This window comes from Prionailurus viverrinus, chromosome B1 (assembly GCF_022837055.1).
Source record: "Prionailurus viverrinus isolate Anna chromosome B1, UM_Priviv_1.0, whole genome shotgun sequence".
Classification (NCBI taxonomy): Eukaryota; Metazoa; Chordata; class Mammalia; order Carnivora; family Felidae; genus Prionailurus; species Prionailurus viverrinus.
Genome location: NC_062564.1, coordinates 194804601 through 195050366, shown reverse-complemented (window position 1 = coordinate 195050366; position 245766 = coordinate 194804601). Strand labels below are relative to the sequence as shown.

Sequence of the window (245766 nt, the reverse complement as noted above, 5' to 3'; positions counted from 1 at the left end):
CATTGTTCCTGTCAGCTAAGACTGTAAATACCTGGTATAAAACATGGTTGCCTGGGTGAAAGTTCATCAGCAGGGGATGTTGGGGGGTCAGGGAGTTTGTTCCGTTCTTTCATTCTATCACACAAATATCAATGCCTTTGGGTCTGTGCAGAAACCATGCTTCAGTAACTAGAGCTGTACTTTCTGTTCATCTCAACTCTCACTCTGAGATTGTTAGTAAACTCAGCGGTGAGTACTTAGCAAAAGGAGTCAAGACCGAGGCTCCGATATGTCAAAAGGAAAACTGTTTCTTTGGGGATATTTCTTCCTTCTCAAAGCAAGGTAAGAAAATAGTAATTTTGCTTCTCCTTCGAGGTTTACTTTGATGGCTGAATGGAATGAGGCCAGTTTGCTTTTTAAGGTACTGACCTCTAGTGGCCATAAATGATAACTACTCTGCTAGAGAACAAACTAGGATTTTACAAAGCCAACTGTGAGCATGGAGGGGCTTTGAAGATCATCTTTCTCTGCCCACTTCATGTTATGGAAGAGGAAACAGAGATCCACAAGAGATGAAGAACTTGTCAGTGGTCACTAAGATGGAACTGAAGCCGAGGTCTGTCTCATTCTGTTCATCTCTTCCCACTGCTTCGCACACCTTTCAAAGCTACTCTTCCACATGTGCTGCACTTAACAAATAGAGTGGCAGTGACAATACTTCAGTTCCAGACACTCCTCTGTGACTGACCACAAACCTGGCTGGATGCCTGAGTATGGAGGCTTCAACCCCCACAAGATGGCAAACACCTAGAAGGTAAGGATTTTTCCCTAATCATTTTTTAATGTCTAGCCCGTTTCACTACACCTGCCACATGGCAAATACGTAATAAATGTCGGATGGATGGATGGATGGATGGACATGTGGAAAGACGCATTTTAACTTGAAATTGTGAATCAACTAAAACCATAAGCTACTGTCTTTTTATCCTATTAGCAAATGGCAGATCCAAAGTTTGAGGCCAGAAGTTCAGTCTGATGCTAAAAGCCACCGTCTCAACCACTTGCCCCAAAGACCCCTGCTACTAATGCTGGCCTTCCTGAATTTCACATAAGCAGTCTTACTGGCTCTTGAGTCAAGACAGTTGATTCAAGATGAGATGGTGTTTTTCAGACTCTCAGTCATACATTTTTGTCCTCAAATAATGACCCAGTGAAAACTTCCTTTCATGTGTTAGTTTGTTCCTTCGATCGTTCAGCATATATTTATTGAGTGTCTACTGTGTCCCGAGAATTTCCTTGACTAATGAGATCCCAGTAGGAAAGAGAAGCACTATGCTAGTGGTAAGATTTGGGAGGACAAAGAAAGATGGAAGGCTTGTAAATGACAGCAAATCCTTCTCCAGTGTCAGTGGAGATGTGAGTTAGGAGACAGGACTGAAGAATTCTAGCCTGTAGCAGTACCTCAAAGAATGTGTAAGTAAACCTCGGGATCCTTCTGTACAATAACTCAGTCAGTAGTGAAGGGTAGAATATTCATATAGTAAGTGGCAAACCCAAGACTCCCTCCCCCAACTGTTGTTCCTAAAATTTACTCGCCTTTTGAGGATTCTAGGATTCTCCACTGATACCATCCTTCGGGCTCCTACAATTCTTCTTCCTTTCCCTACCCTTCTGTCCCAAGCATGGATATAAACCCCTTCTGTAATTTCCCACAGCATAGATGAGACTATGTTGGAACATATAAAAGATTTTAATAGTCTCCCCAAAAGAAAGAGGAATTATAACAGAGTTACTGAAAGCTGGCAACTAGATATGATGGCACTTGGGACCCTGAGGCCACCCTCATGAGGCTGGCCAGGCTCCCATTGGATCGCTCCACTGTCCAGCCCAGTTGGGCAGCATATGGCAGTGTCCATCTTTCCCAGCTGCCTTGTAAAATTCCTCAAGTATGTCAAAGCTCCTTAGAGGCCAAGCCCAAGAGAGCGGAATGGTGCCCAGTGACAAGTGTTCTTTTGCCCTGAGCTCCAAATTCCATCCTTCTAATAGTGAGAACACAGGCAGCTACCAATTTACAGATGGCTCTTACTCCAGAAATCTATTTGCTAGACAGTTATTTGGAATCTGCCATGCATTTCCCACAGCATCAACAGTGATCAAAATCAGAGGCAAGTACAAGAAAATTCTATTTATACCCTGGTCCATTTAAGGATATTAGAAACAAAGCTTCCCAGTTTGACAGAAGTGAGGAAGTGAGTTTAGATGCTCCTGGATACCCACTATATCAGTGTATCATCTGCACCAGCGCAAGAGCTCAAATCCTCCCCCTGTCCCCGGCCCTCAAGAAATCTGCACCAAAGGGCAGAGCACAGTTGTCTATACAGAGAGCTATGGCTGCAGACAGCAAAAACATGAAAATTCTTGACCTGGAATCAATAGAAATGTCATTCTTAAATTAAGTCTAGCAAACTGTCTACGCTTCCTAAGTATATTTAGCATTTGGTGCATTTGAAGGAAATACATTGCAATTTGTGGCATCACAGGACATGAGAAAATAATAGATGGATGGGTGCCCAGAGAATATTTTTATTGAGATATTGTCAGCAGTTCCTCTGTCTAGTGAGCCCAGAAGGTGTGCTTGGATAAGATCTCGTTGCAGTGAAGGGTCTTCTAAGCAACTCTTCTGGATTTTACAAATGTTAAGACACCACCCCCTGGGAAATGGGGGTACAATGGGATTTTCTACTACCTGAAGGACTCTTCCCTTTCTCAATGCCCCTTGTAGTCCTTGAACAAATTTGCAAAGTGGAAAGGAACTCCACGGGGACAAAAGGGATTAACTCATTCCTGCTGAATTTCAACAGCATGAAAACCTCTCTGATCAACGGGGATGGTCCTAATTAAGTTGATCAGTTAGAAGGGATACTTGGCACCCTGGAGGGCAATTCAACAAGAAGAAAAGGGGTTTGGGGAGTGGAGACAGTGGTTCAAATCAGAACTCAGGGGACTGGGGGGAGGGGAGGAAGGAGGGAGTGTAATTGCTGGTTTAAGTGTAGCTTGTGACTGAGGTCTTAAACCTCTCCAGATGCTGGGAACAGTGGGAAGTTAATTGATATAACCATATTGGAGAAACCAGGGTCCTATTGGCGCTTGGGGCCAATGTTTTTATGGAGAAGGGGGCTGTCCTGTGCTTTGAAAGAGGCTTAGCAAGATCCCTGGCCTCTACCCACTACATGCTGGAGGTAGGTTCCCTATATTGTGACAACCAAACATGTCCCCAAACTTTGCCAAATGTCCCCTAGAAGGACAAATTCAACAGTAGTTGAAAAGCAATGGTATAAACTAAAAAGTAAAACCATGAACTCTTTTTTAAAAAATTTTTTAATGTTTTTATTTATTTTTGAGACTGAGACAGAATATGAATGGGGGAGGGTCAGAGAGAGAGGGAGACGCAGAATCTGAAACAGGACCGGACTCTGAGCTGTCGGCACAGAGCCTGATGCAGGGCTCGAACTCACAGACTGTGAGATCATGACCGGAGCTGAAGTCAGATGCCTAACCGACTGAGCCACCCAGGCGCCCCGGAAAACCATGAACTCTTAAATGTGAGGAATCTGGTATGACTATTTGGACTAGTGGACACATCAATGCATCTGAGGGCAAAAGCGTTCAGCCCTCTTGGAGCCATTTACTGCAATAACGAGCTGGACTCCTCTATTCTCTCTCCTTTGGCATTTGGATACAGGACTACCCCTTGAATGGAGTAAGCCATTGTTCAAGATTTATGAACACTTCTAAGTGAAAATGAAGCTTCCAGGGGAGGCACTAGTCTTTGAGCAACTAGTTGGAAAATGAAAGCATTGTGATAATATTTATACCCTAAGCTGGTGAAGCAGGTTGTAGCAGTGAGATGCTTTTAAAGGAAGTAGCTGAAGAGAAGAGAATATAAAAATTGTAACAAAATAACCTTTTCAACAAGAAAAATATCAGAATATGAGAATTCACAATTCCTACTAAGAGTAGCAGTTTCCTCTGATATGTAAGAGAGTATCCAATTATTTCAAATTATGACATGAGTCTCCAGATAAAATGAATCTTCTAGCATTTTATTCTTGATAGCTTAGACAGCTCTCTTAGGAAGGGAGAATGTTTTGAAAAGAAGCAAATGAGAAGAAAGCCGTTGCAATTCGAAACAGGCTGAAAATCACAGCCCTGGAGGAAGAAAATTAAATGCTTTAATATCTACAAAATAAAAATAAGCTACAGAACCAATATATCTGAGTCAATAAGTGTTTCTCTCCACTTACTATAGAAACAAGAGGTTCAGATTTTCTGGAGTTTAAGCCATATTTCAAGGGGAGATGTATATAATTCAGTGAATTGGAAAATATAAATCAAATGTTGAAGAGCATGGTTTTGTATAATTTATGATTCAAAGGTGATTCTTTAGCTTCCAAGTTGAGCTTTGTTTTAGCAATGTGTTTTCCCTTGTGACAGATTTTTTTTTCCTGGAGAAAGTATCAACTACAATCAAAAATATTATAAAATTCCCAGAACCGAGTAAGAATGACTCATTCATCTAAAGGCTGAACTTGTGTTCCACCTGTTCAGGTCTGAAAAGTGCAGTTTAACCCTTATTGACCTGAATAATGGGCCATGGCAGCTCTCCTCCAGAAAGAACATAGCATGATAGTCTCATCTCAGGTCCTATGACTTTTCCATTTTGATTTTAGTGTCCTAATCTCCCAAAGAGGGTTCCAATGCACCATGCTTTAGTGGTATACCCTTTCAGGCATTGAATACATTTGCTTATTATTTGTGTTTTAGGTATATAAGTAAAAACTATACGCCTCAGAGTCTTAAGTAAAAAAAATAATGACCATATTTCATTTGTTCATTCATTCATTTCTTCATCTATTTAAAGACGTGGCTGCCACAATTACTTGTGCTGCATAACAAATGACCCCAACTGCAGTGGCTTAAAACAATCATTTTATTATGCACGTGGATTCTGAAGGTCAGCAATTTGAACAGAGCACAGGTGATTGATTCATTGATCTCTACTCTAATCTGCTGCCTCCACTGAGAAAAGCCAAACCCTAGAGGTGACATAATGTCTAGGGGTTGGAAACAACCAAAGGCTTGTGACACACATGTCTGGGGCCTTGGCCAGGCTGACGCAAAGACTAAAACTTCCAAATAGAGTGTGTACCTTTCCATGTGGCCTGGCTCCCTCACAGAGTGGTGGCTTCAGGGTAGTCAAACTTATATGGCAGCTCAAGGCCTGAAACATGAAAGGTCTAGCAAGCAACATAGAAACCTCACTGTTTCTGTGACTCAGCCTCAAGAATCAGCCAACAAGTCAGTATCACCTCCATAATACTTGATCGTCAATGAGGTTATAAGTCCGCTCAGATACAAAGGAAAAGAAAATAAACTTCATCTCTCAATGGGAAGAATGTCAAAGAATTTGAAGGTTTTGTGTTTTTTTTTTTTTAAGGTTTATTCATTTTTCTGACACAGAGAGAGACAGAGCATGAGGTGGGAGGGACAGAGAGAGAGGAAGACACAGAATCCGAAGCAGGCTCCAGGCTCCGAGCTGTCAGCACAGAGCCCTACAGGGGGCTTGAACTCACGAACTGCGAGATCATGACCTGAGCTTAAGTTGGATGCTTAACTGACTGAGCCACCCAGGCACCCCTTGGAAGTTTTGTTTTAAAACAACCAGGAAGAGGTGCCTGGGTGACTCAGTCGGTTAAGTGTCCAACTTCAGCTCAGGTGGTGATCTCACAGTTCATGGGTTTGAACGCTGAGTCAGGCTCTGTGCTGACAGCTCAGAGCCTGGAGACCACTTTGGATTCTGTGTCTCCCTTTCTCTCTGCCCCTCCCCCACTCGTGCTCTGTGCCCCTCTCTGTCTCTCAAAAATAAACATTAAAAAAAATTTTTTTAAACAACCACAAGGGCATACCAACATAGAGCATGGGGTTTTTATTATTCAAAATAATTTTTAAAAAGATACAACTACAGATAAGTCACAACTTAAAAATAATGAGGAATATTTTGAAAATCCTTATGCTAATCAATTTAAAAACAAAGAAAAGCGGGGCGCCTGGGTGGTTCCGTCAGTTAAGCGTCCGACTTCGGCTCAGGTCATGATCTCACGGTTCGTGAGTTCAAGCCCCGCATGGGGCTCTGTGCTGAAAGCTTGGAGCCTGAAGCCTGCTTCAGATTCTGTGACTCCCTGTCTCTGCCCCTCCCCCAGTTGCACTCTGTCTCTGTCTCTCTCAAAAATAAATAAAACGTTAAAACAAATTAAAAAAAAGAAAAGAACAATTTCCTAAAAGTATACAATTCTAAAACAGAAAGAAGAAGAAATTTAAAGCTTGAATAGGCTTATAAGCAACAAAGAAGTAGAATCAGCAGTTACAAGCTGAGCTACAACCACCCCCTACCCTCCACAAATAACGTTATTCTCCAAAGAAGATCCATGATTAGCCAACAAACCCGATGGATTACAGAGCTCAACATCACTACTCATAGGGAAATGCAAATTAAAACCACAGTATGATGCCACTTCATACCTACTGGAATGACTGTCAATCAAAAACGTGGAAAATGACAAGTGTTGGCAAGGATGTGCAAAAATTAGAACCCTTGTACATGAGTGGTGGAATGCAAAATGGCTCAGCCACTGCGGAAAACAGTGGCAGTCCCTTAAAGAGGTAAACCTAGAATTACCCAACAATTCCACTCCTAGGAATCTACCTAAAAGAATTGAAAGCAGGGACGCAGCAGACACGTGTATGTGACTGTTCGTTGCAACATTATGCACTCTCACGGAAAGATGGAAACAACCCAAGTGCCCATCAGCAGATAAATGCAGAAGTTAACCACCAGTAGCTCTGCAAAGGAATATTAATTCAGCTTGAAAAAGAAACCATGTGCTGGCACATGCTATGACATGAATAAACCTCGAAATCCTTATGCTAAGTGAAGTGAGCCAAACACAAAAGGACAATTGTTGTATGATTCCATTCATATGAAATAACTAGATTAGGCAAATTTATCAAGACAGAGAGTGGAGATTATACATTACCAGGGGCTGGGTTAGGTCTCCAGAGGGAGAAATACAGAGTTACTGTTTAATGGTTACAGAGTTTCTATTTTGGGGTGGTGAAAATATTTTGGAAACAGATAATGGTGACGGGACTGTTGCACTATGCTGTGAATATAATACACTAATTGTACTATATTAATTGTACATATTACTATATGTACTATATTAATTGTACACTAAAATATGTATTTGAAAGTTACTAAGAGAGTAGATCGTAAAAGTTCTCATTGCAAGAGGAGGCTCTTGGGTGGCTCAGTTGGTTGAGCATTGGACTCTTGATTTCGGCTCAGGTCATGAGCCCAGGGTTGTGGGATCAAGCCCAGCATGGGCTCTGCCCTGAGTGTGGAACCTGCTTAGGATTCTCTCTCTCTCTTTCTGCCCTTCCCCCGTTCTCTCTCACGCTCTCTCTCTCTCTCAAAAAAAAAATTCTCATTGCAGGGTGGGGGGGTGGGGGGAATTGTAACTATGTGAGGTGATGGATGGCAACTAGATTTATTGTGATCATTTTGCAATATATACAGTATCGAATTATTACGTTGCACATCTAAAACTAATACAATGTCGTATGTGAAATATATCTGAATAAAACTGGGGAAAATGGTTAGAACCACAAATTTGATGTTGTATGTATTTTAAAACAACAACAAAAAAATCTCATCAGATCCAAACAGTTTTGGAGACAAGTTTACAACAGATCATGTGTGCATGTGTGCATGTGTGTGTGTGTGTGTGTGTGTGTGAGAGAGAGAGAGAGAGAGAGAGAGAGAGAGAGAGAGAGAGAAACAGAGACAGAGAGGCAGAGGGAGAGAAAGAGAGAGAGGATTAGTCTGCTTTTTTGAGATTCATATATCCCTTTATCTAAATTAAAGCAAGGACAATACAAGAAAGGAAAAAGTACAATTTCACTGATGAACACAAAGGCAAAAATAAGATCCAAATAAGCGGTAACTAAATCCAAGAATTAATTTTTTAATTATCTTGACCCAGTTTCACGTATCCCAAAAATGCAAGAAAAACTTGGCATTAAAAAGCCTGTTAATGTGGGGCGCCTAAGTGGCTTAGTCGGTTGGGCATCCAACTTTGGCTCCGGTCATGAGCTCACAGCTCATAAGTTCAAGCCCCATGTTGGGTTCTGGGCCGACAGCTCAGAGCCTGCAGCCTGCTTCGGATTCTGTGTCCTCCTTTCTCTCTGCCCCTCCCCTGCTTGTTCGCTCTCTCCCTCTTGCTCCCTCAGAAATAAACATTAAAAAAATTTTTTTCAGAAAAAAGAAGCCTGTTAATGTAATTCACATCAAAAAAAGGAAAGAAGAAAAATCATATTTGATTACCTCAAAAGTTGCAGGAATAAAAGCTTATGATATGTGATTCAACATTTGTTCTTGATTAAAAACTCTAGCTAGCTCAGAACACTTTACCTAAAAGAGATTTTTGCATCTTGATTTAAAACAAATCTGCTATATTCATTTATTTTGCTTCTATAAGAAACTTTGTAAAAAACGATGTTTTTGAATTATGCTTTTTAATAATTTCAGCACATCCTGACATATATAATTCTTATGCACTGGTTTAGTTTAGTCAAATATTAAAATATCAGAGAAGTCACAATCAGAAGTGCTCAGGGGTGGTGAACAGATCCTATCTCTTATCATAGTTGATCACTTCAAATAGATGATCTCGTACAATAAACATCTCGTACAATAAACATGGACTGAACTGTGTCTCCCCCCAGATCTCGCGTGTTGGTGCCCTAATGCTTGATGTGACAGTATTTGGAGATAGGGATTTGAGGAGGTCACTAGGGTTAAATGAGGTCATAAAGATGGGGTCCTAATCTGGTAGGATCAGTGGTCTTATAAGAAGAGGAAGGGAGTTGTCTCTCTCTCAATCTGAGTGCACCAAGGAAGAGCCATGTGAAGATACAGATACAAGGTGTCCATCTACAAGCCAGGAAGAGAGCTCTCACCAGAAATTCATCCACTGGCACCTTGGTCTTGGGTTTCCCAGATTATAGACTGAGAAAATAAGTCTCTGTTGTGTCAGTCATCCAGTCTATGGTGTCTTGTGAGAATAGCCAGCCTGAGCTAATTAGAACAACATTCACATTTTTTTGTGTGTTTAGTAAGATGTACAGAATTTACCATATGCCAAGATTTGACAAATAGTAACTTATTAAAGCCTCATAACAACCCTATCATTTACTATCTGTGGATAGTAACTATCCACACTATCATTACCTCATTTTACAGAGGAGGAAACTGAAACCTAGAAAAGTTAAAGAAGTTGACCAAGATCCCTCTTTTCAGATCCAGCACTTATCTGTGTCCTCCCTGCTTTCCCCCTGGGGCTCGCGGGACACGGGGGCCTCTTCAGTGCCCCTCCGTGTCTCCCAACTACTCTTTTAATTTCCATCTCGCATGCCACACTTTAATTTTCTAAATCTCTCTTCTACACCATTAATTCTCTTTCCAGCTCTGTCACAGGTAGTTTGACCCATCCTTTGCTTTAAAAAAAAAAAAATCATGACTTTCAGGGCACCTGGGTGGCTCAGGTGGTTAAGTGTACAACTTCGGCCCAGGTCATGATCTCACGGTTCGTGAGTTCGAGCCCGTCCAGCTCTGTGCTGACAGCTCAGAGCCTGGAGCCTGCTTCGGATTGTGTCTCCCTCTCTCTCTGAACCTCCCCTGCTTGCACTCTCTGTCTCTCTCTGTGTCTCAAAAATAAACATTAAAAAATAATATTAAAAATAAATAAATAAAACGAGGGGCACCTGGGTGGCTCAGTTGGTTGAGCATCCGACTTCAGCTCAGGTCATGATCTCACTGTTTGTGAGTTTGAGCCCCACATCTGGCTCTCTGCTGACAGCCCAGAGCCTGGAGCCTGCTTCAGATTCTGTGTCTCCCTCTCTCTCTCTGTTCCTCCCCTGCTCATGCTCTGTCTCTCTCTCACAAATAAATAAACATTAAAAAAATTAAAATTGGGGCGCCTGGGTGGCCCAGTCGGTTAAGCCTCCGACTTCAGCTCAGGTCATGATCTCGCGGTTTGTGAGTTCGAGTCCTGCGTCGGGCTCGGTGCTGACAGCTCAGAGCCTGGAGCCTGCTTCGGATTCTGTGTCTCCCTCTCCCTCTGCCCCTCCCTTGCTCACGTTCTGACTCTCTCTGTCTTTAAATTGTAAACATTAAAAAAAATGTTTTAATTCAAATAAATAATAAATACATACGACGAAATTAAAAAATCATGACTTTATCAATCATTTCTAAAAGCTCTAGCTGATGCTTTTTCACATTTGCCTCATCTGTTTGATAGTATCTCACTCTTCTTTCATATTTTCAAAGCATCCCTATAAACTCTTCTATGATCATTGCTTTTTTAATATTCTCCATCTGATTGTTGTATGATCAGAAGATCTTGCATATCTCATTGTGCCCTCTGATTGTCTTCAGACTTGTGATTCTTTCCTGTTGTGTTGGCTAACTTTGGATTGTGAGCTCATCTTCAACAAGGTTTATCCACAGCTTTCCTGAACTAAGTACTTGAAGATATAATCCTCCAGGAAAGTTCTGTATCTGCCTTTGCCCAGCACCCCATGGGATACAGTAGCTTGAGATTACCTTTTAAAATTTGTGACATAGGGGGTGCCTAGGTGGCTCAGTAGATTAAGCGTCCAACTCTCAGTTTCAGCTCAGGTCATGCTCTTGGAGTTTCATCAGTTTGAGCCCCACGTCAGGTTCTGTGCACACAGTGCAGAGCCTACTTGGGGTTCTTTCTCTTCTCCCTCTCTTTCTGTCTCTCCCTGACTCATGCTGTCTCTGTCTCTCTCTAAACGAATAAATCAACTTAAAAAATTCTTTTAAAATTTTTCACTTAGGAGACTCCTAAACAATATAGATAGCACAAATAAATCAAACGGTATAGTGCAAGCCAATAGTTATGAATTCTCTGAAGAATATTTTTCCCACCACAACTGAAGCACAAACTGAGGAGTTTTGTTGTCTCCTTGTGCCATTATTAGATACTAGATAGAATATTTTAACCTAAAGATTTACTCTTTCACCTCTGAGAGTTTTTCTTTTATTATTTCTTTGTTAATTCTATCTTCTCGTTTTCTCAGTTCTCTCTTTCTATAACTACAAGTGTGTTATTTCTTAACCTGAGATCCCCTAATTTTCTCCATAATGCTTTTTTTGCAAGGGCAATATGCTAGTTTTTCACTGGAGGATCCAGAAATGTCAGTATCTGGGGTCTGTTCTTTGTGACCAGAAAATAATTTTCCATGTTTTCTAGATTGGTGCTGCTGGAGGTGACACAAGGAGAGCCAAAGGTTACTTCAGTTCTGTGAGAAGGAAAGGACCTTGCCTCCTCTCCATTTCCTGCCCAGTTTTCAGCCCTGAGACACACCCACCTTCTGCTGTACCTGGGAACTTGTGGCCAGAGTGTCTCTGGCCACAACTTCCCTTGAGGAGTAGCTTCCAATCCCCTTTGGGGGGGGAGGGGGAAACAGAAAAGGGGGAGTAAGGAGGATGAGCATATTTCTAGGCTGCCAGGAGTAAGGGAGGGTCCTGAGGATCTAACTCCTCTATGCATAGCTGTTCACATCTTCATGAATTTTCAGCCCCACTTGCCTTGGTATCTGACTAGATTCGTTTGCAGGGAAGGCCGTTACAAAGTACCACATACACGGTGAGAAATGCATCGTCTCACTATTGTGGAGACTAGAGGTAAGAAATCAGGTGTTACAAAATAAACAGGGGTGCCCGGGTGGCTCACTTGGCTGAGCATCCGACTCTTGGTTTGGGCTCAGGTTGTGATCTCACGATTCATAACATCGAGCCCCATGTCACCCTCAGCACCCTGACAGTGTGGTGCCTGCTTGGAATTCTCTGTCCCTCACTCTGCCCTTCCCCCACTCATGTTTGCTCTCTCTCTCTCTCAAAGAAGTAAATCAACAAAAATAAATAAATAAGTAAATGTTAAAAAAAAAAACAAAATAATATAATATAAAATATAAAGGAAATCAGGTATTGATTGGCAGGATCTGTTTCTTCTGAGGGCTGTGAGGGAGAGTGGAGAGTCTGTTCTGGTCCTCTCTCCCAGCTTCTGGGGGCTGCAGTCCTCCCTTAGCTTGTAGATGTTGCTCTCCCTGGGTCTTCACATCATCTTTCCTGTGTACATGTCTGTCCCTGTCCCCAAATATCCCCTTTTTATAAAGACACAGTCATATTGGATTAGGGCCCACCCTAATGACCTCTTTTTAAATTGATTGCATCTGTAAGGACCTGTCTCCAAATCAGGTCACATTCAGAGGCCCTGGGGGCTAGGGCTCCAACATACTTTCTTTTGGAGGGACAGGATTCAACCCCCACCCTCCTGAACCTAGTCCTGACCGTCTCTGGAATTCTGTAGAATGGATGGGCTCATTTCTCCTCCCCCCACACACAGATACACATGCAAAGACACACACACACACACACACACACACACACACATATACACACACAGGGTACACAGATGGATATATTTATACACACACACACACACCCCAGAAAGGTTGGAGTGTGGCTTTCCTTGGTCTATCCATTCCATTTCTCTTCCATGTGCTTTGCCACTTCTCCCATGACCTTTGCTTTTTTTTAAGCCAATACCATTTATATCCTCTTTGAGCAATCTCAGTGGGATTCTGAAAATACGCAAAGATTAATCCTGGACATCCAGCCTCCACATTTAACTGGAAAACACTCACCGCTGCCCAGCAGCACCGCCCAGAACCTTGGCTGCAAATAAGTCAGGTGCACCGCCCACTCATGGTGACCTTTCGTGATTCTAAACCTCCCGCATCTGAGCATCGCCTGTCTCTTGCCAGAAATGCCCAGTGACCCTGATGACATAAGGGAGAGCGTGCTTCCTAAAGCCCCCCCCCCCACCTGACTTCTAATCAGCTGCCCCCAGCTGGTTCCTGTCTGTGCTGGGCTTCTCTGTTCCCCCAGCATGTCCGTGCTCCGCTACTGGAGGTCACCTGTCACTTTAAAAGAAAAAAAAAAGCCGGAGTGACCTCCCTTAGGAACGTGTTGCTAAGCGGGTGTTTTTGCTCCCAGAGCTTCAGCCTCCCAGGGAGCAGCCCTGGGTCCGCCCCAACGCTCAGCCTTTCCCTTTGGACTCTTTCAGAAGATTCGACAGCAAGACTCCGTCTCTCCCCACTTTCCTTTCATCCCAGGAAGTGGAATCTGCAAAGCGCTTTGTAAAGTTGCTTAAGGTAACCAGTTCTTCCCGGGGAGCAGGGCTGCAGCAAGGGCGTCCTGCCCTCATGACCCTGGCTTGGAGCTCAACCCCTCAGTCCCCCCTTAGCCGATTTCATGAATTGTGAGTGTAGGGGTTCTCACTACTAAGATTTACATTTTACTTTCTGGAATTGAAATCATAGAGCGTCAGTTGGGCTGCTTTGATTTGAGCGGCTGTCTGATGTCTGGCTCTCAGGGCCGCTGGGTGGAATCCCTCCCACAGGGTTGCTCGGCTTCCGTCCTGGGACTTTCCTGCCATCCTGTCGCTTTCCTGTCTCCCAGAAACATTTGCTGCGGGTTGTGTCTCTGAGTGTCTCAGTTCACGTTGGTCCAAGGGGCAAAGTGCCACTCATTTCAGGCTTCGTTTTTCTTGGCATTAGGCGGAGGAAGAGTCATTACAGACAAAGGGATGAGGATCACTGCTCCAAGAGACCACAAGAAAATCCGCGGGCTGGTATTTACACTTACAGTTTGCCTCCGTTGCAAAGAGGCGCTATGGAAAGCTAATAAGGTCTCGTGGGAAGTGCATGCCTGTTATTGGATTTTCATATAACCTCTTCTGCAAATAAATTCGGCTCCAGAATGAAATCTGTCTCTTAGAGCTCGTGTAGAGTCATTCGCTCACACGTTTATCGAGCATGAACAAGGTGCCAAGCAACGGGCTGAAGTTCAGAGCAAGCAGAAATGCATTAGACCAGCTCAGAAGCACAGAGTCTGTGCAGAAGACAGCCCTATAAACGGAGGCTAGCAGTACAAGGAGCTAAGTACCGTAAGATATTTATAAAAGTGTCGAACGTGCTTGAAACACAACAGATGACTCCCAGAAAGGGCCTGGGATCACTTAGTTCATCACGTGAACGAACTGGGCATATACCACAGAGCGCAGCGCAAGTGTGGCATTTATATGCACTCTGCCAGGGTGACATGTGTTACATCGAGCCGATTGAATGATTCCATAAAGCTATCTGTCACCAACCTCAGACAAAGGGAAGCTGTGGCTGGAATGCTTTGTAGACTCAGATAATGAATTTAGAAGCAGTGTGTGTGGCACCTACCAGGAGTCCGGGCTCCAACCCTAATAGGGTAGGGCAGAAAAAGCTAAGCACCATACGCAGGGAGGAAATACCCATGGGCGTGAGGGCAGGGGAGGGCTTCAGAAGCACCACAAATGGAAAGAGAAAGGAAACTCCCCTGGGCCCAGCTGGGGGAAGGGAAAGAGGGGACCTTGGGTTTTGGAGCCAGGAGGTTGAAGGTGGGAACCACAAATGGTAATGGGGGACTTCAATGTCACCTCAGGTCTTTCTGGTGATTCCCCTTCTGTCCCCTAAGCTCTTTTTCCATCCCCGCTCCTTTTTCTACTTTCCTTCTCTAACATCACCTTTTCTTAAAAACCATACCGATATCGAGAGCCTGGTCCATGCTAGGCATTTTACCATACAGTCTATCAAATGATAGCCCTTATACGATAATCTTGGAGGTAGGAATTTTGCAAATTTACAGGCGAAGAAATGTATCTCAGAGGCGAAGGCATTTGCCCAAGATCACACAGCTGACAAGTAGAGCTGGAATTGGGACCCAGGTTCATTTCATTTTTCACAAAGGTCTCACTATTTCCATATACCCGTGTTTGCACTGTTTTGGAATAGGACACTCACATTGTGTTAATTTTTTTTAAGCAGCCCAAGGTCAGATGCAGTGCATCTCTTATAACACACCTTCATCCTTTTGCCTACATCCTGTAGAACTTGTCACCGGGTCCTCTGGATAGGGCTCTGATGCACTCAGCACCCTCAGAGACAGTCCATTTGTTTGGACAAAGGTCTCAGCAGTACCTTCCTAGAAAACTGTCTTTGGTTTTCTGCACGAAGTTAGATAAATCATTGACCTAAAGTAGCCACAGCCCTTTCTCACTGGGGCAATACTCCACAGCTTTCAATTGTACATATTTCCCGAAGACTGAACTAGCATAGATTGGTTCCTGATATGATCACAAAACAGGGATAAATGGCGAGACAGAGAGGTAGAGGGGCATGGGGAAGACTGTGGAATCACCAAGTCTTGGGGTCAAATTCTGAATGTGACATTTAATAACTATAACCTTGGACAAATCGTGTATCCTGCCGGAGGTTAACCTCAGAGGAAACCTTGGTGCCTCAGAAGTGAATTGAGGCACGAGGAACTGAACTAGAAGTGTTGTTGTAAGGTCTGGTGGTACCTTGCATCTAGACATAGCACAAAATAAGTCTGCGGTAAATCATGGCTCTTATTTGGATGTTGCCAATATGAATATATTAACAAGTGCTCAATGCATTTGGTGATGACAAGCTACATATTAAAGTCGAACAGTATTGATTTATCTTCTCTTAGGATCCGTGCTCATGAAAAAATAAATTTTGATGTCATTTGATTTCCTTAGAAACTCATTCAAAGGTAATGATCAGGAAAGAATGAGGAGAAAAAAATCAACTCTGTTACATTTTTCATTCTTACTTCTATTTACTTCATATATGACTTTTTTTTTTTTTACTTATTGAGGAAGAATCTTTCTTTCCTAAAATACATCAGTTCTTTTTTTTTTTTTTCCAGCTCATAATTACCGGGGTTGTTTACTAGAGAGTTTTCGTGTCCTTGGGCATTTCAGTCTTATTCTCTTCCCCTCATTCCTTCTAGATCACCTCCTCGTCCTTTTATTTTCTAAACTGCTGACATCAGTTTCCTTCCTCCATTTCTGGTAGCCTGTGAGGAGGTCTGGAGAGGAGACAACAGATTTCCAGATGCTTTGTTTCCCTTTAATATGCTAATTCCCCATCAGGGTCACTGCAACCTTGAACACCTCAGATGAGCTGCTTAAATGACAAGGCCTAGCTGAGATTCAGATTCCAGGATATTAGGAAGGGCTTACAACTTGTCAGCCCTGGTGTTTCTCCCCAGGCCCTCTCTCCTTTGATCTTCTCAGCAGCCCAGAGAGGACAATGAAGATTTAAAGGGCTCCAGAATGGGGACATGGAAGACACAGCCAATAAGTACTGATTTAGTCATTCATTTGAAACCCATTTTTTTAATGTCTCCTAGGCTCTGGAGGTAAACAATGAGCAACTGTCCCTGCCCTCTTATAGCTTATATTCTAACAGGGACGGGCAGACAATAGCAAATAAGTATATATGTCGGCTGGTGACAAGTACTACGGAAAAAAAAAATCATCATGAGATAGTTAGAGAATTCCAGGAAGGTGAGGGAAGCAGATCACCATTGTATTACGAGTGTTCTGGGAAGACTTCTCTGAAGGGTCTCTGTAGGGCCTTCAAGGAATTAAAAGAAACAGAGAGCCTTGCAGTTATCTTGGGCAAGAGAGGTCCCGGCAGAGGGAACAGCAAGTGCGAAGGCCCTGAGACCAGAGGATTTAAGTGCAGTTCATGGAGCGCCTTGTAAGCAATGGAAAGGGTTTCGGATTTTACTCTGTTGGGAAAAAGAAGTCATTGGATTTTGAGTGCAGAAATGACATGACTGCGCTTGAATTTTAAACAATTCACTCTCTTCAGTGTAAAGAACAACCTGTGGGTGAGCAAGGTGAGAAGCAGAGAAGTTAGGAGGGTCTTGCAAGAAGCCATGCGAGAGACAATGGTGCCTGACCGGGTGACAGCAGTGGAGGTGGATAGAGGAGGTTGGATTCTCCATATAATTTGAAGGCAAAGCCGGCAGGATTTCCATGGATTGCACGTCGTGTGTCATGTGAAAGGCAGAGCGGAGTCAGCAATGACACAATATGGCGTATGTCTGAGGTTTCTGGCCTCAGACAAATGAGTTCTGTTTTTTGCAACAAGGAAGGTTGCAGGACAAGCAGATCAGGGGGCGATGACAAGGAGCTTCATCTGGGGCATCTTAAGCCAAGTGAAGGTATCCATCAAGCACCTGGATATTTGAGTCTGGAGCTCTGGGGAGGTGTGCAGGCCCTGAGTGAAAGTGTGGGGGGTACCAGTAGACCGATGGCATTTAAAGCCAAGCGACGGGGTAAGACCACCAATGGGATGGGTAGGGGCAACGCAGACCCCACCGTGTGGTGATTAAGAAGATGGAGACAGACCAGCTTAGGAGTCTGAGAGGGGGGAGAGATGATAAACCAAGAAAGAACATATCCCAGAAGCCAAGTGAAGAAAACGTTTCAGGAAAAATCAGGTGATGGGTCACTTTCATTACTGACCCACTGAGAGTCAGTAAGATGAGCACTGAGGAATGATCATTCGATGTGGTGACGCAGAGTCACTGGGACCCTGACGGGAGCAGGTTCAGGGGCTGCTGGGCCCAGCAAACCTATCCAGGAAGAGAAGGTGTGAGGAACTTTCCTGTAGAAGGTTGAAAAATTGAACACTAGCTAGAAAGAGAAGTGGAGTCCAGACAGCCCTTTTAAAGAAGGGGCCAATCACACACAGCACTTTGTTCATGGAAGGAAATGAGCCAATAGAGCAGGAAGAAGTGATTATCCAGGGGAAGGGGGAAATTGTCAGCTCAAGGTCGTGGAGGAGGAATGTGCTGGGGCCTAGTGCACAGGCTGAGGTCCCAGCCTAGATGGGAGCAGAGGCAGGCAGGGTACAAGTGGAGGCAGAAGATGTAACCTGACTCCGCGGGTGGGGGAGGGGCAGGGGATGGACCCCCCCCCACCGCCACCCCACCCCATCCCCCCACCCCCCTCACCCCACCCCCATCATCTCTCTGTTCAGTGAAATGAGAACCAAGGCCAAGGGGAGAGAGTGAGGAGGGGGTGGGAAGGTGGAGGTTTGAGGGGAGAGGAGAGGCTATGAACTGGACTCCTCTGACTCCAAGGGCAGAATTTCCTCACTCCCACCTGCTGCCCAGTGGCACCAGATTCATTGCTGGGCTCATTGCCAGGCGCACGGGGCCAGAAGGGTCTGGCATCCTTCCTTTTCCTCTGGGGCTCCCTTCCACCAATCTGGGTCTGCAAGCACATATTCCTTGGGAATGGACCGTCTGCTCTAACACAGAGGTCAGCCTCATAGACATCGGTAGTAAGAAAGATGTTTCACTGATTTTCAAAGGCCTGACTTCTTTGTTTTGTTTTGTTTTGATTCCCTGTCCAGGAGCAGACACTGCAGCCAAAATGAATCCCAAGGAAGAAAAAGTGAAAATAATCACAGAGGTAAGCGGTTGCTTAGATGTCCCCTGAAGGTGTGGCTGTGTGTGCGTTGCACTTACATCACAGGTCTTTGTGAGAGAGTAAGTTAGGCCAGCAACAGGCCTTTATTGCACGCCTACTGAATGCAGAGGGCGCTATGTCAGGCACGCGGTGGAGACGGGGCCTGATGGCATAAGAAACGCGTCCCTGCAGACATTCCAGGGGCTCACCTCTACACGAATGCTCTGAAGCTGCCCGGTCACCATTTCGTGACACACAGCTGTTCGGAGTGACCACCTGCTACTGAGTCAGCTCTGCGGCAGCACATTGATTTGTAGAAAACTTCAGGCTGAAGGAACCAGTTGTAGATCATAACCACCAGTAAAATCCTGTCTCGTGGAGTCCTGCCATTTCTAACTCATCGTGTACAAACCATCATTAAACACTATCTACAACAGAGAAGGGAGCCCATCTCCTACTTGGAGACCGCAGACCTCAGAACGGAGGAGAAAGTCTCTCAACCGCAGCTTCTCTCCTGTCTGCAGGGCCCGCTGACTTGAGACCATAGAGGCCGAAACGGAGAAGACACGCTGTTTTCTAAAGCCTGAAGGAACCACATTACCCAGCTACAACCACACAGGTTAACTTTAGGCAAGATATCAAGTACCTTCAAACCACATAAATCTACATCCTCTTATTCACGCAAGGAATATTTATTGTGTCGCTGGTCCCTGGGGATACCGCAGCAAAACAAAAACCCTGTGCCCTCAGGGAGTTTCCATTCTATCTAATTTGAGGTCCTACTGGACAGTTTTCCACTGATAGAGAATCAAAACATTATTGGAAAGCAAAATAAACTAAAACAAAACAAAACAAAATAAAGCAATTAAAAAGGCCTAGACTTCCTCACAAATCCATTCTAGCCAGTGAGAACTTAGACGTGAACTAAGGACCACACTTGCACACCTCGATGTTAGCAACATTTTATAATCTAAGTTGGTGAACCCCTAAGCTAAGAATACTCCCTACCTGGGGACCCTGAATCAGGAGGCCCAGTGAGGACGGGGCTTTCACCCAGAGGATGAATCAGAGATCTCAGGTCCCTTGGACAAAAGACAAGCCCAAGCTATGCCCATTGGCCGGTCAGGACTTGGGTTCCCTCCACCAACCAAAGTTCTCATCTTCTCTAACCTCCACGGCCAAGGGCAGGATGTGCAGTTGGAGGCTGACTCAGCAACCTGCTTGACATTTCTTTGAAATCTTAAATCTTATCATTAAAACCCATCCTTGGGGTGCCTGGGTGGCGCAGTCGGTTAAGCGTCCGACTTCAGCCAGGTCACGATCTCGCGGTCCGTGAGTTCGAGCCCCGCGTCAGGCTCTGGGCTGATGGCTCAGAGCCTGGAGCCTGTTTCCGATTCTGTGTCTCCCTCTCTCTCTGCCCCTCCCCCGCTCATGCTCTGTCTCTCTCTGTCCCAAAAATAAATAAACGTTGAAAAAAAAAATTAAAAAAAAACCCATCCTTTGTGTTCCAAGTTTATTTCAGTATTAAAAAAATAAAATCCCAATTTCACTTTGAACACCTTTCTAATGAACTCGGTGTAACAGGGAGAGGTTCCAGGTTTACCTTGCAATTCTTCTACGCCCAGAGGTGGTGCCCCATTTTGCAGAGGTCTAGGACCAGAGAAGTTTGCAGCTTGAACACTTGAGAGCATTCAGCTCTAACATCTTCTCACTAAAACTTTAGACAGCGTCATGAGGAAAAAGAAAAAGAAAAAGTTTGCACTGTGAAAGAATTTCTGTTTTCAAGAAAACCCACAAACGTTGTCTTTGAATTGAGACTTCGTGACGATTTAACATATATCCTTATTATTCTGTGCCTGAGACTGAGGCTGGGGGCAGAGGAACCCGGCCCTTGAAACCCCTGGTTTGATTCCCATGTCATCCTGTGCTGGGGTCCTCTCTCTGGCCAGACCAGCTGTCCTGGCAGGGTCCCTTGTTTTTGGCCTTCATTAGATTGTGAGTTTTGAGGGCAGCAAGAATCTGTGTGTGCCCAGGGCCAGAAGCACGGCAGATGTTGTAGGGGTGAACGATGGAGGCTCCAAGATCATCTCATCTATGATGTTTCCATTTGGATACAACTTTTCAAGACCATGTCTGCTTTGAGAAGAGTAAAGGCTGGTAGCTGCTTAGACCATGTCAACTGTCCCTTCGCCCATACTCAACTTTAGGGGTGGGGGCAGGATGGTGATTTTAATTTGAATACGTAAAATGCACCCTCTTCCTCTCTTACCGCCATTCCCCAACTGACACGCAGACTCAGCGACCACTCTTCCATTTACATTTTTACAAAGGAGTTCGATGAAAATGATGAGGATGCGGGTGTGGGAAGCCAGAAGAAGACCTCAAAGATGGCAAGACAGAAAAGGAAGAAACCGGTATGTGGTGCTGGGGACCCTGTGTCTGTCTGTGCATCGGGCTGCCAATTGACAAGGTGTGGGCACCCTCAGGGGACCACACATCCTCCCCGGGGCACCCTGGAAAAGACAAGGGTGCAGGGGGAAGGTGCAGGGTGTGGGACCTGTGTGGGGCCTTAAGGGTGACCCTCACAGGGACGCTGTGGTCAGTACCCCGGGCATTTTCCCTCTGAGGTTTCTCCCATCTCCTGAGAGAAGCCCCAGAAAAGAGGGACGGAGGCTTTTTACTGTTGTCCTCAAAGGCCATGAACTGAGGCCGGCGATAGATGGCAGTGCAGGATTACTAATCATGGGGCGCTCCCCCTTTCTCCAATTCCAAGCCCGAGCTCAGCTTCGGTCTAAACCAGAGCGCCCGCCCCCCACCCCCCCTCCAGCTCTCCTCAGAAGTGACCCTCCTCAGCTGAGAGCATCCCCCTGCAAGGCCAGCCTTCTCAAGGTAAATAAACCCCCACACACAACGGCCAGGAGCCCCTGTGCTCTGAGGAGGGGAGGCAGGGAAGATCTCTTTGGAGGGGCAACTTGCCTGGAAGCATCGAGATGCCAGCAGGGGAGGGAAGGAAGGGAGCGCCATTTTGAGCCAGCACCCACGTGATGGGGCTGCCTGGAGAGGGTGGCTGGGATGTGAGGAGGTGTGGACGCGGGGAAGGCACCGAGGTAGCCGCAGTTGGGGGACAAGCCCCCTCTCTGTGCCCCACCGCACTCCGGTGGGGCCAGCTGGGCCGAGGGGCGGCCTCTGCTTGCGCAGCTCGGATGGAGCAGCCGGGGGAGGAGGGGGGCGGCCAGCCACGTGGCCAGCCTCTCTGGCCACTCGGGGAGCTTTGACCCCTTCCTGCAGGGTCCCCCAGAGGATCTGCAGCCAGGGCAGGCGACCCAGAGTACCGCCGGGACGGGTGCACGTCCTTAGCTACTGGGCCACAGGCACAGGAGAGAGAGGCAGGGACGGGGAAGGGGGAGCATGGTACCTGGCACTGCCCTCCTAGGCACCGGCTCCTGGATGTAACCCGTGCAGGAGCCCAGACTGCAGACCTTGGAGCAGGAGAGGTTTGGGGGTGTTGGAAGAAATCCAGAGTACTGTCGCTTAACCCCAGCGGCACCTCAGAATGGAATTTGGGAGATTTTTTTTTTTTTCCAGTCGGTGCCTGGGGTCCACCCCAGGCCATTTATTTGAATCACAATGCCCGTGCTTTGCACCGTGGCCGATACAAAGTAGCATTTCGGTGCAGCCGCTGTCTTCAACTCCCTTGTTCTACAGATGAAGAAGGAAGGAAGCGAGGAAGTTAAATAACTTGCCCCGAGTCCCTCAGTTCATCTGAGTTCAGAGGCAAGCCTTTGTCTGGCCCCAAAGGCCATCGCTCAGCCTTGGCCTCCACTGTCATCTCTGCTCACCAGCCTATCCTCTGACAGCCTGGGGAAGGAGCCACAGGCTGTCCTTTGCCCTGAATTCCCCGGGGACGCTTTGGCAGCTGTTTCCAAAAGATTTGGAGTTGGGATCACATAGTTTTGGCCGTGGCTTTCCTGCTCCCCCTTTCCACCCAATTTCTGCAAAGGTCTGCACATTATTCATAGAAATAGTGGAAGTATTTATTTTATTTGGGGATGCCTCAGTAATTTAACAAGAACCCTCTTAGACGAACTCAAGGTTGGCACCCCTTTTCTGACAGGTGACAGCACCACGGTTATCTAGATATGAATAGTACTAAGGCTTGTCCCCTCACTGAGTGACCCACCTCATCCCCAGATAAGATCTGTGTCAACCCAAGCCCTGGGGGTAACAACCTCTGCCCCTCTGCCCACAGCTGCCCGCCGCTGGCCCCGAGGAAATGGTGTCTGAAAATCCCCACCTAGGCAACCAGCCGGAGCCCCTGCAGGAAGATTCTGACACTCGCCCCTTGAGCATGACCACCCGTCGAGGCCCCCGGAGTAAGTGTCCCCCAGTTCAGTTCAGCCAGTGTTTATTGCCTATTGTAATCAGCACAGAGCAATATGGGATTTTTAATGGGTAATGTTTTTCATACATGGCTACCACCCCTCTCCCACTGCACCCCAACTCTGTGGGTACTCTCCTAGGTTAGCATCTGTCTAGGAGACAGGACACATAGTTTCAGGACGTACTTCTCTAAGCATATATGTTTGGAAGTGTTACTTGAAATAAAAATGGCACAGGTGAGGGCACCTCGGTGGCTCAGTCGGTTAAACGCCGACTCTTGATTTCGGCTCAGGTCATGATCTCGCTTGTGGTTCATGAGATCCAGCCCCGTGTCGGGCTCTGTGCTGATAGCGGGGAAGCTGCTTGGGATTCCCTCTCTCCCTCTCTCTACCTGTCCCCTGCATTTTCTCTCTTTCTTTCTCTCTCTCTCAAAATCAATAAAGAAACATTTTTTAAAAATAGTACAGGTGATCAAATTCGTAGAAATTCAAGGTAGGGTGAAATGGTTAGGAAGCCATCCAAATCCAAAAAGTGTGGCTTGAATTCCCCCTTCCAAGAACCTCCACTATCATGGACAGTCATTAGTTATCCGCTCATTGTAGGAAAAAGGATCACCCTTTACTTGTTGCTTTTCATGAAAAGTGGATTAGACAAGAGAAAAAGGTGTGTTACACTTTTCAGTTGTTAAGCAATCATTACACAATTGTCACCCCATTTCCCTACAGCAGGGCTGGGGCATAAAGTAACTACTGGAAACCAGAAGGCTTTGGAAGCAAGCTCATCCCAAGTCCAACCTTAAGAAAAATGTGGTTCCCATCGAAGAGCGATGATATCATAGGACTGTTACAAATTAGTAAAACAGAACCAAACTTTACCCCATATAGTTACTTCTTTATCCGACTGCTCAAAAGTATTCTTTATGAAAGATTACAACTTGTCTTAGCTCTGGCTGCCATAACAAAATACCATAGACCGGGCGGTTCAAACAAGAGACATCCATGTTCTCATAATTCTGGAAGCTGGAAGTTGAAGATCAAGGTGACAGAGCAGTGGGTTTCCAGTGAGACCTCTCTGCCTGCCTTATAGGTGGCTGCCATCTCCCTGTGTGCTCACTCGGGTGTCCCTGCTTGTAAGGACATCAATCCTATCATATCAGGGTCCCACTGTGTGACTTCGTCTAACTTTTATTACCTCCTCAGAGGCCCTCTCCCCAAATAGTCACAGTGGGCGTTAGGGTTTCAACATATAAATTGTGTGGAGACACAATTCAGTCCATAGCACAACTATTGAATATTTAAATAGTTATTTTTTTAAGATTATGTATTTATTTGGGGAGAGAGAGAGAGAGAGAAAGAGAGCACACACGGTCAAGTGGGAGAGGGGCAGAGAGACAGGGAGAGAGAGAATCCCAAGCAGGCTTGGGGCTGTCATGGCAGAGCCTGACATGGGCTCAGTCCCCTGAACTGTGAGGTCATGACCTGACCAAAATCAAGAGTCAGAAGCATAACCGACTGAGCCACTCAAGTCCCCCTTAAATAGTTATTTTTAAATCAAGGGAAAAAGTGTCAGAGGGGTTGGCCAATAATAAGACTCTTACCAAAAAGTCAATTCTTTCCTTATTCCTAAAATGAGGAAAATACTATTTATGATCACCATGGGAGTGATGTGAGGATGAAATCAAAAAAGGGTGTAGAAGTATTTTAAATAGTATGTACTGTTATAAATAGTCAAATAGTAGGCACTAGTATATTACATAGATAAACACACAGTGATGAAGGGGTTTTTTACAAGGCGAGAAAAGACTTTTGGAGTTTGCATTGGTCCAAAGTGAAATATAAACAAAACCCATGATTTCTGATTTGGAGAAGAGGAGAACAATAGAACAATAGAAAGCTAGGATCCGCCTGCCTCAACGAGGTCATGACTAGCGGGTAGCTGGATGTCCCTGGATAGAGCTACAACTGTTGTTAATTTCGCAGCACTGGTGGGCCAAGGGGCAAAGAAAACACCCCTAGGACTGAGGTGGGGGCACCTGGTGGATAAGAAGCCTGTGGGGCCAGGCATCAGTCAGAAGTGAGAGGTCAAGACCAGCAGAAAGCTAGTCATGTGGTCAAGAGAGCCGAATGGATTTCATCCATGATGCTGATGCACAGTAGGGCGAAAGACAGATGGGGGACAGGGGAAGACGAAGAGCTCTGAGAAACACGGCAAGGGGTCTAGGCTGAGACAGAGCAGTGGAGGAGCTCAGGCTGAAGGGTGTGTGGGAGCCTTGAGGTAGCACTGCTGGAAGAGGATTCCGGACAGATGGCTTGGAAACCCACAAACGCGGGCAGAAAACGGTGTGCCCTGAGCAAGGTGCAGGCAGCCGTGCCTGAGAAGTTGCACACCTTTGCCATTTGTTAGAAGTATGGCCCTAGGGGCTGCCTGGGAGGCTCAGTTGGTTAAGTGTCCAACTCCTGATTCTGGCTCAGGTCATGATCTCACAGTGCTAGGGTTCGTGGGTTCAAGCCCCGTGTCGGGCTCTGTGCTGACAGTGCAGAGCCTGCTTAGGATTCTCTCTCTCTCCTTCTCTCTCTGCCCTTCCTCTGCTCACACACTCTCTCTCCCTCAAAATAAATACACATTTAAAAAAAAAAAACCTTCTGTATATCACTTTCCCACTCAGAAATCTGTGATAAGCATCGCATAAAATCCACACTCTTTCTTTGTTCTGGGTTCCAAGACCCTATGCACTCTGGCCCCTTCCAGTTGTTTCTCCTTTTCTCCCATCTCCCAACCTGGATGACTGCTTACTGATCCCTGAAAGCCTCATGACCACCTGAGCACTCCCAGGCTCTGGTGCCCACCCGAGGAAAGCTCCCCAACCATGTCTTCAATAAGCTTGTGGCAGAAAGGCAGGAGAGCTGTAGCCATAAAGACCGTGGTCTTGGGGGCGCCCAGGTGGCTCAGTCGGTTAAGCATCTGTCTCTTGGTTTCAGCTCAGGTCAGGATCTTATAGTTCATGAGTTTGAACCCCACTGACAACGTGGAGCCTCCTTAGGATTCTGTCTCTCTCCCTCTCTCTCTGCTCCTCCTCTGCTTGTTCTCTTTCTCAAAATAACCAAATAAACTTTAAACAAACAAAAAGCCCATGGTCTTTGGGGTCAGACAAGTGTGGGTACCAGTCTCTCTACCTGTCCCTTTCCTACCCTCTTGGGCAATTTCCTCCATCTCCCTAAACTTCAGTGTCTTTATTTGCAAAACGGGAACAAGAAGAGAATGCCTTAATACCTCCCCAGAGTTTATATTCCAGTTGGGGGTGAAAGGGAAAAGGAGAAAATGAAATAGACATGATGGATATAGAGTATGGCCAGGGGCGGGGGTGCTACAAAGATAAAGAATAAGCTGGATGGGACGCCTCAGGGATGAGAGGGAGGGTTGCTATTTTATCATCATGGGAAGGCCTCTCCAGCAAGACCATCTTTGAGCCTGGAGCAAATGGGAGACCCCTGAGAAAAGTGCTCTTAATGCAAGAGTGTGTTCGGTATGTTTTAGGACCAGCAAGGAGGCCACAGTGGCTGACAGTGAGCAGGGAGGACAAATGGGAAATGAGAGGAGAAGGGAGGTGCCTCGGGGCCCCTACACTTTCAGTCTGAGTGAAATGAAGGCCAGGGGAGGGTGTGCTCAGACTTAAGGGTGCAGGCTGCTATACTAAGGAATTGACTCTGGAAGGTGCAAGAACAGAACAGAGAACCAGGTGAAGAGCAAAGACAACATCCAAGTGGGCAGTGGGGGTTGGGTACTGGGACCAAGTAGTGGAAGAGGTGGAAAGAAAGTGGGACTTGGGGCATCTGGAGGGTAGAGACAATGGGGTTTATGGCTGGACTGAACAGGAGTTTTGAAAGCAGGAAGGACGATGTCAGCTTTTTAACTTGAGCAAGTGGGAAAATGCAGTTGCCATTTACAGAGAGAGGAAGATGGCAGAAAGAATGGGTTTGGGGTAAAATGTGGAAAAGACAGAGTTTGCCGGATGTCCAGGCGGAGGTGGATGTAGGGGTCTGGAGGTCAGGGGAGGCTTGGGGGCAGGAGAGGCCTTTGCTGACCATTTGTCTAAAAGACCACTTTCCTGAGGCCCCGGGGGGCTCAGACGGTTGAGTATCCGACTGTTGGTATCGGCTCAGGTCATGATCTCACAGTTCATGGGTTTGAGCCCCACGTCTGGCTCTGAGCTGGCATCGTGGAGCCTGCTTGGGATTCTCTCTCTCTCTCTCCCTCTCTCCCTGCCACTCTCCTGCTCAAGCTGTCTCTGTCTTTCTCTAAATAGGTAGATGATAGATAGATGATAGATAGATAGATAGATAGATACATAGATAGATAGATAAAACTTTAAAAAAAATTTTTTTAAAAAGAGCACTTTCTGGGGCACCTGGGTGGCTCAGTCAGTTAAGCATCCGACTTCAGCTCAGGTCATGATCTCATGGTTTATGGGTTCAAGCCCTGCGTTGGGCTTTGTGCTGACAGCTCAAAGCCTGGAACCTGCTTCAGATTCTGTGTCTCCCTCTCTCTCTATCCCTCCCCGCCTCAAAAAATAAATAAAACATTAAAAATTGAAAAAAAATAGCACTTTCTCACCTCGTCACCTATTGTGTCCTTCCCAGGGTTCTGTTTTCCCCTAGAGCACGCACCCGCCCCCAGCATGTTCCAAGCAACTGTTTACGAACTGCCCCTGAGAGCAGGACTTCGTCTTCTTCATTCATGACTGAACCCAACCCCAGTGCCCAGAGCGATCCTTGGGGCAGGGTTGGGGCCCGGTGACATTTACGGAACGACTGTGCCCAGCAGCGTAAGAACGAGCACCTCAGACAGGGTCCTACCCTCTCAGGTGTTGTCGGCTTGTGGGAGAACTAGCTGATTAAGGACATGAGAGTAAAACTACAGAGGCCTGATGGTAAGAGAGCACCCTCCCCGCCACCCCGTCGTCCTTGCTGGGCGAGGCTGGAGGCAGAGGGATGGGGTGCTCTCGGCTCTACAGTGAGACCAGGTAGGCCGACTGCTCTTTGGAGACAGGAGTGTTTATCACCCAGGCACATTTCTTCCTCGACCCCTTTTATGATTTTTTCCCAGCAAAACGGGAAGTACAAATGTATTCCCTCTGCTCACAACTTTTTAACCCGTCTACTCGGGCTTTATGCGTCTGGTTATCAAAATAGCTTTTTGATATTCTCAAGGTAAATCAAATATCACCAAGGCAAGCGCCACATCTTTAAGATCCTAAACATAATACCCTTGGGGGCCTGTATTTTTCATTAGGAAAATTCAAATGTGCACAGAATTAAATAACATTCAGTGAAATAGGGGGCCTGGCTGGTTCAGAGGAGCATGTGACTCCAGATCTCAGGGTTGAGTTTGAGCCCCACGTTGGATGTACAGCTTACTTAAAAATAATAATAATAATAATCCAGTGAACCTCATATGCCCAGCACCATATTCAAGAATTAACAAGATTTTGCCACATTTAGGGATCCTTTTTCTTGTTTTGTTTTGGTTTTTTTGCCTTTGAGATATCTGTGTGTGTGTGTGTGTGTGTGTGTGTGTGTGTGTGTGTGTTTAATTGTGGCAAAAATACACATAACACAAAATTTGCCATCCTAATCATTTTTTTAATGTTTATTCATTTTTTTTTTTTTGAGAGAAAGACAGAGCGGGAGCAGGGGAGGGGCAGAAAGAGAGGGAGACACAGAATCTGAAGCAGGCTCCAGGCTCTGAGCTGTCAGCACAGAGCTCCACGCAGGGCTCGAACCCATGAACCGCGAGATCATGACCTGAGATGAAGTTTGACGTTCAGCGGACTGAACCACCCAGGCACCCCACCATCTTAATCATTTTTAAATGCACACTTCAGTAGAGCTAACTGTATTCACATAGCTGTGCAACAGATCCCTGGAACTATTTCATTTTGCAAAACTGAACCTCTGCGCCTAATTTTTTAAAGTTTATTTTTTTATTTTGAGTAGGGGCGCAGAGGGAGGACAGAGAGAATCCCAAGCAGGCTCTGCGCTTCAGGGCTTGAACTCATGAACCATGAAATGATTGGCTGAGCTGAAGTCAAGAGTTTGATGCTTAACCAACTGAGGCACCCAGAGCCCCCAAAGCTCTTTACCTATTAAACAGGAACTCCCCACTTCCCCTGCCTTCGTCCCTTGGCACCCTCCATTCTTCTTTCTATTACAATGAATTTGACGATTTTAGGTACCTCAGATCAGTAAAATCATACAGTATTTGTGTTTGTGACTGGCTTATTTCACTTAGCGTTTATGTCTTTAAGGTCCATCCATATTATAGCATGTGACAGGAATTTGTTCCTTTTTAAGGCTGAATAATATTTCAGTGCATGTATATGTTGCATTTTGCTGATACATTCATCCTTCATGGACATTTGGATTGCTTCTACCTCTTCTTGGCTATTGTGAATAGTGTTGCTGTCAACACGAATGTGCAAATATATCTTCAAGATTCTGCTTTCAATTCTTTTGAAAGAAGCACGAAGCACGAAGTGAAAATGCCACTTCAGATGGTAGGTCTATGCTTCATTTTTGAGGAACCGGCATACGTTTTGCGTAGCGGGTGCATCATTTTATATTCCCACCCACACTGCACCAAGTTTCCAGTTTCTCCACATGCTTGTCAACATTCATTATCTGCCGCTTGCATTGTTTCTACACTGGCCATCTTCATGGATGGGAGCTGACACCTCACTGTGGTTGTGATTTGCATTATTCTGATGATTAGTGATGTTGAGCATCTTTTCATGTGCTTGTTGACCATGTGTATATCATGCTTGGAGAAATGTCTATCCTTTTCCACTTTCAAATCAAGTTCTTTGTTTTGGGTGCTGTTGAGTTATGGGTGTTCTTCACGTATTCTGTATAATAAACCCTTTATTGGATACATGGTTTGCCAATATTTTCTCCCATTGATTGTGTCCTTTGACACACAAGAGTTTTTCAGTGTGAGGTAATCCTGTTTCTCTGCTTTTGCCTTTATTGGTTGTGCTTTTAGTGACATATCTAACAAATCAACGCCAAATTCAATGTCATGAATTATTTCTTCTATGTTTTCTTCTAGGAGTTTTATAATTTTGGGTCTTACATGTAGGTCTTTAATCCATTGGATTGCATTTTTATATGATGTAAGGTAAGGGCCCAAGTTCATTCTTTTGCGTATGAATTGCCAGTTTCCCAACACCATTTGTTGAAGAGACTGTTCTTTCCCTGTTAAGTGACTTCACACCCCTGTTGAAGACCATATGCGCAAAGGTTTATTTCTGGGTTCTCTATCTATTCCATTGGTCTGTATGTCTTGTTTATGCAACACCATGCTGTTTTGATCATTGTAGCTTTGCGATATGTTTTGAAATCAGGGAGTGTGAGAATGCCAACTCTTTTTCAAAATCATTTTGGGTATTTCAGGGTCCTTTAATATTCCATACGCATTAAGGATGAATTTCTCTCTTTCTGTGAAAAATGCCAGTCAGATTTTGATAGGGATTGCATTAAATCTCTAGATCACCTTGGGTGGTACTGACAGTTTAACAGTGTTAAGTTTTCCAATACATGAACGTGAGATGTCTTTCCACTTATTTGTGTCTTTAATTTCTTTCAGCAATGTTTGGCAGCTCTCGGTGCACAAGTCTTTTGCCTCCTTGGTGAAGCTTCTTCCTAAATATTTTATTCTTTGTCATGGTATTCTAAATGGAATTGTTCTCTTAATTTCCTTTTTAAATTTTTTTGTTGTTAGTGGATGGAAACACAGCTGAGTTTTTCATGTCGATGTTATATCCTGCAACTTGGCTGAACAGTTCTTTTGTGTATAATCTGTAGAGTTTTCTGAGTGTAAGACCACGTCATCTGCAAACACAGATAGTTTTCTATTTTCCTTTCCAATTTAGGATGCCTTTGTAGCTTTTTTCTTGCACTATTAATGTGTCTGGGCTGCTGTAACAGATGCCACAGACTGGGTGGCTCATAAAGAACAGAAATTTATTTCCCACAGTTCTGGAGGCTGAGAAGTTCAAGATCAATGACCTGGCAGATTTAGTACATGGTAAGGAGGGCCCACTTCCTGATTCACAGATGGCTGTCCTCTTGCTCTGAGGAATGGTAGAAGGCACAAGGGAGCTCTCTGGGATCTCTTTTGTAAGGGCACTAATCCCATTCATGAGAGTGGAACCCTCATGACCTAATTACCTCCCAAAGTCCCCAATTCCAAATACCATCACACTGGGGGTTAAGTTATAATATCAGAATTTGGGGAGGACACAAACGTTCAGTCTGTGGCACTTGCCTCACTGCTCTGGCTGGGGCTTCCAGTGCTACGTTGAATCAGATCGGTGAAAGGAGGCATCCTTGTCTCGCTCCTGATCTTAGAGGAAAAGTTGTCAGTTGTTCACCACTGAGCATGATGTTAGTTGTGGGCTTTCATATATGCCCTTTACTATGTTGAGGTAGTTCCCTTCTATCTCTATTCTCTTGAATGTTTTTATCATAAAATGATGTTGAATTTTGTCAAATGCTGTTTCTGCATCAGTTGAGAGGATCATGTGTTTTTTGTCCGTGGTTCTGTTACCAAGGTGTATCCCATTGATTGATTTTTATATGTCGAAACATCCTGGCAACACCCCCAAACTGGGCTGGGCTAATACTCTGTGTAAATGGATCATCAAAGCTATCTCTCATGACCCATTTATAAATACCGTTTACATTTCCCTAGGTGAAACCTCAGATTCAGTGGGTTCCCTAGCCCCAACAGGGCAGTTTATGTTAGCGCTATGGGACTTTTTAAGCTCACATGATTCCATTTTACTTTCTTCCCTTAGCACTTAGTGGTTTACCTGAGGCATCCCCACACCAAGATAGATAGGTAGGTGATAGGAGGGTAGGTAGGTAAGTAGGTAGGTAGATAGATAGATAGGCAGGCAGACAGATGATAAATTTGACAGTCTTGAACTCTGAGAGCTTAAGCTCATGTTCTGAGCCACTTAGCAAGCTTTCTGATAAGATTTCTACCAAGATTCCTCATTCTTCTTCCTTGCCCACATCCCATTATGTCGCCAAGATATTAAGAGAGATAAATGTTTCCATTCAGCACACCTTCCTTGAAACCTACAGGAGCTGAAATCAGACTCACTACTACTCGTTATGACTTTCAACCACGGGACCTTGAGCGATAACCTCATCTTCCCAAACCAAAGGAACCTCATGTATAAAATGGGGAGAATCAAAGTCTTGACATTATGCAGCAGTTACGACAGTGAAATCAAATGATATACAGAACGCGCCTACGGAGGGTCTGGTGCACACGTAGTTGTCTCCTCCAGCTGAAAGAAGAACTCGTTGCCAAATAACTAACAAAAATAATTACCTTTCTTGAGTGCGAGGACAGGGCAGGCACTGCGACATTATTTCTCAGAACAGCACTACCATCAGACATTGTTTTATCGGCGAGGAAACTGAGTTTGGAGAGAAGCACCAGCTAGAGGGTAAGAGGAGCCAGGACTTCAAGTCCAGTCCATAGACTTGTGTGCTCTTCATGGCCACACTACAGCATCACTTGACACCCCAAATCCCAAGCCTGACTGGTCTTTAAGGCTAAGGGTTTCCAGCTGCCCACGGAAGGTGCAGTAGCAATCCTGCAATCAGCACTGCCAGCCGTGGCCCCCAGGCCCCCAGGGGACTCTTCATACGGGGCATAGAGCCAGCATAGAGCCTTCACAAGACTGCCACTCTGGCTGTGCCTCTTTCCCCCCAGCCAAAGAGTGTCATTCGGATGAATCACCTACATTACTCTCCCTACCTAAACTAACCCCTTCTCTATTCGGGGTTTTTGTTTATTTGTTTCTCTTACCCTGGCTGCTTACCTTTCAAAACTCAGTATATACACACCACCTCCTTTAGAAAGTTTCCCCCACACCCCAGTGTGGGCTGAGTAGAGCTTCTCTGTACTTCATGGCTCCTGCCCCCCATGTGAGTGTCTGAGGTCATCTTTCTTTTGTTTGTTTGTTTTTCAACATTTATTTATCTATTTTGAGGAAGAGGGAGAGAGCACTGGGAAGGGGCAGAGAGAGAGAATCCCAAGCAGGCTCTGCTCTCTCAGCACAGAGCCCGACGTGGAGCTCGATCTCACAAACCATAGAATCATGACCTGAACTGAAATCAGGAGTCAGATGCTCACCCGACCGAGCCATCCGGGCGCCCCTGAAGTCGTCTTTTTATTACTTCCCCTCTCCACTGGACTAGAAATTCTTGAAGGTAGGGACTGACTTTCAGCTCTGCTTAGCACAAGGCCCGTATCCAGATGGCACTCAACAATGTTTACTGAGTGAACAGATGTCTCAACCTGGCCTCTCTGCTTTTTGCTCAAGGCCATGCTCGGGGCTCACACGTGCTGACTTACCACCCCTACCATGCCCACCACATCCTCCGTAACCAGGTCTGCTCTCCTGGATCCAGATCTTTGACTCCTTTGGGCATTTACTTCCCAAACCTCTCTTGGGTCTGGCCTCCCCCTTGGTGGTAGCAGCCCAGCTCCTCACCTTGAACTGCAACCCTATCTACACTATAGCACTCCTACAGGCCTCCAGGTGTTGCGAAAATCAGACTGTATTCGGATACTCAGATACCAGCCCACAGATTATATGGCCTCTCCAGGGCACCAAGCACATGCTCAGAGGTGCCCCTGATTAACAGCAGTATAAATCATGCAGTGAAAGCTTTGGCTCCTAATCTGCTATTCAAACATACATATAGTCATGACATTCCAAATAAAGAAAGCATTTCACTGAGCAGGCACTAGTTCCAAATCAAATAAACATCTAGAAAAAAAGGACACACATTTCCCCCAAGATTCCAACTCATACCATCTCTTAAGGGACTAACTATCAAATGTTAAGTAGTGTCTTACGAACATAAATTTCTTCATTACTGACATCTGTTTCCCATTCATTCGTGTTAGTTTCTCTGATTAAAGCATCATTTCGGAGCCAACTTCTCAGTACTGGTTGAAAAGAAAGTAGGGAATCTGGCGAAATCTGAGGCAAACTTAAGGAAATAGATCATTCATTTTAGGCATACTTTTTAAAAGCCATCCAGCCTTGGAGAGACTGACCCAGGAAAGAAATGTTACAAAGTACAGTATGGGGCACAGAGGAGACCCGCCCAAAAGATCTGGGTCTTGGCAGCTACCTTGGAGTCTAGCAGCTGGAGAAGCAAAAGAACATTCTAGTCAGAGCAGGCATGCTGGGGAATGTTCCGGCCAAAAAGTTCACCAACGCTGGCGTTTGCTACCTCACCCGGTACGGAGGGGACTAAATTAACATATTAATACAAGAATGAATAAATAATACATTGTTTCCATAATTTTTTCCTGGATTAATATCCAGGAAATGTTTGAGATCTTTAAAAAAAAAACTTTCTGGGTTGAGGAGACTATAGCCAATTCTTAGAGGTGGCAAAGGGCTCAGAGTGGAGTGTGCTTTTGATATGTTCACTAACCAACCCAGAGCTCACCATTTTCCGGTGGGTACAACCCCAGGAAGCAATATTCCTCTGCCTGCATCATCCCAGGGCCAGGCACCAGGCAACTAACTAGAGATAGTAGCTGAGAGCCCCCCCAGAATAATTCAATCTAGCCAGCTCTAAACTGCTAACGCCACCTTGCCTTTTTCCCTCAGAAATTCCAGTAAAGACCGTAGCCTAAGGTCTCACATTGCTCCTGTCTTTGCCTCCTGACCACCCTGCTGTCATTCCATGTGGCCCTGCATGGCATGCCATGCCTCCTGATTCTAGAACTCGGGGGGTGTGATGAATTTGTTTCCTGAGCCTCTCCTCGGTCTCCCGTGGCCACACCTCACTGACCATCTCAAGGAAGAGTACAACAGATACAAAAAAAAAAAAAAAAAAACAACACAGAATCATCGTTATTAGCTGTCAGGAAAGGCATTTTCCAAAAGACTCCTTGAGAGCGACACTGCTCCAAGGTCATCTACCCCTATTTTTGTCTCCAGTCTTGAACCTACTCCAATCTGACTCACATCCCCACTCGCCACGGGCATTGCTCTTGTTGAGGTGGCCAGTGAATTGCCCATTTGCCCAATTCACTGGTCAGTTCCCAGTCTTCATCTTCCTGACCTTCAGCGGCATTCGGTGGAGTTCACTGCTGCCTCCTCCTTGTGCTCTTTGCTGCCAGCAACCTGCTCTTCTGATTTTACTTCTCCCTCACCGGCTCTACCTCTCGTCTCCTTGCTGGTTCTTCCACCCCCAACCTCTAAATGTTGGAGCACCCAGGCTCAGTGCCTGGCCCTTTTTCCTGCATCAACACTCATCCTCTTGTTCATCTCAAGACTTGAGGGGCGCCTGGGTGGCTCAGTCAGTTGAGCGGCCGACTTCGGCTCAGGTCATGATCTCACGGTCCGTGGGTTCAAGCCCCGCGTCGGGCTCTGTGCTGACAGCTCGGAGCTTGGAGCCTGTTTCGGATTCTGTGTCTCCCTCTCTCTGACCCTCCCCCGTTCATGCTCTGTCTCTCTCTGTCTCAAAAAAATAAATAAACGTTAAAAAATTAAAAAAAAAACTTGAAATTCTAACATATACATATCACGTGTGTAACTGACCACTCCCAAATGTATATCCCCAGCCTAGGGCTCTTTCAGACTACATGGGCACACTTCTACCCAATGTCCACGTGCACCTGTCCAATGAGACAACTCACATTTTTAATAGCTTTATTGAAGTTTAATGTGCATATCGTCACATTCACCCACTGTCAGGATACCATTCAATGATTTTCAGGAAATGTATAGATTTGGACAACCATCACCACAGTCCAGTTTTAGAATGTGTCATCACCCCAGGAAGTTCCTTTGTGCCTATTTACAGTTAATCCTGACTCCCACCCCAGCCCTAGGCAAACACTGGTTTGTTTTATCTCCCTATAAATATGGCTTTTCCAGACATTTCCTGTAAACAGAATCATACAGTTTGCAGTGTTTTGTGTCTGGCGTCTCTCACTTAGCACAATGTTTTTTGAGATTCATAAATGTTGTAGCATCTATCCATGTTTCATCCCTTTTTCATGCTGAGTTCTATTCCATCACAAATATACCACATTTTACTTACTCAACCACCTGTTGGTGGACATTTGGATTATTTCCAGTTTGGGGCTCTTACGAATAATGCTGCTAAGAACATTTGCAACATGTCTTTGCATGGATGTATGTTTTCATTCCTTTTGATAAGTAGTAGAATTTCTGGGTCATATGATACATTTATATTTAACTTTTAAGAAACTACCAATCGGTTTTACAAAATGGTTTTGTCAATTTACTCTCCCACGGACAGTTTATGAGAGTTGCCAACACATGGTATCATCAGTCTTTAATTATAGTCTTCATAAGGTGTATAAAGGCATTGCAGTGTGCTTTTAACTTGTATTTCCCCAGTGATTAATGATAGTATTTTTTCATTAGTAGCCATTTTTGTATCATCTTAGTAAAATGTTTATTTAAATTTTTGCTCATTATTAACCAGATTCTTTGTCTCACTGTGAAGTTGTAAGAGTTCTCTGTATATTCTGGGATACAAGTACTTTATCAATACATAATCCACAGATATTTTCTCCAAGTAACTATCTTATCTTTTTATTTTTATTTTCTTCTTTTTTTGAGAGAGAGAGACAGAGAGAGCATGCCGAGCAGAGGAGAAGGGCAAAGGGAGGGAGAGAGAGAATCTTAAGCAGGCCTCACGCTCAGCATGGAGCCAGATGCAGGGCTCGATCCCACGACCCTGGGATCACGACCTGAGCCGAAATCAAGAGTCAGACACTCAACCGACAGAGCCACCCAAGCGCCTCTCTTTTCATTTTCTTCATCATGTCTTTCGAAGTCAAGTGTATCACTTTTTTTCTCTCATGGATTGTGCATTGGGGATTATATCTAAAAGTTTTTTGCCTAACCCAAGTTCATGACATTTTTCTCCTATATTTTCTTCTAGAAGTTTTATGCTTTTAGCTCTTACCTTTAGCGAGGTCTGTGATCTCTCCTGAGACAACTCAGATTTTACTCCACTGAAGCTGAGTTCCTAATCTCCTCCTCCAAACCCTTTGTCCTATGGTCTTCCCCATCTCACTAAACACACATTTCATTCTTCCATGGCTTGGGTCACCCTTAACCCCTGTCTTCATCTGCCCCCATCGATGTGTCCCCATAAGTCCTGTTTCCTCTACCTTCAGAAGAGACCAAAAACACCTAAAGTACGCCTATTTCCCACCATATCCACCACTCCAATGCGGATCCAAGCCACCTCCAACTCCCAACTGGAGTATCGCACGGCATCTCAGCTGATGCCCTGGCTTCTGTTCTCACCCCAGCAGCCGGAATGGTCTTGGGAAAATAAGGTCATGCCACTCCTCTGCTCCAGCCCCCCAGTGGTTCTTACCTGACTCAGAGTTTAAGCCAAATTTTGTAGGATGACCTACAGAGTTTGTTTCCACCTTATCTCTACGACCTGATACCCTGGGATTCCATCTCCCACCCTTACGTTTCCCCTTTTGGCTCTGGTCCTACATCAGGCATGGCCCTGTCTCAGAGTGTTTATACCAGATATGACTTATAACTAAAATGCCCATCCCCCCAGTCATCCATGTGACTTGATCCCTCATTTCCTTTACCTGCTTCAAGGTCACCGTGAAGCCCGTTAGGGGCACCTGGGTGGCTCGGTCAGTTAAGAAGCCCTTGCTTGGCCACTCCACTTAAAACTGCACTACACCCCTCCCTTCTAGCCCTCTTTTGCCCTGATCAGTTTTATTTGTTTTCATACCACCTATTAGCATCAGATGTACTAGATATACGGCCTGTTTGTGGTCTCCCTTCCCTGCCAGAAAATTCACTCCATGAAGACGAGGATTTGTTTGTTCTCTTCACCGTTCTATCCTTCATGCCCCGTACACATAATAGGTGCCCAATGCATATTTGTCAGCTGAATGCTTGAAAACTGGAGGAGATTCTCTAGTCTAGCGTGTCCAAAATTGGGTTTTGTAGAATACTAGTATCCTGACAGAGATTAATGCCTGCAAAAATACGCCAAGTTCAGAAGCTTTACATGTTATTTTCCCTCTTGGAAGTTCACAAAGCTTGTTCTGAGGCCACTCAGTTGCCCTGGCACCTCTCACACAGTCCCTGACCCCCCTGAATGAGGTTCACATTTTTTCTGCTCTGCCCAAGGCAATGTGGAAGTCTCATCCATAGGCAGAATTTTCATGGCAAACCATATCTATGAAGCCACGTTTCAGAATCTCAGCCCTGTCTGAAGCCCCTTGCCTTATCCCACCACCATGATGATGTTGGAGCACAGGGACAGAAGGCAGGGCTGGCCAGGCTTAGTCCTGCCCACGCTGATGATCCCCATCTCAGTCAGCTCCAGCTGCTCTAATGAAATAGCACAGACTGGTGACTCAACCAACAGACATTTATTTCTCACAGTTCTGGAGGCTGGGAAGCCCAAGATCAAAGCTCAGGATCATTCAGTTCCTGGTAAGAGCTCCCTTCCTGGCTAGCAGATGGCTGTCTTCTCACTGTGTCCTCACACGCTGGAGACACAGAGAGCCATAGTTCTGGGCTTTCTTTTCTTAGAAGGACACTAATCCCATCTTGGGAGACCTACCCTCATGACCTCACCTAATCCTAATTACCTCCCACAGGCTTCACCTCCAGATACCATCACATGGGGGTGAGGGCTTCAACATATGAATTCTGGGGAGACAAAAGCATTCAGTCCAAAACAATCCCCAAGCCTGGGAAGTGTGCTGACACACAGAGATGTGGGAGGGAGCAAGGGGCAGAGCCTCAGTCCTGGGGTCCCAGCACCCCAGAGTCAGAAGGAGACATACACCAGGATAAAGGCCCCACGTTTTCAGTTAACATGAAACAGAAATGTTAAGGAGGCTGTGAAATAAAGAAGCAGAAAAGAAGAAAGTGACTGCAGAAATCCCTCCAGACCCCTCAGCAAATGTGAACTATCAGCAGCTCTGAGGCTCAAAACACAGGGCACAGCCCGCTGTTCTCAGCCTGTTTGGACTTTCATTTTATGTAGTTAAATTTTCACAACTGGTACTCCTTTGTTTGATAAAAATTAGAAAGAAATAGAAGAAAATAATCACCCACATTCTTTCACCCTAGTGACAACCACCATTAACCTGAGTCCCTTTCTTTGTGCTGGGTTTCTTCTGTGTGACAGCTGAAGACACACTATGTTCACAGAGGGCTGACAGTGGCTGGAAAGACACTCCATTTTCCTACATCCATATGAAGGTGGTTAGAGTCGATGACAGTCCAAATGATTGTCCAACTCATCACGTTTTTTCCTGTCAAGCCTTGGGGATATTACCTCTGCTCCCCTCCAATTTTTCCTGCCAAGGTCAGCTGGCTTCTGTGCCGATGCTCTCCCAACCCCCCAGCTCCATATTTACATTCTATCCAGGAATATTATAACAGCAGAGGGAGCTTATTTGGGGGAGAGGTAAAGCAGGCCAGTGGCACATGGGTGGCTCAGTTGGTTAAGCGTCTGATCTCAGCTCAGGTCATGATCTCGGGGTTCATGAGTTCTAGCCCCGGTTCAGGCTCTGTGCTGACAGCTCAGAGCCTGGACCCTGATTCAGATTCTGTGTCTTCGCCTCTCTCTGACCCTCCCCCACTCGCTCTCTCTTTCTCTCCCTCTCAAAAATAAATGAACATTAAAAAAAAAAAAAAGGCAGGGTAGGCCATGTTTTCCCAACCCTTTTGTCCATTGTCCCAATAAAAATTATGCTATATGTAAGTTGCCATTAAAAAGAATTCTGTCATATTTTAAATACTTTATTGATGACACAGATAGATAAATAGTAATAAAATATAAATATAATAATATAAATATTAATGTCTTAAAATAAAAATGTTATATCACTGTTAAAGACTCTATATGGCACAGTGATTTGATGACCACTGTGATCTCCTTCAAAAACCAAAAACAAGCCCTGAACAGTTGGAAATCTGACACCATTCCCCTTTCTTCTTAAGCTCCTTCATTCCAACCCTCCCCCCACAAGAATTTTAAGTAACCTATATCTATACTGAATTTTTTTTTAATTTTTTATTGCTTATTTATTTTTGAGAGGGACAGAGACAGAGCACAATTGGGAGAGGGGCAGAGAGAGAGGGAGACACAGAATCTGAAGCAGGCTCCAGGCCCTGAGCTGTCAGCACAGAGCCTGATGCGGGGCTCGAACCCACAAGCTGTGAGATCACCTGAGCCTAAGTCGGACCCTCAACCAACTGAGCCACCCAGGCGCCCCCTAACAAACTGAATTTTTTATTGTGCTATTATTACAATTATCAATGGTACACAACTGATGAAAACATAAACATACTATAGGATTTGGTAAATCTTTATTAATCATAACAAGTGAAACAAATCCATAAAAACCATTAGAAGGCATATTCTTTAACTAGCGAGGGAAGTTGGAAGAGGGAGGTCATGAAACAGGCATCATCACCATGCTCACATATTCTACATAATCCATGTGAGTCCAGATAATACCAATTCAAATCCAAACCAAAAACACCCCATTTCTGATTTTATGTCCTCAGAAAGTCCTGGAGTACCCCATGGTAGACAGAGAGTTCAGGTCTCAGCAGTGAGATTCACAGAGCAATGTTTTGCAAGAAGTATGGGACTCTCTCAGCACTAGTAGGGGGAAGTGGAGAAGGAGCTATAGAAACTTCTCCGTAAAGACAAGATCACATCAACCTGGGACAGAAGAGGACAAGGCTAGAACACTACTTCAAAATGAAGTGCTTATCTTCTTACAAAGTAGTTGTTTCCCGAGGGGTCAGGTTTATAGAAGTGGTTAAGAGAAAAGTGGAAAGTGGCCACCATTTCGCAAAGCCTATCCAGAGAGAGAAATGGGTAGAGTGAGTATGGGTGATAGGACAAAGGAGACGGAGCAGAGAAGATCTGGAAGCATTTGCAGCCGGGAAGCTGATGAAGCCTCCAGATGAACAGGTGTCCCAGGAAGCTAGAGCAGCCTTGTGAGGACATCATCCTGCTGCTTCTGCGAGAAATAACACCTTGTTGGCTCAGTTGGTTAAGAGTCCGACTTCGGCTCAGGTCATGATCTCACAGTTCATGAGTTCAAGCCCCGCGTTGGGCTCTGTGCTGACAGCTCAGAGCCTAGAGCCTGCTTTGGATTCTCTGTATCCCTCCCTCTCTGCCCCTCCCCATTTGTGCTCTCTCTCTCTCTCTCTCAAAAATAAACATTAAAAAAAAAGAAAGAAATAGCACCTTATAGAGGAAATCTGTATTTCATACTCATTGACATTATGTATAGAAGTTTAACAGGATGCTTATTCTCATTATTCGTGAGCTGTTGCCTCCAAATCAAGTCTTTAATGACTTTTTAAAACCTATTTTCATCATCCTCTTCTTATTCCATGCCATGGAGACTTTATTTACACCAGGTTTGCTCGGCTGTGTCAAAGAGCCTCTGTACGTACGTGTGAGATCACACCCTTCCTCGGCCTTGGCAAGTCTGTTCTTCTCCCCCGGGCAGGAAAAATAGACACGTGGGACCACACAGCAGATCAGTAATGTAGTGGAGTAACTGACAATAAATTAGAGGGAAAAAAATGTCTTACGAGGGTTATTGCAGTTCTAGTTGCTTAAAGAAACACTGCTTCATTCTACCACGATAAAAATGAAAGCACCAAATCTCTACCAGTTCTTAAGTCAAAGGGGGTGGATGAGTCCACGTGGTTTTCCATGAATATCACATCCTTCGTGCTATCTGGAGAAAATGGTTATCACATCAGGTTTCATCCAAATGAGGATTACGTTCATTTTGTTTGTGTAATCTCCCTCATGCCCCCGTGCTTCCTTTATATGTTTTTCCTCACTGATTTAGTGCTGCACGGTGCGGGTACAAAGGTCCTCAACTCCATCCTTGCCCTCAAGTGGGGCACATTCTAGCTGGGAAAAAGACACCTCCCCAGCTAGTTGTGCAGATCAGACTCGAGAATCTCTATACCCTTGAAATGTCTTTCACTATCGTGAACTCTAAAATATCCAGCAAGAACTGCTTTTTATCATTTTTAAATCTTTCACAGTTTTTAAAAGTATTCCTAGAGGGGTACCTGAGTGGCTCAGTTGGTTAAGCCTCTGGCTCTTGATTTTTGGCTCAGGTCATGATCTAGAGGTTTGTGAGTTTGAGCCGCACATCAGGCTCCACGCTGACAATGGGTGGAATCTGCTTAGGATTCTCTCTCTCTCTCTCAAAATAAAGAAATAAACTTAAAAAAATATTTAAAAAAGGTAATCCTAGAGAAGCCATTTCATTTTTTTTTATTCAGATGAGATAATGTTTAATAAAATATATTGTCTCTCTTTTAAACACTAATTCATAAAATTATTCTAGTGAATTAGGTGGTAGCTATTTTAAGTAAACTTGAAAAACTGGATTCTTTTTAAGGAGGGGAAGTAAATGAATAAGGTGCATTTTCATGTTTTTCTTTAAAATTTTTTAACGTTTATTTTTGACAGAGAGAGAGAGAGAGAGAGAGAGCATGAGCGGGGGAGGGGCAGAGAGAGAGAGACACACACAGAATCTGAAGCAGGCTCCAGGCTCTGAGCTGTCAGCACAGAGCCCGACATGAGGCTCAAACTCACAGACTGCCAGATCATGACCTGAGCCGAAGTCAGACGCTCAACCGACTGAGCCACCCAGGCGCCCCCATTTTTATGTTTAAAAACACTTATTATTGACTATTAAAGGACTTCTCTCTGGAGCAGAAGCAAGGTGGGTGGCCAGGCAGACAACAGGACTGGCAAGAACCAGTCAGGAAGCCCGCCTTTGTCCCATCAGGGAAGCACACACACTCTGTGACACTTGCCATGTGCCTGCCCTGCGTGGCTGGGGACCATGGAACCTGAGGAGGAAATGGGTATTAACCAAATAATCACACAAATGTGTGAGTTCATAGTGTGGCCAATGCCATACAGGAAAAGTCTCGGGACCCTCAGCACATGTAACAGTGCATGTGATCTGCCACGTTTACGTGATCTTCAAAATGGAAAATAGTGGCTTGATGATCTTTTAAGCGAGTGAAAAAAGAACGTCAAGGGCATTTTTTTTATTATTATTATTTTTAAATTTTTATTTATTTTTGAGAGACAGAGAGACAGAGTGAGAGGTGGGGAGGAGCAGAGAGAGAGGGAGACACAGACTCTGAAGCAGGCCCCAGGCTCTGAGCTGTCTGTCAGCACAGAGTCCGACGCGGGGCTTGAACCCAGGAACCGCGAGACCACGACCTGAGCCAAAGTCAGACACTTAACTGACTGAATCACCCAGGTGCCCCTACATATATCTAATAATATGTTTGAAATACATGCTGTGTCCATGATTTAGCCTAGGGCCATGGCTTGGGTCTCTAGTAGGGTTTCTCCGATTGAAGTTATCAGCGCTGTTGGAAAGCTGAACCCTGAACTCATTGGCCATCCATTCACCTGCGAGCCTGTTTCTCATTCAACAGATTGGAAAGGCTCTTCCCAATGGTAACTGAATTGGTGTGCCTGTGCCTGGAATAGTTGAGTGTCATTCCTTTTATTCTTAGTTAAGTCGATGTGGCATTGCTGGCAGGACCGAGGTTTTCCGTCTCAGTCGCAAAGAAGCCAAGACATGTACTTATTACGTCAAATGGACGGCTGTCAGCATTATCTCATCTTTGCTTATGTGAAGTTCTAAATTTGCAAAATAAAATTACGTTCTCCTGTTATTTTTTTAATCTAATCTTCCTGTTGGAAAAAAAAGAGAAAAAAATGTTGTTTAAAGTAATTTTTCTGTATTTTTTTAGGCTTACCTCCAATTCCTTCAGCTTCCAGAACGGGCTTTGCAGAATTTTCCATGAGGGAACGCATGAGGGAGAAATTGCAGGCTGCCAGGGTGAGAAAAACCACATGAATATTTTGTTCCGTGCTGATTGCAGTTCTCCAGGTCTTGTCTAGAATGCTGCGTTTGCTCAAAACTGCGTGCGTTTGAATGCCGTTAAATTTGTTTTTCATGTTTTAAATATTAATGTAGTATTTAACATTGGCACAGGTGGAAAATTATGCTTAAGAAGAATTTAATGTCCTTTTTCTTAACCATTTCATTCGCTCTTATCTCTTAAAGAAGCGCAGCGTGTAGTTTTTAGTGACTGTCTGCCATCGAGATGGCGTCGGTGACACTACGCAGCAGTAATTTTCTGTCTGCCTTTTTAGTCCAAAGCAGAAAGCACGCTGCTGCAGGAAATCCCCACCCCTCGGCCCAGGCGCTTACAGAGTCCCGGTGAGAAAGAACTGGAGACCGAATTTGGCACGGAGGTGAGAAACGGGACTTCTCTACTTTGTGATCAGACAGTGAGGCGGAGGATGACATTGCCAGCAAAAGTTTCTAGAACAGAGCTATGCACAGAGGAGGTAATCGGTGCTAATTAGTAGTCATCGTAGCTACTGTTTGTAAAGTCCTACTCAATGCCAAGTGTTTTGCCAGGTCTTTTTCTCATGTTGCCATGTCATGATCCCAGCTCCCCTAGGGGAGTGGGTTCTGTTCTCTTCATTCACATGTGACCGATGAGCACACTGAAGTTCGAAGCACCTGCCATCCCCAGGTAACAGGGCAGACGTGTGGAGGAGTCGGGATCGGATTCCGGTTCTTTCTCATTCCCAGGCTGCCTCGTGGGTCAGCATTGCTGGATCCGGGGATTTTCTGGGAAGCAGAGAGAGATAGGTGTGCAGGAGGAAAGTAGGGTGGATTGGTGGCGGCCTTGAATGCCACACTGAAGAGCTTCGATCGTTTTCTACAAGCCATGGTAAGCAGTCGGCCATAGGATGGGGAGGTGGTTTGAATGCACAGGAGTGATTTTTGTTTGAATCTGAGGGGCTGAGGGGCATCTCCATGTGTGCTCCTCTGTCTAGAGATACATACAGAGGAAAGGACCGGGCCTGGAGAAACAGGTTTAGGACACATTTCTACTGCAGTGAGTTTTGAAGTTTGGAGAGGCCTTTGTTTCCTGACAGAAGACTGAATGAGGAGGGTTTTGACCTTCGGCCCATGAGGAAGACAGAAAGCAGTACAAGATAGAAAGTCTTGTCAGAAGGAGATAAAGGATTGGGGCGCCTGTGTGGCTCAGTCGGTTGGGCCTCTGACTTCAGCTCAGGCCATGATCTTGTAGTTCGTGGGTTCGAGCCTCGTGTCGGGCTCTGTGCTGACAGCTCAGAGCCTGGAGCCTGCTTCGGAGTCTTCTTTTGTCTCTGCCCTCCCCTGCTTGCATTCTGTCTGTCTCTCTCTCTCTCAAAAATAAATAAACATAAAAAAATAAAAGAAATAGATGAAAGACAAGCCTGTAAGAGGGTGGAAGAAGGAAGGAAAGAGCAGAGCCAATGGCTCAGTGAAGCGTTTGCAGATCTAGTCCAACTGTTTGTTGTTGATGATGACAATTTGGGTTGTTTTTCTCTATTGAGACAGCACAGGCATGAAGGAATCTGTGGGAAAGATCACTGATTGCTTAGAGGATGGCTTCTCTTTTTCTGTAATGAGATGTAATAAAATTTTGTCACATTCATCCCAAACAAGCCAAAGATCGCATGACTACAAGGAGAGTTACAGCTGTGCACATGTGACGTGGCCCATGGTTCCTCAGTGGGAATACTCTGTGGGTCTGATGAAATGGCTTTATGATAGTTTATTACTCCACTCTGCTGAGAAGGCATTTATTTTTCTTTGATTCCAATTATTTTCTTCATTGTAAGAGCCATAATTCTGAAATATTGGAAAATAAAGAAAAACTACCTAAAATCCCATCAGCTTGACACAAGCACTTTAGTTATGTGGGTAGGTGTGTGAATCCCAGCGTCTGGTCAGATGGGCTACATGATAGCAGGGTCTGGTCTCTTATATCTGAGCTTACCTACACTTCCTGATTGATAGTCATTTCACAAATTCATGGCAGTTCTCACTTGTGCATGGGCCATGAATATGATATCCCAAATAAAGCTTCAAGTTGTAGAAGTAAAAATATACTCCCTTGGCTTATAGAGTATTTATTGCTTTTTGTGAGCAGGACCTTGACTTATATCCATTATATTCTATATCCCCTAAGAGCCACTGTATGAATTTGAGGTGTTGGAAGAGGTCATCAAAAAGACGTGACCGCTGGTTGACCCGCGAGCTGGACCCAGGCAATTGGAGGCTTCTCACTCCCTCCCCAGTCGTGGAAATGTGTGTTCCACCTGCATTCCCCACTCCCAGAAGCTGTCCCCAGGGTACAGCCTTGAGACAGAAATGTGGTGTTGGCCATCTGTCTGGTATACTTGACTGAATCCAGTTAGGACCTCTGTACAGACTTCTAAGATTTGGCAGGCAGGCGTGGGGGTCTCCTTCTCTTGCAGGCATGCCTCATAATTTCCCTTGCTGATTAAAACTGCCACCTACCAATCTAGAATGGTTTGCTTCTGTCTTTAGTCTCTCCTTCTACCCACGTGGCCAATTTGCAAAGCAACATACAAGGCAAATATCAACTGCCTTCTCTTTTAATTTTTTTTTCAGAAAAGTCATCTTTTTAAAACATTTTAAGAAATAAATATTTCTGAAATGGAAATGATAGGCAAGGAAAGGAGAAATTGAGCAGGAAAGAGAAGAGATAAGATGTTGTAACTTCAGAGGCGCCTGGGAGGCTCAGTCGGTTGGGCATCCGACTTCGGCTCAGGTCATGATCTCATGGTCTGTGGGTTTGAGCCCCGTGTCGGGCTCTGTGCTGACAGCTCAGAGCCTGGAGCCTGCTTCGGATTCTGTGTCTCCCTCTCTCTCTGCCCCTCCCCTGCTCACGCTCTGTCTCTGTCTCTCTCAAAAATAAATAAACATAAAAAAAAAAAAAAGATGTTGTAACTTCTGACACAACGTGGCCTTGAGGGCCTAGAGGTCACTTCCAAGAGCGGGACAGGGTTAACCCTCTTAGTCTTCACTTAGCTGATCCAGGGGCTCCCAGATCTTGGCTGTAACTCATCTTCCAGTCCATTAGCTTTAAAAAAAAAAAAAAAAAAAAAACCTCCCTTTGTTTTTTCCTCCTTGATGATCCCGAGTTGTCAAAGTGAATTTGGGTGAATGAGGTGGAAATGGCATGTAAAATTGCTTTTAGCACAGCCCTGGAACCATAACAATACTGGATGGTTTTAGGGCTCCACAAAAAAAAAAAAAAAAAAAAAAAAAAAAGTCTTGGTAAAGAAAAATCAGTTCTCAGGCACATTGAATGAGATAAACACGCATGTTTACCTTAGCCAATTACAAAGAAGAAGGAAAGGCATCAGGCTTGTAAATTTTGGCCTAGAAAATGAAATCGCTTCAATATTCAGTTTCATTTTTACATTTCTTTAGATTCAGGTTACTCACGATGGTGCCTTTTGAAAGTCTGATTCGGCCAGCAGAGACTGTATAACTTTCCAAAGAGAAAAGTAAGCCTAGGTGGGCAGTAACGGGGGGGTGGGGGGGGTGGGGGGGTGGGGTACAGACTTCAGCTCATAGCTCAGAGACCTCCACACATGGCAGCTCTCCCTGACGGGACCGGCTGACCTGGCAGGAATGAGTAACTCCTTTTCCTGTGAAATTGCGACACACAGGCCGGACTCCACAGTTTTTTGTTTTGTTTTGTTTTGTTTCTGACTCTTCCAATGTTGGGTTTCAATACCATGGATGAGGGTTCGAAACAGCCAAGTTACATTAACAGTTGATTCAGCAGCCTTTTTTTCAGACCTGATCTCAGGTTTTTAACAGAACATCTCTCAGGTATATTTCTTGATGTGTATGTACCTCAACCCAGAAGGAATATCCAAAAATGGTCCATTTATATCCTATTGAGCAAAGGAGAGAGCCCAGATGCTGGACCTTAGCTGCCCAGCGTTAAAATGTTGGCAACCTCACTCACCAGCTGTGTGACCTTGGACATGCAATTTACCTACCCTCTGGACCCCACTTCCCACCTCTGTAAAAGGTGATACTACTAGAACCTAATTCTTGGTATTGTTTTGAGGATTCAATGGACTCAGACATGTAAACGCTGTTTTCAACACTGTCTGGCACATGGGGAGCCCTTTCTATGTAAGAGTTAGCTATCGTTAGAGACTGTAGAGTAAGACGGAAAAGGAGAAAACGGTTGGGAATACTTTGGTCGGTAATCTGAATTCACCAACACCAACCTCTGTTTATTCTCTTTAGCGTTTCTTTTTATTTTGTATGAGAACAAAGCAAAACACAAATGTCTAAAAACACGTGAATACTAAAGTGAAAATAGCAGAACATTTGAATATTTGGCCTCTGCTAGAGATGACCAGAATTATTCCTTCATTTGTGGGCCTGGTTCACTGTCCCAAGACCTGATTCTTTGATGTAGTCTATGTGTTGCCCAGCCAGCATCTACAACAGACGCCTTCCTGGCCGGTGTTCAATTGGCCCTGACAACACAACGTTACCATGGATGGCAATAGCCCAACCTAGAAGAGCCCAGTGGGGATCACAGACATTAACAGACAATGTGGAGACAAGGTGGTTAAATTCCGTGCTGGAAAACATTTGGAGCCCACAGAAAGGACACTTTACTCCAGCCATGAGGTTAGGTTATATCAAATTTGAGTTATCTCAATTTAAGCAGTGGTTTCTTACCCATGACTCCAAAAGCACCTGCAGCAAAAGAATAAATAGACACACTGGGCTTCACCAAAATTAAAAACGTTTGTGCTTCAAAGGGCATCATCAAGAAAGAGAAAAGACAACACAGAGTGGGAGAAATTATTTGCAAATCAGGTATCGCGTTTAGTATCTTAACTAATATGAAGCATATACAAAAATTTCAGGTGTCTACAAGACAATCCAGATTAGGATGTCTTTTAGGGAATCAAAAATGTTGAATGGTAGTTTAGAAGAGAAGATTAGGGCTTGAACTACTATATTTTGTATTTGTGCTATGGTAAAAGTAATGGGACTTAAGATTGTCTTGTTCAAATTACAAGAGGCCTATAGAGCCTTCGTAGAGGACACAATAAATCCAAAGGTGACAAAAAATGCCAGCTGGATGCATGGACTATGTGGTGATCGGCACTCAGTATTTGCTGCCTTGAAGTTGAATGTACTTTATTACTTTAAGATTATACAAATGTGTTATAGGTAACAGTTCTTTAAAACTTAATTCCACCCACTCAGTCATTTTAAGACATTTAATGACCTTAAATGTACTAATATAATTTTTTATTTTTTACTGTACCAATATAAATATCATTTTAGATTTGATAAAAGTTACATAACAGACTTTTATATCAAGTGTATATACACTGTGATAAAACCACCACTCTGGCAAATGAAGCACGCCAATGAAATTATATTGTGTGACTGTGATATCCTCTGAGCCAGGAAAGTACAGGAAGAGATGGGAAGGAACAAAACGCATAACACACTAAACTGTCGGTATGCACATATTGGGCTACCTGGAATTTAACCTACTGATTTTATTTTCTAAACTACCAGTGTTAGACTTTCTGTCGGGTCTCATGTTTTATTCACACCATTTCTCACAGATCTCTGAAAGCTAAGGCTTGCCTGTTCAGAACCAATCTGCCCCCTCTCCCAGCGGTTGACCTCTTGGCTTATTTTCCATGTTTTCAAACCCAGCAGTCTGTCCCATGAGCTGTAGAAGGTGGCAGATTCTGAGGCAGACAGGGACAGAAAGGCATCTTCAACAGCACATGAGAAAGGCTTAGCCCCATTTCGGGAGAGGATCAGACTTGACAGAGCTTTGGAAATCCCCCCTGACCAAGCCCTGGAATCAGCTCTTTATTCTACCCTAATATTTTAAAATCATTTGTCCTTACACTGAATAACATTCATCTGCTTCTTTCCTCATCAAAACAACATTTCAAATTCTGGAATTTACCAAGACCAACAACTCCATACTTTGCATTGCACCGTGGGATTTACTCTCCAGTGCAGCTTCAACTTTTATATGGTTGAGTTGGTACATAACTATTGAATCTAACTTAATACTGCGAAATGAGAAAACAAAGGAAAAACGTAGAATTTTACACAAATGGGAATGGCATATATTCTCTTGATACTATGGTAAATTATACCCAACTGATATCTCGTTGTTTTTTTTAATTTTATTATTTTATTTATTTATTTATTTTATTTTTATTTTTTTATTTTATTTTTTTAATTATTATTTTTTTAATTTTTTTTAACGTTTATTTATTTTTGAGACAGAGAGAGACACAGCATGAACGGGGGAGGGTCAGAGAGAGGGAGACACAGAATCTGAAACAGGCTCCAGGCTCTGTGCTGACAGCTCAGGGCTCGAACTCACGGACCGTGAGATCATGACCTGAGCCGAAGCCGGACACTTAACCGACCAAGCCACCCAGGCGCCCCTTTTTAATTATTTTTTTTAATGTTTATTTTGGGGAGAGGCAGAGACAGAAGGAGACACAGAATCACAAGCAGGCTCCAGGCTCTGCGCTGTCAGCACAGAGGCCAACACGGGGCTCGAACCCACGAACAGTGAGATCATGGCCTGAGCCAAAGTCAGACCCTCAACCAACTGAGCCACCCAGGTGCCCCGACCGACACCTCGTTTTTATTCTGGTCATGCTGGACATCTAGCTGTACCTGGGTGAAATTTCATAGCACCCTGTTTTATTGCACTCAAGGATCTGAAGCTCTCGTCACCGGCCTGTGGAGACCCGCCCAGCCATTCTGAGACTTTCACAAAACTGGAAGGGCCAGGAGCCTGGGGCAACTCTTGCACACTGGGAACAGAAGCCATGAGACAAGGATCCACTCTTCCATGTCCTAGGCAGGCAATTCTGAGAAGCACTGTCCTCAGCGGGGCTCCAGTGGGATAGAGCCCTGGTCACCACCGCATTAGCCAGCTCAGTAACATTCGTCAGAATTGGCTTTTCCTCCTGTTTCATTCTCCCCAGTTCCCAATTCCTGTTCTTTGGTACCACTTTTCAAACTAAGCCACAAAAATCAGGCACAAAAGACCCTTGCATCAGGCTCTAATTTCTGGCAGACTAAAATAAAACTTTTATAGCCACACAATGTACATACAAGCTAGGAAGATAAAAGACACGTAAGAAGAAAATTAAGAATGTGACACTAAGACCCACCGTTATTGAGCCGTAACTAGGGGCATATTTTAGGTGCATGGCCTTATTTGATGCTCAAAGCAGGTGGCCTAACCTGTTAAGTGATGGAGTTGGGATTCAGGGCTAGGCAGTCAGACTCCAGAGTCCATGGTTTGATTACTAAGCTATACAAAGCAGCACCTGATGTGCCTCAGACAATAAGATTCTAGAAAAGAGTAGTCTGAGAAAGGAAGTAGCTTTTCATGGTCTGGAAAAACAGGCAGGACTTGAGAAGCATAGGTGGAGGGGCCCCAGTGTGGGTGTACTATATTCCACTCACCCTAACTAAAGTCATTCCATGCTGTGACACAAGTCTCAGCACAGATAATAATCTGCAGGTAGAATAAGTGTGTCCCTTCTTACTATGAATATCTAGATATGCTACTAGAATGGCTTAGAGTCACTCCAAAGGAAGGGTTGGCATTTGGATTGTGCTGGGTGGGAAAGAAGGAATGCTCAGGTTCTAGGAGGAGTGGATTAGAAGCAGAAATGAGGACAAAGTGAGGACAGCCCCTGGTGGATTGGCCTGATCAGAGGACAAAGGGAGCCCCCATAATGAGAATTAACACATTGAGCTATCAGAGGCAGAACTCGTTTCCAGTGGGAAGGACCCCTCCAGGGGTTTGCAAGGACAGGCCTCGTGTCCTGGAGGCTGTTGGTCAGATACAGTCACTTTCAGACATTATTGATGCTTTCCTTCATAGACTGTTTGGAAATGGTCCTCTATGAACTATGTTATCTATTGATCTGCAGAAGAAATAGCATTTATCATGTTAGGGCCTAGTGAGTATAAAACTCTATCTTTGTTGAGTCTTGAGAGAGACAGAAGTAAGAAAATATTCAGCAACCTTAACCTTCAAATATATTTGACATTTGTAAGCATTTCATACCTTGGGAATGGTGGTCTACACCAATCGTCTGAGGTTTCCCCTTTGAGAGTTCATGTTTATTTTAGAACATGTTTAGTTTCTTGATTTAAGTGTTCTGTCTATCCTATTTTCCACTCCTATAGCCAGGGGAGGAGGCACAAAAGACTCAACAAGAAGATGATTCCCAAAGTCACTCGAGAGTAAAGTTCCGTGATTCTGTACGAAAAATCAAGACTAAACCCCCGGTGAGAAAGCCTGTCTTTTTAAATCATGCCTGCTTTAAATCATGTGTTTTGTTGGTCTGTTTGTATTTTTCAAATACATCCAATGAGAGATGCCCATATATATAGCCCGACTCTTATTGCCGTGGAGTATGCAAGAGAAAAGCATGAGAACTGATTCTTGCTTTTAAAATGCTTAAATCTAGGGGCGCTTGGGGGGCTCAGTCAGTGAAGCATCTGACTCCTGATCTTGGCTCAGGCCATGATCTCACAGTTCGTGAGTTCAAGCCCCAAATCGGGCTCTGTGCTGACACCGCAGAGCCGGCTTGGGATTTCTCTCTCTCTCTTTCCCCCTCTCTCTGCCCCTCCCCTGCTCACATGCATTCTCCCTCTCTCTCTCTCAAAAACAAATAAACTGTAAAAAGTAATAAATAAAAAAGTAAGTAAATAAGTAAGTAAATAAATAAATAAATAAATGCTTGAATCTAGCAGGAGAGATTAGAATACTGCCTCACTGGATGAAGAGGAGTACAGGGCAGGGCAGGAAATGTTAGCAGGAAGATTATTTGTTCAGCTCTGCAGTTGTACCAGCTTTCATTATGGGGAAAAAAGGGGGTAGGAACTCAGGAGGAATCAAAACCGAAAAAGCACATTAAAAAAAAAAAGTTAACAAACCCCTGAATTGCTCCTAATTAAACAAAACTATCTCAGCAGTGGCCTATAAAATAATGAATCTACTTTTTTCTTTTTTTTTTTTTTTGGCATCTTAATCATCTTTTCAAAAGCTTTTACTGCTGTAAATAAGATATTGATATGCTTATTAGAATGTTCGCTAGTTTATTAAAGAAAAGTAACTCGTGAAAGTATTAGAGGAAGCCACCAACTGCCTGCTGCACTTGTTAAAGTTTGTGATGGGTCATCTCGGACCTTCGACAAAGGTAACACGTTTGGGATGCCTCCAATGTGCCCGGTACCATTAGCATCAAGCCGCGGTGAACCGTCCGGCACTCACCTCGGCTTACGCAATCTGAAGTTCTATTACTCGCTGTTTCTCCGTAGGTCCCACCTGGCTTCCCTTCTGCCGAAGAAGCCTATAACTTCTTCACTTTCAACTTTGATCCTGAACCGGAGGAATCAGAGGAAAAACCAAAAGCAAAAAATAGAGATGGAACTACCCAAGAGGAGGAGGAAGGAGAGGAAGAAGAGCCACCTGTGCAGGGAATCCACAAAACGGTATTTAATATTACGACGGTTATGAGGAGAGGGATGACGATGATGTTACTGACTACAATGGTGACACTGGTGACGGTGATGACATCTTCGCCAGGGAGTGGCTGAGGACAGACTTGTCACCACCACGCAGCTCATCCATGTCTTCATTGAAAGCAATGGGGATACGACATTGCCGTTACTTTCTGTAGCCGCTGATTTTACCCCACAGTTTGGGTAATAAGGACCTTGATTAAATCTGTCCATTTCTCTCTGGTGGAAAAAGAGAAAAACCCAACCATGGGGCTTGCAGGTTCTTGTTGCTAGATCCACACGGCGTTAGTATTCATTTCATATGCAAATTGTTCACCTCTCCAAGGCACATGACACCTGCTCTCTCTTCCCACAACCTTACAGGTGATCAGTTTTTTATGCCCCGTTCCACACCCGAGCTACAACTCAGATTCTATCATTGTGGGAGGTATATGTGAGGCGAAAGAAAACACACCATTAAAAACAAAAATGAACAAAGGACTTGAATAGACATCTCTCCAAAGAAGATCTACAGATGGGCAATAAGTACATGAAAATATGTTTAACGTCACTAATCATTAGGGAACTGCAAATCGAAACCACAACGAGATACCATTTTACACAAATTAGAATGGCTATTATTTTTAAAAAATGAAAAGAACAAGTGTGGACAAGGATGTTAAGAAACTAGGCCCTTGTGCATTGCTGATGGTGACGTGAAATGGAGCAGCTGCTGTGAAAACAGCCTGGTTATTCCTCAAAAATTTAAACATGGAATTATTATGGTCCCACAGTTCCACTTCTGGGTTTAGACCCAAAAGAATAGGAAGCAGGCACTCAAACAGATACTTGGACACTTATGCTGATAGAAGCATTGTTCACAATAGCCAAAAGGTGAAGGCAACCCAAGTGTCCATCAACAGATGAATGGATGAACAAACTGGTGTAGACATACGATGGAAAAGTCTTCAGCATTAAAAGGGAAAGAAATTCAGGGTACCTGGTTGGCTCAGTCAGTAGAATGTGTGACTCTTGATCTCACAGTCGTGAGTTTGAGCATGATGTTGGACATAAGGAAGGAAGGAAGGAAGGAAGGAAGGAAGGAAGGAAGGAAAGAAAGAAAGAAGAAAGAAAGAAAGAAAGAAAGAAAGAAAGAAAGAAAGAAAAGGGAGGGAGGGAAGAAGGAAGGAAGGAAGCAGGGAAGGAAGGAAGAAAGGAAGGAAGGGACAAAAGAAAGAAGAAAGAAAGAAAGAAAGAAAGAACAAAAGAAAGAAAGAAAGAAAGAAAGAAAGAAAGAACAAAAGAAAGAAAGAAAGAAAGAAAGAAAGAAAGAAAGAACAAAAGAAAGAAAGAAAGAAAGAAAGAAAGAAAGAAAGAAAGAAAGAAAAAGAAAAAGGAAGGAAGGAAGGAAGGAAGGAAGGAAAGAAGGAAGGAAGGAAGGAAGGAAGGAAGGAAGGAAGGAAGGAAAGAAAGAAAAGATTTGGAGGCACCTGGGTGGCTTAGTGATTTAAGTGTTTGACTTCAGCCCAGGTCATGATCTCACAGTTCATGAGTTCGAACCCCGTGTTGGGCTCTGTGCTAACAAAGCAGAGTCTGCTTCAGATCCTCTGTCTCCCTCTCTCTCTGCTCCTCCCTGCACCCTCTCATAAATAAACAAACATTCAAAAAAAAGATTTAGTTTTTTAACAAAAAGATTTGGATATGCCAATTATATCTCAACAAAACTAAAAAAAATTTTTTAATATGAAATATATTGCTAAATTGGTTTCCATACAACACCCAGTGCTAATCCCAACAAGTGCCCTCCTCAATACCCCTCACCACCCTCCCGTCCCTCCCATCCCCCATCAACCCTCAGTTTGTTCTCAGTTTTTAAGAGTCTCTTATTGTTTGGCTCACCCCCTCTCTAACCTCTTTTTTTCTTTTCCTTCCCCTCCCTCATGGTCTTCTGTTAAGTTTCTCAGGATCCACATAAGATAGAAAATGTATCTGTCTTTCTCTGTATGACTTATTTCACTAAGCATAACACTCTCCAGTTTCATCCACATTGCTACAAAGGGCCATATTTCATTCTTTTTCATTGCCACGTAGTATTCCATTGTGTATGTAAACCACAATTTCTTTATCCATTCATCAGCTGATGGACATTTAGGCTCTTTCCATAATTTGGCTATTGTTGAAAGTGCTGCTATAAACATTGGAGTATAAGTGCCCCTATGCATCAGCACTCCTGTATTCCTTGGGTAAATTCCTAGCAGTGCTATTGCTGGGTCATAGGGTAGGTCTATTTTTAATTTTTTGAGGCACCTCCACACTGTTTTCCAGAGTGGCTGCACCAGTTTGCATTCCCACCAACAGTGCAAGAGGGTTCCTGTTTCTCCACATCCTCGCCAGCATCTATAGTCTCCTGATTTGTTCATTTTGGCCACTCTGACTGGCGTGAGGTGATATCTCACTGTGGTTTTGATTTGTATTTTCCTGATGAGGAGCGACGTTGAGCATCTTTTCACGTGCCTGTTGGCCATCTGGATGTCTTCTTTAGAGAAGTGTCTATTCATGTTTTCTGCCCATTTCTTCACGGGTTATTTGTTTTTCGGGTGTGGAGTTTGGTGAGCTCTTTATAGATTTTGGATACTAGCCCTTTGTCTGATATGTCATTTGCAAATATCTTTTCCCATTCCATTGGTTTCCTTTTAGTTTTGTTGGTTGTTTCCTTTGCTGTGCAGAAGCTTTTTATCTTCATAAGGTCCCAGTAGTTCATTTTTGCTTTTAATTCCCTTGCCTTTGGGGATGTGTCAAGTAAGAAATTGCTACGGCTGAGGTCAGAGAAGTCTTTTCCTGCTTTCTCCTCTAGGGTTTTGATGGTTTCCTGTCTCACATTCAGGTCCTTTATCCATTTTGAGTTTATTTTTGTGAATGGTGTGAGAAAGTGGTCTAGTTTCAATCTTCTGCATGTTGCTGTCCAGTTCTCCCAGCACCCTTTGTTGAAGAGACTGTCTTTTTTCCATTGGATAGTCTTTCCTTCTTTGTCAAAGATTAGTTGGCCATACGTTTGTGGGTCTAGTTCTGGGGTTTCTATTCTATTCCATTGGTCTATGTGTCTGTTTTTGTGCCAATACCATGCTGTCTTGATGATGACAGCTTTGTAGTAGAGGCTAAAGTCTGGGATTGTGATGCCTCCTGCTTTGGTCTTCTTCTTCAAAATTCCTTTGGCTATTCGGGGCCTTTTGTGGTTCCATATGAATTTTAGGACTGCTTGTTCTAGTTTTGAAAAGAATGCTTGTGCAATTTTGATTGGGATTGCATTGAATGTGTAGATAGCTTTGGGTAGTATTGACATTTTGACAATATTTATTCTTCCAATCCATGAGCACGAATGTTTTTCCATTTCTTTATGTCGTCTTCAATTTCCTTCATAAACTTTCTATAGTTTTCAGCATACAGATCTTGTACATCTTTGGTTAGATTTATTCCTAGGTATTTTATGCTTCTTGGTGCAATTGTGATGGCATCAGTTTCTTTATTTGTATTTCTGTTGCTTCATTATTATTGTATAAGAATGCAACTGATTTCTGTACATTGATTTTGTATCCTGCAACTTTGCTAAATTCATGTATCAGTCCTAGCAGACTTCTGGTGGAGTCTATCAGATTTTCCATGTGTAATATTATGTCATCTGCAAAAAGTGAAAGCTTGACTTCATCTTTGCCGATTTTGATGCCTTTGATTTCCTTTTGTTGTCTGATTGCTGATGCTAGAACTTCCAACACTATGTTAAACAACAGCAGTGAGAGTGGACATCCCTGTCGTGTGTCTGATCTCAGGGAAATAGCTCTCAGTTTTTCCCCATTGAGGATGATGTTAGCTGTGTGCTTTTCATAAATGGCTTTTATGATCTTTAAGTATGTTCCTTCTATCCCAACTTTCTCGAGGGTTTTTATTAAGAAAGGGTGCTGAATTTTGTCAAAGGCCTTTTCTGCATCGATTGACAGGATCATATGGTTCTTATCTTTTCTTTTATTAATGTGATGTATCACATTGATTGATTTGCGAATGTTGAACCAGCCCTGCATCCCAGGAGTGAATCCCACTTGATCATGGTGAATAATTCTTTTTATATGCTGTTGAATTCGATTTGCTAGTATCTTATTGAGAATTTTTGCATCCATATTCATCAGGGATATTGGCCTGTAGTTCTCTTTTTTTACTGGGTCTCTGTCTGGTTTAGGAATCAAAGTAACACTGGCTTCAAAGAATTAGTCTGGAAGTTTTCCTTCCCTTTCTATTTTTTTGGAATAGCTTGAGAAGGATAGGTATTATCTCTGCTTTAAACGTCTGGTAGAACTCCCCTGGGAAGTCATCTGGTCCTGGACTCTTATTTGTTGGGAGATTTTTTGATGACTGATTCAATTTCTTCGCTGGTTATGGGGTCTGTTCAAGCTTTCTATTTCCTCCTGATTGAGTTTTGGAAGCGTGTGGGTGTTTAGGAATTTGCCCATTTCTTCCAGGTTGTCCAGTTTGTTGGCATATAATTTTTCATAGTATTCCCTGATAATTGCTTGTATCTCTGAGGGATTGGTTGTAATAATTCCATCTTCATTCATGATTTTATCTATTTGGGTCATCTCCCTTTTCTTTTTGAGAAGCCTGGCTAGAGGTTTATCAATTTTGTTTATTTTTTCAAAAAACCAACTCTTGGTTTCGTTGATCTGCTCTACAGTTTTTTTTAGATTCTATATTGTTTATTTCTGCTCTGATCTTTATTATTTCTCTTCTTCTGCTGGGCTTAGGCTGCCTTTGCTGTTCTGCTTCTATTTCCTTTAGGTGTGCTGTTAGATTTTGTATTTGGGATTTTTCTTGTTTCTTGAGATAGGCCTGGGTTGCAATGTATTTTCCTCTCAGGACTGCCTTCGCTGCATCCCAAAGCGTTTGGATTGTTGTATTTTCATTTTCATTTGTTTCCATATATTTTTTAATTTCTTCTCTAATTGCCTGGTTGACCCATTCATTCTTTAGTAGGGTGTTCTTTAACCTCCATGCTTTTGGAGGTTTTCCAGACTTTTTCCTGTGGTTGATTTCAAGCTTCATAGCATTGTGGTCTGAAAGTATGCATGGTATAATCTCAATTCTTGTATACTTATTAAGGGCTGTTTTGTGACCCAGTATATGATCTATCTTGGAGAATGTTCCATGTGCACTCGAGAAGAAAGTATATTCTGTTGCAGAGTTCTAAATATATCTGTCAAGTCCATCTGATCCAATGTATCATTCAGGGCCCTTGTTTCTTTATTGACCATGTGTCTAGATGATCTATCCATTTCTGTAAGTGGAGTGTTAAAGTCCCCTGCAAGTACCACATTCTTATCAATAAGGTTGCTTGTGTTTGTGAGTAATTGTTTTATATATTTGGGGGCTCCTGTATTTGGTGCATAGACATTTATAATTGTTAGCTCTTCCTGATTGATAGACCCTGTGATTATTATATAATGCCCTTCTTCATCTCTTGTTACAGCCTTTAATTTGAAGTCTAGTTTGTCTGATATAAGTATGGCTACTCCAGCTTTCTTTTGACTTCCAGTGGCGTGATAAATAGTTCTCCATCCCCTCACTCTCAATCTGAAGGTGTCCTCAGGTCTAAAATGAGTCTCTTGTAGACAGCAAATAGATGGGTCTTGTTTTTTTATCCATTCTGATACCCTATGTCTTTTGGTTGGTGCATTTAGTCCATTTACATGCAGTGTTATTATAGAAAGATATGGGTTTAGAGTCATTGTGATGTCCGTAGGTTTCATGCTTGTAGCGATGTCTCTGGTACTTTGTCTCACAGGATCCCCCTTAGGATCTCTTGTAGGGCTGGTTTAGTGGTGACGAATTCCTTCAGTTTTTGTTTGTTTGGGAAGACCTTTATCTCTCCTTCTATTCTAAATGATAGACTTGCTGGATAAAGGATTCTCGGCTGCATATTTTTTCTGTTCATCACATGGGAGATCTCCTGCCATTCCTTTCTGGCCTGCCAAGTTTCAGTAGAGAGATCAGTCATGAGTCTTATAGGTCTCCCTTTATATGTTACAGCACGTTTATCTCTAGCTGCTTTCAGAATTTTCTCTTTATCCTTGTATTTTCAGTTTCACTATGATATGTCGTGCAGAAGATCGATTCAAGTTCCGTCTGAAGGGAGTTCTCTGTGCCTCTCGGATTTCAATGCCTTTTTCCTTCCCCAGATCCGGGAAGTTCTCAACTATTATTTCTTCAAGTACACCTTCAGCACCTTTCCCTCTCTCTTCCTCCTCTGGAATACAAATTATGCGTAGATTATTTCTCTTCAGTGCATCACTTAGTTCTCTAATTTTCCCCTCATACTCCTGGATTTTTTTATCTCTCTTTTTCTCAGCTTCTTCTTTTTCCATAATTTTATCTTCTAGTTCACCTATTCTCTCCTCTGCCTCTTCAATCCGAGCCGTAGTTGTCTCCATTTTATTTTGCAGTTCATTGATCGCATTTTTTAGCTCCTCCTGGCTGTTCCTTAATCCCTTGATCTCTGTAGCAAGAGATTCTCTGCTGTCCTTTACACTGTTTTCAAGCCCAGCGATTAATTTTATGACTATTATTCTAAATTCACTTTCTGTTATATTGTTTAAATCTCTTTTGATCAGTTCGTTAGCTGTTGTTATTTCCTGGACGTTTTTCTGAGGGGAATTCTTCTGTTTCGTCATTTTGGGTAGTCCCTGGACTGGTGCGGGACTGCAGGGCACTTCCCCTGTGCTGTCTTGAATAACTTGCGTTGGTGGGTGGGGCTGCAGTCAGACCTGATGTCTGCCCCCAGCCCACCGCTGGGGCCACAGTCAGACTGGTGTGTGCCTTCTCTTCCCCTCTCTTAGGGGCGGGATTCGCTGTGGGGTGGCGTGGCCCGTCTGGGCTACTTGCACACTGCCAGGCTTGTGGTGCTGAGGATCTGGCGTATTAGCTGGGGCAGATCGGCAAGGTGCACAGGGGCGGGAGGGGCAGGTTCAGCTCGCTTTTCCTTCGGAGATCCGCTTCGGGAGGGTCCTGCGGCACCGGGCGGGAGTCAGACCCGCCGGAGGGACGGATCCGCTTCCATGGGCCTCTCGTCTGCACTTGGTTCTGGAGACTCCGTTCTGCTAGTCTTCTGGCGGTCTTCTGGGTTATTTAGACAGGTGTAGGTGGAATCTAAGTGATCAGCAGGACGCGCGGTGAGCCCAGCGTCCTCCTATGCCACCATCTTGCCAGGATTCCCCAAGACAGCAATTAAAATAATTTAGTGCAGCTATCTAAAGCCCCTTGGAGCAAGATATCAGCCTACCGTTGGGTGGAAAAGTACCATAAGATTAACATCCTCCAATAAAGCAGCAAAGCCATACAGTAAGTCTCCATACACATTTTAAGTATATGGGTGCCTTGCAAACTTGAAATGCACACATAGTTTGGTACTTATATCTGATACATGAGTGCAACTTAATGTCTCTGGTGGCATTTGCCGCAAAAGTTGAAGCGTTTAGTAATGTTTGTCGTTATGTAATGATGGTGATTAGAATCTATTTCTAGGGCATTTTGATGAATTGCTAGATTTTATACAAATTTTTAATTCAAACACCTTTTAATTCTAAGGACCTTGATTACAGAAAATCGTTAAGAGTACATTTAGAGCATGAAGGTACCTTTTCCAGTTGAATTCTTTGGAATTTCCAAATCAGGAGCACCTATTCTGATTATTCCAGTGTGTTTTTTTGTTTTTGTTTTTGTTTCTTTTTGGAAGTGGGAAGGAGTAAAATTGAGAGGATTAGTATGAAGGAAAGCTGTCTTTTTTTTTTTTTTTGGAGGGAAATAGCTTTTATTTAGAATAATTTTATATTTCCAAAAGAATTACAGACATGTTACTCAGTTTCCATACACCCTTCACCCAGCTTCCCCAAATATAAACAAATTACTGCCATAAACTATTAAAACCAGGAGATTAATATTGATAAAAATACCTTAGTCTACAAACCTGATTCAAATTTTGACAATTGTCTTTTTGTGGTCCAGGATCCTATGTTGCTTTGAGGCTTCATATCTCCTTGGTCTCCACCCATCTGGGAAAGTTCCTCAGTCTATCTTTATCCTTCTTGACGTTGACAAGTTTCAAGAATACTAGCTAGTTATTTTAAATAAGTCTCTCAACTTGAGTTTGTCTGATATTTTCTCATGATTTAGATTCAAATTACACGTTAAGAAAAAGATTTATTTATTTATTTGTTATTTTATTTACTTTTATTTTTTAGATTTACATCCAAATTAGCATATAGTGCAACAATGATTTCAGGAGTAGATTCCTTACTACCCCTTACCCATTTAGCCCATCCCCCCTTCCACAACCCCTCCAGTAACCCTTAGTTTGTTCTCCATATTTATGAATCTTTTCTGTTTTGTCCCCTTCCCTGTTTTTATATTATTTTTGTTTCCCTTCCCTTATGTTCATCTGCTTTGTCTCTTAAAGTCCTCATATAATTTTTGTCTTTCTTTGACTGACTAATTTCACTTAGCATAATACCCTCCAGTTCCATCCACATAGTTGCAAATGGCAAGACTTCATTCTTACTGATTGCTGAGTAATACTCCGTTGTATATATATACCACATCTTCTTTATCCATTCATCCATCGATGGACATTTGGGCTCTAGGAAAGCTGTCTTTTTAACATAGTCTTTGCAAAATGGCATAATCCTCTCTACATTTGAGTGCATAAACATTGTATGGAAGAGGTCTAAACACTTCAAAGTTACATCTAAAAAACATTCATGATAAAAACTCATAAATTAGGCATAGAAGGAATGTACCTCAATGTAATAAAGGCCATCTATGACAAGCCCACAGCTAACATCATACTCAATGGTGAAAAGTTGAAAGCTTTTCCTCCAAGATCAGGAGCAGGATGATGCTGCCCACTCTTACCTTTCCTATTCAACATAGTACTACAAGGCTAGCTAGAGCCATCAGGCAAGAAAAAGAAATAAAAAGTATCCAAATTGGAAAAAAAAGTAAAATTGTCTCTACTTGCAGATGCTATGATTTTTTTTCTTAATTTTTTAATGTTTATTTATTTTTGAAGAAAAGAGAGATAGAGCATGAGCAGGGGAGGGGCAGAGAGAGAGAGGAAGACACAGAATCCGAAATGGGCTCCAGGCTCTGAGCTGTCAGCACAAATCCCAATGTGGGGCTTGAACTCATGAACCGCAAGATCATGACCTGAACTGAAGTTGGAAGCTTAACCGACTGAGCCACCCAGGCGCCCTACAGACGTAATCCTGACGACTCAACTAAAAAATTGGTAGACCTAATCAATGAATTTAGTGAAGTTGCAACATACAAAGTTAACATACAAAAATCAGTAGTGTTTCTTTACAGTAGCCACAAGTTTCCTGAAAAAGAAATAAAGAAATTAATCCCATTTACAATAGTATCAAGAACACTAAAATACTTAGGAATAAATTTAACTAAGCAAGTGAGAGACCTGTACTCTGAAAAGTATGACACAGTGATGAAAGGAATCAAAGATACAAACAAATGTAAAGCTATCACATGTTCATGGATTGGGAGAGTCAATATTATTAAAATGTGACTACTACCAAAAGCCATCTGTAGATTCAATACAATCTCTATAAAGGTTTCAATGACACTTGCTACAGAAGTAGAAAAAAACTCCTAAAATTTATGTGGAACCACAAAAGATGCAAAAAGCCAAAGTAATCCTGAGAAAGAAGAACAAAACAGGAGGCATCACTCTTTGATTTCAAGCCATATTATAAAGCTTATAGTCATCAAAACAGCATGGTACTGGCATTAAAAACAGACAAATAGGTCAATGGAACAGAATGGGCAGTACAGAAATAAACCCAAGCATATATGGTCAACTAATATCTGACAAGGGAGGGACGCCTAGGTGGCTCAGTCTGTTGAGCATCAAACTTTGAGTCAGGTCATGATCTCACGGTTTGTGGGATCGAGCCCCATGTCAGGCTGTGTGCTGACAGCTCGAAGCCTGGAGCCTGCTTTGGATTCTGTGTCTCCCTCTTTCTCTCCCTTCCCCCACTCATGCTGTCTTTCTCTCTCTCAAAAATAAACAAACATTCAAAACAATTTTTTTTTAATTTGACAAGGGAGCCAAGAATACTCAGTGAAGAAAAGACAGTCTCTTCAATAAATGGTGCTAGGATAATTAGATATTCACATGTAAAAGAATGAAAGTGGACCCATATCTCAAAATGGATTAAAGGCTTAAATGTAAGACCCGAAACCACGAAACTCCTAGGAAAAAAAAAATACAAAAAAAGCTCCTTGCCATGGGGGCTGGTAGTGAGTTTTTGGAGATGATACCAAAACACAAGCAACAGAATCAAAATGGAATTTTTTACCTAGGCTTACAGAAGCTTGTTCCATACTAATTGGTTTACAAATCAGTGTTCAGCTTGTTCTGACTCTGGATGTCTCTGGAGGTTGCAGACAAGGCCAAGAATGCAATCATTTGGAAGCTTGACTAAGCAGGAGGGTTTGCTCCCAAGGTGGTTTATTCTTCTGCCCGGCGAGAGCTGCTGGCGGGAAGCCTCAGTTCAGAGGCTCCCCACAAAGCTGCATGAGTGTCCCCATGACACGACAGCGGGTCCCCAAAGCACGTATCTGGGAGGAAACAAGGAGGAAGCCACGGTGCCCTTTCCTGACCTAGAGCCAGAAGCTACATACCTATACTCGTAATCCTGCTCTTGGAAGGAAGTCATTGAGGGCAGGGCCCCCAGAACGGGAGGAGAACCAGGGTCCGCTTCTGGAAGGCAGGACTGGCAACAGATTTGTAGGCTTCTGAAATCATGACACTTCTCTCCAAAAGCCACGTCTCCTCTCTTTTGCGTGTTTCTCCCCTGGAAGCAACGTGTTCCTCAAACTGCCCTTTGAAATCATGTGCAAGGTGAGGCCCCGTCCCCGTACTCCATGCGCGCTCTTGTCTGCTCAGACCCTTCCTCAGTATTTTTATGCTCAAGGTGGATTTAGTCTTTCTGGCAGAGGTTTTGGGTTATTTGTAGCTCTCCTTTTCTGTCTTCTCTGCCGTATTTCTCAGTCTGTCTCTGCTCACCGCAAAGCGGAAGAGGGGCACAAGCGAGAAACGTCACACACTGAAATTAGGGCACTTTTTTCTTTTTTTACTTTTTTGACGATTTTGGAATTCTCTGTCTTCAAGTTGCGCTGAGAGCTTGGTCACCACGTAGATTCACTTCCCCTTCTCATTGTTGTGTATATTTGGGAAGAAATTGTAAGAGGCAGGTAACCAGGCAACCACCTGTGCAAATCTCCAGGGGATTTTAAAAGATGTTGCTTAGGGGGTGCCTGGGTGGCTCAGTCAGTTAAGCATCCGACTTCAGCTCAGGTCATGATCTCACGGCTTGGGGGTTCAAGCCCCATGTTGGGCTCTGTGCTGACAGTTGGAACCTGCTTTAGATTCTGTGTCTCCCTCTCTGTCTGCCTCTCTGCCCCTCCCCTGCATTATCTTTAAATTATTTATCTTTAAATAAACATTTTTAAAGATATTGTTCATTAATGGGCACCGGACTTCAATCTAAAAAAAGAAAAGTGGTGGAGGAGAAAGAGAAGAAGGAGAAAAGTAAGGTGGAGAAGGAGAGGAGGAAGAAAGAAAAGGAGAAAAAATTTGGAAACTACACAAACAAAATTAATATGCTTCAGCGAACATTTGTGATTACAGACCCAGTACTTAGAATTTTTACGAATTCTAAGTCCGATAATTCTCACAAAACCCTAAGAGGTAAGCTCTGTTAAATATCGCCATCTGATGGGTGAGAAAAACAAAGATTAGAACAGTAGGTAAGGTCGGGCGTCTGAGTGGCTCAGTCGGTTAAGCTTCAGCTCAGGCCATGATCTCATTGTTCATGGGTTCGAGCCCCACGTGGGGCTCTGTGCTGACAGCCCAGAGTCTAGAGCCTGCTTTGGATTCTGTGTCTCTGTCTTTCCCTGCCCCTCCCCCACTCATGGTCTGTCTCTCTTTTTTTGTCCCTCTCTCTCTCTAAAATAAATAAACATTAAATTTTTTTTAAAAAAAAGAATGATAGGTAAGCTCCCCGAAGGCAGGCAGGCAGTGCAGGGAGCTGGGAGGCAAGACCCAGTAGCCTGAGCAGAGTGTGGACACAGCTGTCCATGTCGTGTCCTGGGGTCCGTGCCGGTCGGCAGGTTAACATACTACATAACTTCTGGGCCCAAGTACTTTAAGTAAATGTGGAAGAATGCATGCCATCAGAGGAGGCCAGAATTGTTGAGATTTCAGTAGCTTTGCCCAGCACACGTCTTCTGTCTTCAGCCCATTCTGATTTTGACATTTCCCAAGTATGTGGAGTAGTGAAAGACAAAAAACCCACCTGTTAAATATGAAAGGCCAGACAGCTTTAGGCCTTCATTTAAAAAAAAAAAGATAAACAGGGCGCCTGGGTGGCTCAGTGGATTGAGCGTCCGACCTCAGCTCAGGTCATGATCTCACAGTTCTTGGGTTCAAGCCCCACATCGGACTCTGTGCTGTCAGTGCAGAGCCTGCTTCAGATCCTCTGTTCCCCTCTCTCTGCCTCTCCCCAACTCACGCATGCTGTCTCTCTCTCTCTCTCAAAAATAAATTAACATTTAAAAAACAAATTTAAAAAAAAGTACACAAAAAAAATTTTTTAATTTAAAAAAGTAAACGGGGGTGCCTGGGTCGTTCAGTCGGTTGAGCATCCGACTTCGGGTCAGGTCATGATCTCGCAGTTCATGAGTTCAAGCCCTGTGTCAGACTCTGTGCTGACAGCTCAGAGCCTGGAGCCTACTTCCGATTCTGTGTCTTCCTCTCTCTCTCTGCCCCTCCCCCTTGCTTGTGCTCGTTCTCTCCCTCGCTCTCTGTCTCTCAAAAATAAATAGACATTTAAAAAGATAAACAAAAGGATGGGGCCCCTGGGTGGCTCCGTCGTTTAGGCGGCCAACTTTGGCTCAGGTCATGATCTCACGGTTGGTGAGTTCGAGCCCTGCATTGGGCTCCGTGCTGACAACTTGGAGCCTAGACCATGCTTTGGAATCTGTGACTCCCCCTCTCTCTCTGTCCCCTCCCCAGCTCATACTCTGTCTCTGTCTCTCAAAAAATAAACGTTAAAAAAATTTTTTTTAAAGATAAACAAAAGGGAAAGGTAACTTTATTATAAGATACATTGTTTGATGAGTTTAATGTCATTATTATTTTTCTAAGTAAACTAGTAATCTTAGCGGATCTTTTTCCATCTGTTTAATCCGCTGCAGGATGAACAATTGCTGATTAGTGCTACAGAGGCCGAGGCTTTTCTGTGGGGCTTAGATCACGCAGCTGCAGATTTTGTGGCAGTCAGACCTGCAGATTATGAAAGCGCCCACGTCCGACTACAGATGGAAAAAGAACTCCTGTTCGTGCCCAGCAGGCTGACAGGTACCTGCTCTTTTTGCCTTCTTGCTCAGCGTGGGCATCTTCGTTTTCCTTCAGATGAAATATGGCTGGTGTCTGAGGATGCCCAATTTCTAATCTGAGTTAGTAATCAAGAAATACCTTTTGGGGCCCCTGGGTGGCTTGGTCAGTTAAGCATCCAACTCTGGGTTTCGGCTCAGGTCATGATCTCACAGTTTCGTAGCTTGGGGCCCCACATTGGGCTCCAAGCTGACAGCACAGAGCCTGCCTGGGATTCTCTGTCTCCCTCTCTCTCTCTCTCCTTCTCTCTCTCTCTCTCTGCCCCTCCCCCACTTGCACTATCTCTGTCTCTCTCAAAATAAAAAGATAAACTTTAAAAACAAAAAGAAGAAATGCCTTCAGGTGAAACTAAAATAAAGAACATGAGAAAATGCCCATTGAACAAACGCTCACTGATAGACCAGCAAAAGAAATACCAGGATGTTGTGGGGGTCCCTGCATCAAATCAGCAACCTGTGCTGGGGATGGAGAACATGTGAGACTCTGAGATTCTGAGATTCGGGCTGTGAGAAGGAAACTCTCTCTGCTTCATCCTCTACCCACTCAACCTTTCTAGAACACTTTTGTGACCAGACATATGTGGGTTTCTTCCTACACCGACCAATTCTCCAATACCAGCTGGATATCCTATAGCTTACTACCTGCCTGGGGCTAACGCAGACCCCACAAATAAGGGCTCGGCCCCACAAGACTACTGTCTACCTCAGACGCCAGCCTCAAGTAGTGGGTCCCCATGTTACCCACACTTCTGCTCGATTTCGCCACAAATTGGGGGCTCCGTGACCCCCTCCTCAGGTTTGATCATTTGCTGTAACAGTGCATAGTAGTCAGAAAAATACTTCTACTTGCTGGTTGATCATGTAAGAAAGGATATGAGAGAGCCCACACGTGAAGAGATTCACCGGGCAAGGCACGAGAGGAGGGACACGGAGCTTCCATGCACCTCCGCACATTCGCCAACCAGGCAGCTCTTCAGACCCCTTCACTTAGGACTTCTATGGAGGCTTCTTACATAGACACGATCATTGTAGACCAAATCACTGCCATTAATGAAACCTGTAGTCCCTCTCCTCTCCCAGAGGTGGGATGGAGGGCACGGTTGCTGCAAGTCCCAACCTTCTACTCACAAGCCTGCCCACCAGACCAGTCTGAGACTCTCCAGGAGCCCCCAGCCACCAGGCATGTCACTGTCATGCAAAAGGATGTTATCACGTGAGCGATTCTGAGGGAGCTGCAAAGCAGGTTGGCTGAGGTTCCTCACCTCAGGGAGGTGGAGGTCGGGAATGGTTAAGGGGCTGGAGTCAGGACCACTGGATTAACTCCTAGTGACTGCCCCTGGCTGAGTTTCTGGCCTGGGCTTCCCTTTGCTCTTTTCTCACCTGGAATTTTCTTTCCTCCTGAGAGTGCCTGAGGGACCTCCCCAGTTACTTAACTGGTAGTTCACACTTAAAATGGCAGGGCGGGGGTGCCTAGGTGGCGCAGTCTTTTGAGGGTCCCACTGCGGTTCAGATCATGATTTCGCAGTTCGTGAGTTCAAGCCTCACGTCAGGCTCTGTGCTGACAGCTCGGAGCCTGAAGCCTGCTTCGGATTCTGTCTGTCTGTCTGTCTCTCTCTCTCTCTCTCTCTCTCTCTCCCCCTCCACTGCTTGTGCTTTCCCTCTCTCTCACAAAAATAAGTAAATAAATATTTTTTAAAAATTAAAATGGCATGGCACAAAAACAGACACTCAGATCAATGGAACAGAATAAAGAACACAGAAATGGACCCACAAACATATGACCAACTAATCTTTGACAAAGAAGGAAAGAATATCCAATGGAATAAAGACAGTCTCTTTAGCAAGTGATGCTGGGAAAACTGGACAGTGACATGCAGAAGAATGAACTGGGACCACTTTTTTACACCCTACACAAAAATAAACTCAAAATTGATAAAAGACCTCAATGTAAGACAGGAAGCCATCAAAATCCTCGAGAAGAAAGCAGGAAAAAAACCTCTTTGACCTGGGCCACAGCAACTCCTTACTCACTCAACACGTCTCCAGAGGCAAGGGGAAAAAAAGTAAAAATGAACTACAGGGATCTCATCCCCAAAATAAAAAGCTTCTACACAGCAAAGGAAACAATCAGCAAAACTAAAAGGCAACTGACAGAATGGGAGAAGATATTTGCAAATGACGTATCAGATAAAGGATTAGTATCCAAAATCTATAAAGAACTTATCAAACTCAACACCCAGAAAACAATCCAGTGAAGAAATGGGCAAAAGACATGAATAGACACTTCTCCCAAGAAGACATCCAGATGGCCAACCAACACATGAAAAAATGCTCAACATCACTCATCATCAGGGAAATACAAATCAAAACCACAATGAGATACCACCTCATCCCTGTCAGAATGGCTAACATTAACAACTCAGGCAACAATAGATATTGGCGAGGATGCGGAGAAAGAGGATCTCTTTTGCATTGTTGGTGGGAATGCAAGTTGGTGCAGCCACTCTGGAAAACAGTATGGAGATTCCTCAAAAAACTAAAAATAGAACTACCCTATGACCCAGCAATAGCACTACTAGGCATTTATGCAAGGGATACTGGTGGGCTGTTTCGAAGGGGCATGTGCACCCCCATGTTTATAGCAGCACTATCGACAGTAGCCAAAGTATGGAAAGAGCCCAAATGTCCATCGATGGATGAGTGGATAAAGAAGATGTGGTATATATGTACAATGGAGTATTACTCAGCAATCAAAAAGGATGAAATCTTGCCATTTGCAACTAAGTGGTTGGAACTGGAGGGTATTATGTTAAGCGAAATTAGTCAGAGAAAGACAAATATATGACCTCACTCATATGATGACTTTAAGAGACAAAACAGATGAACATAAGGGAAGGGAAGCAAAAATATAAAAACAGGGAGGGGGACAAAACAGAAGAGACTCATAAATATGGAGAACAAACAGAGGGTTACTAGAGGGTTGTGGGAGGAGGGATGGGCTAAATGGGTAAGAGGCATTAAGGAATCTACTCCTGAAAATGTTGTTGCACTATATGCTAACTAACTTGGATGTAAATTTTAAAAATAAAAAATAAATTTAATTCAATTTAATTTAAATAAAATAGAATAAATTAATTAAAATAAAGAAAAGAAAAGAGAAAAGAAAAGGCAGGGTGGTTTGAGACTGAAAAGGGGATCCTGCACTTACCTTACCTGGAAGCTAGATTTCTTTTCAGTTGTCATGTCCTGAGTTCCAATTAAAAGCCCAGCCAAAGATAATTTGTTGTTTAATTTTGATAGTTAATTTTGAATCACGTGTGTTCAATGTATTTGTTGGACATGGCGCAGGATGGGGGTGGGGGGGTGTGCTGCTTGGGTGGCTCAGTCGGTTAAGCGATCGACTTTGGCTCGGGTCATGATCTCACAGTTCATGAGTTTGCGCCTGGAGTCTAGCTCTGTGCTGACAGCTTAGAGCCTGGATCCTGCTTCGGGTTCTGTGTCTCTGTCTCTGTCTGTTCCTCCTCCACCTGCTCTCTCTCTCTCTCTCTCTCTCTCAAATACAGATTTAAAAAAAATAATAATAATAAGCAGAAGGGAAACGTGCCCAAAGCTGACACCTTTGCCATAATAGTAACAGTGAATGCATCCTGTGCTCTCCCGCCAACAGGCACCTTTCTAAGCACTTGCTATGTATCCACAAATCTGCTCCCACACCAGGGCTAGAGAAGTCGTCTCTTTCATTTTACAGATGAAAAAGCAGAAGCCCAGAGAAGTTAGGGAACTAGTCCAAGACGTTGAATCTAGTGACGTGAGGGAGGCAGGTTTCTGAGCGGGGTGGCCAGCTGCAGAGGCCACACGTCTGGCACAATGCGTCCTGATGCCCTTTGGGGGAGTGGAGAAATGCATTTGCGGCAACCTCAGCCAAGGAGGAACTTCTTCACCTGCGTCTGTGTGCAGAGGACTCTCACGTCCAGGCCTGTTGCTGGAGCCCCCTGAGTTGGGAGTGGAGGTTTCACCCCAGGGGCCCGCTCAGACAAGGGGTGGGGGGTTGCTCGTGGAAGAGGCCTAAGCTGTCCCGGCTGCACGGGGGTCCTGCTCTGAGCAGGGATCCCATCACAGATCCTTCTCCCACTCGCACTGGCCCACGGGGGGGCCCTGTGAGGAGGTGACCCTGGCCTAGCCAACAGGAGTCGGGGAGCCACACAGCCCCAGCTCCTCCTCCGCAAGGTATGACCATGAGCGAGCTCCTCTATTCCGGGGTGCCTCGCCTGAAGTCAGCAGGAAATGAGATGCGCCTATGACATGACCCTGGACGTTTAGTTTTCCTTTGAGCACTGAGGAATGACATGAGTGAATTACCTGTGCTGTGACCAGCACATAGCAGGAGATCAGAAATAATAGTAATTTCTGTTACTGGTGCTGTCGTTCTTGTCACTGTTTGGAGAACGGTTGCCAAAGTCGAGTGTGTTAGCCAATGTCAAGGCTTCTACTTACACGTATTTTTAATCTCTTCCTTCCCTGATCTAATTCTGTAAGTATGATCATGCGTACACAACATACAGGCATATGCAGGGTGGGCGAGTGCTCAAAAACGTTCCCTTGAAAAGAGTTGAAGACCCCTGGGATTAGTGATGGGCCCCCGTCTAGCCATGTGAGGGGTGGGGAACAGAAATAAAGGTTACAACAGTGGTTTGCCCCAGGTTTTCTAAAGACTCCGAGGTAGGTTCTTCCAGAACTACTGGCATTGGTTGCTTTTTTGCGGGGGAGTTTGGGAAGCAGAGTATCCAAATGGCCACACACAGGAGAATTGGCAGATTCGAGGATTTGGCGAGGTTTAGAGTGAGGTAATTATAAACAAAAGTGATTCTCCACCTTTCCTCTTAGCTCCCAAATTGGCTCCGGGCCGTCACAAATCCACCATCTTTTCTCATTTCTCCTCTGGCCTACTCTGCCCAAGCAGGCCCAGGGATCTTTCTAGAACTGAGAATCTGCTGGGTCACTCCCCAGGTAGAGCCTTCGGTGACCCACCCCCCTGGCCAGAACCCACTGCTGCTGGTGGCCTGAGAGGCCCTCCCTCCACCCTACTGCCCTGCAGGGCTCACCACCCACTCAGTGCCCGCCCTGTGTTCCTCCCCATCCCCTGTTCCCTGGGACACTCACACCCCCAGGTCCCCATCCCCAGCTCCTTCCTTCTCAACCCTCAAGTGCAAATGCATCGCCTCCGGAGAAAATCCTCCCTTGCTGCTCTGTTTCAAGTTTATCTCCTTTTTTAAACTTCTTAACTTAGAAAGCATTTTCTCATACTTTACCTCATTTCATTCTCCCAAGAACCTTGTGAGTAGATACTCTCATCCCTTTTGTACGGAAAGAAAGAGTTCAAAGAAGGGCCCGGCCCTGGTTCTTTCCACCAGTGAGCGATGAAGCAGGTCCTCTGATTTGAATATCGCCGTCCCTGTGCTTTGCCACACTGGTGAGTTAGGTGTGGACTTATTTCATGATTCTGCAACGTGATATTACGGGTGAACACATTCCTCTTTTCCCTGGTTCTGCTTCTAGAAGTTAACATGGAGCATTTGCGGCTTCCAAGAATCTAAATGAAATCTCCAGTGGTTGTTTGAAGTCACCAAATTGCAGCTGCAAATGTTTAGGCTGGCACCAATGTTGCTTTTATTTGCTTCTGACCTATCTAGTGCCTACGTATAAAAAGCTTCCCGAGAACGTACAGCCCAGATATCTGGAAGACGAAGGCCTGTACATCGGCACAAGACCGGACGTGCCTCGCACCTGTCAGAACATCATGGAGAACAGGTTGCTGACACAGGAACCTGTAAGCACGCAGCCAGTGTCCCCCCACCCACCCCCCGTCCTCCCTGTCCCCCGGTGGGCAACTCTTGGAGCTGCTTCTTCCTGTGGGGACAGTCACATCATGCTCATTTCCTCCTGCCTGTAGACAGTGGTTCAATATTTTTATTTGTCTCTCAGTACATTTGGCGATCCTCAAACCGCACAACCTCTCCCCCCGCTTAAAACCCATCTTCCGTTGGCTGGGCTCAGGATTCTTCTGCTGAGTCAGATGTCCACAACCCTCACGCAATTCACAGAAATGTTTAATCATCCACGGATAGAAGGTTCTCCGTTGTTTTGCTCCTATGGTTTTTTCCTTCAATTTTTCATGCATAGAAAATACATTTTTTCTGAAGCACCCCTGTAAGCTTTTTGTTAACGCTTTTTTGGAGGGGAGTGAGGACTATATCTTAATTGTGGGGGGTGTTAGTGACGACTCAGTTGCTAATGGAAACGAGGCTTTTATTTTTTTTATTTAAATTTTTTTTTATGTTTATTTTTGAGAGAGACAGAGAAAGAGAGAGTGTGTGAGCAGGGGAGGGGCAGAGAGAGAGGAAGACACAGAATCCGAAGCAGGCTCCAGGCTCTGAGGTGTCAGCACAGAGTCTGACGCAGGGCTTGAACCCACGAACCACAAGATCGTGACCTGAGCCAAAGTTGACACTGAACCAACCGAGCCACCCAGGCGCCCCAGAAACGAGGCTTCTAAAGATCTATTGGGACAGGGGAAGGTGCATGAAATGTGTGTGTCGACCCAGAATTTTCTTGCAAGTGTTGTTTCTTTTGTAAGCCATTTTCTGTCCAGTTAGAAGACGTTGGGACGTCTGGGTGGCTCAGTCAATTGAGTGACCAACTTCAGCTCAGGTCATGATCTCACAGTTCATGAGTTCGAGCCCCAGGTCGGGCTCTGTGCTGACAGCTCAGAGCCTGGAGCCTGCTTCGGATTCTGTGTCCCCCTCTCTCTCTGTCCCTCCTCCGTTCTCTCTTTCTCTTTCTCTCTCAAAAATAAATAAACATTTTTTTTTAATTAAAAAAAAAAAAAAGAATAAAATGTTGTCCATCCCTCTGCTTGACCTGCAGGGAAGAAGGTGGTTCGGAGACGATGGGCGAATCGTAGCACTGCCAAACCCCATCAAGCCATTTCCTTCAAGACCACCGGTGTTGACACAGGAGCAAGACTTCAGGGCAGAACTTGAAACATTGTATAAAAAGGTAAGCCCACCTCCCCCTTTTTTAAAAAAGTTTATTTATTTGGAGAGAGAGAGAGAGGGCAAGCCCACACGGGGGAGGGGCAAAGAGAGAGAGAGAGACAGAACCCCAAGCAGGCTCCGCACTGTCAGCTCAGAGCCCAACGCAGGACTCGATCTCACGAATCCGTGAGATCACAACCTGAGTCGAGATAAGAGTCGGACTCTTAACCGACTGAGCCACCCAGGCGCCTCCACCTCCCCATTTTTAATGCATGAATGTGCTTGAAAGTGCTTTGTTCTTTGGATAGCCTGGAGTGCTAAGTTCATAACATTGTACTTTGGTTGTTTAAGTTTCTCTACGTCACACATAAAGAACAAACAGCAGGCGTGTTATATAAGAACAAGCCTACTATGCTCACCTACTTGCTTCTCAAACAAGGAATGAGCTCCCAGGTAGGAATGGCTAAGTCAGTGACTTTATCTGCGTATCCAGGTTAGCTGGCTTTATTTTTCTTCCTTTTTCTCTGCCATCTCACATATGCTGCAGGATTATTTCCCATTCATTGTCTCTTTATTATATAACTGGAGATTTTCTATCCTTGCAAATCCTTTCTACTGTGTTTTCTTAAGGCCAGGTAGCAAACAGCTTGACTTGAGTCCTGGCCCTGACATTCACAGGGCAAACTTGGCCCTTAATTTCGCTGGGTCACAATCTCTTCATCTGTAGGATGGACATAATAATAGTATCTGCCTCTATGATGATTGTGCAGATTCATTGAGACAGTACATTCGAGTGCTTGGATCAGAGCTCAGTAAGTGCTGGCTAGTGTTAAACAGGCAGAGTTGCCTGCCTACGTGTTTAATTATATTACTCTTGCTTTCCTGAACTGCTGAGCAAAGATCACCACCTTCAGAAACCCATGTAGTTTTGGGGCACCTGGTGGCTCGGTTGGTTGGGCATCCGACTTTGGCTCGGGTCATGATCTCGCAGTCCATGAGTTCAAGCCCCACATCAGGCCCTGCACTGACAGCTCAGAGCCTGGAGCCTGCTTCAGAGTCTGTCTCCCTCTTTCTCTGCCCCTCCCCTGCTCGCACTCTGTCTCTCTTTCAAAATAAAATAAAAACATAAAAAAAAATTTAAAAAAAAAGAAACCCATGTAATTTTATGTTTGTAATATTTCACCATGGATACAGTGGAACAGAATGAGGGGATTTAATGATCATTCCGTAAAGCAAGACACGGGTGCGAGTCAGGGCATCTGAACTGCCCTACTAACAACTACTTCGTGACTTTGGGAGGGTCCCATTTCCTTAATTAAAAAATAGGAACAATAATAGTCCTCTCTACCTCAGAGGATCATTGTGAGTATTAAGATAATGTAACTGTATGCCGTTTTAAAATTTTTTTAACATTTATTTATTTTTGAGAGAGCATGAGTGGGGGAAGGGCAGAGAGGGAGACACAGAATCTGAAGCAGGCTCCAGGTTCTGACCTGTCAGCAAAGAGCCCAATGCAGGGCTCAAACCCACGAACTACAAGATCATAACTTGCCCCGAAGTCGGACGCTCAACAGACTGAGCCATCCAGGCGCTCCTGCCCTTTATTTAAAATTACGAATTTCTGGGGCACCTGGGTGGCTCATTCAGTTAAGCGTCTGACTCTTGATTTTGGCTCAGGTCATGATCTCAGTTTGTGAGTTCGAGCCCTGTGTTGAGCTCTGCACCGACAGCTCTGAGCCTGCTTGGGATTCTCTCTCTCCCTCTTTCTCTGCCCCGCGCCTCCTCTCTCTCTCGCTAAAAAAATAAATAAATCAACATTTTCTAAAAACAAAAACAAAATGTGAACTTCTATAAAATATTGTTGTTGTTACAGACAAGTTTTAATGAGTGGCTACTTTGTGCCCAAATGTGATCATGGGAGTAGATTTGCAAAACAAGCACAAACCCAAGTCACTGTCCATGAGGGATTTGTCATCTGTTTGTTTCCACGCCAGATCTGTGACCTAATTAGTGATCGAGATAGTCTTCCCCTTGGGCACATATCCAGCAATATGTCAGTCTCCCTTCACTGTTCCATCCATTTCAGCAGGACACATTGATATAATGAGACTCTATGGGTTACAATGAGAAAATTGAAGAGTAAATACCACGGAGGGTGGGGTATTAGGGGAGCCAATTAATCTTACCTGTGTGCTTTAGAAGTTGTCAGCTAGCTGGGAAGCTGGGAATGGCACGGGGTCAGAGAGGGATGCAGGCATCAGTCGCACTATGGGAACAGCCGGACAGCAGAATGCCACGGGAACCCAAGACCGGATGGGCTTCCTGTTCCGTCTCCCATGAATTAGGTCCTCGCCTGGACACAAGCCTGGCGAGTTCACCATGGGGACGGCTGAGGAGAACCCACGAGGCCAGTAAGCAGGCTTTCGGGAAAGAGCTAAGAAGGGGCAGCAGAGAACCCAGACCAATGGCTCTTAAGCTCCAGCTGGCTCTCTAGTCACATTCTTCCTTCTCTCTGGGGAAGAAGCCATGAGGATGGACAGTGGGGAGAAGCAAGGTGGTTTCTTCCCGATGCCTGTGAGACGGGAGATCTTCCCATCTTGTGTGCAGAAATGGGGAAGTCGGGAAAGAGAATAGTTCCACTAGGAGGGGGTTGAGCATCCAGCATCACAGGAGCCAAAGAAGTTAGAGAAGGGAGAGATCCAAAGGGACTGGAGGCTCCCAAGGTCATTTCTTAGAGGGTCAGTCTCCCTTCACTGTTCCATCCATTTCAGCAAAGTTACATGGCAAAGTATGAAGGATATGTTGGAGTGTGTGAGAAGGTGGCAGAAGGCTTTAAATTAGAGGGAGGAGATATTATACGCCCTCTCTGATCCCCCATTACACGTTACCTGCTAAGTTCGCTGTTGAATTGTATACCTCGTTCTTTTTTTGGAGTGTCATTGTGGAAACTTCCAGTGATTAAAACATCATGCATTTCTTTCTGGATTGGTATTTTCACAATTTTATTTACTTCCTAACTTTTGCCTTTTCCTACATTCATTCAGATCTGTCCAATGCCCAAACCCGTTCTTCCACTGTTCCATGTCACAGGCTTGCCTTTAAGAACAAACGTTAAATGCGTACGATCTATATTTTTAGCCCTCTATCCAAACATACCTTCCATCTGGGAGTTTTGACATGATGCGCGAGCAGAGAAGGAGATGAACGGGCAGAAATGGCTTCACTGACAGGTTATTAATGCATCTTCTCTCTCCTTCCCCCACTCCCCTGAAAGTGACTCAAGGGCAAAGACGGGGTTTTCTTCTTCTCTTAGCCCTAGCACTGAGCAGGAGGCTGGCACGCAGGGACACCTCAATCAAAATACAAATTGAGGGGCGCCTGGGTGGCGCAGTCGGTTAAGCGTCCGACTTCAGCCAGGTCATGATCTCGCGGTCCGGGAGTTCGAGCCCCGCATCAGGCTCTGGGCTGATGGCTCAGAGCCTGGAGCCTGTTTCCGATTCTGTGTCTCCCTCTCTCTCTGCCCCTCCCCCGTTCATGCTCTGTCTCTTTCTGTCCCCAAAATAAATAAATGTTGAAAAAAAAATAAAAAAAAAAAAAAGTACAAATTGAATATTACTAAAATGATTCAGCTGAGCTGAATGTGTCTAGAAGAGACCCCCCCCCCCTCCTTATTCCTCTCCTCAGCTGTCTCTCCTGCAGAACAGTGGCTTTCCTGGGGTCTGGCTTAACCCTGGCATCCAAGTGATGGAAAACCAAGTCAGTGTGCCAACTGGGAATTGGCAATTCTTGGGGCTATTAATGGAGCCTTGGTGAATTTATGCCTCAGAGCTCTTAGGCTCGATGCTGACCCAGCAGGACTGACCAAATTCATCCCCCATTAGTATTTGGTAAAAATGTAATATTCTACTGTTCCTAATTTAAGACCTCTGTTAGAGACCATTGAATATAGATTAATACTAGGGGTGCCTGGGTGGCTCAGTCCGTTGAGCGTCTGACCCTGGATTTCGGCTCAGGTCAGGAACTCACAGTTTGTGAGATTGAGCCCTGTGTCAGTCAGGCTGTGCGCTGACAATGTGGAGCCTGCCTGGGATTCTCTCCTCTCTCTCCCCCTCCCCTGCTTGCGTGCACTTGTGTGTGCAAGTTCGGACTCTCTCCCTCTCTCTCTCAAAATAAATAAGTAAATGTAAAAAATAGATTAATACTCAATAAATAAATAAAATAGAGAAATACAAAAAGAGATCCGATATTGTGCAAGGAACAAAATTAAACTTCAAATGAGAAAGAATGCAATCGAATACCTCTTAAGAAGGAACTGTTCCAAAACTTCAAAAATAAAAATGCCAAGAGTGCATTGCACATATGGCATAAACAGTATAAAATGCAGTTTGCCTAATCCTGATAGCAAAGTAGGGTTCGGGTTGTTGAAAGCATCCCAACAGCCTCCCTCCTTCCTCCCTCCTTCCTCCCTCCTTCCTCCCTTCCTCACTTCCTCCCTCCCTCCCTTCCTCCCTTCCATCTTTGCTTCCTTCCCTCCTACCTTCCCTCTTTTATTTTTAATTTTTCCATCCTTAAGTGAAAGTCCACTATATTCTCAGTTGTCCTAAACTCAGGGAGTACAGAGGTAGCAACATTCAAACAAGGCCTTAGCGAGACCGCCCCTAGCATGGGGTATGGGTAAACAGAAATGTCACGTGTTAGAGATTCTGTGAGGGGTGCCTGGCTGGCTCAGTTCGAGGAGTATGCAACTCTTGACCTCAGGGTTGTGAGTTTGAGCCCCATGTTGGCCACAGAGTTTACTTAAAAAAAAATAAATAAGTAAAAGGTTCTGGGATTTGAAGTTGGCATGACATTCCTGAGGGACATTTGTGTAGGAGCCTCCCCTTTGCAAAACTGCTTACCGTTTTGAGGCCTTTACCGTGATTCCAACCTCCTTGTTAATTACCACTTGAGAAGATTAGCACTTTCCCCTCTAGCATCCTCACCAATGTTTCCCAGGCATTGGTCACCTACTAGGCTCTAAACTCTGCATTCACCAACACTCTTGGGTTGCAAATGACAGAAGCTAATGCAAAACTAACTTAAGCAAAGGGAGGACTTGGTGGCCCACATAACTGGGAAGGATCTGGAGATAAATCAGAAAATGAAAGGAGGGGATTTAGGAACCAGGACCTCAGGGGCTGAGACCAGGGGCTCCATGATGGCAGTCTCACTCTCCAGCTCTCTTTTCTCTAGTTCTCCTTGAATGTTGACTGGTTTCACTCCCTCGTATTGTAGGCAGGCCAGAATTCTCCATGTGTTAGGAGGCATGACCCTTGATAATCTAAGCGTAACAACTCTAAGGGAAAGGGTCTTATCTTTTCCTCCAAGATTCATATTATCAATACTAAGGACAAACTGGTCAGTTGTAAGTGGGACCTGTGACCCCCACCTCATGCCCAGAAGATGGGGATGAGAAAGCTTTCCAGGAAGACCAGAACAATGGCTACAGAATCTCCTGCAGGTTCTGGTCTGGATTCAGACTCTGTTCCTCTTATTTCTCAGGGCAAATATAGAAACTTGTATGTTAATCCCACCAATGATTATTGTTTTTCCATACAACTTCTAAATTTCTTTCTCCGTTGGCATTCATCTCCACACACACGGAGAACATTGGCAGATAATCCATTTGCATCACCCTTGATAGTTTTGGTTTTTGGTTTTCAAATGGAAAGGGAAGAATCAAATCAATTTCAAAATTAAAATACTATGCCCTACAAATATTGTTGATTCTTAGAAGAAATTGTTTCTGCTGTTTTCGGATAGTTCTCAGTATGTGGGAAAAGAAAAATATAGCAAAAAGGAAGACGTGGAACCAGGAGTCTTTCCCCTTAATAGGAAGAGAGTTGGGGTCTTTTGAGTAGTTAGCTCAGTGACTACCAGTCGTCTTAGAAGTTTTTTTTTTTTATGTGGTTGAGCTGAGCCTAAGGCAGAGACCATCAGCAATCATTTGAACACGGGCTAATGGAGATTTGGGGAGGGACAAATGAAGTACAATGACTTAGGTCACACTTCAAGCAATGCTACCCACATACCAAGAAGAGTACAAGATGGAACCCGAAAGCCCCACCTGAGTGATCTCATAACCCTGGAACCCTTTGGCAAGGGGAAGGACAAAACAAGAACCAGCAAGAGCAAAGCAATTAGAGATGAATTTTCTATTAGGTCTGTGGAATGATGTTTACTTGTACATGTCTTTGTGAAACAGAAATTTTTGTAATTAATCCCGGTGATCATAAAACACATATTGGCCACATGCAGATTAAAAACTTCTTTTTTTTTTTTAAATTTTTTTTTCAACGTTTTTATTTATTTTTGGGACAGAGAGAGACAGAGCATGAACGGGGGAGGGGCAGAGAGAGAGGGAGACACAGAATTGGAAACAGGCTCCAGGCTCCGAGCCATCAGCCCAGAGCCTGACGCGGGGCTCGAACTCACGGACTGCGAGATCGTGACCTGGCTGAAGTCGGATGCTTAACCGACTGTGCCACCCAGGCGCCCCTAAAAACTTCTAAGACAAATGCAAGTTATAATTGAATACTTTCACCTGAACGAAAGAGAAAAGAATTATGCCTCTATTGGTGCAGTCTAAAGTGTAAGGACATTAATGATCAGAACCAGGGCTTTTATAAGGCACAAAATATGAACCCAACAGGCATGGTCTCCCCTCCCTATAAACCCAAATGGAGACTCAACTCAGCATATTCTGGAAGGTACTGAGATATAGTCAATCCATTCCTACTTAAGCCTACCATTTGTAAACACATCCTAATTTTATAAGAACATTTTTTTAAGTAAACTTCACTCCCACTTTGGAGCCCAACATGGGGTTTGAACTCATGACCCTGAGATCAAGAGCTTAACCACCCAAGTGGCCCAAAAGGACACTTTTTTTTAAGCAAAAAAAAATCTGTTGATCTTCTCATCAGAGACAGACTAAATGTTATTTTACAGGGGAAAACTTGTTATTTTATTAAAATAAATAAGGATACAAAACATGAGTAGTCTACTAATCTGGGGAGGGGTGGGAAATATGAAATTGAATGGCTGAAAAGAAATAAACTCATATATTCTTACTTGTGGATCTTGGTGCACCTGTTGTCCCACTGCACATCACAGCATCATTATCCAATAAGTGCTTTAACTGTGGTCCCCCCACACTCTGCTCTCTTTGACAGGCGGTAAAATATGTCCACAGAAGTCAGCACATGATTGGGTCTGGAGACTCCCCGGGAAATTTCCAACTGGACATTGATATTTCAGGGTTAATCTTCACTCATCATCCCTGTTTCAGCCGCGAGCATGTTTTGGCAGCCAAGCTGGCCCAGTTATATGACCAGTACCTGGCAAGACACCAGAGAAACAAGGCAAAATTTCTTACTGACAAGGTACACTCTTCCATTCTTACTGTCGACTTGGTTCTTCTGATGAACCCAAGCAACAAAGACACTTTCCTGCAGCAAACTTTCTTGCGCCTCTTTCACATGCTCCCTTGGCCTAGGATGTAAGATAGAGTGTTCTACCTACAGGCAAAAGGAGGGATTTGGCAATGTACATTTAATGTGTGAAAATTCGGTGGCACACAGTTGGCTTAAAGAGAAAAGTGTGTGCAAACAGTGCAAGTAACCTGACCTCCCAGGAGCGGGCATTAAATGGAAGATATGTGGCTGTGTCTTGCTTGTGTGACCTCAGATGCCGAGACCGTTCATGGCTTGGGCACCTCTCTGTCCTTAGAGACATTCTCATTTTCACATGTACTTTCCCATAACATGGTACCCAAACACAAGTCAGTTGTTTCAAATGATGCTCAAAGATATGGATCTCTGGCATTTACATGGGCTTTTCTTGCTTAATTTTGACCATGGGCAACTTTCCTCCCATGCCTTGGCTTCAAACCTACTGCCCAAATAAGAGGTAACTCCACCATACCTCCTTTTATGAGTCTATGATTTTATGATCGGTTCACAAAAATACCACTATATGTCCAGGACCCAGAAAGGTCCGCTTTTAGCCTTGAAAGAAACCTTATTTTTGAGACACACACATAAAAGTGACACTTGTCATGAGCAATTTGATTATCTGGGCTACAGAACAGGGATGGACATACACTGTTCTTTATTATTCCTTTTCTTTTTTAAGAATAGAAGAAATAGGGGCTCCTGGGTGGCTCAGTCAGTTGAACATCTGACTTCGGCTCAGGTCATGACCCAGGTTAGTGGGTTCAAGCCCCACATCGGGTTCTTTGCTGACAGCTCAGAGCCTGGAGCCTGCTTCGGATTCTGTGTCTACCTCTCTCTCTGCCCCTCCCCTGTTCACGCACTGTCTCTGTCTCTCTCAAATATAAATAAACATTAAAAATTTTTTTAAAAGAATAGAATAAATAGCTCTCTGTCAGAGTTCATTTTGGCGAAAGTGTGGGAACAGCTGGATGCCTGAACACCCATTCACAGACTTGTTGGCATCATTTTGCCCTGGAGAAGTGGGTGGTTTGGGGCATGTAATTTGCAGTAGGCAGTAGAGTTTCTAACTCAAAACTTTTATCCATTTTTTTAAGCTCCAAGCTCTAAGAAATGCTGTTCAGACAGGACTTAACCCAGAAAAAACTCATAAGTCTCTTGATACGACCCAAAAAACTATCAATGAGTATAAATCTGAAATTCGGTGAGTATAAGTCTGTCGTTATAACTTGTACTTTTTCTTCCCTTGTTAGATGCATACTTGTTGAAAGCTTTTTTTTTTTTTGGTTTTTCTGAATGCACTGAATACATGAGACATTGAGCCAAATGAAATAATGAGATATATCCATCATATTAACCCCAAATTTGAAATCCAGTAAAAGAATGAGGATGTGGATATTGTGACTCACACACTCCACTGATGTAAATGAACATTGCTACAGCCACCACTTTAGAGAGGAGCCTGACCACACGCTAGCAAAGTGTGGAAAGTGCCCACAAGCTGGGGCGCAGAAATTCGGGATTTCATAGCATCGTTTACAAAAGTAAGGAACTAAGAATAACCCTATACCAGAACAAACACGTCTGGTATAGTCTTCCACTGAACATCTACACCACAGTTAAACTGACTTAGATCTCTGTGTACCAATATGGATAAAACAACGTTGAATGAAAACATCCAGGTGTTAGGAGGAGACTCGCCGTGTGATATGGCTCATGAACCCTAAAGAATACCCAACACAACGCTCGTCTGTTGTAGGCACACCCGTGTGTGGTACACTCGGACAGAAAAGACACAGGTGCCGGCTGCTTCCTCTAGGGAGGGAGAGAAGGGAATGAAACTCAAGAGGTCTTCACCTGTAACTATGACATTTTGGCCAAAAACAAATGGCCCTGAGTAAATATATCAAAATGTGAACAAGTGTCCCAATTATTTATGACATATATTTTTCTATTTGGGGGCATTTTTCATAATTAAAATTCAAAAATTAAAGCCTGATTGTTGCCAAACAAGAAGGAAATACAGAATGTAGAAGGTGACTATCTTCTGGAGTCCCATCCCTCGGGGAAAATCACGATAACAGATTTCTGCTAGTTCTTCCACCTGTACATACACATGTATATACTCACGCACACATACACAGATGTGTTTATATGTTTGTATTTTGTTTAAGGAACCATTGCATTTACCATCTCACAACTTGTTTTCTATGCAAAATGCATCTCAGACCTTTTCTTATTGTAGGACATCTAGGTCCGTATCATTATTTAAAGGCTGACATTATATAGATGCTATGTCCCCTGTTGAGAGGCATTTGTACTGGTCCTATTTTTTATGCTGAAACTGTGCTCTAATTGACATTCCTGTGTGTATATATATTTATGTACCTGTACATTTCCACGGGATAAATTCTTAGAACAGGAATTAATAAATCCAGGACTTTAAATGCATACTTTTCTTTTTACAACCGAGACTTCAGTTAGTTCTTCCAGCAAAGTGGAAATTAGTGACGTTGAGATATTGTCATTGTAAATGCATGAAGAGTATATTTTAAAACAAAAATTCTTGGGGCACCTGGGTGGCTCGGTCAGTTAAGCATTTGACTCTTGATTTCAGCTCAGGTCATGATTTCACGGTTAATGAGTTCTGCTTTGTCAGAGCCTACTTGAGAGTCTCTCTCTCTCTCTGCCCCTCCCCTGCTCGCACTCTCTCTCCCTCTCAAAGTAAATAAACTTTAAAAAAATAAAATGAAATGAAAATTCTTTTTTATGCTAAAACAAAAAAAAACCCAGCTGGCAGCCTCTTTGTGAAGATAATTTTTGTTTTCGCATACGTTGGGTAAGAAAAGGGACAAAAAGCTGTTCTGAATACAGAAGTGGTTTTCTATGGACTTGTATTTATTAATCAGCATTTGGAAGCTGGCAGAACGGTGCATAAGGTGCACAGACCGTGCCGGGGGCCCGTGGGTGGCAGAGCCAGTGTGGTCTTTCTGCTGCCCGTGGGGATGAACAGCTCTGCGGTTCAGCATTTCTGGCCCCGTGAAAGAGTGGGTTTTAGTCTTTTACTGATGTTTAACTATTGCTGAAACGAGTTCAAAGCAGACGGCCTGTTCCCACATGTCCCCTCAAGCGGGCCCGTGTGCGGCTGCTGACCTGACCAGAGGCCGGGTGAGCCCCCGCCGGGCATCGGCCGAGTCAACAGCCAGCAGAGCTCCACAGCGAGCATTTTCCGTCATTTTCCATCTTCTTTTCTGTAAATGGCATCACGACCGCGTTGCTGGCCCTCTGAGCTGCAACCAGCTGGACGAGGAAGGAAGCACCTTGTGGGTGCAAGACAGGGAGACATTGTATTTCACTCTCCCTACTGGCTCTCAACCCTCAGACCTACTCAGACTTGAACATGTAAAAATTCTGCCACCCTAGAGCCCCATCTGGCTACGCCTTTCTGTGTTTCCCTTCACAGCCAAACTTGTGGCAAACATGAACCAATCTTTCTGCTCAGCTCCCTCCCATCCTGTTCACTGGAACCCGTCCTCATTCACCCGCCCGCTTTTCCTCTGAGGCGATCTGGCCATGGTCCCTAGGGACCTCCGTCTTGCCAAGCCCCTCCTGCTACCTGGCCTCTTGACAGCGAGGGGCCTTGTCACCAGAGGGGCCTTTTGTGATGTATTTCTTCCCCTCCCCTCCCTAGGCCACCCTCTCTTGGATGTCCGCACCCCTCTCCTTCTGCCTGTCCTTCCCACCATCCTGTCTCTATCATCCTCCTCTGCCCAGCTTCTAAATGTTCTAAGTCCCTCACAGGGTCTTTCTTTTTCTTTTCTTTATTAATCTGCATTTTCTCCTGAGAGGAATCCAGTCCCGTGGTTGGAAAGATCATCCAGAGAGGCCAGTGAACTCCCAGAGTTTCACCTCAGGGCTGACACCCTCATCCACACTCCGGACCCCATCTCTACCAAGTTTCAGAAGAGTGTTACCTGACTCCCCAGGCAAAACTGCCTTTGCCTTTTCCTCCAGAGCCCTGACCACAACTGGTCGTTAAATATTCTTTTGTGATGCTTTGCTTCTGTAGCTCAGATGTCAAATTTTTCTTGCTAAGAGTTCATTTTTAGCATTTCTGAGAAACTATTTTGTCAGGTACTAAAAAAGCAAATAGGAAATATGTCAGAAAGCCTCAACGTGTCCTAGAACTCAGTAAGATAATTTTATACCGCGGTTTTTAAAAAGAAGGCCGGGGAGGTAGCAGCTAAGGGCACAAGAACACAGACCACTTGATAGTGACAGGTAACACTTGGCGGACCACTTACCAGATGTCGGGCACAGTTCTAGCATTAACACTCCTCTCAACAACCCTGTGAAGTAGATTCTGTGAGCACCCCTAGCTTACAGATGAGGCAGGGAGAAGTTAAGTTGTTTGCTAGGCCAGCTCACAGATGAGAGACCCAGGGTCTCAACCTACAGAGTCAGGTTCCAACATCTGTGCCCTTAACCACATGCTTCACTGCTTCCCAAGAAGAATGTTTCTTAGTTCATTGCTTTCTTGTTTCTGTGAGGTCTTCAGAGAATCTCGAATCTTGGCCACCCAACCACTAACTGGCTGTCGTCTTCCGCCATCTTCTTTTTCCGGAGCCAGCAGTTGAATGACTGGGAACCTAGACCTCTGTGCTTCTCTGTACCATCTCCACAGACTGGGTCATCACAAGAGCAACCTCCAGACTCAGGTCTTCCTTCTGGAGGTCAGGAGGTGCTAATTCATGAGACCCTGCCTCCGTGGTTTTCTACAGCACTCTCTTAGGCGAATCTCACCTTGTATGTTGTAGTCATTTATCTATGTATCTGATTCCTGAGCTAAGTTGTAAATTCCTTGAGGACAAAGACACTTCCAGTCTTAGACATTCTGAATCACCTGGAATGACACCTGCTACTTGCTCAAGAAAAGAAAAATTGTCTAGTTAACTAATTGATTAATAGCATAATAGAGTACATTTGGGTTCTGGACTGGGCTATCATTCATAGACAGGGCTGAAAGTAAGGGGTTGAATAATTCCCAAGCACTTTAAATAATGGGAATAAAAATGAAAACATTTTCAACTGATGCCTCTTCAAATCAAGCTAAAAATATTGTTAATCTAGTTAGCACTGAAAACTCACCAAGGCAGGCAGCGAGCAACATTAGAACTTGTGATTTGTGTTAACAAAGACAGATTTTAATGTTTGTTGTTAACGGGGACAGTAGCATTTTCCTAAGTCTACAATAATTTAGTCCATGAGAACTGAGTTTACTGGGCCTCTTATTTTTATAACTTCAAAGGTGGCTGTTTGTTTAAGGGTACATAGTATTATTAATAACAAGTTCAGAAGGTGATTTAGTTTAACTGACTTCAGATTCACCTAGAGAAAACAAAATCAAATAACCTCTTGAAACAGATTGTCTTCAAATTTCCACTCATATTTTTGGATTTCTAGTACTTAAGAAGTATTATAGGTATCAGATTAAATATCCAGTCGCTACAGCATTATTAGTTTCTTTTTTAATTTACACACCTACCTGAATAACTTTTTAATATATATCAACATGTTCAATCTTCTAGGCAAACAAGAAAACTGCGTGACGCTGAACAAGAAAAAGATCGAATGTTGCTTAAAACCATCATAAAAGTTTGGAAGGAGATGAAATCCCTTCGAGAATTTCAGAGGTTTACAAATACACCCTTGAAACTTGTTTTGAGAAAGTAAGCTTTTTCAAAGATTGTTTTATTGAGAAAATGTGTAAAACATGGGTACAGTTTGAAAAATAATTACAAATAGGAACACCTGGGTGGCTCAGTCAGTTGAGGGTCCAACTCTTGATTTCAGCTCAGGTCATGGTCTCACCATCATGGGATCGAGCCCCGCGTTGGGCTCTGTGCTGAGCGCTGAACATGGAGCCTGCTTAAGATTCTCTTTCTCCCTCTCCTTCTGCCCCTCCGCTGCTCACACCCTCATGCTCTCTCTCTTAAAAAAGGTTTTTTGGGGGCGCCTGGGTGGCGCAGTCGGTTAAGCGTCCGACTTCAGCCAGGTCACGATCTCGCGGTCCGTGAGTTCGAGCCCCGCGTCGGGCTCTGGGCTGATGGCTCAGAGCCTGGAGCCTGTTTCAGATTCTGTGTCTCCCTCTCTCTGCCCCTCCCCCGTTCATGCTCTGTCTCTCTCTGTCCCAAAAATAAATAAACGTTGAAAAAAAAAAAAATTTAAAAAAGGTTTTTTGAATAAAGAATGACAAGTAAATAACAATATGACCACTCCCCAGGTAAAGAAATAGGACATTACATGCACCTGAGCAGCCCCTATGTTCTTAACCCCGCCTCCTTCCCCCTTCATCTCAAAAGTTACCATTTTCCAGACTTTTATGATTAGCATTTCCTTGTTTTTATTTCTAGGTTTTCCATCTACCTGTAACTCCTAAAAATATGTAGTTTAATATCACCTGTATTTGATGTATCCACAAATGAGAGTAGGTTGTATGTACTCTTTGTAGTGTGTTCTTTAATATTGCGTGAGATTCAGCTACTTTATAGCTATAGTTGATTTGTTCATTTTCTTTGCTTTATATTCATTATATGAATACAACAGAACTTGTTCACTCTACTGTTGATGGACATTTGAGTTGATTCCGTTTCTCGTCTATTACAAGACAGCACTTCTATAAGTACTTTATATGTGTCTTTTAAGGTACACGTGCCTAAGGTCTCCTGAAACATACCCAGAAGTAAAATTGTTGAGTCTTAGGAAATGCGCCTCTCTAATACTCACATGCTGATTACACTTTTCCAGAGTGGTTGTGCCGATTTATACTTTGAGCGGTGTTCCTGTAGGTCCATATCACTCGTGCCATCGAGGTCACCTGGTCTTGTCAAACCTCACACTTTGCCAGTCCGATAGCATGGTTTAATTTCTAACTTCCCATTCATAAATTGTCCACTTTGATTTCCTCTGTCTGTTCAAGGCTTTTGTAGATTTTTGAACTGAACTGTTTTTCTTTGTATCTTTTGCATAATTGGTAGGAGTTTGACATCTATCCTGGACATGGGCCCTTTGTTGATGTGCATTGCAGATCCCCTCTCCTACTCTGTACTTGTCTCCTTATTCCCTTCTGCTGCTTTTTCATGATAGAAATTCTTCATTTTACACAGATACAATACATTCATCTTTTCTTTCATGATTGGTGCTTTTTGTATGCTGCTTTAGAAATTGTTCCCCTGAGTCAAGTAGATATTCTATTATATGGTCTCTATAATCTTTATAGTTTTATGTTTCTCATTTGTCTTTAGTCCGTTTGGAATAAATCTTTGTATATGGTGCAGAGAAAGTATGCTTTGATATCAGGTATGCTACCTAATCCACTAGACTTTGATACATGATTAAAAGTAGAGTCATCACAACAAAACCATATTCTGTATATGAATTAAAGAGTGTCTCTGCTGCTGGTTTTGGTCCCTTCATGACTGTTTGTTGAAAGTTAGTGTTGTGCTATACATCGACATGAAAAGTAAAAAATATGAGCAATTATCTGATACTTTACTTTGAAGAGAGTCATGCTTTAGCCAAAGATAGCTGCAAATTGTGATTTTTAGGGTTTCATAAATTTCATAATTTTAATAAGACTCAGAAACCATCCTACAGTTCCTGGGACAAAGACAAGACCGTGCTTCCTGAGGGCAGGGATCTGGTCGCCATTGGGTATCTGGTCCCAAACAGAGAAGCTGCCACTTGGTATTTGCTGAGTTAATATTAGCTGATGAAAGACAGATCCAAGTAGTCTGTCCCACAGAAACCACGGATGTCTCCCAGAAATTCCAGAGTTTCAGCTTCCGAATTCCATCTTCCAGGCTGCCCCTCCCACCCAGAAGCAGAACATAAATATTTACCTAATTGTTTTCTCCTTCTTTCCTTAAGTTTAAGATAAACTAAAATTTGTCAGAAATTTACCCTTAAGGTCCCCTCTAGGTGACACTTTTTGTGATACCTAACACCCCTTCCTCCTATAAGTAGCTGCCTCCTAAATTTTTTTGGAGTGCCCCTTTTTACACCCTTGATTCACCTAGCCACCTTATGATACAGCATAATTTTTTTCCTGCAAAAGTCATCGGATTTCAGCTAGTTTATTTATGCCTCTACAGAACAGAGAGCAAGGCAAATGGTTCTCTATATGCCAGAGATGGAACATAACTTATGAGCCAGATTTTCTCCGATGTTTATAAATTTCCACTGCCAGTGTGTTTCCCGAGTGACTTCTTCAGCAGGATCCTAGAGCTTTAAGAACCTGTGCCTTAGGGGACTGCTAATTGCTAACCCACCAGGCCCCACGTGTAAGTAAGCAAGCACGTGAACATAAGCAAACCTGAGTCAGCCTTAGGCACCTGAGTAAGTTTATCTGAAAAGGACAGGATCTTTAGGAGTAGAACCCACAGGCCAGACTGCATTGATCGCTAAGCCCAGGCAATTTGCTGCAACAAGTCCAAAGTGCTGGGCGGGAGTGTTTGGGTGACATGTCTATCACCTCCTTCCGGGACAATCACACTGCTCGGTAACATACCACACTTGTTTAATCCCAGGTTGACTCAGCCACAGCGCCTTTTTGGCAGGGGATCTCACAGAACTAATGTTCCACCAAGCACACTATGGGGAACGCTGCTTTGGGCTGGGCAGAGCTCCTGATAAAGTATCAGCAGAATCGTCAAAGAAAAACTCAAATTGTCAATCTAAAATCAGAACAGCAGTTTTGGGGGCTCGGTAGTAACATAATGAAATGGTTTCTCAGAGATTTGAAGCACGAATAAAATAAGTACAATGAAACTCTACCATTACCGGTCGGAAGTCTACAGGCACTGGACAGTGTCATATTGCCATCTGGATCACTTAGCTCAGAGTGGCATTGTTGCTTGGTGGCAAATAGATTGGGCCCATATTCCAGCTCTTCCACTCACCAAATGTGTGTTCTTGGGCACGTTACTTAATCTCTCCGTGCCTCAGTCTCCTTGTGGGTAAAATGCAAATGATAGTAGTATCGGCCTCGCAGGGTGGTGAGCTAACACGCACAAAGCTTTCAGAGGAGGATCTGCCCCCCATATGGGTATTTGCTGTTATTATTACTCTCTTACTGAATTTCAAGAAATAACCAAGGTCCTGTAAATTATTTTAAAGGGAAAAGGTTGACCAGAAAGCAGACGAAGAAGCATACGAAGCAGAAATTCAAGCCGAAATAAGCGAGTTGTTGGAAGAACACATGGAAGAGCACGAGCAGAAGATGGAAGCGTACAGAGCCGCGTACCAACAGTGGAAAGCCTGGAAGAAAGCCCAGGTTTGTCGAGTCACTTAGCCTTGAGCAGGGCTGACCTTGGGGACCGGAGGCGTCTGGGAGACCACCACTTGAGGCCCAAGGAGGGAAACTGGACAGGAAGACTGGGGTCCCTTCTGACTCTACCCATTGAATGTAGGGCAGTGATGCTTCTAGGCTTCCCTGGAAAATCATATAACTTTGCACATATAATCCTGCAACGTTGAAGCCAAGGCAGTAAGTTATAGATCGGGTGAATTGCAATGCCGGCCCACAAGACTTACTTTAATTTCAAGATGTGTCCTTGGCCTTTAGCCCCAGTATTAATGATCCCATGAATAGCTAACGTTTTTCAGCTCTTTCTGGGTCCCAGGCACTGTGCTAAGTGCTTTCCAAGCATTACCTCATTTCAGCAGCCCTGGGAAGAGTTTCCTATGATTGTCCCCATTTTGGAGATGAGAAAACTGAGGCACAGAGAGGTCAAGAGGTTTAGTAACCTGCCTGAGTGCCCACCACTGCTTGAGGTGGGGCTAGGTTTGCAGCCAAGTCTATCTATCTGGTTCTGAAGACTGTGGTCTTGAGTGAAATTCCAAAATTACTATTTTACATTAGATTGCCTTTTGCCCAACAGAGGGCCAAGAAGAAGAAAAAGAAGCAAGCAGTCGAAGAGCATCCCGAAGAGGAGATGGGGGAGCCGTATCCTGAGGAGGATCCGGTGAAACCGGTCCCCCCGGAACCCACCGATCGGGCCCTGATGGAGCACCAGGTGAGGGAGAGGGCAGCCCGGAGCAGGAGAAGGCCTGGGGAGCCGCTGCTGGTCCCGGAGCTGAGCCTGGCAGGGAGCGTCACACCCAACGAGCAGTGTCCCAGGTAAGCAGACGCTCAGTGTGTAAGTGGGGGTGACCTGTGATAGGCGTTCGTGGGTGGGCAGGCATGCGCTACATGGAGGGTATATCTCCTGACTGACACAGTTTGATCAAGAGAACCGTGAACTCTGTAAGCAAGTATCATATAGATTGAACTCTATGAAACTGAAGATGTGTGTCCGTATTTTGGTGATGTCGAATGGTTCCCCTACCTCAGGTGTCCCCACTGGTCACTCAGAAGTACACCAAGGGAGGCTGCCTATAGGAGGCACTCTTCATAGCCACTGCCTTTGTGGCTTTTGATGTAGAGCCTTTATCTGTAACAGCAACGGGTTCTCTGTCCACTGACCTGGCACAGACACGCAGGTCTGTCACTGACCCTCGTTTTCACCTGCCCCAGAGGCCAGCTTCTCTCTTAGAAGGCCCCAGAAAGCCTCCCAGAGGAATTGTGGGTATCCCCTGTAGCCATCTGATGCCTGTTCTCCAGATTTACATAGAAATACATTTCTAGTCATTCATATGATGCCTAAGAGGGAACCAGTCAGAAACCCCACTTTCTGCACGTACATCTATACATACAATAAATTCAGTCACCCTCAGACATAATTAGGATGTGGGGATTCATTAGGATGTCCGTTTAAGACTTCCTGCAGCCTCCTTAGTTTCAAACTTCTATTAACGTACCAATAATGTGTTTTTTTTAATTGTGGCTTTTTTCTTCCCAATTTCATAGCATTCAGATACTACATATAAATAAACTATTCCCCAGCAATGAATTCGCTATCTTCAAGCCACAAATTGCATAACATATAATTTTATAATAAACATCCAAAATATGTGATTCCAAGGGGGTTTTTTATTACATGTTTTTAAGAAAACATGTAATCGTGTTTGGGGGAAATTGGGGCTTGATTTGGCAATCTTTTGTCATGAGTCTCATTTTGACTGAGACTATACACCTCTGTCTTGAATTTCTCTGTTTTCACTGGGATTTGGGACTGTGACCCAAGTTACCCCAAGCCAATGACTATGATTGAGCTTCTCATCAGGCCTTCACATAAGGGTGGCCATGCAGAAGAAGGTGCCTTAGGTCTGCTTGTAGCAGGAGGTTACTGGAATAAGCCATAAAACAACTCTGAGTAAAGTCTTTGGGTGTCTTGAATACTTCCTGAAATTTGGTGTTAAATTCCTTTATAGAAAAACAACAACAACAACAACATTGAAGTCATTTGAACAATTCCATATCTGGGATGGGCCTAAATTACAGAGATGTAAAAAGTTAAAACTACCACCATCCAGTTGAATGGATACAGGATTTCTATTTGGGATGCTGAAAATGTTCTGGAGAAAGATCATGCCAATGGTTGCACGTCAGGAATATATTTAATGCCACTGAGCTGATCACTCAAAAATAGTTAAAATGATAAGTGTTATGTTGTGTATGTCTCACTGAAATTTTTTTTTAAGTTTATTTGGGGAGAGAGAGAGAGAGAGAGAGCACAAGAGGGTGAGGGGCAGAGAGAAGGAGAGACAGAATCCCAAGCAGACTCCACACCATCAACGCAGAGCCTGATGCAGGGATCGAACCCGCAAACTGCGAGATCATGACCTGAGCCGAGATCCAGAGTCAGAGGCTTAACTGACCGCGTCACTCGGGCACCCCTTACTGCAATTTAAAAAAAGACTTTACCACCCAAAAACCCCTGAGTGCATTTCGATTTTATTTTATTTTTCTAAGCTTTCCCTGTTCCTACCAAACTTGAGTAGCTATTGACTTAACCAATAACTGGAGCTGTGGGTGGGCATCTCTACAAATATGCACAGTAAAATTAAAGACTGTTCTTAGAGGTTTTGACTTGTTTTTTAACTTCCTGGCTATAGAGGTGATATGCTTGCCAGGATACCTTTTTTTTTTTTTTTGGAATTCAAAAAGCCTTTTTAAAAAAGGAACAGTTCTTAATCCCCTACATCCAGTGAGTACTCACTGTCAGAAAGTGTTAAGAAAAGCATGAATCCGGGAGAAGCGGATTTCACCTGTTACAATATGCTATTACATGTTTTTTTTTTTCTCTGAGTCAGTCTTTATTTTTTATCGTTTATTTTTTTACTTGATCCAGCAATATAACTTTATTTTCATTTTTATTTAAATTCTAGTTAGTTAATATATAGTGTAATATTGGTTTCAGGAGTAGAATTCAGTGATTCGCCACTTATATAATAACACCCAGTGCTCATCACAACAAGTGCCCTCCTTAGTGCCCATCGCCCACTTGGCCCATCCCCCCACCTCCGGTCATCAACCTTCAGTTTGTTCTCTATCGCTAAGAATCTCTTATGGTTTGTTTCCTTCTTTTTGTTTTCCTTCCCATATGTTCATCTTTTTTTTTCTTAAATTTCACATACGAATGAGATCATATGGTATTTGTCTTTCTCTGACTGATTTATTTTGTTTAGCATAATACACTCAGGCTCCATCCACGTCATTGCAGATGGCAAGACTTCATTTTTTTTTATTTTTTTAATGTTTATTTTTAAGAGAGAGAAAGAGACAGAGTGAGAATGGGGGAGGGGCAGAGAATGGGAGACACAGGATCTGAATCAGGCTCCAGGCTCTGAGCTGTCAGCACAGAGCCCCATGCGGGACTCAAACTCACAAACCGTGAGATCATGACCTGAGCCTAAGTCGGCCGCTTAACCGACTGAGCTACCCAGGCACCCCAAGATTTCATTTTTTTGATGGCTGGGCTGAGTAATATTCCATGGTATATATATGTACCACATCTACTTTATCCGTTCATCGGTCAATGGACATATGGGCTTTTTCCATAATTTGGCTATTATTGAAAAAGCTGCTATAAACATTGGGGTGCATGTACCCCTTTGAATCTGTATTTTTGTATCCTTTGAATAAACAACTAGTAATGCAATTGCTGGGTCATAGAGTAGTTCTATTTTTAACTTTTTTAGGAATTTCCACACTGTTTTCCACAGTGGCTGCACCGTAAGAGGGTTCCCCTTTCTCCACATCCTCACCAACATCTGTTGTTTCCTGTGTTGTTGATTTTTATGCTATTACATTTTTAGGATAAAACATCCCGCCCAAATATAAATCACTACTATCCCTTATTGATTGAATTCACTCCAACTGCAAGGACTATGTTTCTGTTTAGTTAAAACTTCGGGGTGCAGGGGCGCCTGGGTGGCTCAGTCAGTTGAGTGTCCAACTTCGGCTCAGGTCATGATCTCACGGTTCATGAGTTCGGGCCCCGCCTCGAGCTCTGTGCTGACAGCTCGGAGCCTGGAGCCTGCTTTGGATTCTGTGTCTCCCATTCTCTCTCTGCCCCTCCCCCACACGTGCTCTGTCTCTCTCTGCCTCTCAAAAAATAAAGAAAAGTAATAAAAAAAATTAAAAACTAAAACAAAAACTCTGGGGTGCAAACATAGGGCTTCTTTGAAAACAATTAAAGACACTGTAATATGGTGGATGATGCTTGGACCACCGTTCTTCTGTACCCTGTGGCCTTTTGAGTGCCCGTTTCTTAGTCCGTATCAAATTTGTTATATGATGCTCCTTGAGACTTGTGGCTGATTTGGTGCAACGAGAGGTAACATGAGTGGCAGGGTCACCTCCAGGTGTCTTGTTCTGTTCAGTGCCCATTTGTCAGACACTCCAGTTTCCCCTGGTCAATGACTAACCCATCTGCGATCGGTCTCCTCTGGCAGGGTGGAGGTCTTGCGAAGGGAGGACGTCAAGAGACGCTCAATATATCTAAAGGTGATCTTCAACGACAAAGAAGTGTCCAGGACCGACAGTCGGCCCCTCGGGGCAGACTTCCGAGTTCACTTTGGACAGATTTTCAATTTGCAAATATTCAACTGGCCGGAGAGTTTGACACTGCAGGTATGCATTTTAATTACAGGCACTGTCCCAAGCATTTTTTTGGTGATCACAGGTACCAGATGGTTTTAAATCATCCATGGGCTACGCTGGTGTCCTGATAGATTTTCAAGGTGAACAGAAGGTCAGCCTCCCCTGGGGAGCGTCTGTCCTTCCGGTCTGGGCAGAAGGAGATCTGTTTCCCTGCTCACCTCCTGAAAATGCTGGCCACGGTGCCTCGGTGTGTGCCTCAAGATGGAGAAGGGGGATGAGAGGTAGGGGTTCCCTGGCTTTTTCATCAGAGTACTTCAGTATCACTGTCTGCCTGGGTCCTAGCATGATATACCTCAGAAATCAATATTGCCATAATCAGGGGCGCCTGGGTGGCTCAGTCGGTTAAGCAGCCGACTTCAGCCAGGTCATGATCTCGCGGTCCGTGAGTTCAAGCCCCGAGTCGGGCTCTGTGCTGACAGCTCAGAGCCTGGAGCCTGTTTCAGATTCTGTGTCTCCCTTTCTCTGACCCTCCCCCGTTCATGCTTTGTCTCTCTCTGTCTCAAAAATAAATAAACGTTAAAAAAAAATATTGCCATAATCACAGGTGGCTATAGGCTGTAAGATCCCCCCAAAATAAATTGCACCGCTAGCCTAAAATCCCACCATTAGCAATGTATTTATTTGGGTCTGTTTTAGTTTCCTAGGGCTGCCCCACCTAAGCCACATAAACTTGGTGGCTAAAAACAACAGATGCTTATTTTTTCACAGCTCTGGAGGCCCTGAGGTCTGAAATCTAGGCTTCAGTAGGGCCATGCTCCCCGCAAAAGTTCTAAAGGTGAATCCTTCCTTGCCTCTTCCACTTCTGGTGGCCCTTGGAGTCCCTTGGTTTGTGGTAGCATCACTACAGTCTCCATCTTCATGTGGTCATCTCATCGTCTCGACCTGTCCTTTTTTTTTTTTTTTTTTTTGTCTCTTACAAGGACATTCTCATTGGATTTAGGGCCAACGGTAATCCAGTATGAGCTCATCTAGATGTTTAACTAATTAAGTATATCTGTAAGAACCCTATTCCAAATAAGGTCACATTCTGTGGTTCCAGGTAGACAGCAGTTTTTAGAGGACACTATTTAATCCACTGCAGTGTCCAAACTTGCTATTCTCATGGTGAATCCTTTCCTGTGATGCTAACAGAATTCTCTTTTATGACAGTAATAAGCCTGTGAACTACAGTTGCAAATATGTGGCACACGTGCCTTTGCTTGCCATCCGCCACCCACACAGAAATCACTAGTCCTCACCCGCCATTTATGCAGAAATTTCTCATTCCCATCCACCACCCTGGCAAGAAATAACTACATGACCGGGTCCTTTTCCCCCACTGAGCCTGGATATAACTCCAGAATCCTTCTCAACACTGTACTCCAGGCAGTTACTACCTAATGGTTGTAATTGACATTGTCTATAATTACAATTACAGCTGTATCATTATTAAAATATTTAAATACTTCTGTACTGGATTCCCAAAATGCCACCCTGGCCACCTAGACCCTACTTCTAAGATCCCCTGGAGCTTGCCACAGCGGACTAATTAAAGGGTGTGTGAATGAGGCTAATGCCTCCGGGACCTTGTTCTCCTGGATGGCTGACATCTCTTCTGATTGGTTAACACTTGACCATGAATATTCTTTGGCATTTGGAATATCAACCACTAGCTAGATCTCAGTCATTAAAAACCTATTAAAACTGGTAGAGGAAGGGGAACCTGGGTGACTCAGTCGGTGGAGTGCACAACTTCGGCTCAGGTCATGGTCTTACGGTTCGTGGGGTTGAGCCCCACATCTGTCTTTGCGCCGACGGCGAGAGCCTGCTTGGGATTCTCTCTCCCTCTCTCTCTGCCCCTCCCCCACTCACACTCTGTCTCTCAAAAAATAAATAAATATTAAAAAATTTAAAAAAAAAGAATAAAACGTGATGGAGAAAGTAAATAAACACAATCTCCAGAAGCCAACTTGATGCTTTGTGGTCACCTGCCTTCAGTAATGAGGGGATGCCGGAGGCCCCTATGTGAGTCCACAGAATAGGAAAAAGTTCATTTATTCAGAGTTTGCCCCCTCATTTGAGATCCATGTGACTCATCCCCCCCTCCTTCCTCCCTGCAGAGGAAAAACTGACATGAGGAAGACCAAGATTAACGGGAGAAAGCAGATAGAGGGGCAGAGTGAAGCAAGGGAGGGCAGCATATGATAACATGGCCAGTAGGAAGGAGAGGGATCCCTGGAAGGGGACACCCCTCCTGAAAAGAGCACAGAAGACAGAGAGAAGGCCCTCCCCTCCCCGCAGGTGCCCATGAGAGATCAGATCCCCCACCTCTGCCCTGGCAGCCTATGGAGGCTTCTCTGCTGGGCAGCCCTCCATTTTCAGAATTACCATAGAAGGAAAGACCCTTTCCTTCTTCCACCTCCATGAGTACCAGTGTCTCATTTCACATATATTCTGAAATGGGAATATCCTCTCTCCTCTTTGCCATCTTGAGACATTAGCTGGCTCGGATGTTGCAATCAAAACAATTTTTTTCAAGTACTGTGAAAAAAGTAATTCTCTAAAATGTTATGAAATGGATTTTCTAAGTAAACAAGCAAAATTTGATCCTGGGGACACCAAGAATATATTCATAGGCAGTTAGCTTGGCCCTAAGAGCTGAATCATGTAATCTTTAAAAAATCACAAATTGGGGCCCTGGGTGGCTCAGTTGGTTAAGCGACTGACTTCGGTTCAGGTCATGATCTCACTGCTTGTGAGTCTGAGACCCACGTTGGGCTTTGTGTTGACAGCTCAGAGCCTGGAGCCTGCTTCGGATTCTGTGTCTCCCTCTCTCTCTGCCCCTCCCCCGCTCATGCTCTGTCTCTCTCAGTCTCTCAGAAATAAGTAAATGTTAAAAAAAATTACAAATTAAAAAAACTTTGGCTAAATTCCTAAGCTATCCTCAGAGATTTGATAACTGATCAAATCACATATCATAATGGCTCAATGGCATGATTTTTATGATTGAGTAGTGGTTCCAGATGAAATGAATCTAAGGACTATTGTATTTCAACTCTCTAGGAATAGAACAATGCCATTTGGAAATTTTCCACATAATTGCTGTAACTTTGAGATTAGAGAAGGTTCATGAGTTACTGGCGGTTTTAAGAGGGTGAGAAAAAATTGCCTTGAATATATCTGTTTATGCCAGTGTTCTGGCATATCTGTTATGCCTGACTTGAGAGCCCAACGTATTTCAGAAAGAGTTCCGAGATTCTCAAAACTTTAATGCATTCATTGGTGACCCAACAAACAAGCCATAAATGTTCGCTGCTTGAGTGAGAGTCAACTGAGTGTCTAATCCCACGCCAAGATTGTGGTGCAGAACTCGAAGCCCTGGGCCGGAGGGGTGTCCATGGAGCTGCCTTAGGGAGCTTTATTTTTTTTTTTAATGTTTATTTATTTTTGAGAGAGAGAGAGACAGAGACAGAGCACGAGCTGGGGGCGGGGTGGAGGAAGGCAGAGAGAGAGAGGGAGACACAGAATCCGAAGCAGGCTCCAGGCTCTGAGCTGTCAGCACAGAGCCCCACGTGGGGTTCGAACTCACTAGCTGTGAGATCATGACCTGAGCTGAAGTCGGACACCCAACTGATTGAGCCACCCAGGCGTCCCAAGGGGAGCTTTAAATCCAGCTGGGAGAGGGGCGCCTGGGTGGCGCAGTCGGTTAAGCGTCCGACTTCAGCCAGGTCACGATCTCACGGTCCGTGAGTTCGAGCCCCGCGTCGGGCTCTGGGCTGATGGCTCAGAGCCTGGAGCCTGTTTCCGATTCTGTGTCTCCCTCTCTCTCTGCCCCTCCCCCGTTCATGCTCTGGCTCTCTCTGTCCCAAAAATAAATAAAAACGTTGAAAAAAAAAAAAAATTTATAAATCCAGCTGGGAGATGGAGGGAGAGAGCTACAGAGAAACAGGACCGGTTTAGTGCCGATGTCAAGGACGCTTGGCGGGATTTGATTGCAGGGTTTGATTGCGGGGAAGGAATTAATTAGAGCAACACAGCTGGACCTGGGACAGTACAAAGGAGTCAAGCCACAGCTGTCCCCAAGAGGTGGGTGAGGCTGGACTTCTCAGGACAGGGGAGAAGGCCCAGAGTCCCTCCAGAAAGGTCCTAAAAATCTCCGCAACTGAGATCTTTCCACAACAAATGTTTGGCCTTCCAAAAACATGAAATCCGATTTCGAAATAAAATAGTTTTGCGATGATCACCTTCATTTCTTTATCATTCACATCTGTATCTGTCGCTGTCCCCCCACCTCCCCGAACCAACAACTATCATGTGGTTCTGCTGGGTGATGCTTACATCTTTTAGCATTATTATTTTTCCTTATGAATCAATCCTGTTGAGCTTTCATATTCTCGGCATGTGGACTGATTTCGGGGATTTTCCCTTTTAACTGAGCTGGCAGTTACTTGAGTTCCTTCCTTCGTCCACCCCTGATTTCCGTGGCCCGTCCACAGAACCGCACTATCCGAGTGGGGAACACAGTCCTATTTGGAGAAGTGTCTTCGTTAGCCCTTAGCCAGCTCACTTCTGTGGTTGTTATTGGTCCTCTGTAGACGTAAGTCCAGAACAGATATTTTTTTTTACGCACACATATTTATCTACTCAATTACATGGAGCCAGGCCGCCGAGAGCAGGTAGAAAGGACAGTGACGTCTGTGGTGGGACAGCGTGCATGGGGCAAGCAAGGTAAGGTCATCTACATGTAAGAGGATGTGGGTTTGGATGGGACAGGGGCCCACAAACATGGAGAAGATCTCTGGGAAATAACACTTACCGATTATCTACCCCAAGACCAGCTTCTTCACATACGCTATCTGATGTTACCCGAAAGAAAACCACAGGTACTATTATTCTCCCCGTGAGCTTCCGAGATCCTGAGTAACTACATCACCAAGCAGGTCAGGAGGCAGAAGAGAATTCAAACCCGGGACTGTTTGACTCTAAATTGTACTCTCATTTCACCATTTTAATTGGGGATAATGGTAACAAAGAGCCAAGTCTCAAATCTGACCTATCTCCACGCTCTGAGAGCCACTTACTGGAGAGGAAGTCTCAGAAAACAGCCTCAGGCGTCACTGCATATTGAGTTGTGTGGATATTTAGTAATATCTAGTATAATGGTTACTGAGCAATTACAATATGCCAGGCACCTTCTGTGTCTAGACTCAGTCCTCACGACAGTCGCACAGGAGCTGTATCATTGTCCCCGTCATCCCGAAATGCGGAGCACTTAAGTATACCTGCCCTAAGGTCACGCAGCCAGAAAGCGGCAGGGCCCGGGCCCAGCGCCCGGACCCGCTCTCATGTCGACCTCAGCAGGCCGCACGCACCAGCAGCTTGTACGTTCCATCCACCAAGCGTCTTGTTGCAGAGACATTGCACGAGGCTTGGCAGAAAACAGGAGTCCCTGGTCCCTGGCACGGCGATTAGACTGCAGTGGGGAAATGGCAAGAGGAGCTGGTGACTAAGGTCCAGTGGGGCAGGAGAAAAAAAATGAAGTTACCAAAAGAGGGCTTCCCTCTCAGAGGCTTGGCAGAGAAGGGGAGGAGGGAAACGAATCAGGGATTGGAGAGGGATGGTGGTTTACTTTAGGGTGTAGTTAGTTTCAGCATGTTTGTTAGTCGTGAGAAAAGCAACCAGTGCAGAAAAGACTGGTGACTTTGAAAATTAAAAAAAAAAGTGGTGGGGAGAGGGACCAGGCCCTGAATCTGGGTCAAGACTTGACAGGAAGTTCTTTTGGGGCGGGCATGATGACACAGGGGAGGTGGGTGGGGGGCAGAGCTGTGAAGGGGCCCACGTCAGATGCCCCCAACCTTTTCAGTGAAGGAAGGGAGTCTGTGGGCACAAGACTAGGAAGGGTTTGATGCGACCCTGAGGGAAATAGGGACATCGACCATGAGGTGACTAACACACGTGAACATCACAAGCAGCCAAGCTTGAAAGGCAGCCACTTGTACCAGATCCAGCACTAGCAAATGCAAGATGGGAAGCTGTTCTGCTTTGTTCTGTTCTGTTTTAAAAGCAGAGAATCATGATTTAAAATCATGCAATATAAATGGAATGTTGGTTTTTTTTTTTTTTAATCTATATGAATGTCCCTACATTTCTAAGGTTCATCTTCTCTGTACAATTCTAAATACCATTAGCAGGTAAATCTTCCCCAGATTGTTGAGTTAAAGCAAACAGTATTCCAAATAGAAGTAATAATAATTGCATACATCATCCCAAGTTGGACAAACATATGAACAAAACAAAACAGAGAGAACAGAAACAAACCCTTAAATACAGAGAACAAAATGGTGGTTTCCAGAAGGGAGAAGAATGAGGAGATAGAAGAAATAGGCGGAGGGCATTAACATGTATAAACCTCCAGGGGCACCTGGGAGGCTCAATTGGTTAAGCATCTGACTTCAGCTCAGGTCATGATCTCACAGTTTCGTGAGTTCAGGCCCCGCATCAGGCTCTATGCTGACAGCATAGTGCCTGCTTGGGATAATCTCTCTCCCTCCCTCTCTCTGCCCCCTCCTCACTCATACACTCTTTCTCTCTCTCTCTCTCTCTCTCTCTCTCTCTCTCAAAAATAAATAATAAATAAATTTAAAAAAAAAGAATTTCAAGGAAAAATACTTTAAAAAATGTACAAACCTCCAGTTATAAAATAAATAAGTCATGGGAATGAAAAATACAACATAGTCAATAATATTGTAATAACATTGTGTGATGGCAGATGGTGACTCCTGCTACCATGGTGAGCATTATGTAATGTACAGAATTGTCAGATCACTGGGAATGCAAACTGGTGCAGCCACTCTGGAAAACAGTGTGGAGGTTCCTCAAAAAACTAAAAATAGAACTACCCTACGACCCAGCAATTGCACTACTAAGCATTTATCCAAGGGATACAGGTGTGCTATTTTGAAGGGGCACATGCACCCCAATGTTTATAGCAGCACTTTCAACAATAGCCAAATTATGGAAAGAGCCTAAATGTCCATTGACGGATGAATAGATAAAGAAGATGTGGTATATATATATATATATATATATATATATATATACAATGGAGTATTCCTTGCCAATCAAAAAGAATGAAATCTTGCCATTTGCAACTACGTGGATGGAACTGGAGGGTATTATGCTAAGTGAAACTAATCAGTCAGAGAAAGACAAAAATCATATGACTTCACTCATATGAGGGCTTTAAGAGACAAAACAGATGAACATAAGGGAAGGGAAGCAAAAATATAAAAACAGGGAGGGGGACAAAACAGAAGAGACTCTTAAATATGGAGAACAAACAGAGAGTTACTGAAGGGGTTGTGGGAGGGGGGCTGGGCTATATGGGTATATGGATAAGGGGCATTAAGGAATCTACTCCTGAAAACATTGTTGCACTACATGCCAACTAACTTGGATATAAATTTTTTAAAAAATTAATTTAAAAAAAAGAATTGTCAGATCACTAGGTTATATACCCACCTGCAGCTAATATAGCATTGTATGTTAATTAAAGTTCAGTAATACATTTTTTAAAGTTTATTTATCTTAAGAGAGAGAGAGGGGCACCTGGGTGGCTCAGTCGGTTGAGTGTCCGACTTCAGATCAGGTCATGATCTCACAGCCCATGAGTTCGAGTCCCACGTCGGGCTCTGTGCTGTCTGACAGCTCAGAGCCTGGAGCCTGCTTCGGATTCTGTGTCTCCTTGTCTCTCTGCCCCTAACCCACTTACATTCTGTCTCTGTCTCTCTCAAAAATAAACAAACATTAAAAAAAAAAAAAATTAAGAGAGAGAGAGAGAGAGCATGTGTGAATGGGGGAGGGGCAGGGAGTGAGGGAGAGAGAGAGAATCCCAAGCAGGCTCTGGGCGGACAACACATTAGCGGGGCTCGATCTGACAACGCTGGGATCATGACCTGAGCGGAAATCAAGAGTTGGACACATAACCAACTGAGCCACCCCCAATAATACATTTTTTAAAAAACATAATCTCGAGTTGGTAGCCGTGGATGTAATCGCTATTCTGAATTCATTGCTGCCCTGCATTACACAACAGAAGAATTTCTGAACACCTGAATGTAAGTCAATTTTATTTCCTGCCATGTTTTTCCATAACATTCCACTTTCAGACACACACACACAAGCACTCATTTTGCTCAGAGCAGTGTTTGTCAAGCAGAGGTGACTTTGGCACCCCGGGGACATGTGGCCGTGTCTGGAGACATTTTAATTCTACCAAGCAGGGAGCTGGTGGCACCTCTAACGGGAGGAGGCCAGGGATTCTGGGGAACATCCCACACTGTATGGGACAGCTCACCACAGTGAGGAATTGCCAGCAATGCCGAGGTTGGCACCCTGACTTAGGAAAAAACAAAGTCAAACTTAATGATACAGAAAGCTGCTTACAAACACCAAACCCAGGGTGCCCATTTTCTGATTTTTTGAAAATAGCATTGCACCCGAGCATTAAGTAGAACTGATGCTACCTGGAAAGAGCAGGGTGAAAAGTGTGGAAAGATTGTGGGTGTTTTTTTGGCTTGGTCAGATGGAATCCATTTTTCCTTATTTAAAAACAAAGGGGGGGGCCCTGGGTGGCTCAGTCAGTTGAGCGTCCAGCTTCAGCTCAGGTCATGATCTCACGGTTTGTGAGTTCGAGCCCTGCATCCAGCTCTGTGCTAACAGCTCAGAGCCTGGAGCCTGTTTCAGATTCTGTGTCTCCCTCTCTCTCTGCTCCTCCCCCGCTCGTGCTCTGTCTCTCTCAAAAATAAATAAAACATTAAAACAAATTAAAAAAAAAAAAAAACGTTGAGGGGCACCTGGGTGGCTCAGTCAGTTAAGTGTCTGACTGTTGATTTTGGCTCAAGTCATGATCTCACGGTTCATGAGTTCGAGTCCCACATCAGGCTCCACTCTGACGGTGCAGAGTCTAGTTGGAATTCTCTATCTCCCTCCCTCCCTGCCCCTCCCTCTTTTGTGTGCATGCACGTGAGCGCTCTCTCTGAAAATAAACAAATTTTTTTAAAAAGTTGAAACGGTAGTCCCGGGTAGCAAAGCCTCTATTTCCCCTAGAGTTCATAATTGCCTCCGTCCTACAGACTCAACACCAAGAGTCCCCATTTACTTCCTGTCCTGACATTAAACAGGAATGTGTTTCCAGAGACCGGGAATAAGGACGCTTCTGCTGTCATCCACAGAAATGCCCTTTCTACAATAACTGCATGTTTTATGGGTCATTACGAAACAGGGTGGCCAGCACAGGGCACACCCACAAGGAATAAAAACCAAAACAGAAAAGCTTAGAAGCAACTCTTGTGGTCCTTCCATAATAACCTATTTGATGAATTATGAAAGTCTTACAGGGATGTTTTTGTAAAGCCATTGGAGCCACATAATATAGAAACTTTCCCTTATCTGTGCCAGCAAATCACACACTTACTTAACTGCACTGAGTGTTGGAGCATTTGGAATTCTGAAGAAGTGGAAAGTAAGAGAGTCACAAGGTCAGAGACACAGGTTGAATCAAATATTAAACTAAATACTGCAGTCCTGTCACTTTCTGAAGCGTTTTACTGTCGTAAATGGTATTTTCTGACTACTTATCCTTTCTACTCCCTCATCTTGGAGTAATATCAGGACTTCGTTAACTCCTGATTTTTTAAAAACATTTTAGCCTTAATGTATTTCACTTTTCACCTCCTTGCCTTTGGGGATATAGATGATTTCATTACAAATATGGAATATGCCATAAAATTCCTATAAATCCCCAGCAACTTATTGTCTCCTTTGAAAAATATTAAAGTATCTTGAAGAGACAGATCTTACCAGTTTAAGTAAGAAATTCTTATGTCATAAACTTTACTAAAATCAGTTGACCAGCGAGATTTAACAAGATGCTTGAGAAGTGTAATTATGTTTGTGAAAGAGCTTTGTAAGCCATAAAGTACTATAAAAATGCAGGTGCTCATTGTCAATCGTATGCCCAGAGGAAGAAGAATAAATACTCATTGAGCTCATAAGTAGAAGAGACTTTTCATCCATGTCGGCTAAACTTCAGCACCGCCTTTCTAGGGAGCCTTAAATAACATCTTTGTTTTACAATGAAAGCAAAAAGCGGGGAAGGCCATGCTCAAGGTCAGGAAGCTCTGTCAATGTCAGGATTCAGACCCAGATCTGTTGGAACACAACGCTACCCTGTCCTGTCCACCACACTGCCCTCTGCAGGCTGCGAGAGGAGTGACAGTCAGGTGTGGAGTAAATTAAGACTGAGAAAATCTGAGAGCCATGGTACACCCAGGTCTACCAGCTGTTCAGAGAAGAAAACCATTTCATTCCATGGATTTATCATGTAATGCTTTGTTTCTGGGGGCTCCTGGCTGGCTCTGTCGGTGAAGCATGCAACTCTTGATCTCGAGGTCCTGAGTTTGAACCCCACATTGGGCAAAGAGTTTACTTAATAATAATAATAACAATAACAATAATAATAAGGGCGCCTGGATGGCTCAGTCGGTTAAGCGTCCAACTTTAGCTTGGTCATGATCTCATGGTTCATGAGTTTGGGCCCTGCATCAGGCTCTGTGCTGACAGCTCAGAGCCTGTAGCCTGCTTTGGATTCTGTGTCTCCCTCTCTCTCTCTGCCCCTCTCCCACTCATGCTCTGTCTCTCTCTGTCTCTCAAAAATAAATGAAATGTTAAAATAATAATAATAATAATAATGCCTTACTTCTATTTAGAGTTAGCATGCTCCCTTCTAAATACATTAACTCCCAAATGGAAGGTACTGGACATTCCAAGAGAAATCAGGCAAGACCCCTATCCTCAGGAATCTCCACATCCAGTAAGACATATAATGCATAAACAAGGAATTTTGATAGAGTGGATAAGTGTTTCTGTAGGCAAAACACAGGGTAGGGCGGCGGCACATAAGTGGGTGTCAGTGGGCCGGTGGCCACTCCCCCCATGTCTCACTTGGTGCCCAGTACACGTGGGCACCTTACAGAGAGTTAAAGCACCCGCACTGAAGTGAGCGAGGCATACCTTTCTTGCGGAGACAGCCAACCTCTTGAGAGTTCCGAGCAACCAAGAATTCTGAGACAGGAATAGTTCAGTCTTGTGATCACAGTTGCACACGTTGAGGTGATGCTTTAAGCTCTGATTATAGACATTGTTTTTATGATACTTCATTTTGCGTTTGATTTTTTTTCATTCAGATTTAAGATTTTTTTTAAATATTTATTCATTTTTGAGAGAGAGAGAGAGAGAGAGAGAAACAGAGTACAAGTGGGGAAGGGTATAAGAGACAGGGAGAATGCTAAAGCAGGCCCAGTCTCTGAGCTGTCAGCACAGAGCCCGACACAGGGCTCGAACCCACAGACCACAAGATCATGACCTGAGCTGAAGTCGGACACTCACCCGACTAAGCCACCCAGGCATCCCCTCATTCAGATTTTAAATACTCTTTCAATCATTGTTTCTCACCAATTTGTCTAAACTTTAATATATATATTATATAATATATATATTACATATATAATATAATATATAATATATATTATGTATAATAATATATATATTAATATATAATATAAACTTTAATATATTTTTTGGTTCATGGTTTTGGCTGTAAAAGAATTCTTAATTATTTGATTACCTTTCTGACTGTCCCTGGCCCATAAGGAAGATATAGCAAAACAAGGTATGAGTTTTGCAGTGAAACAGTTATGGATTCAAATTCCAGCTTTTTGAATTACTACATGAGTGGCTAGGGGAGTTTCTCCTCTTGGAGCTTCAAATCCATCATCCAGAATTGTTGGGTCTGTTAGCTTGCTTAATCTTCACCACAAACCGTTCTTCATAGGAATGTGCTAAAGATTGAAGAAAATACCAGGTCCAAAGTCCATACCGGGCTTCGTACAAACAGATGCCTCAAAGTTTTGGCAAAGAACAAAAAGTTTCTAAAAGGAAAGAAAACCTAACATTTTCTCAAGCTGAAACTTTATTCTAGTGAGTCCATAATTTAATAGGTCAACCAAGATCTCCTGTGCAAGAAAAAACAATCTGTTCGAGGGTCTTTGAGCTCTGTAAGATTACAAATCCACAGGCTCTTATGCAAGGTTGAGACAAGCAATAAATGGCACCCCTTTTCCCATTAGACCTCTAAACCAATAAAAATACAGAGAAAAAGTGGTTTTTTGAAACGTATAAAAAGGGAGAAGGGTCACCTATAAGTTAATAGAGCCTTGAGGGACTTATCAATCAGTTGCACTGTACAGAATATATTTTGATCCTGATTCAAATGAAGTTTTACAGTAATTTTTTGAAACTCTGAAGGAAATTTGAAACTTACTAATATTTGACATTACTAAGAAACTACTGTGATAATAGTATTATAACTATGCCTTTTAATATCATTATCTTTTAGAGACACATATTGAAATATTTACAGATGAAATGATGTCTGGGTTCCAAATATTGGTGGAGACGGAAGGGATGAGAGTATAGATGAAACCAGATTAGTCAGTCATAAGCTAATGGTATTTGAAGCCAGGTGATGGTTTAGGTTCATGGTATATTATTCTTTTGGGTTTTATGTTTGACATTTTCCATAAAAGATTTTTTTTAATTTTTTTATGTTTATTTATTTTTGAGAGAGACAGACAGAATGTGATCAGGGGAGGGGGAGAGAGAGAGGGAGACACAGGACCCAAAGCAGGCTCCAGGCTCTGAGCTATCAGCACAGAGCCCGATGCAGGGCTCAAATGCAAAATCATGACCTGAGCCGAAGTCGGACACCCAAACGACTGACCCACCCAGGCGCCCCTATAAAAGACATTTTTAAAAGAGACCAAAACATCATCTTTTTACTAATAAAGATGAATTTGGAGAATGTGGCTTACTCATGGGCTTCCTGCTTGCCCTGAATTAGGTGAACTTGGCCACTCCACACAGGTAAGTTCTGACTATCACAGGTCTCCTAGGGCACCCAGCCTGCTAGAAGAGCTCACAGCAGGGACGCCTGGGTGGCTCAGATTGTTAAGCTTCCAACTTTGGCTCAGGTCATGATCTCATGGTGTGTGAGTTCAAGCCCTGAATCAGGCTGTCTGTTGTTAGCACAGAGCCAGCTTCAGATCTTCTGTCTCCCTCTCTCTCTCTCTGCCCCTCCCTTGCTTTCTCCTCTCTCTCTCTCTCTCAAAAGTAAATAAACATTTTTTTTAATGAAAAAAAAAGAATAGCTCACAGTGGTATTAAGTCTGGGGTCCTGAGTTCAGTTCTTATGTAGTATTTGTCTTTGTCTTTGCCCCAGTAGACCCTCCAAGCTCAGTCAGCCATGTGGCAAATGCAATCTGGTGGATACCAGGGGCCTGGCACAAAATCATCCTCATCTTCATCCTTGAAAAGAATTCATATCATACGCCTTGTAAGGGGAGGGGGTGAGTGGAGAGGGTCCAGAGGGTCCGTAGTGTCATCTTTGTGCATTCCATCGGTACGTGGGAAGTCTATTGCACAAGTCTATTGCAATAGCGGGACTCTATTGCACAAGAAGAAAAATATGAAGATCTAATTAGTAAAAGTGAAAGGAGTGGAATCGGCATTTTAGAGAAACGTGTACCAGCCACAGGGACCTCTTGGAAGGAAAGAATAACACAGGAAAGAAGCCAGCAGAACTGTGGGTATCTTGTCATCTTCTTCCACAAAAGAGAAATGACCCAAGGATACAAGAGAAATTTGATCCAATGGCACAAAGGCTCATCTTGAAGCTGCATTGTACATTCATAATCAGTGGTTGCCTTGACACTGGATTCTTCGTCTCATAGTGACGGCATTACAATAAGACACGCCACAGTCACTAGAGCCACCGTTGGTCTAGTTTGCTCCTGCTTGGGAGAAGGTCTGAGAAGGAGCTGGTACGGTTTCAGCAGCTAACAAATAAAATGAGCTCTTGAAGGGAAGAATCTGAAAGATGTACTAAATAGTAGATTTGAACCTGATACTCTAGAGTACATCTAGGTATGATACTTCTCCTGTTGACCTTGAAGTTGGTGTAAATAATAAATCATCTGGTGGCATGTCCACTTTATCTCACCCAATCCACCTGATGGCATCACTTTCTGAAATAACATAAGCCAGGAAAAGGAAGGAGCCCATTCCCCCAGATAACCTGAGTATCAGTTTGAAATGGAAACAATTGTGGTAGACTGCTACTTTGATTAACCCCTCTCTCTACCCCTCTCTCTCTCTACTTTCTTGTCTGGAAAGTAGGCCAGACAAGAGGACAGGATGTCAACAACTTGGCCATAAATACGGTGCAATTTAGTCTCCATGGGAACCATAACACAACTCAGCTTTTCCACTCAGAAATGGGTGTTCTGGGCTAGAACAGTGATTAACATAGATAAATGGACTAAACTCTGGGAGTGAGCACACTCTTACTATTTTTGTCTGTTTCTCTTCCTCGATTTCAGGTATACGAAACAGTTGGACACAGTGGCACCACTTTGCTGGCAGAAGTGTTTCTGCCTATTCCTGAAACGACCATTGTCACTGGAAGGGCTCCCATTGAAGAAGTGGAGTTTAGCAGTAACCAGCATGTGACCCTGGACCACGAGGGTGTTGGAAGTGGTACGGAAAGCTCATTATCCTCAGTGGCTCACGGTTTTACTGTCAGATTTGAACATAACTTTTCTTTTTTCGTTTTCAAACAACCAGGTAATTATAAAACTGCTTTCAGAAATTCAAATTAAAATGATGATATACAATTTTTTGCAGTCATCTTTTATACCGTTGGTGGCCAATAAATTCATAAAACTATGCAAGTATAAAGGAGTTCGACAATGTGAATCAGGACCTTTAAAATGCCTTGGATACCTTAGTTTCTTCTTCTAGGAATCTTTTCTTAGAAAATAATTTGAAATGAAGACAAAGTTTTGTGTATATAAGATATATATCCGGGGATTATTTATAAGGCTGAAAAGGTTTTAAAAACTTAAATATTATAATAGGGAGATTATTAGTTAATATTCTCTCTATTATCCCCTATAATTGTAATTACGTATACAATGGACCTTCTCACTCTGTCTACCATGTTTCTTAACCTCTCTAATGTATTTGCTTATCCTTTTCTTTCACTGCTGTATTCTGTGACACTTCTTTAAATCTGTCTTCCAAGTCATGAATTCACTCTTTGGCTGTGTCTAATCATTGAAACTCATCACTGAGTTTTTCATTTTAATTATTGGATTGCTCACCTCCAGAAATTCTATTTTGTTCTTTTCCAATCTGTCTGGTCAGTTCTGATAATGTTTGTCCTTTCCTCAGACTCTCAACCATTTCATTGTTTTATTCCCTCATTACTTCATTTATTTTTAAAAACATATTACAAATACTTTTTTAATGTTCTGTAGCTGATCATTTCAGTACCTATCTGCTTATTGGTCTGATTCTGTTGCTTCTTATTCATGGTGGCTTGTTTCTTCGTGTGTCTCGTGATTTTTTATTGTGAGCACATATTTGGAAATTTATCTGCAAGAATTCTTTGGGGCTCAAATCCAATCATCAACCTAAAAGTCTGGAGACCTAGGGGTGTCTGGGTGGCTCAGCTGGTTAAGTGTCTGACTTCGGCTCAGGTCATAAACTCACAGTTTGTGAGTTCAGGTCCAGCGTCAGGCTCTGTGCTGACAGCTCAGAGCCTGCAGACTGCTGCGGATTCTGTGTCTCCCTCTCTCTCTGCGCCTTCCCAGCTCATGCTCTGTCTTTCTGTCTCACTCTCAAAAATAAATAAACATTAAAAAAATTTTTTTTAATAAAATAAAAGTCTGGGACCTAGGCTTTAGTTCCCATTCTCACACTGATAAACTCTGTGACCCTAGTAATTATGTAATCTCTTTAAATATCTTCTTCATTCATAAAATGAATCTAAGGATACCCCCTTTAATGTCTTTTGGGGTTATTTTGAAGATTAAAGTGGATGTTCAATATAGAGGAAAGATCTCTGAAAAAAACACAAAGGTGCTATTACAGCGTAATAGTGGTATTATTTTGTGCTAATAATATTAACTGTAAGTCCAGGGCATGAAGGCACTATTTTTTTGTAATGTTTATTTATTTATTGTTGAGGAAGAGAGAGAGAAAGAGAAGGAGCACAAGTGAAGGAGGGGCAGAGAGAGAGAGAGAGAGAGAGAGAGAGAGAGAATCTGAAGCAGGCTCCAGGCTCTGAGCTGTCAGCACAGAGCCTGATGTGGGGTTCAAACCCACAAACTGTGAGATCATGACCTGAGCCAAAGTTGGACGCTCAACTGACTGAGCCACCCAGGCACCCCAAGTCACTATTTTTAGTGCTTGAAAATCTTTTCTTCTTTTATTTGATTAAACAAACTGCCCCGAGGCTTTTTATCATTAATTTCCAATGGGTAGAAGCCAAATCAGTAAGTGAGGCTTACTGTTGCCGCAGTAGCTTAGGAATAGCTAACGTTTGTTGAGTGGTCCAAGCACTAAGTGATCTGCATGTAAGACCCCACTTAACACAATTCTCCTTATTCGGGTGCACTCCCTCCCTAGGGCACTTGACTTGTTCCTTCTGCCACAAATACTCTTTCCCAAGAAATCGTCTCACTTCCTTACTTTCTTCTAGCGTTTACTCAAAGTCCCCTCTTGTGGAGCCCCTCCCTACCACCCCATCTAAAAGTTCAGCCCTTTCCCACCCACCCCCAAATACACATTGTCTGTATACACTCCCTAATTTATGGTTTCTCTTCACACTTCTCACTCTCTAACAAACCATACATTCCTCCCATTTCTCTTATTTACTGCCTGTCTCCCCTGCTGGAATAGCAACTCCTTGAGAACAGGGATTCTCATCAGTTTTGTGTCTTTACGGCCATCTGCAGCGCCGAGAATAGTCCCTGGAGCCAAGCAGAAGCTCAAATTAGTATCCACTGGATGAGTGAATAAATGGATGTCTTCACAGGAATCTTTTTTAGGAGGTATTATTATTATCCCTATTTTATGTATAAAGAAACTAAGGCTCCGAGAAGTTAGGTCATCTGTTTGTGGTCACACAGCTGTTAAGTGGCAGAACCAGAATATGCACCCAATGGTCCCACTCCAAAGTGCCTCATTCATTGTCACCTCTACACCCTGCTGTCAGAGAGAGAACCAAGAGGCCTATTCTGCACATCATTGCCTGAAGAATTTCAGTGCCGCTGCTGTGAATTATGTGTTCTGTCCTGCCAGCCCTATCCTCTCTGTTCCATTCGTCTACTGTCTGCTTTCTCACCAAGACTGGACTCGCTCCCTTTTCATAAACAGCGTCTGTGTAATCTGGTGTCTCCCTAGGAATGCCCTTCTCGTTTGAAGCTGATGGTAGCAATCAACTGATTCTCATGACCTCGGGGAAAGTGTCCAACAGCGTGGCATGGGCCATTGGAGAAAATGGGATCCCTTTGATTCCTCCACTGTCACAGCAGAACATCGGATTTAGAAGGTGATGTGTGTCTATAATAAATTGATGAGTAATGTGTTTGCATTAATGATATCCGGGGGGCGGCCGGGAAGCTTGCAATATCACATTCTTTCCCTTTTTTCTCATGTGCTAGTAATTCCATGTTTTTTTTATGGTACTTGAGGTAAAGATTAAAATATTAATAGCCTAATAAATATTAGATGTTTAGCAGTGCCAGAAACAGCAAAAAGCATTTTGCCTTGTTTAATCTCTCCGGTAACTCTGTGAAGTATTCTTTTCTTCATTCTTCATTCTTCAAGTATTCTTTTTCTTCATTTTATAGACGGGGGGAAATGCTGAGCCTATGATTGTGTATAGGTGGTCCTCGGTGTGAATGATGATTGTTATAGAACCTTCTGGTTATATAAAGGTCCCTATTGTCAGTTCTTTCCCTTGATTGCTAGATCCTTAGGCACTCTGTACCTCACCTATTTACCCCTAGGCAGGCCCCACTTCCTTGTGGTTGGTCCCTGTCCAGGCAGCCTGGACTATGGGGGCCAGGTGGCCTGGGTTCGAGTCTGGCTTCTGTCCTGCCCCAACAGATGGGTCTTGAGTTCATCTTTAACCATTCTGGGCCTCCGTTGCCTCCACCATAAAATACAAGGACTTGGGGCACCTGGGTGGCTCAGTTGGTTGAGTATGAGACTTGGACTCAGGTCATGATCTCGAGGTTTGTGAGTTCAAGCCCTGCATCGGGCTCTCTGCTTTCAGTGTGGAGCCCACTTTCAGATCTTCTGACCCCCTCTCTCTCTGCCCCTCACCTGTTGTGCTCCCGCTCTCAAACATAATAAGCACTTAAAAATAATAATAATAAAGAAAAGGACTTATCCTGATCATCAAGAAGACAGTTTGTAAGTCACAGACTGTCATTTTCGACATGAAGGGAAACAGAGCGGGCCAGGCTCCTCTCCTTTTCTGCCTTCTCCGTCCCGATTCCGATGTCCCTGTGACGAGAACAAGGAACATCTGGTCAGCACCTCCTCAGTCAGGAGATGGGCGGTCACGTCCAGTGGAGGCCTCGAGCCTCGGCATTCTGTCCTCATTCCACTGAGTTCCACACCCGGGACGAAAGCTCCCACTCTCAGGAGAGGAGGTAAAACACAATGTGAGCGGCAAGAGACACAGCTCCATTAACAAAGCCCTGACGCAAAGGTGCGGAGAGCGCTGGCCTCCTGGGAATTCAGTCGTGTCCCAATCCGTTGTGCGTCCGTTTTTTCCTCTTGTATTTTGGCCTCAGCTACGAGGGGTCCCCAGGTGAGTGGGAAGTGAGGCTCTCAGGGCACCCTGAACCGATTGCGCAGGCTCCTTCTCACTGGCCCGGATCCAGGAACTCGGGACACTTCTACGCCCTGGGCAGGGTTGTAGGGATACTTCTTTTTCTTTTTTTGGTTTTATTGAGATATAACTGACACATGGCATGAGTTTAAGGTGTACCATGTAATGATTTGATAAGTGGATATATTGTGAAATAATCACAATAAGTCTACCTTACATCGATCACCACACGTAGCTGCAAGTTGTGCTTTCCTTGTCGTGAGAACTTTTAAGATCTGCTCTCTTAGCAGTTTGTAAATGTGCAGTGAAGTACTGTTAACTGTGCATCAGATCTCTGGAACGTCTTTATCGTATAACGAGAACTTTGGACTTTTTGACCGCCTTTGGCCACCGCCTCTCCCGCCCCACCTCTGGCCACCACCAACCCGTTCTCTGTTTCTACAAGTTTTGTTTTGGTTTTGGGTTTTGGTTTTGATTCCAGATATAAGTGAGATCCCACCTTATTTGCCTCGCTCTGTCTGACTTATCTCACCCAGCACAACGCCCTCAAGCTCCGTCCATGTTGTTGCAAATGGCCGGATTCCTCCTTTTTTATGGTGAGTGACATACCACATTTTCTCTATCCACTCACCCACTGAGGGGCACTTCAGTTGTTTTCATGTCTTGGCTCTCATAAATCATGTTGTAATAATCATGGGGGTGCAGACACCCCTTTAGGACAGCGATTTTGTGCCCTTCAGGTGTATGCTCAGAAGCGGAATTGCTGAATCATATGGCAGTTCTGCTTTTAATTTCTTGCAGAGCCTCCGGACTGTTTTCCAGTGTTCGCACCAGTTTACATTCCCACCAACAGTGCACGGGGGTTCCCTTTTCTCCACATCCCCACCAACACTTACTATTTCTTGGGTTCTTTATTTTAGCCATTCTAACAGGTGCGAGGTGATATCTCACTGTGGTTTTGATTTGCATTTCCCTGATGACAAGTGAGGTTGAGCATCTTTGCACGTGTCTATTGGCCATCTGGATGTCCTCTTTGGAGAAACGTCTATTGTGGTCCTCTGCCCGTGTTTTAATTAGATTATTTGGGTTATTGCTATTGAGTTATGAGTTCCATATATACTTGAAACATTAATCCCTTATCAGATGTGTGGTGTGCAAGTATTTTCTTCTACCATTCACTCTTCTCTATTGTCCCTGAAACGTGTATTTTTTAATGTTTATTTATTTATTTTTTTGAGACAGAGACAGAGTGAGCAGGGGGAGGGGAAGAGAGAGAGAATCCCAAGCAGGCTCCACACTGTCAGCACAGAGCCCGATGTGGGGCTTCAACTCTTGAGTCATAAGATTGTGACCTGAGCCAAAATCAAGAGTCAGACGCTTAACCGACCGAGCCACCCAGGCACCCCCCAAAACGTATTTAATAGCAGTCATCGAGCAAAGAAAAACGGCAAAACTCCTTCCTTATGATCAGATTTTCTCCCTTAGACATAACAGCCTCCTTAGGCAGTGCCGTCCTGGGATTTTGCAGGCCTGAGGCAAAGTGCTCTGTGAAAAAGCCCATCTCACGGCATTAACTTCTTTTCCAGTGCTTTGAAGAGAGCAGATGCCATCTCGTCCATCGGCACATCGGGACTGACAGACTTGAAAAAGTTGGCCAAGTGGGCAGCAGAGTCCAAGCTCGACCCAAATGACCCCAACAATGCCCCTTTGATGCAGCTAATCTCGGTAATGTGGCACCATCGTGCGCACACTGCATTTCTCCACTTGCTGTGCCAATAATAGACACGGCTCGACCCTTTACACGAATTTTCTTTCGCACTGTGTTCTCCAGTGCGATAGTGTTTAAGAACACGAGTGCCGGGTTGAATGACAGGTTTAAAGGCCGGCTTTGCCCCTGCCTGGCTGTGTGATCAGGGCGAGCACTCATGCTTCTAAGCACCGTGACACCCTCGCAGTGTGGCCATGACGACGTGCAATGCCTCATCTCAACAGTTAGCAGGGCACACAATCGGTGTGCAACAAATATTAGCTGTTGTTACGGTGTTGCTATTCCTCTTACCGCTAACCTCTGTAAAACCCTAACGAAAGGCCTTGTTTGGCCCCTCCCCTGGAAAGGCACCTGAGTACGGGTGTTCAGAGTCACCTGCTCGAGGTCACACGGCCGGTAAGGACGCGGATCCAAGACCATTTCAGAGCGCGTGCCCGTTCATCACACCTGGTGGGGCCTTTTAAGAAATGGTGGTTTTGTTCGTTTATTTTCCCATTTGATGATTAATTAGATTATCGTTTAGATTTCTTTTAAGTATGTATGAGATAAATTGCTTGCGTCTATCATAACATTTGAAATTCTTTCTTCAGTGAGTTTATAAATAAAATGGAACATTAGTCAGTAAATGATTCTCCTTGGTAGCAGATACAATTGTTTTTGCTCCCAAGTTCATAATCCCCACAAAAATATAATAAACAAGTAGATGATCCGGAAAGTGACCACAGCAACACGTTCTGTAATCATGTTCACTAGTGGGAGTTCATCAGCAGGGTAACTGTAACCAGGATAACATTTTTATTTCTGTCATTTTCATTTCTGTCCTAGACTTTCCAAGGTAAGTCCCAAAGCAAGCTTGGGTTTATTCTGACTTTCGCCTTTATAAGTTTTCCTCCCAACTCAATGATACTTCTTAGTGTGACTAAGGGAAGTATTAGGAAGAATAGACCACATTACCTAGAGCATAGTCTGTTCCATAAAGAGGTTTCAAATCACGTTTCGATTACCATGTTTAAATCAGCAACAATATAGTGTAAATGTCACCTTCATTTTTTTTCCTTTTTAACTATTTGTCTTCGTGTAGAAGGACAAAACACAGGGATGGCCTTGCAGACCTGTCTCTTTCTTGTTTCAATTTTTTTTTTCAATATTTGTTTATAGTTGAGAGACAGTGCAAGCCGGGGAGGGGCAGAGAGAGAGGGGAGAGGGGGGACAAAGGACCTGAAGCAGTCTCCAAGCTCCACACTGACAGCAGTGAGCCCAATGTGGGGCTCGAACTCAGAAACCGCAAGATCATGACCTGATGATCTGGCATCAGCCACAGTCCGATGCTCGACCAACTGAGCCACCCAGGTGCCCCAGGACCTCTTTTTATGGATTTTCACAGCAGGATCACCTCGCCCACTCCAAAGCCCTGGCGAGTCTCTCCTCCCTGGCTTTCCTTCTGCGAGGAGGAGGTTCCCACTGGCAGAGCACCCAGCAGAGGGGCAAGCAGATGCCCGGGAGAGTGTAGCCTCACCCGCTCAGCCTCCCAGCGGTACCCTGAGACCATCCTTTCCGAGCCGGTGTAGGGGGCAGCGGGGACTGGCGCCCAGATCTGTCTTTACTCGGTGACCAGGGCCACGAGGTGCTATTTGGAGACAGCATGACCGTGGAGCCGGTGATCAGCCAACTGATTTGAACTGACCAGCCAATTCTGGGGCCTTTATCTACATGTGTGCCTACGTATATTTGAAAAATCACATTTTGTTAAATATATCTTTAAAGTTATATTAAGTTATATATAACATATTTTAAATTCACGTAGTAGATTTTATGGTAACACTGTATATACGCAACCTTATTTCCTGCAGGCACCTAGTAATACACTGATTTAACTCTCCCATTTTTCACTCTGTATATTTACATAACACCTATGGGGGGAGCATGCGTACCCAAAAAAATGAACTTTATGATTTTTTTTTTTTTTTTTGAAAAATGAGTTGCGGTACTTTTTATAGCCAGGACATGAATATAATGGCACCTGCCTCGTTACTATTAGATTTCAACATATGTTGTCCTTAAATGCAGGGTGTTTCAAGTCTCCCTGTCTAAGACTCTTAAGCTTCCATTCCCAAACCGAGAGCTCGGTGCTGGGTTTCTTGAGATGCAATCTGCCTGCCATCCAAAGCTGTGCCTCTTCTGTTTTCCATAGGTTGCTACTAGCGGTGAATCCTACGTCCCTGATTTCTTTCGACTGGAACAGCTGCAGCAAGAATTTAACTTTGTTTCAGATGAGGAGTTAAATAGATCCAAACGATTCCGGCTTCTTTGTCTTAGAAGCCAAGAGGTGCCAGAATTCCGAAATTACAAGCAAATTCCAGCATATGACCGGGAAATTATGGAAAAGGTATTCCAGGTAAGAAATTGCCATGGAGGAGTTAATACAGCAATAAAATATGTCTGTGCCATTTGGCTTGTACTATGATGAGTGTATCTTCTTGCTGTCGTGTTCTCCGTAGCGATGTTGGTTTCTCATTTCGAACGCTTCACATAACTTTTCCATTATTTTTTTTTACACTAATGTTAAGTAGTCTCTTTGCCCAATATAAGGACATATAAACTAAGAGACATTAGAATCGTAAGTCTGAAAAGTATCTTACGTGTTAATATGGGAAATTATCCTGCCACATTATAACTAACTGTCAGTAATTCAATGCCATTTTAATCCATTAAATATTTAGGAAGCCCGGTAAACACTGCGGGTGGCGGGGGGGAGCCCCTGGGGTCTCAGATGGGCGGGGCGGCACTGAGGCGGGGCTGGGCACAGGCTTGGCTGTGGAGGGGTCCCTGGCAGGTGGGGAGCCTTTGAGGAACTACAGGTGAAAGGCCAGTGTAGGCCGGACAGGCCAGTGAAAGCCTGATGGGCAAGTTACTGTTTGCTGAGGTAAATGGGGAGTCATTAGAAATGGAGCCCAGTATGATTTTTTATGCAGAAACCATAGAAACTATTGGAGAATATTTTTGATGACTTGGTTCTTCTTTGTATTAGTTGGGACTCGTGATGGTAAGTGATAAAAAGCCAATTTAGGGGCGCCTGGGTGGCGCAGTCGGTTAAGCATCCGACTTCAGCCAGGTCACGATCTCGCGGTCCGTGAGTTCAAGCCCCGCGTCAGGCTCTGGGCTGATGGCTCAGAGCCTGGAGGCTGTTTCCGATTCTGTGTCTCCCTCTCACTCTGCCCCTCCCCCGTTCATGCTCTGTCTCTCTCTGTCCCAAAAATAAATAAACGTTGAAAAAAAAAATATTTTTAAAAAAGCCAATTTAAGCTACCTTGGGCACCGAGAAAGTTTATTAGATGATGAAGTGCCAAAATGGGTTAAATATCTAAGGGGGCGTGAATGGCAGGAGTTCACGTGTGCCTCAAGGACACCCAGATCCAGAACCTGAACACTCACCAGGACGAAGTTCCGTCCTGCCTGGGCTTCCCTTGGTCCTCGTTGTGGGCAGATTCTCTACTTGGGTGCATGGTCACCGGCATCATCCAAGCTCACATCTAGTGGCTTCAGCCAGCAGAGAGAGAGGTGTCCTCTTGTCCCAAGCTTAAAAATCTTGGGAACAGCTGGCTTGAGTTGCCCAGGCTGGGTTAGGAGCGACCCTGGATATTGAGCTGTGGCCAGAGGACTAAAGCAGAACATGGCAGCTCCCCGGCCCCCCAGAAATTGTATTGACAGAGCAAAGCACAGCAGCCTAAGACAGAGCTAACCCACCCACCACTCTCCTCCAGGGAGGCAACCCAAATCAGCTGCAGCCAGAGGCTACTTACTATTTTTGCCATTGCTCTACTTAAAATAGAAAAGACAAAAATGTAAGCAGACGCTTCGGCTAAGTTGCTTGGGTGAGCTGAGCTTCTGGAGTCTCTCTGTATCTCTGTGTCTTCCTACATGAACATCCTGAGTTGTAATTGCTCTATAGAATTATCTTCTACTTCTAAGGCAGTTCAACCAACTGGTTCCAAAACCGGCATACTGCGTCAAAGATCAATTTTGAAACCAATTGTGAACAGGAAGGCGGAAGACACATTTAGTACCATAATTTATTACTTAAACCACATGGGATAAATTCTGTCGTCTCAAGAAGGGCATGGGGGGGGAGGGGTACTAGTACTTTAAAATCATAAAACTATTCCTTTTTCATCTTAGGACTATGAGAAACGGTTACGAGACAGAAATGTAATTGAAACCAAGGACCACATAGATCCCCATAGGGCCATGGTAGCCAAGTACCTCCAACAGGTAAGGAAAATCATTTTACAGAGTCCCCACCGGGGGAGCATAGCCAACACCCTAGGACTGGGGGGAGAGTGGTCTTTATTCTGCCGAGTTATCTATGGGATACTTAACTGTCACTTATTTGCTCATAATTACAGATAAGAAATTAATTTGAACACGTGAAACACTAGGATGTATCTCAGCTTATTATCAGTGGTTATCTTACGTGGAGTATGAGTACAGGGGACACAATTTCTAAGTCGTGATTTTTCTCATATTTGAATGTTTGCATCATATCACCTTTGTAATGAAAAAGTTTTATGAGCCACGTACTAACTGCCCTAATGCACTAAAAACTTGAAATACCCGTTTGCCCTTCCTTTGTTTAGTAAATGTAACTTGTAGGAAATGCTACAGCCACTGCACTACGTTTTTCCCATCCAGTTGATCTACCCTGCAGCTCCTTAGAAAAAACAACTTATGACATTTCAGAGGCCCTCTATTTGAAGAATAATTAGAGGGGTGTCGGGGTGGCTCGGTTGAGCATATGACTCTTGATTTCGGTTCGGGTCACGATCTCATGGTTCATGGGTTCGAGCCCTGCTTTGGGCTCTGCGCCGACAGCACAGAGCCTGCTTGGGATTCTCTCCCCCTCTCTCTGCCCCGTTTGCACTCTCTCTCTCTTTCAAAATAAATAAACTTTAAAAAAAATAAAGAATAACTAGAAAGTAAACCAGTCTAAGGGTGCCTGAGTGGCTCAGTCAGTTAAGCATCTGACTCCTGGTTTCAGCTCAGCTCACGATCCCAAGGCCGTGGAATCAAGCCCCATGTCTGGCTCAGTGCTGAGTGTGGAGCCTGCTTGGGATTCTCCCTCTCTGTCTCCCTTACTCTCACTCTCTCTCTCCCCTCTGCTGCTCCTCCCCCTGTTTGCACTCTCTCTCTAAAAACAAATTTAAAAAAAAAAAAAAAAAAAGTAAATCAATCTGAATAGAGGAAGAACTCCAGAATCTGAAATGTGTGTGCTTCAAGATCGGTCCTATTTTTTGCAATTATTCATTCATTCTGAAAAATTCCACTGTCATCCACCAGGAAATTTCCCAGGTTCCAAGAATAGAGCAGTGAACAAAACAGAAACCCCTGTGCCTTAGGGAGCTTACACTAACAAGCAAAGCGGGGTGATTTATAGGGGAAGAGATCAGCGCTGGGGAGGAAAGGGCAAGTGTGCTGGGACAACTGAGGTGACATCGGGTGAACACTCAAAGGGGTTTAGGGAGTGACCTGTGAAGTCTATGTGACAGGAACATTTTAAATAAAATACACGTTTGTCCTCAGGTTAGAGAATCAGTGATCAATCGTTTCCTAATTGCAAAACACCATTTTCTTCTTTCGGATTTGATAGTAGAAGAAGAAGTTCCCAATATCAGGTAAAAGCAAACAAATCTTTCGTTTCTTATAAAAATTACTTTCATTGTATTATATGAAAATTTTCACGTAAATAGAGAGTTCTTATCCTTGCATGGTATGCGCTTGGGCCCCCAGTATTGCTGGGAACCAGTAAAACGTGCTCGATGCCTCATGGTTACCTTAGTTGGGGGGGGTTTGTTAAGTCGCATGAGATGCTCTCCATCATGCCCAGTAGACACCATCTCACCTCCCAAGTCCACCTCACAGCCTTTGCCAGTTCCTTGCTGCCATCAGACCACGTCTGACGGCATTGCCCTCCCGCCCACGCTCCTGCCCTCCACCTCCCCTCGTCACACTGCCCCCCACTCCTCCACACTAGACAGAGGGGGTGGCCGGGAACGAGCAGCCCCAGGTCGGGGGCTGGGGGGAGGCAGAGAGCTGCTGTGTGTTTGGTGAGGGGACAGGGGCAACAGGGAAAATGGAGATTTACATAGAAGTTGGGGATTGACTGCATTTGCTTGATTGATTTCCCTATTACTTAGAATAATCCTTACATGTTCTCAACTCAAAGTGGAAGCATAAAAGATGAAAAATAACTTTCTATACTGGTGGTCTTGTGTACCCCACTAACTTCCTGACCCTTTCTGTGATTAAATCTCTTGGTCTCCTAAAAAGGTGATTTCCTATCATGCGCTTCGTCTCCACCACCAAACTGGGAAGGAGACAAAAAATGTCTATGCATGGCAGTCCCTTTCTTGGACTTGGCCTCCGTCCATGTACAGAAGGAAGGGCTGTACCCACACAAATTCATGCAAACCCTCCCTCTTCGTTCCAGGCCCAGAGTCCAGTCACTGTATTTTTTCAGTCATGAAACTTACACTTTAGAATAGATGATGATATTTCTTGCTGTTTTTCCATTTCATTTCTTTCTTTTTTCTTTTTCTGCTTTACTTTCTGCATTAAGTTCTGAAGGCTCAGGGTATGTTCTTTCTTCTTTTAATTTTGGTTTGTTCTTAGTGTTAAACTAAGATGTTTCTATATTTAATGGTCCCAGCCGCCAAGATGTTCCCATGCTGACTCCTGGGAGGGCAGCCAAGTGTCCTGAGAAAAGGGGAGAAGTTTCGACAAAGGGAAAGGATGTGCCACGTTAGGACCCCCTGGCAAAGGTGTCCCTCTGAGGTCCCCAAGTTTGGGTTAGGTGGGTGTCCTGGCAGACTGATTAATAAGACAGGTTTCAGTGGCAAGAACATGAACCTTGAGGGCATTATGCTAAGTGAGATAAATCAGACAGAGAAAGACAAATACCGTATGATCTCACTTCTATGTGGAATCTAAAGAAGCCAAACTCCTAAACACAGAGTAGAACGGTGGTTACCAGTGGCTAGGGGTTGGGAGAATCGGGGAGATGTTGCTGGAGGCTTACAGACTCGCAGCTGGTAGATAAAAAAGCTCCGGAGATCTCAGGCACAGCAGGTGAATATAGTCAGTACTGTATCATAAACTTCAAAGTTACTAAGTGTCTAGATCTTAATTGTTCTCCCCACAAAAAAAGAAATGATAATTATGTGATGTTCTAGAGGTGTTAGCTAACACCACGGTAGCAGTCATATCCCAGTATCTAAATATATCTATGCCTGAAATTTAGTCATTCGTTCTATGTCAACTATATCTCAGTAAAAATAAATTAACAACACTAAAATGTAGATAACAAGTCACACACAGAAAAGTTTTACGGTATCACTGTCCTCACTCTCTCTTTTTTTTTTTGGATGGGGGAAAGATAGCTATTTTTCATACCTTTACATTATGTTAACATGTGATGGGTCTGCTCTCGTTTTAAGTGAGTTAGAGATAAATATATGTAAGTATTTTTAAAAGAGGAAGAAGCTGGCTGTTTAGTCAGAGTGACCAGAGTTGGAACCCCAGCTCTCCCCCTGGGAGCCTTCAGCAAATCCTGTCACCTCCCAGACACCTGTCACCTGTCACCTCCCAGAAGCCTCCAGTTACTTCATATGAGAACTGGGGTAAAGGTTCTACTTGTCAGGATTAGAAATATTCTGCGTATGGCACCTCGCACTCTGCTTGATCATAGAAGGTGCTGGTAAACAGCAGTTGCTCTGTGAGACAGAAGATCCTGGGAACAAGCAGGAGCCCCTCGGGAGCCATCCCCCCACCCAACTCCAAGGCTGGCATGTGTCCCTTGGAAAGAGGCCGCTGGTCAAGCAGGGGAGGCAGAGAAGCGAGAGCCGGCTCTGTGCAGCTGGCCTTGTCCCCTGGCGATGGGCACGGTAATGTCAGCTTGCGGATACAAAGTCACCTCTGTGCTTCTGTTCAGCCTCCGGGCCGGCATAGAATTACCTGCTTCGTGGCCCTTTCTCCCACCACGATTCCCCGACAGTGCTTGTGTCCTCCCGGAAGTGTTTACGGGATTCTGCCTCAGTGAGAGGGAAGGGATGAGGGGGCTCCTCCTGCCCTTGTCCTTCCACTGCCATCGTGCCACGGTCATCTTCCCAGCAGCCACCATTTTAGGGCATCCAGCAAGTGCTAGACCAGGGCAGGGGTGCTCTGCAGACACCCCCTCACTTTATCCTCTCTGCAACCCCAGAAGGGAGGTATGATTATCCCCATTTTACAGATGACGAAACAGAGACGTAAAGAGGTGAGGAAATTTGCCCAAGGTCAAAGAGCAGACCCAGGAGTCCCCCCGGGAAGTGCCCTGGGGCTGAGAGGGAGCACCCCTTCCTGCTGTGTGGCTGGGCCCCTGGGGCAAGGAGAGCAGGAGAGCACCTGCACAGTTGAGGGGGAGGGACCCGAGAGGAGCAAGGCAGAGCACGAGGCGGAGGGGCCCGAGCACACTTTTCTTCCTCTGATCGGTAGCAGCTGAAATCTGTCTTAGTGATCCACCCCAGAGGCTCTCCCCAGTCTCGGGAGAATTCCTCGGCGATTTCCACCCTCCTTAAACAGACAAAAGAGTTTTTCAGGGGCCTTTGAGGGACCTAAGGGGAGAGTCTGGGAAGCTGTCTCACAACTTTCCAGATCTTTCTTTTCCTTAGAGTCCTAATCCTGTTCTGTAATCATTAGCATTTTGGGGCTAAGCCTTTTCAAGCTGGCAGAACAAAAGCGACCACTGAGGCCAAGGAGAAAAGGCCGGAAGAAGGTGACGGCCCAGAACCTGTCCGACGGAGACATAAAGGTGCTGGTGAACATTATCCGGGCTTATGACATTCCTGTGAGGAAGCCGACAGCAAGGTGAGAGCCGTCCAGACAGCCCTGGGATGGAGAGGACAGGGTCCCCGCCGAGTGGTTCACTTCTCTATAGCACGTCCGCTCCCACCTTTAACGCAGTCACTGTTCTGTCCAGGGATGGGGGGAGGTCTTCCGGAAGCCAAAGCCCTGTCGGTTGCAAGTCATAGACCAACTCAGTCAATTTAGGCTCAAGAGGGGATTTATTGTGTCTCAAAGAACTCAAGGTTAAGAGGCACAGCTGGGGGCGCCTGGGTGGCTCAGTCTGTTAAGCGTCCGACTTCAGCTCAGGTCATGATCTCACGGTTCTTGGGTTCAACCCTGCATCAGGTTCTCTGCTGACAGCTCAGAGCCTGGAGCCTGCTTCCGATTCTGTGTCTCCCCGTCTCTCTACCCCTCCCCTGCTCATACTCTGTCTCCCTCTGTCTCAAAAATAAATAAAAAACATTAAAAAAAATTTTTTTAAACAAGAGGCACAGCTGAACTACACAGTGGACCATAAAGATTGGGGTGGCTCTTCTGAGGCCCCGTGGTCTCTGTTGCTCACTTCCTTCTGTGGGTTTGCTTTATTCTTCTCCCTGTGAGGGAAGCCATCCATTCAGCCAGGGTACCGTCCACAAGCATCAGCGTCTCAGGAGAGAAGCTGAGGGTTCTAACTTGTGTCAGATGTTGACCCATGGTCTAATCACCTATATAACCAGAGAGGCAGGGTCCCCAGGCCCAGCCCTGAAGGTGGGGAACAGTTCTCAGAGAAGCGGGTGTGAGCAGGGCAGATACCTGAAAGGTGTTATGTCCTAGGTTCTGAACATACACCCTCTGAGCATAAAAATGTGACTTCCCCTTAATCTGCTCTGAGAAATGAGGGATGCCTGCTGTGTTCCACGACACTGGGGCACAGGGCGACCCCTCAACCAGAGTAAGGTGAGCCTGAGTTTCTTATCCCCTTAGAGAACAGAGATGAGCAAGAATTAAAGAAAGAAAGAGTGGCTCTGGAGCTCGGAGGGTGAGAGCACTGGTCTCGTGAAGTAAGAAGGAGCCAGAATTAAAACTTGGATCTGCCGATGCACCTGCCAGTGTAAGGAGGGAGGCTGCGCTTTCTTGCCCATTCGTCAGGTTCCAGACATTACGCTAAGCCTCTTTCGTGTGTATTATGTCACTTGCTTCTCGCTACGATTGCTGTCTCCATTTTAAGACAGGGCAAATGTCTGGGTGGCTTGTCCAGGGTCATCGAGCTCGGTCTGATCCACAGAAGAACACCGTTCTGGCCTGTGGCATTTTCTTTCCTCCCCAGGGTCTTCCCGTGAAATTGATTCCCCCATCGAGTCTTTTGCCCTATTGTTTTACTAAGTCTTCCCCCCGTCACAGAACATCTGACGTCACCCACTGTTCCCAGCATTTGGTCACTAGTAAGTGTACATTCAAGCTCTTGAATCTCCGAGGAGCCACAGCCCAACCCCTTCACCTTGATTACGCCACGGCTCAACCGTGGGGAGTAAAGCTGTCTTTTAAAATAACATACAGGTGTTTCTCTTATCTTTGTCTCTATAGAATTTTTTTTTTACTTTTCTTAAGTTTCTTTATCTGAGAGAAAGAGAGAGAGGGCAGGGGAGAGGCAGCGCAGAGCCTGACACGGGGGCTTGAACTCAGAAACCGTGAGATCATGACCCAAGCCGGAACCAAGAGTCAGACACATAACTGACTGAGCCACCCAGGCGCCCCTCTACAGAATACCTTTTAAGTGTTAAACCATTTCATTCAAATTACAAGGAAGCTTAGTTGATCCTCTGTGCTCTACATTTCAGTGTAGGCTCATCCAGACAGCTCAGATATCAACTCGTGCATGAAGCCCACCTGAATCTTGACCCTCTACCCTTGCATCCAACTGAATAGGATTTTTTCTTCTTCATCCCCCTCTCTGTACTCTGATGGCTCGCGCCCATCCCTATGGGCTAATGTGTATCCCACTGTACTGTGATTATTTCTTTACGTGTCTACCGGCCATTTTAGTTGGAGCCGCAGTGTGTCTGATTTGTCTTTGCAGCTCCAGAGTCCAACACAGGGCCTCAAATACAGTGGCACTTCACAGATGTTTCTGTAATGCTGTAATCGATGGGGTTCCAGAAAGAAAAAGGGTTTCTCTGGCAGCTGTTGTGTTAAATAATCTACTTTTATTGTCTCGTGGTTTGTCCGAAACTCTTATCTGGGAAAAGGTTAGACAGTTTGGTAGAAAGAGACAATTTCTACTTTGCCTGGTAATGAATATGAAATACTTGGTAAGTCATAAACTTCAGTACAAATATGCAGGTGCGTTGTTAGCATGAGGGGAGTGGTGGCTGGGAGAGACCCTCCGGAGGTGACCTTTGTTTCTTTTTGTTAAGAATCCCAAAAGGGATGGGGCGCCTGGGTGGCTCAGTCGGTTAAGCGCCAGACTTTGGCTCAGGTCACAACCTCACAGTTCGTGGGTTCGAGCCCTCTGTCGGCCTCTGTGCTGACAACTCGGAGCCTGGAGCCTGCTTCAGATTCTGTGTCCCCCTCTCTCTCTGCCCCTTCTTGGCTCACACTCTGTCTCTGTCTCTCAAAAGTAAATAAACATTAAAAAAAAAAAAAAAGAATCCCCAAAAGGAAAGAGGGCAAGACCCATAGATCCTAACTCTAGCTAGGAATCTCTGAGTGTCTCTTTCCCAGAGAGGCATAGCAGGGCCTGGAGAGAGGGTCTTACTGAGGATAGGTAGCTCGAGGTTATTGGAGAGCGCAGGGTCACAGAGAATGCAGTAGGAGGGGAACTGGACGAGATGGGGCAGACTGGCCAGGGAGCTGAAGATTCGGCCACTCAGTTCCCAGAGGAACTGAGGCTCTCTCTTGTTGGGGGACAGATTCCTCACTAGGGCACCCCCTGGGAGAGGAGTGGGTGGAGAGGACCCTTTTCTCCGTTCCGGCCAAACATGCAGGCCTAGCGGTGGAAGAAGCTTTCTGAGGTGTCAACAAACTTAAGAAAATATCTGTCACCAGAGCCATAGGTCTTTGGAGAAGCCACCTTGCTGAGTATCTCATTAGACCTTTCTTGTCATTAATTTCTGTCATACATTTTCCCTCCTAGCAAATTCCAGCAGCCATCAAGGTCTTCAAGGACTTTCAGCGAAAAGCATGCTGCCTCCCCAACCACACACAGCCCAACCCACAGTGCTGACTACCCCCTCGGCCAGGTGAAATACCTCAATTCTGGGTTTCTGCTTAGAAGCTTGCCCCTTAATAATTGCCTACAAACTTTATCATCTCTTTTCCGCTTCATTTTCTTTGGAAACATACTCTTTGGTAAACATATTCTACCTCTGCTAAGAACAAAATAATTCAGCTAATTGTTCTAGACTCTCATGATCTGCTCTTGTGTTTAAGGTTTTAGTACGTCCTTTTGTAGAAGTTTCTTTTCAACGAACGATTTGCCACACAACTACAGCTGAAGGACCAAACCCCAGCTGGAATGAAGAACTTGAACTTCCATTTAGGTGAGCCTATTTTCTTCTTTAGGGAACTATAGGATATTTTGAAGAAATGTGAGTAAAATGGAGCCCCGGGGGGGAAAGGCCACAGTGAAAGGTTCTACAGGAGCCTGACACTGAGTCCCATTCTGTTGCTCTTGTACCACAGGGGACTCCGACCAAGACTAAAATGGGAAAATGCCCAACTTTTGAAACTCGGGTTCATTGTTGGGACACGCCCATGCCTCTCCAGGCTCTGGCGTTTTGTAGCCCTAAGTTTCCCATTCCCTTGACCCCCTGGCCCCTCCACTGCTTTTCCTTTGTTCCTCGTCCCCCTGACTCTGGAAGCTTCAAATAACCTCTCTAGTCTGGCACTCCCTATTTTCCATAATTACGCTTTCTTCCTCGCCAGAAATAACACATAGGGATTTAAAACTTTAATTAAATGATTTTAGATATTTAAAAGACTCCTTATTTCAGACCTTGACGCTTCCTTAGAAATTACCATTCTACTTTTACAGCAATCAAAACCCACAGGTGGAAGTACCATAGAGACAGAGCAAGGCTTAGAGCCAGTTCGGTCAGAAGGGAGGGACACGCACCACTATTATGCATAGAAGAAGCATAAAGAAGGAGAAAACGTAAAGGCAAAATGCTTGACAAAATACGCGCAGTGGCCCGGTCTTGAGCCATGCCACAGAGCAGCCAGCTTGGGCCAGGCCCGGACTCAGAGCAGCGACAGTACAGGAGAGGAACCTCGTGCCCGCACTGCGTTTGGTTATCTGTGGGGAAAGTGAGTGGGAGGCAGGGACCGTTCAACCAGCCATATGACACTAGGAGGTCTATGACTGGGGAATGGTCTGCCGGAGAAGCATCTTCTACAGCCCAGTTGCTTAGGAAATCTGCATCCTGGCACGGGTGCCAGCTGGAGACTTTGAACGTAGCCTGTCCCCCGAGCCAACCCAGCTGTGGCCAGCTGGCTCCTGGCAGAGCTCACCACGCAGGTTGGGGGGATGACGGGAGACTCGACGGGACAAGCCAGCAGATGGGGGGGCAGGGGGCGGTATCTCTCTGCGCGGGGCCTCTAGTCTAGTGCCCCTTCCACTCAAGTATAGGGATTATGTTATCGCATCCCAGGATAAAGAGAAATACTCGAGGTGAAATCACGGCTTTTAATCCTCATATCTATGCTCATATTTGGGTATTTTTCACACTGTGAGATCTGAGTGCTCGTTGCTTCCATTTTGCCCATGTTCATAGTCTCGGGTCACGTGTCCCCATTTGCAGGGCCCCCAATGGAGACTACAGCACAAGCAGTTTGCAGTCAGTGAAAGATGACGTGTTCATTAACATTTTTGATGAAGTGCTCTATGATGTCCTCGAGGTGAGTTCACAGTGTTGAGGAGGACGTCTGCACTCATTTTCATGCCCTCCACTCATTGTAAGTCCCTACCTCATTTCCCATCTCTGTGGCGTTTGAAATGTTTGAAGCTTGACATGTATAAACGGGAAAAGGAAAAGGGAGGGAGGGAACTAGCTTTCTTATTTTCAGCTGAGTGTCCGCTACCTTCCAGAAATTGCACTGGGTGCCTAGCATACATGGTCTTAATTCTAGAATAACTTTGTGAAGTAGACTGTTAAATCTCCAATATAGCGGGGCGCCTGGGTGGCTCAGTCGGTTAAGTTATCGATTCTTGATCTCAGGGTCTTGAGTTCAAGCCCACAGTGGGCTCTGTGCTGGGCGTGAAGCCTACTTTAAAAAAAAAAAAATTAGTAATGGGGAAACTGAGGTTCAGAAGGGCCAAGTGACATCGTTAGCGTGACTAAATGATTGACTGAAGCAGAATGTGACTTAGGGCTGCCTAACCTAGCTCACGTAGTTTCAGCTAAACCCCCGCTACCTTCCTGTGGCCACGTTATTCAAATGTGAGGCTGAAGTTCTTAAACAATTACTGCCTCCCACCTTCCTTCAGGATGACCGTGAAAGAGGAAGTGGAATCCACACCCGTATTGAGAGACACTGGTTGGGATGCGTGAAGATTCCATTTAGCACGATATATTTCCAAGCCAAGGTAAGCACCGAAAGCCAGAATTCCATGGGAGTGGGGAATGGCTGTGTCCATTTTTCCTATTACAGCTTTCTTGGCAGGTCTGTGCCCTCCACACTGAGGGAGCCTATATGCAAGTCGTTGTCAGAAAGATAAAAAGCCGTCGATCTTCTGTCATATTTGCGTGGCTTATTAAACATCGATCTCCCTTGGAGGTAGTAGTTAATGTAGGGCTGTTCCATTCTGAGAATTTTTCTGTCATTTAAATAGAAGTGAGGCAGAAGGTGGGACAAAGTGGAAACTTGTCAAAATGACAAAAGTGGAGTGGATGGACGCCAGAAACGAACTTGAAGGGAACAAGCAGGACAGTGATAGTCCATTGAATCAAGTGCATTCTATTAATGTTTCTAGAGTCCTCGCTATTTCAAACATGAAAAATGGTTAGCACAATCTCATTCAGCTGAGACGCTCTTCTTCGGAGTCTAATGATTTTGCTTAAGGGGACCCATTAGGTTAACAACTCTTGAATGATTTAGTAGCTCCAATCTGGGACAGTGAAAGATTCTGAAATGGCTTTAATATCCTGGTATTAAATCCATGGCAACAGGAGGCTTTGAGCCGCAAGACTGTAGCTAATCTCACACGGCGACAGAGGGAACGGTTTAATTCCACACGTGGCGACCACACAGAGCAAGTGTCGCCTGGGCCACACAGTCTCCAGCAAGCCTGGGGCTTGGATGGGTTGGAATCTCCAAGATAATTGGAATTGCAGTTCTCCCCCTAGACAAAGGGACAGTCTACAGGTGACGCTTCAGTGATGTGCTGGCCAAAACATTTTCGTGTCCCTCTTTGAATAGATTTTAAATGGAAACAAAAAAATTAAGAGCGCATCAGTTTGTAAACCAAAGTGCCATGTTATCCGGCAATGCTGAATTTCACACCTGGAAGGGTACTCGGAGGTAACTGCTCCAAATCCCTTCTGGATAAATGAATCTCCTTTACTGCATTCTGGTAATATCCATACTCTGTTTGAGTGTCCCTAGAAATGGGGAACTCACGACTTCATGAGGCAACTTGCTCTCTTTGCCATAGCTCTCTGCTACAGATTTCTTCCCTGAACTGTGCCATAATCTGTGCATCCCTATCCGTAGGTCCTGGTTTGGAGCTACACATAACAAGTAGAATCCTGACTCACTAATAATAGTAGGAATAACTATACTTGTCACATATTACATGCCATTACCTGCTAGTCTGTATGTCACCTCATTTAATCTCACAACAACCCAATAGGCTTTACTGTCGCCATTTTACAGATGATGAAACAAGCCTCGCGAGGTGAAGTCACTACTCAAATCCCAAAGCTTACAGGATTCACTTTTACCAACTTCCCACAATGCTCACATTGCTTATCCCTGGGGAATGAGATTGGTAGAGGGAGAGAGAACGATTCAATGTTTGGGTTTATCCATTTCAATGTTACTTCTGAGAGTGATGTTATTACATTTGTCATTTAAGTTTTCTCTGACTCCAAAGCTCGTACCCTTACGTGTACCTGCAGGGGACATTTGGCAGTATCTGGAGACATAACTGGTTGTCACAGCTAGCGGGGGAGCCATTGCCATCTTGTCTGTGGAGGTCAGGGATGCTGCCAACCCCCCACGATGCAAGGACAGTCCCCCCACAGACAGTCAGGCCCCAAATATCAACTGTGCCCAGGTTGAGAAACCCTGTCTGAAGTCCTTGCACCAAGTATTTGGAGATAGTGCCCGTTGCTTCCTGGGTCATCAGATGTGCTCCATTCTTTCAGGTGCAGTTTGTATGGCTTGTTTTTGTATCCTTGTCCCTGTACTCTCTTCACCTGCCTGGGTGCAGGATTCAGGGGAAAGCACTGACATAAGGAGGAAAATAAACAACAGCTCACTTAATTCCTCGCTGGAAGGCATAGTCACTGAAAGTTGAACTTCTTTCTCTATTTCTTCTGAGACATAAATGCCGCTAAAGACTGAAATGAAAACCGGATTCTCCGTAAGTCGGTGAATTTCAAGTTCCAGCCCTGAATAGTTGTGTAGCCCTAGACAGTCTTTAATAAACTTATTGTTGGGCTGGCTAGGCCAAAAAGAAAAGTCCTGTCTTTTGGAACCTCCACAGAAGCCAGGTCAGTTTACATGAGTGGCTTGTAATGCATTAAGCCCACATGTATCGAGCACCTGCTGGGTACACAAAGCGCTGCTCTACGTTGGGAAAGGGTGATAGAATCGTGGGTGAACTATAATCCTATTCATGGAGAGAAATCTGGTATCTGGAACAAAGTGATGGATGTGCATACAACTAGAAGGTCTGCAGAATGTGTCATGGTAATAGCAGAAGAAACAAATTTGATGTGAGGCTGCTAGTGATTACAAAATAATTCACAAAGGAGATAACATCTGGCCTGAGCCTAGAAAATAGAATTAATACTCTGAAAGGGGGGATGAAAAGCTGGGGCATTCCAGAGAAAGGGAATGGCTTCTGGCCAACGCTTACTGAGCACTGAGCATACGCCAGGCATTTTTCTTAGTATTTTACATCTGCTCATTCCGCACACGTAACCACCCTACAAATGGGTACTATTATTGTCTCTATAAATGCACAAGCTGGGACACTTGGAGTGTAATCCAGGATTGGAACCCAGGTGACATACTGTCACATCAACCTGAGTAGCTGGTACGTGCTCTGCTGAACTGGGAAGAGGCAGGGATGTAGAGAGAGCTCAGGGCGACATGCCCAGAAGGATGGGGTGAGCCTCGAATGCCAGTCTGAGCAGTCTTTGTTGGATTCATCGGACAGTGAGGAGTTGACACTTGCCTTTGAACTTGGGTTGGAAAACCACCAGGGTGTTTACCAAGTCATGTGTTGTTCACAGATTGATGGGACATTTAAAATAGACATTCCCCCCGTTCTCCTGGGCTACAGTAAGGAACGGAGCATGATTATCGAGCGGGGTTTTGACTCCGTGCGAAGCCTGAGTGAAGGCTCCTACATCACCCTGTTCATCACCATGGAGCCTCAGCTGGTTCCCGGGGAGTCGGTTCGAGAAAAGGTAACCCTGCTTCCACTTTAAAATCGCACGTCTGATGTTCACGAGACACGAGGAATGCTTGCTATGCTTTTATAAACGCAGAAGCCATGGCCCAAGCAGAGGTCTCCTTGCCAAAGTTTCCGTTCACTACCCTTTCGGTCTGGACAAAATGAGGGGAGATTGTGGATTTGTGTTTCCATTGAGCTGATCATTAGATTGATCAACAACTTAAAATTTCAGGCAACTGTAACACATGCTCCAGGTGTAGAAGAATTTTCTTAAAGGAAGAAAAAAAGCAGACTACTCTTTTATCTTGACATTTATTGGCAAGCGTGCCGAAATACATTTCCATGTCTGACCTCACATCCCTGGTTGTCCTGTGTGTTGAATCAATTTATAGCATCGTAAGGCTAGGCGACCTTCAGGGGTCACCTCATTTCAGTGCCTTCAGACACAGTAGAGCACAAATACTCTAATTCTGGATGGCTCTAGAACAAAGAGTTTCCAGAACTTCCATTTGTTAGCAACTATTTACCAACCCTCATAGCTGGGAGACACTTTCTTAATATAACTTGCTTCTGCAGCACTGATGTGCACTGTCCTCATTGGTTTGGGGAGAAAGTTACTGATCATGACCTCTTAATACCATAATACAATAACCACCACCACCACCATCATGTACTGAGTTTTTACTCTGTCCTCGGCCCCGTGTCGGATTGTTGACGCACATTCTCTCTTAATACTCACAACTGTAGTGTATGGTGGGGTCTCGGATTGAGACATGAGGAAAGTGAGGCTCAACCCTCCAAATTCACCCAGGCAGGAAATGCATTTATCAATTAAATGTCTGTCTGACTCAAAATCATATATATTCAACAAATATTTACTGCTGATGTGACAAGCATTTTTCAGGTACTGGGAATACAGCAGCCTAGAAAAGCAGCTAAAAAATTCCACAGAGCTCACGTTCATGTGTAAGCCCAGCATGTTCCCTCCTAAACTAACCTGCATGGATTCTCATGATGATTCCTTTGTTTATCCGTTGTAATCAACACTCAGATGGAGAATGGGGAAATGAGCACATTCCTCTGTTTCTTTTTCAGCACTACAGTCTGGTTCACAGAGACACATACTATTACTATTCCCCTTTGTGACGATTATTAGAAAAATAAATCTACGGAAATTCAAATTAATCTTACATGCTAGCCTCTGTCACTAAAGCTGTGACAAATATGGTCTCTAGAAAACATGCCAGATAGGAATGCAAGCTGGTACAGCCACTCTGGAAAACAGTGTGGAGGTTCCTCAAAAAACTAAAAGTAGAACTACCCTACCACCCAGCAATTGCACTACTGGGTATTTACCCATGGGGTACAGGTGTGCTGTTTTGAAGGGACACATGCACCCCCATGTTTATAGCAGCACTATCAACAACAGCCAAAGTATGGAAAGAGCCCAAATGTCCATCGATGGATGAATGGATTAAGATGTGGTATATATGTACAATGGAGTATTACTCAGCAATCAAAAAGGATGAAATCTTGCCATTTGCAACTACATGGATGGAACCGGAGGGTATTTTGCTAAGCGAAATTAGTCAAAGAAAGACAAATATCATATGACTTCACTCATACGAGGACTTTAACAGACAAAACAGATGAACATAAGGGAAGGGAAATAAAAATAATATAAAAACAGGGAGGGGGACAATGCATAAGAGACTCATAAATATGGAGAAAAGAGGGTTATTGGAGGCGTTGTGGGAAGGGGGATGGGCTAAATGGGTAAGGGGCACTAAGGAATCTACTCCTGAAATCATTGTTGCACTAGATGCTAACTAATTTGGATATAAATTTTTTTAATTAAATTTTAAAAAAAGAAAGAAAACATGCCAGAATATATGCATTTCAAAATATTTCTAGGAAGTGAAACTTATATTCTGGATGGTTTTCTTTATGTGTAAACTCAAGATAAAAGCCAACAAGCATGTTTACACAGAAAAATGCTCCCAGACAAAAGATGATTTTGCTATTTCCATGTATTCTTAACAGAGGAAAAAGCACCCCATCTGGAGGTGAGCTTCCAAAACCCGGGAAAGCAGTCTGTCTGTGACTGTGGCTGAGAGGCTGAAAACCAGAGGCTTCTTAGCACCCGACGCCCTTTCGGGGCACTAACCCCCCTATCGTGGTTCTGAGCTCCGAGACAGGACGCCCTCCCTGAGTCCTGCAACCTTCCCGCCTCCAGCCAGGTAACGAGGCTGTCTGCTGCTGCCTTCAGTGGCATTTCACTGCCCCTCTGTGGCTGTGCGGAGCATTTCTCTTATGCCTCTGAAATGAGGGCTTAAGAATCCCCGTTGGAGGACAGGTTCTTTGCTGCTATTTGATAAGGAAGGCATGTGGACTGATGCCCCCTGATGTCCTAAACACACAGTGGCAGAAAACACTACTCAGTGATTTCCCCTGCAGATTATTCGGGAAAGAGAAGCTCTCGCCTGAAGATAACAGAGGCCAGAACCTTGAATTGTTTTTCCACTTGCCAGCAACTTCCAGGGATTAGGAGACTGGAGTCTCCCTTCCGTCATCCCATAGGGAACCGTTCCATAGGACTTCTTAGAGGGATTTACTCATGGAATTTTCTTAAGATGCAGTAGCAACTCCTCAAACTCCTACTGTAACTACTTTACATTGTCTTGATAAAAGTTAAGTTTTTAAAAGTAGATTTTTTTCTGTTAATAAAGTCTTCCTCTCATTTCTTTCTCCTTTCTTGCCTCTGATAGATGAGTGACGTACTTAAAAAGGTATACCAAGCATTTTGTTTTACATTTGTTGGTCAGTAGTTCTAAGGCTTCTAATTAGCTGCTTTTTGTCTGCTGCCACTTTGTGGAAGCTGCTGGATGCTAGTGTATGTGTGGTCCCTTGGCAACGAACCACAGATGTCTGAAGTTCCGTGAAGAATGTCCAGCCTTGTCTTTCGGCCTGTTTCGTTTGCTCAGATTCTTATTTAGCCTGGAATGTAGGAAGAGTCATGGTGTGAATGTCACCTCCATGCTGGGCACTATCTCCAGTTTCCAAGCCTATGAAATCCATGAGATGCTTCTTGCCGAGACGGCTGCAGCCCTGACGGTGACTTGTCATGGGTGGAGCTGTCTCAGTGTGGCTATTCAAGAGGATAACCACGCTTAAGTTTCAGTAAACACTGACACGAACCTACAGGTCAAAAAAATAGAGCCAGTCAAGAAACTTCCAGGTTTCATTTTGAATCAAATACTGAATTTGTCAGTTAGTCCTTGATTTGTTTCATAATAAACCAACCCAAATTCTTTTGGCACTGAGCTTTCCCTTGGTACTTCTTAGATCACTAATAAAATGCCATACTCCTCCTTAAATCATTGTTTCACTCCATTAAATGGTATCCTGGTGGCCGAAGCAAGTATCAATGACCATTAAGAGATACTTATTTAAATGCTTACCTCATGTATGCTCTGTGCAGAGAGGAACACAAAATGATTCAAACACGGGCCCTGCTCTCACAAAGCACTAGTTACATAGTCAAAACACACAACAGCACTTCCAGCTCCAAGTGGTAGAAAAAGGTTTCGGGGCGCCTGGATGTCTCTGTCGGTTAAGCGTCCAACTTTGGCTCAGGTCATGATCTCGAGGTCCATGGGTTCGAGCCCCACGTCTGACAGCTGCCTGTGCTGACAGCTCAGAGCCTGGAGCCTGCTTTGGATTCTGTGTCTCCCTCTCTCTCTGCCCCTCCCCCGCTCACACTATTTGTCTCTCTCAAAAACAAACATTAAAAAAATTTTTTTCAAAGAAAAGAAAAAGGTTTCGACACAGTTTTTTAAACTGGGAAGGCCAATATTCAGTACTGATTCCAGGTTTCTGTTGCTCTTTCTGGGCAATGCTTATTTGGCCTCTTAAGTATTCCTCTAGCACCTGTGTATTTAGAATCTCTGGGCAAGTATCTTAAGTACCGGATTGCTTATTAATGCATTCCTCTAGACTAGAAGTGGCTCGAGGGTACTGGTTCATATTCATTTATCCACAGTGCCTGGAACCTTTTAGATTCTCAGCAGATATTTTCCAAATAGTTGGGTGAGTAAGTAAATGAATGAGTTTAAAGGAAACCGAGTTGAATTCCCCTGGGTGCTTTGTTTCATACCACCCTTGTTTCGTAATTTTTCATCTTTGTAAAGTTACAGTGATCTCTGGCATGACAATTCCGTCCTAGGAGTCTGTGACACGCCCATGCCAAAGTCTCGGAAGCTCGCCTTTTTCATTTGTTTATATATCCATCATAACCATACATTGGGCAGCTCCCACTATGCTCAGTGGTAGATGGTACCAGATCAATCTGAGTCAGATGTTCGGATTCGGATCTCGGGGACACCCCGTGAGAGTATATAGGAGGCATCTGGAAACGTCTCCATCCTACGTCCTACCTAACCCCCACAACCACTACCCCAATTTTTCAGGATACAGAAATCAAATTAGAAACTGGAGCCACAGTCTAGCTCCAGTGTAACAGAAATCAAGAATAATTAGGATAGCCTAGATTCTATCTCAAGTCAGAAAAAAGTCACGGGTTGTCTTCCCATTCATTCACTCGACAATATTTGTTACACGCCTCCTATAGGTATTATGTGGCAGGTAGTATCCTTGGTACTGGAGATAAAAAAAAATAAGATCAAGGGGCACCTGGGTGGCTTAGTCGGTTAAACGTCCGACTTCAGCTCGGGTCACAATCTCGCAGTTTGTGGGTTCGAGCTGCACGTTGGGCTCTGTGCAGACATCTCGGAACCTGGAGCCTGCTTCGGATTGTGTGTCTCCCTCTCTCTCTGCCCTCCCATGCTCATGCTCTGCCTCTCTCTGTCTCTCATTAATAAACGTTAAAAAATTAAAAAAAAATAAGATAGAAACAAAACCTTTGACTTTAAGAGTCTTATTCTATGGGGGAGACAGAGTAAACATATCAGTGGTTTTGAATGCTAATAATAATAATAATAAAGCAGAGTATGAGAAGGATAGCTGGGTGCATTTCCATTCTCAAAACGAACAGATTTTCAAGCACTGCCTAGAATCTAAATCCTACTTAAAAATTAACTTTCCTAATAAAATTTTATTTGAGTTTGTCCTGAAACACTGCAGAATATAAGCAACCATGCATATGTTTTTATACTAAGCAACAGAAATCTTGTAAAAATATTTAAATATCTGCTTTTGGCAAGCTATTTTTTAGTAATCACTTTCGGGGGAAAATTACAACATGTGTCTAAGGCAACTAGAATTTGTTCTGTTTCGTCTGCTTTAAGTTACTACTAAAAGTCTGGGAATTGGGGCACCCGGCTGCCTCAGCCTAAGGAGTATGCAACTCCAGACCTCAGGGTTGTGAGTCTGAGCCCCACGTTGGGTGCAGAGATTACTTAAAAATAAAATCTTTAAAAGTCTGGGAATTGGTAGCTCATCTTGGATCAGAGAACCACTTAAGATAAATATGATACACTCGATGCTAGTTCTGCTTCTTTTTTTCCCTGAGACCCATTACTATTCTGTATTACATTCATTTTGGATTTAACATTTTTTAACACATCAGTATATATCTGTCGATTTGTTGTGCATTTAACATGACTTGCTCGAGTCTTGCATTTGAGACGTTAGATGACTGAGCCCCTCTCCCCTCTAAAACCAATGTCAAAATACATATAAAGCTACTGCTTATTCTCATCAATCAGAATTAGTACATCAGTTTACATTTTATAGGCTGTTCTAGTTTTCGTAGGGCTGCTTGCCTGTTGACTACTTTCTTTCAGTCCTGTTCAATATATTTTAAGTATTTAATGAATCCATCTAATTTTTAGACTATAAATATAATTAAATAAAGCCCTAGGGACACCAGGGCATGACACTATTGTAAGGGGTCACGTAATCATAGTTCCTGAAGCATACATGTAGTTCCTGTTAACCGTAAGATCTCAACAAATCCTACTGTTGTCTCCCGTAATCATATGTAAACTCCATGGAGTCTTTGTTTGTGAAGTTTGATTCTCAGGAAGATGAGAAATTGCTGCAAGCAACGGAGAAGTTTCAAGCTGAATGTGCCTTAAAGTTTCCACATCGTCAATGCCTCACGACAGTGACTGACATAAGTGGAAAAACCGTCTTTATCACTCGTTACCTCAAGCCATTAAACCCTCCACAGGAGCTCTTGGAGGCCTGCCCCAACAACCCACAAGCAACGGCAGTGAGTATTCCATGGCCAATTAGGGCTGCTGCTAAAAATATGTTAAATTTTCAATATATTGCCCTATAACAACCATATTTTATAGTACTTAATTAACATAGTCACTCTATCGAGATCATCAGTGATGAAAGAAATGATTAACACTTTTTTTATTACTATGAAGCTCACTTTCTGTAGAAAAGTCTGAAGGTACCAGAGAGGGTAATAATCCTTAGTTCATTCTTTCAGTGAACAATTGTGGGTGCCTCCTGTGTCCCGGGCACTATACTGAGTGCCGGAAATTAACCTTTGGAAGATGCTTTACACTTTTGCAACGTCTTCATTACGTGTCCTCCGTCACTTTGTTGGGATTTGAACCTAGGCCTCTGACTTCCGAACTCATGCACTTTCTACTATAGCAAGATAACTATTCAGTGTTATACTTAATATTATAGGCATCATTGAATTCAAATTAAGCAAACGTTATCTCCAAGATTTGAGGATGTACAGCATGTAAGCCGGGACCACGGAGCACATCCATGCTGGGCCACTAAGTACACATACGCATCTCTGCCTGTTAAACATTCTTTTTTTTTTTTCCCCAAATTTTTATTTAAATTCTAGTTAGTTAACATATAGTGCAATATTGGTTTCAGGAGTAGAATTTAGTGATTCATCACTTACATACAACACCCAGGGCTCATCCCAACCAGTGCCTCCCTTAGTGCCCATCACCCATCTAGCCCATCTTCCATGCACCTCCCCTCCAGCAACCCTCAGTTTGTTCTCTGTAGTTAAGAGTCTCTTATGGTTTATTTCCCTCTGTTTTTATCTTGTTTTTCCTTCTCTTCCCCTATGTTCATCTGTTTTGTTTCTTAAATTCCACATATGAATGAAATCACATGGTATTTATCTCTGACTTCTTTCGTTTAGCATAATACACTCTAGCTCCAGCCACAGCATTGCAAGTGGCAAGATTTCATTCTGTTTGATGGCTGAGTAATATTCCATTGTGTATATTTCCCACACCTTCTTTATCCATTCATCGGTCGATAGACATTTGGGCTCTTTCAACAGTCTGGCTATTGTTGATAGTGCTGCTATTAAAATCAGGATGCATGTACCCCTTCGATTCTGTACTTTTGTGTATCCTTTGGGTAAATACTAATAGTGCAACGGCTGGGTTGTAGGGTAGTTCTGTTTTTAACTTTTTAAGAAACCAACTATATGGTTTTCCAGAGTGACTGCACCAATTTGCATTCCCACCGACAGTGTGAGAAGGTTCCCCTTTCTCCACAACCTCACCAACATCTGTTGTTTCCTGAGTTGTTAATTTTAGCCATTCTGACAGGTGTGGGGTGGTATCTGTATTTCCCTGATGATGAGTGATGTTGAGCATCTTTTCGTGTGCCTGTTAGCCGTCTGTATGTCTTCTTTGGAAAAATGTCTATTCATGCCTTCTGCCTATTTCTTAATTGGATTATTTTCAACAGGCATTTTAACAGAATGATTATTCACCATTCTTAAGTGAATACTGTAACCCAGAACTATCTTTAGAGAGTAGATAGTATAGGGAGTAGTTGCTGCTAATAAGTCATTAACACGATAATTTAGCAACAGGTGATGGTGTATCTTTTTGCAGATATAGATATATCAAAACAAACAAACAAACAAAACACCTGTGTTCCACATTTCCTTTACTTTTTTTATTAATCAATTTGTATTAAAAATCATAATAGGGACTTCCTTCTATTCCTTCTAGTAAAAGGGAAAACAATTTCTCCCAGGAGAGAACATAGAGGAGTGATGAAGAAAATATTTAAACCATTTTTAAAATCATGGCTGACATGGAAATAAGGTGAGGGGGAAAGTCAGAGCCAAGAAACAACAAAGCAGATTCCACACGGGTGAGAGCCTGGAATAGCGCTTGCTCTGAGGTTGTCAGATAATTCCTAATGTCTGGACCTGGGCTTTAGCAAGCCACAGGGCGACTGGGGAAGGAGGTAGTGCCAGGTATGGCGCCAGGGCAGGGAGGAGGGTCAAACTAGACACTCAGGTGCAGAGCTGGGACTCTTGACAGGTAATGTCAATGATGAGTAAGCCAGGAAATACCCTGCTTTGCAGAAGGAATCCTGCCTGTTTCAGCCTTGACTCTGGATGGAAGAGAAACAAGATAAGTCTCCCCAAGGAATTCCCAATAACCAAGTTGTATTTTTTCACACCAGCAACTAAAATTCACACTACCTGTATGACCAAACAAAACTTCAGCTGAAAATATCATTGAAAGTATTTCCCTGTTGGTAATGCCCCTAAATCCCTGTCAGAAGGAAACACAAATCTTTCTAGAAGAATGCTCTTTAAACTCAGCCTTAAAGAGAAAAAAAAAAAGTTCCAAAGTTCCAAACAACACAAACATATGAAAGATCATTGAAGAAGAAATAAGTCACCATGAAGAGGGTAAGAGTTAGCAAACACAACAAACCACAGAACTGGGCCACAAAGAGTGCAGATATTAGAATTATTAGACTCGGCCTATAAAATAGATATGTTTAATAAGTTTAAGAAATCTAAGCAATTGAGGGGCACCTGGGTGGCTCAGTCAATTGGACGTCCAACTTCAGCTCAGGTCATGATCTTGTGGTTCATAGGTTCGAGCTCTGTGTTGGGCTCTGTGCTGACAGCTTGGAGCCTGGAGACTGCTTCGGATTCTGTGTGTGTCTCTCTCTGTCTCTGCCCCTCCCCCTCTCATGCTCTGTCTCTCTCAAAAATAAATAGTAATCATTAAAAAAAATGTTTAATAAATCTAGGGAATTGAAAATGAAACAAAAGAAAAATAGGCAGATTGCAAAAATATTGCATAGTACTTACAGAAATATAAAATAATTAAAAATAGAAAGTGAACAAACAGCTTAAGCAGAACATTAAGTACACTTAAATACAGACTTAAGTTACATACAGGTAAGTACAGAGAGTTAGTGAGCTGGAATTTACATGCAAAGAAATTACTTGGAATATAGCACAGAGATAGCCAAAAAACAGAAGATGAAAAGGAAAGGTTAAGAGACATGGAGGACAGAGGGAGGAACACCAAATCACACATGAAAGGAGAAAAGCAATGTTCAAAGAGAGCTGAGAGGGGCGCCTGGGTGGCTCAGTTGGTTAAGCATCTGACTTCAGCTCAGATCACGATCTCGCGGTCTGTGAGTTCGAGCCCCGCGTCGGGCTCTGGGCTGATGGCTCAGAGCCTGGAGCCTGCTTCTGATTCTGTGTCTCCCTCTCTCTCTGCCCCTCTCCCGTTCATGCTCTGTCTCTCTCTGTCTCAAAAATAAATAAACGTTAAAAAAATAATTAAAAAAAAAAAAAAAAGAGCTGAGAATGTGTTAAGATCTGACGAAAGACAACGAACCTCTGATGCAGGAAGCCCAATATACCCTACACAGGATAAAATGAAATTAAAATCTAGGCATATTGCAGGGAACTACAAAGATGATCTTAAAGGAGCTGGAGAGAAAACAGATTTTCTACAAAAGAACAATGATCCAACCAATCAACTTCTCAGCTGCACAAATGAAGTCAGAGAAGGAATAATATCTTCAAAAGGCTGAAAGAAAATAGCCATCGAACTAGTAATTTATATCCAGTGAAACTGTCTTTCACACAAACATTGGGAGAATTTACAACCAAAAGAGTCTCACTTAAGGAATTTCTAAAAAATAGCCTTCAAAGAGAAGGAAGGCTCTCAGAAAATCCTAGGTGCGACACTAAACAGTAGATAAAGAAAATGGGAAACTTGTGAGTAAATGGAGACAGGCATTGTCTTCATATCAGTAATAACAGAAGTGAGGGTGAAAAGTAGTGACAAAACAAAAATCCTGGAAAAAACTGCGTATATGTCAGGACAGGATTGATGAGGATTTTTTAATGCACTTGTATTTCCCAAGAGGAGAGTCAAGGTATTTATTAACTTTTAGAGTTTAAGTTAAATATTCACATTGAAATTCCTAGATTAATCACTTAAAAGAATAAAAGAAAGTATGTAGAACTTGCAAAATTAACAGGAGATAAAATAATGAAATGGGGGTGAAGAAAGTGGGGAGGGAGAAAAAAAAGAAACATAGAAAAAAGTATGAGAAATAAAAAGCACAGAATAAGGTGGTTAAAATGGCCGAAATGTTTACCAATAATCACAATCAGAGCAGAGATTAAACATTCTGATTAAAAGACAAACAAAGACTGTCCGGGTGCCTGGGTGGCTCAGTCAGTTCAGGTCTGACTTTGGCTCAGGTCATGATCTCACGGTTCGTGGGTCTGAGCCCCACATCGGGCCCACCGCTGTCTGCTCAGAGCCTGGAGCCTTCTTCCGATTCTGTGTGTCCCCCTCTCTCCGTCCCTCCCCTGCTTACAGTATGTCTCTCTGTCTCTCAAAAGTAAATAAAACCTTTAAAAAGATTTAAAAAAAAAAAAAAAGACAAAGACTTGTCAAACTAGATGTTTAAAACCATTTATAGTGGAACTTGACAAACTGATTCTAATATTTATATGGCAGTGCAAAGGGTCAAAGTAGCTTAGACATCTGGAGGAGTAAGAAGGTGTCGGTGGGAAGATTTGCCACACCATATACCCAGACTACTTACAAGACCATAGTAATTGAAGTAAAATGGTATTGACACACAGATAACAGAAAAATGGAAAAGAATAAAAAGTCCACTCAAATATGACCCACTCAAACCTGACACATGACAAAGCTGGCATTGGAAATTACTAAAGAAAAGACTGACTATTACATAAATTTCACTGGGATCATTGATTTTTACATATGGGGAAAATAAAAATAGACTCCTACTTCACAGCATTCAAGGGCAGATAGATTGAGTACTTAAATATGGAAGCATTTTTTTTTAAGTTGATTTATTTACTTTGAGAGAAGGCAGGGGAGGAGCAGACAGAGAGGGAGAGAGAATCCCAAGTAGGCTCCCCACTGTCAGCCTAGAGTCTGATGTGGGGCTCAATCTCATGAACTGTGAGATCATGACCTGAGCCTAGACCAAGAGTTGGAGGCTTAACCAACTGAGGCACCCAGGTGTCCCTAAATATGAAGGCATTTTTTATCTGTATGACTTGAGGTAGAATTTCTTAAATAAGATAGAAAAAGGCACAAGCTGTAAAGAAAAAGAAAAATACATTTGGCCATATTGAAAGTGCGAACTTAGGGGCACAAGGGTGGCTCAGTGGGTTGGGAGTCTGACTCTTGGTTTCAGCTCAGGTCATGATCTCATGGGTCTTAAAACTGAGTCCCTCCACCAGCTCTGAGCTGACAACAAGCAGCCTGCTTGGGATTCTCTCTCTCCCTCTCTCTCTGCCCCTCTCCTGCTTGCTCTCTCTCTCTCTCTCTAAACTGAGTAAATAAACTTAAAAAAAAAAAAGGTGAGAACTTGGGTTTATCAAAAGACACCACAAAGGAAATGAAAAGCCACAAATAAGGTGTTTACAACATATATAATAGCCAAAGGAATACCAACTAGAATATATTCTTAAAAACACCTGCAAATCAGTAACAAAACGTGCAGAATACTGAAATAGAAACTCACGGTGGGACTTGTCCTGCCAGTCAGGGGCCGTCTCCCCTAGTTATAGCCAGTTGGGCTGGTGATGAGATGGAGGGTAGGAATGTCTTTTATTCTTTGAGTTCACAGAAGACACAAGAGGCTTCAGACGGGGCCTGAAGGATTGGGCCAAACCTCGCGTCTACCACCAGAGCCCTCTTCCAAGCAGACACGTCCAAGGCCCGGCTACCTCCCAGCCCATTCAATGGACTGCTGTCACAGTGCACACGGGGGCCGTGCCGGCCACCGCAGCCAGCAGAGCGAGCCCTTCCCCCAAAGACCGGTGCCTGGTTCGGGGCTCGCGGCCCCGCAGCACCGCCGCACCCCTCCCCCACCCGTGCGTACCGGGAGCGGAGACAGAGACCTGGAGGTTCGTAGGTTTTCCAAAGGAAAAGAGAGCAGCGTTCCTAACCAGGCAAACCCTCACCAAGCAGGTAGCTTGCTGGGTTTGGAACAGGCTGAGAAGAAAAGTAGTGGGACAGCCCTTTGGAGAAAGCCATTCTTCCAGGGCCATTCTCCTAGGGCCCCTGCATCTCTTGAGCTCGGCAGGGTTGCTCACCCTCTCTGGTCTCGTTCTTGGCAGGATTCCTTGTTAGAAGTTTTATTTATGTTTTGTGCACCTCAGCTGAGCACGTGAATGAAAGAGTGGCAATTGGAAAAGCTATGCTTTCTTCATAGCCTGTGGGTCTCCTTACAACGAAACTAGGGGGTTGTGACCCGACCGGCCTACCAACCTACTACGGTGAGATTCATTTGGGAGAAACCAGCTGTAACTGTTTAAAAATCACTGTTTCACTCTGTTAATTCAACAAGGATAGGAATGGCTGTGCCAATACAAGTTTTCTCCTTTAAAACAAACAAAAAAGAGGGGCATCTGGGTGGCTCAGTCGGTTGAATGTTCGACTTCAGCTCAGGTCATGATCTGGAAGTTCCTGAGTTGGAGCCTGAGGCTGCCTCAGATTCTGTGTCTCACTCTCTCTCCGCCCCTCCCCCACTCGCACTCTGTCTCTCCCTCTCTCAAAAATAAAGATTAAAATTAAAAAAAAAAATTCAGAGAAGTATAAACTTGAAAGGCCAAGTAAGCATATGAAAAAGATGTTCAACCTGCTTAGAAGTTGCATGAATAGGAGCTATAACTACAATGACGCCCTGATCTTTGTTTCTAAATACGATTATCCTCTAAAAAGCTCCTTGGAGAAGTGGCTGCTTTTTGGACTGGGGTAGAGAAAATACAAGATGATTGTAGAAAGTCTTTCTAGGGGTGCCTGGGTGTCTCAGTTGGTTGAGCCTCCCAACTTCGGCTCGGTGATGATCTCTCGGTCTGTGAGTTCAAGCCCTGCGTCAGGCTCTGTGCTGACAGCTCAGAGCCTGGAGCCTGTTTCGGATTCTGTTTCTCCCTCTCTCTTGCCCCTCCCCCGCTCATGCTCTGTCTCTCTCTCTCTCTCTCTCTCTCTCTCTCTCTCTGTCAAATAAACATAAAAAAAAATTAAAAAAAAAAAAAGTCTTCCTATACCATCAAGTAAGGAAGTGCAGGACAAAAAAAAAAGAGAGAGAACATTTCAAAGAGACCTAGGAGCCAGGGTCTTCATCTGTAAAAGGATATTAACAGTGACCTCCTTCCTAGGATGCTTGGAGAGGATGAAATGAGTGTTAACACAACACCTAGCTTGGTAAGCACTTAGCCCTCACTTCATTCCACACACATCAATTTTGTGATATATAGAACTCTTACAAGAAAATGAGGTCGAATATCTAGGTATCTATTTTATCAGAAATTAATTTTTTCAAACAGGAACTGTTTAATTATTTTTTTTGCTTAAACAGGAACTGGTGGCCCGATATGTGTCATTGATTCCTTTCTTGCCTGACACTGTTTCATTTGCTGGCATCTGTGACCTGTGGAGCACATCTGACGTAAGTAGTTCTCCCTCACAGATTTACCAGTTTGAGCTGACTTCACTGAATATTGGCCAAAGGCTCGTATAATTTTAAATTGCAACATTCATTAGTCCTTACAAAAATCCATTTGGTCATCTGTTTGGCAGGATGAGCTAAATTCTGAAGTATTTTGTCTTTCTGGTTCAGTTTGCCCAAGTTCAGAAATTAAGAAAAACTTTTGTTATTTGTACAAATAATAACAAAAAGTACTTCAGGTATCTTAATACTGATTTAGCCTCCCAGTATTACCTCAGCAATATCCCAGCTTTATTCATTAAAAGAAAAAAAATCAAAATGACACTCTATATTACATTTGGAAATTACATACTCCACAACTGATGGACTTTTTATGGCAAACCGTGTCATTACTGATTCAGTATGTATTTCCTGGTCACACACCACCTATCACACACTGTACTAAACTGTGGCTATGAGCAAAATAAACACGGCCTCTGCCCTCCTGGAATTTACAATCCATGTATGTTACGATACATCCAAATGGCTCCTAGGTAGTAGGACACGAACACATACCTTATCACAGGTATTCTGCTTCTGGATCTCATGTGGTGCTGTGTTTGCATAAAATTAAACTATGTTACACAACTCCCGTTAAGGATAGCTCTAAACCAAAGAAATTTAAGCACATCTTATTATTTTTGTTGAAATTTAAGTACACTTTAAATTTTTGCTCCCCAGTTTATTTTGGCAACATAATGTTGACAATATTAGAGGTAACATTTCCGTAACCTCAAGACACCTAAAGAAAATATGCAAAGGACAGAATAATTCGTGTGCTGTAGAGCCAGACTGGCTTTACCGCTTCCTAAGTATTACCTCACCTGTGTTTCCATTTCCTCATCTATAAAACTGGAAGATGAGTACTTCCCTCAAGGGTTTATTCTAGGATGAAATGAGTTAATGCCTGCAATATGCTTAAAATAATTTGGGGGCAGGGAAAGGGGAGATATGAGTAAGCAGAGCACAAATGATTTTTAGGGCAGTGAAAATTCTGTGATACTCTAATGATGGGTACATGTCATTACACATTTGTCAAAACCCATAGAATGTACCACACCAAGAGTGAACCCTACTGTAAACTGTGGACTTTGGGTAATTAATTATGACATGTCACTGTAGGTTTCTCCATTATTAACACTCAGACCACTCTGTAGGTAGATGTTGATAGTGTGTGGAAACAGGGGTAGATGTTCTTCTTCCCGACTTTGCCGTGAACCTAAAACTGCTCTAAAAATAGTATTTAAAAACATATTCAACACACAGGGAGCTATTATCTATAAATTCAAAATAAGGAGTAAAACTTTGAAATTTGTCTCCCCATTCATAGTGTTGATTCTAGGAATCCATGGAATCGATGTCAGAGAAAATACCATGTCCGATAGAAGTGTTCTGTTTTTCTTTTTTTTAATTTTTTTTAATGTGTATTTATTTTTGAGAGAGACAGAGCATGAGCAGGGGAGGGGCAGAGAGAGAGGGAGACACAGAACCCGAAGCACGCTCCAGGCTCCGAGCTGTCAGCACAGAGCCGGACGCGGGGCTCGAACTCACAAACCGTGAGACCATGACCTGAGCTGAAGTTGGACGCTCAACCGACTGAGCCACCCAGTCGCCACTGTGTTTTTCTTTTTTAATGATTTAAAACATAGTATCAAAATCTGGAAACAGATTTTTAAAATAGGTCTATTTACACTTTAAGGCACTAATTTTAACAGTGACTTTTGAAAAATCCTGTATGTCCAATCCAGAATGAAGCAGTCAATCTACACAGTGTAATTTTTCTTTTCTTCCTGTCAGCAATTTCTTGATCTCCTGGCAGGAGACGAAGAAGAGCATGCGGTTTTACTATGTAATTATTTTCTCTCCCTGGGTAAAAAGGCCTGGCTGGTGATGGGCAGTGCTATTCCTGAGGTAAGGCCACACAGGCTGGCTCCTACAGAGGAGTGTAGTTGTCTAACATGGCTGTTATGTTCCAGAAAATGAACAGTACTAATTTGCATAGCGATCCTTCGAGTTGCAAGGCAAGTGGCCCAGAGATTCCATTATGGGCAGAGAGAACCAGTGATTAGACATGAAATCGTTTTTTCAGTGGCACTTGGACTCTGATCGGTGCTTCAGATCAGGGGCTTTTTTTTGGCAAATCTGAACCGTTGACCATTCAAAGGCCCCACCTGACTCTGTCCCTTGTAGTGTGAGCCCACACCTGCCCATGTTGCTAAGAATTCTAATTCCCTTAGTGATCTAGTGTTAGATCACTAGTGGCAAGGTGAGAGATCTCCCTTCTCATGCCCACTGCTTCCTCAGGCACCTGCTACTAGGCAGCAGGTACAGCAGAACAGAGCAGACAACCTCAGCAGCAAAGAAAAGAATGTTAGCAGCTATCTTTTGATATCATTATTGTTCATTTTATTAGACTGGAGACGGCAAACGATTAGAATTTGTTTCCCCAGCCCACAGCAAATATCCCTCAATTTGGGGCGCGTTTGGGGTAGTTGGGGGTACGAGTTTAGAAAATTCACGTGAATTGAAGCAGTGTATCCAAAGAGTGTATCGAAAAGAGGCCACAGGGCTCTAGGACTCCTCGGGAATTAAGTAGCACGAGTTGCCACTAGGCAGGTAGGATCACATCCGAAAAACGGATGCATTCTCCACCGTCATCTTCCAGAGAGCCTGGTAAAAGGAAGAGAACACTAGGCTAGGAAGTCACAAGACCCGAGTTCCAGGCTCTGCCTATTCCTCGTGAGCTGTGTGGCTCTAAGCGAGTCAGTTCACAACTCTGAGCTTTTAAGGAAACTAGGATAATTTTTACCCTGCCTTCCCCAGAAGGCTGTTGTGAGCAGCAAAGCAAATCCATACAGGAGCGGTAAATGAATAAATGTTCGCTATGAGAATTAAAAAAAAAAAAAAAAATCCAGTAAGACTCAAGTATTCCGAGTAAAAAGTTAAAGTACTTCTTCAGACTCAACCCCCAAACCCACCCACCCCCTAGGTGTGTTCACTGTTAACAGTTTGGTATGTTTTTCAAAACATCTTCTATGCATTTACATAATTATAAAAGTGTATCAAGTACTAGTTAATGTAGTACTCAGGCATAATCGTTCGCCTTCTCAATACTTAATCAGTTATCCCTGTTTGGTCTATTACAAGGCAGTAGCAGATACGTGCATTTTGCAAAAAGGAACATTTGATTTTATTTCTTAAATCGAGTGCAACGTAGAACTTCAAACTAATTTCCACCATTAGCCATTAATTTTAGAAATTAGGGGTCCAACTAAAATAACGAATTGTGTGTGCAAACTAATCTTGACTTCAATTGCATAATTAGTTGGAAGTTGTTTTAATGACTATTTTCCTTCAGGGTCCAACTGCCTATGTTCTAACTCGGGAGCAAAGTCACTATTTAATATGGAATCCCTGCAGTGGACATTTTTATGGACAATTCGATACATTCTGTCCCTTAAAAAGTGTGGGCTGTTTAATAGGTCCCGATAATGTAAGTATTACCATTGGATGGCTTTTTAATTGACCTGATTTACTATTTTATGTATCAAAAAAATTTATATAATCATATACATATACCAGTTAAATGTAGTATCAAGCACAGTGGCAACAGTAATAACTTTTAGTTGAATTAGTCGCCTGATCAGCTGAGAAGGATGAGGGTAAGGAAAATATATAGAACTTAGATGCAGAGGACCTGAGTTTGTGTCCTGGCTCTGTCCTCAGTGTGTTTTGAGAGCTAAGTGAGGCAAATCTATCACCTGGGAAAACTGGGTCCCTCCCTTCCATCCTTCTTCCTTTTTCTTCCCCTGCCCCTTTCCTCCTTCCCTTCCCCTTTTAAAGACAGATTCCCAGGACCACCAGGTGATTCTGGTTACACCCAGTTTTGGAGGCACACTTAATTACGAAGGGTACTGTAGAAGACTGGTTAAAAACAGGAGTTACGAGGTCCGAGTACCGGAGTTTAAACTTCAGTGTCATCACTTACTAGCTGTGTGAGCTTGGGAAAATTTCTTATGTCATACAGCCTCAGCTCCTTCACTGGAGGTAACAATGGTAGCAATTATGTTGTAGAGTGTTGTAAGCTGCAGAGGAGATGATCAATGCAAAGCAGCTAACAAACAGGGACAACTCTTTACTAGCTGCTGTCATTTTTTTTATCATCATTCTCTACCTTAGTGGTCTCTGAACTTTAGGCATCTGTCAGAAAAATCATTTGAGCATGCATCCCCAATGTGTATTTTGTACTGAAGTACCATTAACATAGTGTTATATTAGCTTCCGGTGTACGATGATTCAATAATTTTATAGATTACTCAGTACTCGCCTTAAGAAATGTGCTCTTGATCGCCTTTATCTATTTCACCCATTCCCCCAACCCACCTCCCTCCAGCAACCACCAGTTAGTTCTCTGTGTTTAAGAGTCTGGGTTTTTTTGTTTTGTTTTGGTTTGTCTTTTTGACTTACCTTAAATTCCACATACGCTTAAAGTCGTATGTTATTTTTCTCTGTTTGACTTATCTCACTTAGCATTATACCCTCTAGGTCCATCCAATTATCACAAATGACAAGATCTCATTCTTTTCTATGGCTCAGTAATATTCCATTGTATATATATGTACCATATCTTCTTTATCCATTCAGTCTATCAGTGGACACTTGGGTTCTTTCCTTATCTTGGCTATTGTAAATAGTGCTACAATAAATAAAAGAGGTGAATATATCTTTTCAAATTGTTTTCGTTTTCTTTGGGGAAATACCCAGTACCGGAATTACCGGATCATACGGTAATTCCTTTTTCTCCACATCCTTGTCAACACTTGGTTCTTTCTTGTCTTTTTTATTTAGTCATTCTGACAGGGGTAAGGTGATATCCGTGTTTCGTTTTTTTTTTTTTTTTAATGTTCAAATAGCGTTTCATGAAACACAAATGTACTATATTTATAGAAGGTATTTTTTACTTTAGAAACATTTTTATTATTTCAAGTATTTATTTAGTTAACATACAGTGTGATATTAGTTTCTTGCGTACAATATAGTGATTCAACACTTCCATACATCACCTTGTGTTCATCACAAGTGCACTCCTTAATGCCTATCACCTATTTCACCCATCCCCCACCTACCTACCCTCTGGTAGTCATCAGTTTGTTCTCTACAATTAAAGAATTTGTCTCTCGATTTGTCTCTTATTTTTTTCCCTTTGCTTGTTTTGTTTATTAAACTCCACATATGAGTGAAACCATGTGGTATTTGTCTTTCTCTGACCATATATACTCTCTAGCTCCACTCATGTCATAGCAAATGGCAAGGTTTATGGCTGAGTAATATTCTATTGTACATATATACTTCTTTATCCATTCATCTATCGATGGACACTTGGGTTGCTTCCATAATTTGGCTATTGTAAATAATGCTATAATAAACTTAGGGGTACATATATCTTTTTGAATTAGTGTTTTCATATTCTTTGGGTTAATACCCTATAGTGGAATTACTGGATATGGCAATTCTTTTTAATTTCTTGAGAAGTCTCCATACAGTCATACAGTGGTTGCACCACTTTGCCTTCCCACCAAGAGTGCACAAGGATTCCTTTTGCTCCACACCTTTGTCAACACTTCTTAGATTTTTGATTTGAGTCATTCTGACAGGTGTGAGGTGCTATCTCATCGTGGTTTTGATTTGCATTTCCCTGATGACTAGTGATACTGGAAGTCTTTCCAAATGTTTGTTGGCCATCTATCTGTATGTCTTCTTTGGAAAAATGTTCATGTCTTCTGTCCATTTTTTAATTGGATTACTTGGGGTTTTGTTTTGTTTTCTGGTGTTGAGTCATGTAAGTTCTTTATGTATTTTGGATACTTACCCTTTATCAGATATGTCATTTGCAAATATCTTCTCTCATTCTATAGGTTGTCCTTTAGTTTTGTTGTTTCTTATGCTGCACAGGTTTTTTTTTGTTTTTTTTTTTTATGTAGTCTCAGTATTTTATTTTTGCCTTTGTTTCCCTTCTCTCGGGAGACATATCTAGAAAAATGTGGCTACAGCCAATATCAGAGAAATACTACTGGTTCTCTTCTCTAGGATTCTTGTGGTTTCAGGTCTCATATTTAGACCTGTAACCTATTTTGAGTTTTTTTTTTTTTTTTTCTGTGTGTGTGGTGTAAGAAAGTGGGCCAGTTCATTCTTTTGCATGTCTTCCCAACACCATTTGTTTTTCCTCTTGCATATTCTTGCCTCCTTTTAGAAGATTGACTATATAAGCATGGGTTTATTTCTGGACTCTCTATTCTATTGATCTGTGTGTCCATTTTTGTGCCAATACCATACTGCTTTACTACAACTTTGTAGTATTTCTTGATATCTGGGATTGTGATACCTCCAGTTTTGTTCTTCTTTTTCAAGATTGCTTTGTCTATTCGGGGTCTTTTGTGGTCCCATACAAATTTGGGATTTGTTCTAGTTCTATGAAAAATGCTTCGGTATTTTGATAGGGATTGCATTAAATCTGTAGATTGCTTTGGCTAGTATGAACATTTTAACAATATTTGTTCTTCCCTCTATGGCGAGGGAATATTTTTCCATTTGTTTGTGTCAATTTCTTTTGTCAATGTTTAATAGTTTTCAGAGTACAGGTCTTTCACCTCCTTAGTGAAGTTTATTCCTACATATTTTATTATTCTTAGCACAATTGTAAATAGGATTATTAATTTCTTTCTGCTATTTCATTATTAGTGTATAGAACTGTAACAGATTTCTTTATATTAATTTTCTATTCTGCAACTTTACTGAATTCATTTATCAGTTCTAGGAGTTTTTGGTAGAATCTTTAGGGTTTTCTTTATATAGTATTATGTCATCTGCAAATAGTGAAAGTTTTATTTCTTCCTTACCAATTTGGATGCCTTTTCTTTTTGTCTGATCGCTATGGCTAGGATTTCCAGTACTATGTTGAATAAAAGTGGTGAAAGTGAACATCTTTGCCTTATTCCTGATGTTAGAAGAAAAGCTCTCAGTTTTTTCACCATTGAGTTATCATGTGGGTTGTGGGTTTTTCATATATGACCTTTATTATGTTGAGGCATGTTCCCTCTAAATCTTTGTTGAGTTTTTATCATGAATGGATGTTGTACTTTGCCAAATGCTTTTTTGTTCATCTATTGAGATGATCATATGGTTTTTATCCTTTTTCTTGTTAATATGATTTATTATGTTGATTAATTTGTGAATATTGAGCCACCCTTGAATCCTTAGAATAAATCCCACCTGATCGTGGTGAATGACTTTTTAAATGTATTTTTTATTTGGTTTGAGGATATTTTGTTGAGGATTTTTTGCATCTATGTTCATCAGAGATACTGGCCTGTAGTTTTCTCTTTTTGTGGTGTCTTTGTCTGATTTTGGTGTCAGGGTAATGCTGGCCTTGTAGGATGAATTTGGAAGCTTTCTTTCCTCTTCTATTTTTTGGAATAGTTTGAAAAGAGTAGGTATTAACTCTTCTTTAAATGTTTGGTAGAATTCACCTGTGGAGCCATCTGGTCCTAAACTTTTGTTAATTTTTTGACTACTAATTCCATTCCATTGCTAGTAATTGGTATGTTCAAATTTTGTATTTCTTCCTGATTTAGTTTTAAGTTACATATTTCTAGAAATTTATCCATTTCTTCTAAGTTGTCCAGTTTGTTGGTATATAATTTTTCATAATATTCTCTTAAAATAATTTCTATGGTCAGTTCTTTCTCTTCCTTCATTTCTGATTTTGAGTCTTTTTTTTCCCCCCCCTTGATGGGTCTGGCTAAAGGTTTATCAATTGTTTGTTTACCTTTTCAAAGAACCACCTCCTGGTTTTTTCTTTTTTTTTTTTTATCTTTTTCATTTATTTCTGCTCTGATCTTTATTATTTCCTTCCTTCTACTGGCTTTGGACTTTTTTGTTCTTCTCTTTCTAGCTTCTTTAGAAGCTAGCATAAAAATAACATACCATGGGGAAGCATGCTCAAATGATTTTTTCTGACAGATGCGTGAAGACTGAAAGGAAGGGATGGAAAAACATTTACCACACAAATGGAAATTAAAAGAAAGCTGGGGTAGTAGTATTTATATAGGACAAAATAGACTTTAAAGACTATAACAAGAGACAAAGAATGCTATATAATAATAAAGGGAATAGTCTAAGAAGAGGATATAACAGTTGTAAATATCTATGCAACCAAGATAGGTGCACCTTAACACATAAAGCAACTATTAACAGACATATGGGGAAAAAAATTGACAGTAATACAATAATGGTAGGGGACTTTAACACCCCACTTATATCAATGGATAGATTATCCAGGCAGAAAATCAGCAAGGAAACAGTGGCTTTGAATGACACGTTAAACCAGATGGACCTAACATATATACAGAGCATTCCATCCAAAAACAACAGGATACACATTCTTTTTAGGTACACATGGAACTTTCTCCAGGATAGATGTGTTAGGCCACAAAACAAGTCTTAATGAATTCAAAAAGACTGAGATCATATGATGCATCTTTTCTGACCACAGTGGTTATGCAATTAGAAATCAATCACAAGAAAAAAAAATCTGGAGAAAACACAAATACATAGAGGCTAAATAAAATGTTACTAAACAAAGAATGGTTGAACCATGACATCAAAGAAGAAATTAAAGGGGCACCTGGGTGGCTCAGTTGGTTAAGTGTCCGACTTCAGCTCAGGTCATGATCTCGCAGTTCATGAGTTCAAGCCCCATGATGGGCTCTGAGCCCATCATGTCAGCTGTGCTGACAGCTCAGAGCCTGGAACCTGCTTCAGAATCTGACTCCCTCTCTCTTTGCCCCTCCCCCACTCATGCTCTGTCTCAAAAAATAAATACACACTAAAAATATTTTTTTAAAGGAAATTAAAAAATACATGGAGACATATGAAAATGACAAACAAAATCTTTGGGATGCAATAAGAGCTATTCTAAGAGGCAAGTTTATAGCAATACAGGCCTACCTCAAGAAACAAGAAGCTCCATTACATTCACAGTACTATGATTTTTACAAATTGAGGGTTTGTGGCAACTCTCTGCCAGGCAAGTCAGTCAGTGCCATTTTCCAACAGCATTTGCTCGCTTTGTGTCTCTGTATCATGTTTTGGTAATTCTTGCAATATTTCAAACTTTTTCATTATTATTATATTTGTTATGATGATCTGTGATCAATGATTATAATTTGCTGAAAGCCTAGATGATGGTTAGCATTTTTTAGCAATATTTTTAATTAAGATATATACATTGTTTCTTTAGGCATGATGCTATTGCACACTTAATAGACTACAGTATAGTGTAAACATAACACGCATATGCACTGGGAAACGAAAATACTCATTTGACTTGCTTTATTGTGATATTTACTTTATCACAGTGGTCTGGAGCCAGACCCACAATATCTCAGAGGTGTGCTTGTACCATTGCGCCTCTTTCCTTTGCTTCCAAAATGATTCAATTACTAATTATATCCCCTGCTTCTACATTCTCAGTACATTCAGACTTTAACCCTTTTAATAATCTAGCTCCTCTTCCCCTGACTCTGAGAAGCACCATTGTTTTGCTAATGGATAAATAAATCCAATGGTTTATTCTCATTCCTCATTCTCCTCTCCTTTTCTATGGCACATGACATGACTAATACCCTTTTCATGAAAAGAACACTTCCCCCTCCTTGGTTTACAGATAAAGGACTGTTTGGTTTTCATTTTCTCTGCAAGTTTCTTAGTCTTCTTTCACTGGCTCTTCTTACCCCTTAAAAGTAGATGTTCCTGAAGATTCTATACTTAGATTTCTTACAGTACCATACCTATCATTATTAATTGCAGCTCTATCTAGGTTACCCTGGCAGAGAAGTTATAATCCTGTCACTAGCCCCAAAATCTTTGGATCCTGAATTTTCAACTGACTTCCAGACTCCTAACTGCTTTATCAAAATCTCAAACTTGGCACACACACCCAAAACTCCAATCTTTTCCCCCTTGTCTCCAAAACCAGCTCCTCCTCCTGGCTTCCCATTTCTATGGATGTCAATTACCCAGATTCACACTGCAGAATGGTCCTTGATTTTCTCTCTCCCTTACTTCCTCCTCTTTCAATCCTATTAACAGATACCAAGTCATATAGGTTCTACCTGTTCTGTTTCCCAGGCCATGCCATTATTGCTTCACCCTGCATTACTATAAATAAATAATCTCTCCAATTCAATCCATTATTTGGTACACTGATACCTGATTAAGTTTCTGAACATTCAGCTTCATCATTCTATGGCTTAAAAAGTACTTATCGGAAGTACCTCACTACATACAGATTTAAGAATAAAATTTTCTCCTTGTATCTCAAAGTCCTATATAATCTGACTTCAACTTTTCCAACACTATTTCCCACTACTCTTCTGCACATTCCCTACTCAACAGCCAAACTGTAATTCTTAAAGACCCTGCCTTCTTAAAACAATTTCTTGAATTCCAAGTATCAAAGCCTCCTACATCACAGACTGCCACTTCTATCCTTTCCTGTTTTTTTTTTTAATTTCTCCAAATTTGAAAAAGCAGAAGCTCAAAGCAAGTTCGTCAAACATCTTTGCTATCTATACTTTCTCCCTAGGAACATATATATGCTAATGATCTCTAAATGTATCTCTAGCTCACCTAGCTCCCAGAACTTCAGACTGAAATATCCAACTGTCTCTTCAACATCTTCATATAGATGTCAGGTATCTCAAACTTGATGTGCCCAAACTTGAACTCCAATTTCCTTTTGCAGTCTGACTTCAATAAACAGCAATTCCTTCGGTGCAGTTACTTAGGCCAAAATCCTTGGAGTCACCTTTGGTTCCTCTTTCTCCCACAGCCAATTCATTAGCAAATCCTATTGGCTTCATAGTATATCCAGAGTCTGACCATAGCTCACCAATTTCACTGCTCTATTTTGGTCCACACTACTGTAGCTCTTACCTGGATTATTCGAAATAGCTTCCTAATGGGAAACTTCACTACTTGCCCTTATCCCCTTCAGTATAGTCTCAAAGCAACAGAGAATATTAGTGTTAGAATGGAAGGCAGACTATGTCACCCCTCTGCTTAAAATACTCCAATGGCTTCCTTGCTCACTCTAAAAGCAAATACCGAAACCTTTAAACTAATCCACAAGGCTTCCTAAGACTTGACTGGCATCCCATCCCACCAGCTTCCATCCTCCACAGATCTCATCTCTTACTTGCTCTAGCTTGCTCACTCTTCCAAAGCTATCATTTTCCTTGCTGTTCCTCAACACATCAAGCAGGTTTTGCATTTGCTATTTCCTCTGCATAGATGACCTTCCCCCTTGCTAGATATCATCATAATATTGTCCCTCAATTCTTGCATTTCTGATCACATGTCATCTTTCCAGTGAGAATTTCCCTGCCCACCCTGAAACTCCACATCTCTTCCCGTGTCGTTTTCTCCACAGCCCTTGCACGGTTAGCTCTTGCCACAGTAAAAATAGTAAAAGCCCACCCCCAAACTAAATGGCTTCAGCTAGCTATTCTCATGAATCTGTGGGTCAGCTGGGACAGCTATGCTTCATGTGTGTTTATTCTGGGACTTGGCAGTGACAATGACAGAAGCACAAAAAGGCAAGCAGGAACACACGGAACCCCTTAAGCTTAGATTCAGAAGTTACACAAGGGCACTTCTGTCCCATTCGGCTGGCCAAAAGTCAAGGAGCAGGAACATCTCAACAACCCTTTCAGTGGGAGGAGATGCAGACAAAGTAACATGGCAAAGAGTGTGAGTATAGGACGGGATGAAGAACTGAGGTCAATGAAACAAGCTGCTACATCATGTAACATCATCTGATAATTCCATATGTTTATTTACTTGTTCACACTATGTTCTCACTAGCTACTGCAAAAGGGTAGAAACTCCGATTCATTCACTACTTTGTTCCGAGTGACTGAAACTGAGCCTACACATGTAAGATACTTGATAAATGTGCTGAATGGACAAATTTACCACTCATGCAGTCATTCAACATGCCTACTATATACCAGAAGCTATGCTATATGCTAAAGATAGTGAATAAAGCACATGGCAACTGTCCTTAAGACAACAAGGTAATATCTAGTGAGGAGGCAGGTGTAGGCAATTATTAACAATGATACACACTAATAATAAAAAATTAGCAAACAATTATTGAGCACCTATGTAACAGGTATTGTTCTAACAGGTATAGATAAATTAACTAATTTAATCTCCTCAACAATTTTATGAGGTGGGTACTATTACCCAGTTTTATAAAGGAGGAAAGAGAGGTACACAGAACTTAAATAAATCATCCAAGGTCGCACAGTTAGTAAATGTTGGGGCCAGAATTCAAATACAAATGGCCTGGTTCAGAACCAATATGCTGCATGCCTCAACAAGACAGGTGCTAGTCAGAGATGCTGTGGAAGCAAAGAGGTACACACCTAACTCAATTAGGAGGCTAGAAAAGCCAGCCTCTCCTAAAAAGTTTAAATTTTCTTATCAGGAACTATCTTATTTTATCAACCTACAATCAACGTAAGGTGCACCTCAAGTTCAGATATAAGAAAATGTGAAAAAATGGCCAATGACAATTTTATGTCTGATTATAAAATGCACGCTGGTTTTACAAATCAAAATGTGCAAAAAATGTGTGTGTTCTCTTGCTGTCAGCTTCCTCTTTACACATGCGCACACACACTCACACACATATGTATTTCTGCTGCCATATATGCTAAGTTAGTCTTGTCTTTTTTAGATTTGGTTTAATATTCAACGACATGACTCACCACTACGGATAAATTTTGATGTCACCAAGCCCAAGCTATGGAAGTCTTTCTTTTCAAGAAGTCTTCTATATCCTGGCCTTTCCAGTGTTCAGGTATAATTCTTCTATTAACAATGTAGACTAAGAAAAGTGGGGGATTTTAAATCATTGTACTGGGTAGCCAGGTATTTTTTGACGTTTAGTTCTATTTCTAGATATTCAGTTAAAAATAATGTTTCTCACACTTATTTGAGCCCACTCACAATAAGAAATTACCACCACTATCGTGAACCAGTATATACAAATGTGGAAAAACAAATTTTGATATAATGAGCCTCAGGCCATTAAAGTACCACAAAATATATTCTACTTAATTTTTTAAATGCTGGACTCATTTCACTAAATTAATCATCAGATTTCATGACTGCTATTAAAACATGAAGTCATACCACAGGGCATGAGCCACTAGAGGCTCGTAAAGTTAATTTAGAGGGTCCTGGCTGTAGTAAGATTGTTACGTAGTAAGCATGAAAATTGTTTACTAATACTTTTGTTAGCTACATGTTTATATGTGTGTGTGTATACTGAGTGTGCAGTATAAAATCTTTTTACTGTGATCCAGACCTTTCCAAAAAGTTTAAAAAACAGTGCTCTAGAGAAATTCTTCCATGTGTACAAGGTGACATATACAAGACTGTTTTCATAGAAAGATTCTAGCCTAAAAACTGGAGTTAGATGAGATAAAATACATATAGTACATAATGGAATCTTTTTTTTTTTAATTTTTTAACGTTTATTTATTTTTGGGACAGAGAGAGACAGAGCATGAACGGGGGAGGGGCAGACAGAGAGGGAGACACAGAACCGGAAGCAGGCTCCAGGCTCCGAGCCATCCGCCCAGAGCCTGACGCGGGGCTCGAACTCACGGACCGCGAGATCGTGACCTGAGCTGAAGTCGGACGCTTAACCGACTGAGCCACCCAGGCGCCCCCATAATGGAATCTTTTATAGTAGTTACACGAATGAATCAATGTCAATAAATCTTATTAGCACTCTAAAAATATGCATGTTATTATCTCTAAAGGTAATGTTAAGGGAGGAAAGGCAAGCTGCATATTCACAGTATAAAACTATTGCATAAATAGACTTGTCCAGTCACTATGTTGTACACCTAAAACTCATGAACATTGTGTGTCAACTATACTTTAAAAAAAAAAAAAACTATTACATAAAGTTTAGAAAATACCCAAACGAAAACAACACATTGTTTAGGGATACATAGATCTGTGATAAAATCATAAATACATTTTATTAACTTGCCTGTTTCTACCAGGTGTGATGTAAACACCAGGAGAGCAGGGATTTTTATTCATGGCTATATACCCATCACCTGAAAAAAATGCCTGGCTCACAGTAGTTGTATGTTGAACCAAAGTGCTAAAAAACAAATTCAGGTCCTGGTTACCTCTGTGATGAGAAAGGAGATGAAAATGAGAAAGAACCAAACCGCCATAATTTATTTGTGATATTGTACTTCAGGTGGGTCATGGGTACATTGGCATCCATTATAATGTATCTGAAAGTCTGAGATTTTGTAACTTTTTAAAAAAGATTTAGAAAAGGATGTATAGCCATTCAAATTCAAGTTAAGTGTTTTTCTGGAATTTCTGAACTATTTCCTCTTTTATAGCCAGAAGAACTAATTTACCAGCGCACAGACAAAGCGGCCGCAGCTGAGCTACAAGACAGGTCATACAATACCCATAAATCCACATGCAATCTGTCACTAGGAGTGCAATCCCAAACTAAACAATTCTCAGCCTGGATCCATAATCTGAGCAGTTAAACTTCAGTTCATGTTTATAGACAGATACCAAATACAGATGTGATCTCTAAATGCCACAGCCCAAAGGGCAGATGGAACAAACAGAAGTGAGCTCCAGCAATGACAGGTAGTTTTCCGAAACTTTACCTCAGATTAGAGTTCAGCATCATGTTGTTATGGTTGCTGTTCAGACATGTCATAATCCTCAACTTAAAATATGCCTCTTTTGTCCAATAGTGGCTTACTGAACTGCAGCTAGTTTATAAACCGAACACATGGGGAAGTCTGGTCTCTATGAGATTTAATGATATTAACTCCCCATAATCCTCATAACCCTGTAAAACAAAACTTACTCTTCCAGTTTTGCAAATGTGGAAACCGAGGTTCAGAGAGGTCAGCATACTTGTTAAGTGTTAGAGGGGGCTTCTGTGCCCAGCCAGGTCTTTCTGATTTCAAAGCCTGTGTGCTCTTTCTACTGTATCAAGCTGTGTAAAGAGCAGCATGTCAAACACACAAGAATAACTGTGACCCTTTTTAAGTTATTACGACTAGAAGACACCAATTTATTCTCAATTTCAAATCTATATAAAGCCTTACTGGAGACCCCCACCTAGAGCAACTAACTCCCCCCAAAAGTCTTTTTTGTTTCTTCTGATGGTTTCAGGATACTGTATTAATTAGACCCACATCATTTATTCTTCCAATACTGATGAAGTGTGTGGCAATTCACCCATACTCTCTTGCTCGGGCCATCTTGAAACCCAGAATGAAAATATGTAGAATGTGCCAAACAAGAAGTGGATCCTACAGCTACTGAGCAGTGGGGAGCTGGCTGGTCCCCTAAATCTGTGTTTGGTTAGGGATACACAGGAGGCTTTAGAATTGACAGGGTTTTGACTCAAACCCCAGCTCCCTTGCCATTGTCAACTCACTTATCCTACTTCAAACTGTCCCCAGGTAAGTAAAATCCACCCATAGAGTCACTGTTAGGATTCATGTTTATTAACTTTTGAGAGAGAGACAGAGCATAAGTGGGACAGGGGCAGAGAGAGAGGGAGACACAGAATCCCAAGCAGGTACCAGGCTCCAGCTGTCAGCACAGAGCCCGATGTGGGTTTCGAACTCACGGATTGTGAAATCATGACCTGAACTGAAGTCAGATGCTTAACCAACTAAGCCACCAAGGTGCCCCCAAGTCACTGTTAGGATTAAATAAAAATTAAAAAAAAAAAAAAAAAAAAAGGCATTTTGCACAGTACCTGGTTAAAAAAAAAAAAAAGGCTCAATAAATGGTAGCTATTTTCCTTTATTCTGTGTTTGAAACTTAATTTTTGATATCCTGCTTTATAGCTAATATGACAGGTACTGGATCCATAGGATATAAAGCTTAGTGAGGATGGCTTTTCTGAAAACAGTTTCGAGGCAATCTAGGAAAACAATACTCATCAACAGAAATCACAGCACAGGGTAAAGAATCAACATGCGGCATTAACAGCCCTACAGAGAGTTAAGGCTTTCAACATAAATGTGCCTAGTGAATGACCATGTCACCTGAATCCCCACCACATACAAGCTGTACCTTTGCTGACAGAATCCAATCAGCAAAAGATGGAGCTTCTTTTTTATAAACAGGATTGAAAAAATACTCAAAGAGAAAATCATGGACTGGCGGCCACGGCATCTGACCAGGTGGAACAGGTACTGCACCTCCGCGCTACGACACTTCCTGCCTCTGTTAGAGAGAAGCCGAGGAGAGGACGTGGAAGACGACCACAGAGGAGAGCTGCTCAAGCAGCTGGGAGACTACCGGGTAAGTGCAATGGCTCTAAACTGAGCCTGTGGACTGCATTTCAAATTGGAAATTGCTTGGTAATGGATTTTTGGAATCAAAATGCTGACTCTGCTCTCCAAAGCACATAGATGTAGCAGCATAGGCTAAAGGATGTAATTAAAAGTTCACATCTCAGTAATTAAGCTATTATTAAACAGCAAAATGCCTCTAGACACTGAAAATGCTAAGAGAGTAATGCAATGAAAAATACCTTAAATAAAATGCATTCAAAAGTCTTGAATACAATTAAAATATCTGGCTATATCCTATTAGGCTCAACTGTGCATAAAGGTGAAACCAACCAGGGGCGCCTGGGTGGCTCAGTCGATTAAATGTCCGACTTCGGCTCAGGTCATGATCTCGCGATCCGTGAGTTCAAGCCCCGCATCGGGCTCTGTGCTGACAGCTCAGAGCCTGCAGCCTGCTTCGGATTCTGTGTCTCCCTCTCTGCCCCTCCCCCAAAATTAAATTTTGTGCTCTGTCTCTCTCAAAATTAAATTGAAAAACGTTTAAAAAAATTTAAAAAAAAGGAAAATTCTCATTAATACGTGTGCCCTCCTGCCTGTCAGCAGTGCTGTGTTCACATCCTACAGCCAGATAATAAAACCTAGAAAGCAGTCTCAAACTAAGACAGTAAGCCTTGTTGGCTGAACAGCATGACGTCAAGTTGGACATTTAATTCTATTCACGGACTACAACTAGGTTTTCAGCGAGGCTGTCTTCAAGGAACAAAACACGTAATTCAGTCTTGGGCAATGAAAAGAATTCATTGGCTTATTTAAGTCACAGTATCAGAGTGCACCAGTCTTCTTGAAGTCTTTCCACCCTGCCCTCCACCGCGCAGCGGTGTTGGGCTCGCTGTTTTCATGGTATCCAATAGCGGAACAGCTCCAGGGCAGGACTCATGTCTGCACGCACACTGTGCAGAGCAGGCGAGAGCATCTGTGTGCCATTATTCCTATCCAGTTTCCTGAGACTCACTTTGACAGATCAGTGTGGCCACAGGAAAAGAGTGTTGATTAGCTGAATCCAGGTCCCTGGAAACACATGGGTTACCACACAAACTCGGGGCTATCAGGCAGAGGGAAAGGAAGTGGAGGGTGGCTGGGTGCTAACAGCTGTCTTATACACCAATATACTAGCAACTAAACAAAAGAGCCATCTGGCCCCTCTCCATTTTCTGTATTGCTAATATATAGTTGAATAGAAGAGCAGAACTAAACAAGTGACTTTGGGATGCAGAAGAAGACAAGAGAATTAAGAATAGCGTATGTTTACATGAAGAAAAAATACAATGAAATCTTCAAGCTTCACTAATGACTACAAATCTTGGTTGTGTTTTTTTTCCTTCAGTTCTCTGGATTTCCCCTTCACATGCCCTATTCTGAACTGAAGCCTTTAATTGAAGCAGTATATAGCACTGGAGTACATAATATTGATGTTCCTAATGTTGAATTTGCTTTAGCTGTATATATCCACCCATACCCCAAAAATGTTTTGTCTGTTTGGATCTATGTTGCCTCTCTCATACGCAACAGGTAACTTTTTTCATCGTATACTTTTTATATCATGTAGAAACTATTTCATAGGACAATAATCTTACGTGATATTGATCACATCAGAAGGAAGAAATTATTTGTAAATAATGAAAATGATCATTTTCAAAATAAATGTTTTTATTTAGTAGTCTGTCTTGCCTTCTGCCACCCTGACCCTCAATTCAATTCAGGCTACCCACAGTTCCCCTCACACTAATAGGCTTCCTACCTATGCCACTGTGCTTACCTTCCACTTGGAAAGCCCTTCCTCTTTGCCTGTCCAGCAGAATACCATTACACTTTTAAGATCCAGCAAAACAACACAACTTTTCTGGGGGAAAGAGGAAAAGCTTTGCAATACGGAGTTTTTATGTTTAATGCCAACTACCTTAAGACCTTATCCTACAGAAATACTGAGCAAACATGCACAAGTACACAAATGTGCACACACGCACACACACACTCCTACTGAAGCAATATAGTATTTTAGGGGGGAAAAAAGAAATATACTTAAACATGCACCAAAAGTGAAGCCATTTAAGAAATTAAGACATGGCTATGGACCGAACATTTGTGATCCCACAAAATTCCTGTCTTGAAACCCAAATCCCTGGCACAAAAACAGACACATAGACCAATGGAATAGAATAGAAACCCCAGAACTAGACCCACAAACGTATGGCCAACTCATCTTTCACAAAGCAGGAAAGAACATCCAATGGAAAAAAGACAGCCTCTTTAACAAATGGTGCTGGGAGAACTGGACAGCAACATGCAGAAGGTTGAAACTAGACCACTTTCTCACACCATTCACAAAAATAAACTCAAAATGGATAAAGGACCTGAATGTGAGACAGGAAACCATCAAAACCTTAGAGGAGAAAGCAGGAAAAGACCTCTCTGACCTCAGCCGTAGCAATCTCTTACTCGACACATCCCCAAAGGCAAGGGAATTAAAAGCAAAAGTGAATTACTGGGACCTTATGAAGATAAAAAGCTTCTGCACAGCAAAGGAAACAACCAACAAAACTAAAAGGCAACCAACGGAATGGGAAAAGATATTCGCAAATGACATATCGGACAAAGGGCTAGTATCCAAAATCTATAAAGAGCTCACCAAACTCCACACCCGAAAAACAAATAACCCAGTGAAGAAATGGGCAGAAAACATGAATAGACACTTCTCTAAAGAAGACATCCGGATGGCCAACAGGCACATGAAAAGATGTTCAACGTCGCTCCTTATCAGGGAAATACAAATCAAAACCACACTCAGGTATCACCTCACGCCAGTCAGAGTGGCCAAAATGAACAAATCAGGAGACTATAGATGCTGGAGAGGATGTGGAGAAACAGGAACCCTCTTGCACTGTTGGTGGGAATGCAAATTGGTGCAGCCACTCTGGAAAGCAGTGTGGAGGTTCCTCAGAAAATTAAAAATAGACCTACCCTATGACCCAGCAATAGCACTGCTAGGAATTTATCCAAGGGATACAGGAGTACTGATGCATAGGGCCACTTGTACCCCAATGTTCATAGCAGCACTCTCAACAATAGCCAAATTATGGAAAGAGCCTAAATGTCCATCAACTGATGAATGGATAAAGAAATTGTGGTTTATATACACAATGGAATATTACGTGGCAATGAGAAAAAATGAAATATGGCCTTTTGTAGCAACGTGGATGGAACTGGAGAGTGTGATGCTAAGTGAAATAAGCCATACAGAGAAAGACAGATACCATATGGTTTCACTCTTATGTGGATCCTGAGAAACTTAACAGGAACCCATGGGGGAGGGGAAGGAAAAAAAAAAAAAAGAGGTTAGAATGGGAGAGAGCCAAAGCATAAGAGACTGTTAAAAACTGAGAACAAACTGAGGGTTGATGGGGGGTGGGAGGGAGGAGAGGGTGGGTGATGGGTATTGAGGAGGGCACCTTTTGGGATGAGCACTGGGTGTTGTATGGAAACCAATTTGTCAATAAATTTCATAAAAAAAAATTAAAAAAAAAGAAAAAAAAAAAAAAAAGAAACCCAAATCCCCTATGTAATGGTATTTGGAGATAGGTCCTCTGGGAGGTTATGAGAGTGGAGGCCCTGTGTTGGGATGAACACCATCATGAGAGAGGAGAGTCTGCTTCCTTTCTTTAGACCATGTGTGGATACAATGAGAAGAGGGTGGTCTGCACACCAGAAAAACAGCCCTTACCAGAAACCAGATCTGCCAGCACCTTAACTAACCCTGGACTTCCCAGCCTCCAAATATATGAGAAATAAATGTTTAAGCCACCCACCACTGTTATAACAACCCAAAGAGACTAAGACAGACACAGACACTACTACAGTAAGCCATTAAAAGGATTAAAGGTAGGGGTGCCTGGGGGGCTTAGTCTGTTAAGCATCAGACTTCGGCTCAAGTCACGATCTCCCGGTTCATGAGTTGAAGCTCTGCATCAGGCTCTCTGCTGTCAGCACAGAGCCCACTTCAGATCCTTGGTCTCCCTCTCTCTCTGCCCCGGCCCCGCTTGCACTCTCTCTCTCAAAAATAAACATTAAGGGGCAACGGGGTGGCTCAGTTGGTTGAGCATCTGACTTCAGCTATCTGACTCTGGCTCAGGTCAGGATCTCGCATTCTGGGAGTTCGAGCCCCATGTGGGGTCTGCGCTGACAGCTCAGAGCCTGGAGACTGCTTCGGGTTCTGTCTCCCTCTCTATCTCTCCCCAGCTTGTGCAGATGCGCTCTCTCTCTAAAACTAAATAAACTTTAAAAAATTTTTAACAAAAATTAAAAACATTTAAAAAAATTTTTAAAGGTATTAAATGTATGTGCTAACATGGAAAGATGCACACAAAACAGAAATACATAAAGCAGGATTTCTCAGCAGAAGCACTACTGACATTCTGGGCCAAGTAGTGTGTGGCTGCGGAGGGCTGACCTGTTCATCAGAGGATGTTTAGCAGCACCCCTGGCCCCTCCCCACTAGATGCCAGTTGCATCCCTTCTTGCCAACTCTGCCAAGATGTGACAACCAAACATGTTTCCAGATGTTGTGTAATGTCCTCTGTGGGATAAACTGCCTCCAGTTGAGAACCAGTGATTAGCTGGAATCACTTAAAAAATAAATAAATAAATAAAAATAAAGAGGGACCAATTAAGGAAAAACTTTCACCTTTTGCTTTACTCCCTTATGCCTTCCTCTATCAAATTATATCACTTATGTATTTACAGGCCCCTGATAACTCAACTATGAACTCTTAAGGGAGAGTTCAAAGACTGACCCCTAATGGTCATTACCAGGGTAATCCACGGACAAGTTAACCCCTCTCCTACTTATTTTCCCCATAAGATCAAAATGATCACATGACTTACTTCGTTGCACTGTTTAAACAAGTCAGTATATGTAAGTATAGGTACTTAGACCACCACCCAGCACTGACTGAGCACCTGATGTCAGGCACCCCAAGGCATTTTACATTAACTTGTATTTTATTCTAAGAATGAACAGTCCCAATAATTCGTGAAATCAATTACAAAACCCAAGGTAAATGTAAAACAAGTATATACAGTGTTTCGTCAAATACTAAATAAGTATCCCCTGAAGTTAATGTATAAAAATTAGATATAACTTATGCTGTCTATCTCCCCATGCAACTAAAGGAGAGGTAGAGTAGGAAAACAGTGAGTCTCCATATAACAGTGTGCTGACACACCGAAGTCCATTTAGTCCAAGACTGCCAAGGCCTATTTAATGGTTTGCTAATATCAAGAAGCACAGGACAAAGGGAGACACCTCAATTACCTGGTACCCCTGAGGAAATTAGCCGCTCAAATTAATTAACTGAAAAGGATAACATTTAAGTCAAGTTCTGAAACAATGAATCATGATTTTCTCCCATAAGTGTTATCAAAATTTCTCCTCCCCAAATAGTATACTGTTCTGTGGTTACATGGAGGATAAACTTTACTCATCACTCGATTACTCAGGGCCAGGAGTCCAGAGGAGTAATTTTACTTACGATTCATGTAAATACAGACAAGATGCAGTTGGGGTTGGATGGACTCACTCCAGAAGAATTCTCGTAGTTTGTTTTACTGAAATGGTCCCCGATGGGAACTGCTCAAATCAGGTTTATTAAACACTTAAGGAAATAAAAATACAGTAACTACAAGAGAATCAACCTTACAAAATAACACTTCAGATCCTGTTAAGCTCAGATTTCCTTTCAAGCTAAGGGAATCAAGAAGTCACTTCTTTGTGCTTAGGCCAGACTTCTAAAGGAGGTGACTAGGTGCCACGGAACCACCTAAGAGGTACAAGCTCAAACAAGATGGTCTGCTTACACAGCTGTCTTTTCCTACATGCAAGAAACATTTTGCAAGTGTCAGCTGTGACACAAGGAGAGAACCCTGACAAGATGGGAAACTTCGGAGTCATTATCATAGCCACGCCCCAAGAGGTGGGTCTCCCCTGCCATGTTTAATTCAAATGATAGTGAGACTTAAAAGAATGGGTGGATTTCTCATCAAATGATTCTTCCTTCATCTTTAGACTGCTGTCTAAAATAGTCTTCTCTTCACCTGAACTGAAATCTGTCTGCCGTAGTTTGTATCTTTCCTAGTCCTCCTGTCCTTCAATAAAACAAACAAAAGAACGCCTGGGACCACAAGTAACAAGACTGCAAGACTGCTTCCTCTTCCACAGATTTGCATGTATTTCCAACAGCAGATGGATGGCATGCTGCCGACTGTTCTTTTTTGGACACAACATTATACAGCACATTACAGAAAACTGATTCAGGGGCACCTGGGGAACTCAGTCAGTTAAGCGTCCAACCTCGGCTCAGGTCATGATCTCACAGTTCATTAGTTCAAGCCCCACATCGGGCTCTCTGCTGTCAGCACAGAGCTTGCTTGGGATCCTCTGTCCACCCCGCCCCCTCCTCTTTGCCCCTCCCCTGCTCATGCTTGCTCAAGCACTCTTTCTCTCTCTCTCAAAAATAAACATTTTTTAAAAAACTGATTCAATACGTGTTTTTCTGAATGATAGGTTCCCACTCCCACTGTCTTTTCACACAGCAATGGAGATAGGCATACACAAATTCTGGCTACTGCACAAATAATTTCAAAAAAGACCATTCAGCTCAACAAAATTAGGTATCTGTCTAAAACTGCCAGGATCATGACTTCATGGGAGCTCAAAACAAAATATTTAATCTTATTTTAGACTAATGTAAATGTGAATTGAGATTTCTAATAAAATCAAAACACCAAAAAATTATTTGGTAAAGTCCTCAAAGTAAATTTTATTGATACATTTCTTCAAAGGATTGTGGAATTTTTAAAAATCCCTTCCAAATTTGACAATTTAGGGACAGTGGTAGGAACCAGGAGTATCTGAAGAAAGCAAATACAAATACATTGGTACTTTGCTAGCTCACTGAGCTAACACCAAGAAGCCAATTTATTCTATTATCTTAAGGAACCTTATATATGGGTATGTTTGAATTGGCCCTCTGAGAATTGTTCAAATAAAGGAAACATGGGGAAAAAAAGACTGGTTTTCAAAATGTGCTATCTTTGAAAATAAAACTTCAGAAATGTATGTTTGAAAGGATCTGCAAAGCTTGGTACAGTGTTTATATATAAAGAGAACCAATAACCCCCATTGACTTTAAAACTCAAATTAATCTAAAAAATACTCCAAATGGCATGGCATTAGTGACATTCTTTTCAAAGCATTCCATTTAAAAGAAAACCAATAAAACTGTTCTCACCCTTATGAAAAGATCTAATCCCTTTCTAAAACAAAAATATGATTGCAAGAGAAACAACACTGTACAATTCACTGGTAAGTTAAGATTTCTGAGGCTGTAAGACATGGGGCCAAAACAAGTCACACTCAAAAAGGGATGGTTAACACAAGAAATGTGCTATAAGTAAAGTGCATGAAAGGAAGCCTGCTCAGCTAAATGAAGTAGACAAAGATCAGGAGTCAAGGGTCATTCGCCAGAGCGGCAGCAGGCTCGAAAACCACACTGCAAATTCTGGCATCCGCTGGCGGTATCAGCATGAGGACCTGTATAAAAACAGAAAAGTGTGAAAGGAGGAATTTCTTAGAGATCACGTGAAAGAGCTAAGACATCTGACTTTTTTTTACTAGCAATCCATGTATAACATAGAAATAAAATGTCCCAATGATTGTATAAAAAATTAGACACAAAAATAGCCAACAGCAGTTCTACTTTAACTGGTCCAAAATCTATAGGAAAGAAGGGAAAGAAATAATTGTTTTGGCAACAATCTTACAAAATAAAAATCTAAGACAAAAAGATAACCCACAGAAGTAATGTTGTAGGGTAACTTAACAACAGATTTCTTAAACTGTCAACATCCTTCCTAGAAATATAATTAAGACAAAAACAGCCCCATCCAAATACATCAGCTAAAGAATCCACTATTCAGCAATTACAGTAAACATTATATTCGAAACTTAAATAAACTATATAGACATAGACTGAACACGTTCTCCTTATTTTTATTTAACATCTGTAGCAAAACAAATGGTGAGAGTTACGTGAAATTATCTTCCAGAATTAAGTATATAATCAATGATTAGCTAAATAAACATATCTAAGACATAATAAAACCTGTGACTCAATTAGAAAGAAAAATAAAACACTGTGGAGTAACTGACATTTTATTCCAGTCACATTACACTACCCAAACACTAGATAAAAGATCCATTAGGGAACACAGCCCAGAGTGAGAAATATCAAAGGAGACATATCATGGCACATACACAAAAGTTAAGTTCTTTGAATGAATCATAGTTTTCATAAAGGCAGGCAAATGTGCAAAAGGATGTTTTAACTATACCAAAGCCTTTCAGTAGGTCTGCACCATGAAAAAAACCAAAATACTTGCATTTGTTATTTGTGATATGTACAGACCATACACTATGTAATTGTATACACTATGTCAAATGGATAACTGAAAAATCACAGTATTCTGGATTGATATCTAGTTCAACTCAGAAACATATTTCAAATAAGCTTTGTTTTGTTTTTTAAAATAGCAATCTGTTTTTTAAAGTAGCAATGCAGGGCACCTGGGTGGCTCAGTTGGTTAAGCATCCAACTCTTGATTTCGGCTCAGGTTCTTGATTTCAGGTCACAGTTTGTGAGTTCAAGCCCCATGTCTGGCTCTACACTAGTCCAGAGCCTGCTTGGGATTTTCTTTCTCTCTTTGCTCTCTTTCTCCAACCCCTCCCCTGCTTAAACACGTGCACACACTCTCTCGCTCTCTCTCTCAAAAGTAAATAAATGGCGCCAGGGTGTCTCAGTCGGTTAAGCGTCTGACTTCGGCTCAGGTCATGATCTCATGTTTCATAGGTTCGAGCCCCGCATCAAGCTCTGCAGTGGCAGTGTGGAGCCTGCTTGGGATTCTCTCTCTCCCTGCCCTTTGCCCACTTGCGTGCACACTCTCTCCCTTTCTCTCTCAAAATAAATAAATAAACTTTAAAGAAACATCAAAGAAACAGATGAAATAATAGAGTAGTAATCCACTGCAAAAGAAGGCATTTATGTTAACATCAACATAAGAAAAAGACTGCTTGCATCAAAACACACAAAACACTTATTTCCCAGAATTTAACTTTTCCTTGTAGTCCCAAAATGGCATACGCAAAATACCAAGGGCACACTTCTTTGGATATACAATCAATGAAGTATAATGTTTATGGATTTCAATATGGAAATAACGCATCTTTAAGAAAAGAAACTAATGAACTTTACCAGCATATGTGGGACTGCAATGGGTTAGGACTTCATTTATTTTCAAATACTTATGTTTAATTTTAAAACAGAGGTGATGCCTGCAATGTGGGGCACAGGTATGGGAGCGGGCAATGCTAATACAGCAGAAGATCGGTCACACGTTTATAACTGCCAAAGTCAGTAACACATGAGGCTTCATTGTATTATTCCATGTTTATATGTTTAAAATTTTTCCTAACAAAAAGTTTAAAATTATCTCAAATATAAAATTGAATTACAAGCCCATTTTTTATTTAATCAAAATTAAAATCTGTTCTATTTTAAAAAATGAAAAGTTCAGTGTGTCAAATATTTAAAATTCACAAAGCAGCATTTTGTTATTATTTTCCCTGAAAACAAGACTCCAGGTTAGCCATCTTAACCAAAACCAAACGTCCTAGAACATATTATCAGATATGTATTAGAAACTCTTCTCCCACAACCTTTGACCAAGTTTTCCTTCTGAACAGATTTGCAGCGTTTCCCCGTGCCACCTTTTCCTAGCTCGTCTTTCCTCACCCCATAAAACACTCGTTCCTGCTCTGCTTGCCAATCACCTACTACCGATCATCAAGAGCCAATCTCCCGCCTCACTACCATGGCCCTGCCTGACATGCAGTCCTAGGATGAAATGCTTAAACTGGTGGATTCTGCAAAAACGTATTTTTCAGTATGTAATTCTACTCTAGAGTCTTTAAAAGGGAGAAATAAGAGGAAAGAGACTTGGAGATTTTAAGACAACTTTCCAACTAAAACTCCCTAAAATACTTTAAAATTTCCATATTCCTATTTTTTAAAAGGACAGAAAGGTAAGGAAGAAACTTCATGCTGAATTCAACAATGGCCTGGGGAAAATCGGAAGTGCTGGATGAAAGCAACGCAAGTGAAGCACAGTTCTAAGGCAGGGAATAATAAAAGGGAGCTGCCAAGGGGCCAACAGGATCAAGGAAGCTCTTCTAGAGATTCCTATCTTTCCAAATACTAAACAGCTGGTCACCATCCTCTCCAAAAAAACAGGCTCAGCAGCTTCAGGTCTACCTGGGTCACTCTTTGCTCTCAAAAGTCTAAAGGATGGTACTAGAGGTAACAGGGGAAGAAAAATGTGTGTCCCATACATAAGTAACCCAACCCTGCTTATCTGTCAGCATCTCCGTATTAACATCACAAAAGAAATTCCCCACTCACACTGATATAAGATGTGCCCCCTCCTTCAAATATGCACTGGAATATCTGAGTTTCAATGGGATTCTAAGTATACAGAGTGAAGAGACAGAATTAATATGTAAGTGTTTTCAAATCAAAAAGTAGAATCTGCAGCGTGTGGGTGCCTCAATCAGTGGGGCATCTGACTCCTGGGTTTCAGCACAGGTCATGATCTGATGGTTTGTACCAGCAGCTCAGAGCCTGCTTGGGATTGTCCCTCTCCCTGTGTCCCTCCCCAACTCATGCCTGCTTGAAGGAAGGAAGGAAGGAAGGAAGGAAGGAAGGAAGGAAGAGAGAGAGAGAGAAAGACAGAGAGAGAGAGAGAGAGAGAAAGAAAGAAAGAAAGAAAGAAAGAAAGAAAGAAAGAAAGAGAGGGAGGAAAGAAAGGGAGGGAGGAAAGAAAGGAGGGAGGAAAGAAAGAAAGAAAGAAAGAAAGAAAGAAAGAAAGAAAGAAAGAAAGAAAGAAAGAGAAAGCAAGCAAAGCAAAGCATTGATCGATCTAGAGAAGGTGGTGGGTACTTAAACAATAACTACACTACTATCTCAAAACTACAATCCCGTCTTAAGGTTACAGACCAGATGTCTGATCCTAATAATTATGAAAGTGATGTCAACCATGAGGAGATTTTATTCTATTTAAAGGCCTAGGGCAAAGCAAAAGTAAAGATAACCACTGTTTTTAACTTTGGTTAGTCTCATATTGTAGTAAACAGAAAAGAAGAGCAGTTTCCAAAGCATGAAAACCATAACCAAAGTTAACAGTGAGACTCTTAAGCATCACAGGACTGTTTGAAAAGGGAATAAATGGACAGCAGAAAAAGTGAGGCAGCATTAGAAAGAAATATTAACTAAGATACCTCCTACATTATTTTGCCAAGTACCTCAAGCAGCCAGCTGCACTTCCATAAACACTGACAACTCAAAGGCAGTTTCCCTTTAAATATTTGACTCATCACCAGCAAATGTCTATGTTGATATAGAACAGAAAACTCAAATGATTATAATATACAAAGGCTAAATTACATAAAGGAATAATAAACAAGGAAAATAAAATTGGCATTATTAAATTTTTAAATGCATGGTAAAAAATAAATTTTACAAGAAAGCATTTTTAAAATATTAGATAAAAAGAGCTAGAATGTTAACTATAGTTATTTCCCCAAATTTTTATTACTGATTTTTTTTTCCTGGATTTTAAGTATATCATTTATGCTGTATATCTGCACTTACCTTCACTTACCTTTAATTCCTCTTTAACTTAAATTAGAAACATAAGAAAGCAAATCATCTGAGACTGTGTCACCTCCAGAACTATGAGCTAATCTACCTTAATTCATAAATTATACAGACATGGAAATGCAGATAAGTACAAAAAGTTTATTTGCTATCATTGTCCAAGTGTTCTTCAGAGCTCCAAAACTATGCAATTCCATTTAATACTTGTTAAATGACAGAGAATGTCTTAAACCTTATGGTGAAGAAGCCTTCTTTTATATTTAAATCTTAACGTTATCAATCAAATAACAAATGTAAATGTCATGAGGAATCATTCAGAAGAATAAAAATGGCATTTTTTAATCAGTGCTTAGTACAGTGTCTTGCTCGCAGTAGGTATTATTTGGATATCTGGTACTAACTTATCTTCTCCAAAATCTCTGCCAGTGCTTAGGTCATCTGCTTTACTTATCACTCATTATTTAGTTAATGAGTATCGTTTATCAGTATTTACTTCTTTTAGTTAGTGAGCTGGTAGCTAACTATGCACGCTTTCTTTTGACAACTACGTTTTTAAATGTTACTCAAATACTTAAAATAGTCTATTACCTAAACATGCCCCCTATTATTCTTAAGACCATATATAAAACATATTAACTACTTTCTGAAAAATTAAAAATAATAAAAAGGGGACCCCATAAGTGGTCAGTACATATTTACTGTACAAATTGAGTCGTAGCAAAAGAGGCTGGATCAATGGTGTCATCTTGCAAAACTGGATACAATGCAACTTTTATTCTAACACTTTCTAGGTTGTCCATAAGTCCTTTTAAGGAAAAAATTCTATCAGAAGATTACTTTAGGAGCAACTGGCTAGAACTCCGGAACACAAGTTAATATGATAAGTCATCCTATAAATTTTAAAGGATCTCCATTTCCCCCGAATTATGTTTTAAGAAGCTGTAAAGGGAGACTTAATATTGGGTTATACAAACACTATCAGTTTCCTTTCAAATCTTTCAAAGTCAGATATCTTCATTAAAATTCACTTATTGAAAATTACCACTCATTTATCAAAAAAAAAAAAAATCACATTCAACAAGAGGAATGTAGCAGCTCCTTTGGAACACTTTAATATTTATATATTCAAAACCAGTTAAGATGAAATAAATTCTAACATCCTAACAAAATGCAAAAGACTTTAAGTATTTAACTTCACCCCATCACCTAAATTATTTCAAGAAGTTTAAAAAACTTTACATGCAAAACAAGCAGGCAGATCATAAAAATGAACTGAAATCCAATCTCCCCCACCCTGTAACATCTACATACCCCAAAACAAATCTAGCAAATTCAATTGTGACATTTATTCCCACAAACATAACCTATGCTAAAATCAATTGTGGACAATTCAAGTGCAAGACAAAGATGAGAATGTTTTCTTATAAAAATAACTGCTTACTGGTTACTTTCATAATATGTCCTATAAACCTTGGGAAGCACAACACTGCATGTACAATAACAGCCGTGCATTAAAAAAAAATCTCCCATCTCAAATTCACTGCCATCTACAAAAGCAGCAAATTGTTCATGGAAGCAATCAAACTTACTTGTTGTACACTTAGAGGCTGCAACTAAAATGACATTCATTCTCACCATTCCTGGATTATACACTGAAGGCAGAGAAATGCTCCTATTTAGTGTTGCTACTTCAAGAACAAGGGAAGTCATCTCCTGCGTGACCAATGTGATTCCACAAATAAAAGAGCTTCAATCTCCTGTCTCTTTATATGTATTTAAGGAAAATCTAATCTCCCAGAAATAGCAATTTGCTAACTTCTCTGCCTACAAGTATGTCATTAAAGAGACCATTCCTCCAGTCTTCCTGGCTCCTGTCAATTGTTCTCCCTGAGAGAAACTCAGCTGATATTCCTGTCATCTTAAGATGACACAGGCTTTCAAGGAACAGTTTATGGTGTAAAAAGGTGCACAGCAGAATCTGAGCTATACAAATATTTTTCCAGTTATAAATACAGGCGGTGATTTGCTTACTAATAATTGAGGAGGAGCTTTTTATATGCTTCTAGAAACTTCAGTCTCTCCTAGTGACTATCAAAAGCCCAAAAGGGCATCGAATACCTTGAAAAAACATAGTCAACAGGCTCACAGGGTAGGGAAGGTTTAAGAAAAAAAAACAAAACAATCAAAATAGGTATTTATCTAATGACTGTTAAAAGTAGGTTCAGGAATCAATCTCCATAACACTACAGGAATTTTAGTCAGGTCTAAAGCAACTCAGCCTCTTCGATATCACATGGCAACCCCACCTCAAACTTCCATGAGATTGATTTGGAACCAGAGCCAGGATCCCCAAAAGGTTCCCATTACCAAAGTCCTCCTTTTCCAACTGCATTTTTTAAAGTTGTCCCACGAGAAAACTGAGTGATCATCCCTAAGAAAACAGTGTATCTAGAACATCAATACATCTAAATTGTTAATGAGTGCTACATCACTAGAAGAGTTTCCCAAAATTTTATAAGAATTTTAGTATTTCTACAACTTACCATTTAAGAATGTATTAAACTGCTACATATTCCAAAAATCTGGCATGACAGATATTTGAAATACCCATCTGCAAGAAAAACTTACCTTTATAGGAGCTAATTAATGAAAACATGTGATTTTTTAATTTTATCAAATGTAAAGGACTACCACTGAAAGTAAAACAGTTTGGTAATTACAAATCTAGAAAATTAAATACAAACCCTAAGAATTATCAGAACTGCTAAAATTTTTTAAATCTATTCCTTCAAAATTATCTCATTATTAAAAGGCATTACCGTTAATGTTGTCACAGTAGTAAAAGTATTCATCGTTTAGAGAAGGACATGCTGAGACCAAATCCTGCAAGCCTGCACCAGTTACAGTAAGACAACCAGAGAGATTAAGGTGCTCCAAATAAGGCAGCCCTCCTCCCAGAGTCAAAACCCTGTAAGAGAAACAATCCAACAATTAGAATATATTAATCTATGAAAATTATATATTCCTATGGCCTACTGGACCACTATTAACAGATCTTCCAATTTGATAATGACAAAATTCAAGAATTTCTATAAAACACAGTAACTAACCTCCTACTTAGGCAGCAGTAATTTACCTGAGAAAAACTTCTTACATTTTTCCTCAAGACATTCAATAAACAAGTCTATGAATTTTTTCTTTAGAAGAACTTAACAGTAACTCAATTCTTAGAAAGAAGTACTAAATCTTGGAACTATAATCTTCATTCTCCTACAGGCTAAGTGAAAATTATCAAGAAAATTACGGACTAGTTTTGGCAGTTCCTCAGAGAACATACGACCCAACACTTCTCCTAGGCATATGCCCAAGACAACTGAAAACATATGTTCACATGGTAACTTGCAAAGAAATGTTCACAGCAGCATCATTCATAATAGCCAATAAGTGGAAGCAACCCAAATTTTAATTAATTAAAATGAATGGATAAACAGACATTATATAGCCATAAACTACTGACACATGCTACCAAATGGATGAACCCTGAAAACATCATGCTAAGTGAAAAAGGCCAGACACAAAAGGCCACATAGCATATGAATCTATTTTTTTATTACTTAAAAACATTTTTTTTCATGTTTATTTATTTTTGAGAGACGGAGACAGAGCACGATCAGGGGAGGGACAGAGAGATAGAGACACAGAATCCAAAGCAGGCTCCAGGCTCTGAGCTGTCAGCACAGAGCCTGATGTGGTGCTTGAACCCACGAACTGTGAGAGCATGACCTGAGCCAAAGTCAGACACCCAACTGACTGAGACACCCAGGCACCCCGAATCGATTTTTTTAATGTTTATATCTTTTGAGAGAGAGACAGAGAGAGAGCATGAGCCAGGGAGGAGCAGAGAGTGAAGGTGAGAAAGAACTGCAAGCAGGCTCAGCGCTGTCAGTGCAGAGCCCTACATGGGACTCTAACCCACAAACCATGAGACCATGACCTGAGCAGAAATCAAGAGTCGGATGCTCAACTGAGCCACCCAGGTGCCCCTGTATGAATCTATTTACATGAAATATCCAAAACAGGCAGAATAGGCATAGAGACAAAGTAGATTGGAGGTTGCTAGGGGCTGGGGGCAAAGGGGCATAACTGTTAAACAGTATATAATTTCCCTATGGTATGAAGAAAATGTTTCTGAATTAGTGCTGATGCTTGCCAACCTTGTAAATCTACTAAAACCACTGATTTGTACACTTTAAAAGAATGAATTTAATGGTAAGTGAATTACATGTCAGTAAAAATGAAACCCTAATGGCATATCCTAGAATAAAAACATTAATATAAATAGGATAAAATGAGGAGTGAGCTAAAATGACAATGGCAGAGCTAAAAAAATATCAGGAACAAAACTGAGAACATTAATTTTCTGTACAATATAAAGTTCTGAAAACTAAAACAGTCTATCTTAAAAGAGATGTCAAGGGGCGCCTGGCTGGCTCAGTCGGTTGAGCGTCCGACTTCGGCTCAGGTCATGATCTCGCGGTTTGTGAGTTCGAGCCCCATGTCCAGCTCTGTTCTGACAGCTTTGAGCTCGGAGCCTGGAGCCTGCTTCGGATTCTGTGTCTCCCTCTCTCTCTGTCCCTCCCCCACTTGTGCTCTGTCTCTCTCTATCAAAAATAAATAAAATGTAATTTAAAAAATTATTTAAAAAAAAAGATGTCAAGAGAGGCTCTCATTGAGCTTAATGGGAAATCAAACAAGCCAAAAATAAATATGCAATTATAATACGGTCTCCCAGGAACACACAGAAGGGCACTGATGGGGGAAGGAGAGGGACCCAAAAAGGTTTCCTTTAAGAAGGGACATTTAAACTGTGATAGAAAAAAACAGAAATTGGCCAAAAAATGTATGTTACAGACAGAGAAAGCAAATATAAATATCTAAATGTAAGAAATATGGTGCCTTGGAGGAAGAGAAAATAGATGCATATGGCTAAAGATAGGATGGCTGTGTGTGTGTGTGTGTGTGTGTGTGTGTGAGATGTCTGTTTCTTGTCTTTTTTTTTTTTTTTTTTTTTTTGGCAGGGGTGAGGATGTGACCAAATCAAAACTTAGAGATTTAAGAAATAAGATATAAACTACAGAGGTAAGCAAAGGCCAAGAATTTAGACTTAACCAAAGTGCAACTGAACTCACTGAAAGGTTTAGATAGAAGAGTAATAACAAGTAATAAGAAATGCATTCTAGGGAGATCACTCTAGTCTGCTTTTTACCACCAACGTCCAAGTATGTCAGGCACAAGCCTAACCCATAAAATGCAGGATGAATAAAACACAGGTTCTGCCCTCAACTGGGGAAAGAAATATTTAAACAAAGTATTGACAATATATGCAATAAGAAAACAAAAAGTTACAGAAATATACAGAAGTTATAGAAACAATACAGACCAGGGAATGATTCCAAAATAGTAATCTTTAGAGGAATAGAACAAAATCCAGAATTCAACAATGTATAATTCACATTATCTGGTACCCAATCAAAAACTACTAGACATTCAAAGATCAGGAAGGAAATCAATCAATAGAAACAGACCAATAAATGATAATGATGGGATTAATAGACAATGACTTTAAAACAGTTTTATATTTTAAATATGCTCAAGGATTTAAAAACCATACAAACATAAAAGAACCAAAAAAACACATATATTAATGTCTTTGTATGCTTTTGTATATTTACATATGTTATTATATGTTTATGTGTGCGTATATACATATATATATGGAGAGGAACATACCAAATGAAACTTCTGTACTACAGATGAAAAATACAATTTCTGAAATAAAATACACTGAGATTAGCAGTGATTAGACACTGTAGAAACGATTAGTGGACTTGAAGACACAACTAGATTAGCCTAAATAAAGCAGTATTACCACTACCACCACCACCAAAAAAAAAAAAAAAAAAAAAAAAACACAAAAAACCTTGGTATTATGGATTAAATTGTTATCACCTCTCTCCCCCTAAAAATATGCTGAAGTCCTAACACCTGGCATCTATAAGTGTGACTTTGGTTGGAAATAAGGGCTTTGCAAATTTAATCAAGTTAAGATCAGGTCACTGGGGTGGACCTTAATCCAATATGACTGGTGTTCTTGTAAGAAGAGGAAAATTTGGACATAACAGAAAATGCCATGTGAAGACATAGACAGAGACTGGAGTTATGTTGCCACTAGCCAATCAAAACACAGGTCTACCAGAAGCTGAAAGAGTTAAGGAAGGATCCTCCCTTAGACATTTTAGAGGGAGTATAGTTTGGCCAATACCTTGATTTGGAAAGCTAGCCTCTAGAAGTGTAAGAAAATAAAGTCTATCATTTTAATTACCAAAGACACTGCCATTTAATATAGCACTTTATGTTCTAGCCAGAGCAATTAGATAAGAAAAAAAATAAATAAAAGACACCCAGATTGGAAGGGGAGTAGTGAGATTATCTTTGTAGAAAGATCTTACATGTAGAAAACTCTAAAAAATTCATACAAAAAACTGTTAGAGCTAATAAATTCAGCAAAGTAGGATACAAAATCAACATGCAAAAATCAATTATATTTTTATATACTAGCAATGAGGAATCAGAAAAGGAAACTAAGAAAATTCTATCTACAATACCATCAAAAATTTTAAATACTTATGATTTTAATTGAAAAGGCAAAAGACTTAAACACTGAAAACTTAAACTACTGAAAGAAATTAAAGAAATGAAAACAGGGACTCAAACACCTGTATGCCAATTTTTACAACAGCATTATTCATAACAGCTAAAAGGTATAAAGGATCCAAGTGTCTAATGATGACATCAATCAATAAATAAAATGATGCATAAATACACTGGAGTATTATTCAGCTATAAAAAGGATGAAGTTCTGATACATGCTACCACATGAATGAACCTTGAAAACACTATGCTAAGTGAAACAGGCAGACACAAAAGGACAAGTGTTATGACTCCATTTATATGATGTATCTAGGATATAGAAATGATGCAAATACACAGAGACAGAAAGTAAAATAAGTTACCAGAGGCTGTGAAGGAAGAACAAGGAGTTACTGCTTGATAGTTATAGAGTTTCTGTTTTGAGTCTTGAAAAAGTTTTAGAACTGTATAGTGGTGAAGGCTACACAACACTGCAAATGTACTTAATGCCACTGAAATGTACACTTAAGAATGGCTAAAATGGTGGAACATCTGGGTGGCTCAGTCGGTTAAGCACCCAACTCTTGATTTCAGCTCAGGTCATGATCTCATGGTTCACAAGACTGAGCTCCGCATAGGGCTCTGCGCTGACAGCATGGAGTCTGCTTGGGATTCTCTCTCTCCCTCTCTCTCTGCCCCTCCCCTGTGCGTGCTCTCTCTCAAAATAAATAAACATTAAAAAAAAAAAAAAAGAATAGCTAAAATGGTAACCTCTATAGAACACATACTTTACCATAATTTTTTTCTTAAAATGCATACAAACCCTGGAGCAAATATTAAGTAAATGAGGTACTAGCCAATAGGAGAAATAAAACAAGATGCTAAAAAGTACATAATAAATCCAAAAGAAGTCAGGATAAGACAGAACAAGAAGAAAAGATGAAACAAGAAGAAAACAAAGAGCAAGATGGTAGGCCTAAGTTTAACAATATCAATAATTACATTAAATGTAAATGGTCTAAATACATCAATTAAATGACAGAGAATATCTGACTGAACAAAAAAAGTAAGACCAGGAGCACCTGAGTAGTTCAGTTGGTTAAGTGTCTAATTCCTGATTTCAGCTCAGGTCAGGATCTCACGGTTCATGAGATCAACCTGCATTGAGCTCCAGGCTAACAGCATGGAACGTGTTTGGGATTCTCTCTCTCCCTCTCTCTGCCCCTCTCCTGTACACACATGCTCTCTCTCAAAATAAAATAATTTTTTTTAATCTTGATTTTTCAATGTACATTTTTATAGTCAATGCTCTTGTCACAAACCCTATATAACCAATTTGCCAGAACTAATTGCTATCCCATCCCTGAACAGAACATCATGACTAACGCAGGATATCCTGACAGCTCCCAATTAGCACCTCTGTTCCCATACATTAAGTTGTATGAGTGCATGAGTTATATCTGTTCTCAAACCTACTGACATCAATTGTACTTATTAATGTAATTGAAATAATTTTTAAACCAACATAACGAATACAAAAATTGTTTTTAAAAATTAAATTTGCATTTATTTCCTTAGCCTTTTTCCCAAGAAATGCACATAAAATGCACTAACTTTATTCCAATCTCTACTCAAAAAATGCTCTTTTAAAAGCCTTTCCTGTCTATCAAATATGAAGGAGCATTCTCTGTATTCTCTATAAACTAACTTTACTTTTCTTCAGAACATTCAGTCTGATATTACATGTTTACTGACTATTTCTACCACTAAATTATACACTCTATGAAAGCTGGGAATGTGTCTTATTTACTCTGGATCCGTAGCAATTAGAACAGTGCAAGTTATCTAGTAGGTGCTCAATAAACATCTAAATGATTTAGAAAGATTCCTTCAGGAAACTAAAGAAGTCATCTGCACTCAGATTGCAGACTTTTTCAGTTAGCTACCAGTCTAAATGATATCAGATGAGATATTCCTATGTGGTTCCCCGTTATCAAAATTAATTCTTTCTTAAATTCAAACTCAAAGTGTTTATTTCAAGGATATCTTATATGTAAACTCCTCACCACTACCTGTAAAACCATAAGGCAGAAATGCAATTTATTTCCATTCCCAATAGCAGTAAAGTTTTTATTTGTTATTTCTAAGGTTAATAGTATCAAAATTTAATAATAAGTGCCAAACTCACACTATGAAGTAACAACTAAAAATCACTTTCATGCTTTTCTTCAAATTTCACTTAGGAATTCACTTCCTGCCTTGGAGGGAAGTAGGGGTGGAAACTCTTTAGTATTCAAACAAAGCCCTGTAATTCTTCTGTTAGATGAAATATGCCCCTTTCTAGCATTTTCTAAACCTTACCAGAAAGTTTCTAAACCCTTTTTCACTGAAAGCAAATAGAAGAAACATCTTAATTAGATTCATCAAAAATTTTGACTCCCTTTGAAATTGATTTTTAACTATGCAGAATTTTTAATAAATTCTGGCTTATTTAAAAATATACCAACAAAACTAAAGAAACACAGGAAAACTGCCATTTCCTCAGACATCACCGCAGTTCTGAAATATTACAAATGGTCATATGTCTTATTTCATTCTTTGGACAATAAAACTGGTCACGTTGAAAACTCAACTGAGAGGTACCAGGCTTGTTCTCAGGGTTGTGAATTTGAACCTCATGTTGGATGTAAACATTACTTAAATAAAAATTAGAAAGAAAGAAAGAAAGAAAGAAAGAAAGAAAGAAAGAAAGAAAGAAAGAAAAAGGAAGGAAGGAAGGAAGAGGGAGGGAAGGGAGGAAGGAAGAGAAAAAGTAACTAAATAGAGCCACAAATAAGTTTTAATACGGCACAGTAGTAATGAAAAAGATAATGGTATTGGAAATGAATTTTAGGTTTTAAATTGAACCAAAAATTCCTTTTACTTTAAAACCAAGTTACATTCAAACACAACTAAAGCCACATCAGGAATACATATATAAAAAACACAATAAAGAAGCCTGGATGACTCAATCGGTTAAATGCCTGACTCTTGATTTTGGCTCAGGTGATGCTCTCACAGTACACAGGTTCAAGCCCTGGGCTTGGGCAACAAGCCCCGGGCTGGGCTGACAAAGCCAGAACCTGTCTGGGATTCTCCCTCTTGTGCACACTCTCTCTCTGCTCTTCCTCTGCTCATGCTCTCTCTCAAAATAAATAAGTAAACATTTTAAATATATATATATATATATATACACACACACACACACACACACACACACACACACACACACACACACAATATGGGCACCCGGGTGGCTCAGTTGGTTAAGCGTCCAACTTTGGCTCAGGTCACGATCTCACAATTTGTGAGTTCAAGACCCACGTCAGGCTCTATGCTGACAGCTGGGAGCCTGGAGCTTGCTTAGATTCTGTGTCTCTGTGTCTCCCTCTCTCTCTGTCCCTCCCCTGCTCATGCTGTCTCTCTCTCAAAAATAAATAAACAGTAAAAAAAAAATATATATATATATATATATATATACAGTAAAAAGTTTAAAAAGGAACAAAATGAGAATATGGTTGTCTTTTGCTTTTTATTGCTTTAACTACTGTCTATGCATTTGGGTTTGAATACACAGAAAATTAATGGAATGATGCACAGCAGCCCAACCATAATGGCAGGAGTTACCTCAGGGGGAAACACTCTTGGTACAGGACTTCTGAAAGATTTTTGTAATAACCTCATATTAAGTATCTTTTATAATGGTAGGGAAGTATTAGGTTTTGTGCTTGGTAAATTCTTCATCATAAAATATGTGACCATCTGATTATTAAAGAGATCTGGTAAGGGGTCCCTGGGTGGCTCAGTCGGTTAAGTGATTTCGGCTCAGATCATCTCAGTTTGTGAGATTGAGTCCCACGTAGGGCTCTGTGCTGACAGCGTGCTTGGGATTCTCTCTCCCTCGCCTTCTGCCCCTCCCCCACTGGTGCACACATGCTCTCTAAATAAATCAATAAATAAGTAAGTCTGGTAACATTCAAATCTACACTGACCCTTAAAGAACATGGAGGTCAGGCATCCAACAATCCCCACCTCACACAATAGAAAATCTGAGTGTAACTTATGACTCTCAAACACTTAACTACTAATAGCTCACTTTTGACTGGAAGCCTTACCCATATCATAAACAATTAACACATATTTTACATGTTACATATGTATTATATACTGCATCCCTACAATAAAGGAAGCTAGAAAAAATAAAATGTTATAAAGAAAATCATAAGGAAGGGAAAATATATTTACAGCACTGTACTATATTTATAAAACAAAACAAAACAAAACAAAACCCCGTGTCTAAGTGGACCCACACAGTTCAAATCCATGCTGTTCAAGGCTCTACTGTATCACAGGGCAAAAGAGAAAACACGTAATCAGTTTCCAAAGGCTCATATCAAAACTAATCAGGGGTGCCTTGTGGCTCAGTTGGTTGAGCTTCTGACTTTGGCTCAAGTCATGATCTCATGGGTTCATGAGTTTGAGCCCCTGCATTGGGCTCTCTGCTGTCGGCAAGGAGCCACTTCCCAATCCTCTGTCTCCTTCTCTCTGCACCTCCCCTGCTCATACCCTCTCTCAAAACTTAAAAAAATAAATAAAAAATAAAACATTAGGGGCGCCTGGGTGGCGCAGTCGGTTAAGCGTCCGACTTCAGCCAGGTCACGATCTCGCGGTCCGTGAGTTCGAGCCCCGCGTCAGGCTCTGGGCTGATGGCTCAGAGCCTGGAGCCTGTTTCCGATTCTGTGTCTCCCTCTCTCTCTGCCCCTCCCCCGCTCATGCTCTGTCTCTCTCTGTCCCAAAAATAAATAAACGTTGAAAAAAAAAAAATTTTTTTAATAAATAAATAAATAAATAAAACATTAAAAAAAGGTAACAATTACTGCAGAACTGCTACTACTTAGTGAAAACCTACCATGCGTCACCTATTCATGCTATATAAGCCTCAGTTTAAGTGTTTTAGACAAAGCCAGTTATACAGGGGAAAACCAGTATCAAAAACAAACAAAAATCAAAAAACCAGTATCAACCTACACCAAGTCTGTCTGTCCCAAAAGTCAGTGAACCATGGTTCACTGGCATTTTCTCCAACACTTTGTGTAAGAACACTTAATAACCTAACAGAGCTCCAAGTGGGTCCTATAAAACATGTAATAGAACCTAGGTGCTGAGAAGAGCTACCTCTCTGAGCTAACGATGTCTCCCCTCCACCTTCTTTGCTCTAAGAAGAAAGAGATCAATTTAATCTGCTAAAGATTTTATTGACAAAAAAGAGAAAGTAAAATACGGAATTCTCACACATGGTCTTCTAGAACTTAAGAAGGCAGTACAAGTAGATCATGCTCAAAGATCAAAACCTCTAAACTCTGGCTACTCGATTCCAATACTACTCAACAGTGCTTTGCTTTTTGTAAAACTTTAAGGGTACATAATGGCATTAAATTACTTCTACAGACATTCCACATTTTTCAAAATCCCCAATACAATACCATGACTCATTTTAAGTTAAAAAGAGAAAAGAAAATCCCAAATAATGAAAGAATAAGTGGAATGCTGCACCCCTTAAAGATTTTTAGCAGGCCAAATTCTAGTATCAATGCCAATAAATTAGCAGAGAATTATTTTCTTCCCAAAAACCTTTACGAAGATCCCTGTCAGCTAACTTTCCTGTAGATTTAAAATAGGATTTTATTTATAAAAGTTTTAACTACAAACGTTTTTGTAAGTTATTAAACCATGTGGGGTATATCTGAAATAAATATACCTTTTTGAGAGTGCCTGGGTGGTTCAGTTGGTTAAGTGTCCAACTTTGGCTCAGCTCATGACCTCGCAGTTCATGAGTTCAAGCCCCACATCGGGCTCTCTGCTGTCAGCATGGAGCCTGCTTCAGATGCTCTGTCCCCGGCTTTCTCTGCCTCTCCCCCACTCAATCTCTCTCAAAATAAACAAATAAACTTTAAATATATATATTATATATATATATATATATATATATACACACACACACACTGTATATACCTTTTTATAATCACCTAACTGCTTAAACAACAAAGAGAGAATATAGAAGGCAACTCAAAAAATACTATTTTTCTGCTTTTCTACCTTCCATTTATATACCCTCAACCTACTTCTATAGACTTATATTCTACTATTGCCCAATACATATCCTTCACTACAATCAAACTGGATACAAGTCTCCTGTAAACATTCCCTATTGAGTCCAACTTAATCTGCTAAAGATCATACTTAGGAGAAAAGAGGGAGTATTAGGCTTTACGTTAGATGAACTCATTGTTTAGTTTGTCTAGCACCCCATTATTAAATAGCCCTAGGGGCGCCTGGGTGGCTCAGTCAGTTCAGCACCCAACTTCAGCTCAGGTCATGATCTCGCGGTCTGTGACTTCGAGCCCCGCGTTGCGCTCTGTGCTGACAGCTCAGACCCTGGAACCTGCTTTCAGATTCTGTGCCTCCCTCTCTCTCTGCCCCTCCCCTGCTCAAGCTCTGTCTCTCTCTGTCAAAAATAAACATCAAAAAAAATTTTTTTTGAAGAGCCCTAATAAAATTCAAGTCTATTATAGAGTAAAAGAGAAACACATAATCAATTTCTAAAAGTTCGTATCAAAGACTAATTATTGCATATTATTAAGGCTGAGAAGAGCCATAACAGCAAAAGAACCTAACAGCAGCTCCAACAGTGTTCTACTACCGTGTGCTCAAGTCCTCCCCACTGTTTGCAATGGTACCTTTTCCCACTGCCACCTACCAAAATCCTTCATTTTTATTCAAGATTCAACTCAATGTCATCTCTTCATTTAAAAAAAAAATCTTTTTTAAGTAGGCTCCATACCCAACGTGGGGCTTGAACTCACAACACTGCAATCAAGAGTCAGATGCTCTACTGGGCCATCTAGGTGACCCTCTTCATTATATTCTGTGATCATTTACTACAATTGAATGAGAGGTCTCTCTCTCTCTCTCTCTACTTTGATCCCCACAGAATCTTCGTTTGAAATGCCTTAAACAATGGACACATATGGGGGTGCCTGGGTGGCTCAGTCAAATTAAGCATCTGACTCTTGATTTCAGCTCAGGTCTTTATCTCATGGTTTTGTGAGTTCAACCCCACACTGGGTTCTGTGCTGGCAGTGCGGAGGCCACCTGGGGTTCGTTCTCTCTCTCTCTCTCTCTCTCTCTCTCCTCTCTGCCCCTCCCCTAGTCACTCTGTCTCTCTCTCAAAATAAATAAATAAACACAAAAAAAACTTTTTTTAAAGAGTAGACACAAGTAACACACAGCAACAGAATATGGTATACATTATCTTCTTCTTTGCTACAAGTCCTTGAGGGAAAACTATCTTATTCACCTTTACATCCACTAAGGCACCTTAGAAAATGTGTAGGCGTTTGCTAAGCACTGATTAAACTCTCAGTGGTCTTCCACATGTCACAAAGAATTTAAATTGACTGAAATGAAACTTCGAGCTCAAGTTATATTGCTTCAATGCTCTGAAGTAGCACAGACTCCGGTGAACTCTTTTGCTTAAGTAAATCAGCTGAAAGTAATGACTTAGATTCCAATTTTTTTTAATGATTATTTATTTTTGAGACAGAGAGATGGAACCAGCAGGGCAGGGGCAGAGGGAGAGGGAGACGCAGAAATCCTTACCGGGCTCCAGACTCCGAGCTGCCAACCGAGCCTGACACGGGGCTCGAACGCCCAAGCAGTGAGTTCTTGATCTGAGCTGCAGTCAGACTCTTAACCAACTGAGCCACCCAGGAGCCCCTAGATTCCAACTTTTATCTCACATTTGAGAATGTGAACATGTCCACTTCCTAATATTCTGCAACAGGTCACTTACCTGAGACCATGATCTGTGATCTGATAACATCCGGACAGACTGAGAAACAGAAGTACACGTCCAGTCTCTTGGTCAGATTTTTCACTCCCAGAGTAAATTAAGTCTTTTCCTCTGAGCAGTCTAGTCCTTGATGCTTTTTTACACGATGCAGAAGACTCTGGGAGCGCTGACATAGTTCTCAGAGCTGTCCCTGTACAACAAAACGAATGACCGCAATATGCAAAGGCCGGGGAAGCGCCATGCTGCTGCCAACAGACACTAGTCCTTAGTCCCACAATATCGTGACTGTAACAGGCAGAGGAGGAACAACTAAAGTTGGATGCTGTTTCCATTACACAGAGACTTTCAACATTTCTGTGTCTCCATTCTACAGCATCTTCAATATCAGCCAAATCTTCAGCATCTAACATCCACACATACGGAGAAGGGAAATTTTCAGAAGAAACAGGCTTAGTCCAGGGGTGTTCGTTATCCATGTCTTCTCCGATGCCTTTGTTAGTTAAATCGTGCAAACAAGCATACTGCTTGGTGGACTGCATGGTAATGTCTTTATTCTTCCATGGAGTCGAAGTAATTTTGCTCGTGGAAGTTTTCAAAAGGCCACTCTGATGAGATGTCAGAATTCCAAGGGCTCTAGAAATCTTCTCTAGAGCCACATCTGTGATTTTTTCACATCCAGACAGGTCAAGATGCCGAAGACTTTGGCAGCAACCAAGCCAAGACCAACTATAATTAAGAAGTAACAAGACTATTAGTGGATATTGTTAAAATCTTCAAAAGTAGATGAAAACTAGAAGAAAGATTTAAAATCTAATATAATCAATCACATATTTACTGAACATCTACTGCCAGGCACCATTTTACATGGTAGGATAGGAAAAGACAGTAAGAGTAATTAGGGACTAAGAGTACTGCTAACATAATAGAAGGGTAAGGAAAGGGTAGAAAGGTATGGAAGGGAGAGACTTCACTTATTTTTCTGAAAAGTAACCAGTGGAGGCAAGGCGGTACACACATCAAAGAAAGAGAATAACTAGTAATTAGAGGAGGAAGATCCAGAAGAAACAAGCTCTAGCATCTGAGAGAGAACTAGCCATAGCCAGAGAAGGGTACACCTCTCCCTCTGAAACAGGCAGAGAGGTGCTGATACAAATGCTACAGTGGGAAAGAGAAGGGTGAGGCAGAGTAAGAAGGAAAGTGATAGCACCTAAGGAAATAAAACCTGTGAAGACTATGGCTTGACCAAAGTGTTACAGTTTCAGAGTATGAAGAATGTAAGCGGGAGCTTTGCCAAATGGCATTAGGAGCCCAAATGAAATAGAAACTGCTTAAAAACGTATAGTGCCAATCTACATGACTGTACAGCAAGGCTCAAAGGTCTAGACACAGTACAGGATTATAAAGACAAAAGGATGATGCAGATTCAAGTTTTGGATCAGCAGGAACCCATGGACAAAAGCAAAGAACTGGAGGGTGCTATCAAGTTGTAACCATACATGACTGAGATCTATCTGCATGGTAACAAATAATAGCACAATTAAACTGCAATTATAAAAATAAGAAACTACAGAACAATTCTACTAATTCATAAGTAGAAATCCTTATACTGAAATATTTAAAAATAACTCACCTGTCAAATGCAGAATCTGAAATGTCAGTCTGGGTAAGATCCAGATGCTCCAAGTTAGGACAAAGTTCTAAAATTTGCCTAACCTAATGGGGGGGCGGGAGAGGGGGAAATCACTGTGAAAATCTGCAGACTTTTAGTTAGATTGAAAAAGACGTAACTTTTAATAAATAATATAAGCCAGTAGTTCCCAAGCTTTTGTGCATGTAAAAATTATTTGGATACTGCACTACAAATATATATTCTGGGCTCAAACTCTCAAGAATCTGTTTTAGTAACCATAATACTAGACCCAGGAAATTTATATTTAAGGAATACCCAAGGATATTCTGATGCAGACTTTTAAAACAGTGATTTAATCTCACTTGCCCATTTTACCATGCCTTACATATAAAGAATCATATAAAACTGGGCTTTCTCACTTAGTATCTGTGAAACTGAATAAATTATTTAACCTCTCCTAGTCTTGGTTTCCTTCCTGTAATGTGTACAGTTATCTACATATAAAGATACTATGAAAACTGACATGAAATAACATGAAAGTCAGCAGTGTATGCCTACCCATGGGAGAGCACTCTCCTGGGTAAAAGGGTGGGTTTTTTTCTTTTTCTCCCCTTAATTAAATTCAGAAATAAGTAAACCAAATGTAGATCACTGCTACTTTTTCTTAATACCCAAACTAGTGCCAATTTATACATACCATCTTGCTGGAAACTGCAGAGCTGTATGCTAATACTATAGTTTTTACTGAAGTACCAACATATGGTAGAACATCGTGAATTAAGCCGTGAAGTAAACGTTTTTCCATCTGTGCAATGCTGATAGCAATCGATTCTTCGGCAGACTCCTCTGTAAAATGAATTTAAAAATCTAAGAATTTGATACACTAGTGATAATTAGGCTGCTCAAGGAATTACCAACTTATTACATATGAAATTCTTTTTGCCATTCTCAAACTCCCTTATGTATGCAAAGCAAATTAAATGGACAAGGTCTCACTCGCCAGAACTTAGTATTTAACAAGTCTGACATTAAAAAGAGACAAAAGGAAAAAAAAAAAAAAGGTTTACAATGAGAACGAAAGGAAGACTTTTTCTCATTTGCTTCAAAGTTGAAAGCTATTTCCATATCAAAGTTGGTACAGCAGAGAGAAAGAAAAAAATAACTCCATTTTCAGGCACTTTAAAAAGTTTTGGGGGAAAAAAACCTGAATATTTAAAAGAATAGAAGCTCTTCAAGAAAATATAGGATATCAAAAGAAAAATGATCCATAATAAAAAGTATCATTTGTTCTTTTAGTAAAATAGAAGGGACAAAGAGTTAGAAGAAACTTAAAATAATCAAGTGAGCATGGGACGCCTGGGTGGCTCAGTCGGTTAAGTGCCTGACTCTTAATTTTGGCTCAGATCATGATCTCACCGTCATGAGATCCAGCCCTATCTCTGGCTCCCACACTAGGCAATGAGCCTGCTTGGGATTCTTTCTCCCTCTCTCTCTGCCCCTCCCCTGCTTGCTTGCTCTTGCTCTCTCTCTCTCTCTCTCTCTCTCTCTCTCTCTTTCCCCCCACCTCTCAAAAACAAATTTAAAACCACAAAAATTAAGTGAGCCTGGTCATAATGAATCAAGCAAAAGTAAAGTGCCTTAGAATTTTTTAAGAAGTTAAAATTAAGCACAGCATTTGGTTTTTGCTTAATAACTTTCTTTTTTTTCAGTTTATTTATTTATTTTGACAGAAAGGAGGAGAAGGAATGAGAGGAGGCGCTGACAGCTCGGAGCCAAACGCAGGGTTCAATCCCACAACCCTGGGATCACAACCTGAGCCAAAATGAAGAGTTCGGTGCTCAACTGACTGAGCCACCCAGGCACGCTCCGATGTTTGCTTAATCACTTCTATAGAGCTTGGATACTTAACAATGAAATGCAGGTCTATAACAACCAGCACAACAAAAACACTACAAATTCCAATTTGATGTAAGGGGAAAAACACACACTAACTACACTAAAAAGAATGAATACCTGTATCACCTTTCTCAGGATCCTATTATTATTATGTTTACCAAAGACCTAGCCTGAATGTCTCGAAACATAAAACAGTTTAACAGAGTAAGTTAAAGTCTCATTTCTTTTTTGAGAGAGAGAGAAACTGCAAGCACACAAACACGGGAGAGGGAGAGAGAAAATCTTAAGCAGGCTCCTTGCCCAGTGAGCAATGAGTCCCACTCGAGGCTCAATCCCATGACCCTGGGATCATGACCTGAGCCAAAATTAAGAGTCAGATGTTCAACTGAGCCCCCCCCCCCCCAGGTGCTCCCAAATCTCATATTTTTAAGTTTTTTTTTTAACATTTATTTATTTTGGGGAGACAGAGCATAATAATTCTCAACGTGTGACTGTTTACATATTTACCCTAAATTCCTTGTTTAGCCAGACATATGTGTAAAGTACAGAGATAAGAATTACTTTTAGCAGGGTGCCTGGGTGGCTCAGTTAAGTGTCCAACTCTAGATTTCAGCTTGGGTCACGATCTCACGGTTCATGAGTTCAAGCCCCGCAACCGGCTCCACACTGGCAGTGTGAAGCCTGCTTGGGATTCGCTCCCTCCCTCTCTCTGACCCTCCCCAGCTCTCAAAATAAATAAATGAAAACTTTAAATTAAAAAAAAATGACTTTCAGCGCACTCTATTTATTCTGGTATAATTTTATTCCCAAGTCAGTCTTTTGATTCTGTAGTCCTATCTAAATCTGTATTATTTACTGTGAAATCAAAAAAATAAATTAAACATCCTATGAAGAACAGTATCTTTCTGCAAGACTAGTAAAGACAACTAAACTTAAAAAGCACGAACATAAAGCACAGTGAGTAGTTTAATATGAGATACACCAAACAGCTGAATATATTACCTTAAGGCTCAATCATTACAGCCTTAACCTTTCCCTTTCAGTATGAATGCTTATGGATAAGCATGGTCTTTGGCTATCAAGTGTGGACACAAATACACTAAATTTGGTAAAGACTTTTAAAACTCATGGGTTTTGCTCAAATTTTTCAGAGGACCTGAACTAATCACCCTATTTAAAATTGTAACTTCTTTCCTCTCTTTCTGGCACCCTTTCCTTTTTTTTTTCTCCACAGCACTAGATCCTATCCAATATGGCATATATATTTTGCCTGCATTTACTGTTTATCTCTCCTCTTCAAATTTTAAGCCCAAGGATTTTTTTTTCCTATTTTGTTCACTATTAACCTCATGTTCAAGAGGGTTCTCTTGTCACAAGGTAAGCACATCACCAAATCTAACTGGCAAATATCTCTTCCTTACGTAGCACCCTCTAAATGTTCAAAACTGTAACACATAAACATTCAAAACGATGTAAAATGTGGTGACTTCACTTCAGACAAGTAAACTTGCTACTGAAATAATCTTTATATGCTTTTAGTCCTCACTTTCTATATGTTTAGTTTTTTTGCCAGACCAGCTTACTATTTTTTAAGTGAGCAATTTAGAATAAAAATTCCCTAAAGTTTCAGTTTTACGAAGTATTAGTGTCTTGTCCCCCTTTTTTTTTTTTACTATTTCATCAAGTTTTAGCAATTATTTCCTAGAATAGTACCTAAGACAGTATTTATTATCTTCCTCCCCCATACTCCCAAATAGCATCTTTCTGCACCTCTATTATGCCATTTTTTACTAAATACCTTGAATTAAGGATTACGTATTCCAAATTCTCTTCCATATGAGTTCTTTAACAGTAAGGATAACCTTAGTCACGCTTGAGTTCTCCCACAGTGCTTAAAGAATGGCTACCCTAGTTTTTACAATCCTTCGCCATTTACAGAGGATTTTCATGTATATATATTACTTCCTAATTCCACAACAACCTTGTAAGGCAAGTGGTAGGACTGTTTACAAATGAAGAAACAGGTTCAACAGCTTCACACTCCTTCCTCTAGGCCACAGAGGACTCAATAAATACTGCTGAACTGGTCAAATGAAATGGTCCTAAAAATCACATTGTAAACTGCAAAGTGCAATAATGGATGTACGTTACTTCAAAAAGGAGAATAGTCTTTAATTTTTTTAAGTATTTAAATATAAAAAAACCTCTACACACACTTAACAATTACTTCAAACAGAATAAACTTTAAATCTGCTTATTATTCTTTCAAATCTTACAAAGTAGTAGACTTAAAAACACGAGTTTCTTTAGAAAACATGTAAATGTTTCTTTAGAAAATGTGTAAACCTTAACACCTAGTAGTCTGTAAATTCATAACTGCTGGATATAGTACGAATTACCAGAGTCGCATGGACTAACATGAACTCCCAACGTGGCTTACCAGACTCATCTACATCAGCGTCCTCATCCCACTCCTGAAAAGCACGACTTTCATCTTTTCTGTTTTTCACCCATTCCTCGTCAGGTTCGGTATCAAGTTCAGCTGCTGGACCACTATACCAGTCACCTACTCCACAAATAAGTAAGAAAACAAAGTAAGATCGCACTGGCTACCGCTGCCCAAAAAATCATCTATTTCCAATAAAAATCTCTGCACACAGAAAATACTTGAGTTCTAGGCAATGGGCCACCTATTGTTAGAAATATTCAATCATGGTTAAAATATTACACGTAAATAGTACACAAAGGATCAATTTCGGACATACTAAAAAGAATTATGAAAAATAACCATCAACAATCTTACATGCAATTTTAGAAATCATCGAAAAGAACTTAACCTTTTTCCCCTACTGTGACTTCACACTGGCACCAGTACCCTCCAAATGATGACAGCTAATAAAAGCAAGCACAGACTTTCTGCTCAGTAGTGAATAGTCGGCAGTTCATTCAGCAACAGGTAGGAACATAAAGTCGAAGGGGAAAGATTAAGGGAAAGCTAAACCATAAATTTAAAGACCCTGGAGAATACACTGCGATTAAATTATATGATTGTGAAGTGAGAGACAATGCAGAATTAACTTACTGAACTTTTAACATTATATCTAAAGTATGGTTTCTCAATCTCAACACTATTGACATTCTGCACTTGGGTAATCTTTGTTGTGCACTGGAGGGAATTTAGCAGAAAACCCTGGCCTCTACTCACTGGAGGCCAGTATAATCTCCCAAAATAAAAACAAACAAAAATGTTTCCATAGACATTTGAACATGAACCCTGGAAGGTGGTAAAATAAATTCTGATTGAGAACCATTGGAAACAAACACCATAAATAAATAAACAAACATTTTTATTGAAACTTTTTGTTTAAACATATTAAAAAAAAAAAAAGCATATTTAAGATCTGATGAACACCACAGAAGTCTTGCACAGCATTTTCACATTTGATCTTTATATCAAATAGTACCTAATTATCTTTTAACTCAAATTAGTTAACAGTTAAAAATATAACTAAACAAAAAGCATTAAATATATCCATATTTGCCTTGACTTTTCACTTAATATTTCATTTTCCTACAACTAATAGAAAAAATTATTCCACATCAAAATATTAATTCTAATCATTTGTCTACACAATACTTCAAATAGCTTTACTCAAAAAATAAATATCTAACAACAGCTATTTTAAACATGCTATACATTAATAAAAAAATAAAACTTTTAAAATTCAATTTGTAACTTAATTATAAGAGAAACACATATTTCCACGTCCAAGTCATAAATTATAAAAAACAAAAAACTTTTACATAAATTTGAGGTTAAAAGAGTCACTTAGATGAAACTTTTAATTCAATGACAGAAAAATGTATGCCATATTACTTGCATTTACTCCACGACTGCATTAAATGCTCATGAAAAGGAAATTTTCTTTAATTGTTCACACGTCAAAGTAACTTACCGCAGTGAATTAAATATGAAATTGTGATTTGTAGAATGAGGCATTACCAATCACAACAAAAACATGCTAAAGACAAAAACAGATTCAGTTACTCTGAGCCACTGCCAAGGCAGCCATAATGGTGCCTCATCTTTAAATTTTATAGAATTTATTCTATTATTTTTAAAATACTGAATCTATTTAAAGCTGTTCTGACAATGCATTAATTTCATTTTTAACTCTGAACACACTCAAAAGTAGGAGGAAGCAGCATTTAAAAAGTAGCATAACGAATATTCATGAACTCATCACCTATCTTCAACAATTATCAACATTTTACCAATTATTTAGCAACCTCTCCCCTGTTTTTTCCTAATTATTTTAGAAGAAATTGCACGCATCACATAAATCACTCACGGATACTTGAGCACTGCTAGTTTTTCAAAAGTAGTATACAAAGAACACGTGATCTAACTACGGAATCTACTTTTTGGTCAACCTCTCAGAATTTCCCTTCCTGACCTTGCTTATTAACATCTATGAATAATCATTTGAAAAAAACGGATTGAAATTATTTTTTAAACAAGCTAAAAGTCACATTTACCTACCTCTAGCCCAATGAACAGGGTAAAGATGTTTCCAAAGCGATCCAGTTTTTGCGAGCTGAGACCATTTAGTGCTTACTTGACTGCATCGACATAATTCTTGAGGATTAAGATAACTGAAAATTGACAGCATTACCTCAGGAGGAAGATGGGTTATACCTGTGGATTGCTCTGACACTTCCGCTTCTGAAATAAAAAAGAAAAACTTGAACATTAAAGGCTGTAAGGGCAAATGCAGTAAGAAGTTACAATCACATTTCTATAAATAAAGTTCAGTGCCTAAAGTCCACTCCTTCCTGCTTGCAAGATGTGGAAAGGAAATAACATGGATTAGTGGTAACATGGGGATGTTCAACTTGTTAAGAACCCGTAGGGTTAAACTATCATGGCCCAAATCATACTTCATCAGTGGGAGCTACAATCATGAACACAGAATTGACTTCCTCTTACAAAGGCATCACAGAAAAAACAATACTCACTTTGTAGCATAAGAAGCATCATTTGAAAAAGGAACCCAGCAGGTTTTACAGCTTCCAGTATAGAGTCAGCCAGATGATGAGCTCTCCAAGGCATTTTTAATGACACACACAAATCTCACAACACGTTCCACTCATCTATTAGGATTATGTCAGTATTTTCCTTGTGTTCCCTCTCTGATTTTCACATTTGATACAAGATGCCTGTGAAATCTAACTTCTATAACCACGGCTAACCTACTGTTTGTGAGCCAGTTGAGAAAACGTAAACATTTCTAATGCTGGTATACATTTATCAGGAATCTTTTGTCAGCAACTATTATAAAAAATAGTCACTGAATGTCCAATTTCCTATAAAGAATTACTTCAGTAATTTTTTAAAAAATGCAAATGAGGCGCTACAATAAAGAATACAGAATACAAAAGATTCATCATTAAAGGATTACAAAGAATTTGAGGTACTTTGTACATCTGATTTGCCCTCAAAAAGCAACTTAAATACAGAAATGCTATGATCAAATTATTTTAACCTAACCCTTTTCAAATGGCAAATATTTAATCATAATACAGCTATAATTTGCTTTGAAGGAGTGGGAAAATTAAACGTAATAAGTGTGATGCTTTTAAACCCCATGTTGTAATTACAATTAAACTAGACACAACAGGTCTTGGCTTGGTGTCTAAGGCCCAAGCTGCATTTCAAAGTGCAGCACCCAAGTTTTATGGGTTTAATTATAGGTTCACCTATAAAAACATTTTTGTTTCAACATGCATCTCACCTACTTTGTTAAATAAAGAGAAAAGGACCAATTTCAAAGAATTTTAAGCAATTTTAAAGGAATGTCATTGCTATTGCCCATGTAGAAACAGAAGAAATTTTTACTAGCCTGAGGATGCCAATTTTCCTCAATGAGGTTTTAAAAGGCAAAGCTATCAAAGATCTTTAAGAAAAATGAGGAAATAGTCTACGAATAAAAAAGGCAAACATATTTTACTTGCATTTGTCATTTGTTTTCTCAAAGTAACTGTACACAGAAAAACAATACCTCTCATTCTCACTCCTGTTTGTATTACTGGATATACGTTAAGACAATGACACATGGAAAAGGATGGAAATAAAACTATAAGCACAACTGATTTTAAAATCTGATGGAGGGGCCCTGAGTGGTTCAGTCAGTTAATTGTGCAATGCTTCATTTTGGCTCAGATCATGATCTCACTCATGAGATCGAGCCCCATATCAGGCCCCACGCTGTCAGCCTGAGATTCTCTCTCTCTTCCTCCACCCCTCCCACATGCACACACTCTCTCTCAAAAATAAACCTTAAAAAAATTTTTTTTTTTTAAAAATGATGAGAAAAACAAGGAAGGATAAAATCAGCCACTATGGTCAATGGAGCTCAGAAAGTTGGATGATACTGCAAAAGTGCTCTGTATATGGTAGCTTTCAATAATTTTGATTGGCCAAAATAGTAATTATTACTACTACTACATGAGTTCCTTTAAGAAACACTATATTATACTGCTTGTGGCCCAAATATATGGGATTTTTTTTTTTTTTTTTTTTTTTTTTTTTTTTTTTTTTTTCAGAGAAAGAGGGCCAAAGCACGAGCAGGGGAGGGGCAGAGAGAGAGGGAGACACAGAATCCCAAGCAGACTCCAGGCTCTGAGCTGTCAACAGAGCCCGATGCGGGGCTCAAACCCACAAACAGTGAGATCATGACCTGAGCTGAAGTCAGATGCTTAAGGGACTGAGCCACCCAGGTGCCCCCCCCACCCCCCCACCCCCTGCCGCCGATGCTAAATTATCATAACATCAAATTCTTAGAAACTAGTCTTCAATTAAATGTACCCTTGTAAATAAATGGTTTAAATTTATTCCTCAAACAAAATCTAAAGCTCATTATCAACAAGACACAGATGGCCTCAAAACTAAATCATTCATTATCTAAACATAGGAATCTCAGGGGCACCTGGCTGGCTCAGTCAGTAGAGCATGCAACTCTTAATCTCAGGGTCGTTAAGTCCCACATTAGGTGCGGAGTCTACTTAAAACAAAATAAAAAAATAAACGTACGAATCTCACCTTTATCTGACTTTTCATCCACAGAATATTTAAAAAACTTCTGTCGCTCCTCAGCTTGATTCCACAGGCTAAGACCTCTAAGGAGTTCCGCAGTGTCCTTCTGAGAACAGTGCTGTGCAATCACTTTCTTCTTAATATCCTTAAGCTCTTCATAGGTAAAATATTCCATTAACATTGGCTGAAAAACCTAAATAAAACAAAATATTCATAAGTAAATATGCCTAACTAGTTCTGTTTACACCTTTTTTTTAATGTTTATTTAGTTTTAAGAGAGACAGAATGCAAGCTGGGGGAGGGGCAGAGAGAGAGAGAGACACAGATCAAAAGCAGGCTCCAGGCTCTGAGCTGCCAGCACAGAGCCCAATTTGGGGCTCGGACCTGTGAACCAGGAGATCACGACCTAAGTGGAATTCGGACACTCAACCGACAGAGCCACCCAGGTGCCCCAGAGATTCCTATGTATAGATTTTTTTTTTAATGTTTATTTTTGAAAGATAGAGTATGAGCAGGGGAGGAACAGAGAGAGAGAGGGAGACACAGAATCCGAAGCAGACTCCAGGTTCTGAGTTGTCAGCACAGAGCCCGATGAAGACCTTGAACTAGTGAACCTCAAGATCACGACCTGAGCCGAAGTCAAAGGCTTAACCGACTGAGCCACCCAGGCGTCCCTATACCTTTTAAATTATTAATGGCTCGAGTGTAGTATTATGACCTCGTATTTCAAAAAAATAAAAATTTTACTTGTTGCCACCAAGTTAGGTTAGCCAAAAAAGTGTGTAAAGAGTATCACCAAAAGACCCTTCTTTCTACAGCTTCTCTAATAAATCCCATGGAATTTAAAAGCGTCAAAAGCAGAAGGTTTTCTGTACAAACACTCTTATCAGTCTCATATGGTTAGACACTTAGATCCATTAACTGCCTTCTGATACCTCAGTAACTGAACTCTACCTCAACAGGGCCTCTAAATCATGAGAAAGGTACCCAGTGTACTAAGAACCATAAAACTCAGAGGTCTACTGAGACCTTGAACTATCTATATTTCTTCTTCGAAACAGATGCTTAGTCCCAACCCCCAATTTACAGAATTAGAATCTTGAAGAAGTGAAGACAAGGCTTTTGTTTTTTAGGGCGGGAAGGGGGCAATCATTTTGATGTACATCACAGGTTAAGAAACACTATTCTAGTAACTCAGTGGCTTCAGTGGTGGTTTCGTCACAATGACTTGGGGACTTTTCAATATATCCAGGCCAGAATCTCTCACCTGATTTAATTAGTCCGGAGAGAGCTGAAAAGTAGTTTTATTTTATTTTTTTTAAACATAGATCTGATTATAAGGTGAAGCCATAAGTGAGAATGACCACAGTAACTAATTTGCAATGAAACAAGAATCCAGCTCCTCAAAATTATTTATTTTTCTATTCCTTACCCTAATCCTGATATTCACCCCACTTTAGAGAAAAAAGAGAATGGAATAATGTTTTGCTCATCCATTCAGTGATAACCCAGTATGTGTGTAGTAGGAATAAAATTGGTAAGTTTAACACTACCATTTGATTACCAAAATGTACTACAAAAAAAAGATCAGTAAAAATTCTTTAAACTTAGCATGAAAATACACAAAACATTAAAAAGTTTAAAGAATCCCCTAAAGGGGGGCGCCTGGGTGGCGCAGTCGGTTAAGCGTCCGACTTCAGCCAGGTCACGATCTCGCGGTCCGTGAGTTCGAGCCCCGCGTCAGGCTCTGGGCTGATGGCTCGGAGCCTGGAGCCTGCTTCCGATTCTGTGTCTCCTTCTCTCTCTGCCCCTCCCCCCTTCATGCTCTGTGTCTCTCTGTCTCAAAAATAAATAAACGTTAAAAAAAAAAAAATTTTAATAAAAAAAAAAAAAAAAAAAAAAGAATCCCCTAAAGGTTCTATGAAGACATTAAGGTAACATAAAAAGCTACTAACATTCAATACAATGCCATCTACATAGTAAGAAAATAAATATTAGTTGACTAATTGAATTAAATAATGGATTCAATGAGGGACACCTGGGTGGTGGCTCAGTTCACTAGTTCAAGCTCCAAGTTGGGCTCTGTGCTGACAGCTCAAGAGCCTGGAGCCTGCTTGGGATTCTGTCTGTGTCTGTCTGTCTGTCTGTCTGTCTCTCTCTCTCCCAAAAATAAACATTAAAAAAAAATTTTAAAGGTGTAGAGTAGGGGGCACCTGGGTGGCTCAGTCAGTGAAGCATCTGACTTCGAATTAGGTCATGATCTCACAGTTTGTGAGTTCAAGTCCCGCATCAGGCTCCGTGCTCAACAGCTCAGAGCCTGGGGCCTGCTTCGGATTCTGTGTCTTGCTCTCTCTCTGCCCCTCTCCTGCTTGCACTCTCTCTCTCTCAAAACTAAACATACATACATATATGCATACATACATACATACATAAAGGATTCAATGAAAAGCAACCAAGGGAACAAAATTAATGTTTTCCTTGGGGTTTTCTTCCTTTCCTAAAATGAACTGGAGGCTTATCTTCCTGTGCATTATTTTGAAGAATGAAAGGCAAAATAACATCTTAAAAATTTCATAAATCAAATTTACAAGGGAGAAAAAATTATGCTTACCTCCTCCTCCTCTTTCATGTGAGGAAGAAAATCTCTTGTAAAAGCCTCCAATCTCTCTTTCAGCTGTTTTGCATAATTTAACTGCTCACATTCATTCTAGAAACATAAAAAAAATTACATCCTATAAAAGTTTTGCTTCATTATTTACACTGTACTGATCCTAGGAAATCAGTTTAAAATGCAACATAAAACCTCAGGAAAAAGAACAGACTGACAAATAGCAAAGTGGTCTCTGTACTTTTCAAAGCATTAAAGATACCCTTAAAGGGGCACCTGGGTGGCTCAGGTGGTTAAGCATCCAACTTTGGTTCAGGCCGTGATCTCGCGTTCCGTGAGTTTGAGCCCCGTATCAGGCTCTGTGCTGACAGCTCAGAGTCTGGAGCCTGCTTCAGATTCTGTGTCTCCCTTTCTCTCTGCCCCTCCCCCACTCATGCTCAGTCTCTTTCTCTCAAAAAATAAACATCAAAAATTTAAAAAAAAAGATGTCTTTAAATTATCTTGCAAAGGAACCTTGGATTATTAGTAATGTGATCTTATACTTCTTTAAAATGTCATGAAGTTGGGCCGCCTGGGTGGCTTAGTTGGTTAAGCCTCCAACTTCAGCTCAGGTCATGATCTCATGGTTCATGGGTTTGAGCCCCAGGTCGGGCTCTGTGCTGATAGCTCAGAGCCCAGAGCCTGCTTTGGATTCTGTGTCTCCCTCTCTCTCTGCCCCCGCCCACCCCCTCACGCTTTGTCTCTCTCTTCCTTCAAAAAAAATAAACATTAAAAAAACAAAATTTTATGGGGCACCTGGGTGGCTCAGGCGGTTGGGCAGCTGACTTCGGTTCAGGTCATGATCTTGTGGTCTGTGAGTTCAAGCCCTGCATCGGGCTCCATGCTGACAGCTTGGAGCCTGGAGCCTGTTTCGAGCCTGGGGCCTGCTTTGAATTCTGTGTCTCGCTACCTCTCTGCCCCTTCCCCATTCCCACTCTGTCTCTCTCTGTCTTTCAAAAATGAATAAATGTTAAAAAAAATTTTTTTTAAATAAAAAAACAAAACTTTAAAATGTCATAAAGTCTAAAAATAGCAAGTATTTGCTCAAAACTTCTATTGACTTCTAATGTCTACATTTATATAATCTCTATGTTTCTTTTCCTAATCTACGTCTGAGCAGTTAATAAGAGTCTACTGGACTATATCACCAGAGTTCCTTCAAACTCATCTGGGGCACCCTCCACTACACGATCTACAACACCTGTTATGTTATGCTGACGGAAGACCATATCTACTTCAAAAAGTCAGGTTATCAACGTACTTCTAAGGGTAAGGGGCTCCCAACATTGTTTAGTAAATCACTCTAATTCTGGACAACAGCTAAAAAGTTCTTTCTCACATGAACTCAGATCTCATCTCCCTGTAACATCTAACACTTCTACATCAGCCCTATCAACTTAAAACATGCAGAATTTTACAGGGGTACCTGGGTAGCTCAGTCGGTTAAGCGTCTGACTTTGGCTCAGGTCATGATCTCACAGCTCGTGGGTTCGAGCCCCGTATCAGGCTTTGTGCTGACCGCTCAGAGCCTGAAGCCTGCTTCAGATTCTGTGTGTGTCTCTCTCTCTGCCCCTACCCTGCTCATGCTCTGCGTCTCTCTCTCTCTCTCTCTCTCTCTCTCTCTCTCTCTCTCTCTCTCTCTCTCTCAAAAACAAATAAACACTTAGGGGTGCCTGGGTGGCTCAGTCGGTTGGGCGTCCGAATTCAGCTCAGGTCATGATCTCACGGTCCGTGAGTTCAAGCCCTGCGTCGGGCTCTGTGCTAACGGCTCAGAGCCTGGAGCCTGCTTCAGATTCTGTGTCTCCCTCTCTCTCTCTGCCCCTCCCCTGCTCATGTTCTGTCTTTGTCTCAAAAATAAATAAAAACATTAAAAAAAATTTTTTTTTTAAATGAAACTGTATATATGTGGGAATAGGGGCTCCCAGGTGACTCAGGTTGAGAGGCCAACTCTTGATTTCAGCTCAGATCATGATCCCAGGGTTACAGGTTTGAGCCCTGTGTCAGGGGCTCCATGCTGAGCTTGGAGCTTGCTTAAAACATACTCTCCCTCTCTCTCTCTCCCTCTCTCTCTCTCTCTCTCTCTCTCTGTCTCCTCCTGCCCCTCTCCCCTGCTCACACACACACACTCTCTCTCTAAAATTAAAAAAATAATTAATTAAAATTTAAAATCTAAATAATAAAATGTGGGAATATTTTATTCCTGATGAGTGTTTTGTAGTCTCCTCCTTTTTGTACTAATTTATTCAAATGCTTCCCAATATTCCATCCAATGTCCTAATCTCTAAAGATTTTACACATTTTCCCTAAGCATGCCCAAGTGGCTTCCATTTCCACTTCACATGCTAATAATGATCAAATTTGCTTATCTAAATCAAATTACTCTTCTGTCCCCAAATCCCATCTATACCTCTTCCTATTAATAAGTGCCCACATGCACTGCAAAAGCAGTTAAAACCCAACGTGTCCAAAATGGATCTTTTTATTCCCCAAGCCTCTTCTATATTCCCTATAAAGTCAGACTCAATTCTCATTCTTACTTCTTTCTCCTTCTCCTTTCCCTTTTCCTTTGTATGTAAGCACTACATTCTATCAATTTTATGTCCTACATAATTCTCAGGTCTGTCTTCTTCCCTCTATCTCCTCTAGTCACTACTTTAGTTCAGATCGTAATCATTTTATTGAACAAGTAATACACGAACATGACATAAAAGTGAAAGAGTACAAGAGTATTCAATAAAAAGTAAATCTCCCTTCCATCACTACCCAGTACCCCACCCTCACCCCTCACCCACCTCTCCACCAAGGAGTTACAGTGTCTTCTTCTAGACACTACTACAGTATTTTTTAGAATGGTCTTGGTCTTTCTACTTCAGTCTTTTCTTTCCCTTCAACCCATCCTCCTCCCTGCTGCACAACAGTCTTTCTAGAACGCAAGTCTGTAAGTGAAAGGTGTGTGGTTGTTTGACAGAGTTGCAACTTAAATCTATGCTTCACCAAGCCAGAGGGAGATAAAAGATAAAACTTCACATTTCCACAATATGCAAATATAAGTAAAAGGAAAATCTTTCTATATCATTATCCTAAACTATACTCAAATAGGTCTAATTTTATGTCAATTAAAAATTGTCCCGTGTAACCATCCCTGCACCCTAAAATATGGAAAAAGGGAATATAGTAAATGTTATAGCTAACATTCAATTTTTAAATAAAATTTTAAATAAAAATTTATAAATAAATTTTTATAAATTAATAATTTTTAATAAAATTTTTTTAAAAGTATTCCTTCATTGTAGTAACAATCTCACCTTTAGTCACCAGTAACTGCATTCATTATAGCTTTCTTCTAAGAGTTGAGCAAATGTTACCAGAAAGTAAAAATTTTGTGGTAATTAAAATTTCAACGTACAAAAACTTTAAGACCTGTGGAGTAGCATTCACTATAAATTTTATATACAGTAATAAAGAGGTAACTAACAAAGATTCTCGTCAACCTGATAGACTCAGGCTCCTTTGAGCCCTCTTCTCAACTAGGCCTCAACCCTGAGCTCTGTCCTTGGCTCACTTAGTCTAGTTTTAGCAAAAGTCATTCTGAATCAGTTTAGCAAAAATCCCTCTACCCTTGACATTGATCATAGTCAGTATCTATCCACCCTCAATATCTCACCACCCTGATCTGCCTTCAGCAAAAATCCTCTTGAGTCAGTCTAGCCTTGATGTTTCTTCTTAGAAATTTTCCTGACCCCTGCTCTGTTCCTTGGCTATAAATCCTTAGATATCCTATTCACAGTTGAGCCCAATCTCTCTCCCCTACTGCAAAACCCCAATGAAGGAATCCCTTGAATAAAGTCTTCCTTACTGTCTTTAACAGTGTGAGAATATTTTTTTTCTGTAACATAACATCATTTACTATAAAATGCTAATAGGTTTTGCTAATGACATACTAGTAAGGACACAAGCTTTGACAGTTAAATACTCATTTTTGCAACTCACCTTAACATTCTTCAGTCCCTTTTCAAAGAGGCTAAGCATCTCAGAGAGTTTATTGTCAGAATGTACGTTATAAATGGTCTGGCTGCGTTGTTGAAGCAAACCGATAATGTATTCATTTTCGATCTGCTCATGCATTTTGAACTCCTTAAAAGTAGCATACAAAGACTGCAGAAGAGCACGGAAATCATTGTTGTTGGAAAAGTTCGTTTTAGAAAGCTGAAGAAACATTTTAAAAAGAAAGGCATAATAAATATATGTAAATACACACCAATAAAAAATATTCAAATACACTCCTATTCAGTTTTGTACACAGCAAAATACCTCCCTTACACTTATTTGTTCAAGTACACATAAAGGAAATTCATAAATTGACAAATTATCATGGTATAATAAAAAGTACACTAGGGTCAGAAAGAAAATGGTCTGCATTCTGAAGAGCTTGATGATACAGGAAACTGATTCATAAGCCAAAAAATCACATAGTTTCTTTAAATAAAAGGGATTAGACCAGACTCCCTCCAAACCTAAGATTCTGTTATTCTACACATATACTAAATACAGATACTCCATAAAGTTATATGAAATTTTTAAATAGTTGTTAGGATAATATGATAAGTACTTTTTTCTTTGTTCAAAATGTTCTTTATGCTATTATACTACTTTTACAATGTAAAAGTTTAAAAATACTCTATTATAGTTTGTTTAAACTTTAATATCAAGATGAGTCTGATCTGTTCCAGAAATAATTATAAAATATTGAGCTATCAGAATATTATTAGGGGCGCACCTGGGTGGCTCAGTCGGTTAAGTGTCCGACTCTTGACGTCAGCTCATGATTTCACAGTCTGGTTTGTGGGATCGAGCCCTGCATCAGGCTCTGCGCTAACAGCATGGAACCTGCTTGGGACTCTCTCTCTCTCTCTCTCCCCCCTCCTCTCCCCTGCTCCTGTTTGCTCTCTCCCTCCCTTGAAATAAATAAATAAACTTAAAAAAAAATTAGATGATTTTAGGGGAACTAGTTTTTGTTTTTTAAGAAAAACAGAATAAACACTTAGCAGCTCAGATAAGAAATCATGTATTTTTCTGAGGTAAAGGCACTGCAATGGTACAACATGGAAACCTAGCACGTCACGGCACGAGAAAGTAAATGCACTTGAAGGAAAGGCACAAATCAATCACAAAATAAAGAAATACATACACTGTCATTTTCTTTAATTCTACTATTCAACCAAAGAAAATAACTATTCAGAAGTAATTTTAATTTTTTACACTGAATGGCAAATTAAATTCTCATGTTTAAATGTATAATCTTATCAAGAAACCTGATTCAAATTAAAGCTCAAAATAATATACAAACCCTCCATTGCCATATTAACTCTACTTTCTATTGTATCAACTCTAGTTTCAAAGTCCATTTTAAGAGGGAAAACCTGATTAGGTTAAAAACACAGACAGTGAATGGAGGGGAAGAAGCTACTGACACCACACTTCCTAGACTTGGTTGGTCAAGTCTGACCCAGTATTCCTAAAATGGAGCAGACCCTAAGCTGTCTCAATTGCCTGTTCTCAACAGGAGTAGTAGGCTTATGACAAAGCACCAGAAAAGATGGTAAACACCTAAAGCAGAACTATTCCACTACACATAGAATTAACTAAGCAGCTTATGTAAAACTTATGTGTATTAGGTATCAAGTCATTTATAGGAAACCACAACACAGTCTCTACGGATCAGATCCTACGTCTACCATTTATTTAAATGTGTAACCCTGGGTTAAGTTACTTTACTCCTTGCAATGTCTTAGTTTCTTCTTGATGTTAAATGAGAATAACAACATCTGTAGTTCACATGGTAGCTATGAAATTAAAATGAACTGGTGCTTAATAAATGCTAGCTCTAGTCATTTTGAAAATTAATCATTCGCTTTTATAAATTCATGCTTTTTTTTTTTTTTTTTTTTTTACTCAATTCAAATAGTTACTGGGCAGCTGTTAAGAGCTAGGCATTGTTCCTGTACTCGAGAGAGGAACATCATGAACAAAATAGACATCTCTGCCTTTATGGAGCTTCTAGTCCAGTGAAGGGAAATAACATAAGGAACAGTAGCCACAATAAGTAAGTAAATTATCGAGAAACTTTTTCTGGTAAGGGCCAGATAATAAATATTTTAGGTTCTACAGGGCATACTCTGTAGCAACTATTTAATTTAGCTGCTGTAGCATTAAAGCAGTCATACGAATGAATGTGGCTATGTTCCAATAAAACTTTATTTATGGATGGAGAAATCTGAATCTCATACAATTTTCACATGTCAAAATATTATTCTTTTGATTTTCTCCAACTGTTTAAAAATGTAAAAACCATTCGTAGCTCCTGAGTCACACAAAAACAAGAGGCAGAACAGATCTGGTTATACTAATGTTGATTTTATCCTAAGAAATGCTACACAAGATCACAACAAAATTCACCAGTGGCTAGTCTTAGCAAATACTATCATGGGTCATTTAAAAAAATTAAAAATAGGGGCACCAGGGTGGCTCAGTCAGTTGAGTGTCCGACTTCAGCTCAGGTCATGCTCTCACGGTTCATGAGTCCGAGCCCCACATCAGGCTCTGTGCTGACAGTTCAGAGCCTGGATGGAGCCTGCTTCGGATTCTGTGTCTCCCTCTCTCTCTGCCCCACCCCTGCTTGTGCTGCCTCTTTCAAAAATGAATAAACATAAAAAATGTTTTTTAATTAAAAATAAGTCTTAGAAATAACAGATAAATCTTAAAACACACTATTGCTATACAATTTTTAAGAAACAAAAACCAAAGCATGGCAAAAAAAAATAAATAATGCCCTCACATGACTTAAGGAAAATAACATCTTAAAAGACATGCAGGAAATTCTGCATACATTCTCACTGGACTATTAGGAAATCTTTCAGATTTAACAACAAGCTAAAATAAAAACCAGGTCCATACTACAGACTGAGAACCCAATGAGATCCATGAAAGGACTCTACGTGATTCATAGAGTCAATCCAGCTTAGTGGCTGCAAGTGCGAGTCTGGAGCCAGACTGCAAAGAAAGGAATCCATCTCTGCCACAAGTCACTAAATGGCTCTCTACCTCAGTTTCTTCATCTGTAACCTAAGGCTAATAATATTAACTACCTCATAGAGCTCTTGTTATAATTTAATAATACATCCAAAGAACACAAAATTAATATAAATAAGCCCTGCTTGGGTTTTTCTGTTATTTTTATAGTTAGCCCAAATAAAACTATCATTAGAAGTCCTTATGCTACCCAAATCACTTCATTTCCACTTGAAATGAGCAATTGTTTTAGCCTGGTACTAAAGTCCGTAAATTTTGCAGCTAAAAAGATAACCAGAATGCATACAATTTAACTTTTAAAAAATCGGCTTATAGGAATTTTTAAAATTTAGCTTGCCTCTGCAAAGTTACTCAAACACACAAACTTGATTGAGACAAAAAACCTAGAAACTAGTAATATCTGGGACATATTGAGGCCTATGATGCACTATATACTAAGTGCTGTTTGTTTGTTTAATGTTTACGTATTTATTTTAAGAGAGCTGCCAGCACAGAGCCCAATGCAGGACTCGAACCCACAAACCATCGTATCATGACCTGAGCCGAAACCAAGAGCTGGACACTTAACTGACTGAGCCACTCAAGTGCCCCTAAAGTAAGTATTTTTAGATAAAGTAGGTATTATAATTCCCATTTCATAGATGAAAACCCTGAGGCTCAGAAAAAATAACTTGCCCAAAACCATACAACTAGTAGACAACAAAACAGAGATCAAACCTCTATGATTCTAAATCTTATGTTCTTTCTGCAACATAGAATATTGGTTCCAATCATAAAGCTATCTTTCCACATCCAACAAAGAGAGTGAACTGTCAGAACCTTGCTCTAAAGCACTAGTTCTCACCAAAGGTCAATTCTACCCTCCAGGAACTAATGTGCAAGGACATTTTTGGTTGTTAACCACTGCAGAAGTGTTACTGACATCTAGTGGGTAAAAAGCCAGGGATCCAGCTAAACAGTCACAAGAAAGAATCATCCATCTAGCCCAAAGTGTCAACAGTGCTGTGGTTGAGAAATGCTACTCTAAAGAAGTGTTTTTCAAACACATTCAACCGTGACCTTTAGTCTGAAATACAGTGCAACCTACACACACACACATCACAAACACTTCAAACAAATTTCAGGAAACAATTATTTCCCTCTCTACCCTGTGATGTACTCCAATATATACTTTTCCATTTCATTTTTTAAAGTCTTTTGTATCCCATGAAACTGATTCCATGACCCACTAATGGGACTATAGAACACACTAGGAAAAACACTGCTACAACAGGATATAAAATTTCTTAAATGACCTATAAACTTGTATACCTTGATGCCTGGCAAACTCAACCCCATAAACCTATATAGAACAGGATACACATAGTCAACAAATAGTAACAACCCAGTAACATGGTATCTCTCATATTTAAAAGGATTTGTAACTGGCTTTCTGTCTCAGACACTCTACAACTTAAAATCTTAAAACCTGGCTTCAAAGGGACTCAAAAAGTTGTGTCACTTAAAGACTAGATTAAGTTCTAGTCTTATATATGTATGTGTGTGTGTGTGTGTGTGTGTGTGTGTGTGTGTAATAGTACAATAAAAACCCAAACATTATTGCTTCAAATAAATTTTTACTTTTTATCTACTCAGCCAGACAATGCTATGATTCAATCAATGGAGATTTATACTCAATTAAAAAAACCTTAACTATATTATGGACTAACTGTATGAAAAAAAACTATGGCCCACAGGTGAAATGTTTGCAGAAAATCATGCAACAGGTAATAAGTAACAAAATCAATAAGGTAATACAAAAAAACGTGGGCTTCAGAAGGAGGGAAAAATCCTATGATTAAAATTCTGTCTCTCCTAGTTACTAGTTGAGTGGGTTGGGTAAATTACTAAACTAAGTCTGTTTCCTCATCTTTAAATAACAGATAATACCTGTATCACGAGGCTCTTGTAAGGATTAAAAGAAATAATGTATGCATGTAGTAGGAACTCATTAAATTCCCCTTTCCTTCACTTTCTAGCTCTCAATTCAATATTCCCTCTAATAAACCAATGTCCCCAAAGCAGTCAGTAACAGCTTTTACAGGTATGCAGAGAAAAACAAAGAAACTATATTCTTCATAAAGCTGCATCCAATTTTTTAAAATAATCTATTCAAGTTATTAGTTTATTTCCCTCTTAGGGCTTCAGTTACAAAATGTCCTTTGTTTATAAATTGATAAAGTAAATAGCACTTTTAATATCCTTACCTGAAAAACCTGGGCACTCCATAAAGCCCCCACCACTTGAATCTTTTATAACTGGCTTATGTGTAAGTCTGGGAATCTCTGTATTATGCACATCCTTAGAACCACCACCTACTTTGTTCTCAGCACTCAGTTCAAAGAGACTGAGACCACTCCTGAAACTTTAATGCACAGCGGACCATATACTTCCCTTGGCTCCCACTGTACCACATCTGGATTTCCGCCTTAGCACAAATGTTAGATAGTAAACTCCTTAAGAACAGGAATCACACCTTATATCACCAATGCAAGCTACTGACACAACACAGGGCCAACAGACAGTAGAGACTCCAGACTGACTGGCAGAATTAATGTTAAATTTTGAGGACTAGAGGAAAGACTGAGGAATCGGCGTAAACTGGAAAAAGGATGTCATCCAATGAAACGTTCACTAAAATCCTCCCAATCTGGAAGATGAGTGAATTAGCAAAAAAGATTTCATAACAGACTGTTACCCAAAAAGATTTTTCAGAAACTACTATGGTTTCATACAAATTAAATCATGATATAAATAGAAATCATGATCCTGGGGCACCTAGGTGCCTCAGCTGGTTAAGCCTCCAACTCCCGATCTCAGCTCAGGTCATGATCTCATTGTTCGTGGGTTCAGTGGGGAGTCTGTTTGGAAAGCTCTCTCCCTCTCTCTCTGCCCCTACCCAACTCATGTTCGCTAGCTCACTCTCTGTCAAAATAAACACACTTAAAAACAATTAAATTTAAAAAAAGAAAAGAAAAGAAATCATGATCCTGACTTGGGTTTCCATCTAGATCTGTAACTAACTGCTCATGTGAACTGGGTCTAGCTAATCTAGGCCTACAAGTCCCCACCTATAAAACAGGAATAACCCTTCCTTTACTTACTTCAAAGGACTGTTGTCCAGATAACAGTGAAAAAAACTTTCCATGAAACCTTATATAAATTTAAGAGGAAATCCAAGAGCAAAGAATTATATTAGGTATTACACAGCAATATTTAAAATGGCCTATAACTTCAGAGTATGTTATTCTAAGTAAACTATAGTCTAAGTATATAAATGATTGAGTTGATGCTAATAAATACACAGATGCTTCTAAAGTATATTGTACTTGAAAAGTTTGATACTGGAAATAAAACTGACTTCTTTTATAATTACTGTGCATTCAGAATCAACATTAGAATACAGTGAAATAATATATCTTGTACCTTTTTAGTTTGAGTACAAAAACTAGTTCTCATTTTGTAAAGTTTTACTGCTGGCTATTTGAATATCCGTGGTCTTTACCACCAAACAATGGTGAAGGCAAAACTTGAGATGATAAATGAATAAAAAAAAAAAAAAAAATTAGGGGCACCTGGGTGGCTCAGTCGGTTAAGCGGCTGACTTCGGCCCAGGTCATGATCTCGCCGCCCGTGAGTTCGAGCCCCGCATCGGGCTCTGTGCTGACAGCTCAGAGCCTGGAGCCTGCTTCCGATTCTGTGTCTCCCCTCTCTCTGCCCCTCCCTCACTTGCACTCTGTCTCTGTCTCTCAAAAATAAACATTTAAAAAAATTTTTTTTCTTAAATTAGTCCTTTAAGATTATTCAGCCATCATAAAACACTCACCTCTCCACCCTGGCTCCCAAAGGACATCGTAGGAGATTTCCACTAGCTATTAGTATCAAGAAGAAATCTGGATATAGAATTCCTATAGTTTTTTTCTCCCTAAATCACCTTGATCTGTGATCCACAGTTTGGAAAACCGGACTTTTAATCTCCTTGATGAATATCTACAACAATCTCATTAACTACATCTAATTAAGAATTAGTGATAATTTTGACTTATGCTATGTCAAGTTGAAAATGCTTTCTTAATTACTGCAAAAGGAAACATTTAAGTACTGAAAAGAATCTCATTTGACTCAGGTATTTTTTGTTAATGAATTTACTTATCTTGAGAGAGACAGACTGAGAGAGGTGGAGCAGGGGAGGGGGAGGGGCAGGAGAGAGGGAGAGAGAATCCCAAGCAGGCTCCGTGCCTTCAGCCCCAAGCCTGACACAGGGCTCCAACTCATGTACAGTGAGATCATGGCCTGAGCTGAAACCAAGAGTCAGGTGCTCAACAGATTGGGCCACCCAGGCGCCCCATACCCAAGTATTGGTTTTTAAAATGGCACTGTAAGGGGTGCCTGGATGGCTCAGTCGGTTAAGCATCTGACTTTGGCTCAGGTCATGATCTTGTGGTCTGTGAGTTCAAGCCCTGAGTCGGGCTCTGTGTTAACGGCTCAGAGCCCGGAGCCTGCTTCAGATTCTGGGTCTCCCTCTGTCTGTGCCCCTTCCCTGCTTGCACTCTGTCTCTCTCTCTGTCAAAAATAAATAAGGATTTTAAAAAAAATTTTTTTTAATGACACTGTATACGGGACGCCTGGGTGGCTCAGTGGGTTAAGGATCCGACTTTGGCTCAGGTCATGATCTCTGTGAGTTCCAGCCCCGCGTCGGGCTCTGTGCTGACAGCTCAGACCCGGCCCGCTTTGGATTCTGGGTCTCCCTCTCTCTCTGCCCCTCCCCTGCTCACGCTCTGTCAAAATAATAAATAAACATTAAAAAAAAAAAATTTTAATGGCACTGTATAAGGCTGGTTAGTCTATCACGTAACTAAATAAAACTGTGACTCTTAACTACCACGGGAAAGTCACAACCGCCTGGCGAAAACCACAAACACGCTGGGAAAGTGTACACGTGCGCAAAAATTTCCGTAACAATTTCAAGCCATTTCAAGCCATCTCCAGGCTGACCTGCAGAGAAGACCTCATATTCCTGAAGTCCTCACCAACTTTCCCTTTTCAATTTTGAGAAAGTAAAAAAAAAAAAAAAACAAAAAAACAAAAAACCTTTTTTTTTTTTTTTTTTTAATTTCCTGCAATTCGTGACCACTGTCGGAATAACTAAGTTGAAAGCCCAGAGGAGGTAAAAACGCTGCAGCGATCTAACTGAAACACTTCAGGGTCGGGCAGCCTAATGGATGGCTTAACCCGCTCCTTTCGCTTCTTCGGGGTAAACGGTTCTCACCCTTGGCTGCACTGCGAGCTGGACTCACCGGGGGAGCTTCAAATTGTTCATACTTGATGCCAGGGTCACTCCCGAATTTTCAGTGCTTTGGGCACTGAATTTGGATTTTTAACAGCCTTCGGGCGGGGGGGGGGGGGGGGGGCGATTCTAATCAGCTACCAAGGTTGAGAAGCACTGTTCTGGCCCGTCCTGTTTAAGCCTATACCCAATCGGGTTATTTTTTAATTTCCAAAATGGAAGGAGGAAAAGGGTGGTTGCGAGTGCGTTTTTAATTGCTGGTTTTTAACGTGGCTTCGCCCTGAGCCCTCTGGGCATCCTCCAACCACCTCACTGGGCTCTCACAACCCCTCTTTTCCCTCAACAGGGCTTTTGCTTAGTGCTGTGGAAGTTCTGAAAATTCACAAAAGCTGACTTCTGGGCTTCAACAAGAGTTGTTGAAATGCTTTTCATCTGGTTCATTGCTACACGAAAACGGGCCTGCCCGAAGTTTCCAGCACCTATGTGGACATAGGTGGCCCTTCTTTCCCCCAACGTGACACTGACAAAAATGTGGGCGCTTGATACTGCTTTAAAACCCCTAGCAGAAGGCCCTGAGCCATCTCCAGAAAAGTGCTTTTTCAGCTAATGCTGCACCAATCAAGAGTCCAAAAAGGTTCGCACAGTCAAACCAACTTTTTCCGAGGCCCGTTTCACTGGAGCCCACGTTAAGAATTCCAACAGAGAGTAGCGGTCGTATCACACGATCCACGCCGAGGAAATGCTCCGGGACAATAAAAGTTGCAAGGAGAAAGAGAACTCTAAACCAAGAGCGAAGCGTCTCCCCATCCTAGACCAGGAAACCTGGGGTTTCTCCCAAATCAAGCCAGGGAACGGCCGGGGGGCGTAAGATGAGCAGGGGGGGTGGCTGGGAGAAGCTGCCCCTCGAGCCAGGAAGCGAGCGAGAGGTTCCGAAGGATGGATGGGTGGGTGGCGTCTGCAAACAGACCCGGGGGCCCCCAAACCGGCCGGGAGCAGGATGAGGGGCGGCGGCGATGGGGGCGGCGGGGGACAGCTGCAGAAACGGCCGGCCCCAGGCGGACAGGAAGCCCAGCGCAGGTGGCCGGCCCGGGGTCCCCGAAGGTCGGTGGGGCGCGGAGGGGCCCCTCTCCCCAAGGGGGCGGGGGCGGGAGACTCGGCACGGCCGCAGGCAGCGGGCCCGCCCGGCCAGGGGTGCGCAGCCAGGCAGGGGCCGCGCCGCGGGCCCCGAGGGCACGTCCGAGGCCGCCGGCCGGGCGGGGGCGCGGGCTCCCCGCCGAGGGTGCGGGGGAGCGAGCGCGGCGCTGACAGCTGCGCAGGCGGCAAGCCGCGCGGCGCGGCCCCGGGGGCCACGGGCGCGGCGCAGGCCAGGCCGCCCGGGGACCGGCCCGCTCCTCCTCGCGGCCCGCGCTGCCCGGAGCAAGAGACCCCGCACACCGTTACCTTGTCGCAGTAGAGCCCCACCAGCTGCTTCATCCGCCAGTGCGGGGCGGTGAAGACGTCCACTTCTTCGGGGAAGGGCGCCATCGCCACTGCCTCAGCCTCTGCCTCAGCAGCCGCGGCCGCCGCCTCTCCATAGACACCCTCGCCGCGGGGCAGAGGCGGCGCGCCCCCCTGCGCATGCGCCCGCCCCGTCGGCGCGCGCGCCCGGCCTACTCGGCCGGCCGGGACGCGGGGACGCGCGGGCCGCCGCCATGCGGTCCCCGGGGCCCACGTGACCAGGCGCGCGGCGGCGGCGGCGGCGGCGGTAGCGGCGGTAGCGGCTGGAGCTCTCTCTTACCTGCTGGGTTCTTTTCGTGCTTGTCTCCTTCGCTTGCTGAGGAGAGAAACCCAAGTCTTTACCCTATTTGTTTCGCAACATAAAACACATTATCCGAAGGCAGGGGGTGTCGTCTTGGAGGCCCTCTCAGCGCTGCCGCTACGCCCACCAGGCCTTGAGGCCGAGGCCGCCGAGCACAATGGCCGCGCTCGGGCCGGGAGCTGCGCCTGGGCGCCGCGGGCCGTGACGCCCATTCGCCCGGGTGGCTGTTCTGGGCGCCACTGGGCCCTCCTAGGCCGCCCTTTGCCTCCCTGCCATGCCCAGGTGGCGGGCTCGACCTCCCTGCCCGCTGGTCAAAGGCCCCGGCTAATGGGTGGCCCAGGACCGGGGTTCCAAGAACTTAGGACCCACAGGGAAACGGTGCCGCGTGAACCGACTGGACACTGGCTGCCTCTCCGCTCGGGGCTGGCGCCCAGCCTGGGTCTGGGGGCAGGGCAGCATCTCCTCCCCAGCAGGCCGGAGGGGAGGGCAGCGTGGAATTCTGGCGCCTCCAAGGAAGGAAAAATGCCCCTTGGGAATCAGGGAGGCTGGAATGTACCTCAAGCACAGAAACACCAGGTCAGGGGTGTCAGGTCGCGGGAGGTGGGGGGGGAGGGGCGAATGATCACAGAAGGTTAGAGCGGGGAAAGAACCTTGGTACACATCCCACCATTTTAAGTCGAGATTCAGGGAGAAAGGAGACCAGCAAGGTCACTGCCGAGAGGTCAGTCTCTTCCCCACAGGTCACGTGCCCCCGCCCCCTCCAGACCTCAAGGAAACCTAGGAAGACCCTGTCACGGGCTCCGCAGATCATGATCAAACCTCGACTGGTTGGTTGCTGGACTAATGGACACACCGAGAAACGGGAGAAAACAGGGAAGGCTGAGAACCTGAAAGTGTTAACGTTATTTGCTTAATGACTATAAACTGTGGGAAGGCAAGAAACAGGATCTGTTCATCCTTTATCTCCCCATTATCTGTCACAGTTCCGTGACAACACAGGGGTTTGATGAATATTCAATAAATGATGGATAGAAGGTGAGAAAGAATCTTGCAGTAGGGCGCATCTGTTTATTTCTCATCTTACTATGTGCCCTTTATGGACAGAAGTATGAGCAGCACTTAAAAGCACAGACTGGAGACAAAGTAAGATTCCTGGTTTTGCCAGATACTGCTTGTATGACTTTGAGTAAGCTACATGAGGTCTTTGTGCCTCAGTTTCCTCTTCTAGAAAATAGGGACAAAACTATGGACTAAATGCTTGTGTTCTCAAGTTCATATGTTGACCCCCTGCTTCACCCTGTGATCGTATTAGGAGGTGGGCCTTTGGAAGGTAATCAGGATTAGATGAAGTCATGAACATTAGGTCGTGACTGATTGTTGCCCCTGCAAGAGTCACTAGAGAGCTTGCTTCCTATGCCATGGGATAGAAGCGGAAATTGGCAGTTCACAACCGGGAAAAGGATTCTTACCACGCTGGCATCCTGATCTTGGACTTCCAACCTCTAGAACCATGAGAAATAAGTTGCAGTTGTTTATAAACCATCCAGTCTGTGGTATCTTCGTTAGAGCTAAGACAAATACCTCCTCATGTCACTGTTAGGAGAATTAAGAGAGTTCATATATTTGACCTGCTTATGTTAGCACCTGGCACATAGTAAATACTGCCTGTAAGCTATTATTATTAAAACGGCTTTGTGAGGTAGTCCTGTAGGAAACTAAGTCCTGAAGACACTCTGGTAATTGCCTAACATCCCACAAATTGGTAACCGAATAATCTGGCCATGTGAATCCAGGTCCAGTAACACCCTCCCAGGCACTGTGTTAGTTGTGTGGAGTACGGAGATATGGTTTATGCATCGTCTGTACTAAAGAAACAAGAATAACACTTAAATAATAGAACATAGATAGGGCCCTTAATATTTCTATCATCCTCTTCCCCTTTCCCCTTCTTTCTTTAAAAAAATTTTTTAATGTTTATTCATTTTTGAGAGACAGAGACAGAGCATGAGCAGGGAAGGGGCAGAGAGAGAGGGAGACACAGAATCCGAAGCAGGCTGCAGGCTCCAAGCTGTTAGCACAGAGCTCAACGCGGGGCTCAAACTCATCAACTTCAAGATTATGACCTGAGCCGAAGTCAGGCACTCAACCGACTGAGCCACCCAGGTGCCCCTCCCCTCCTTTCTTTTAAACTCTGCTCTTTCACCAGGGCTTTGCTTCTATGTTTTTTAATATACCCTAGAAGACATTGTCTCATTTCCCCTCTATTTCTTTACTTCGTTCGGGTCTTTCCCCCCAGCTGTCTTGAAATGTAGAATTAGGTGAACCAGTTATATGGAGAAATGAGTTCCAAGAGAACATGCATTTTGTTTTATCCTCAGCACTTAGAACAATGCCTATCATACGTTACTACTTAATATTTGTGGAAAATAGAAAGAAAGAATAGAGGCACCTGGCCAGCTCGGTGGGTAGAGTGTGCAACTCTTGATCTCGGGGTTGTAGGTTCAAGACCCAGGCTGGGTGTAGAAATTACCTAAAAATAAAAGTCTTTTAAAAAAAAAAAGAAGGAATGAGGGAAATTCTTGGCATTCTGTAATTTCCTCATTTTAACTGACTTTTACTACACCGTATTCTATTTCTCAATACTTGTTTGTATCTGTGTTGTTCACCTGTGTATCCCCAGATGCAAGCACATTAAATAAGTGTTTAACAACAACAACAAATTCTTCCACACACAGTTTTGCTGTAACCCAGAATTTGAAGCTCTGCAGTCAGCTCAACAATAATAACAACCACTTTGGACTCTGGCCATTTCAGGGAATTTGTTCAAGATGACAAAATGAAAGAAATAAAGTGATAAAAAAAATAAATAAGTCCTGTGGATCATTCTTCCCCTTGAAAGAAGCTGTTAACATTAGCTCTATATGCTGAGTAATGTGGCAATTAATCACCTGCTATATCCAGAATAAATGATTGATTTACATTAAACTTTAGCCCCAGAAAGAAGACATTGATCAGCGTAGTCTCATTATGGGTCGCTGCAGCTACAGCAGATCAGGAACTGTTATGGAGGCCAAGCTTGTCAGTTAAACCACCTCTCTCTGATTTCTTCTCCTACATGACAGAGAAGGAACTCTAACAGACCATCTAGCTATCGGCTACCTCAAGGAGACTGGATAGACATGTGAACAGAGCACTGAAAATCCACATCGCTTAGTGCCTGTTGTATTGAGGGTTCCTTCTTTCCTGCTCTCATTATCTCTGAAAAACTGCATGACACGGGCGGGGGGGGCGGGGGGGAAGATGCCAAATTATTCCATGGTGACCTAAAAATATGATGGTAGGCCTCTTGGCTAGTATTTTCCAACCCTAGTTTGGAGGGCCCTGGAAAGGCTTAGTGGTCAAGGAAAGTCAAATCTAAGGCATTTAACTCTGTTTATCTGAGTGACACAGCACTTTCCCCAACAGGGGGTGAGTTGTGAAAACAAGCGATGGAAGAATGTTGCTGTTGCAAAAACAGTTGGAATCCCAGTGGTAACTCGGTACCAGAATTGATCCTCACTGTCTGTCAAAACAGCCAATCAACAGTTTGCTGCAACAGGCTAGTTGATTCAGGAGTAAAGATTTTAGTAGGGGGTGATGGCATTATTAAGAGAAAAGATAGCCAGATTTGAAATGCAAGGCCATTTTCTTTTTTTCATTTTCCTTTAGGATAGTTTATATGCAAATGGCCCTCAGAAAAGGAAATATATATATAGGCCTGTAGTTTGCCCCAAACCCTTACTTTCTTTTTTTAATTTAAATAGTGAATGCTATTTCCCCATTGGTGTTCACTGTATAATAATAGATGAGTCACTGTGTGTATTAGTTTGCTAGAGCTGTTGTAACAAACATCACACACTGGGCAGTTTATACAACAGAAATTTATTTTCTCACTGTTCTGAAAGTCCAACATCAAGGTGTCGGCATGTCTGATTTCCTCTGAGGCCTCCCTCATTGCCTTGCATATGGCCACCTTCTCGTAGTGTCCTCACAGAGCCTTTCCTCTGTCCTGTGTATGTCTATGTCCTTTTCTTCTTTTCATACAAGTATACCAGTAAGATTTGATGAGGGCCCACCCTAACCACTTTATTTTAACTTACTCACCTCTTTAAAGGCCTGATCTCCAAATATTGTCACATTCTGAGATACTGAGGGTTAGGGCTTCAACAAATAAATTTAGGGGGGAACACATTTCAGCCTGTAACACTATGGAAAGAAAAGTTTGTCATAAAGATATGATAAAACTTTTTATATAATGACCAAAAACACTGGAAACAACTAGATGTCCCTCAGAAGGATACTGGATTACAGCACATTCATTCAATGGACAAATAGGCATCTGTTTAAAAAAAAGCATAAGTGGGGCGCCTGGGTGGCGCAGTCGGTTAAGCGTCCGACTTCAGCCAGGTCACGATCTCGCGGTCTGTGAGTTCGAGCCCCACGTCAGGCTCTGGGCTGATGGCTCAGAGCCTGGAGCCTGTTTCCGATTCTGTGTCTCCCTCTCTCTGCCCCTCCCCTGCTCACCCTCTGTCTCTCTCTCTCCTTCAAAAATAAATAAACATTAAAAAAAAAAAAAAAAAAAAAAGCATAAGTGGGGCGCCTGGGTGGCGCAGTCGGTTAAGCGTCCGACTTCAGCCAGGTCACGATCTCGCGGTCTGTGAGTTCGAGCCCCACGTCAGGCTCTGGGCTGATGGCTCAGAGCCTGGAGCCTGCTTCCGATTCTGTGTCTCCCTTTCTCTCTGCCCCTCCCCCGTTCATGCTCTGTCTCTCTCTGTCCCAAAAATAAATAAACGTTGAAAAAAAATTAAAAAAAAAAAAAAAGCATAAGATATGGGGTGCGTGGCTAGCTCATTTCATAAGGCATGTGACTCTCGGGGTGCCTGGGTGGCTCAGTCGGTTAAGCGTCCAACTTCAGCCTAGGTCATGATCTCACCATTCCTGATTCGAGCCCCGCATCAGGCTCTGTGCTGACAGCTCAGAGCCTGCAGCCTGTTTCAGATTCTGTGTCTCCCTCTCTCTCTCTGCCCCTTCCCCACTCACACTCTGTCTCTCTCAAAAATAAACATTAAAAAAATTTTATTTAAAAAAACAAACAAACAAAAAAATAAAGCATGTGACTCTTGATCTCAGGGTTGTGAATTCAAGCCCCATGTTGGGCATGGAGCCTACTTTAATATATGTATATGTACATATACATATATATATACCTTTTAACATATATACATACATATGTACATATGTGTGTATACATATACATATATATACCTTTTAACATATATATTTTACACATATATTGTACATATATATGTATATACATATATATGTTTATATATATGTTTGTATATATATATGTATGTTTATGCTTAAAAGCATAAGCATAAGATAGATCTATGTTGCTGGATGGAATGAAATCAAGATTTTCTAAGTTAGAAAAATGTAGAGAATACTTTGTTAAATAGGATCTCCTTTGTGTTAAAAAAAAAAAAAAAAAGGGTACGGGGAAGCCTGGATGGCTCAGTCGGGTAAGTGACAGATTCTTGATTTCAGCTCCGGTCATTATCTCAGGTTTGTGAGATCAAGTCCCACATCAGGCTGTGCAGTGATAGTGCAGAGCCTGCTAGAGATTGTCTGTCTCCCTCTCTCTGCCCTTTTCCTCCCCCTCTCAAAAATAAATAAACATTAAAAAAACAAAATGTTTCTAGAATAAAAACAGAAATTTGTAAACAGGGGTTCTGAGATGGGAAGCAGTTAAATACCTTTCAAATATGTACCTTTTGGTATAGTTTTATGATTTTACTACACGCACCTGTTGGTCTTCAGTTATAGAAATTCATTAATAAGAATGCATTTTAACAGAATTTAGGCAATAACTTTTAAATCTTTAATGCTATGAGGGGAAAAATGTTTGATTATACATAATCAGTAGCAACAGTGCTCATTGCACATAGAGTCATTTTATGGTTATCCCAAGTTTTATTCGAACCTGTATCATACACCTGCTTTGCCTCTCTGGCTTCTCTGTGTACCCTGCCCTTTAGTCCACAATCATCTTTCCCGTAGGACTGGAGGCATCTTCGAGGGTAGGGACAATGTTTTAAAGACACTGAGGAAATGGGTCCGGTAAAGTGTTAAGTGAAAAAGAGCAGGATCAAAATTGTACTTACAGTATAACCCACACCCACGTTTACAACATGCGTAAGAAGGATTAGAAATAGATGAGGCGAAATCTTAATAAGTCTCCTCTGAATAATAAGAATTATAGGTGATTCCTTCCCTCTTTTACATTTTTTCTATTTTTCCCAATGTTTTAAATGAACATGCTCTACTTTTAATGTCAAAAATACAGAAATGAGCATATTACAATCTGATGACAATTACATTTTATGAATACATTTAAAGGGGGCTGGAAGGAGATATATCAAAATGTTGATACTGGCTGTGTGTTAGCGGTAGAACTATAGTTGATTTGGGGGAGAGGGGAGCTACTTTTTCCTTGAAATTTGAACAAAAAATGTCCCCTAAAAATTAGGCTTTGGTTTAAAGATTTCAGTGTAACATTAATCACTGTCAGAGCTACATCCAGTCTCTCAGAGGCCCGTCCCACCTCACAGAGAGAGTCCAAGGATGCTTCCTAGAACTGTGCCTGGAGACCTTTGCCTACATCTCGCCTCATGGTCCTATTGTGTTGACACAGGACTTCCCAGCTTGTCACGTGGAAGCCATTCCAGTGAGTTCTAGCTGGATTCTATTCTTTAGACCACCAAGCCTCTGTGGCACTTCTGGCATGACACACACATAAGACTGCCTTCACCTTGGCAAGAGCTCCCTAGCCAGCGGCCAAGGTTGATGCTAGCTCTTTTAAAACCTTAGAGATACAAGGGGCGTGGAAAAGGGGGTGGGGGGGTGGAAGCAGGGGTTGGGGGGGGTGGCTATCTACCACCTTGGACATTTTCCTGTTTGATGGCCCTTTGTGTCCACAATGGGTCTCAGTATCCCTTTCCAGAACTTCAAGTTTGCATTTTTGGAGCAATGCTTCCCATTCTCGGCTAAGCTGATAGGGCATCAGATTGGAATACAGGTGCTCCTTCTTACTGTGCCCTTTTTTACAGGTGTGGCCCTGTCTCCCCTAGAGGTGGCTGGCTGGCGGCGCCTTACATATGAGAAAAAGAATTGCTCGGACATATACAAAGGCATAGGATAACTGAAGAGCTGAGAAGAGGAAGAGACGTAAAAGATAAAGGGATAGATAGGTAAGACAGAAATAAAAAAAAGATGAACAACAGAGTGAGGGAGGAATAAAAAAGAAAGAAAAATATATAGGTGGAAATAGAAAGGAGAACGCAATGCTTAAATTTTACTAAGGTCTTACTATGTACCAGGCATTATAAATTCTTTACATGAATTATCATGTGTAGTCCTTACAACTACTATATGCGGAAGGTTCTATTTTTTCTCATGTGACAGAAAAGGGAAATGCTGTTTAGACAGAGGTCTTGATTTGTCCAAGGTCATAGAGCCAGTTAGTGGAAAATCAGGGCTATAAATCTGTGTCTTACTCATCCTAGAACATGCACTTAAACTTACACTGAAAAGACAATTTTGTCATTAGTTTATGTCAACAAACTAAATGACTAACATGTGCTCTTAATCTCTGACCTGGAGCCAAAGGTTACTGCAAAGAACGTGGGCTACCCCATAAACTACATGTGTCCAAATATAGAAGTCTCAGTCCTTAGGTTACCTTTTGAAGATTAGTAGTTCAAATAATGCTAAGAACATAGTTTTGCTTCATTACAAATATGGACAAATAATGTGTATAATGGCTTCTAATGTTTCTTTGCAAAAATTTCAACCGAGTAAGAGCCTTCCATTTCCTAAACATACCTGTGTGTCACTTATCTTATTCTTAATAAATGGTGCCAAGTGAATTCCAACTTCTTGACTTCCACTCAAAGGGCCTATTATGAGCTAACAGGATGTTGCCGTGTATGTGGCCTGAGGGAAAGGTGGCTACTCTCAAAGACAACTTGACTCAGCTGTTTGCACCGTGTAGCGAGGAAAAGCATCGCAAGTTTCGGAACGGAAAGGACCGATAAGCTTCCTGTAAATTGTCGGGCTTACATTTATTGTAATGATGAAATCTGGCAGGCAATTGCTTAATCCCTGCCTACAGAAGGGGCGGAGGGGATTATTTAGGGAAGTACCAGTTCTGTTTCCTTCCTCCTTACCAGTGACATTTAAGTTTGAGAAACAAAACAGATGAACACAGGAGAAGGGAAGGAAAAATAAGATAAAAACAGAGAGGGAGGCAAACCTTAAGAGAGTCTTAAATACAGTGAACAAACTGAGGGTTGCTGGAGGGGTGTTGGGTGGGGGGGTGGGCTAAATGGGTGATGGGCATTAAGGAGGGCACTTGTTGGGATGAGCACTGGGTGTTATACGGAAGTGAGGAATCACTAAATTCTACTCCTGAAACCATTATTACACTACATGTTAGCTAACCTGAATTTAAAGGAAATGAAAAATAATAATAAAACGCATGCAAAGAGAGAAAGAAGCAAACCAAGAAACAGACTTTTAAAAATGTTTATTTATTTATAGAGAGAGACATAGTGTGAGCAGGGGAGGGGTAGGGAGGGGGGCACAGAATCTGAAACAGACTCCAGGCTTTGAGCTGCCAGCCCAGAGCTGGATGTGGGGCTCAAACTTGTGAACTATGAGATCATGACCTGAGCAGAAGTCGGATGCTTTATCAACTGAGCTACCCAGGTGCCCCAAGAAACAGGCTCTTAGCTGTAGAGAACAAACTGATCCTTACCAGAGGGAAGGTGGCTGGGGGGATGGGAAAAATAAGTGAGAGGAATTAAGGAGTGCACTTGTGATGAGCACTGGGTGTTGTACGGAATTGCTGAATCGTTACATTGCACACCCGAAACTAATAAAACACTACCTGTTAGCTAAAAAGAAATAAACAACAAAAACCACAACAAACCTTCATAAACCCAAAACACAGTACAAAAAATATCTGCAGTTACATAAGGCAACTCCCAGAAAATTTTTAGATGCTGACAGCTATATAGGCAGAAACAGGAATGTCATATATACCTTTGATTCCGATGGGCTGATACCTTTTTTTTTTAAATACCCTCTGCCACTACCTACCTATCCATGAGATCTTGGGCAAATCACTTGCCCTTTCTGGGAAGCTTTTGAGAATGATAAGGTGTGATAAGTAATTAATACATACAATCTACAACACCTGTAAAAAGGACTCTCCCAGACAACTGCTTACCTATTATGGGAAATCAATCACCAACCAACCAGATAAGTCTATCAAGAGTTAGTTGACCTTTACCCAATCATTATTTGCTTTGTGTAACTAGTTTAACTGTAATTAGTTCAATTGTGATTCATTTTACTGTGATTAGTTCCATTTACTTTTCCTAAAGTGTCTCTACCAAGGTGATTTTAGACTATTACAGTCCCTTAAGTGTGAGATTATAATAGCACATTGACATGTGCTTGTAATTGAACTACTTGAAAAGTATTCTTTAACAGTAGAGAGATAGTACAGCAGACTGGGTAAGAGTGCGAATCCAGTTTCCTTTTCTGTAAAATGGGATAGTGAGTTCTTCCTCACTGTGTCCTGAGAATTGTATGTTGTAAGGAACTTTGTAGAGTCTAGCATAGGAAGCACTAAATATTAACTATTGCTTTTGCTTGTATAAAAGAGGAAATTAGACAAGATATTCTCTTTGGTCTCCTCCAGTTCTGAATTCTGGGCCTCAAGGAACAGCACCTTGAAAGCTGGTTCTTTGGGCAAATCCTACAAATTAATTAAACTGGAGAAGGGAGGGATTCAATTAGATTGGGCTGTAAGTGACTGAAGACCCAAAATGACAAGAAACAAGAGAGGTTTTCTTCTTTTTCTCAGGGTAGTAGTTATCTGCTGCTGTGTAACAAATTGCTCCGAACCTTAGTGGTTTAAAACAACATTTGTGATTTCACAATTTCTGAGGATCAAGAATTCTGGAGTGGCCTAGCTGGGCCATGCTGATCGAGATTCCCTCATGAGTTTGCAGTCAGGCTGGGAGCCAGATATCGAGATTTCACCGGGACTAATGTTGGAAGTGAGAGCACAGGATCAGACAGATTTAGGTTCCCATCCTTCCATGCTATGGCACCCAGAGCAAATTACCCAAAGCTTGAATTTCTGGGCCCTCACTGATAAACTAGGAGACACCTCAAGTGTTGTGTGGCAAACACCTGAGTTAATAAGTGTAACAGGCTTTGCACAGTAAGAATTCAATGCTACCTTAACATTATTACATATATATGTGTGTGTGTGTGTGTGTATATATGTATAGCAAGCTAAGTGCTTGCTCTCAGCTAGATTAATAATAGAAGATTTGAAATGATAACTAGGAGGTAATACTCTGTATGGTATTGGCAATGTAAGTGCCGTAAGACATATATATATGTATACATATATATACATATATACACACACACACACATATATATAAGAATATTCCAGGGGCAGCTCAGTCAGTTAAGTATCCAGCTCTTGATTTCAGCTCAGGTCACGATGTCAGGATTCATGAATCGTGCTGACAGTGTGGATCCTGCTTAGGATTCTCTCCCTCTCTCTCTGTCCTTCCCTCGCTCATGCACGCATGCTCTCTCTCTCTCTCTCTCTCTCTCTCTCTCTCTCTCTCTCAAAATAAATAAACTTTAAAAGATTGTTGTGAAATGTTACCAAACGTAAATGTCCAATTTGGGTCAGCTTTAGGATAGATCGAAATAAGAGGAATGCTATTATTCACGAAAAATTACAGATTTACGTGCATTTAATCTTGCCGGCCTCTAAGTGAACCGATTCATGAGAAATGATATCCCTCCCTTTGCATACAACATGGTACCTCTATGATCTCCTCTCTAAACACAAAGGTGTGTTTCACATTGACCACAGCCACCGATTATTGAAAGACTAACACTAGACCAGGAACCACATCATCTCACAACATTGTGAAGTAGGTTACACCAACCCAATTTTACTGAAACTAAAGTTTGGAGAGGCAGAAGTAGGGTTTGCAGCCGGGTCTGATGCTCTCACCACACCACAATGCTCTTCCTCTTGTACAGCTATCACACTTTATTTTCTGTGAAACACAAGTCCTTCCATGCAGCTTTGCTGGGAATTTCAACAGAGGAAAGGGGTGCAGAGAGTGGGAAATGATACATGGCAGAACAGGAGGCAGAGTGCACACTGCTTCAAGGTTCTTAGCTAAGTGCTTGCTCTCAGCTAGATTAATAATAGAAGATCTGAAATGATAACTAGGAGGTGATACTCTGTATGGTATTGGCAATGTAAGTGCCGTAAGACTTCACTCGGAGAGCCACGAGCACCGGAACCAGCCCATCCTTAGTGTTCCTCAAAATATGGTCCTAGGAGAACCTACATTGGAATCACATCAGGTTCTTTTAAAGACCTGATTTCCAGGGGCGCCTGGGTGGCTCAATCGGTAGAGTGTCAGGGTAGAGTCTCAGACTTCAGGTCGGGTCATGATCTCACAATTTGCGGGTTCAAGCCCCTCATGGGGCTCTGTGCTGACAGCTCAGAATCTGGACCTGCTTTGGATTCTGTGCGTCCATCTCTCTCTGCCCTTCCCCACTTGTGCTCTGCCTCTCTCTCTCTCTCTCTCTCTCTCTCTCAAAAACAAACATTAAAAAATTAAAAAAAAAAAAAAAAGACCTGATTTCTAAGAGTCACCCTTGGACATTTGATTCAGTACATTTGGGGCAAGGACTCAGGCTCTGTATATGATTCTTATGTAACTAAAGTTTGAGAAATGCTATTCCAGTTACTATGCTTCTATAACTAAAACTGTTTTTCAACCCTGGTAAGGTGGTTATAGAATTCATGGAACTCATAGTATCATTTGCAAAACATGACATGATACATTAAATGTAATAGAGCCAAATTTGGAAGATAGATTACTATAGAAATAGTACAAACTTTGGGAATAAACAGAACTGAGCTCAAATCTTTCCTCTGCTGCTTAGAAGTTGTACAACTATAGGCAAGTTTCTAAACATCTCTGAGCCCTAGTTTCCACTGCTTTAAAATATTGCTTATGACACGTTGATGGGGTATTGTGAAGACTGAAGACAATATATGTGTAATGCCTGATACATAATAGCCATCCAGTAAATGATAGGTATTCTTATTTTAATTTTTATTTGAGAGAGAGAAAGAGAGAAAGTGCAAGCGGGGTACAGGGGCAGAGGGAGGGAGAGGGAGAAAGAGAGAGAGAGAGAGAGAGAGAGAGAGAGAGAGAGAGAATCTTAAGTAAGCCCCATGCTCAGTGCGGAGCCCAACTCAGGGCTCAATCCTACAACCTAGGATCATGACCTGGGCCCAAATCAAGTCAAATGCTCAACCGACTGAGCCATCTAGGTGCCCTGATAGGTATTATTATTATTAAACATCGAACAGTGCATAAAATAGGCTGCCATATCTTAATACACTCTAGTATTAAGAGATGTCAGGGGCCAGAAGTTTTTATCATTATTATTAAATATAATTCAGTGTCAACTTGGTTTCCATACAATACCCAGTGCTCATCCCAACAGGTGCCCTCCTCAATGTCCATCACCCATTTTCCCCTCTCCCCCACCCCCCATCAACCCTCAGTTTGTTCTCAGTATTTAAGAGTCTCTTATGGTTTGCCTCCCTTCCCCCTTCCCCTCCCCCATGGTCTTCAGTTAAGTTTCTCAGGATCCACATAAGAGTGAAAACATATCGTATCTGTCTTTCTCTGCCTGACTTATTTCACTTAGCATAACACTCTTTAGTTCCATCCACGTTGCTACAAAGGGCCAGATTTCATTCTTTCTCATTGCCAAGTAGTATTCCATTGTATACATAAACCCAATTTCTTTATCCATTCATCAGTTGGTGGACATTTAGGCTCTTTCCATAATTTGGCTATTGTTGAAAGTGCCGCTGTAAACATTGGGGTACAAGTGCCCCTATGCATCAGCACTCCTGTATCCCTTGGGTGAATACCTAGCAGTGCTATTGCTGGGTCACAGGGTAGATCTACTTTTAATTTTTTGAGGAAACTCCACACTGTTTTCCAGAGTGGCTGCACCAGTTTGCATTCCCACCAACAGTGCAAGAGGGTTCCCGTTTCTCCACATCTTTGCCAGTATCTGTAGTTTCCTGAGTTGTTCATTTTAGCTACTCAGGGGCCAGAGGTTTCAAAATGGTTCAAATCATTGTAGTGGTTCAGCACACCAGCTTTGGTTCAAATCCCAGCTGGTCTACTTTCTCACTTACCACCAACACAGTAAATCAGCCCTAAAGGAAAAACCTGCTCATTTCTAACACTATGTGACTATCTGGGTCAGGAACACCAGATTCAGTATGTCCCAAGAGTGAACTCACCATTTTCTCTGTCCTCTGAGTTTGCCAATCCTCTGTATTTTCATTTCAGTGACTTTTATTGCTGTTCACCTAGTTACCCTACCTAGAATAACGATAGCAAACAAACCTCAGCACAAGGCACTCTTCTAAGGACTTTTTTGGTATTCAGTTAGATCTATTCACACAGAATGACTGTATGAGTGTAGGCACTATTACCATCCCCATTTCACAGATGAAAGAACTGAAATGGACAGGATACATGATTTGCCCAAGGCATTCCCATCAGTGGCGCCAAGATTCAAATCTAGGCAGTCTAGTCCCAGAACTCGTATCTTTTAGTGTGCAAGATACTGCCTCTAGGGGCACCTGGCTGTTTCAGGCTGTGGGGCCTGCGACTCTTGATTTTGGGGTCATGAGTTTAAGCCCCATGTTGGGTGCAGAGATTACTTTTATTTTTTTAAAGATGTATGAAGCCTTTTTTTTTTAATTTTGTTTATTTTGAGAGAGGGAGAGCACGTGGGCACATGCTTGTGAGCAGAGGGGCAGAGAGAGAGAGAGGGAGAGAGAGAATCCCAAGCAGGCTCCTTACTGTCAGTGCAGAGGCTGATATGGGGGTTCCATCCCACAAACCACGCGATCACAACCTGAGCCAAAATGAAAAGCTGGATGCTGGGGCGCCTGGGTGGCTCTGTCAGTTAAGTGTCTTTGACTCAGGCCATGATCTCATGGTTTGTGAGTTCGAGCCCAGTGTCAGACTCCATGGTGACAGTTCAGAGCCCTTTAATTTTATTTTTAAAAGTAGTATCTAGGGGCGCCTGGGTGGCTCGGTCGGTTAAACGTCCGACTTCGGCTCAGGTCATGATCTCACAGTCTGTGAGTTCAAGCCCTGCATCAGGCTCTGCACTGACAGTGAAGAGCCTGCTTGGGGTTCTCTCTCTCTCTCTCTGTCTCTCTGTCTCTCTCTCTCTCTCTTTCTCTGCTCCTCCCCTGCTCTCAATCTATCTCTATCTCAAAATAAATTTTAAAAAATAAATTAAAAAAGATAGAAAGTAGGGACACTTTTGTTCATCTTTATATGACCATGTCTCCCCAAGAGCCCACAGGTACAAAGGAGGTCACAATATCATTAACATAAGAACCTTAACGATTCATGGCTCCTCCAGCAGGTGCAGGAACTGCAGCTTTAGCAAAATCCACCATTGCTACCAAGAACTTTGGACTCCCGAGGGATGTTTCTGACATGCTCAGGAGCAGATTCTCTCCCACTGTAGCTAGGCCACTGCCTCCCATGACAAACGAGCCACTGTGGTTCTCCCGTTCATCCTCGGGGTCCCGTGTGCTGATCCTCATCATGAGCTTAGGTGCCACAGTGGTACAGAATGGCTTTCTTCCCTGTGAAATAATGTTAAAGGAGGGTTGGCTTCAGCCTCGTGAGTTTCGTGCAAGAGCTTTCATGTAGAGCCCTCTAGCTCTCTGGACATGAGATCTGTCAGGGGTCTGAGCCAGGACAAATTTGAGCTACAGCTATACCATCATGTTCGAATCCCTCCTTCCCTGCAACAATGGTTTCGTATTGGTCCAACTCATTTCTTTTTCCCTTCGGATGGTGTGCCTTATTTAAGTGACCTCGGCAAATCTGGTCAAACTTCTGTGGGACCACCCTGGCAGTATGCTAGATATATATGATATCTGAGTCACAGAGTGCCCACAGGGAACATACACACCAAGCTACATCTGTCTCTCCCTCCCCACAACCCTCAGCAACCCCACTGGTTAGCACAGAGCTCTGTGCATATGAAAATCTCAATCGATGTTTTTAAATGTAGTAAAAATAATTTATATGCCACTTGAGAAGAGCCAGAGTTTATCTGAGGAAAGCAGCACAAATTTGGATGAGATGAGACTCACTGGCCCTAAATCCACAACTACACAGAAATTCTGGCATTTCAGGAAAAAACAAAAACAAAGATCGTGGGCTCTCAGCTGAGATGCATTTGACTGTTGCCAGGACTCTGGGGACTACAGGATAAAATGCAGGGATGTTCTCCAAAGCACCCCTCCAAAGGAATCTGGGTCACAAGTGAAGTGCGCAAGACCACATGCCAAACCCTTCGGCTGAAGCAAGGGGAAGCTGATTCAGTTTTCTTGTGACCTACTGGAGACCGGATTGCAAGCGCCTATTGACACACTCTTTCTAGAAAGACCATTTATCCGGCAGTGATGACCTCCCCACGAGAACATGACCCTTGCAAAGGGTCCTCCACTCCTCCCTGGAAGAGAAAAGGAAGCACAGAAGAAGTGCCTGGGGCAGAGCCCCACCTCCTACTTCATGGGCGTGAAATGCCAAAATGACCATCATCTTTAGCCATGCACAAACAGTAGTTTTGTGTGTTGGCCACTCCACTGTCCTCTGCCAGCCTGCAGAAGGAAGAACAAGGCTTACAGAAGGATGCTCCTTCAGACGGAAGCAGCACTGAAAGCATCCCGAATCAAGATGAGTGGGAAAATATCCCAATAAGCACACTTTGGATTGGAAAAAAAAAAAAAAAAAAAGAGAGAGAGAGACCATTTAGTTATCTTGTTCATGTAATGCAAATCTTTTAGATTGACTTGACTTTTCAGATTCTAAATATATGAGGTATTTGTTGTTGGTTTTATTTTTATGAAACAGGAGCCTATTAAACATTAGGTATCAATGGAGAAAACTCACCCAAACTGCTAACCGGATCAGAGTTTTCAAACATTGGTTGTGTTTTCAGTTCACTGGTATTAAGATTCATTTAAAAAGAAATTACCAGTTGTTGAATACGTTCCAGTTTAATGTGAAAAATTATAAACTGTATTATAGTACTATTACAAATTTCAACTATTAATCATGAAATTTGAAAAAAAGTCATGAAATTTTATCCCATGCTTAATGATTTGAATCATGGTAGGTGTAAAGGACACTTGAATACATGTCACAGTACTTAGGTTCTATTCTTTGGTTCTTGCACTAAATAACCATATGCTAATGGGCAAGATCTTTAACCTTTATAGCAATCCCTGAGAAAACACAATAAAAGTGCCTAGCATAACACTACATATTCTACAGAAATTCGACATTTCTTTTTTTTTTTAATTTTTATTATTTTTTTATTTAATTTTTTTTCAATGTTTATTTATTTTTGGGACAGAGAGAGACAGAGCATGAGCGGGGGAGGGGCAGAGAGAGAGGGAGACACAGAATCGGAAACAGGCTCCAGGCTCCGAGCCATCAGCCCAGAGCCTGACGCGGGGCTCGAACTCACGGACCCTGAGATCGTGACCTGGCTGAAGTCGGACGCTTAACCGACTGCGCCACCAAGGCGCCCCTTTATTATATTTTTAGAGAGAGAGAAACTGTGAGTGGGAGGGGCAGAGAGAGAGGGTGACACAGAATCTGAAGCAGGCTCCCAGCTGTCAGCACAGAGCCCGATGTGGGCCTTGAACTTATGAACCGTGATATCATGACCTGAGCTGAAGTCGGACGCTTAACCAACAGAGCTACCCAGGTGCCCAGGAATTCAATATTTGTAAAGATGGAAGTTGTATCACGTATTAAACAACTTGTATTCTTTATGAGTTACATACTAAGTAGGAATATTCTCCTATCTGACACATAAATCTGGAAAGACTCATGATTGCATTCAAATGAGACTAAACAATGTTTCATATTGCCTCTAAATGCAAATTAAATGGCATAGTATAGTGCTTTTTTAAACAACAGGTCACAAGCTAATTGTGAATTGAAACCAGCAAACCTTTTTAACAGAAAATGCCAGAGCAACTTGCTTAAAGTCTGAGAAAGGACTATTACCTGTTGCCACAAATACCATCATCAGTCGTAGCAACTGTTATAAGAAACAATCAGGTAGGGGCGCCTGGGTGGCTCAGTCGGTTGAGCATCCGACTTCGGCTCGGGTCATGATCTCATGGTCTGTGAGTTCCAGCCCCGCGTTGGGCTCTGTGCTGACAGCTCAGAGCCTGGAGCCTGCTTCAGATTCTGTCTCTGTCTCTCTCTCTCTGTCCCTCTCCCACTCATGCTCTGTCTCTCTTTCTGTCAAAAATAAATAAACATGAAAATAAATAAGAAACAACCAATGGAAAGGATGTAATAAAACATGAATCACTAGGATGGTTTGATTGCTGACTTCTCATTTGCTTTCCTGGTATAAGATGGTCACCTTAACTATTGCTTTACTGGGAAAGCTCATAATTGTACAAAATGTTTGGCTAATATAACCCAATTATTTGTGGCTTAATGTGTGAAGGAATTTCATCTGCTACAGACAGGAAGTATCAAGATTTTCAGCTACAGATGTTCAGTCCATTTGTCAGAAACTATGTAGTAGGACATTTTCAACTTTGTAAATTGTAACATTTTAATCAAACTAATACAAATTGCACATAAATACAAACTGCATATAAACTATATTTAAAAAATAATAAAAAAGTATGAAGTGAAGGAATGTCTGACTGGCTCAGTTGGTAGAGTGTCTGACTCTTGATCTTGGGGTCATGAATTTGAGCCCCATGTTGGATGTAGAGATTATTTTTTGTTTTTTGAGATTACTTTTTAAAAAGTTCATAATTTTTTTTTTAAGTGTGAAGTGAAAACAGTATTCGAACTCAACTTGAACGCTGAGTTGAACATTCAACTGAACATTGGCTGAACCTGGAACGTAAGGTAATGACTATATGGAGAAAAGTGTTTTTTTTAATTTTTTAACGAGCTTATTTGTTTTTGAGAGAGGGTGTGTGTGCGAGTGCAAACAGGGAAGGGCACTGAGAAAGGGAGAGAGAGAGAGAGAGTGACAGAGAATTTCAAGCAGGCTCTGCACTGATACACAAGACTCAAACCTACGAACTGTGAGATCATAACCTGAGCTGAAACCAAGAGTTGGATGTTCAACCGACTGAGCCACTCAGACACCACCAAAAATGTTTAAACAGCAAAGCTTTACTTCATCGAAGTTACATTCTTCTTCTTCCTTTTTTAAATTTTTTTAATTTTAAGCAGTGTTTATACCCAGTGTGGGGCTCAAACTCATAACCCCGGCATGAAGAGTAACATGCCCCACCAACTGAGCCAGCCAGGTGCCGTCATTCAAGCTACATTCTAAAAAGAAAAAAAAGTACAGAAGATTATAATAAAGATAATTTAATTTGTGGGCTTATCAAATAATTGCTACCTTAAAAATGAAAGCATAAGATCTTTACAATCAAAAAGCTACTTGGAAACAAGCTAAAATTATTGATGAAGAAAAGGAGAAAAATACATTCAAGTCCCCAGTCTAATTTCTTAGTCCACCATTGTTACTGATGAAACTTTACTATCATCATGAAAGCATATTGTGAGACAAAAGAAAGAGACTCACATGCTTTCTTTGATCACATTTGGATACAGTATGTATACCTTTAAGTCTCAGCTAATTAATTAGAATCTCTGCAGACAGCACAGCTTATTTATTTACTATCTTATAACAATTAGAAGCGATAGTTCTTACTGTAGTCTGTAGATTTCAAAATCCAATTTGATGAGAACAAATTGCATAACACTTTGATATATGTAGCAAGATCAGTTAGTACAGATCTATGTCGTTTAAATATTACATTGCACAATACCACCTCACACTTGTCAGAATGGCTAACATTAACAACTCAGGCAACAACAGATGTTGGCGAGGATGCGGAGAAAGAGGATCTCTCTTGCATCGCTGGTGGGAATGCAAACTGGTGCAGCCACTCTGGAAAACAGTATGGTGGTTCCTCAAAAAACTAAAAATAGAACTACCCTACCACCCAGCAATTGCACTACTAGGCATTTATCCAAGGGATACAGGTGTGCCGTTTCGAAGGGACACATGCACCCCCATGTTTATAGCAGCACTATCAACAATAGCCAAAGTTGGAAGGAGCCCAAATGTCCATAGATGAATGAATGGATAAAGATGTGGTATATATGTACAATGGAGTATAACTCAGCAATCAAAAAGGGTGAAATCTCGCCATTTGCAACTACGTGGATGGAACTAGAGGGTATTATGCTAAGTGAAATTAGTCAGAGAAAAACAAATATCATATGACTTCACTCATATGAAGACTTTAAGATACAAAACAGATGAACATAAGGGAAGGGAAGCAAAAAGAACATAAAAACAGGGAGGGGGACAAAACATAAGAGACTCTTAAAGAAGGAGAACAGAGGGTTACTGGAAGGGTTGTGGGAGAGGGAGGGGCTAAATGGGTAAGGGCCATTAGGGAATCTACTCTTGAAAACATTGTTGCACTATATGCTAACTTGGATGCAAATTAAAAAAATAAATTTTAAAAATGCCAAATAAAATAAAATAAAATGAGGAACAAAGGCACTAAATACATAAATAAATAAATAAAACACTGTACAAAACTGAATTGGATTTATTTACAGGAGATAATATATTGTTGGGTAATGTAAATCAAAAAAAAAAAAAAACTTGTGGAAAATCCAACATAAGAATAGACAATAGTATAATGAACACCCTCATGTACTTAATACCAGGCTCCAGTAATTGTCACCATACTGGGGCGCTTAAAAAATGTGCAATCCATTCTAAGCTTAAAGCTTAAATAACAAGCCGCAGATCAGTTTTTTGGTCTCCAGTGTATATCCATCTGCCTGAAAGACTTGACTTCCTTTAACATTTCTTGTCTAATAGATCTGCTAGTGATGAATTCTTTCAGCTTTAGTCTGGAAAAGTATTTTGCCTTTGTTTTAAAGATATTTTATTTTTATTTATTTATTTATTTTTAAATGTTTATTTATCTTTGAGACAGAGAGAGACAGAGCACGAGCAGGGTAGGGACAGAGAGAGAGGGAGACACAGAATCCAAAGCAGGCTCCAGGCTCTGAGTTGTCAGCACAGGGCCCAACGCAGGGCTCGAACTCATGGACCATGAGATCATGACCTGAGCCGAAGTCAGACGCTTAACCGACTCAGCCACCCAGGCGCCCGTTTTAAAGATATTTTAAATAAATCTTATGTTGGGGCGCCTGGGTGGCGCAGTCGGTTAAGCGTCCGACTTCAGCCAGGTCACGATCTCGCGGTCCGTGAGTTCGAGCCCCGCGTCGGGCTCTGGGCTGATGGCTCAGAGCCTGGAGCCTGTTTCCGATTCTGTGTCTCCCTCTCTCTCTGCCCCTCCCCCGCTCATGCTCTGTCTCTCTCTGTCCCAAAAATAAATAAACTTTGAAAAATAAATCTTATGTTTTACCTAAACACTTAAATAAATACTTATCTTTAAATATTCTTTCTCTGGGCATAGAATTGTAGGTTGACAGGGCTTTTTCTAATACATCATGTATACTAACTTTTACAATTTGTTTCCTGAAAGAAATCTGATTTCATCCTCGTCTTTTAACTGTTTCCAAGTTACTTGCAAATAGTGCCTTTATCCTCTTGTCTTTTTTTTTTAATCTCTCATTGGTATTAAACAATTATGATGTGCCTTCGTGAACATTTTTGCATACTTCTTGTCCTTGGGATTCATTGTTCTTGAATCTGTGGGTTTATAGTTTTCATCAAAATTTAAATACTTTTTAGCTATCATTTCTTCAAATAGGTTCTTCAAATTCCTTCCCCACACCTTAGTCTATTCAACATATTGGATGCTTTTAAAAATTTCTGTTATCTTGCATTGTTTCCATTGACAGGTCTTCAAACTCATTAATTTTTTTCTGCTGCAATATCAAATCTGCCATTTATTCCAACCGGTGTTTTATATTTCACATATTATACTTTCTAGAAGTTTGGTTGGTGTCTTTCCATCTTCCATGTCTCTACTTGATTTTTGAACAAATGGAATAGTTACAATATAATGTCTGCAAATTCTAACATACTTGTCAGTTTCAATTGATTTGACTCATCATGGGTCCTATTTTCCTACTTGTTTACATCTTTGGTAGTTTTTGACTGGATGCTAAACATTAGGAATTTTATCTTTCTGGGTACTAGATATTTTTTTATTTCTACGTATCTTTGCTCTGGTACAGTTCCTTGGAAATAATTTGATGCTTTCAGGTCCTGCTTTAAATGCAAAGGAAGACAGAACAGTGCTCAGCCTAGGACTAATTACTCCCCACAACGGAGGTGAAACCTTTCTGTGTACTCTACCCAATGCCCTGAGAATGATGAGGTTTTCTTTTCCAGTCTGTCTTGTAGGAACAGACTATTCCCAGACCTTTGAGCTGCTCTATTACTTTCGGGTGTTCTTTTCCTCAGCTGCATATGCTGATTAGCACTCACCTAAAAACTCAAGAAGAGTGCTTCCAGATTTCTAGAGCTGTTTGTGTGCAGCTCTCTTCCCTCTAATGGTCTCTGCTGCAAACTCTACAAGGACTCTCAGCTCTGTCTCCTAAGATTTCACCAGACTGTCTCCGTTTCCCCCGTCCCTGTGCAGTGGCCTAGAAACTCTCCCAAGGCAGTAAGCTGGAGCAATCATAGAACTCACCTTGCTTCCTCTCCACGAGGGCTCACATCCTTCGTTGCCTCATATCTTGAAAAACAGCGTTTTGAATATTTTGTCTATTTTTTACTGTTAGTGTCCTGTCTCAAACTTTTAACCATCATGCCTCAGAAACAAACAAATACACACACAAACCTTTGATACATTCAAGAAAAATATCTGGATATTCACTCGCTTTCTAAAACTCTGAATCAGAAAATCAATTATACTCGAGAAGAACATAAAACATTAACACTTTTCGTAAACACTGAACAATGATTATGAGACATTGGCTTTATCATTCTTTTGCATGAAGACTGCCCATTAAAAAAACAGAATTACTATAGCACTACTTATTAATACTTTTAAATAGTTAATCCAATTAAAAACAGAAACAGGGTTAATAGTGTATCAGGCATGTGAGAATTACCTTTGTGTATCCGACTGGAACGAACTCCTAAAGACAGCACACTCATCACATTAAATAAAATGTCGCCCAGTTTTTATTTGCATTGTGTTTATTTGGGATTATTTCTCTGTTGTATTTACACATTAGTGAAATTGCATGGGATATTTTTTTCTTACAAAGGGATCATCGCATGAAACTTTTCAGTGATATAACCTTCTGTTCTCCCTGTCAGCTTACATATTTCTGTTGTTAGGAAATAATCAAGGTAATGGCGTTTAATGATGAGTTAATTTGTCATATACCTACAACCATTGTTTTTGCAAATTCCCATCAGTTCACTGGGAGTTACTAAAAAAGAAAACAGTGAGTCTGCCACTGCAGGCTACTTTTACATATCAGACAGATGAAGCAACTCTAAGATAGTTCAGTGAAGTGTAACCAGGCTTATAGAAGATTTTTTCACATCACTGATTTCAAAGCATCTGTTCAGTTATATAAGCTGTAGAAGAATGGGACTTCCCTCTAGTTTTCTTATATTTTGTTACATAACTCATTTTCTTCAAATTAGTATTAACTACACCTAATATTTATAGGACAAAGAAAGTAAAATGGGAAACAAAACATACTAGTACAAAAAGAAATAAGAGGAGGGACGCCCGTGTGGCTCAGTCGGTTAAGGGTCCAACTCGATTTCGGCTCAGGTCATGATCTCACCGTTCTTGAGTTTGAGCCCCTCATTGGGCTCTGCGCCAACAGTGCAGAGCCTTCTTGGGATTCTCTCTCTCTCTCTCTCTCTCTCTCTCTCTCTCTCTCTCTCCCTATCTGCCTTTCCCCAACTTGTGCTCTCTCTCAAAATAAACAAACTTAAAAAGAAAAACAGAATTCTGACAGTAGGATTGCAAATTGGTCCAATTACTTTAGAAAAACACGTGAGTACCACTAGTTAAGCTGCACACCAACACACTCCCATCTAGCAATTCTACCTGTATTTGTTTGCCAGAATTGCCATAACAAAAGTACTACAGACGAGATGGCTTAAACAACAGAAATTTATTTTCTTGGTTTTGGAGGCTGGACTTCTGAGGATCAAACTGTCAGCAGGTCCGGGTTCTCCTGAGGGCCCTTTTCTTGGCTTGTACGTGTCTTCTTCCAGTGTCCTCACACGGCCTTTCCTCTCTCCACGAGTTCTCTGTATGTTCTAACTGCCTTCTGTTATCAAAACACAAGTCAGACTGGATTAGGGCCCCTTCTCAAAGGCATTTTAACTTAAATTTTTTTTTTCAACGTTTATTTATTTTTGGGACAGAGAGAGACAGAGCATGAACGGGGGAGGGGCAGAGAGAGAGGGAGACACAGAATCGGAAACAGGCTCCAGGCTCTGAGCCATCGGCCCAGAGCCTGACGCGGGGCTTGAACTCACGGACTGCGAGATCGTGACCTGGCTGAAGTCGGACGCTTAACCGACTGCGCCACCCAGGAGCCCCAAAGGCATTTTAACTTAATTATTTCTTTAAAGACCCTGTCTCCACATACAGTCCCATTCTTAGATATCGGGAGTTAGGGCTTCAACATATGAATTTGGGAGACACACAGTTCAGTCCCTAACACTACCTCTAGGCATTATTAGCCAGAGAAATTTTAGCACATGTCTGAGCATGCTGATGGCAGTTTAGTTCATAATACTAAACAGACTGGATAATTCAAGTGTGCTGTCTTTCTAAATTTTTTTTTTAATGTTTATTTATTTTTTAGAGAGAGAGACAGAGTGTGAGTGGGGGAGGGGCAGAGAGAGACACACAATCTGAAGCAGGCTCCAGGCTTTGAGCTGTCAGCACAGAGCCCGATGTGGGACTTAAACCCACGAACCACGAGATCATGACGGGAGCCAAAGTCAGACACTTAACTGACTGAGCCACCCAGGCGCCCCAAGTGTGCCCTCTTTCTAAAACGAAATGCAGGGGCGCCTGGGAGGCGCAGTCGGTTAAGCGTCCGACTTCAGCCAGGTCACGATCTCGCAGTCTGTGAGTTCGAGCCCCGCATCAGGCACTGGGCTGATGGCTCGGAGCCTGGAGCCTGTTTCCGATTCTGTGTCTCCCTCTCTCTCTGCCCCTCCCCCGTTCATGCTCTGTCTCTCTCTGTCCCAAAAATAAATAAATAAAAAAAGTTGAAAAAAAAAAAAAACCAAAAAAAACCCCCGAAATGCTGTACCATCTAGTAGTGAACAAGAATGAGCTATAGCTACATGCATAAATTTGCACTTCAGATTCTTACAAAGAGTATTAAGTGGAAAAAAAAGCAGTTACAAAAGTGTATATGTAATATAACTCCATTTATATTAAGGTGAAAAAAGGCAAAGATAAGTACTTATTTGGGGGATACATCTACGTAGCCTTAAAACTATAATAAAGTAAACTCTAAAGAAAAGAAAGCCAATCAACAATAGCCAAAGTATGGAAAGAACCCAGATGTCCATCAATGGATGGATGGAAAAAGATGTGGTATACATACAATGGAGTATTACTCAGCAATCAAAAAGAATGAAATCTTGCCATTTGCAACTACATGGATGGCACTAGAGGGTATTATGTTAAGCAAAATTAGTCAGAGAAAGACAAATATATGATTTCACTCATATGAGGACTTTAAGAGACAAAATAGATGACCATAAGGGAAGGGAAGCAAAAATAATATAAAAACGGGGGTGGAGGGAAATGAGACTCTTAAATATGGAGAACAAACAGAGGGTTACTGGAGGGGTTGTGGGAGGGGGAGGGGCTAAATGGGTAAGGGGTAGTAAGGAATCTACTAAAATCATTGTTGCACTATATGCTAACTGGGATGTAAATTAAAAAAATAAATTAAATAAAAATTAAAACAAAGAGAAAGTCCCACCAAAAAAAAAAAAAAAGAAAAAAAGAAAGGTAATGAGTAACACAAAATTCACGATAGGGTTTCCCCTGGGAAGGAAAGAAGGGGGAATACATTCAGAAAAAGGCATAAGAAACTTACAAAGGTACCTCAGCATTCCATTTAACTTAGATGGTAGGTATATGTGTTCATTTTATTATTCTTTCATGGAGTAATAAAAAATGTATCTGATCTTAATTCCTGGTTTGGAGCTCAAAAAACCTTGGCATTTCCTGAGAGATAGGAATGTCTTGTTATTCTGGAGTCCCTTTCAACTTTATGTGAGTTTATGGTAATGAGGGGACTCGAGCAGGGGTTGGGCATGTGAGGACCTTAGATTCAGGATGGAAACTGGTCAGCTGAGAAACAATCAGGTGATTACAGGGCAGGAACTTTCAGGCCCATCACCCTTTTTCCAAGTAGGGGAGAGGAACTAGAGATTGAGTTCAAATAGTCATTTAATCAAACATATCTACTCAATGAAATCTCACAAAAAACCCTGAAACAACTAGGCTCAAGCTTCCAGGTTGGTGGATACACAGATAGGCCGGGACAGTGGCATACCCAGACAGGTCATGGGAGCTCTGCACCCCCATGCCTCCCTTACTTTGCCCTATAGATCTCTTGGATTTGGCTGTTTCACTGCATCCTTTACAATAAAACTGTAATAGTAAGTACATCACTTTCCCAAATTCTGTCAGTCATTCTAGAGAATTTTCATACCTGGGGAAGGGGTGTGGTTGTCATGGGCATCCCCAAAATTTGCAGTTAGCTACATAGAAGTGGAAGCAGTTTGGGGATACCAGAGACTTGTGGCTGGTGTCCTAAGTCAGGGCAGTCTTGTGGGACTGAGCCCTTGCTTGACCTGTGGCTCTGCTCTAGTTATACTTACATTATAGGATACCAAGTTGGTATCAAAGGATTGCAATTGACTTTAAAAATAAAGGAGAGGGGACGCCTTGATCTTGGGGTAGTGAGTTTGAGCCCCATGTTGGGTGTAGAGATTAAATAAATAAACGTTAAAAAATTTTTCAATATTGCTATTGAAATAATGTATCTTTTTAAAAAATTTTTTTTTCAAGTTTTTTATTTATTTTTGAGAGAGAGAGCATGAGTTGGGGAGAGGCAGAGAGAGAGGGAGACACAGAATCTGAAGCAGGCTCCAGGCTCTGAGCTGTCAGCACAGAGCCCGATGCAGGGCTCGAACTCACAGACTTTGAGATCATGACCTGAGCTGGTCAGACACTTAACAGACTAAGCCACCCAGGTGCCCCTGTATCTTTATTTTTTTAATGCTTATTTATTTTTGAGACAGAGAGAGACAGAATGGGGCAGAGAGAGAGAGAGAGAGAGAGAGAGAGAGAGAGAGAGAGAGAAGGAGACACAGAATCCAAAACAGGCTCCAGGCTCTGAACTGTCAGCACAGAGCCCAATGAGGGTCTCAAACTCAGGAACCTGAGCAGAAGTCAGATGCTTAACTGACTGAGCCACCCAGGTGCCCCTGAAACAATGTATCTTTAAATGAGGTATATGCATGTATCACACACTCTCTTCTCTCACTTATATATTATATATTTAATAAGGAAAAATTCAACTACGTGCATTTAAAATCAATAAGACACCGTGAAGTAGCACATACCTTTAACCATGGGGCAATCGTTACCCAATTGTTCTAAGTCTTGAAAGAGCTGGGATTGCCTGTATCCTCACATCTAATCTTTTAGCCTAATAAGAGCTTCATTCTTTTTATGCACAAAACATTACCAATCTGGCCTTTTTCCAGCTTATTTCCCAAGAATTTACTTAGAATCTGGCACACTAAAAACCCAACTTCATTGCTATTTGCCTCAGTCCTGAAAAAAAATACATAAATCAAATTATTCCCAGGTGGCATTATAATGACAACCATTTGATTTTCCCCAGGTTCAGAATTCCAGAATTCAATAATAATTCATAAGGAAGCCATAATTCATGCAAAAAAAGTTATGTTAATTTCATGCATAGGTTTACTAAATATATATTTAATAGAGTCTCAAAATAACCTTTACCTGAAATATTTGCCAAATAACAAGAATGCAATAATTTTTGGATCAAAAAAAAGTCTTTGATCTTCTTAAGTACTCATTTAAATATATTTGCCTCAAACTGGTTCCTAAGTTTTTTAAATTAAAGCTAGCATTACAGGGATGCTTGGGTGGCTCAGTCAGTTGTGCATTGAGCAGCTGACTCTTGCTGTCAGCACATGATCTCATGGTTCATGAATCAGGCTCTGTGCTCTATGAGATTGAGCGACCCCCTACTCCTCCCACACTCAGACTTTCTCTCTCTCTCTCTCTCAAAATAAATAAACTTAAAAAAATAAGGTAGCATTAGAAAAGTAAACAAAATAAATTAAACCTAGTATTATACAATAAATTGGCTTTTGATTATATTTTATCATAGAAAATATTTATAAGGTGACTTTCATAGGACATAAATATTTGTGTATATACATATACCATGAACTTACTTATCATCACATATAAATTTAGACCCCTGGGAGCTGTCTTTTCTCTAAATTATGCAAGCTCTTGGGGTGCCTGGGTGGCTCAGTTAGTTAAGTGTCCCACTTTGGCTCAGGTCATGATCTCGTGGTTTCGTAAGTTTGAGCCCCACACCGGGCTTGCTGCTGTCATTGCGGAACCTGCTTTGGATCCTCTGTCTCCCTCTCTCTC

At 42.1% G+C, this 245766-nt stretch overlaps 2 protein-coding genes across 12 annotated transcripts; one reads left to right on the top strand and one right to left on the bottom strand.

Moving 5' to 3' along the window:
* Nucleotides 1–13176: 13176 nt before the first annotated feature.
* CC2D2A (coiled-coil and C2 domain containing 2A) lies at nt 13177–189500 on the top strand. Of its 10 annotated transcripts, none has more exons than XR_007151443.1 (37): nt 13177–13341; nt 18460–18518; nt 20846–20929; nt 22765–22888; nt 43804–43892; nt 44210–44311; nt 52170–52271; nt 53307–53480; nt 66801–66963; nt 72689–72825; nt 73923–74054; nt 81247–81456; nt 82623–82729; nt 87114–87254; nt 90703–90859; nt 91467–91705; nt 95425–95602; nt 110110–110266; nt 112979–113126; nt 116006–116144; nt 118379–118582; nt 120364–120456; nt 121765–121856; nt 124918–125085; nt 128177–128282; nt 128473–128582; nt 129843–129939; nt 130529–130627; nt 133506–133682; nt 139701–139904; nt 147311–147400; nt 149237–149350; nt 150798–150932; nt 160245–160367; nt 161944–162483; nt 188992–189002; nt 189490–189500. XR_007151443.1 is itself a non-coding variant. In XM_047855022.1 (37 exons), exons 2-37 carry the CDS (start codon nt 18480–18482, stop codon nt 165449–165451), a joined length of 4860 nt encoding a protein of 1619 aa, XP_047710978.1. In that variant the 5' UTR covers nt 13180–13341; nt 18460–18479; the 3' UTR covers nt 165452–165878. The 10 variants fall into 10 exon arrangements, 7 of the variants coding, with proteins under 7 accessions (XP_047710984.1, XP_047710981.1, XP_047710982.1 ...); XR_007151442.1 differs by having other exon boundaries at nt 161944–163035; XR_007151441.1 differs by having other exon boundaries at nt 161944–163154.
* Nucleotides 170731–217575, bottom strand: FBXL5 (F-box and leucine rich repeat protein 5). 2 transcript variants are annotated; one of them, XM_047855030.1, is made up of 11 exons: nt 217406–217575; nt 207541–207756; nt 203515–203610; nt 200910–201096; nt 198351–198533; nt 196248–196376; nt 192609–192757; nt 191912–191994; nt 190282–191007; nt 178520–178668; nt 170731–171523 (listed from the first exon to the last, which is right to left on the bottom strand). In XM_047855030.1, exons 1-11 carry the CDS (start codon nt 217487–217489, stop codon nt 171447–171449), a joined length of 2079 nt encoding a protein of 692 aa, XP_047710986.1. In that variant the 5' UTR covers nt 217490–217575; the 3' UTR covers nt 170731–171446. The 2 variants fall into 2 exon arrangements, with proteins under 2 accessions (XP_047710986.1, XP_047710987.1); XM_047855031.1 differs by having other exon boundaries at nt 196248–196373.
* Nucleotides 217576–245766: the final 28191 nt, after the last annotated feature.

Bases quoted from the DNA above. Each gene is read 5' to 3' on its own strand.
- FBXL5 (XM_047855030.1), bottom strand. From the start codon at position 217,489: ATGGCGCCCTTCCCCGAAGAAGTGGACGTCTTCACCGCCCCGCACTGG. The intron at 201,097-203,514 runs GTAAGCATAATT...TGTTTTATTTAG, and splicing joins ACATGAAAGAGGAGGAGGAG to GTTTTTCAGCCAATGTTAAT. The intron at 191,995-192,608 runs GTATGTATAAAT...CCCCCCCATTAG, and splicing joins CTGCAGTTTCCAGCAAGATG to GTTAGGCAAATTTTAGAACT.
- CC2D2A (XM_047855022.1), top strand. From the start codon at position 18,480: ATGAATCCCAAGGAAGAAAAAGTGAAAATAATCACAGAG. The intron at 74,055-81,246 runs GTAAGCCCACCT...TCTCTTTGACAG, and splicing joins TTGAAACATTGTATAAAAAG to GCGGTAAAATATGTCCACAG. The intron at 90,860-91,466 runs GTTTGTCGAGTC...TTTGCCCAACAG, and splicing joins AAGCCTGGAAGAAAGCCCAG to AGGGCCAAGAAGAAGAAAAA.